Source organism: Balaenoptera musculus, chromosome 15 (genome assembly GCF_009873245.2).
Source record: "Balaenoptera musculus isolate JJ_BM4_2016_0621 chromosome 15, mBalMus1.pri.v3, whole genome shotgun sequence".
Taxonomy (NCBI): Eukaryota; Metazoa; Chordata; class Mammalia; order Artiodactyla; family Balaenopteridae; genus Balaenoptera; species Balaenoptera musculus.
In genome coordinates this window covers 40,306,622-40,529,753 of record NC_045799.1, presented here as the reverse complement: position 1 = coordinate 40,529,753, position 223,132 = coordinate 40,306,622, and the positions used below count along the sequence as shown (strand labels likewise).

General features: G+C 38.0%; 3 protein-coding genes across 7 annotated transcripts; 2 read left to right on the top strand and 1 right to left on the bottom strand.

Moving 5' to 3' along the window:
- The first annotated feature begins 41,614 nt into the window (after positions 1-41,614).
- Positions 41,615-117,617, top strand: SEL1L2 (SEL1L2 adaptor subunit of ERAD E3 ligase). Its single transcript, XM_036826734.1, has 18 exons — positions 41,615-41,765; positions 57,418-57,520; positions 61,889-62,051; positions 83,380-83,433; positions 83,848-83,907; positions 83,993-84,074; positions 85,292-85,446; positions 86,084-86,140; positions 93,313-93,381; positions 94,258-94,335; positions 98,140-98,202; positions 98,767-98,854; positions 103,812-103,960; positions 105,109-105,274; positions 105,389-105,463; positions 109,599-109,771; positions 117,125-117,253; positions 117,394-117,617. The coding sequence occupies exons 1-18, from the start codon at positions 41,615-41,617 to the stop codon at positions 117,511-117,513; spliced, it is 1,935 nt and encodes a 644-aa protein (XP_036682629.1). The 3' UTR covers positions 117,514-117,617.
- An 11,863-nt stretch (positions 117,618-129,480) lies between these two features.
- On the bottom strand, positions 129,481-162,693 carry NDUFAF5 (NADH:ubiquinone oxidoreductase complex assembly factor 5). Of its 4 annotated transcripts, none has more exons than XM_036827073.1 (11): positions 162,408-162,693; positions 160,149-160,189; positions 157,332-157,395; positions 155,683-155,730; positions 154,288-154,391; positions 151,367-151,406; positions 148,099-148,296; positions 144,094-144,154; positions 130,196-130,279; positions 129,767-129,849; positions 129,481-129,588 (listed from the first exon to the last, which is right to left on the bottom strand). In XM_036827073.1, exons 1-11 carry the CDS (start codon positions 162,657-162,659, stop codon positions 129,496-129,498), a joined length of 1,068 nt encoding a protein of 355 aa, XP_036682968.1. In that variant the 5' UTR covers positions 162,660-162,693; the 3' UTR covers positions 129,481-129,495. The 4 variants fall into 4 exon arrangements, 3 of the variants coding, with proteins under 3 accessions (XP_036682968.1, XP_036682969.1, XP_036682970.1); XR_005016614.1 differs by lacking the exon at positions 129,481-129,588 and adding an exon at positions 132,270-132,366 and having other exon boundaries at positions 129,821-129,849; XM_036827074.1 differs by lacking the exon at positions 130,196-130,279.
- Positions 162,694-162,749: 56 nt separating this feature from the next.
- ESF1 (ESF1 nucleolar pre-rRNA processing protein homolog) lies at positions 162,750-222,775 on the top strand. Of its 2 annotated transcripts, none has more exons than XM_036826578.1 (14): positions 162,750-162,821; positions 163,881-164,562; positions 169,830-170,239; positions 170,852-170,965; positions 172,940-173,040; positions 174,039-174,191; positions 176,475-176,589; positions 178,265-178,412; positions 184,878-185,039; positions 207,385-207,506; positions 210,022-210,109; positions 217,293-217,375; positions 219,150-219,296; positions 220,916-221,730. In XM_036826578.1, the coding sequence occupies exons 2-14, from the start codon at positions 163,923-163,925 to the stop codon at positions 221,207-221,209; spliced, it is 2,577 nt and encodes an 858-aa protein (XP_036682473.1). In that variant the 5' UTR covers positions 162,750-162,821; positions 163,881-163,922; the 3' UTR covers positions 221,210-221,730. The 2 variants fall into 2 exon arrangements, with proteins under 2 accessions (XP_036682473.1, XP_036682474.1); XM_036826579.1 differs by having other exon boundaries at positions 162,820-163,006; positions 220,916-222,775.
- Positions 222,776-223,132: the final 357 nt, after the last annotated feature.

Genomic DNA, 223,132 nt, shown 5'->3' with positions numbered 1-223,132 from the left:
CAGGGCTCGAGGGGGCTGGAGGTGGCTCACGATTGGGGCGGGGCGTGGGGCGGGGCGTGGAGAGGCCCCGCGGGAGCACCGTGGGCGCTGGGAAAACCCGAGGGCGTGGCCTACAGGAAGGGCCAGGTGCACCAGGTGACTGCGCGCTGACTGGGAAAAGCTGCCTCAGGGCCTGGAAGAAGTGGAAGTGGGAGGAGATGTGAGTCAACACGAATTGTATACTTTCACTGTCACCGCCCCGTCTGGACGGATTTTACCGGATAATCTGAAGCTTTCCTCTTGGTGGGCAAATATAACCGAAAGAAGTGAAAGGATTAGGAAATGGTTCCAGACCACATACAATCAGCTCCTTGACCTTGTAGTAAAAATTACGTATTTCACTCGACTCCGGTGAAGTCTGGAAAGAACAAAAGTAAACTGAACTACTCAAGGGTTTAAGAACCGGGAAGTAGTGGGCAACCAGAACCTTATACTGGAAACAGAAAGAAGTCACATCAAAGTAAATTCAAGTGGGTGTTAACCAGAGCCCGTCATCTTATCGGTTTTATTCCCCCACCAGTTGCTTCAGTCAAGGCGCTAGTCTAAAGGGCTCGCTTAAATCTGGGCAATGCTAGTCTGCAGGTGATCTGAAAACCCGGTTCCGTTCGAGTCCACCATAGGAATAGGGTGACCTAGAATTTAGAGAAATTTTGGTAACCCCATCCCCAAATTTATGGTGTTTCTAAATATCAGACAAGGCTGATTTGGTGGATGTGGTGAATCCACATTTATTTGACAATTGGGGTGCTGTGTTATATGTGTTGTACTTAAGCCAGGTGTGTAAGGGCAAATAATTATTTGGAACACGTTTTAATGATAAGAGGAAAAAAAGGAAGAAAGGGGGGCCCTTAAGAATTGTAAAGAATGAAATGTTTTGAGTAACAGGACACTCTCATGAGGATGATTAATAACATAGTAAGAAAATTTTGTTAATTTTGACATTGTTTCTGCTTCTGTTTTTCTTTTAATGCTGTGAAGTACATAAAAATTTGTTTGCGAGAAATAGGGAAAGCTTCAAGAAGGAAGTGACATTTGAGCTAATAATGAAAATATGCACTCATTTGTTGGCAGTGGAAATAAAAGCGGGACTCTAAGGCACATTACCAAGGTAGAATCAATAAAAATTGGTAATGAAATAGATTTTGGGAAGAGAATAAGAAAGAGAAAGAATCTAGTGTTTCACGGTATAGTTGAGGAAAATAGCAATATTAATAATATTTGGCAATACAGGAGCAGTTTCAGATTTCACGGGAAAGATATTGAGTCCTTAGAAATGCAAAATGTAAGGTGTGCAGGAAAGTGCATTATACTGGGCACCTTCTCTTCTGTTACAACAGAGAAGCTGTTTCCACCCCAACCCAGAGCCAGTCCTTCCACCTGTGCTTTCTTTCTTTTTTTTTAATAAGTTTATTTATTTATTTATTTGTTTATTTATTATTTTTGGCTGCATTGGGTCTTTGTTGCTGTGCGCAGGCTTTCTCTAGTTGCGGCGAGCGGGGGCTACTCTTTGTTGCGGTGCGCAAGCTTCTCATTGCGGTTGCTTCTCTTGTTGCGGAGCACAGGCGCTAGGCGTGCGGGCTTCAGTAGTTGTGCCACATGGTTCAGTAGTTGTGCCTCGCAGGCTCTAGAGCGCAGGCTCAGTAGTTGTGTTGCACGGGCTTGCGGCATGTGGGATCTCCCCGGACCAGGGCTCAAACCCGTGTCCCCTGCATTAGCAGGCAGATTCTTAACCACTGCGCCGCCAGGGAAGTCCCCCACCTGTGCTTTCTTAGAAGCACTGCACTACTGATTATCCTTTATCTCATGTTGACTCAAAGGACTGGGACCATCCATCAAATGTTAAACTTTCTCAGGTTTCTCCCATGTTAAAATAAATAAAATAAAAATAAATACAAATGCCTCCTGTGATCCCACACTCCTACTGCTAAGGGAAGTTACTTTCCAAAGTAACTTCCTCCTTTCCAAAATGTTGTGTCAATTTTCTTGTATCCCACTTTCTGCTCTTCAGTCCACTCTAATCTGGGTTCTAGCCTATGCATAAACTGAAACGGCTGTTACTAAGGTAATCAATGGCCTTCATGTGATATTTAATGGACATTTTTCAATCTTCCTCTTACAAGATCTCTCAGCAGCATTTAATAGTATTAACCTCTTATTCCTCCTGACAGCATTCTTTTCCTTTAATTTCATCAGCCTTTTTAGTTTCCTCCTGTCTGGTCATTCCTTTAGAGCCTCCTTTGTTGGCCCATCTTCCTTTTCAGCCATTACATTTTGGAGTTCATTCTTTGAATAATTTCATCCATATTCATGGCTTCAGTTATAACTATAATTCTCAACCAGGGGCAATTCTGCCTCCCTTGGGGACATTGGCAATGTCTGGAGACATTTTTGGTTGTCACACCTGAGGGAAAAATGCTACTGGCATTGAGTGAATGTAAACCAAGGATTCTGCTAAGCATCCTATGATGCACAGGACAGTCCCCTGCAATAAAGAATGTCAATACCGCTGAGGTTGGAAAATCCTGAGTTACATCAATGACTCCCAAATTTATTAACTACAGGAAAGTTTTCTTACCCCTCTGCCCTGAATCTAGAGTTATCTTGTCAAATGTGATCAGATCATTTTACTGTTGTAAATCATTCAGTGACTTTGTGGTGGACTTTACCATGGATTGAACTGAGTTCCCCCAAAATTCATATAGCCCACAATGTGCTTATATCTAGATATAGGGTCTTTAGGAGGTAATTATGGTTAACTGAGGTCATAAGGGCGGGGCCCTAATCCTGTAGGACTGTGGCCTTATAAAAAGGAGAAGAGTTCACACTCTCTCTCTCTCTCTCCCCTTCCCTCTGACTCCCCCAATCTAACTCTACTGTCCCCCATCATGTAAAGACCCAGTGAGAAGGCAGCCATCTGCAAACCAGGAAGAGGGCCTTCACAAGAAGAACAGACCATGCTGTACCCTGATCATGGACTTCCAGCATCCAGAACTGTGAGAAAACTAACTTCTGTTGTTTAAGCCACCCAGCGTGTGGTATTTTGTTATGGCAGCCCAAGATGACTAACACAGTCTTATAAAAACTGAATCATTTAGGAGTGACCATCTACCAATTCTGCTTTACCTTATACCATGCTCCACCCCCACCACCCATCTCTGTTTCCAACCATAGCAGCCCTTAAAGCTTTTCAGTTCCTTGAACATATCTTATTCTCACCACATGGCCTTTTCACATGTTTATCACTATACCTAGGACATGTTTTGCTTAGTTAACCCATTCTCATTCTTCAGAGTTTAGCTGGCAAAATTCACTCCCTGGCAAAGCCCTTCCTGATTCTGACCCCACCTGACCTCTACGTACAGCTTCCTCTTCTGTGTCCTCAGTACTCATTCATTTTCCTATAAAGCACTTTTTATAGTTTTTAATTATACATTTATTTTTGTGATTATTTTATTAATATTTGCCTTTCACTCTAGACTTACAAACTCTCTGAGGACGGGAAACATATCTTGTTGCTCACTATCCACAGAAAATGCACAATGCTTGGCACATAATAAAAATTTATTGAATAAATGAAAGTTAAGTGAGCATCCGTAGAGAAATGCTGGCAAAACTAAGGGAGAGCACATGACACCAAAATGGGAGACCCTAATTTAATGCGAAGACCAAGAGAGGAACTAACAAATAAAATTAATGAACACCTCAAAGAGTATTACCATTCATCTTTAGCATATAGCAGATTTTCAACACGTAAATGAATGAGGCAGGGAGTGGTAGAAAAAGAATGAGAAGTTGTGCTCAAAAGTGTAAAAAAGTAACTGCAATTCAATTTTCAGAGAAACCAATAATATGTTTTCAAGAAGATGTTTATGGTCAGAAATGTCAGATGTCTCACAGAGATCAAGTAGGATAAGAACTGAGAAAAGATAATTGGTTTTATAGTCTATGTAAATTAGTGAAAATAAAAACAAGTAGTTGAAGAATAAGTGAGAGGCAACAAGTCAGAAGCAGTGATTAAGGAGTATTCTTTCAAGATGTTTAGAGGCTAAGGGATAAGTAGAAAAGATAGCAGTAGCAAGGATACGAGAGTCAAGGGAAAATTTTTCTAGGAGAGGTGGAATGAAGAGTTTTTAAATTAAGAAGAAGATTGATACAAAAAGATTGAAACAAAAAGAGAAAGAGAGAGAGAAATAGAGATAGAAAGAGAGAAGAGAAAAGAACACATGTTAGATAGAGTGAAGTACCAGAGAAGGTAAATGTGGATAGAATCAAAAGTGAGAGAAGTTTGGATTTAGAATATAGGAAGTGCATTTCATCTTTTGGGATGAATTAGGAAAAAAAGAACAGATGGAGATTCAAAAATGTTTTTTTAATAAAAAGGAAGGAAGTCGAGGCAATATAGGTCAAATGGCCTCAGTTTCTGTGAAAATAGGAAGCAAAATCATCTGCTGGAAGATGCTGATAATTCTGGATCCAAATGGGGACTGGAAAAAAAGATTGGAGAATGTTTAATGGATGATATTAAGAGTTTAAATAAATTTTATTTAGATATATTTTTAAAGTACAGAAGTTGGGACAGTTCTATTTTGAAGTCTCTTGGTGAGAGGAAAAGATATTAGGGACACTGGTAGACTGAATAACGGTCCCAAAGATCTCCAGGACCTAATCTCTAGAACCTATGAATGTTACTTTATTTGGCAAGAGGAACTTTGCCAATATGACTGAGGATCTTGAGTTCAGGGGATTATCTTGTATTTTGGTGGTGCCTAAATGTAATCGCAAGTGTCCGAAGTGGGAGACAGAAGGAGATTAAACCACAGAAGGGGAGAAGGCAAATGATGATTGTGCACAGATTAGAGTGATGTAGCCACAAATTGAGAAATGTGGGCAGCCACTAAAAGCTGGATGATTCTAGGCAAGGATCTGTAGCCCCCAGAACCAATTAGATCTGCTCTTAATTTTAGTCCTATAAGAATCCTTTTGGACTTCTGACCTCCAGAACTGTAAGACAATACATTTCTGGGGTTTTTTTCTGTTATTTTTAACCCACTAAATTTGTAGTAATTTGTCACAACAACAATGAGAATACAGGGAGTAAACCTAAAAATTCAAGGCAATAAATACATCTGTTTCTGAAGTAATTACCTGAACACACTGTAAAAGTTGGATATATTTTAGGTATGATTTCTCTACTAGCTCAATTCTTTGGGTATTGTTAATATTGCAATGCTTTACCTAATATTCATTTTGATTTCTGGTCCTAGCCTTAAGGGTATTCATTCATAAAATGCCCATATATTTTAGGAGAGTAAAGAAGGCATTTTTAAACACCTTTTAATGAAAGTTTAATGAAGCACCCTTTTTTTTAAACATCTTTATTGGAGTATAATTGCTTTACAATGTTGTGTTAGTTTCCCTTGTATAACAAAGTGAATCAGCTATATGTATGCATATATCCCCATATCCCCTCCCTCTTGCGTCTCCCTCCCACCCTCCCTATCCCACCCTTCTAGGTGGTCACAAAGCACGGAGCTGATCTCCCTGTGCTATGCAGCTGCTTCTCACTAGCTATCTATTTTACACTTGGTAGTGTATATATATATGTCAATGCTACGCTCTCACTTTGTCCCAGCTTACCCTTCCCCCTCCCCGTGTCCTCAAGTCCATTCTCTACGCCTGCATCTTTATTCCTGTCCTGCCCCTAGGTTTATCAGAACCATTTTTTTTTAAGATTCCATATATATGTGTTAGCATATGGTATTTGTTTTTCTCTTTCTAAAATGTAATTGATGACTGGGATTTGTTTGTCTTGGTCCTAGTAAAATGTCAGCAGTTCCTTACCTGAACAGAGTATAAACATTTTCACCAAGATGGGGACCAAAGCAGACTTGGTCCATATGTTTCCTGTCCACCATAGCCTTGAGATCTTAGATTAAAGGATGATGTCAGGTTAGTTAATTGTGTTTTCACATAATTGCAGCTTGCATCTCTGGAGGTACCATAAAAATAAGAATTTCCAGCAACTCTGAACAGAGTTCAGAGAGCAACTCCTACCTATTTCAAGCCTACCACTTATCTCTCACCAGAGAAGTGACAAACTAGATATGGTTCCTTCCCCACAGCCTGCTCTGTCCATCAGCTGCCTTCATTCCCCATTGAAAGGAGCTTCCTGGCAGCTCATTGGCCCAAGAGTAAAGAAATTGTTGCTTAGCAACCAAGTCCTGACCCCTACAGACCTAAAAAGAGGAAGCCTGTGGGCCAGCCGCCTAGTTCTGCCTGTGTTACAGTAAGAAGGAGCTGCTTAGGAGAAAATGAAGCCCTTGTCCCTGCTAATAGAGATATTGATAATTCTTGGGGTCACAATTAAACGTAAGTTTTTCTGTCCTTATGGTTCTCTATGGGGGGTTTTAGCACTAAGGGTGGAAGCTGATTAGAAAATCATATGTAACTTCACAATATTCCTAATTAACACTACTTTTGGATAACTACTTTAAAATATTCAATTAGGATAAATAGTAATGATACTCTCATTTAGGACAATATGTGGGAAGGATGTGTGTGTGTGTGTGAGAGAGAGAGAGAAAGAGAGAGAAGGAGTGGGGTGGGGGAGATTGAGCAAATCTATGAGAAAAGGCTTGCAGTAATTTTTATGGAGTAGAGATACTTGAGACAGGTTAAGTTTTGTTAAATCTGGAATATCATGAAGATCTAGTTCTAGAACTTTAAATGAAAAGTATAGAACTCAAAGAGTGGTAAAGTGCTTTAATTTATATTCCTATAGTCTCTTATAATCTTTCCACACTAGCAATTCTACTTTCAAAGTTTCCATGATTCCTAACTAATTACTATCTTAAAATGGAAATTATTTTCCAGTCTTGTTTCTCTGGCCGTTTAATGAGTTAATTTTTACCCAATTCTCAGATAATTTGCTCATCATGAATTTAACTTAAGGAATATTTATTTGCATTTAACCCAGGAATGCAAGGTTGATATAACATCTGAAAGTTAGTTAATGTAACACACCACATCAATAGAACAAATGATAAAGACCACATGGTCATCTCAATTGATGCGGGAAGAGCACTTGACAAGTCAACTTCCCTTTTGTATAAAAACACTCAACAAACTAGGAATAGAAGGGAACCTGTCAACCTAATAAAAGGCATCCTCAAAAAACTGGCACCTAATATATTTAATGGTGAAAGACTGAATGCTTTCCCCCTATGGTCCACCTAAGATCAGGAACAAGACAAGGATGTCTACTCTTGCCATTCCTATTCAGCATTGTACTGGAGGTTCTAGCCAAGGCAATTAGATAAGAAAAAGAAATAAAGATTGGGAAGGGAGAAGTAAACCTATCTGTATTTACCAAAGACATGATATTATACACAGAAAATCCTAAGGTATCCACTAAAAAACTATTAGAACTGATAAATGAGTTCAGCAGGGTTGCAGGATAAAAGACTAATAGACAAAACTTGATTCTATTTCTATACCATCACAGTAAACAAACCAAAAATGAAATTAACAATTTCATTTACAATAGCATCGAAATAGATAAAGTGCTTAGAAATAAATTTAACAAAAAAGTACAGAGCTCATACTCTGAAACTGCAAAAATTGTTGAAAGAAATTAAAGAAAACTTCAATAAATGAAAATACTTCCCATGTTCATGGATTGGAAAATTTAATATTGTTAAGATGGTAATACTCTCCAATTTGATCTACAGATTCAATATAATCCCTATCAAAATCCCAGCTTGCTTCTTTGCAGAAATTAATAAAACAATCTGAAAATTAATATGGAAATGAATGTTCTTCTTGAAAAAAAAGAATAAAGTTAGAGGACTCACACTTCTCAATTTCAAAACTTACTACAGAACTACAGTAATCAAGACAGTGTGGTACTGGCATGAGGATAGACATATAGATCAATAAAATATCATTGAAAGTTCAGAAATAAATCCTCACATTTATTGTCAATAGATTTTTGGCAAGGATGCCAAAACATTGAGTTAATGGGAAGGGGAATAATAATTCTTCAACATATGGTGAGGGCATCTGGAAAGCCACCTATCTCATACTAGTTGGACACCTACCTCATGCTGTATATAGAAATTAATTCAAAATGTGTCAAAGACCTAAATATAATAGCTAAATCTTTAAAACTCTTAGAAGAAAACATAGACATAAATCTTTGTGACCCTAGATTAGGCAATGATTTCTTAGATATGCCACCAAAAGCACAAGCAAAAAAAAAACCAAACTGGATGTCATCAAAATTAAGCACTTTTATGCTTCAAAGGACATCATCAAGAAACTGAAAAGACAACCCACAGAATGGGAGAAAATGTTTGCAAATCATACATTCAATAAAGGTTTAGTATTCAGGATATATTAATAACTCTTAGAACTCATCAAAAAAATGACAAAAAACCCAATTTTTAAATGGGCAGAGGAATTGCATAGATGCTCTTCCATAGAAGATATACAAATGACCATCAAATGCATGAAAAGACATTCAACATCATTGGTCATTAAGAAAATGCAAATCAAAACCACAATGATATATTACATCATATCTATTAGGATGCCTATAATAAAAAACAAAAAAGGAAAATAACAAGATTTGACAATGATGCAGAGAAATAGGAACGTTCACACATTGCTAGTGGGAATGTAAAATGGTACTGCCACTGTGGAAAACAGTTTGGCAGTTCCTCAAAAAGTTAAATTTAGAATTACCATATGACCCATCAATTCCACTACTAGGAACACACCCAAGAGAAATGAAAGCGTATGTCCACACTGAAAATTTGTATACAAATGTTTATAAAAACATTATTTATTATATTTAAACGGTGGAAACAACCTAAATAATGGATGAGTCGATAAACAAATTGTGGTGTATACATACTATGGAATTCAACCATGAAAAGGAATGAAGTACTGAAACATACTACAAGTTGGATAAACCTCAAAAACGTTATGATATGTGAAAGAAGCCAGATGCAAAAGGCCACATATTATATGATTTTTATTATATGAAATATATGTGAAATATCCAGAATAGGCAAATCCATAGAGACAGAAAACAGATTAGTGGTTGCCAGTGGATGGGGGAAGAGATAATGGGGAGTTATTTAATGAATATAGAGTGAATTTCTGGGTTAAAGAAAAAGGGTTTTTTTGTTTGTTTTTTATTTATTTTTTTGGCTGCGTTGGGTCTTCATTGCTGTGTGCAGGCTTTCTCTAGTTGCAGTGAGCGAAGGCTACTCTTTGTTGCCGTGCACGGGCTTCTCATTGCAATGGCTTCTCTTGTTGCAGAGCACGGGCTCTAGGTTCGCATGGGCTTCAGTAGTTGTGGTGCTTGGGCTCAGTAGTTGTGGCTTGCAGTAGTTGCTCCATGGCATGTGGGATCTTCCCAGACCAGGGATCCAACTCATGTTCCCCTGCATTGGCAGGTGGATTCTTAACCACTGCGTCACCAAGGAAGACCCAAGAAAAAATTCTGAAACTAAAAAGAGATGGTGGTTGTGAATGCACTAACAGTCACTTAATTGTACACTTTAAAATGGTTACTTATGTTATGAACTTCACCTCAGTTTTTTAAATGGTACAATGCTTTGGAAAACAGCCTTGAAGTTCCTCAAAAGATTAAACATAGAATTACCATATGATCCAGAAATTACACCCTAGGTATATATCCAAGGGAACTGAAAACATTCCCATGCAAAAACTTGTACACAAATGGCAGCATTATTCATAGTAGCCAAAAAGTGGGAAAAAACTAATGTTCACCAGCTGATGAATAATAAATAAACTTTGTTATATCCATACAATGGAATATTATTCAGCAAAAAAATAAATGAGGTATAATATGGATGATCATTGAAAATATTATGCTAAGCAAAAGAAACTAGACATAAAAGGCCACTTATTGTGTGATTTCGTACAGATGAAATGTCCAGAATAGGCAAGTCCACAGAGACAGAAAGTAGTTTGCTAGTTACCTAGAGCTGGGAGGTGTAGGGGATTTGAGGAGATTATGGCTAAGGAATTACTTTTGGGGTAATGAAAATGTTCTAAAATTAAGGTGATGGTTGCACAAATCTCTGAATATCCTAAAAGCCATTGACTTATAGGGAGAAAAAAAATATTTAATAAAAGTTACATGCCAAGAGTATGGGAAGAATATCTAAGACACAGTCCTTATCCTTGAGTAGCTTAGAGTCTAGAACAAAAAAACAAATAAACAGGGAATGAATTGTAAAGTGTTGTAGGTATTAAAATAGAGGCATTTATAAGATGCTGTAGGGCACAAATCGGGGAGGCCAATTCTACCGGTGTGCGGAGCAGTCAGAGGGCTTCATAAAGGAAAGGACATAAACTGAATCTTGAAAGATTAATGAGTGTTCACTAAGCAGGCAAAAGAGAACGAGAACATTTCATACCAGGTAAAGGGAACAAAGACACAGAGGAATAAAAGAGCATGGTCTATAAATAAGTATGTCAGTTTGCTATGGTTTGGGATATAAGATGGAACACAGCAATTGATGAGGCTGGAGAGGTAGGCAAAGACTGTGTGATAGGCTTTGAAGTTTGGGCTTGATCCTGTGAGCAATGGGGAGTCATTTAAGGGTTTACTCATTGAAGAACATGAATAGAATTATGCTTTTTAAAAATGACTTTGGCAGTTGAGAGGTGGATGGATTCTAGCTGTACAACTCTGGTGACAATGTAAACAGTAGCAGACTATTGAATGGCCCACACAAGGAACAATGAGGACTTAAACTATAGCGATAGCAGTGGGGACTGAGGAGTAGATGCAAAACAAGTCTAAAGAGAATAGTGTCATAAGAGTCCAGAGTGAGAGCGTGCCATGAAGATGGGAACAGCCAATAGTGCCAAATGCCGGAGAGAGTAGGGAAAAGAGGTAAGAGCCAACAAGTGACCACTGGATTTAATAGCTGGAGAATCCACATTGCCAAGACAGTTTTATCAGAGAAGTAGGGACAAAATTTGATTTCAGTTGGTGGGAGTGAACAGGAGGAGAGAAAGTAGAGACAGTAATGATGAGTACAGAGCTCTTCCTGGATTATGACACTCTGCCAGGGTCAGATGCGTTTTCAACAGATCATTTACTGATTGCAGGTGTACAGAGACCCAAGGAAGTAGTTAGTGGGGGAGAAGACATTTGCTTTACAAGCTAGTGCTAAAACACCTAAGGTTCATACATAAAATCAGCCCTTAACCCCACTCTATTTTTCCTTTCCTACCCCTCTACCCCTACTTCTCAAGGCAAAACAGGTCTGTCCTTTTTCACTCACATGTACCTTGCAAGCTTGTGTATTGCCTTTTTATGCATTTTTTACTTGATGCTCAATATACTTTGATTTCACCTCTGTAAAAATATTGAAAGAGGGATGATGCCATAACTATGTGATTTTCCCTGACTCTGCATTCACCTCGGGAAAGTTCTAAAATAGTTACCAACATTTTTCCCTTTTAGTAAATCCTCAGGAAAAAAGTAGTTGATGCTTATGGAAAGAATGAGCAATCTATCCCAAAGTGTAGCTTACAAAATGGAAATAAAACTAATAGTGTGTTTTTTCTGTATCCACCCTATCCATCCAGCTGCTGATTTAAGGTAGTATAAGGTATATAACTGAGACAGAAAAAAGACATTGCCAGAAGTTCCAGCTCTAGATTGTCCAGGATTCAAGGTTTCTCTATCCTGTCTCTCTTTTCAGGAGTAATTTCTCACTGTCATACAAATTCTGCAATGAGAAAAAAATAAAGTATAATTAAAATACAAACTAAAATAGAAAGTTCATAACAACTCTGTCCCCTGATAGTCACCCGCCCAGCAACCCTCTTCCTCAGTTGAAAAAGGCAAGTAGCTCATCGATCTCACACTAATCGGTGGTCAGAAAACAATTGCCTAGCAATCACATCTATATTCCTGGAGGGTCCACAGAGAAGCCACATAAAGGCCAAGTCCTAGACATGTTGCAGTTAATTCTGAGCCTAAGCAGTACAAGCAGGCAATGTCTTACTGCTTCAGAAATGTACTTCCATTACCAGTTCTATTTTGAATAACTTTTGAAATCCAAGAATTTTAAATTACCTTTGCTTCCTTTCAGTTTTGTTTTTTTTTTTAATAGAGTGTTCTTTTTTTTTTAGTTAATTTTATTTATTTATTTTTTGGCTGCATTGGGTCTTCGTTGTTGCGCAGGGGCTTTCTCTAGTTGCAGAGAGCGGGGACTACTCTTCGTTGTGGTGCGCAGGCTTCTCTTTGTGGTGGCTTCTCTTGTTGCGGAGTACAGGCTCTAAGCACGCAGGCTTCAGTAGTTGTGGCACACGGGCTCTAGAGCATAGGCTCAATAGTTGTGGTGCACGGGCTTTGTTGCTCCGCAGCATGTGGGACCTTCCCGGACCAGGGATCAAACCCATGTCCCCTGCATTGACAGGCAGATTCTTAACCACTGCACCACCAGGGAAGTCCCTCAGTTCTTTATATTATGCCTCTAAACAGGGAAAGAATAAATTGCCAGTATCTGGAGCATCTTTCCTTGTAGAGAAGCAGGAGAGAGCAGGTGTGTCATGGTGGGACCATTGACTACTAGAGAGAAGTTTGATTTCTGTGTTATGTTAGGGATCAGTAAGGAAGCTCATTTCTCCTTTGTGAATTGTCCCGAAATATGTAAAGCTTTTCCTTGTATTCATATCCTAGAGTCATGTGAAAGGTTTCTATATTAACCAATTACTGTTACTCTTTGGAACCATCCAGTAGGACAGCACTCAGTGGGGAGAGGGCAGCCCTCAACCTGGAGATCTCTGGGAGAATAGACGCCCCTGCTGAACCCATGAATGCCCTTGCATCAGCTTTATTTCTGGTTGCTCAGTTGGCTTTTTTTTTTTTTAATTAATTTATTTATTTATTTTTGGCTGTGCTGGGTCTTCCTTTCTGTGCGAGGGCTTTCTCTAGTTGCGGCAAGCGGGGGCAACTCTTCATCGCAGTGCGCGGGCCTCTCACTATTTTGGCCTCTCTTGTTGCGGAGCACAGGCTCCAGATGCGCAGGCTCAGTAGTTGTGGCTCACGGGCCTAGTTGCTCCGCAGCATGTGGGATCTTCCCAGACCAGGGCTCGAACCCACGTCCTCTGCATTAGCAGGCAGTCTCTCAACCACTGCACCACCAGGGAAGCCTGCTCAGTCAGCTTTGAGGAACTAACCTCTTCTGCCATGTCCTTTTGTCATACCAGAAATCACTCTTCCCAATTCTACTCCATTTTCTCCATGCAAAGACTCATAATCCACTTCTACTCCATTTTCTCCATGCAAAGGCTCACATGTCTCTCTTATCACATAACTACCCCAAGAATTCTCTCTGCCAGTAATAGCCCTCTACTTGCTCCTAACTGATTCTAAGATCTACTCCCCATCTATTGAGACTGCTTTCTCAAAGAACACCAATAGCCAATGATTACGAATCCAGTGGCTCTTACTGTTCTTACTACTTAACCTCTCAGCAGCATTTGACACTATATTCTTTCCCCTCTACCTCTGTAGAATCTTCTTAGGCTCTTTCACTGGCTTGTTTTCCTCAACCCTCCCTTTAAATGCTATGCCCAAAGTTCAGTGCTTAGCTCTCTTGCTCTTCATATTCTATGCTTTTGGTGCTCTCTCCCAAGCCCCACAGCTTCATTTACCTGTGCATTTACAGCCTAGACCTTCATCTGAATCTCCAGGCCTGCGTATCAGCTGCATGATGGTCATGAACAATGTATGGTCTGCGAACATCTCAAATTCAGCATTTCTTCTCAAGAGTTAGTTCCTCTCGGACTTCCCTGGTGGTCCAGTGGTTAAGACTCTGGGCTTCCACTGCAGGGGGCACAGGTTCAATCCCTAGTCGGGGAACTAAGATCCTGCATGCCTCAGAGCGCAGCCAAAAAAAAAAAAAAAAGTTCCTCTCCTATGTTTCTTCTTTTCTTAATGGCATCAACATCCCTCCCAGCTCCCTTGGTTCTCAAGTGTAAAACCTCCAAATTATATGATCATACAGTTAATAGTGCACTAATTATCATCTAATTCAATGTTTTTACAGATGATAGGAGTGGTGCCCAGAGTGGTGAAATTAATTCCCAAGGGTTATTTTGCAAGGCCAGTTCTGGAGCCAAAATCTCCTAATCCTTTATGATTATTCATTCCTTTATTCCTTCACCAAATCCTGTCAGTTCCACAATGCTTCACCCATCTATACATTTTCACCATCTCAATTTATAGTCTTATTTTTGTATTTTTTATTTATATTACTGCACTTCTAACTTTCCCCTCTCTTATTCACAATACAGTACTGCGGGAAATAATATTCCTAAACCCCAGATTTGATCATGATTGTCCCTGTTTCAAGCACCTACTTTATACAGAATAAAGTTCCAGCATCTTGGCCAGCAGTCAAAATCCTATGCAGTTAGATCTGAACTTCCTTTATTTCAACCAATTCAAACTATGAGCTACTCAGTATACCTAACTCTCTCACTTCCACATCTTTCTCAGTCTGTTCTACAGATGGACTGTCTGCAGGAATGGACTGTCATTCCATCTTCTTCCCCATCACCACCATAGATCCACAGCATAACATCCTACTAATCTTTTAAAGTCCATTTCAAGTTCTACTCCTCTAAAAAATGCTTTCCCAAGCCCTTCCTCATAGCACATTGTGCCTTTACTTTCTTATGCATCACAGTTTCACAACTGAGTTAGTTTTTAACCCTTCTCACTATATTATCAACTACCTGAATGCAGAGATTGTGTTTTACTTACCTTTAGTATTTCCTATAGCACCTTGCAGAACTTGGCATATAATAGATGCTCAGTTAACACTTGTAAAATAGAATAACTAACATCTGTGTAATACTTTGAAATTTGTAAAATACATTCCCAAAACCTGTGGAGTAAGTCATGTAAGTATTTTTATTATTCTAAATTTACACATTTTCAAAACTCTGAAATATAGAGTTTAGTAAAACCTGAATCCTCTAATAGGAACCAAGTTTTGTTTTTTGTCTTTTTACTCCCTATTACCTGTTTGTTATGCTAAGTCTGTATTCTTCAAAGTAGACTTCTGAGAGTATTTGCTTTATTGTCATATTTACTTGCCTCAGGCTATTTCTACATACTACCAAACAGCCAGATGAAAAATAAAAATGCAATCAATCTTCCAAATATTTTTAAATGTAGTATACATATGTTTGTTTCTGTATAGAACAAACAGCTAGGTGATTGATTTGCATTATTTACTTTTCAACCAGTTGTTTTGACAGTGTGATGATTATATAAACTCCAACAGTGGCATTTTCTCAGTTTTTTGTTGATTTTGTAATTTTACTGCCATCTGCAATTTTTTTACAGTAGCCATCTAATTTTATTTATATAGTTTATTGCTAATGAGATATGGTAGGCAAGAAAAGCTGGTTTCTTTTAAGTCTTCTTTAAGCCTGCCCCACAGACTTGGAGCCAAGGTTACATGGGATTGAAGAAATATTCCCAAATTGGAAAAAGTACTGTAATGTACACCCTGCAACTTCCCTCATAGAAGAGTTAAAAACAAAAAAACCCCAACTCATCAGCTCTGAAAAACAAGTGCCTTTGATGAAAAAGGAATTAGGAATACCTAAAAGACAAGAGATAGAAATGGATTGAAAGAAGAAACTTTTGCCCAAAAATGTACAAAAGAGAATATGGCTAGAAAAAAAATGTACAAGTGGGTTCAGGAAAAAGGGAAGGAGCCCCAGGGCAAAAAGAAAGGGTTGTTGGTTGAAAACAACATTAGGAGCAGCCTAGCAGTTCTGACCCCTACTCCCCTCATCACTACATGGCATTACCATCAGATACAAAGGAAAGGTCAGCACTTTGATTTCTGGTAACAAAAGGCTAAGTGACTAGGTTATTTGGACCAACCCTCCCACTGAAAACATATGACACAAAAATATACAAAAGTCCTAAATTTATCAAAGAGTTGAGAAGTTAGTAAAGGACTACCAGACAAAAAAATCTACGGAATTGCTGGAATGCAGAGAAGTAAACACAGAGCACCTGAGCCGGGCCTGGACTTGCCTTACCCTGGTCCCAGCCCTGTACCTGAATATCAAAACAGCTTTTGCCCTGAACCAGATAAACTTGAGCTTTGGTTTTAGTGGCCTCACAAAGCAAGAAGGACGGAACTGTAGTCCTCAAGACCTGTTAAAGGTGAGGCATCTAATAAGAAACTTTTTCAACATTAACCGAAGTCCATAAAGTGCTATACTCATAGGATAAGGGCAGACCAGAAGTAAATACACCCCTTCCAAAGTCCAGGGATCTGCAGACAACTTGACACTTAGCAGAGCAAGGAGAAAAGGAAAAGGAAAAATTACATTTCTGAGAAGTTATGGTCACAGGCCAGCCCTTCTGGAGATTTACAGCCTTGGTAATCCCAGGTATCCTGAGCCTAGAACTAGATCTAAGATGGTCCTGTACTTGGCAAAAGCAAATTCATGTTCTCCCCACAGGAAGGCAACTTCATTGTAGGTCTCAAAGAACCCACTCAGATAAGATTTTCAGTACATAATAAAAATAACTAAGCACACAAGGAGACAAAGCACCATGAAGGGGGGCATTTTGGGGTGGGCATTTGGGCCAGAGATGTAGGATACAGCTGCAAATGGCTAGTGATACTCAAGCAGCCTGTATTCCAGAAGACTAGCTCCTGTCACATCCTGATAGCATATCCTAAAACACTCCGTTACTAGTGGCAAGCTGAGGTAATTGTTATAGCATTCACAGACAGGTTAAGAGGGAAAATCCAAGTCCAACATGAATACAATCAAGAATCACCAAATATTTGAGAAAAACTAACACCATGAGAGAAAAGCATCAGCCTACACACACACACACACACACACACACACACACACACACCCTGATAACACCTGAGGAAATAGAACAAGTAGAACAAATGGTTGAAGACTAAAACATAAAATGATTGTCATAAGATGTATTTAGAGAGGTTACTGTATCCTTGAAACAAGAGCAGGTCTAAAAGATGAGCTATTTTGGAAATGAAATAAATAATGGTTAAAAAAAAAAAAAGCCTCAAGGGTAAATAGCAAAATTGAAGAGCAGCCTGGAGGCTCAAAGATCAAACTGAGAAATTCTCTTAGATCACAGTGCAAATGGACAGAGAGATGACATGTATAAAATAAAGGTTAAAGGCCTTGGAGGATCCACCCAAAAGTTACAAATCCACATAATGGGATTTCCAGAAAGAGAAAATCGAAGCACTTAGAAAAAGAAATAAAGAAGTCAAATAAAATTCCCCAGATCTGAAAAACGACTCAGATTTTTGGATTAAGTGCCACTGAGTGCCAAGCAAGAAGATTGAGAAAAGACCCACTCCTAGAAAATAATGGCAAAATCTTAATATTTCATGGATAATCAGAAAATCCTAAAGGCTTCTAAAGAGAAAAAATACATTATTTATAAGGAAAAAAAGCACCATGTTGACTTCAAATTCATTAGCAACATTGAGTACAAAAAGATACTGGAGAAATATTTTCTTAGTATTGAGATAAAATGATTTTGAATCTAGAATTTTATAATCTGACAAACTATCAGACAAGTGTAATGGCCAAATAAGATATTTACAGACAAGAATGGATTCAGAAAATTTACCATCCACAAATTTTAGCTGAAATATTGACTAGAAGATATGCTGAAGCAAAATAAAACACAAATTCAGGAGGAACACCAAAAATCAATGGTAAGCAAAGAAATCTTTAAGACTTATGATTACTCTAAATAAATGTTCATTTTAATTTTTAAAAATATAACAATCACAAATTCATTTAAAAAAATTCCTTTCACAATAGTGACAGAAATTATAAAATAGCTAGGAATCAATTTAATTAAAGTAAAACAAGACATACATGAGTAATAAAAATGAAATTTTTCTGAAGACCATTAAAGAGAAAAATCTAAATAAATTAAGGCTATAAACCTGAATGGATCTCAATATTGTAAATATGGCAGGTCTTTGTAAATTAACATGTAAATCCAATGCCATCCCAGTGAAAATATCAACACATTTTTAAATGAATCTGACAAACTTATTCTAGAATTTATCTAGAAAAGAAATTATGCTAGAATTCCCAAGATAAGTTTTTAAAAGAGGAACGATGAGGGTGTGTTTTGTGTGTGTGTGTATCTGCACAGAGAGGTTCTTGCCCAACCAGATTGTAAAATACGCAATTATAAATCTGCATTAATTGGAGTATTGGCAGAAGAATAGACAGATCAAGAAAATAGAACAGAGAGGTTTCAAACAGGATTTGAAAAATAGTTTTGAATGTGAAGTTACACCTGATTTTGGAGGAAACTGGAAGTCAAAATAGGAAGTTAGTCTTTGTACAATAAGACTTGTGGGTTTCTAAGCAGATGTATGCCTTGCTGGAAACAGTACTTGGGGAAAATTATTCTGAGGGTAGATGTAAGTTAGATTAAAATTAGAATAATCATGATTAAATCCATTAGGAAGCTGTTATAAGAATGCAGGCACGAAATGATGAGGGTCTGATTTATGCTGTGCTTTCCACAGGGAACCAAATACTCACCCCCACAAAAATCCCTTTGGCAGAATTTTCTCTGGACCTTTGTAGGTACCAGCCCTCAGTCTTCTAACGCCTACATTTCCACAGTTGTTTACTCAGTTCTCACTCATCTACACTTCTATTCCCACCCTGGCCTGCTCCCATGATTTTAGTCCCAGGTTTTGGAACTGTCCTTGTTGCCAGGTTGTCTCTCATCACTTGTCTCACCTCTGCCAGCCTGGATTCCTTCTCTGGATTCTCCTGTTACCTGTGTTTTTCTGCTTTCCAGCCATCACAGTTTGATTCCCAGGGTTTTACTTCTTAAGTGGCCGCCTGTCCCAGAATCAGTACATTATTGTTTCTAGCTCCTGACCTCCTGCACTCACCATCTGTCCACTTCAAAGTCTTTGCTGACCCCACTCAGCTCTTAGATCATGCCAGAGAGAAAAGGTGAGGACTGAGCATTAAGAAATACACAGTCGTTAGTGGATATAAAACCAAAGAGGAACTCTAGAATAGGGGTTTGAAAGGAAGAACGATATCCAGGATAGTGTAAAGTTACAGAAACCAGTGTACTACACAGAGTCTAAAAGAAAGTTTGGAAAGGAACCAATGGTTAATATTTTTATACCAACTGAATCAGGTGAAGATCTAAGTGAGGCATAAAGCACCATTTTAGAGAACTAGGACAGGAGAATCAATAAAATACTTCTGTTTAGTTTCATTTGTCAGTGTTGTGTGAACAAAGAATCAGATTTTATTCGGCTTTAACTCCCCAGGCAGATCCCCCATAAAATACAGAAGTGTTTTTTCATAACTTCAGTCAGTAAAAGAACAGTCACATTAACTGGTGTTCCAATGTTCATTTAAAGGAAGATAAACCGTGTCCTGGAAAGAAAGGAGGTGAGCAACATTGGGGGAATTCATGGTAAAGCCAGGAGTTAATGTATATCAAGCCTTTCATGAGAAAGTGGATCTGAAAAGAACTGTGATCAAGGCAATATTGGGGGATATTATTTTTTTCTAATCCTTTTCTCAATGCTATGAATATATTATATATGATTTATTTTGGCATCATTTATTGGTCTAATGTGGCTTCTGAGAATTGAGAATTCTATCCAAGGAGTCCTCGTAGGCTGAAGAAACAGGCTTACTTCGGTTATCAATTGCTGCATAACAAACATCCCAAACTTAGAGGATTGAAACAATGATTTATTATTTGTCATAATTCTCTTTGGGGTTGACTAGGTGATTTTTCTGCTGGTCTCACCTGGGATCACTCATGCAGCTTCACTCAGCTGGTGGTCAGTGGAGACAGCTGGGTCTCTCTCTCCATATGCTCTATTACTCCTGGCATGATAGTAAGGCATTTTTCCAAGAAGGTAAAAGAGGCTTAAAGGTCCAAGCACTACCCTTGGAAGTTAAACAGTGTCATCTGCCACAATTCTTTTGGCCAAAGCAAGTCACAAGGACAACCCATTCAAAGAGTAGGGAAAATAATCTCCATCTCTTGATGGGAGGATTGGGCAAAGTCACATTGTAAAGGGGTATGAACGTGGGTAACGGTGATTCACTGGGGACTGTTGTTGTGGCAATCTACAACAGTCTAACCTTAGACCTCAATGATTCACATCTCGCTCATGTGATTCTCCCCCTTCCAAAATTGTCCAAAGCTCATCCAATCATAGCATCAGGCTCAAAATCCATGATCTCATAATCTGCATCAGGTCAAGATGTCAATGAGGCTCCTTGGGTGCAGTTTTTAGATTCAGACACCTATGAACTAAAAAGGCAAGTTACCCTCCCATTACCTCAGGTACGCAACGTACACTGGAGAGATAGAAAAACCACACTGCAGTAGACACTGATGTTCAAAAAAGGGGAAGGGGAAAATGTACAACAGCCACTGGTCCATGACAATTTGGAAATCCAGCCAGTTGTGTGTTGTCAGGTTTCTGTACTCCAGGAGTAGGCAGTGTTGCTTGATTGGAGTATATTCCTAACCTTTTGTTCTCCTGGGTTCTGGGCAACAACCTCTCAGCTCCTGGCTCTGCCCTCTTGGTTGTCCTTCCTTCTCCATAAGAAATGACCTGTGTTTGTCGGTGAGAAGCTTTCTCATCCTTCTTCCTACTCATTGAAAGATAGAGGCCCAGAAGCCTCTTTTTATTTTGAACTATCTCAATCTCTTTTACTCTAAGCTAGTAATGTTTTTTCAACACAACTCTTTTAAAAATTTTGTGGGTTTTCTATAAAGCTGTTGGGGTTCACTCCATGCCCCCAAAAGGCATATGGATAATTCTTTTGGAGGCAATGAGCTGTAGTGCTAGTTTCTTCTTTACTATTTCAAAATTCTTCTTTCTCAGTGGGAGATAATAAATTAAAGCCTTGTGTACATAAAATGGTGTGTTTCACATTATGCAAATAGACATATTCTGTAAAATTTTGTGCATGAATCAATTTTTTATGAAGACAGTGGACTGTATGTCATTGTAGAAGCTTGCCATTCAGTCTATTGTGAATCCTTTGGTAAAGTTTGGAGAGACAGTGGAGTAGAATGAGGGATAGCTCTGGAGTCAGACCTGCATTTGAATCCCACTCTGCCATGTGACCTTGGACAAGTTACTTATGCTCATTTGATGTCAGTTTCCTCATCAGTAAAATAGAAATACAAATATTCTGTGCTTACTCCTTAACAACCCAGCTTCTGTGCTGGGTTGTTAAGGAGACTGGAGCTAAATTATGCAAAGCAACTGGCATATAATAAATTATAGCTAGATTACAGATGTAGAAAATAAACTTATGGTTACCAGGGGATAAGGGTGGGGAAGGATAAATTGGGAGATTGGGATTGACATATACACACTACTATATGTAAAATAGATAACTAATAAGGACCTACTGTATAGCACAGGGAACTCTACTCAGTACTCTGTAATGGCCTATATGGGAAAAGAATCTAAAAAAGAGTGGATACATGTAAATGTATAACAGATTCACTTTGCTCTACACCTGAAACTAACACAATGTTGTAAATCAACTATACCCCAATAATAATTTTTAAAATAAATAAATAAATAAATTAGAGCTAGAGCTACAATTCTAGAGCTGAATAAAACTTTAGTCCCCTTCCAAAGCTGACTCCATATCAAAACTTTTTGATGGTATATTCTGTTGTATGTATATTTATTTATTTATTTATTTGGATGATATACTACTGATCTAGTATATTATAAAAGACACCCCAAAAGTAGAAATTATAAAGGAGATTTTTTAAATCACACATAAGTAGGTCTAATATATTCTTCCTGCACCCAGTGGATTGTTTTTCTCAGGGAGTGCTGAAATTTGTGGCAATATCAATATTCACATAGAGGGAAGTGATGAAACAGTGGGACAGGTCTCCAACAATCACCAGTGTTTCTCAATTGATATAAAAACCTACTAGAAAGCGTTGTGCAAGGTACTGTTTGAAGCAGAATGGTTTCCCCAGTAGCCAATCGAAAGTTTGTTTTCTCTAGGTGAAAACCTAGAAGCCTGATATTTAGGAAAGAAACACATTTTTTTTTAATTTTTATTTATTTATTTTATTTTATTTATTTATTTTTGGCTGTGTTGGGTCTTCGTTTCTGTGCGAGGGCTTTCTCTAGTTGCGGCAAGCAGGGGCCACTCTTCATCGCAGTGCGCGGGCCTCTCACTATCGCGGCCTCTCGTTGCGGAGCACAAGCTCCAGACGCGCAGGCTCAGTGATTGTAGCTCACGGGCCCAGTTGCTCTGCGGCATGTGGGATCTTCCCAGACCAGGGCTCGAACCCGTGTCCCCTGCATTGGCAGGCAGATTCTCAACCACTGCGCCACCAGGGAAGCCCCACATTTTTAAAATGAGTTTCAAAGGAGGGTTTTTTTATTGTGCATCTTCTGCTGTAAATAATGACCAACTACCTTTATCTTCTTTTTACGTTTTAAGCTATTAAATAGTTTGTTCCTTCAGTTAGATTATTGCACCTCCTCCCATTTCACTAATTCTTTTATCTGCATTTATTCTACCTTTGATAACTGCTTTTAGCCCTGTAATTTTCATGTTAGTATTTGATCACTGACAGTTTGATTTTCTGGTCCAGTGTATAATACAATTTATTCCATTTAATATCCATAATTTTCTTCTCTTATTCTAATACACATGACACTTTCTACTTCTTATTCTGTGTCTGTACATTCTGTGCATACTAACTCTAATTTTATTTTCTGTACTTTGGAGAATATAATAATGGGAATATACCAAATCACATTGCTTTTTCTAGTTTACTTTTTCTAGTTGTGATAATGGAATTTTTAAATTAGTAGACGTTTACTGTGACTGTAATATCACACTGTCTGATTTCCAATACACAAATATAATTAGACTAAGTAATTTGTTTTGAAGAAAATACCTTAATTCAGAAAGAAGTCATATTATAGGCAAAGCATTAATAAATTCTAACAGAGTATTAAGTCTTTAATAATGCTTTATTCACCATAGTCCTTTTAAAATACAAATTTACATGTACTGTTATCTTGAAGGCATCTTAAGTCCTTTAAAGAAGTAGACTTCATATAGCAATAATAATAATATTATTTTTATTATATATGTAGCTAACATTTATTAAACATACTGAACATGTATTAAGTACTGTGCTAAATACTTTACATGGATATTTCATTTGATTAGCATAACAAATTAATGAAGTAGGTATAAAATTAGGACTTGAACACAGTCTGTGTGACTCAAAGTCCACATGGTGGGCCATGATGCTATGTTGCCTCTGATAATGAGTATACATGGCCCCAAAATGATCCCTTGGCAAACCTGGAATAAAGAAAATTTCATTTGTAGTAAACATTTCTATTCTGGTAAAATTTATTTTACATCCTGAAGCTAAAGAGCAATCCTAATGTACATAATCGTATGAAATATGTATAATCTTTAAATTTTTCATGTGCTTTATATTAATGCATTTGTCACCATGTAGTTATTGGATTTTTATTTAGAATTTGCCAACTGTTTCTCTAATTTGACAGAAGACTAAATATCAAACAACCTATGATCAGTTTCTTTAAGGACTGGCTTATGAAGTAAACAGAATTGTGAGGCCAAGTGCTAAAGTTCATTAGTGAGAGAAAGAATAAAACATATCAAACTAATAAATAAAATGTCAGAGATAACATTAGAAAATTCATAACCTGCTCTTAAAGTACAAGCTCATGACTATTGGAAATATAAAATTTTGACTACCCTATATTTGTCTTGAGTCAAGTTCTTCAGTCTGTAAAATGTGAATGTATCACATACATGCATTTTTTTACTTCAGGAAATATGTGGGGTCATTTTTGCTGTGCATCAAATAATTTTTCAGTAATTGAAACTGAGCAATACTAATAAAGTAGTTGACGTGTCGTGAGGTATCACCCCTTTATATCAGGTTTTCAAATTCTTATTTTTCTAAATATGTAAGTTAATAAATTTCAAGTACTGTGCAAAAATGAAATATATCAATGACTACATATATATTCTATATGGTATATATAGTCTATTCTTCATAAAAAGATTCATTAAAAATTGCTTGTGAAAATTATTTGCTTAAATTTCAAAGCCTGATATAATTATACTACTCTACATTTCTCAGATATTTATATCATTCAACTATATTAATTTTTAGTATCTCTCTGCCATATGGATGAGTCTATAAAAATTTAAAAGACTGTATTCTCTCTTCTATGTTTTAATATTCTCTATTAATAGAGGTTTTTATTTACCTAGATACTTTTTAATTAAATTCTAGCTCAGAAAGTTTTCAACTGTTGTAATTAGCTCCATTATTTGTAGAACTCTTTCATGTTATCTCAATTTCATGATGCTTGATTAAAGTATTTAAATTATGTCTGGTGTCAAGTTACATCTTTAAAAATTATCAGTAAAGGAATTACTTTGTAACACACTATTAGTAACTTTCAACTGTATATTATTTTAAATTATTATTCTTAGAATTCTAAGTTATCCCAAAAGTTTTTTAACAAGAAACTGTAGTGAAATTTTAAAAAGAAAATGTTTTCATATTTTATAAAAATGTTTGTATATTGCAGCTATTGAAGCAGAAAAACATAATAAAAAGCAAAAAGAAAGAAATGTCACCACACAGGTAAATATTTTGCTAAATCATTATATTTTTCAAATACAAAATGTAAGCTATAGGCACTATTAGTAGTGTTTACTCAGCATGCTCAGATTTTCTTAAACAACTAATTACTGACTATTCTTTCTGTTCCTTTTTATTCATTCTCAATCAATATTTTTTGTTCTTTCATTCAACAAATATTTGTTCATTCCACTGTGAGAAGATAAGAATGTCATCATGCCTGAGCCTTTCTATACACCATGGCCTGTCTGAGGTCCTAAATACTACGACAAAAAGGGCAGAGACCAGTCTGGTTATAGAGTCATAGATGCGTATTAAACTTTATTAACCTCAGGATGTCTTCTGACATCTTGAAAGAATTTAACATTTTCAGTCTATTCTCAACCCAGCAACCAGCATAATCCTGTAAATGTTAAGTCATTTCCTTGCAACCATCTCACGCCGATGTCTTGCCTAACAGACTCTGTGGTCTGGCCCCACTGCTTTTTCTCTGACATCACCTCCCTTACACACACCATTCTAGACACACTGGGCTCTGTGCTGTTCCTCAGAAACCCCAGATGTGTGCCCACCTTTCCGTTCTTTCTGCCTGTAACATCCTTGAGCCCAGATATCCACATGGCTCCCTTCCCTCGCCTCCTTCAGGTCTTTGCTCAAATGTCATCTTTTTTGGAGTGTCCTTCCCTAGACATTCTATAAAGTTGCAATCACTCTAAAATCACTATCACAACACCTTCTATCTCCCTTCCTTGCTGTATTTTTCCTCTCAGAATTACCATTATGTAACATACCATATTTTGTTATGTTTGTTGTCACTCTCCCTCCACTAGAATATAAACTCCATGAGAGCAGGGGTTTTTGTCTCTGTTGTTCACTGCTATTACCCCAATAACTAGAGCAGTGCCTGGCACATAGCAGGCACTCAATAAATGTTAATTGAATTAATGAATAAATCTTAAATCCAGATCAAAGAAGTAAACTTTGAAAAAATGTTTATATAAATTAAAAACCCTCTACATTGCAGCATTTTCTAAACCCCTGCAAATTTAGCTTTTTCCCCATAACTACCACATCCCATAATTAGCAGTGGGATTGTTATCTGCAGAAATAGAAGTGACCTTGGCATAAAGCTCAGTTTGTCCTTGAGCAGGTAGAGATTGAAGGACATCTGTTTCATCAGGTCATCTTGCTTTCCTTGTTATCTTATGATTTGCAGTGCCTGCCCAGTAACATATAAAAGCCCCCTTTGGATTCGAGGACCTCCTTACTGCTTGGGACCAAGGATGCTGCTCAGGCCCATAAGCATCCTCCGCAATGAGATTAATAGATGAGGCCTATACAGTAAATATAGGAGAGGACCCCAGCTCTACCCATGTACAGCCAAGCAAAATAGAAAACTATAAACTATACTAGAGATCTTAGAATATTGGAAAACAAAAGCACTATCTTCCTGTCAAAGATGGAAAACATGCCAGGATGGCCTGTTTGTAAACTGTATATCTCACTCAATTCCCCTGGAGTTTCTTCTTTTTTTACCTTCCTTAGCACCAACCTCATAGAGCACAGACTGCGGAAGTGAAAAGACCAAAGACTGCAAATGACTCTAATGCAAAGTTCCCTTACATCCATTCTTTACTACAGCCAGGATCAAGTAACCTTAATTCACTCAACTTGGCATATTGCTTCATGACTCCTTTGTAATAAATAGGATATTATCTGGCTGAAAACATTCTCTGCCTAGCTCTACCCCTACTGTAGACATGGTAAATTCTAGTTATCTTTCATAATAATTACTATTTGCACCATAATTTTTTTGAACACTCATCTACGTATAGCTACTCTTTCCCTAGGTTTTCTCTTTCTGGCTTTATAACTCTAAAATCCACAAGAGTATCATCTACTCCTCCATCCCCCAACACACACTTTCTAAAAACACACATTCACACTTAAAATAATGTTTAAAGACACTTTGTTTTGTGTTAAGGATCTAATACTTTCAGGAGTTCTGTGTATTACTTCCTTCAGTATTAAAGAATGATCATGATCACAGAGCAGGGGTAGACTCTCAGGTATCTAATGTCCTACCACGGAGTGACTGAGGCCACAAAAGGTAGCAATTCAAGTGTATAGCTGAGAGACCATTATGACAACCACCGCTACCAAGAGCAACAGTGAAAACAAGGAAAAACTAGCCCAGCTCGCAGGATTGCACAGTTTCACCGGAGTTCCCAGAGTCCTCATTTCCTTTCTCTGCTTCACCTAAGCAGACACATTCTGCTTGTTTTTGAGATTATTGTTATTGTTCTAATAGTTAGATTTTTTTTTTTTTTACACATTTTGGTACCTTTGATTTAGTCTTACAGTTATTTAATACTTTAAATTTTATAAAATCCCTTCACATTACTATTCATTTCTCCTAAAGTTTCTGTGAAGGAAGTTAATTAGTTATTTAAATGGTTACTTATTAACCCCATTTTACAGATTAGAATAACCAAGCATGTTCAAATTTAAAAGATCTTTGTATTACAAATTCATTCATTCAAACACAATGCCTACCATGTACCAAATACAGTCACGGAATCTGGAATTTCCAAAAGATTCTAATTTTTTTTAGCTTTGTGAAACCTCCATTTGATATTGCTTAAAGTTGATTGTGAGCTTCTAAAGGGTTAAGAAAGTATCTTGTCAAACTTTTTTGCATATGGTGAGATACAATAAAGATTACAGATTTAATTAAATATGGTGCTACCATCTAAGACTTTCATTATAAAATGGGTGATTCTCCATCCCGTGGACTCTTATTTTTTTCTAATCACCTATCTTGGTGTCATACTTCTCCAAATGCTGCCTTTACCTTCATTTTAACTGAAATCTGGTTGTCTCCTGAGAACTTCTTTCCCTGTAGCCCTCTTGGGAATTTTCTCCCATTGCAAAATAATATTGGTCCTAGTTGGGGTGGTCAGTATCCATCTTCCTCCTTATTGCTACATCCTCATTGGGAGAGTAATAGGAGATGGGGACAGAGAAGTAGCCCATGGTCTTTGTCTCCAACTCCACTCCTGTCATTGTTCTTAGTGACTTTAGTCCATGAATCCTAGCCTCTCAGTTCTGTTATTTAGATCTGTTCGCTCCAAGAATTGCACACTCCTCTCTACTCCCATGGTCATAATCTGGACTATGTCTTTTTCAAATTAAAATTTCGAGTTTCCAAGTCTCTAATGACCCCTGATGCTTTCCAGGTTACTCTGTCAATACTTCAGTCCCACCAGGACCTCAAGTCTATTTGTCGCTTTTACTGCTCATCATTCCCCTCACATTCTCACTTCCCTTCTTACTTGACTTAGAGTTGGCAGCTCGTCACTACAGGACCACAGTTTCTTTTCTAAAACCCTTGGGAACAAGTATGTTACAGAATTCAAGGTTTTTTTTAAAAATTGTGGTAAGATATACATAACATAAAGTTTACCCTCAAAACCATTTTTAAGTGTAAAATTCATTAGTATTAGGTACATTCATTCACACTGTTGTGAAACCAAATTCCAGAACTCTTTTCATCTTTCAAAACTGAAACTTTATACCCATAAAATAATAACTCTCCACTCCTCCCCTACTCCCAGCCCCTGGCAACCACCGTTATAGTTTCTGTCTCTATGAATTTGATGGTCTAGTTACCTCATATAAGTAGACACATACAGTATTTGTATTTTTGTGACTGACTTATTTCACTTAGCATAAAGTCCCAAAGGTTTATCCATATTGTAGCATATCAGAATTTTCTTCCTTTTTAAGGGACAAAACAGAAACTCTAGTGAAAGTTATGAGAAAAAAGGTACTGAAATTAATGACAAAAACCAGGTTTCTAGGGTTACCTTTTGATTTTAATTACCTGTTTATCCCTTGTACCATGAATACTTAATATGGCTATATGTTTAACTATAATTTTTTCTGCTCCTTGCATGTAAAAATGCAGAATATAGCTATTCTAATATGTGTTGGTTCTTAATGTTCTCTTAAATTCAGAAAGCTACCCTTATAATGCATCTGCCAATTAATAGAAATGTTATATTAGCACTGTATTATTAGTATCACTGATGCTATTTTATTTTTCCCCTATTACTTTCTACTTCACCATTTTCCCACATTTCAGAAGTTATCTTTGGATAGCTGTCTGCTGTTGTTATTTGGTGACTTTTGAAGGTAGATGTACAAATACACAATAAAATAATTAGCGTTGTCTTTGCCAAGAGAAAGAAATATTTTTACGGATGAATGAGTTATTTCTTCTATGTAAGAGGTAGCTATTCTTTTAATTTACAAGTGGCTATTGCCATATTTGCTTTATTTAAAAAAAAACTTAAGCATGTTAGGAAAAAGTTTTCAAGATTATTTTATATCCTTAACTGAATATAGTCTAGGAAAAATGAAAAATAATAAGATCATTACCAAAAATACATTTGCTTCAATTTAAGCATCTCATAAGTAAAATCTTACTTTAAAGGAGAAAAACTACTAAATCAGTGAGATTTTCTAATTTAAAAGTGCCAGTCCTTTTTTCCCAAATATATATATATACACATTTATTTAAGACCTAGAAAGCTCGAGTAATCTGTTACAACTTAAATTCCTTGTTAAAAACCATAATCCAGACAATCAGCTTCAATGTGTCTTTGTTATGTGTGTAAATATCTTCACTGTCTGATGAGTGATAGAAATTTTATAATATTTTATTTGTGTACTTTAATTCCATTTTAATTTGCTGTCTACCTTCTTCACTACGACCTAGGGCAGGGATTCCCAAACTTTCACATGCATCAGAATCAGCTGGAGGACTTGTTAAAACACAGATTGCTGGGCTTCACCCCCAGAGTTTTTGATTCTGTAGACCTTAAGTGGAGCTGAGAGAATTTGCTTTTTTTTTCCTTCCACGGGAAAAGTCATGCCAACTTCCATAAGGCTACAGGCTGGACCAAGTCCTCCTATCTCAAGACCTTATGTGGCTGGGCTGCTAGCGCTTATTTTGCTCTCTCTGTCACAGCTCTGTAGCACCTCACTCATCCCCCCAACAGGGGCCACTAATGAGGAAGTGCTGAGCTAGTCTGGGTTTGCCACTGCTCTCGTCCTCACTGATGCTTTCAATAAGCTCTTACTTTTCATGTGCTCTTTTTCCAGAGAGGTTTTTCAGCAGAATTTAGGACCTTACACAGGGCCAAGGAACAGTGACTGTTTTGGGGCATGTGAGATGGGGGAAAAAGGGGACACAGATAGTTAAGGAAAGCAAGATACGCCCTTGATTATTGAGCCCTAGGGAAAGTAAGTCTGACAGACAAAGAATCCTTACCTTCCAGCTCTTCTTTAACTTCTCAGCTATCTCCCATTTGCAGGGAATGATGCTCACTTCCCATTCCATAGCAAACATGATTCACACTTACCCCCACTTAGACAAAAAACCAAAACATTTTTGTTTTCCATGTATATAGTCACACAATTTGGAGACATTACCACATGTATGTGTGTGGCGGTGTGAGAATGATTCCTTCCTCCACAATTCCTCCCTGCTCCCCATTCTTCTTCATCCCTGTAACTGGAATCTCCATCAACTCAGCTGGTCCAGCCAAAAAACAAGAAGTTATCTTCAGCTTTGTCCTTGGGGATAAGCCTATATCCAGTCCCTATCTGCACTACTTCCAAAACATATCCTAAATCCGCCCATGTAATTTATCTCTATTGCTTCTACACTCATCTGAGTCCCATCATCCCTCACCTGGTTGACTACAATAGTCTCTGAACTGTACTTTTTGTTCCCACCCTTAATCCTGTGCAATCCGCTCTTCACATGTCAGCCAGAATGTTCCTTCTTTCTAAAATGTAAATGAGAGCCTGTCACTTAAAACCCTCCAGTGTCTTCCTCTTGTCTTTTGAATAAAATGTCAACTCCTTACCGTGTCCCTACATGATATGATCCCTACTTTTCTCTGTCTTTCTCTTTTGTAATTCTCCCCTTAGCTCACACTCCTTCAGTCACTGGGGCCTTATTTCCATTCCTAGAACATACACATTTGTCTCCACTTTAGAGCATTGCTATTCCCTCTGCCTGGAATGCTCTGCCCCATATCTAGGCAGGACTACTTTCCTGTCATTAAATTCTTGGCTCCAAAGTCACCTCTTCAATGAGGCTTCTTGGACATCCAATCTAAATTACCTGTACACCAATCCCTCTTTACCCTGCATATCACTCTTTTTTACATCTCCTTGTTTTAGTCTCTTCATAGCATGTATTGATACATGATACTAACTTGTTTACTGGTTATTGTCTGTCTTCTCACAGACGAATGAAAACTCCATAAGATCAGAAAATTCTTGTGTCTTATTTGCCACTATGTGTTCACTTCCTAGCGGGTCTACTCAAATGCTATCAGAGAACTTGTCCCTTACCATCCGTATCAAATAACACCAACTTCGATCAGTTCCATCCCCTTACTCTTGTCTTTTTAAACCTCCTTTTATCAGTTGACTCTTATCTTCCCCACCAGAACATCAGCTTCATGAGGATAAGGAATATTTTTGTTCATGTCTGTCTCCCCAGCTCTTAGAACAGGGTCTGAGGTAGACACTCAATAAGTACTTGTTATTGAGTTATATAATCTTCAGATGCTTTTAAGAGTTAGAGGAAGGCTCTCTGTCTGCCAGTGCTCCCTGATACTTGCTCCAGCTGGCTATTGTTCTGCCCACTCCTACTAGGTGAGAAAGGAATCAAAATCAGGAAACAGCCTCTGTAGAAGGAGGATATAGAAACACCAGATAATCAGAGGCATTTGCCAAGCTTTACTGCCTCCTCAACTTAGCTGTTGGCTATTTTTGAATTGAAAAATTCAATTTCTTTTAATAGCAATAATATATGATAATCCCATTGTACCAAAGAATGCTGGAGGCCCATCAAAGTCCATGTTCTCTTCTTCATGATACCCAGATAGATTATATTTCCCAACTCCCCTTGCAGTTGGGTGGGGCCATGTGACAGCTTCAGCCAATGGAAAGTGACTGAAAGCACTGTATGCCACTTCTAGGTCTGGCCTATGAAAGAAAATTGAGCAAAGCAAACCAAATGAAGCAAAGCAAAAAACAAAACAAAACGAACAAACAGAAAATGCTTTCTGCACAAGATCTTCTGTGCTCTTTCCCTTTCTGTCTGCTAGATATCAATACTCTGGGAAACCTTGGAATTCACATGTTGAAGCTGGCACAGCCTTTATCTGCCCAGGTCCCTGAATGAAAGCACAGAGCAGAGCTGCTACTGACTTGAACACCTGGTTATTGCAGAACGGCCACTGAGCCATCATACACTGTGGGTCCATTTGTTAACATACAATCTTTGTCACATACTTATACTTTTAAAAAATTCATTGCTTATATGAAATTCAGATTTAACTGGGCACCCTGTATTTTCCGTTGCTGAACCTGGCAACCCTACAATAAGAAGAATCACATTTAAAGTCCTCATTTATCCATACAGAAACTTGTATATGAATGTTAGTAGCAGCATTATTCATAATAGCCAAAAGGTAAAAACAGTCCAAATGTCCATCAGCAGGCAAATGGATAAGCAAAATGTAGTGTACCCATATAAAGAATAATATTTGGCCATATAAATGAATGAAGTGCTGATACATGCTACAACATGGATCAAACTTGAAAACATTATGCTAAGTGAAAAAAGTCAGTCACGAAAATTCATATACTATATGATTTCGTTCATATGCAAATCCAGAATAGGGGAATGTGTAGAGATGTAGAACATAGATTAGTGATGACATAGGGCTGGGAGTAGCGGGAATGGGAGAAGAGGGAGGGTAATAGCTAAAGGACTCATGGTTTCTTCTTGAAGTGATAAAAATGTTCTAAAATTGTGGTAATGATTGCACATATCTGTGACTATTCTACAAGTCGTTGAATTGTATACTTTAAATGTACAATTTTACATTTATAATTACAGCATATGAATTATATCTCAGTAAAGCTGGTTTTTAAAGAGTCACTTATTTCATTTTTAAAAGCTACACATGAAAAAAATGAGCAAAAATCTTTTTCTTTGTAGGTATCAGTGACTGAAATCAAACAGTATTTATCAAATATATTGGAACAAAAAAAATCGATGAATGTAATCAATAAAAAAGAAAATCTCTTAGAAAAAAAGAAGAATCAGCATAAATTAAGAATAAAAGGAATTCGAAATAAACATCTGTGGAAAAGAAGTAAAAATCATTGTAAGTAGAATGCCCTCTCACATGTAAATTAGAAATGACTTCATGTACTCTAAAATCAAATTTTGTAGCTACTTTCCAAAAAGTCTTAGGATATAGTCATAAAGAGTTATACACACAAAAGCCTTAAATTTTGTCACCTTGTGTCCACTGACTTAATTTAGAATTTGTACTGATGATAATAAGCAAGGTTGATAATTAAGACTCATGAATAAAAAAACCTCCATAATTATGTGAATAAAACATTTCAGATATTCTGCTAATAGAAACCCTCATACTTTAAAGAAAATCGAAGTTAATATAGTGCTCTTTTTTTTCTGGTCTAGCAATCTAACACTCTCTCTAGTAAAGACATAACTGATTAGTTGATAGATTTCTCTGGATGCAGGAAGAGTCTAGAAAATATAAACTGTGGAAGTGCACACTCACCTTCCTGAGGCACACTTTCCCCTTCACGAGTAGAGCCTGGGTACAGAATGTCACCATCCTTTGCCTGATTTCATCAAACAAGCCTTCTGACAGGTCTCCCATCTAGCTTTCTCCTGGCTTCAGGGCATCTTCTCCAGGATGACCCAGCTGTGTGACTGACAGGGTAATGGTGCTCCGGCCAGGTGTCAGGCCTGAGCCTCTGAGGTGGGAGAGCTGAGTTCAGGACATTGGTCCACCAGAGACCTCCCGGCTGCTCGAAATATCAATCAGCGAGAGCTCTCCCAGAGATCTCCATCTCAATGCTAAGACGCAGCTCCACTCAATGACCAGCAAGCTCCACTGCTGGACACCCCATGCCAAACAACTAGCAAGACAGGAACACAACCCCATCCATTAGCAGAGAGGCTGCCTAAACTCATAATAAGTTCACAGATCCCCCAAAACACACTACCAGATGCGGCCTACCCACCAGAAGACAAGATCCAGCCTCATCCACTAGAACACAGGCACCAGTCACCTCTGCCAGGAAACCTACATAACACACTGAACCAACCTTACCCACTGGGGGCAGACACCAAAAACAACGGAAACTACAAACCTGCAGCCTGTGAAAAGGAGACCCCAAACACAGTAAGTTAAGCAAAATGAGAAGACAGAGAAATACACAACAAATGAAGGAGCAAGGCAAAAACCCACCAGACCAAACAAATAAAGAGGAAATAGGCAGTCTACCTGAAAAAGAATTCAGAGTAATGATACTAAAGATGATCCAAAATCTTAGAAATAGAATGGAGAAAATACAAGAAACGTTTAACAAGGACCTAGAAGAACTAAAGAGCAAACAAACAATGATGAACAACACAATAAATGAAATTAAAAATTCTCTAGAAGGAATCAATAGCAGAATAACTGAGGCAGAAGAAAGAATAAGTAACCTGGAAGATAAAATAATGGAAATAACTACCGCAGAGCAGAATAAAGAAAAAAAAATGAAGAGAATTGAGGACAGTCTCAGCGACATCTGGGACAACATTAAATGCACCAACATTCGAATTATAGGGGTCCCAGAAGAAGAAGAGAAAAAGAAAGGGACTGAGAAAATATTTGAAGAGATTATAGTTGAAAACTTCCCTAATATGGGAAAGGAAATAGTCAATCAAGTCCAGGAAGCACAGATAGTCCCATACAGGATAAATCCAAGGAGAAACATGCCAAGACACAGATGAATCAAACTATCAAAAATTAAATACAAAGCAAAAATATTAAAAACAACAAGGGAAAAGCAACAAATAACATACAAGGGAATCCCCATAAGGTTAACAGCTGATCTTTCAGCAGAAACTCTGCAAGCCAGAAGGGAGTGGCAGGACATATTTAAAGTGATGAAAGGGAAAAAACTACAACCAAGATTACTCTACCCAGCAAGGATCTCATTCAGATTCAACAGAGAAATTAAAACCTTTACAGACAAGCAAAAGCTAAGAGGATTTAGCACCACCAAACCAGCTTTACAACAAATGCTAAAGGAACTTCTCTAGGCAGGAAACACAAGAGAAGGAAAAGACCTACAATAACAAACCCAAAACAATTTAAAAAATGGTAATAAGAACATACATATCGATAATTACCTTAAATATAAATGGATTAAATGCTCCAACCAAAAGACATAGACTGCCTGAATGGATACAAAAACAAGACCTGTATATATGCTGTCTACAGGAGACCTACTTCAGACCTAGGAACACATACAGACTGAAAGTGAGGGGATGGAAAAAGATATTCCATGCAAATGGAAATCAAAAGAAAGCTGGAGTAGCAATTCTCATATCAGACAAAAAAGACTTTAAAATAAAGATTATTACAAGGGACAAAGAAGGACACTACATAATGATCAAGGGATCAATCCAAGAAGAAGATATAACAATTGTAAATATTTATGCACCCAACATAGGAGCACCTCAATACATAAGGCAAATGCTAACAGCCATAAAAGGGGCAATCGACAGTAACACAATCATAGTAGGGGCCTTTAAACCCCACTTTCAACAATGGACAGATCATCCAAAATGAAAATAAATAAGGAAACACAAGCTTTAAATGACACATTAAACAAGATGGACTTAATTGATATTTATAGGACATTCCATCCAAAAACAACAGAATACACTTTCTTCTCAAGTGCTCATGGAACATTCTCCAGGATCGATTATATCTTGGGTCACAAATCAAGCCTTGGTAAATTTAAGAAAATTGAAATCATACCAAAGATCTTTTCCGACCACAACGCTATAAGACTAGATAACAATTACAGGAAAAAAACTGTAAAACATACCAACACATGGAGGCTAAACAATACACTACTAAATAACCAAGACATCACTGAAGGAAATCAAAAGAGTAAATTAAAAAATACCTAGAAAACAAATGGCAATGAAACACGACAACCTAAAACCTATGGGATGCAGCAGAAGCAGTTCTAAGAAGAAAATTGAAATCCTATCGAGTATCTTTTCCGGCCACAAAGCTATAAGACTAGATATCAGTTACAGGAAAAAAACTGTAAAAAACACAAAATACATGAAGGCTAAACAATACACTACTAAATAACCAAGAGATCACTGAAGAAATCAAAGAGGAAATCAAAAAATACCTAGAAACAAATGACAATGAAAACACGATGACCCAAAACCTTTGGGATGCAGCAGAAGCAGTTCTAAGAGGGAAGTTTGTAGCAATACAATCCTACCTCAAGAAACAAGAAAAATCTCAAATAACCTAACCTTACACCTGAAGCGATTAGAGAAAGAAGAACAAAAACCCCCAAAGTTACCAGAAGGAAAGAAATATGAAGATCAGATCAGAAAAAAATGAAAAAAAAATGAAGGAAATGATAGCAAAGATCATTAAAATTAAAAGCTTGGTCTTTGAGAAGATAAACAGAATTGATAAACCGTTAGCCAGACTCATGAAGAAAAAAAAAAAGGGAAAAGACTCAGATCAATAGAATTATAAATGAAAAAGGAGAAGTAACAATTGACACTGCAGAAATACAATCAAGAGAGATTACTACAAGCAACTATATGCCAACAAAATGGACAACCTGGAAGAAATGGACAAATTCTTAGAAAAGCACAACCTTCCAAGACTAAACCAGGAAAAAATAGAAAATATAAACAGACCAATCATAAGCACTGAAATTGAAACTGTGACTAAAAATCTTCCAACAAAAAAACCCCAGGACCAGATGGGTTCACAGGTAAATTGTATCAGACATTCAGAGAAGAGCTAACACCTATACTTCTCAAACTCTTCCAAAATGTAGCAGAGGCAGGAACACTCCCATACTGATTCTACGAGGCCACCATCACCCTGATACCAAAACCAGACAAAGAAGTCACAAAAAGAGAAAACTACAGGCCAATATCACTGATGAACATAGATGCAGAAATCCTTAACAAAATACTAGCAAACAGAATCCAGCAGCACATTACAAGGATCATACAACATGATCAAGTGGGGTTTATCCCAGGAATGTAAGGATTCTTCAATATATGCAAATCAATCAATGTGATAAACCATATTAACATATTGAAGGAGAAAAACCATATGATCATCTCAATAGATGCAGAAAAAGCTTTTGACAAAATTCAACACCGATTTATGATAAAAACCCTCCAGAATGTAGGCATAGAGGGAACTTACCTTGACATAATGAAGGCCATATATGACAAACCCACAGCCAACATCGTTCTCAGTGGTGAAAAACTGAAACCATTTCCACTAAGATCAGGAAATAAGACAAGGTTGCCCACTCTCACCACTATTATTCAACATAGTTTTGGAAGTTTTAGCCACAGCAATCAGAGAAGAAAAAGAAATAAAAGGAATCCAAATCGGAAAGGAAGTAAAACTGTCACTGTTTGCAGATGACATGATACTATACATAGAGAATCCTAAAGATGCTACCAAAAAACTACTAGAGCTAATCAATGAATATGTAAAGTAGCAGGATACAAAATTAATGCACAGAAATCTCTTGCATTCCTATACACTAACGACGAAAAATCTGAAAGAACAATTAAGGAAACACTCTCATTTACCATTTCAACAAAAAGAATAAAATACCTAGGAATAAACCTACCTAAGGAGACAAAAGACCTGTATGCAGAAAACTATGACACTGATGAGAGAAATTAAAGATGATACAAACAGATGGAGAGATATACCATGTTCTTGGATTGGAAGAATCAACATTGTGAAAATGACTCTACTACCCAAAGCAATCTACAGATTCAATGCAATCCCTATCAAACTACCACTGGCATTTTTCACAGAAGTAGAACAAAAAATTTCACAATTTGCATGGAAACACAAAAGACCCCGAATAGCCAAAGCAATCTTGAGAAAGAAAAACGGAGCTGGAGGAATCAGGCTCCCAGACTTCACACTATACTACAAAGCTACAGTAATCAAGACAGTATGGTACTGGCACAAAAACAGAAATATAGATCAATGGAACAGGATAAAAAGCCCAGAGATAAACCCACGCACATATGGTCACCTTATCTTTGATAAAGGAGGCAAGCATATACAATGGAGAAAAGACAGCCTCTTCAATGAGTGGTGCTGGGAAAACTGGACAGCTACATGTAAAAGAATGAAATTAGAACACTTCCTAACACCATACCCAAAAATAAGCTGAAAATGGATTAAAGACCTAAATGTAAGCCAGACACTATAAAACTCTTAGGGGAAAACATAAGCAGAACACTCTGTGACATAAATCACAGCAAGATCATTTTTGACCCACCTCATAGAGAAAGGGAAATAAAAACTAAACTAAACAAATGGGACCTAATGAAACTTAAAAGCTTTTGCACAGGGGCTTCCCTGGTGGCGCAGTCGTTGACAATCTGCCTGCCAATGCAGGGGACACGGGTTCGAGCCCTGGTCTGGGAAGATCCCACACGCTGTGGAGAGACTAGGCCCGTGAGCCACAATTGCTGAGCCTGCGCATCTGGAGCCTGTGGTCCGCGACAAGAGAGGCCGCGATAGTGAGAGGCCCGCGCACCGCGATGAAGAGTGGCCCCCGCTTGCCGCAACTAGAGAAAGCCCTCACACAGAAACGAAGACCCAACACAGCCATAAATAAATAAATAAATAAATAAATAAAAAAGCTTTTGCACAGCAAAGGAAACCATAAACAAGACCAAAAGACAACCCTCAGAATGGGAGAAAATATTTGTAAATGAAGCAACAGACTGGGATGCTGAGAAAGAAAGCAAGAGGTATGTGGAGAGCACCCTCTGACAGAACTATGACGTGAGGTCAAGGGACTAAGCCAGCCTGCAGCAACCCAGACTTGGGGAGCTGGAGAATAAATACTCGTACCTCGTTCTCTTCCTACCCTTCGTACTTCCAGCTGGTGCCTCTCAGCCAAACCTAACCAGAAGATGGAGGGCAAGGGAGTCCTTTGAAGAAGCCCATATGGGCATAGAGCAGGATGGAATGGCTCTAGAAAAGCAATCAGAAGACAATGAACGCACCAGGTTTTCCAGACAAGGGAAATTAAATGGCATGAACTAAAAGGATGAGGACATTTAGTGGCATGCATTAGAAGCATAGTTATTAAAAGTAAAATTACAGAACCTTAGAATTAGGGAACATTAGAGGTCATCTAGTCTAGTATCTTTCATCAGATATTCCTGGCAGATGACACCAGCTCCTACTTAAATACCTGTGACTAAGCTCACTATATCATACAGGGCAGCCTGTGACATTATTTAATATATCTCTTTCTTATAAAGTTAGCTTCCATTAAACCAAAATCCCTTCCCCACAGTGATCTTAGGCAGCTGGAGGTGGACAGAATAATCCTGCTATGGGTATGGACTCCAGCAATGGAGCTGTTGCTCCCCTTCACTGGATACTGTGGCTCGTGCATATTGTTTCTAAGACCCTGTGAGTTGTTTCTGGCCCCCACTCACAGCGATGATGCGTAACAAACTTAGAGCAAACTGAAATCTTTTCGCACCTAAAAGTACTAAGCCAGTGTATCAATCAGGGTGCAACCAGAAAGAAAGAACCAGTAGGAGATATATATTAAAGGATTTATATTAAGCTATTGGCTTATGCGATTATGGGAGCTGGCTGGGCAAGTCCGGAACCCACAGGGTAGTTTATCAACAAGGCAGACTGGAAGTCTCGGGCAGGAGCTGAAGCTGCTATTTACAGGTGGACTTTTTTCTTCTTCAGGGAAACCTCAGTTCCATTCTTAAGGCCTCTCAACTGTTTGAATCAGGCCAACCCAGATTATTTAGGATAATCTCGCTTACTTAAAGGTGCCTGCTAAATACCCTCACAGCAAAAACTAGATTCATGTAGGACTTAATAACTGGAGACTGTAGCCTCGCCGAATAGATACATAAAATTGACCATCACAGCCAGATATCTCCTAATCCTTATGTGTTCACTAAATTTTTTAATCTAAGTGAAATCTTTTACATTTATATCTGTTTCATTGTGTTCATTTGGGACTATTTCAACCTATCAATTATGTCAATCAAACTCTCCTAGTTTTCTGTCATTCAAATTTTTGACAAGCATGCCCTCCAATCTTTTACCCAAATTCTTGTTACAGACAGTACCAAGTTTAGAGCCTAGAGCCCACAATAATCCACCATAAATCTCTAATATTATATTTACCCACTGATAACAGATAAAAATCTACATGTGATGAGGTTGAAAAAATAAAATTTTAGTTATCAGAATGCCTTGTACAGAGTGCACTGCCCTTGTTTGGGAAGATGCCTTAATAAGCATTGGTAGATAGAAGGTAGACAGACACGCCTTCCTGATCCCCCACCTTCAACCCCACACAGAAGCCTAGTGTCAGGAACAGTACCTATGGAATCAGTAGTTAAGAAAGTAGAGGAAGCCATGGAGAAGTAACTTTCCTTGGAAGATTTACAAACTATGAAATGAGCCAGAAATATGGGTTATACATGGTTATAGAGCTGGCTAAAAACCTTGCAAAATCCCATTCTCATTCAGTTCCCATTTCAACATTTTGTGTACAGGATATCATAAAAAATGGGATATAGGTGTTTTATATAAATGCTACTCCCCAGACTTGTTAGTCCTTCAGAAAAGAAAAATTAGATTTAACCTAACATTCTCAAAAAACTTCCTGATTCTTAGTGATAATATCTCCTTAACTCAAGGCTCACAAACTGTGTATAAAAATCTGTTCAAAAAATGAAAGAGAAATTAAGGAGATTAGCATCAAGCTGGTTCTAGAATATGAATATATTTTTCTACATCTTGAAAATAGGGGAACTGTCTACCAATTTTCAGATCTCTATCACTTTTTCCTTTACCTAGAGGTTGTCAAATATAACCAATAGCATTTGTTTTCCCTTTAATTCAAGGCAAGACCTGTGCCTGGCATTGTGTCTGTCACATACTTAATATGAATAAATATTTGCTGAATTAAATTGAGTTGAATTCTTCCTATATAGAGCTAGGATGTAAACTCAGATCTTCTGACTCCAAGTGTAGCATTATCTACAATATACTACAATATAGGTGCTACATAAAAATAATAAACCCTTACATTTTTAGAGTATGTTTGAATGGTGTTTTATAGTTGAACACAATGCTTTCATATCCCATTACATTTTTTTTAATGGCATGCTCATTTTCTCGCAGAGTATCTTATCACTAGAACTTCAATAACTAATTCTTCTTTCTGAGTCAGAATTGAGTCTAATAGAGTAATTATCTTTATTAAATTGTTAGCAAGGCAAATCAATAATTAATCATGCAGTGGGAACAGTGGAGCCTATTCCTGCAGGCAACTGGAACACTAGCTTCTTTGTCCTTCCTGACCAGATCCTTCCTGGCATTTCTTGGAATTAATCATTATTAATTTTGGTGATTAGACCATACAGCTCCTATGTGCTTGGTTGGAGGGGAGTGTCTTAGAATCCTGCTTTAAGCCAGGGTTGGCATTCTTTTTTCTCACTTCTAGGGTCTGTGACCAGCTAGGCTAAGTTTATCATTTGTATTCCACATTATTGACTGTGGAATGTATGTGGAGGACACTGGGAAGTGCCATTCAGATCCTCTCTTCAATGAAGGACTTGTTGCCCAGTTGCTGGATGTGCAGTTCACAGACAGCCTTCAGCAGTCAGTCCCTTTAGAGACTGTCTCAGGTGCAGACAACTGCATAGCCCAAGGTTATGCCTCCTTCCTGGGAGAGCCAACTTCCAATGACTAATCAATTCAGGAACATAAAGGCCTGACCATGTCAGTCTAACTTGGGATGAGTTAGAAGAGACATGTTAGCTCCAGAGTACCCTCTGGGGTCAGGAAAGGGTTTCACTGGGCTTGTTACCGAGTCCAAGCTTGTACTGCTTGCCACATGACAGGCCAATAAATCAAGAGACAAGTTGTTGGGGCAAGGAATAGAGACTTTATTCAGAAAAACAGCAGACTGAGAAGATGGTGGACTACTGTCCCAAAGAACCATCTTACCTGAGTTAGAATTCAGGCTTCTTTTATACTAAGATGGGAGGAGGTATGGCTCATTGTTGCAAGCTTTTTGGTGCAGGAATCCTTTGTTCTTACAGCTGTCCAAGTAGGTCTGGTCACAATGTTCCTATATACCACCAAGAAGACAATTATTATTTTCTGTTCTGCAAATTTTTATCTCTGTATGAATGGAAAAGTGTTATACCTTCAAAGGTCAGAACCTTGAGAATGGGCTATCATGTATATTTCAGGCTATAAGCAACATTCTTTTACAAAAGGAGCAGAACCAGCATGGCTGAGCACAGGTGACAGAACACAAGGGTTAGAATTAAAGGAATAGATCTGATATGGAGTCAGGTTTGTTCTTCTCTGTTGCAGCTTGCGTCACAGCTTCTCTTTCTGCCTAATCCAACTTCTTCACCAGGTGTGGTTCCCAAGGGCACGTCTTTTTTCTTTTCTTTTTATTTATTTATTTATTTATTTATTTATGGCTGCATTGGGTCTTCGTTGCTGCGCGTGGGCTTTCTCTAGTTGCAGTGAGTGGGGGCTACTCTTCACTGCTGTGCGGGGGGTTCTCGTTGCAGTGGTTGTCTTTGTTGCACAGCACAGGCTCTAGGCACACGAGCTTCACTGGTTGTGTCATGCAGGCTCAGTAGTTGTGGCTCACATGCTCTAGAGCAGAGGCTCAGTAGTTGTGGCACATGAGCTTACTTGCTCCGCAGCATATGGGATCTTCCCAGACCAGGACTCAAACCCATATGCCCTGCATTGGCAGGCGGATTCTTAACCACTGCACCACCAGGAAAGTCCCAAGGGCACTTCTTAATAAATACTCCAAATTCTTAAAGTCTGCTTATCAGGGAACCCAATCTGTGTACCATTTAATACCTTTCGTATTACTTAAAGTTTTTCTTTAAATCAACACAAGTTTTTTTGTAAATGAATTTATTTTAAAAGAAAATCACTAAAGATCTCCTATTCTGGCAAAATGGTGGTTTAATCCAATATGAAAATCCTACTGCTTACAAATACCTAAAAATGATACCTAATATATGCCAAAACACTTTTTTAAAATGAAGACCTGGGCTCACAAGAAACTGAAATCCCCAGGTGCTAGAAATAATGAAAAATAAGCATGTGAGTTGATGTTTTGTCAAGCTGTGATCAGAGCTGGTAATGGATGAGCCTTGGATTTTAAATCCCAGGCTGGGAAAATAAAAAAGACATAAAGATCTTTGACAAGAGAATTGAGATGAAGAGTTATGAATAAAACTAAGAGTCTCATAGAGCTGTGCATACAGTGAAAGGGGAGATTAGGAGAAAACAACAAACCACCCACCATTATATGTAAATATCAAGGAAGCTTTTCCTCCACTTAGACTCTCACAGGGGAAAACATGTTCCTGGAAAATAACCTACACAGTATCCCTGCACCTTATACAGATATGAATTTGAATTTATGCCACCTGATTTTTGTGTGTGTGTGTGTGAACACTTTCAAGCCAATATGTTCACATACACAAATTTCTTTCCACCAATAAGACAATAAATCTGGAAACCTGACAGAAGCAATACAAAATAACTTTGGGGAAACAATTCCACAATTCCTACATTACAAGCCTTGTTGGGGGGTGGAGTCAAGACAGCAGTGTGGGAAGACGTGGAGTTAGTGTCTCCCCACAACTATGGTGCCTGATGGCCACTGGTGAGAGACCCTGATGCCCAAGGAGATGGGAGGAACCCTCAAGTTAACCGGCTTGGTTCACAAGCCAGGGGTCAGGCCGAAGCTCCTGTGGTGGGAGCTCCGAGTCTGAACCACTGGACTAACAGAGAACCTCAGACTCCAGGGAATATTCATTGGAGTGAGGTCTCACAGAGGTCCTCTTCTCAGCACCAAAACGCAGCTCTACCCAACAGCCTAGAAACTCCAGTGTTGGAGGCCTCAGGCCAAACAACCAGCAAGACAGGAACAAAATCCCACTCATAAAAAAAAGGAAAAAAAAATGAGACAGCAAAAATATACATCACAGATGAAAGAGCAATGTAAAAACCTGCATGACCAAATAAATGAAGAGGAAATAGGCAATCTATCTGAAAAAGAATTCGGAGTAATGATAGTAAAGATGATCCAGAATCTCGGAAATAGAATGGAGGAATGGATAGAGAAAGTACAAGAAATGTTTAACAAAGATCTAGAAGAACTAAAGAAAAAACAGAGATGAACAACACAATAACTGAAATGAAAAATACACTAGAAGGAATCAGTAACAGAATAACTGAGGCAGAAGAACGAATAAGTGAGCTGGAAGACAAAATGGTGGAAATAACTGCCAAGGAGCAGAATAAAGAAAAAAGAATAGAAAGAATTGAAGACAATCTCTGAGACCTCTGGGACAACCCTAAACACACCAACATTCGAATTATAGGGGTCCCAGAAGAAGAAGAGAAAAAGAAAGCGTCTGAGAAAATATTTGAAGAGATTATAGTGGAAAACTTCCCTAACATGGGAAAGGAAATAGTCACCCAAGTTCAGGAAGTGCAGAGAATCCCATACAGGATAAACCCTAGGAAAAACACATCAAGACACATATTCATCAAACTAACAAAAATTAAATTCAAAGAAAAAATATTAAAAGCAGCAAGGGAAAAACAAAAAATAACATACAAAGCAATCCCCATAAGGTTATCAGCTGATTTTTCAGCAGAAACTCTGCAGGCCAGAAGGGAGTGGCAGGATATACTTACAGTGATGAAAGAGAAAAACCTACAGCCAAGATTACCCAGAGGATCTCATTCAGATTCAATGGAGAAATCAAAAGCTTTTCAGACAAGCAAAACCTAACAGAATTCAGCACCACCAAACCAGCTTTACAACAAATACTAAAGGAACTTCTCTAGGCTGGAAACACGAGAGAAGAAACACACCCACAAAAACAAACCCAAAACAATTAAGAAAGTGGTAATAGGAACATACATATTGATAATAACCTTGAATGTAAATGGATTAAATGCCCCAACCAGAAGACACAGACTGGCTGAATGGATACAAAAACAAGACCCTTATATATGCTGTCTACAAGAGACCCACTTCAGACCTAGGGACACATACACACTGAAAGTGAAGGGATGGAAAAAGATATTCCATGCAAACAGAAATCAAAAGAAAGCTGGAGTAGCAATACTCATATCAGATAAAATAGACTTTAAAATAAAGACTGTTACAAGAGATAAGGAGGGACACTATATAATGATCAAAGGATCAATCCAAGAAGAAGATATAAAAATTATGAATGTTTATGCACCCAACATAGGAGCACCTCAATACATAAGGAAAATGCTAACAACCATGAAAGGAGAAATCAACAGTAACACAATAATAGTAAGGGACTTTAACACCCCACTTACACCAATGGAGAGATCATCCAAACAGAGAATAAATAAGGAAACACAAGCTTTAAATGACACAATAGACCAGATAGATTTAATTGATATTTATAGAATATTCCACCCAGAAGTGGCAGAATACACTTTCTTCTCAAGTGCACACGGAACATTCTCCAGGATAGATCACATCTTGGGTCACAAATCAAGCCTCAGAAAACTTAAGAAAATTGAAATCGTATCAAGCATCTTTTCTGACCACAATGCTATGAGATTGGAAATCAATTACAGGAAAAAAACTGTAAAAAAACACAAATACATGGAGGGTAAACAGCGCCCTACTAAATAACCAAGAGATCACTGAAGAAATCAAAGAAGAAATTTTAAAAATACATAGAAACAAATGACAATGAAAACACGACGACCCAAAACCTTTGGGATGCAGCAAAAGCAGTTCTAAGAGGGAAGTTTACAGCAATTCAGTCTCACCTCAAGAAACAAGAAAAATCTCAAACAATCTAACCCTACAATTAAAACAACTAGAGAAAGAAGAACAAAGAAAACCCAAAGTCAGTAGAAGGAAAGAAATCATAAAGATCAGAGCAGAAATAAATGAAATAAAAACAAAAACAATAGCAAAGATCAATAAAACTAAAACTGGTTCTTTGAGAAGATAAACAAAACTGATAAACCCTTAGTCGGACTCATCAAGAAAAAAAGGGAAATGATGCAAATCAATACAATTAGAAATGAAAAAGGATAAATCACAACAGACACTGCAGAAATACAAAGGATTACAAGAGACTACTACAAGCAACTCTGTGCCAATAAAATGGACAACCTGGAAGAAATGGACAAATTCTTAGAAAGGTATAACCTTCCAAGACTGAACCAGGAAACAATAGAAAATATGAACAGACCAATCACAAGTAATGAAATTGAAACTGTGATTAAAAATCTTCCAACAAACAAAAGTCCAGGACCAGATGGCTTCACAGGTGAATTCTATCAAACGTTTAGAGAAGAGCTAACACCCATCCTTCTCAAAGTCTTCCAAAAAATTGCAGAGGGAGAAACACTCCCAGATTCATTCTAGGAAGCCACCATCACCCTGATACCAAAACCAGACAAAGAAGTCACAAAAGAAGAAAATTATAGACCAATATCACTGATGAACGTAGATGCAAAAATCCTGAACAAAATACTAACAAACAGAATCCAACAGCACATTAAAAGGATCATACACCATGATCAAGTGGGATTTATCCCAGGGATGCAAGGATTCTTCAATATATGCAAATCAATCAATGTGATACACCATATTAACAAATTGAGGACTAATAACCATATGATCATCTCAATAGATGCAGAAAAAGCTTTTGACAAAATTCAACACCAATTTATGATAAAAACTCTCCAGAAAATGGGCATAGAGGGAACCTACCTCAACATAATAAAGGCCATATATGACAAACCCACAGCAAGCATCATACTCAATGGTGAAAAACTGAAAGCATTTCCACTAAGATCAGGAACAAGACAAGGATGTCCAGTCTCACCACTCTTACTCAGCATAGTTTTGGAAGTCCTGGTCACAGCAATCAGAGAAGAAAAGGAAATAAAAGGAATACAAATTGGGAAAGAAGAAGTAAAACTGTCACTGTTTGCAGATGACATGATACTATGCATAGAAAATCCTAAAGATGCCACCAGAAAACCACTAGAACTAATCAATGAATTTGGTAAGGTTTCAGGATACAAAGTTAATGCACAAAAAGCTCTGGCATTCCTATACACCAACAACAAAAAATCAGAGAGAGAAATTAAGGAAACACTCCCATTTACCATTGCAACAAAAAGAATAAAATACCTAGGAATAAACCTGCCTAAGGAGACGAAAGACTTGTACTCAGAAAACTACAAAACACTGATGAACGAAATCAAAGATGACATAAACAGGTGGAGAAATATGCCATGTTCTTGGATTGGAAGAATCAGTATTGTGAAAATGACTATACTACCCAAAGCAATCTACAGGTTGAATGCAATCCCTATCAAACTACCAATGACATTCTTCACAGAATTAGGACAAAAGATTTTACAATTCACATAGCAACACAAAAGACCCCGAATAGCCAAAGCAATCTTGAGAAAGAAAAACAGAGTTGGAGGAATCAGGCTCCCTGACTTCAAACTATACCACAAAGCTACAGTAATCAAGACAGTATGGTACTGGCACAAAAACAGAAATTTAGATCAATGGTACAGGATAGAATGCCCAGAGATAAACCCACACACATATGAGCACCTAATTTATGACAAAGGAGGCAAGAACATTCAATGGAGAAAAGATAGATAGCCTCTTCAATAAGTGGTGCTGGGAAAGTATACACAGATTATACAAAGACCATTGATTATCATTTGGATGAAGATTAAGATCAGATCCCATCCACACCTCATATACAAAAATTCCAGTTTTATTAAAGACCTAAATGTGATTATCAAAACTTTAATAATTTTAGAATATATTGGCATAAGAAAGGGGTCTTAGAAAAGATAAAAGTAAAACCATAATGGCAAAATTCATAAATTTGACTACCTTAAAAATTTTTAATTTGATTAGATATTTTTTATTATAACATAAAAAAAGCCTAACAGACTGGAAAAAGCAACAAATGTAGTCAACAAATATAGTCAACAAAGAATTAGTATTTGGTTATATAAAGAACACCTACAAATCAACATGAAAACCAAATAGAAAAGGAACAAAGGATACAAATAGGCAATTCTTTTTTTTTTTAGATTTATTTTTTATTGAGATAACATTGGTTTATAACATTATATAAGGGGACTGGGACTTCCCTGGTGGTCCAGTGGTTAAGACTTTGCCTTCCAATGCAGGGGATGCAGTTTCAATCCCAGGTCGGGAAGCTAAGATCCCACATGCCTTGCGGCCCAAAAACCAAAACATAAAACAGAAGCAGTATTGTAACAAATTCAATAAAGACTTTTAAAAAATGGTCCATATCCAAAAAAACTTTAAAAACATTATATAAGTTTCATATATATACATTATACTTCTGCTTCTGAATATACTACAGTGTGCTCACCATCAAAAATTTAGTTTCTCTCCATCACCTTACAGTTTGGCCCTCTTTATGCATTTTTGCCCTTCCCCTCCCCCCCCTTCCCCTTCTGTTAAAACCACTACTCTGTTCTCTATATCTATGGTTTGTTTTGGTTTGGCTTGGTTTGTTCATTTATTTTATTGTTTGTTTGTTATTTCATATTCCACATATTAGTGAAATCATATGGTATTTGTCTTTCTTCAATCTGACTTATTTCACTTAGCATAATACCCTCAAGGTTCATCCATGTTTCATCTTTTTTTGATGATAGCTGAGTAGTATTCCATTGTGTGTGTGTGTGTATATATGTGTGTGTGCCACATATATATGTATATGTATGTATATATATATAACATCTTCTTTATCCATTCATCTATTGATGGGCACTTATGTTGTCTCCATATCTTGGCTATTGTAAGTAATGAAGTGATGAATACAGGGGTGCACATATCTTTTCAAGTTAGTGTTTTCATATTCTTTGGTTAAATACCCAGAAGTGGAATTGCTAGATCACATGGTAGTTCCATTCTTAATTTTTTGAGGAATATCCATACTATTTTCCATAGTGGCTGCACCAATTTACATTCCCAACCTTATACATAAGGTTTCCCTTTTCTCCACATCCTCACCAACATTTATTTCTTGCCTTTTTGATGATAACCATTCTAAAGGGTGTGAGGTAATATCCCATTTTCCTAAAAGGTGAAAATAACCAAAGGCCAATAATTATACTTAACTTCACTAGAAATTGCAGAAACAAATTCAATAGCAAAGATTAATTATTTGACACAGATTAGCAAAACTAAAAGGTCAGATAACCCCATGAGTGATCCAGAATGTGAAGAAACAAGAACCCTTATACATCACTAGTGAGAGCGTAAGTTTTGTCCAACCTCTTTAAACAGCAATGTGGTAATATTTAGTAAAGTTTAAGATGCATATATCCCATACTTGGCACATGTACTTTTAGATAAATTCTCACACATCTGTAGAAGGAAATGTGCATGAGGATTTTTATTGTAGAATTGGTTTTGGTAACACAGAAGTGGAAAAACCTAATGTGCATGGAATGAGTAGGATAAATAATGAAGCAATGAATACATAAAGTGGATTATTCATACAAAGAATTTTAACCAGAAAGTTGGTGCTGTTAAAATGAATGAATGAATCTTGCTTGGCTCAAGATGAATAAATCTCAAAAAGTGAAAAACCTAGTTGCAAAAGTATATACAGTATAATGCTATTTATATAAAGTATAGAAATGATATTGGGTACATATATGTAGTAAAAGAGCTACATAGCAACTTCAGGACAATAACCCCTCTGAAGAGGGTACAAGGAGAAAGGATGTTGGGAGGAGGCTTGAGTGTTTCTGTACATTGTGTTTCCTTAGAGTTGATACCTAAAACAAACAAGGCAAAATGTCACCATCTGTTAAACTGTGTGTGTGAGGGGGGAGGGTTATAGTGTGTTTCATTTTCTGGATTTTTTTTATATGTTTGAAATATTTCATGGTTAATTTTTTAAAGAAAAAAATGGAAATTAGCATCACTTGACACAAATAGAATTTATAGGTGAATACACATTAAATATATTAACTATCAAAGTATTAAAGTTTATGTGTGTACCACTTAAAATTATCTTATGTACCCTTTAGGGTACAATTATCACTGTTTACCCCGTGGGAAAACAGTGACCTAAGGTATTACAAATTAGCAAGTGCAGCTAAGTGTCAACCCAGCCACTTTCAGCAGGCACTCTTGCCCACCCCAGAGGACATGGTACATGCATGTCACCATCTTTCTCTTGCCTTCTTGCCCTTCTGCTCCACTCATTACTGAAAGTCTTCCTATTATCCAAGGCCTCCCACAAGCACTGTCTTCTTACATAATCTTGTCCAAACCAACCAGACTGGGCATTGTCAGGTATGCCTAATGATGCTCTGAATCATCAAGACCAGGTTACACCATGCCCATTATCTTCTGTTGGGGAAGGTGGAGGAATATATTGTATCCTTTTTAGACAGATTTCCATCAGAAAACAGTCAAAATAAAAAGGGATGTGACTCATCTAATGGGGAAAATGCTTTACATGAAACATATTTTTCAATAATGTCAGATAAATGAAATATTACTATAACTAAACAACTTTAAAATATTTATAACAAATTACAATAAATATATTTTTTAAATGTATTTAGGACCTATTTTTCAAATTTTTCATCATTTGATAGTAACTTGGCATTTAACACATGAGTCTGCATATTGTGTAGCTCTAAGAAGTAGTATGAGCACAGACTCTGGAGTCAGACTGCCTAGATTTGAATCCTTGTCTACTAGGTACCAGCTATATGACCTTGGGTAGGTTACTTAACCTCTCTGTGCCTAAATCACCTCATCTGTAAAATGGGAATGATATAGCGCCTTCCTTTTACAGTCAGTGAGAAAATTGCCTGGGACCCAAGTGCTTTATAAATATTAGCTCCTATTTATAACTATAACTATAGATATATATTATTTTTGATTCTTCATTTGTTTTATAACCCGTATTTCTTTCTGCTAAATTAAGAGTTTTGGATTGTGAATTATATCTGTCAGAATCCCTCTTATTTCAAGCTTTGCTTAGTAGATATTTAAAGAGAAAAAAATTTTTTTTCTACTGATAATTTGTCTACCATTTCTAAGAAATACCACTGGAGGTATTGATATCTGAGGACAATAATCTGGGGACAGAATGAATAAACTTGACTGTTGTAAATATCTGTGCTCTATTCAAGTGTATTTGAGTTGATCGCATCTTCATCTGACTAAACTCTGCTGAGTCATTCTTTCTTGGATGGAATGTTATTTTTAGAAATGGATCGTTATTCTCCCGCTTTATCTTAGATTGTGTCTTTCTAGCAGACATTAAGGGCAAATGTGAAGAGCTCTTCTGATGCATTATTCAGAAAATCAGAAACTGAAGTTGGTTTATATTAAAGACAATTAAAATTAGATGGATGCAGTGTCTGTGGAGGCAAGATTTTCTGCAGGGCAAAGATTTTCCCATTTTATCTTTTTGTATCATTTTAATGGTGAAAGCACCTGATTTTTAGTCAGACTAAAAGATATTCATCTCCTTTAATTCTCAATGTCAAGACATTCTTTTAACTCTCAGTGATCCTTTATGTGGTTCACAATGTAACTATAATTTGAGATTCAAAATAATGAATTTATTATTCTTTTCCTTTTATTTTTCTAGATAATTTAGATGGTATTTATATACTTGAATTTAAGTGCTAAAGTTCTAGATTTTCTGGTGAAACATACAAGAAAGTGAGGAATGCAGGCTAGGGCAAGGGAAGGAGCTAAGCAAAGATAGAGTTTCAGGAGAAGTTTAGGACTTTGAAGAACGAATTGCCCTGGAGGATTGCCCCCTTCGCATAGGCAAGGGGGCTGGGCTTTTTTACTCCCACATCAATCAGCCAATGGCTATAGGCCACCAGCACCTTGGAGGGTTAAATATATATGTTGAAAGACCTTGCCTTACTTGCTGGACCTCCTTGACTCCAATCAACTTCGGCTCTATTCAAACTCCAAAACAATTGTCTCTGATCACAGCCGTCTTCCTGCCACTTCTATTCTCTCTCTATTTCTCCTACAAAACCTGCCTTCACCTTCACAATGACCTCAGTTCCCTCCTCCCTCTCCTTCTTCACCCCTCTGTCCACTCTCCTCAGTATCACTTACTTCCATAGCCAGCTTTAACTGCATGACCAGCCGTGACACTAAAGCTCTCATTCTTCAAGATACACTGCCCCCCCAGTTCATTTGCATAGACTGTTTCCTCCAAATGGAACACCAGTTTCACCTTCTTGGCCTGAAAAATTCCTACCTACGTTTTAAGAACTATATAAAGTGCCATTTCATCTGTGAAGATTTCTTTATTTCACAAAGCCAGAGTAAGGGGCATGAAGTGGGTGGGCATTTGCTGTTTGTGGGCTTCCCATCACCCATTTTACCCTTCTCACCATCCCAATTTCCTCTGAGGAATTAGGTCTTCCCCAACGGATACATTTTTATAGGAAGGTAATGAGAAGCCTTGTTTTCCCTGCTAGACCCATCAGATTCATCATGGAGTCTTCCTCAACAGAGAGAGGAAGGTCCTAAAAGGATTGGATTCTAGTCCATCCCAGTAGCAATATCTGCCTCTGCTTCCAGAGATACTTTGATTCCTGGTCAACCCCATTGATTCTATAAACCTCCTAATAAGTTCCTTTGGCTTAAAGCAATCAGATTGGGCTTCTGTTGCTTACAAACAAAGAAGCCTCCTTTACTCCCACAGTGCCTTCTTATGTAGTGCCTACCACATGGCCTTGTACTTTTTGGTAAACATGTTTGTCTCCACCAGGCTAAGACACAATATCTAGCATTGTGTCTAACACATGGTGAGTATCAGTTAATACCTATTAAATGAACGAGTAAACGTATGAATGACAGAGAACAAGTTGTCTCCAGCTTTCCTTCTTATTAATATCTGAAACAAGCAAGTGGGCCATTTTTGTTCTAAAGATTTGCTTCTAGTCGTTATGAACAAGAGGATTCTGCATGAATTCCACAATGGCAAGTGGCAGGAATTAAGAAATAGACTTGATTAGAGAATTTTACAACTGAAGTATGAGCAGGAGAAGGCATAGATTCCCATTTCTCCCACCATCTCACAGAAAGGTAATCTGGGTCCAGGTATTTCTGGACACATGCAAGGTCTACCTACTACACTGTACTTTGAGTACAATCATGAGAAAGTGACCTTGTCAGAGGTGAGCTACTTGGGCATCCAGCTGCCTGGGAAAGTCAGATGTCCAGCACCTGGAGACCTTGGGGGCCCATGGGAAATTTCAGTCCCTCTTGCTTTTAGAAGGTAGCCACTGATCTGATCAGAAGCTGAGTTTGGGTGCATCCTTTCTCACAGGGAGAAGGGGCAGCTTGTTTTCCTTGTGATCTGGAGTTGGCATCAGTATTAGTTTGCTATGGCTGCCATAACAAAATACCATAGGCAAGGTGGCTTACACAGCAGAAATTTATTTTCTCACAGTTCTGGAGGCTGGAAGTCCATGATCAAGGTATTTGCAGGGTTGGTTTCATTCTAAGGCTTCTTTCCTTGGCTTACAAAGGGTCACCTTCTCAATGTGTCCTTACATGATCTTTTTTCTGTGCCCGCACGCGCCTGGTGTTTCTTCTGCTTATAAGGACACTTGTCATATTGGATTAGGGCCCCACCCTAATGGCCTCTTTTAATCACTTCTTTAAAGACCTCATCTCCAAATAAGGTTACATTCTGAGGTACTGGGGGTTGGGACTTCACTATATGAATTTTGACGGACACAATTCTGCCCATAACAGTCCCCAAGTTAGATAGGGAGTAATGATAATAAGACTGCAGAAGTAATAAACTGTCTAGAACTCTCTACAAATTATATCTCTGACAAACACTGAAATACAAATTCATCTAGTTGGAGCACTTTCCACAATTACTGCTGCCTTAAATACTTCTCTGGCACACCTATTCGCCCTTTTATTCCTGATGCTCATCCCCACCACTTCTCAGTCACCTTAGAGCCCCTACCAGTACAAAACAGTTGGCCGTTCAAAGGACTCCAGAGTCGTGAATGTCCTTTACATCAACTTCAGAATGGTCTCCTCAAATCCTCAAATCATTTCCTGACTGTAATTTTCCCCAAATTTGGAAATAATTAAACCATAAAAAGAAAATCAAAGCGTTGTCAAGATAACTTTTTTCTGATAATTGAGCCCTCTTGTGTTAAAGAAAACTTGTATTTTAATACATTTGGAAAACCAAAAAGAAAATGACATGTAAAGGTAAAAGCCATGGGTAGAAATCTGTAGTGGTAAATCATTTCTCATATGTATATGGATGCAGAGTCAACCTTTCAAAATGTATTCTCACTCTTTGAAAGCATGTTAATTGGAGCAATTGCTATTTCAAACACAGATGAGTAGATCTTTCCCATTATTTTTCCTCTTTAATCATAAGTATAGGTAATATACAACCCAAAGCAGATATTTGACACTAAACTTGTCCAGTGTTACTAAATTGATTGGATAACTTGAAGCATTCAAAATAATTGTAAACTGGCTTTTAAGTTTTCTGTGTTTGGGTTTTTTTATAATTTACAAAAGAAAGTGGACAACTCTGATATCTTGTCAGGAAGAAGAAAAACAAGAACCACTTTAAAAGTTCTTTGTTTTCTTGTTAATGAGGCATCAAGTCCCAGAATGCCTCTCCTTTAAAATGACTTCAGCAATCTTCAGAAAGAAAAATGGAGCTGGAGGAATCAGGCTCCCAGACTTCAGACTATACTACAAAGCTACAGTGCCATACAGTATGGTACTGGCACAAAAACAGAAATATAGATCAATGGAACAGGATAGAAAGCCCAGAGATAAACCCACGCACATATGGTCACCTTATTTTTGATAAAGGAGGAAAGAATATACAATGGAGAGAAGGCAGCCTCTTCAATAAGTGGTGCTGGGAAAACTGGACAGCTACATGTTAAAGAATGAAATTAGAACACTCCTTAACACCATACACAAAAATAAACTCAAAATGAATTAAAGACCTAAATATAAGGCCAGACACTATAAAACTCTTAGAGGAAAACATAGGCAGAACACTCTATGGCATACATCACAGCAAGATCCTTTTTGACCCACTTCCTAGAGAAATGGAAATAAAAACAAAAATAAACAAATGGGACCTAATTAAACTTCAAAGCTTTTGCACAGCAAAGGAGACCATAAACAAGACAAAAAGACAACCCCCAGAATGGGAGAAAATATTTGCAAACGAAGCAACTGACAAAGACTTAACCTCCAAAATTTACAAGCAGCTCATGCAACTCAATATCAAAAAAAACAAACAACCCCAATCCAAAAATGTGCAGAAGAGCTAAATAGACATTTCTCCAAAGAAGATATACAGATTGCCGACAAACACATGAAAGAATGCTCAACATCACTAATCATTAGAGAAATGCAAATCAAAACTACAATGAGGTATCACCTCACACCAGTCAGAATGGCCATCATCAAAAAATCAACAAACAATAAATGCTGGAGAGGGTGTGGAGAAAAGGGAACCCTCTTGCACTATTGGTGGGAATATAAACTGATACAGCCACTATGTAGAACAGCATGGAGGTTCCTTAAAAAACTAAAAATAGAACTACCATACAACCCAGCAATCCCACTACTGGGCATATTCTCTGAGAAAACCATAATTCAAAAAGGGTCATGTACCACAATGTTCATTGCAGCTCTATTTACAATAGCCAGGACATGGAAGCAACCTAAGTGTCCATCAACAGATGAATGGATAAAGAAGATGTGGCACATATATACAATTGAATATTACTCAGCCATAAAATGAAATGAAATTGAGTTATTTATAGTGAGGTGGATGGACCTAGAGTCTGTCATACAGAGTGAAGTAAGTCAGAAAGAGAAAAACAAATACTGTATGCTAACACATATATATGGAATCTAAAAAAAAAAAAAAAAAATGTTCTGAAGAACCTAGGGGCAGGACAGGAATAAAGATGCAGACGTAGAGAATGGATTTGAGGACACGGCGGGGGAGGAAGGGTAAGCTGGGACGAAAGTGAGAGAGTGGCATGGACTTATATATACTACCAAACGTAAAATAGATAGCTAGTGGAAAGCAGCCACATAGCACAGGGAGATCAGCTCGATGCTTTGTGACCACCTAGAGGGGTGGGATAGGGAGGATGGGAGGGAGACACAAGAGGGAGGAGATATGGGGACATATGTATATATATAGCTGATTCACTTTGTTATAAAGCAGAAACTAACAAACCATTGTAAAGCAGTTATACTCCAATAAAGATGTTAAAAAATAAAAAATAAAAATAAAATAAAATGACTTCAGATGTGGTTCACCTAATCAGAGGTTTCAGTGAGTGTCATAATGGACTTCAAGAGGCACTGTGATACTATGGAGGGGTGTGTGTGTGTGTGTTGGGGTGGAGGGTCTAAAGCAGACTCTCCTTCTAACCAGCTTTCCCCATCTGTAAACTGGTGATATGTTTTGAAAATTGTGAATTGTTATATAAATGTTTTAAAATATTATTATTGTAGCAGGTAAATTCCTGTTTCTTTATTTTCCTTAAATACTATAAAATTTACTCTGAGTCTCCATCCCACAAGGCAAATTATTATTGATACTCTCTCTGTGTGTCTTCTCCAAGGTCCAAAGTGTGTCTTGGCACACATACTCTGCCCTCTTATTCCTGATGCTCATCCCCAACAATTCTCAGGCTAGAAAGGTCTGAGAAAGGTTCTGGGGAGGAGGAGGGAGCCTTGGGCAGAGCAAATTTTTCAGGGAGAGTCTCTCTTCCAATCCTAGGTACACAGTGGTCATCTTGGAGATGCCCATTGCTCATGAAATCTTAAGGTTCAGACAAGGGATCTGAGAGCTGAGAGCCTGGTGTCTAAGATCCAGCCTGTAGAATACACCAGGCAACCCCTTCCCTTGGAGGCCTTGCTTCCTGTCTTCTGCTTTGTACCCTCTTCCCAGACCGGGAACACCTCTCTCCCTCCTACCATCAGAGACATCTGTCTGTCTCCTCTACCCTCCAAGACCTTTCACAAAAGAGAGGAAGAGAGTACTTTTGCAGGCAGCTTCTACCATCTGACCAAAGGTGAGGTGATCTTGAAATGCAGAAGTTAGAAAATGAGAGAGAACCCCAAACTAATATTCCAGCACATTATTTTTAAAATATAAAACACAAAAATAATGTTATTTGTCCTTGTTGGTCCATATACAGTAAAAAAGCAAACGAAGAAAATTTTCACAGATGAAGGAGACCAGCTTTTTAAGATAGGCATCAAGATCCTCCAGCAGTCTAAAAGCCGAAAACAAAAAGCAGAGTAAGTCCATCCAGCTACTTAAGCCAAGTTCAATTTCCAGGTTGAGAAAAAGGAACAATCCAAAATCTAATTTGTCATTAAAAGCTTATTGGTATAACAAGTAAGCTTATTTGCCTGTAAGCTTTTGTTTTTAAAAGGATCAAATGGTGTTTAAAGAATCCTACAAATTATCCAGCCTACAAATGGAAGGACTGTGTGTGAAATTGTGGTCCCTACACATTAAATGAAAGGCAGAATGAAGGCACTGATCTGAGCATTCAGGCAAAAATATTCTGTTTTGGCTTTAATTGATTCAAATGAAATGAAAATGTATTATTCGAATTAGAGAAGTTATTGTTTTAGAATGCTTTATTCTGCCTAACAGCATTTGTACATCACTTTATGGTTTTCAGAGCACTTTCGTGTATGTGACGCCATTTTATCCCCAGAACAGACTTATGAGTTAAGAAGACTTTCATTTTTCCCCCTTTAAAAAGTTGGGAACAGAGATTCAAGGATGTTAAAGTGAGGTGATCACAGACGCACAGCTGGGAGGTGACCAAGCCGTGGCCACATGGTCTCACACCATGTCCATTGTTTCTCTTTTCACTTGTCTACTTTGTCTAAATGGGAGGCAGAAATATCTTCTCCCCCCAGGAGAGGGGCACAACTTGAGGTCCTATCAAGTCTCTAGTTAAAACCTTGGGATTAAACTCTGGTTCTGCCATTACTGGTGTGATCCTGAGCAAGTTACTTAACTGCTTCGTGCCCTGGATAATTCAATCAAGCTCTTAGAAAAATGTCCTTAGTAATAAGGAGATAAGTGTTTGTTATTTTTATCTCTAGTCCTCTAAATGGTAAGTGGAAGGTGTGGAAGAGAAGGCAAGTGTGTCTTGAACCATAATAGAAAGAATGGACTCTGAACCCCCGACAAGGAGACTTCTTTTGTTTTCACACAAATTAGGCATACCAGCCCCACGGGAAGCATCCCAAAGCTGTGGTAACCAGCCAGAGGCAGGCAGCCTTAGAGTCCATGAATTTTTTCTGAAAACTCAAAGCCTTTGAGAAGAGCTTAACAGTGTAGAGGATGAGGGTGGGGGTGGGACACTCAACTGTGAACCTGGTTATAAAAACATCACAACGTCCATTTTTCAAGCTCCTTCTTTGTGTTAATGTTGTAGGCATTTATGTGTGGGATATTACTCATTGCTCACAATGATACTGTAAGACATAAATTATTATCCCCAAATTATGGAGGAGGAAATGGAAAGTCAAAAAGATACTGATTTTTCCAAAGTGACAAGAAGATGGAAGTAAGGGATTTGGTCCTCTCTCTAGGGAAAATTAAATTCGAAGCTCTTTATAAGAGCAAAGGAAACCATCCTCAGCAAAACTCAAGGCTCATGCTGAGCATTCCTGGGGGCTCTCATGATGGGGATGGAGTTAAATCAGGCCCCAAACTACAATCCAGCCTGATGGGGAAGTCAGCTCACTCGGGTGCCACTGAGTGGATGAGTAAGGATAGGATTTCTCAAGCTGGCCAGGCTAGATGAGAGAACAATGGGAAGGGCTGTTCTCTGAGATTTCAGACTAGCTCTGCCTATAGCAGGTGAACCCAAGATGAGGGGCCCCATCAAGTCCAAGGAAACCCTAGATTCAGCCTGATGGGACAAAACTACTCTTAGAAGGTTCTGCTTAACCTTGATGCGTGCCTTCCTTTCTGGCTTAAAGGATGGGGAGAAAACCCAGCCCTTCAGTGCAGGACCATGCAGCAGTGCAGGAACCTTCATGCCTACCTGGTGTCATTCAATCTCAGGTTATTCTTTCCCAGTCTATCCTGCTCCAGTCCTTGCCCAAGAACCCGAGAAGAACAGCTTATTTCTGTAGCAGCATAGATAGATGAGAGGGTACATAAATCTGAGTCTCCTGACCCTTCAGCATGTGTAGCAGTTGAGACCTGAAACCAAATATGTTCATAACAAAAGACCCTAGGAGTTTGTGGGCAAGATGGGTGAAATTCCTTCAGTTTTCAGGATGGTCTGCTCTCCACTTAAGCCAGTTACATCTAATATAGCCATCTTTAAGATTCTGGTCAGACCAAAGAGGAATCATATCCCTCCTATTCATCTTCTACCCTCCCCCCTCCTTGCTTCACCGCTTCTCAGATGAGGGTAGCATAAGTTAGAGGGGCTAGTAGAATTTTTGGCTCATCCACACCCACATCTTGGTCTAATTCATTTATTCAGTCTCTTTATATATAGGAAAGGAAAATTGTTGAACAAGTCAGTTCTGTTAGAAGTACAGATGTTAAGCAAGCATATGTCAGGGAAACACAAACTTGTCTGAAGGAGTCAAGAAACCTCTATGACATCCCGGGTTAACTGTCATTAAGAATTACTCCCCATCAGTGAAGAAGCTGTGAAGATAAGCTGCTGCCCCACACCAAGTTTCTGATGTGTCCTAGAGATGCATTTAGCCTCCTCCTTCCCCAGCACCCACCCGAGCATCCAATGTCAGATGCTTTAGAGACAATCCAGATACCTAACTGAACTTTCCTTTGGAGATCTGCCCCTGCAGCCCAGTTTCTCCTACTTTTTCACTCTTGGGGATTGCAGTCCAGATCTTAATCCCACAAACTTTACCAACACCTTTCTCCTGCCCTTGGTCCTGCTTCTGGTATTCCATATATCACCTTGGACTTTCCTGACAGGGGACCTAAGTACCCACCCCTCCCTCAGAATCAAAGACACCTAGAGGGGTTGGTTTTGCAAACTTTGCTGCCCCCTGGGACCAGCGACTGGATATACTGCTGGCCCCTACAGCCCATCTCAGGTTTCTCTGCCCTGGACCATGTCGGTGCCCTTCTAGTCCCAGCAGGCTATGTGGCTGCAGCAGCAAGCCATGTGACAGAAGAGCTCCCAGGAGTCTGTATCCTGTTGCCATGCCCATCCCTTGATGCCAGACATTTGAATTCATTGACCTTTGAGACCTTCTATTTTATTATTTGCCTTCTGGTCCCCAGAACCTCCGCTTGCTTTGACCATGGCTAATTTCTTGCTTGATCTCCTGGCTTCTTTTTGTCCCACTGGAGTCTACTCTCTGTTTGCCATCCAGGACCCTAATGCGTACCTGGATGTCACTCATCCTGGCCTTTTTGGCCCATTCTGTTCTGCTCCAGCTTTTGATCAAGAGCAGCTTATTCTAGAATCAGCATGGGTAGGGGTATATAAAGCTGAGTCTCCTGATCCTTCTGAATTGGTAGCTGTGGTAGATTTGTGTGTTTGTTCCTCTATTTGAGTCAAGGTCACAGGCTTGACTGATCTTACTGCTACCAAAAAGGAAGTTATAAGAGTAAAAATAAATCCCCAAAGCACTCTCTGTCTCCAACACAAGTTTTGACCTTGCAAGTCTCTCCATCATTACTTGCTACACAGATCAGGTCCAGGTGACTTCTGACCAGGATTCATAAAATGCACTGTGAGGCAATCCTCTGGCATCTATTTTGGTAATCACTAAACTTTACGTGATTTGCCTACTAATTATAGGAGAAAAAGTACCATGCTATAAAACTTTAGAATCTATGCAATAGTCCTAGTAATAATAATAATAGCTAAATTTATTGAGTGCTTACACTGTATCAGGCAGTATGCCAGGCACTTCACATGGATTATCTCATTGAATCTTCCCAGCAACCCTATGAAGTAAGTGCTCTTATTATCCCCATTCCATAGATGAGAGAGGCACAGAGAAGTTAAGTAACTTGCACGAAGCTCTCAAACTAAATTAGTGGTAGAGCCAGGATTTGAACCCAGGTATTCAGACTCTAGAGCCCTAAAAGCCATTAAGGTTTTGTTTGGTTATTGTTTTCCCACACAGTCTGTCTTTGCTGTGCTGAATAATATGTTCTGTTTTAGAAATTTATTTTGGAATATAAAGGAACTGTTCTCATGATAGTAACTTCCAAGATGCGACATTCCAGTTTTTATTATTTTAAATTGATTTTGATTATATTGTTATGTATTTCAGAGTTCATTTTATAAATCAAATACTCATAATTAATGGGAGTTGCCATGGGAGAGTTCACTATTTTAAGACAAGTGCCCCAATTTTTCACTTCACTTGGTCTATAAGCTTGAAACATGATATAGCCTAAATATTTCTACTTTTCAACAGCTTCATTATTTGTCAGATATATTTGAATTATAATCTTAGACTGATCTAGGGCTGAAAAAAATCTACTGGTCTAGAAATGTAATGGACTTTAGCCAAACGGTATTGTTAGTAGCAACATCAGCCAGGTCCTACTTGTCAGAGAGAAGCAGTATGAAGGGGGGAGCAGCAAGTTTCATTTTTGATAATCACATTTCTAACTTCGTATTCTTCAAACAGAGCCTACAAACTCTTTGCTAAAGCATCTGACATGGGAAACTTGAAAGCTATGGAGAAAATGGCTGATGCTTTGCTATTTGGAAATTTTGGCATGCAAAACATAACAGCAGCTATCCGATTATATGAGTCCTTGGCTAAAGAAGGATCATATAAAGCCCAAAACGTGAGTTTTGAAAGAAAATTAAACTTTAAATAGCTACATCCTGAAATAATTATAGGCAAATAACATGTGAGAGGAGCTGAGCCTCTACTGCATGAGCCCAGGCCTAGGAAAGTTACTGTAATGCACTGAGTGTAATGTTCCCGTCAGGGCAGGAACGACCAGGAGCCCGGGGCAAATTCTTCCAGCTCTTGAGTGACTTTCAGGAATGGAGCAGAGCTGCTCTCTAATCCACCTTCCCACCATCCACGTCCATGTGTGTGTTCTGAAATAATGTGAGAACTCTGAAGCCCTAACATAGTTAAATTTTATATAAAATATATTCACCTATGCAAAGAAATATGGAACTAAATCTCCTACCTTAGGATGCCTGGTTTTTACACTTCAAATATTTTATAAGCTATATATATTTCCTTTTCTATTTTAATATGTGTATTTCATTTTATTCCAAGAAGAACATACGCATTTCATAGAAAATCTGGAAAACAGAAAAAAAAAAAAAGTCCTTCACAAGCCAACCATCCTGACTCAACTACTGTTAGGACTGCTTTGCATTTCTGTTTGGATTCTTCCTCTGTGCATCTTTCTTTTTAAAAGCATCATCATAATCACACGTATTATGATTATGATGTATCATTTTGTTTCTGGCTGCTTTCACTTAATGCTATAGCAAAAGTATGTTTTCATGTTTCTGGTCTTCTTAATGAAAACATTTCTTTCTGATCACAAAAGAAATTTATGCTGATTACAATAAAAACCAGCGAATTCAGAAATTATGAGGAAGACACTAAAAGTTGTCTAAAAGCTTTTCCCATAGATCATTTTTGTTTCCATCCAGTAAAGTGTAGAAGCTAAGCTTTGGAGTCAGGCAGATCTAAGTTCAAATGCACTCTACCACTTGCTTATTGGATAACTACTTAACAAAACCCTTTCCCCTTCTCCTGCATGACAATTTGACCTTTGGTTCACTCTCTACTTCTGTTTCCCTGGTAATATGATAGGGGTGAAATGTTAACTATGTTTCTAGGTAGTACTGCTTATTGTTGAAATGACCTCTACTTGGTAAACTACCTTTGGACTGGGAGAAACTGTTATGAACTATAAATACCTGATGGTGGTGATGATTCTTACCGGGATCCTGGACACTATGCCTATGGAGTTGTTACAGGGGGAATATGAGGCTTTTATGTCAGGGTGCCTCTTGCACCACCCAATGTGGATCTCATCCCCTTGTGTCTGAGTCATCTGAGGGACCAAAGATGAGGGCTGCTGGAGGACTATGTGACCTGCTGCAAGGACTCCCACAGAAAGGAGGCCTGATGCTGCCCTGCTGGCAAACTGTGATTCCTGTGCTACATCTACCTGAAGAGACTGGTGGCATGTGTAGCCTGTGGGAATCTTGTGAGTCTGCATATTTATTTGAACCAGAAGTTGGACGAGAGGAACTCTAATGGGTGGGGTAACCTCTCTAATTTTCACCTGTAGAGTTAGGATAATGATAAAACACCAGGTTCTATGTCTATCTGATTCACTGCTATATCTCTAAAAATATAGTGCAGTGTCTGGGACAAAAAATATTAGTTGAATGCTGAATTAATTCATGATGAATGAATTAATGGAGTTGTGAGGATTAAAATAATGTGTGAAGGCACTTAATTCCATACCTGGAACTTTATAATCATTCATCATAAACGATATAAATGCAATTATTACTCTTACTATTATTCTTCTAGAATTTTTCCTATAAGTATGTAGAAAGTTTTTTACAAAAATGAGACATACTTTAATTGCTGTTTCCTAATCTGCTCTTTACTCACTTAATAATATATCACAGATATCTTTCCCTGTGAATATATCCCATATTTGGTTAATCAAAAATATGAAGTTCCAAAACAGACCAAATGTTACCATCATGACCACCACAGCAAATAATGTCACCTAATTCCTTTCTAAACTAGTGAATATGTGCTTTATTTGTTAGTGGGTATATTAATTAATTAATTAAGTCAACAGTTGTTTCTTGGACACTTACTATGTACCACACATAATCCTGCTGATGGGGAGAAAAAGATTAATAGGCCAAAGTCCTTATGGGCCAATCTGAAATATAAACAAATAATTTCAGCATAATTTAGGTGGACTAGAGTTAAGGTGTGTATAAAGTGCTTTAGGCACAGAAAAGGGTCTGACTGGTTTTGCCTGAGGCAGGTAGGGAAGGCTTCAAGGAGGAAGCGACATTTGCTCCCAGTCTAGAATATTGGATACAGGCAACATGAAGGATTTGTCTATATTTGAATAAAGTATTTGATGCAAGGGTCAAAGTACTACCCTCGGAAAACAAAATTCCAAATTAACATAATTGGTACATAAAACATATGGATTTTAGAGCTGAAGTCAGAGTTTCACTCCACATACTCTAGTTAGAATTGTTCTATCGCATGGCCCCAGACCTCCTGTCTATTTATGTGTGTTTGGTCTCAGGAGGACAAGAAGACAAAATGTGGGTGAGGACAGACTTATCACCTGAAAGGCTGACATTGACCTGATATGCAAAATTCAGCCACACTGTTTATTGAAATGCTACAACAGTGGCTGGAAAAAGTCTCTGCCCCAAGCTCCTCTTACGCTCTTCCTGACAACCTGAACACCCGTATTCTTCACTTGGACTTCCCCCTCCTCCCTTCAGCTCCCCGTGATCTTGCAGCCAAAGTGTTATCTGGATGGGCAGGGAGCTTACAGGACCCTGTTCCAGTGCTACAGCTGGATTCTATTCTGAAATTAACTATCATCCCTGTCATCACTATAGGAAAATCTGTTTCTGATAGCAAGTCCTCTTGCAGTTGATTTATCTCCTTGTACAAAGAACAATTAAAGATATTCCGTGGTGCAAACAATGCTTTGTTTGATGGCTGGTTGCTGCGACAAGGCTGGCCACGTGCCATATTGATCACGGCTCTTTAACAGGACTGGCCAGGTGACCACCTTTCTTCTCAGGCTGTTTGTGCCAGCCTGATACAGGAATCCAGCCGCACTGCTAGGAAATATTGCTGGGAACTGAGAGGACAACGTAGCAACAGAAATGTGGCTGAAGAAGCTGAAATGTATACTGAGAATGATAATGAAAGAGAGTGAGAGAGATAGACATAAAGATAGAGAGAAAGTGAGAATGAAGACACCTATCTCTGGGGGAAAAGTATAAGAACAATCGGAAATACTGAAATGTTATAGATGGGAGAAGCCTGGAGTGCCAGAGGACTAGTAGAGACCTGATTTAACAAAGAAAACAAAAAAGATATGAACTCAGATTCATGCAGGCATTGAGGGGGTGGGGGAAGAAATGCAGTTTCAGGCTATGTATAAAAGGAAAGCTGGATGGAGGAAAAGAGGCACACTTATTTCTTTTCATGCACCTTGAATGGTTCATCTCACAAAAAATCCAAATAAACTAAAAGAAATCCCGATAAGGGCAATAAAAGCAAATAAGATTGTGAACAGAGTCCATTGAATTGATTTGCAAAGAATCTGTACCTTCCAAATAATGAAAACTATTCATTAATGGTGTAGTCTTCATGAAAATGGTGAAAATTGAGGAAAGAGCAAACAAAAATAAGCCATATTTTAGAGGATGTCATAAGATATTGTAGTATACCAGCTGGAGGTAGATAAATTATGTATTTTTTATTTCTCTGATCCTCATTTAAGGAAGCAGAGATTCAGAATTAGAAAGACTCATTCTTTTCTTGATACTGATGAACTGTTTCAATAGAAAATTTGTCTGTTAATTTGCCAAACAAGAAGGTAGGGTTTAAACCTCATTTGCTTTAAGAATCAAGAAATGGATCATAAATGGATAACTAATAAGAACCTGCTGTATAACAGAATAAATAAAATAAAATTTAAAAATTAAAAAAAAAAGAAATGGATCATTCACATTGTATCACCTTAAAAAACTTAATCACCGTAATGATTATTAGCACTGTGCTACTACTGAAAAAAAAATCATTTTTAGTATCAAATACTCACTTTGATAATTCTAGGATTACCCGTGTAGAGCATTTCTTTTTGACGTTAATCATCTTTTTGTATTAAGGGTGCAAAAAGGATCTGAGTTTTCCATCAGGGTTGATTCACACTTCTGTTTGGCATGCAATTTGAGCTAAAAGTAATGACCACAGATGCTTTCAAGCCCCGTACAACAATTATAATAATTAAATGCTTAATCTTTTTTCTCTTTTAATAATTCCTTATATAAAGAGAAAAAGGGGGAACATTTAATTTTTAAGTTGTTATCGTGGAACCTGAGTAATTTGCTTTGAAATATACTAAAATACCCTCTACACTTAACTCTTTCCATTCAAATCCCAGTGACTACAACACAGCACAATGGTTGAGTTCAGAGTCTTATAAACAAATCTAATTTGCAGAGCTTGACCTTTTAAAACCACTGAAAGTATCACTGATGTCATCACTATAGTGTAGCTTCTCTTCAACTCACAGCATTTGTTTTCTGGATTAAGATTTAATCATTCTATAATCCATCTCATTTCACCTCAGCCTTATCTCAGAAAAGACCAAAGACCAAAACCTGATTACTGTAAAGTTGTTAGGTAACAATGCCTAAGTGTAAAGAAATAGGACAGCCCTGACTATAATTGGCATATTTACTACATGACAGGCCATAACATCTTTTGTCTTCCTCTAGTGCCTGCCATGCTTTAAGCAGTGGGAAAAAAAAAAAAAAAAAAGTTAAGCCCGCCAGAGAATTAATTCAAGATCATCCATTGTTATTTTTCTGCTAAAGAGAGAGGAAGCATTCTCTTTGAGTTGATTATTTGAGGCTGGGAAAATCATGGTTTTAGCCCTTACTTTATAGAATGAGCTTTATACAGAGAAAGCTCTCCATCCCAATCACAGGATGGAAATTAACTCCCGCACAATCCACTACACAACTTCACGACCTCACAATTTTCTCCAAGAGGATCAGGCCAAAAAGTGTGGTAGGCTCTGCACAAAATGATACACTGTTGGTGAAAGCATCTTATAATACAAGCTCAACTGAATAGAACATATCTTCATTTTCTTATATAAAGGTCAGTATATTTGTATACTATCAAAGTTTCTACATAAACAAACAAGATTCTAAATTGAGCAGAATCAAAAATTGCTAAGAGTTGCAAGAAAAATAAATTATTTAGCCAATAATATTGGCTAAAGATATTTTTACAAGGAGCCAATTTAGCCATTTAAAATATAACTACAAGGGTTAGAGGAGTACCAGGATTCCAGATGCTTTCCATTTGTAATAACAGCTTTTATGATCAACTTTCCTGAAAAGGGAGCCTTTGAGACTAAAGAGGAATTGGCAGAATCTTAGATTTTTTTTTTTAGTTCATGGATTAAGTAGATTACAAATTATAAACCACATGTTAGAGCTATTATGCTTTTAAGAACTGAACTCTGCAGTCAATTCCCTGGTTTAAAAAGTAAGATAGTTCTTTATCCTTGAAATTTTAATAAAATGTTTAAGAAATTATTCATTTTCTGTTTTGATGGAATTATCAGACCTTGTTGTATCTTGATTTTAGGGAGACATTTAACAAAGTCTCGCATCATGTTCTCATGAGCTAGATGAAAAAGTAGAAACGTGGGCTTTGTTAATGGTAAATAAAGAGTATAGACTAATAGGTTGATGCCAAGGTGAAAGCAAGTCTGGTAATCCACCTCAGGACGCTGCCTATGACCCTGTGCTCTTCAAATATTCCATCAGCTATTAAGCTGAATGGCTAGTACCAAATTGTTTTTCATTTGAAGCATAGAAAGAAAGGCATATTACCCATGATTTGCATAAGAGTGTAGAATGAACTTGTAAAAATGGTGATAGGAATAATAAAGCTACAAATGAGTAGCAACTTGAAAATATTAGGAACACCAAAACAGACTATTACAATTATGTTCTGACAAAAATAATGTTATGACTCTATTGAGAAGAGGAGGAAGGAGAAAAAATAAAGTGATGTAGATGACCTAAATCATCATCTATCATCTAGCAAATCTATAGCTAATGTGTGAAATATATAAATTAACAGCAAGTAGTAGCAACTTATCAGGAATCCTAATGGTGGTAATTATTAGAAGAAAACAGCTAAAATAATTAAAAGTGGTTATCTCTGAGGAGACAAATAGGGAGTAGCCTAGAAAGGAGCAGGGCATTGATATTTGTATTTTAAGCCCTCAGAAGTATTGGAATTTTAATTTTTAATACATATACATCTCTTAATTTGATAACAAATATATAAAAAGTTAAATTTAGATATTAACTCTCCCCCCCAAAAGGAATTATGCTTAACAACAGAAGTCCTCTCCCACTGAAAAGAAAGCAGAATCTTTGGAAAATGTCAAATTCCAGGTGTGGGGCAAGAAATGTACAAGATGATGTTGAAACATCCTATCCTACTTGATGGCAAGGACGCTGTCAGAAAATACTAGGATTGAGAATTCCCTGGTGGTCCAGTGATTAAGACTCGGCGCTTTCACTGCGGTGGCCCGGGTTCAATCCCTTGTCGGGCAGCTCAAACAAGCACAAATTACTAAAGATGGAACAACTCAGCACGAAGATGAATAATGACCACAATGGACTGAAATACCTCAAATGTACTTAAATCCATTAGTTCATAATGATACTTAGAAACAACACTCTTTAATCACTTTGGAGGATGTTAGAGAACCAACTCTCATTATTTTGAAAACTGATAAATGGACAGGTTCAAACATTTATTGACTATTCTTCACAAACTATATCTCAGAGTATAGGAGACCAAGGAAAGTTTTTCTTTATAAAATTATTCCAGCTAATAAATGAGGAAGGAATCACAGAATTAGAATGGTATCTTTTTGCCACCCCTAATAAGTCAATGGACCTACGCAGTGGTCATTACTGGCTGCTAACATCACAAAGCAGAGACAAGAAACTATATACCTCCTGATGGAAATACATAACACTTCCTATGAGACAGTCTTGCCAAACACATTACACCTAAGTTTGATCAAGCCTCTAAATCTGACTGCCAGCCTATAGAAAATACAGTATTGTAATTAACAAAATCCAGGCTAAGTATAACTCTATAGGAGGAGTGACTGGTTTTTTCAACAACAACGAAAAATTACAAGGAGAAAAGAGATGGATAAGAAATTTAGATATTAAAAAAGACTTGAGACTTCCCACTCAGTTGCAATCTATTGGCCATATCTGGATCCCAATTCAAATAAACTGTTAAAAAAGGAAGAGAAAAAGTTAAAAGAAAAATAAAGAACATTTATAAGGCAGTTGGGTAGATATAGATACTGACTAATGATATTAACAAATTTATATTAATGTTTTTAGTGAATAATGGTATTATGATTTTGTTTTTTAAAGGTTCTTTCTTGTAGAGGCACATACTGAAATATTTACAGATGAAATATATATTGTCCAAGATTTACTTCAAAATAAACTGGATGGCCAGAGAAAATCAGTGTGGGTATAAATGAAGCCAGATTGGCCAAATTGATAATGGATAATGATTGGGTGATGGATCATGGGTTTTTTATATTACTTTATTTACTTTTTCATATTCGAAATATTCTGTACTAAAAAGAATACACAGATGGAATAGGTGTTAGACTTGAAGATTAATAACTAAGAGGAAGTGGAATATCTCCACACTCTTCTGGCTTTTGTTGAGCATTATGGCATTTTCCCCCCAAAATGGCCACAGCAATATTTCCAGTCCACATGCTATTTCAGACCCCTAATCAACATCATCAAAAAGTAGAGTCTATTTTCCCTTTCCTTGTATGCAGGTGGGCTTGTGACTACTTCAAACAATAGAGTTTGCTTTAAGTATTGCTACATCACTTTGAAGGCTAAGTCATGAAAAGGATACAGCTCTGCCTGGCTCCCCCTGTCTCAGGATGCTCACTCCTGGAACCCAGCTACCATGCTGTGAGGAAGCTCATACAATAGGAGAGGCCCCATGTTGCTGTTCTGGCCATTAGTCTCTGCTAAGGTCTCAACAAACAGCTAGCATCAACTGCCAGACATGTGAATGAACCAGCACTCAGATTATTGCCTCCCTAACCTTTGAGTCTTCCAACTAAGGCCCCCATATCATGGATCAGAGAAAAGCCATCCCCACTCTACCTTGGCCAAATTCCTGACCCACTGAACCCTTAGCATAATAAATGGTCATTTTATGCCACCAAGTTTCCTGTTAATTTGTTACACAGCCATAGTAACTGGAACAAAGGCACTTACATTCAGAATTAAAAGGGCAGATTGTACTTTTCTCAGAAGCACCAGATGCCTTGGCATCCTTGTTGAAAATCACTTGACCATATATACGAGGGTTTATTTCTGGTCTCTCTACACTGTTCCATTGGTCTATATGTCTGTCTTTATGCCAGAACTACAGGGTTTTGAATTACTGTAGCTTTATGCCAGTACCATAGGGTTTTGAATTACTGTAGACATCTAGCTTTGGGTTTTTTTTCCTCAAGATAGATCAACTATTTTGTGAGCTTCCATATGAGATTCTCTATAAATTTTAGGATGGTTGTTTCTATTTGTGCAAAAATGACATTGAGACTTCGATAGAGGTTGCACTGAATCTGTAATCTCTCTGGGTACATTCTAACAATATTAGGTCTTCCAATACATAAACATAGGATATTTTCCATTTATTTATGTCTTTTTAAATTTTTTCAGCATTGTTTTATAGCTTTCAGTGTACAAGTCTTTCACCTCCTTGGTTAGTTTATTTTCCTAAGTATTTATTCTTTCTGATGCTAATGTAAAATGGACAGTTAAATTCCTTTTCTAAATGTTCATTGTTAATGTATAGAAAAGCTATTAGTTTTTTGTGTTGATTTTGTATCCTGCAACTTTGCTGAATTTATTAGTTTTAGCAGTTTTTTTGTGAAATCATTAGGGTTTTCTACATATAAGATTATGTCATTTGTGAACAAAGAATATTTTACTTATCCTTTCCAATTCAGAGGTCTTTTTTTTTTTTTCTTGCCTAACTCCTCTAGCTAGAATGTCCAGTACCATGTTGAATAGAAGTGATGAGAGTACGCCTCCTTGCCTTGTTCCTAATCTTAAAGGGAACGCTTTCAGTTTTTCACCATTACATACGATGTTAGCTGTGGGCTTTTTATACATGGTATTTATTATGTTGAAGTAATTTTCCTCTAAATTTGTTTAGTGCTTTTATTATAAAAAGGTGTTGAATTATGTCAAATGCTCTTTCTGCATCAGTTTAAATGATCACTTTTTTCTCTTTTATTCTGTCAATGTGGTACAGTAGGCCCTTGGGATCCATAGGGGATTGGTTCCAGGACACCCCTACTGATACCAGAAATCCACATATGTTCAAATACATTATACTGGGTGGGACAAAAAGTGCCTTCAGTTTTCTCAGTAAAAATAAAAGACACATTTTTCATTTTCACCAAGAACTTTATTGAACAACGTATTCACCCTTTTGTTCCACTACCTTCTGTCATTTTTCATAATTCCATCTTCCCAAAATTTCTTTTTCCCCCAAAATTTTTTTTAACATCTTTTTGAGAGCATAATTGCTTTACAATGCTGTGTTAGTTTCTGCTGTAAAACAAAGTGCATCAGCTATACATAAACATATCCCCATATCTCCTCCCTCTTGTGTCTCCCTCCCACCCTCCCTATCCCACCCCTCTAGGTGGACACAAAGCACCGAGCTGATCTCCCTGTGCTAAGTGGCTGCTTCCCACTAGCTATCTATTTTACGTTTGGTAGTGTATATATGTCCATGCCACTCTCTCACTTCGTCCCAGCTTACCATTCCCCCTCCCTGTGTCCTCAAGTCCATTCTCTACGTCTGCGTCTTTATTCCTGTCCTGCCCCTAGGTTCTTCAGAACCACTTTCTTTTTCTTTTTTTAGATTCCATGTATATGTGTTAGCATATGGTGTTTGTTTTTCTCTTTCTGACTTACTTCACTCTGTATGACAGACTCTAGGTCTACCCACCTCACTACAAATAACTCAATTTCGTTTCTTTTTATGGCTGAGTAATATTCCATTGTATATATGTGCCACATCTTCTTTATCCATTCATCTGTCAATGGACATTTAGGTTGCTTCCTTGTCCTGGCTATTGTAATAGTGCTGCAATAACAATTGCGGTACATGTCTCTTTTTGAATTATGGTTTTCTCAGGGTATATGCCCAGTAGTGGGACTGCTGGGTCATATGGTAGTTCTATTTTTAGTTTTCTAAGGACCCCCATACTGTTCTCCATAGTGGCTGTATCAATTTACATTCGCACCAACAGTGCAGAAGGGTTCCCTTTTCTCCACACCCTCTCCAGCATTTATTGTTTGTAGATTTTTTGACAATGGCCTTTCTGACCAGTGTGAGGTGATACCTCATTGTAGTTTTGATTTGCATTTCTCTAATGATTAGTGATGTTGAGCATTCTTTCATGTGTTTGTTGGCAATCTGTATATCTTCCTTGGAGAAATGTCTATTTAGGTCTTCTGCCCATTTTTGGATTGGGTTGTTTGCTTTTTTGATATTGAGCTGCATGAGTTGCTTGCATGTTTTGGAGATTAATCCTTTGTCAGTTGCTTCGTTTGCAAATATTTTCTCCCATTCTGAGGGTTGTCTTTTCATCTTGTTTATGGTTTCCTTTGCTGTGCAAAAGATTTGAAGTTTCGTTAGATCCCATTTGTTTATTTTTGTTTTTATTTCCATTTCTCTAGGAGGTGGGTCAAAAAGGATCTTGCTGTGATTTATGTCATAGAGTGTTCTGCCTATGTTTTCCTCTAAGAGTTTGATAGTGTCTGGCCTTACATTTAGGTCTTTAATCCATTTTGAGTTTATTTTTGTGTATGGTGCTAGGGAGTGTTCTAATTTCATTCTTTAACATGTAGCTGTCCAGTTTTCCCAGCACCACTTATTGAACAGGCTGTCATTTCTCCACTGTATATTCTTGCCTCCTTTATCAAAAATAAAGTGACCATATGTGTGTGGGTTTATCTCTGGGCTTTCTATCCTGTTCCATTGATCTATATTTCTGTTTTGGTGCCAGTACCATACTGTCTTGATTACTGTAGCTTTGTAGTATAGTCTGAAGTCCAGGAGCCTGATTCCTCCAGCTCCGTTTTTCTTTCTCAAGATTGCTTTGGCTATTCGGGGTCTTTTGTGTTTCCATACAAATGGTGAAATTTTTTGTTCTAGTTCTGTGAAAAATGCCATTGGTAGTTTGATAGGGATTGCATTGAATCTGTATATTGCTTTGGGAAGTATAGTCATTTTCACAACGTTGATTCTTCCGATCCAAGAACATGGTTTATCTCTCCATCTGTTTGTATCATCTTTAATTTCTTTCATCAGTGTCTTACAGTTTTCTGAATACAGGTCTTTTCTCTCCTTATGTAGGTTTATTCCTAGGTATTTTATTCTTTTTATTGCAGTGGTAAATGGGAGTATTTCCTTAATTTCTCTTTCAGATTTTTCATCATTACGTATAGGAATGCAAGAGATTTCTGTGCATTAATTTTGTATCCTGCTACTTTACATATTCATTGATTAGCTCTAGTAGTTTTCCGGTAGCATCTTTGGGATTCTCTATGTATAGTATCATGTCATCTGCAAACAGTGACAGTTTTACTTCTTCTTTTCCTATTTGGATTCTGGTTGTTTCTTTTTCTTCTCTGATTGCTGTGGCTAAAACCTCCAAAACTATGTTGAATAATAGTGGTGAGAGTGGGCAACCTTGTCTTATTCCTGATCTTAGTGAAAATGGTTTCAGTTTTTCACCATTGAGAACGATGTTGGCTGTGGGTTTGTCATATATGGCTTTTATTAGGTTGAGGTAAGTTCCCTCTATGCCTCCTTCTGGAGGGTATTTATCATAAATCGGTGTTGAATTTTGTCAACAGCTTTTTCTGCATCTATTGAGATGATCATATGGTTTTTCTCCTTCAATTCTTTAATATGCTTTATCACATTGATTGATTTGTGTATATTGAAGAATCCTTGAATTCCTGGGATAACCCCACTTGATCTTGGCGTATGACCCTTCTAATGTGCTGCTAGATTCTGTTTGCTAGTATTTTGTCAAGGATTTTTGCATCTATGTTCATCAGTGATATTGGTCTGTAGTTTTCTTTTATGGGACATCTTTGTCTGGTTTTGGTATCAGGGTGATGGTGACCTCGTAGAATGAGTTTGGAAGTGTTCCTCCCTCTGCTATATTTTGGAAGAGTTTGAGAAGGATAGGTGTTAGCTCTTCCCTAAATGTTTGATAGAATTCACCTGTAAAGCCCTCTGGTCCTGGGCTTTTGTTTGTTGGAAGATTTTTAATCACAGTTTCAATTTCAGTGCTTGTAATTGGTCTGTTTATATATTCTATTTCTTCCTGGTTCAGTCTCGGAAGGTTGTGCTTTTCTAAGAATTTGTCCATTTCTTCCAGGTTGTTCCTTTTATTGGCATAGAGTTGCTTGTAGTAATCTCTCATGATCCTTTGTATTTCTGCAGTGTCAGTTGTTACTTCTCCTGTTTCATTTCTAATTCTATTGATCTGAGTCTTCTCCCTTTTTTTTCTTGATGAGTCTGGCTAGTGGTTTATCAATTTTTTTTATCTTCTCGAAGCAGCTTTTAGTTTGATTGATCTTAGCTATTGTTTCCTTCATTTCTTTCTCATTTATTTCTGATCCGATCTTTATGATTTCTTTCCTTCTGCTAACTTTGGGGTTTGTTTGTTCTTCTTTCTCTAATTGCTTTAGGTGTAAGGTTAGGTTGTTTATTTGAGATGTTTCTTGTTTCTTGAGGTAGGACTGTATTGCCGTAAACTTCCCTCTTAGAACTGCTTTTGCTGCATCCCATTTGTTTTGGGTGGTCGTGATTTCATTGTCATTTGTTTCTAGGTATTTTTTGATTTCCTCTTTGATTTCTTCAGTGATCTCTTGGTTATTTAGTAGTGTATTGTTTGGCCTCCATGTGTTCGTATTTTTAACAGATATTTTCCTGTAATTGATATCTAGTCTCATAGCATTGTGGTTGGAAAAGATACTTGATACGATTTCAGTTTTCTTAAATTTACCAAGGCTTGATTTGTGACCCAAGGTATGATCTATTATGAAGAATGTTCCATGAGCAGTTGAGAAGAAAGTGTATACTGTTGTTTTTGGATGGAATGTCCTAAAAATATCAATTAAGTCCCTCTTGTTTAATGTATCAGCTAAAGATTGTGTTTCCTTATTTATTTTCATTTTGGATGATCTGTCCATTGGTGAAAGTGGGGTGTTAAAGTCCCCTACTATGATTGTGTTACTGTCGATTTCCCCTTTTATGGCTGTTAGCATTTGCCTTATGTATTGAGGTGCTCCTATGTTGGGTGCATAAACATTTACAATTGTTATATCTTCTTCTTGGATTGATCCCTTGATCATTATGTAGTGTCCTTCTTTGTCTCTTGTAATAGTCTTTATTTTAAAGTCTATTTTGTCTGATATGAGAATTGCTACTCCAGCTTTCTTTTGATTTCCATTTGCATGGAATATCTTTTTCTATCCCCTCACTTTCAGTCTGTATGTGTCCCTAGGTCTGAAGTGGGTCTCTTGTAGACAGCATATATATGGGTCTTGTTTTTGTATCCATTCAGCCAGTCTATGTCTTTTGGTTGGAGCATTTAATCCATTTAGACTTAAGGTAATTATCGATATGTATGTTCCTATTACCATTTTCTTAATTGTTTGGGGTTTATTTTTGTAGGTCTTTTCCTTCTCTTGTGTTTCCTGCCTAGAGAAGTTCCTTTAGCATTTGTTGTAAAGCTGGTTTGGTGGTGCTGAATTCTCTTAGTTTTGCTTCTCTGTAAAGGTTTTAATTTCTCTGTTGAATCTGAATGTGATCCTTGCTGGGTAGAGTAATCTTGGTTGTAGTTTTTTTCCCTTTCATCACTTTAAATATGTCCTGCTACTCCCTTCTGGCTTGCAGAGTTTCTGCTGAAAGATCAGCTGTTAACCTTATGGGGATTCCCTTGTATGTTATTTGTTGCTTTTCCCTTGCTGCTTTTAATATTTTTGCTTTGTATTTAATTTTTGATAGTTCGATTCATATGTGTCTTGGCATGTTTCTCCTTGGATTTATCCTGTATGGGACTCTCTGTGCTTCCTGGACTTGATTGACTATTTCCTTTCCCATATTAGGGAAGTTTTCAACTATAATCTCTTCAAATATTTTCTCAGTCCCTTTCTTTTTCTCTTCTTCTTCTGGGACCCCTATAATTCGAATGTTGGTGTGTTTAATATTTTCCCAGAGGTCTCTGAGACTATCCTCAATTCTTTTCATTCTTTTTCTTTATTCTGCTCTGTGGTAGTTATTTCCAGTTTTTTATCTTCCAGGTCACTTATCTGTTCTTCTGCATCAGTTATTCCACTATTGATTCCTTCTAGAGAATTTCTAGTTTCATTTATTGTGTTGTTCATCATTGTTTGTTTGCTCTTCAGTTCTTCTATGTCCTTGTTAAACGTTTCTTGTATTTTCTCCATTCTATTTCCAAGATTTTGGGTCATTTTTAGTATCATTACTCTGAATTCTTTTTCAGGTAGACTGCCTATTTCCTCTTCATTTGTTTGGTCTGGTGGGTTTTTACCTTGCTCCTTCATCTGCTATATATTTCTCTGTCTTCTCATTTTGCTTAACTTACTGTGTTTGGGGTCTCCTTTCTTCAGGCTGCAGGTTTGTAGTTTCCGTTGTTTTTGGTGTCTGTCCCCAGTGGGTAAGGTTAGTTCAGTGGGTTGTGTAGGCTTCCTGGTGGAGGGGACTGGTGCCTGTGTTCTAGTGGATGAGGCTGGATCTTGTCTTTCTGGTGGGCAGGACCGCATCTGGTGGTGTATTTTGGGGTGTCTGTGAACTTATTATGATTTTCGGCAGCCTCTCTGCTAATAGGTAGGGTTGTGTTCCTGTCTTGCTAGTTGTTTGGCATGGGGTTTCCAGCACTGTAGCTTGCTGGTCGTTGATTGGAGCTGGGTCTTAGCATTGAGTTGGCGATCTCTGAGAGAGCTTTCACAGTTTGCTATTACTTGGGGCTGGGAGGTCTTTGGTGGACCAATGTCCTGAATCGGCTCTCCCACCTCAGAGGCTCAGGCCTGACACCCGGCTGGAGCACCAAGACTATGATTGTGGAGGTGTGGTGAATACAAAATCTGATGTAGTAGTCCAGTAGGCCGGAGACTCTGGGAAGAGTTGCAACCCAAACGAAGGCTGCTGGCAGAATCCTATCCTCTGGTCATTGGCAGGAGGCTTCATTTCCTTACCATGTGGAGCTCTTATTAGGGCTGCTTATAACAAAGCTTCTTCCATAGAATGGAAGAGAGGAAAAGGGGGAGAGAAGGACAGAGAGGGAAAGAGAGAGAGTCAGGGGCTGGGAGACTGGGCCCCAAAACTTTTTATCTTTTTGAGCAAAGAACTGTTCCAGGTTCCTTTTACAGTCTTCTAGGGACGTGAAATTTTTTCCATTAAGAGAATTTTGTAAAGACCAAAATACATGGAAATCCGAAGGTGCAGTGTTTGGTGAATACGGCAGATGAATCAGAACTTCCCAGCCAAGCTGTAACAGTTTTTGCCTGGTCATCAAAGAAACAGGCAGTCTTGCATTATCCTGATGGAAGATTATGTGTTTTCTGTTGAATAATTCTGGACACTTTTCATTGAGTGCTGCTTTCAGTTGGTCTCATTGGGAGCAGTACTTGTTGGAATTAATTGTTTGGTTTTCTGGAAGGCGCTCATAATAGAGGACTCCCTTCCAATCCCACCATATACACAAGATCACCTTCTCTGGATGAAGATCGGCCTTTGGTGTGGCTGTTGGTGGTTCATTTCTCTTGCCCCACGATCTCTTCCGTTCCACATTATTGTACAGTAACCACTTTTCATCGCCCGTCACAATTTGTTTTAAAAATGGAACGTTTTCATTACGTTTCAGTGGAGAATCACATGCAGAACTATGGTCAAGAATGTTTTTTTCACTTAAATTATGTGGAACCCAAACATTAAAGCAATGAACATAACCAAGCTGGTACAAATGATTTTCAGCACTTGATTTGGATATTTTCAGTATGTCAGCTCTCTCCCGCATGGTGTAACATTGATTGTTCTCAATTATTGCCTTGATTTGATCGCTATCCACTTCAACTGGCCTACCCAACTGTGGAGCCTCATTCAGCGAGAAATCTCCAGCACGAAACTTCGCAAACCAATTTTGACATGTTCGATCAGTCACAGCACCTTCTCCATACAGTGCACAAGTCTTTTTGTGCATTTCAGTTGCGTTTTTACCTTTCTTGAGGTAATACAGCATAATATGCCAAAAATGTTGCTTTATTTCTTCCATTTTCAATATTAAAATGGCTATACAAAAATTCACCAATTTTGTTGTCTTTTTTTAAATGCACACTGATATGACAGCTGTCACATACAATCTAACAAAATTGTTTTGAATAAAGTTAAAGACAACTAAGTGCTACTAGAGCCATCTTATGAAAAAAAACGAACTAACCTTTGGCTCACCTGATAGAATGATGTCGTATTTGCCTATAACCTACACACATCCCCCTGTATACTTTAAATCATCTCTAGATTACTTACCGTGTAGATGTTATGTGAATAGTTTCCAGTGTACAGTAAATTTAAGTTTTGCTTTTTGGAAATTTCTGGATTTTTAAAAATATTTTTGTTCTGTGGTTGGTTGAATCTGTGGATGCAGAACCCCCCAGATGCAGTGGGCCAACAGTATATATTTTGATATATTTTATATGCTGAACTGTCCTTGCATTCTAGGAATAAATCCCACTTGATCATGGTGTACAATCCATTTAATGTGTTGTTGAATTCTGTTTGCTAGTACTTTGTTGAGGTTTTTTTTCATCAATATACATCAGGGATATTGGTCTGTTGTTTTCTTTTCTTGTAGCATACTTGTCTGGCTTTATTATCAGGGTAGTGGTGGCCTCATAAAATGAGTTTGAAAGTATTCTTTACTCTTTGGTTTTTGGGAAGAATTTGAGAAGGATTGGTGTTATTCTTTAAATGCTTGATAAAATTCTCCAGTGAAGCCATCAGATCCTGGGCTGTTCTTTGTAGGAGGTTTTTGATTACTGATTTAACTTCCTTACTAGTTATAGGTCTATTTAGATTTTATTTCTTTATGATTCAGTCTTCATAAGTTGTGTGTTTCTAGAAATATATCCATTTCTTGTAGATTATCCAATTTTGGGTGTATATTTGTTCATACTGCTCTCTTATGATCTTTTTCATTTCTGTGGCATCAGTTGTAATGTCCCCTCTGTTATTTCTGATTTTTCTGTTTTGGGTCTTTTTTTCTTAGTCTGAGCATTTGTCAATTTTGCTGATCTTTTCAAAAACTAACTCTTAGTTTCATTGATTTTTCTACTGTTTTTCTATTCTCTTTTTTGTTTATTTTTCCTTTATTCTTTATTATTTCCTTCCTTCTACTAACTTCGGGTTTCATTTGTTCTGTTTTCTCTAGTTCCTTGAGGTGTAAAGTTAGGTTGTTGATTTGAGATCTTTTTAAAGTAGATTTTTATCTCTATAAACTTCCTCTTAGTACTGCTTTTGCTGCATTGCCTAAGTTTGATATGGTGTTTTTAGTTTTCATTTGTCTCAAGATATTTTCTAATTTTTCCTGTGATTTTTCTTTGACCCATTTGTTATTCAAGAGTGTGTTGCTTAATTTGCACATATTTGTGAATGTTCTAGTTTTCTTTTTGCTATTGATTTCTAGTTTCATTCCACTGTGGTCACAAAGGTTATTCGGTATGATTTTAATCTTTTTAAATTTGTTAATATTTGTCTTGTGGCCTGACATATGATCTATCCTAGAGAATGTTCTATGTGCTCTTCAGAAGAATATGCATTCAGCTGTAGTTGAGTAGAGTGTTTGCTATATGTCCATTAGGTCTAATTAGTCCATTGTGTTGGTCAACTCCTCTATTTCCTTATTAATCTTCTGTCTCATTGTTCTATCCATTATTGAAAGTGGGGAATTAAAATCTCCTACTGTTATTGTATCACTATTTCTCCTTTCAATTCTGTCATTGTTTGCTTCATATATTTGGGTGCTCTGCTGTTAGATGCATATACATTTATAATGGTTATATCTTCCTGGTGAATTGACCCTTTTATCATTATATAATGTCCTTTGCCTCTTGTGACAGCTTTTGACTTAAAGTCTATTTTTTCTAAGTGTGATCATCCCTCTCTTTTTGTTATAGTTTGCATAGAATATCTTTTTCCATTTTTTTCACTTTCAGCCTATGTGTGTTTTTATATCTAAAGTAAGTCTTCTGTAGACAGTATAAAGTTGGATCTTGTTTTTTATACATTGAGCCTTCTATGTCTTTTAATTGAGGGAGTTTAATCCATATAACAATTTAGAGTAATTACTTAAAGAGAAAGACTCACTATTGCCATTTTGGACATTGTTTTCTGTTTGTTTTGTCGTCATTTTGTCCTTCTTTTCCTCTCTTGATGCCTTCCTTTGTCTTTCATTTATTTTTTTGTAATGGCATGCTTTGATTTCCTTCTCATTTTTTGTGTACATCTTCTGTAGGTATTTTCCTTGTAGTTACCCTGGAGATTACATAAAACATCTTATAGTTATGACAATCTATTTTAAATTGATATCAACTTAACTTCAATCACATAGACTCTGCCCTCCACCCACTTTATGTTATTAGTGACACAAATCACATCTTTTTATATTTTGTATCCATTAACATAGTTTTCTAGTTATAGTTATCTTCTTTTATGCTTTTATCTTCTAAATTCTCTACCAGAATTAAAAGTGACTTATCCACCACCATTACGGTATTACATGATTCTTTGTTTGTCTATGTATTTATTATTACCAGAGAGCTTTATATTTTTGTATGCTTTTGTGTTGTGAGCTAACATCCTTTCATTTCAACTTGGATTCCCTTTAGCAATTCTCGTAAGGCAGCTCTAGTGTTGATGAACTCCCTCAGCTTTTGCTTATCTGGGAAGTTCTATACTTTGTCTTCATTTTTGAAGGTTAGTTTGTCCAGATACAGTATTCTTGGTTGACAGCTTTTTCTTTCAGCATTTTGAATATATCATTTCACTCCCTTCTGGCCTGTAATGTTTCTGCTGAGATATCTGCTCATAATCTTATGGAAACATCCTTGTACATGACAAGTCTCCTTTCTCTTGCTGCATCTGGTGTTCTATGTCTTTGACTTTTGATTATAATGTGTCTTTGTGTTGGCCTCTTTGAGTCCATCCTACTTGGAGTTCTTTGAACTTGAATTTAGATGCCCATTTCCTTTCTCAGGTTTGGGAATTTTTCAGCCAAATTTTCTTAAAATAAGCTCTCTGCCCCTTTTTCTCTCACTCTTCTGTGGCTCCCATAATGTGTATAATGTTCAGTTTTTTTGTGTCCCTCAAGTCCCTTAGGCTTTCTTCACTTTTTTAAATTCCTTTTTTTTTTTGTTCCTCCAACTCAATAATTTCAAATGACTTGTGTTCAAGTTCACTGATTCTTTCTTCTGCTTGATTAAGTCTGTTGTTGAACGTCTCTAGTGAAATTTTCAATTCTATTATTGTATTCAGCTCCAGAATTTCTGTAAGATTTTTTTTAATAGTTTCTATCTCTTTGTTGGTATTCTCATGTTGTTCATGCATCATTTTCCTGATTTTATTTAGTTGTTTATATGTGTTCTCTTGTAGCATTTTGAGCTTAAGATGATTGTTTTGAATTATTTGTCTGGTAATTTGTAAATCTCCATTTCTTTAGGGTAATTTTTAAAGATTTATTTTATTCCTTTGGTTGGGCCATATTTCCCTGTTTCTTTATCTGCCTTGTTATTTTTTGCTGTGATTTATGCATTTGGGGAAACAGCCACCTTTCCCAGTCTTTATGGACTAGATTTATACAGAGGAAGACCTTCACCAATAAACACAGCTAGAGATTCTGGGGGTCTCTCAAATATTTTCTGGGAATGTATCTTCTCTGGATTTGTGTTTGTAATTCCCCAGTTACAGAGGTTTCTTTTTCAGGAGGTTGTAATCACTTGCTCTCTCTGGTGGTACTGCCTTCTGTGGTACTGCAGGCTCTCTAGTGTTGCAACAAGCCTCCAAGCTCTCTTTTTTGCTTAGAGACCCCCAGCATCTAAAGCATGCCAGTTCTGTCAGTGCTCCAAATCAGATGAGATGAAAGCCAAATCTTCGATCAGCCCCTCTTCAAAAGTCAGAATTCCCACTCTGTTTTCCTCTTTCCTTCCCAAGGGAGAAGCCATGAGGTGGGCTGTTTCTCCTGATTGTGTGGAGTTGTGCTGGCTGCCATCTGCAGTATGCTACAAGTTCTCTGTTGCTGCAACAATCCGATGAGCTCTTTTGTTCTCAGCAGCCCCCTGGGGAATCCAAAGTATGCTGGTTCCCCATTAGCACTCTGTATCAGGCAAGACAGAAATCAGTCCCTCAGGCAATCCCACCAAAAGCTGGAATACTGGACCTAAGTTCCACTCTCCTCTTTCCCTCCCAAGGGAGAAGCTCCAAATTGGACTTTTTCTCCTGATCACACCAAGCTGTGCTGGCCTGGGGGAGGAGTGATTGCAGATTAAATAACCTTAATAACCTGCAATAAGATTGCAGATTAAATAATGGCTTTTCTAACCTACTTTAATGGCCTGTTCTTTGCTGTGAGTTTGACTGGGTAACTACGATTTCTTAACTGGTTTCTGAAGTTCTCATAAAGGCTTTTTGGACTGTATATTTTGGCTGCATTGGAGAAACAAGGCTTGGGGCTTCCTATTCCACCATCTTGCTCTGTGTTCAGACTTTCACTTTTTATTCAATATAGTTCTTCCTGTTTGAACTTTTTATATCCATCACATTTTATTTTTAAAATATGTAAAAAAGTATTCAAATTAAAATTTAAAAGTATTGGAGAATAAGTCTTTTCATTGCCGAGAAAGGTAAGCACATAGAGAGCATTGGTTTATACTATTTTATTACTATAATTATTCTAAAATTCAGTATTAGCTTATTTTCACATATATTATACAAAACTTCCACTATTGTAACCTTTTCCAAATTTTTCTTGCAGCCTTAGCAAAAGTGTAATAAGGCAATTTGCTATGGTATAAGAAATAAGTTAACAATACAAATAATTATAGAGCAGACATTTAAAATACCCCTTACTAATGTAGGTAAGAATAGCTGTAAAATAAATGGATTTATTGAGTTTTTCTTTTTCTTTTGGGCTTTAGGCATTAGGATTTTTGTCTTCTTGTGGAATAGGAATGGAATACAATCAAGCTAAGGTAAGGTCATTCTATTTTTTCTGGAACAAAAATGATTTTTTAAAGGGACACTGAATAGAGGGTCTACTCTTTAAGTGAAGGGCTCACTCTAGTGTGGTGGTTAAGAGCACAGCTCAATAGTTAGAGAAGTTTAGGGTCCTAATGCCATTCGTTTCTTAATGTTCCATATTATCAACTTTCAGATAATATCTACTCCATAGGGGTTTTGTGATTTTTAAATGAAATATCATGTACAATCCCCTTTTCACAGACTCCAGAGCTCAATAAGCCCCCAGTGAATGGCAGCCATCTTTACAGAGGAAGAGAATGAAATTTGTAATTTATTTTGGAGTAGTTCAAGGTTAGGGATAAAAAGGCAATGATTGGGTTTGAGTTTCAAATTTAAATGTCGAATAACCTTTTTTTAAACTTTAGGCACTGATATATTACACCTTTGGAAGTGCTGGAGGAAGCATGATATCCCAGATGATTTTGGTTTGTAATTAAATATTCTTGGGCCCAAATAGGTGTGTTATAAATATAGCATTGTCAAAATATTAAGAATTTATATGTGTTTTAGGGGTACAGATATTTGTCAGGAATCAGTGTTCTACAGAATTGCGAAGTTGCCCTAAGTCATTACAAGAAAGTGGCAGATTATAGTGAGTAATCCACATAATTTATTTTAAGATAAAGAGACTTGCCAAGCAATTAAAAAAAACAAATCAATACTAGTTGAAATATTTATGAAAGTATTTAAAGACTGTGCTTTAACATCGGTTATAATACAATTCTTTTAATACAATGTAGAGTTTCTGATTTCTTAATAGTTACTTTTCCAAAAGTTTTAAATGATTGTACTTATCTTTTATTTTTGTTAGTTCATGTCTCCAAACAATTCTATTTTACTTGATCTTGTGGTCTTCTTTCCTTAAACTGAGAATTTAAATATAACATCAATAAATATTAAGCAGTTTCTGTAATTCTAACATTTAGAATATGGGATGACTTGTTAAAAATTCCTGAAGAAATGGATGTAAGGTACATACCTTGGCAATCTCTATACCTTGGCAATCTCTGTTGTTGCACTTGAGAACAATTCAAGTAACCATTATTCTATTACCCTATCCTTTGTCTATACAAAAACAGAGCACGAGGTTAATATATATTCCTAGAATCATTTTCAAAGTTGTATGTAATATTTCCTCATGCAATATCACTGAACCAGACTACATAATAGAGTTTTAAGTAAAAGTCTTCCAAGAAGTGAATAGGGTAAAGTCCATGGTTAATTTCTATGATCAGAATAACATCTGAATTTACATCTTTGACATTATTAGGATCTGAGAAAAGAAAGAAAAAAAATTACTTTTGAATTAAAGATGTTATATATATCAAGATGTTTTTGTATGCTTAATGAAACTGGAATTACCAGATATATTTCAAATTGCGTATTTTGTTAGGTTTACTCAACCATATTTAAAATTTATTTTCAGACTATCCATAGGAAATAATTAAGAAGCGGTTCTTACTCTTGTATTGTAGTTTCAATATACCCAGTAAAAGTCAGTGATAGAAGGGGTTGGTTGCCTTCTTCTGAAATCTGTCTTCTTTCCTGAGCCTGCTTGGCTAGGGTCTTACATATATTGATAAAATATTTGTATAGGCTGCAAAAAATAAGTAGTGTATTGTACTTTTCTCAGAACCAAATAAGCAAAATTAGCAAATTTCTATCTCCTAAGGATATTTCTTTTCTGTTAGTAGACCAGATCTCTGCACAATTTAAAGAGCATAGGCCTAATAGTTTTTTCTGTAAGCTGACTGTTGTCTCTTACAGTCTGTGTATTCTGGCTACTCTCTGGCTTGTTTCTATTCACAGTTGCTGACAAATTGGAAAAAAGTGAAGGTGTTCCAGTGGAAAAAGTGAGATTAACTGAAAGACCTGAAAATCTGAGTTCTAACAGTGAGATTTTGGACTGGGACATATACCAATACTATAAATTTTTGGCTGAAAGAGGAGATGTTCAGATACAAGTAATGTATACAGATGAGCTTGAATTTTTAGAACATGCAAATTACAAAGGGCTTGGTTCTCTCTGAGTCCTAGAAGGGTTAACAATGCCCCATCCTGAATGGGAAAGGGAAGAGAACCCCCTCCTCTTTGTTCTACTCCTTTTTTGTCTGTATCTTTCAGTTCCTTATAGCCTATGGGAGAGCCAGTTGCAATAGTAATGGCATTGTTTTTTGCATTTACTCCTAAAAAAATTAGATGGTAATTATAGAAAAAAAGTACCATCCAATGTTGGTTTTAATATGAATGAACTCTTACCAGGATCCAGAAATACCCTGTCTTTGGAAATGGGAATGGAAATAGGACAGCATTTGTGTGACCTTTGAGAACCAAGAGTTAAGACCACTAGGTTTGCGTGCCCAGGTGTTGCTGTACATTACCAGGCCAGCTTTCTGGCCTCGAGGAAGCCATATGACCAACATCAACCATTTACCCAATAAAACACAGAATTGGGAACAGTTTCCTGCTTCTTTTTTAAGACATGCCAATTGTAGCAAACTGGATCAATATATTGCATTAAAATCATCAATTAATTTTTTTCTTTTCTTTATTGAAATGAATACTACTGCTAAAATAATTGTCAAAACTCATCATTTCTAGGTATCTCTTGGACAGTTACATCTAATTGGGAGGAAAGGTCTAGATCAGGATTACTATGTAAGTCAATCTCAAGCTTCAGTCACGTGGGATGGGAAGGATAATGGTGAGGGAGGTTGGCGGGGCCATGAAAGGGGAGAGGGTGGGTGGAAGAGTTGCTGGGGAAAACCCGCTGCTGCTTCCTTGGTCAGATCTGCTTCCCAGTTTTTGAGGAAGAACAAAGTTCACTAGAGAAAGCACTTTTCCTACCTGCCTCCAAGTACAAAGGGGTAGAGGCCTGTGAAGGAGTAGCTGGGGCTGGGGAGTTTCCATGGTCTCACTGAACCCTCTCTCTTCCCACCCAAACTCACTGTTGAACTGAGGTTAGGTGAGGAGGATACACCCATTCCCAAAGGCCAGCTGTGGAAAGTCTATCTGGGAGTTAACGCCTCAACCCCACTTGGCTAGATTAGAGGACAGACTGCTTCCAATATAATTAGGTATATTATTAATCATCTTTATACATTTGCAAAGCTCCTTTCAATCACTTTTTGCTTCATCTTACCTGATCCCAGTGAGGTTAGAAGATTAATTAACAATTCACATTTATGGTGGAGAAAAAAGCAAATAAACTTGACCTACACAGGATCCTCCTCAGTAAGATGCCAAAGACGTTGGATGAGATCTTGTCTTAATCCTGATTGTGGTTTCAAGGCCCTAGATCCCCACAGATCTGGGGAACTAACTGGGATTCTTTTAAAAGATGATTTTGCAGCCCTTGTCATTTTATACAAGCCATGTGCTCACTGTCTCAAAGGAACACATACTCTATTTCAACATAGTCCCAATGGCTAAGCAATAGAAATAACTACTTTGTATGGCAGTTACATAAAAGACTGATCTGTTATTACTTTCTGTTTCACTTTATATTTTATTTTATGAATGTACCTTTGGTACTATAGCTTGTGTTTTATATGAGGTACTATACTCATTAGGTAAATGTCAAAGTTAATTTTATAAAATGTGATAAATTAGGTAGCAATTGAAATAAGCATAGGCATCCCAAGACAGCTCAACTGAAGGTCTTCAGATTTTTTAAAATCTTCATAATAACTAAGGTTTTAGCTTCTTAGATGAGAAGTTCTGGATTCACATTATTCCAACATCAGATTTCAGCCTGCAATGAGTTTCTCCTCTTAACTATAAGATGCATAACTGAGAAGAATTCCCCATTTTCCATAAAGACAAAATTTGATTGTGAAGGTGCCCAAACCATGCCTATACGGAATGCCCACTAAGCTTTGCAGAGTACATAAGATCCCACAAAGCTAAGCATTGGGCTGGCCAAAAAGTTCACTCGGGTTTTTCCATATGATGGTACGGCGAAACCCGAACGAATTTTATGGCCAACCCCATACTTCCAGTCAGCTCTAGCCACCATGAACACCAGATGGGAGCTGTAGCTGCCTCTAGGTGAGAATGAGGTGCAATCCCAAGGCTGGCAACAGAAGAGTCTGGTGCTATAGTGGCAACAGCTAGGCAGTTGGGTATCACCCAGGAGCCCAGTCAGGCTCTACTGTGGGCTCATTCACATTCATTATCTCTGTTTTACAGATGAGAAGCTGAGGCTGGAGAGATGAAGTAAATTGTTTCAAATCTCACAGCTAGGTAGTAAGATTGTTAAGAAGTAAAATTTGAACTCAGGATTTCCACATTCAAAGCCTGTGCTCTTTTCATTAAACCTTGCTTACTCTTGACCTGGGCAAAAACAAAACACAAATTAAAAAAACGCAGCCATTGAAATCTAGTTTCCTCATTCGTAAAGCAAGAAGAAGGAATGATAGAATCACTCAGGTTTCTCCAAATTCTCTGATGGTATGTTGGGCCGCAATCTTCCCATCCAGACATCTAAAAAGGCTGGTTTAATTCCAGAACCATCCCAGTAGTTGGGCAAGCACAAGCTGGTCCTCCCTGCTTTCTTCAGTCTAATAAATCTGAACTTGCATGGAGGACTCCAGTCAAGGTATCAAGACTGATTGGCTTATATATCAGTTAGCTTAGGCTGCCATCATAAACCCCATTCCCAAAGTTAGGTGGCTTAAAACAACAACCATTTATTTAATTCATGATTTTGGCAGGTCAGTAGTTGTGGCTGGGCTCAGCTGAGTAATTCTTCTGGTCTGGGCCAGGCTCAACTAATCTTGGCTGGACTTACTCACACATGTATAGTTAGCTAGAGTTTTGGCCAGGTCTGGCCCATTTATGATGGCCTCATCTGTGACAGCTAAGATGACTGGGTCTCTCTTCATGCTCTCATCCTCCAGCCAGCTGGCCCAAGCTTTTCACATGGCAATCAAAGGTTCTACAAATACAATAGCAAAAGTCTCCTGGGGCTTCCCTGGTGGCGCAGTGGTTGAGAGTCTGCCTGCCAATGCGGGGGACACGGGTTCGAGCCCTGGTCTGGGAGGATCCCACATGCCGCGGAGCAACTAGGCCCGTGAGCCACAGTTACTGAGCCTGCGCGTCTGGAGCCTGTGCTCCGCAACAAGAGAGGCCGCGATAGTGAGAGGCCCGTGCACTGTGATGAAGAGTGGCCCCCGCTTGCCACAACTAGAGAAAGCCCTCGCACAGAAACGAGGACCCAACACAGCCATAAATAAATAAATAAATAAAATAAACCCCCAAAAAAAGTAAAAAAAAAAAGTCTCTTGAGGCCTAGGGTTGGAACTGCTGAAATCACTTCTGCCATATTCTTTTGGCCAAAGAAAATCATGAGGCCTGCCAGCATTGAAGGAGTAGGAAAAAGAATTTCTCCTTTTAATAGGCAGAACTGCAAAGTATTGTGGCCATTTTTGCAACTTGCCACAGCTTAGCTGCATCAAAATCAACTTGGAAGAGCATGGGAGATGCAGAAGGGAGAGGGAAGGTAAAAGGATAAAGCCAATTTCTGAAAGGCTGTTGCTGCAGCTCTTCCCATGTCTAGATTCTCATCCTTCAAGTCTTACTGCCTCAGAGAGGGCTTTCTTGATCAACTCTACTTTTTTATCACTTATCCTATCATGCTGTGTTTATTTTTCTCTAGCCCCTCTCACTCCTTGTACTATACTGATCTTGACTTGTTTGCTGTCTCCCCACAATGGAATGTAAATTCTTATCTATCTTACTCACTACTGTGTGTCCTGTACTCAGATTAGTACCTTGTACATATTAGGTACTTAGTAAGTATTTACTGAATAAATGAGTAAATGAGTGAATGAATGAATGACAGCATCCTAAGAATTAGACATTTTTCCCCAGCCTAAGAACCACCACTTGAATCAGTATGCTAATGTTTTAGTCCACCAAAGAAAATTAGTAGTGTAAGGCTCTCTATAAATATAAGTGATGCCCAGTACTGCCCAGCAAATTAAACATCAGAATACCTGGAAATGACTAGCTTGCCTTTTTCCCCCTCCTCATTGTTTGATTGAATTAATTTCTCTTATGAGTTGTCACCACAGGCAACATTTTCACCTTCCCCTCCCCACTACCAAATTCTTAATTATTGAAAAGTATTGTATGTGCAATTCTTGATTACATTGTCTTGAATTTGTACACATACATTTTAATGTCATTTGCATTTCTAAATATATACAGGCTCAGAATGAATTGGATTAGGAAAGCTGGGTGTTCTGGTGCATATTATTAAAGTGGATAAGGCATAATTAAATTAAACCTAGTGGAGGAATAATATCAAATATGTAAAGGCAACTGCTTTGTCCACCCTGCCACGTATTAAAAAGAACAGAGCTAATACTATCCCCTTTAAGAGTGACTTACAGAACCTGTGATAAAAGAAGTTTCACAAATGTTTTTAGAACAATACATTTTCTTGGCATTTCATTCTAGAGGAAATGTTACAAACTGATTAAACTAGGGACTTTCTTAGAACCAACAAAAAAAATGTCCATTTTTTTTTAAAAAAAGAGATGTGCATTCAAATAATGAAACTTCACTTAGCGTAATGCCTGAGACATATTATATTTCATCCTATCTAAGACACCATCAATTATAAGATACATTATGTTCTACTGAGAAAGAGAAAACACTGCCAATATAAATTATATGATGCCATTGATAGTAAGGAATGTCCTGATTAAAATGGGAGACAAGTCAGGGGCTGTACATCTTAGAATCAGTAAAATATGATGGTGGGTGCTCAGCAAATATTTGAAGAATGGATGGATGGATGGATCGTGTCTTAGTCTGTTTGAGCTGTTATAACAAAAATACCACAGACTGGGTGTCTTATAAACAATGAAAGTTTATTTCTCACTGTTTTGGAGGCTGGAAGTCTGAGATCAGGGTACCAGCATGATTGGGTGAGGGCCCTCTTGCAATGCAGGCTTCTCCTTGTATCCTCACATAACAGAAAGGGAAGGCTAGCTCTCTGGGGCCTCTTTCAAGGGCACTAATCCCATTCATGAGGGCTCTGCCAGTCACCTCTTAAAGACCCCACTTCCTAATACCATCACCTTGGGCATTAGATTTTCAACATATAAATTTGGGGGAAACACAAATATGCAGACCATAGCAGATGGATAGATGAATGGATGGATGGATGGATGGATGGATGGATGGATGGATGGATACTTGACTCTTTGAGAGCAAGAACTCAGGTTTGCCCATGTATAGCCATCAAAGTAGCTTGCATGGTTCTTTCACATAGTGTTTAATAAATGTTTATGCAATTGAAATAATAGCATTAAAGGCAGGTTAACGTAAAGATAAAGAAAAGAGAGCTGAGATGCCAAGTAAGCCAGGAAAGAGGAAGGGGAAATGAGAGAGAGCCTCAATTCCTTTGGTCTTTACAAGATCATTATATTGAAGGATGGGGAAAACTCCAGGATTCTTATTTGCTTCTAGGGAATAGACGATTCTCTTTTAACATTTCAAATCTAGTTTCCCAGAATGTAACTTTTTCCCCAGAGCTCTCTATTGCCAAATATTTGAGCCCAAATTCTGAAACTGGACTTTGAAAATGATTTCATAGAATCATAATACTAGAGCTGGAAGGGACCATAAAAATTAAAATCCAGTCCCCTTGTTTTAGAGATTGACAAATTTATCTTTTCGTTCACTCACTTATTCTTTCATTCCAGAAATATTTTCTGAGTGCCTAACATACAGTAGACACTGTGCTAAGATACAGAGAATTCAACACTGGGGGAGACAAAAAATTAAGCAGACAGGTCAATGGGTGCATGCCATGATAGGGAAGGACAGGGTGCCCAAAAGCACAGAGGAAGAGAATATGAATGAGGAAGCCAAAGCCTGGAGATACTATGACTTGCACAAATTATAGTTACCGACGGATATATTTGGGTCTTGGCTCAGTAGAGATATTCATAAGAAATACGATTATTTCTTATATCGATGTGTTCTGATAAATGTGATTGGTAAATCATACGTTTGGTCATACCTTTGATTTATTTACCAATATGTGATTGGTAAATCATACATCGCTACAATTTTCTCCTATCCAACTGACACCTACGTTATTCCAGACATTTTAGACAGCATTTGTTTCAAGACTACTTCATGCTCATAAATCTCCAATGGCTTCTATTTTTTACCAAATAAAATGAAAGTCCTTAACCTGGTATTCAAGACTGTTTATAATATGGCCCCATCACATTTTTGCAAGTCCTAGCTTTTGGATGTTCTACTTCAGCTGGACCGAAGTAACTACTATTTCCTGGACACACCTTGGACGCTCCCTTCTCCATTCTTTGCTCATGTTATTCCCTCAGCCTATGATGCCTTCTGCACGGTGAATCATTTATCTTTTGTATGACCTTTATCATTTAAGCCCTCCTTCTTTAAACCATGAAGGCAGAGTGCCAAGGACATGGGAATTGGATTCAGGCTGCTGGCGGGTTGCCAGTACCAACTGCATGAATCTGAGTGTCACTAAATAGGCGCAGATATTAATAATACCTTCCTTACAGTGCTGTTGTGAAGACTGAGTAAGAAAAAGCTTGTAAAACACTTAACATAGAGCTGCATACAATTTCTATTATTCTAAACCCGTCTAATTCTTTTCAGTGTTCCTTTTATCTCACCTATCACTTATTGCCTTACTGCTATTTGCATCTACTCCTTTTTCTCAACAGTATTGTTAGGGAGCAAATGTAGGGATAGGTTTTTTTGTTCATCTATGAATCACCTATAATACCTGCCATACTACCATATGTATGGCAGGTTTCAACCAAGTTCTTGAAAGGATAAGTGAAGAATAGAAGAAGTGGATGGATGAGTGGATGCATGATGTGATGAGGTCCAGGATAGTAGCGTTTGTATTTACTTTATGTCCACAAGGCAGACCGACTTTAGTAACAAGTGTGTGGTTCTCAAATAAGTTGGCGATATTTCTAGAGTAAATTTACGTGTAAAAGAACTACCTGCATTTCTTCCTTAAACATTCTCTTCTCTTTGGGAAGGAGTGGATCCTGCACATCAATCTAGTCAAGGCTTTTTAAAGCGAGAAGAGTTGTGTCCTAATAAGACACTTTGGAGAGTGTCTTCATTTCTCATTCCTGGGGCTTATTTCTTTTATTTCTCCATGTGATCTCTGAGGAGAACTGATGGAAGGTCTGGATGAGGCCTAAGGAATGAGGCAGCAAGAGACAGGTCAGCTCCCATGCGTTCTAGACTGAGTGTTTCATTTAATGTTATGACCCAGAGAGAATCAGAGGTTTTGCTGGGCCCCTTCAGTTTTATTTAGAAAGAATTGGTCTGAAGTTCACCTCTGCAGAAAGGCCTGGCTCAGCAGGCAGCCAGCTGTGTCTAGTCTTACTCCTTCTGCCTCATAAACATTAGGATGCTGTATATCCAATTCTCCCAATTACACAAACTGTCTTATGCAATAAGTACATACTGACAACATACAAGTGTACTTTTTTAAAATAATGGAGTATTTAGTTCTGCAGCTGGGATTTATCTGTCCTCCACAAAGCCACATGCCTATCATGCCTTTCCAAATGTGAGAAACAAGCCCTAACATTCTAAAATTATATATATGAAATATATATATTTATCATCTCCCACTCTTCAGGTTTGTGATTGAAATAGCACTTGGGGTAGTGCTTTAAACAAAGTGGGCATTTCATAGATAGTTTTTAATGCATGTTGAATGAAATAAAATTTAGTTCAAAAGCTGTGTTGTATGATATGTTCATGACTGTCAATAATGTTGTTCCTTTTCTCTCCAGAAAGCATTATACTACTTCTTAAAGGCAGCAAAAGCTGGGAGTGCAAATGCCATGGCATTTATAGGAAAGGTACAAGCTTCATCCTGACCAACATTTTTCATTTCTTAAAACCTAAGAGTACCAGCTAATTGAACCCAGTGTAGGATGACAGGGCTGCACACCTCTTTCATGGCAGCAGCTAAGCGGGGCATTCGACCACAAACTGAGGGTAGCATTCTTGAGGTGACAGTTTGGGAAGAAGCCCCATACAATTGTGGTCTTTATCCAGGGCACCAAAAGCCGTCTTGAAAGTGAATGTGGCCCAGGGCTCCTGGCTGAGTGTAGCTCAGAGCCCCTCTGTTGAGCCCTTGGTGGGTAACAGGAGATCTGGGCTAGTTGTACATCAAAGATTGGGACAGGCCTCGACCCATCGAGGTACCTCCTTCCTCCATCCCTGGAATGAGAACCAGCTCCAGACTGACCAAAACCCAGCTCCTCCCTGACTGATGGGAAGAGCTGCTGTGGAGTGTCCCTCTGGAGAAGCATCTTCTTCTCTCCTTCAAAGACCACTCACTCCCCTGTGTGCTGTCCTTGGCTCCCCGCAGCCAGTCTGCATCAGTAACCATGGGGACAAGTGTCCTGCTTCCAGAGGGCCACATACAGTAAATTTAGATGCAAGGAAACATGAAAAAACACAGATAGGATCCTTTTTTTTTTTTCGCCCTTGGGCAAGGGCACTCCAGAATGTATGTGATAGATTGTATCCTTATTTTTTCCATTTATAAAAATTGAGGTGAAATTCAAGTAACATAAAATTAACCATTTTAAAGTGTACACTTCAGTGGCCTTTACTACATTCACAATGTTGTGCAACCATCACCTCTATGTAGTTCTCAAACGTTTTCATCACCCTCAAATTCCTTAGTTTTTACATCTTTTCATTTATTTTATTTTATTTTTTTGTAGATGTATTTAGAGGGGAATGTTGCAGCACCACAAAATAATGCTACCGCTTTCAAATACTTTTCTATGGCAGCTAATAAGGTATGTATTCAGCCCATTTCTGTAAACACATTAAAACACTTGCCTTTTATTACATGCAGACTGGTGCTGAAGAGTTAAGTCCAAAGCCCCATGCCAGACTAATGGGCCTGGGAGGAGTTTAGGGTCCTGGGGAAGAAAAATATAGTTGACAATAAAATATGGGGTGGGGGTAGGCGGAGACACGTCTCGCCTTCTTGGTAAATGGAAAATGGCAGTGCCTTGTGCTGTCCTAGCTGGAGGCCAGACAGAAGCTCAGCTCTCTCCTCCACCATGCAGTAGATGAGGCCATCTAGCTCAGGAAACAGGAAACAAAAATGAGGACTGAGGAAGGGAAAACTCAGTCAGTAACTGCAGTAAGTTGAGTACAAAGACAACCAAGAAATGCCCAGTTTTTTCTCCTTTGATCTTACCCAAAGGCTCTGGCTCAGGCAGAAGGCTGTCGGGCAGCCAGGACAATATGATTGAGAGCGTGAAGCTGGAGATGGAACCCTGGTTTGAATGCCAGTCCTTCAACTTACTAGCTGTGTGACCATGGGCAAGTTACTTAAGCTCTCTGTGCCTCAATTTTCCTATCTATAAAATGAGAACATAGGAAAATTTGCCTCATATTGTTGTTGTCAGGATTTAATGAGTTAATAGTTATATGCCTCATATTGTAAAGTACCTAAAGCAGTGCCTGGCACATAGTAAGTGTTGTGTGTCAGCTATTATCTTTTGAAGTCTGGGGCCAGTAAGGTAGAATGAAGTTCAAAGCATATCTGAGGCAGAATGGATTGGATCTGTGAGGAAATATAGAAATTGTGTAGTATGGCTCCTGCCACTGAAGTTCTTGCCTTGGTTCTTAAGCTCAGTGAGGCTGGTATCTGTCAGGTGAAATTTAGCAGACTCCCCTAAACCCCTGTAGTGCATAAAGATCGTCCTCATGGCAACACTCACCAACCTAACGCTGGAGAACAGCCTTGATAAACTTTCCAATCCTGCACAGTAGGAAGCATTTTGTTGTCTTCCACTGTCTTACAGCAACACAGGCAGTAGAGATGTGCTCAAATGGAGAATATTTTCAACTGTTCTCGGTTTTTTAAAAGCCCACACGCTGCTTCAGGAGCCTATTTATAAATGACTAGCACCTCGGAGCTGCTGCTATTGTGGTTTAAATTACTGAGAAGGCTGGTATTCGGCTCCTCTCCCTTGTAATTTATATGAAATTGTTGCTCAGCAAGACAGTCATCCAGAGTACCATTAGATTAGGATGACAAGGAGAGCAGACTGAAAAAGAGGTGGGATAATGTAACAGAGGAAGATCTCATGTAACTGGGCAAATAATGCTGATTTGTCAGCGCAAAGGAATAATGCCAGGGAGCTGAGTGTGTAAATTAACCCAGCTCCCCCAAGCTATTCAAGGGCTGTGTAACCAGTAGTGATCTGATCTACTCGTGTTCTAAACCTGAGCTACCTTCCTTTATGGAGGAAATCTAAATTAAGGTTATTATTATGAATGGCATCAGGTGGACATAGCCATGTAATCCTTTACCATCTCCTGGACAGTTTATTAGATTTCTCACTTGGGGTCACTATCAAAGTAAAGAGTTTCTGCCTCCCACTCTTGCACACCCATACTCTTCTTTTACAGCTTTTTTTTAAAACAGTTGCTTTTTAAATTTGTTTTTAAGTCATATCAGTACCAGGATGCAAAGCTATAGACTCTATGACTTCTTGTGTCTTACTCAGAAACATGAACAGTTATCCTGTGTGATGTTGGGCCCAAGTTGGACCATATTCTTCTGGTTTCCTCACCCACACCTCTGAACACATCAGGCCCATCCCCATCTTCACACTTCTGTCATTCCCCCCCTTCCTAGAATCCCCCATTCTGAATACCCATCCCCCAGAGCAGAGCTCGATCCTCTCTCCCTCCACAAAGCCACCCCTACTCCCTTGGCACACATCTTTTCCCTCTTCTGAACTTGCCCTGTGTTCACTCTGTGTACTCCTAGACACTTTACTGCTTCTACCCTGTGCCTTCTCTCCTACTGTCTGAAGGCCATGTCTCTTCACCTAGAGGAGGCCAACGGTCTTAGTGCCTTGTAGGGGCTCATCAAATATTTGCCAAATATGACCATCTGGTCCCTAAGTTCATGTCAGTTAACCTGAGCAAGAACATTGAGCCCTAAGGCAGAAGTTATGTATGGGGTTTGGGGGGGGAGGTTGCCTGCACATATGTTTTGTTTGGCTCAGAAAGAGTTTTAAAAATTAGGAAATTTCATATCAAACTCTGGATGTCCAGCTTTTCTTGGAAAATGAGAAGAGCTGTCCACATGAGGCGGCCTTTCCACGTGATGACAGCTGGCTGCAGCAGACAGCCGGGGAGGTGCTGCTGCCTTTGGACGGGGCAGGTGCTCTCCGGTTTGCCTCAGTCTCCACCACTCCCCCATCACCGGGCTTAATGTACTTCTTACATTACTTGCATGGCTCTGGAGGTATCTGAGTTGGCCACTCCTGAGCTGAACATTCTAAACAGGTACTCCGGGCCTTAAACGGTTGGTGAGTCATCCAATGAGCCCCTGGTTTCCCAAGGATTCTCTTAGAGAAAGAAAGAAATTTGTCCCTAGTATTCTAACATGTCTCCTCCTTCTCCCTTCCTCTTTCCTTCCTCTTATTTCCCTTCCTCCCATTTTTTCTCAACATCTAAATGAAGATAGTTAAAAGGAGACAGACTCACTAGACTTTACCACATGGATCACACCAGGCCTTACTATCCCCAGAGCAGTCTATCCTAAAACTCCTGGAACCACAGGTAGATGTAGTCAGGGGAGAAGAGGGAAGAGGATAGTAGACATACACCAGCTGTTTTAAATACAGGTGGACCGTCCTCAAGAATTCTTACAATAGCTGGCCCTTTGACATGCATAGGCTCAAAGTTTGGAGTCTTGAAATAGTTGTTGAACTATGCCTTCTCTATTTATGTGCTATTCCTGTATCACCGAGGAATATTCTGGCTGCGTCAGCAATAATTACATTTCAATTATTAAGTTATAAAAACTAATTACAAATAAATACATTTAAGTGGTAAAAAGAAATTTGGAGAGTTTTCTATCAGAACTTAAGTACCTGAGGAAATACTATAAACCTTACAAGCAGTAACAGTGCTTTACCATCCATAACAGCTAGATTGAAATTCATAGAGTCTCCAAATATTATTTGGCCGTTAATGTCAACCTCCTTTGACCAAAGCAGGTAACAAGTGTCTAGATAGACTTCTCCCTTCTGAAAAACTCCTACACATCCTTTAAGACCCAGCTCAAATGTCAACACCTCCGACAACTCAATCTGCTCAGTCCCTAGTCTCACCCACCGTCACCTAGCCTCCCTCTTCTAGGTGCCCACAACACTCTTTATCTGTTTCTACTATAGGACTTACCACATTTGACATGATTAAGAGGTCCTACCTAGTGGCTCAGAGCCCAGGAGCCTGTAAGGCAGGGATCATGGTTTATTGATCTTTTGACTTTCACCTCCTACCCAATGCCTGTTACGGAGTCACACACAAAGCAAGCACTAAATAAATGCTGAATGAAAGATTGGAGGAAAGATTTGACTTTCATCTCCCTCTTTTCTAGTCAGAGGTGGGTTATGAAAGTGTGAAAGGAGAAACTAGAGAGGGTCAGAATAACACCAACTGCCTGATTCACCTGCCTTATTTCATCTCCTACCGGCTGCATTTCAAATATTGTGAATGATTTTGCAATACTTTTCCGTATGGTGAATTCTTCTGGGACTTTACTTGGATTTTTAAACCTGTTCCAGGGCAATGCCATTGGTCTTCATGGGCTCGGTCTTCTTTACTTTTATGGGAAAGGAGTTCCTGTGGTAAGTTAAATAATTTTCTTATCTTTTTCAACATTTCTAGCAATTTATTAGGGTGAAATTCATGATCACTGATTAATCTAAAGGAATTAGTCTCTATTACGTGGTTTGCCAAGGTATCATATCTGGTAATAGAGAATAAAATAATTCAGTGAAATATTTGCCAAAGAGACATAGAACAAGCTTGTGACAAGAATAACAACCCTAATTATATCTTAGAATCATAGATTCTAAGTAACCTTAGAAATCATCTAAACCATGAGGATTTTTTTTGTAGAGAAATTTATCTTCTTACTTTAACTTCTGTCTTTTGAGTGACCTTCCCCCAATATCTAACAAAACCTACTGTCAATGTAGGAAAAGACATAATTTACAATGAAAATAAGATAATTATTTCTTAATAGAATCTAATATAATAATGAAATAAAATGTATAATACTTCTGATACTACTTTAATTAGCCTAAATCACATAGGGCACTAACTATGCTCTTAAAAATAGTGGAAGGCAATTGTTACCATGGAGTTATGCATGTACCTTTGAGTAACAAAGTGTAATTATCTTGCAGAATTATGCAGAAGCACTTAAATACTTTCAGAAAGCTGCAGAGAAGGGATGGCCAGACGCACAGTTTCAGTTAGGCTTCATGTACTACTGTAAGTGCTATACATATGGCTGCTTTACTTAGAATGATAAATGCAAAGTCTGCTCCTTTTTTAAGACAAATCAAAGGGTTGGTGTAAGTGGTTTAGATAGAACATTCAGGCAGCAATTTGAGGAGGAATTTGAAGAAGACAGGAGGAAAAGGACATTTGGGGGAGGAGGCAATGAGGTGCAATCAGAAAGCTCACCTTTGAAAATTTTAAGTTTGAAGTGGCTTGTGACACCCAGCGCACAACCCAGAAGCAAGTATGAAACTCACAAGAAAGGTAAAACTTGGAGAGAAAGATTTGGGGGGACATCAACATACAGGCATCAGTAAGAGTAACTGAGGTTGCAGAGGGAAAGGAGACAGAGTGTGAGAGGAAAGAGAGTGGGCCATGGTGAGAAATCTGGTGATCCTTGGTGCCATATTGAAAAGATGGGCAGAGAAAGAGTGGTCACAAGAAGACTGAAAAAGCATGGCCATTTGATTTGGAATTATAGTATTATCTGGCCCAAGATAGGTGGTGCTCCTTATTTTGGGCTAGATAATACTATAATTCCAAATCCAATAACACAGTCCAATGGCATCAGCTCAATGGTTGCCATATATGCCATTGTTTAATCTATAGTCCTCATTTATCTTTGATCAAGATAAAAAATGATGTAACTATCCTTATTAAATTGATTAATACTTTGCATCACAATTTCGGCTAGGACTAATACTGTAGCACTATTCCCAGAAAAATGATTCCATAAAAACATCCGAGTTTCAGATCAAAGTGAAGTGTTAATTCTCAGGTGGTACTAAGGGTTAAGAGTCTTATTCCAAAACACTGGTTCATATACATTTTGGTTCTTATTCATACCTTTGTGAATCTGATGAAATATAAACCTTCCCCTTCAGATATGTGCGTAAGGACACGTGCACATACCCCCCCACCCCTCAACAAATGTTGGATACATTTCAGAAACTTACATTCCCTGAAGCCTATCCATGAATTCCAGGTAAAGAATCCCTTCTCTGAATATTTTCTCAGCTTCAGAAAGATTTGAGAATAATCACAATAGTTTGGTCTTAAAATAACCAAAAAGTTGTCCAGGGGCAATGATTCGATGCTCTATTCCTGAGTGGGTTTTCTTTTATTTTTGAGAAATTTATTTTCTCCAAATTGGCTCATGTCTATTAAAAGAATATCTAAGATGTATACAGCATTGTTTGATTTTCAGAGCACTGGCATATGATGCCATATGACTTACCTTGGGGCTTTTGCATACTATACATCAGTTGAATTACATTTTAAACTCATGCGACCTTCTCAACAATTCTAGAAGTTTTCAACCTCATTAATGGATAGGAACCTCAAATACAGAGATATCCATGATGAGTTGGCTAGTCAGCATGAGATTGAAAAAGAGACTCAGAATGCTTGCTCTGGTACCAGTCTCTTTTCTTTTTTTTCTTTTTTTTTTTGCTTAAAGTACACAATTCAATGGTTTTTAGTATATTCACAGACTTGTGCAACCAACACCAGAACCAATTTTAGAACATTTTCATCAGCACAAGAGATAATCCCGCCCCCCCATAAGCAGTCATTCCTCATTCCTGTCACCCCAGTCCCTGGTCACCACTGCTCTGCTTTCTGTCTCCATGGATTTACCTCTTTGGGTCATTTCATAGAAATGGAATCATTCAATATGTGGCCTGTCATGTCTGGCTTCTTTCAGTGAGACCATGCTTTCAAGGTTCAGCCATGATGTAGTGTGTGTCAGTATTTCATTCCTTTTTTTTTTTTTTTTTAATATTAGTTGTTTTGTTTGTTTGTTTGTTTGTACTGCAGGTTCTTATCAGTCATCAATTTTATACACATCAGTGTATACATGTCAATCCCAATCGCCCAATTCAGCACACCACCATCCCCACCCCACCGCGTTTTCCCCCCTCGTTGTCCATACGTTTGTTCTCTACGTCTGTGTCTCAACTTCTGCCCTGCAAACCAGTTCATCTACCAGTCCCTTTTCTTTGGGCTATGTTGCCAACCAATATTTTAAATAAATAAATAGCAGCAACAATAATAAAATAGTTATTATTTGCTGAGCAGTTCTAAGCATTGAGCTAAAAATTGCTAAAAAACCATGAATTTCAAACCAGAACTTTAAATGTGGATTTATACTGAATGATGATCTTTAACAAACAATGTGAACCTATTCTTCATCATCTGGTGATTGTCCTCACACTGAGTATTGCTACTCCATTTTAGTGTTCAAGCTTGCATTAATGCCTGCCACTGTGAAAGCCAAATAATTCCATGGCATCCCACAGCAAGAGAGGTTTCTGACAGTTCAAATATAAAAATGTAATGAGAGATCTGTGTTCACAGGGCACATAGTGGTTTGAGAAATCTGCTCAATAAGTGCTTGTTGTTGATTGAATACTTAGTTTCAAAAATAATATTTAACTTTTCTTCCAGAATACCAACTTAGCAGGAAATGTTATCATAAGTATAAAGAAATCGTTTCCACTCCGAGAAATAAATGGATTAAATTCCCATTTAATGCAGATTTTAATTCCCTAAAAATACTAACTTTAGTGCTAATCTTTAGCAATTAATTAAAATTGGCATGTAAGAATTTCTTGCTGGAAGAATTTTGATAAATTATGAGACTAACCTGAGCTACCATACAAATCCTTGGAGTTTTAAATTTCATTTTGTACAGCATATTTATGCGAGTAAACCTTTTTTTGCATTGGAAACACTGAAGCCAAAATGCTGAAAATTATGGAGGCTGACATGAAACCTCATCGTATTAATATTAAATTCAACATCAGTGATTTATTGTCACAAACAACATTATCTGTCATGGTAAACAAATGCTGTTAACTTATACTATGTTTTTATTTGATTTGTGTGTCCATTTTGATTTTTAAATATTTATTGTTGAATAAGGCCTGCAAGTGTGAACAACTTATTTCTAAATTTAGGTTTATATGTTTGAATAATATTATAATAAAATTTTAAATCAAAAAAAAAAAAAAAAGCATGGTCAGAGGAATGGGGTGAGGAGGAGGTGACCTTAAGTAGGACAAGGGATAGAACTTTCAAGAAAGAGTAAATGAATGAGCACCCCTTTGAAATTCAGTGAAAGGCCTAGTTCTCACTTTTCAAAAAAAAAAAAAAAAAAGTAAGAAAGGGCCAAGCATCTGGGGAACTTGTCGATAAGGAGGATTTTGTGAGGTCATTGAACTGGCTGGGATGGAAGCCAGATACAGTGGGTTGAGGTGTAAATGGAAGGTGAGGAAGTAGATGAGTAAAAATATTCTTGGAAGTAGTGTGCCTTTAAATGGAGAGAAAGGGGATATTAGCACGAGGGGGACCGAGAATCAAGAGGGAGTTGTTTTTAAGGTGATGAGAGACCTGAGTATAATTTTCGGCAGAAAAAAGAGAGCCAGCCAGTGGAGGTGGTTAATGTGTCTTGGGGGAAGATGAGATAACTGATGAAGAGGTTCTGGGAATATTTAGGTGGCATTTCTGATCTAATCTGACCAGTGGCAAATCTGAAAGTATCTGATCAGGTCCAGGTAGGTGGGGGTCTCATTAGCTTTGATGAAGAGGAGGGATTTCTCACCCTCAAAGACCGGAGAGACGGTGGAATAGGTGGTGCAGTTGTAAATCTGGGGAGAGAGGCAAGTGAGGAAAGATAATGTGAGGGTTCCCTCCATGAGCTCAGAGGTACAAAGTCATCTTCTGAGAGCGAAGGTAGAGTGGTTGGGGTAGGTGGTCTCAGAAAGCCATGAAGGTTTGTAATCATCTTTGTGGGGACTGAGAGAGAGAGAGAGTGGCCAAGACACGTGTCAGGAGATCTGAGCACACCTGAGTAACCCTGCTGAGTCCTTGCTGTCAGGTGGAGCAAGGGCAGCAACAGACTGCATCATCAAGAAGACAGGTCTGGCCAAGAGGTCAGCTGGCATTTCCCATGATAGCCCAGGTGGAGGGCCTCTTCTCTACGGTCTTGGGAGGTCGCCTAAGATAGCCTTGTTCTTCTAGTTTATTCCAAGTCCCAGGCCCAGGGTCTATCAGATTCCTCAAGCATCTAGAATAAGAGTAATAGTTAATGACTAATGTTTAAGTCTTTACACGTATTTACTCATTTAGTCCTCTCAACACATCTAGGGGGTAGCCCACCATTTCTAGATGAGCAAACTGAGCCATATCAAGGTCAAACATCTTACACAAGATCACACACTTGGTGGAGCTGGGACTCAAACCCAAGTGACCTGCCTCCAGAGCCTTTGCTCTTACCAGCAACATGGCACTGCTTCTAAAGGCTAAGAAATGTTAGAGCTGGAAGGCAGTTTCAGAACCACCTAGTGAAAGCCCTTCCTTTTGCAAATGAAGTGCCTATGGGTGCCCAGGTCACAAAAGGAGTAATGGGAGAGCCAGGACAAGAATCCCAGCTGCTGGGAGTAGCTGATTCTCCATCCTAGCTCCAAATGCCTCTCCTTGCTCCAAGCAATGAGCTGAGTCTGAGCTGGGCCTCCTGGAGCTGGGATTTACCTGCTCCAAACTCCATAGTTATGGCTGGGAGGAGCTATATTGGTCTCCTGGTGTGGAAGGATGACAGGGATGGTGACACACATCATGGAGGGCCTTCTGGTCCTCAGAGACTACCACTTGGTCTTCTTTTCATTAATTGCAGTTATACCATATTGAGGAGATGTTTTCATGAGACTAAACAGTCCATCTCCTTCAGTTTTCTGAATGGGTCAAGAACATACATTTCCATATTCTTACTTATAATCTAACTCAACCTTTTTTTTCCCCAAATAGTGGATCTAGAGTAGCTTGACTTTTGGTTGGCTTTTCTCATCCTATTTAAAATAGCAGGAATCACTATGAGCATTACATCCATAGATTATAATGTAAAAAATAATGTAAATAAGGGGTGGCTCAAAATAATTTTAATTTTCAGCTGGCTCTGGAGTACGGAAGGATTATAAACTTGCCTTCAAATATTTTTACTTGGCATCTCAGAGTGGGCAGCCCCTCGCCATTTATTACCTGGCCAAGATGTACGCCACAGGAACAGGAGTGTTAAGATCGTGCAGAACCGCTGTGGAGGTAAATCACGGGCTATTTCTAAAGCACTTTTCATTTATCACAGAAAGGAGGTGATACTGTCCTTAGATTGTTGGTGTCTTTGATTTTATAGATATTATCTTGTTTCTTCCAGCGGACAGTGTGAACACTGACATTTGCCAGGGAGGAAAAGCAGTGATGTAACTCAGACTGGGAAAGGGAGGAAGAGAAATGATCCCTCCTGTCTTGCATCTGGCTTTTCATCAAGTTCAGAGCTCGCCTCAGAATTCAGTTATGGAGCTCTGTTTCAGCTTTCAATCAAATCTCCAGGGCAATTTGGCACTTCTAGTAGGATTGGGAGTTGCGACTTGGGACATGAAAGGCTTGATTTAGCTTAGAAAATGTAGCCCACTTCTTCCCAGAAAGCCAGGTCCTTAGGTTTTTCTGATGATTTGGATGACAACTGAGAAAGTGAATTTTTTCAGCATGGGATAGTGATGCAGTTTTCAAAAGAATGCTTTTAGGACCTTAATGTCCTTCATTGATTTATTAAACACTTCCCCTGCACCAATATAAATACCTTCATGTTGCAATCTGTCCCCTCTGAAATTCGTTTCAAAACCTGCCAGCTAATAATCTATCTTTAGATTTGCTCCTTTGCCAACTTCCTAATGAATTATGTATGGTTAACCTCTTTTGGTTACATAAGGGCTATTCAACTAAGTTGCCGGTTGTCCCCACAGAGCTCTGCACACCTCCCTCACGGTTATGTCACCTACACCCTCAGGCACTGTCTTCCCTTCATTCTCTCTTCTCCACATCAGCTGCAGCCTTATAACTCACCCTCGCAGGGCAGCAGCATCCAGAAAATCCCTTTTATTAAAAAACAGAAGGCGATACATTCTGTTGTCCTGCCAAATAGCCCCCAAGTCAGAAAAGTTCATTTACACATATTTAAAACAAGTCTCAGGAAGTGTAAGCTCAAGACAAAAAAAAAATACACACCTGTAATCTTCGTGCCTATGAAAGCTATTAACTCCTCACCCTAAATAATTTTCAAAAGCCATGCTTTAGACCTAAAATCCTTGCCTGACCAGCCAGCAGGAACTGAAGACTGAGGTTATTTATCGTTTACCTGGAATGAAGTGTATTGGCTAACTAGTCTGCTTGATTTCTCTTTGTATATACAGCTTTATAAAGGTGTCTGTGAACTAGGCCACTGGACTGGGAAATTCCTGACAGCATACTTTGCCTATAAGAATGGTGATATAGATTCTTCTCTTGTTCAATATGCACTCCTTGCAGAAATGGGTTATGAAGTAGCTCAAAGCAATTCAGCATTCATTTTGGAATCTAGTAAGATAAGTTAAAATTCTCTGCAATTCCCCAATCATGCATATGCATATATGACTTTACTGTAGGGGTATTTTAAGCCTTCCTAATGGAATGTCTCCTTTTTTATTTTTTTAGAAAAAGCTAAAATCCTTGAAAAAGAGAGGATGTATCCAATGGCACTTCTCCTATGGAATCGAGCTGCCATTCAAGGTACAGAACTTAGATAAAAATGAGCACTACTTGGCCCCTGTCCGCTATTATTCATCTGATTTGCTCCAGCTGAGTTCTTGGGCACATAGGCAGAAAGGTGCAGGATATCTAGCAGGTGGTATTTCAAACTGATGTTAGGGTCAGTCTTTGCTTAGAGGTCATTTCCAGGAACTTCTTTTGTTATTCTCAAGGTCTCCAGTTTAGCAAACCATAGGAATTTTTCTATGGCTCTGTCTCCATGGCACCAGAACGGTTGTTTGAAACATGGCAGTTTTACTCAAGAAATCAGTTTTCTTGGTCTGGCTTCAGTCACTCATTTGCTGAGTTTTTCTGAACTTATCAGAGATATGACCTATGTTTCAATGAGTTTATATAGGTTAAATTACTTATGGCTCCAAGACTTGTTTGATTTTTCTTTTAGAATATCACATTGAGGATTACCACAAGCTTCAGATCTTTATTATAACCATTAGCATGGTAGCATCAGGGAAAAAAAAGAAGAATTAATTAGCAAGATCCTCCCCCCGCCATAGGGAGCGCTGGTGGGAAAGCAGTGGCAGGTGGCATTTGCATCACTATGTCTCATTCCATTCTTTCCCTAAATTATATTACTAATAGCAGAGAGATTCTGCAAAGCTGTCACTATTGACATTTGGATATGTGAGGTGCTCTCTTACGGTAAGAGAGCAATTTTACTTCCAATTAAGTTTCTTAAAATCGTCTCAGGCTAAGGCCGAATCATCCCTTTTCTACAAGAATTGAATGGGATAAAAACAATTCTCAGCTGATGCTAATATGAGGCAGAAGAAAAAGTCACAGTGGTGCCTTCTCAGGTCCAGCCGAGCTGGTACTGCAGCAGCAAGCCATCTGTGTGATTTTAGTGAGAAATTCCCTAAAAAAAGAAAAGTCTGTTTTCTAAAATGTTTGGAGTAAGGAAACAACACCAGCAGCCCCTCAGCTATGGCAAATGAGCTCAATTGTAACAAATACAGGTTTATTCCAAGCCAGGAAATGCTGTGGAAATTGCACTAAGGAAAAGAGACATTGAAAATGAGAGGACATTAATATTAAACAGAATTCACCAATATAAAAATGTCAGACCACTAAAAATAATTGTGTGTCACCAGAGAGGTCAGGCATGATTGTCCCCAAAGATGTGGTTTCTGAATGGCTGTCTTGAGCTTAGGAAATCTAGTAATGGAAGTTAGGTTTCCAATCAGTCATTGGCGATGTTTCTTTCAGGAGTGTGAGGAGGGTGCTGAACCATAAGGACTCAGTCACCAGCCTGTGACTGTGAAATTGGAGGGGAAATCCCTCCCACTGTCTAGTGACCCCCTGGGAGCCTGTCAGGATTGCCACATGCCCCCCACCCCCCGTCAGTCCCCTAATTAGGGTGGAGCTGAATCCTCTGGAGAATCTGCTTGTTCACAACCTTTCATTCTTAAGAGACCTCAGGGGTCCTGCTTATTGCTTGCAAAGCTTGAAAATGCAGAGTCCTGTTCTTTTGTGGCTATGGTGCAGAAGGAATCTTGGGGTCAAAGGAAGATAGCTTTGGGCAAAATTAGAGATGGAGTGGGTTTCTCTTTAGAGCTCGAGGGGTCTCTTGCCTCTCCAGGCCCCTCTGAGCCCCTCTCCTGGGCATCATTTCTGTGAGGTCTTGCCCCTAGCTACCTGTACATTTTGAAGCACCTGGGAAGCAGACCCTGACAACTAATATCTTTGGCAGCTTAAGAAGTTTACGACGTTACTTTTCCTCCAAGAAAACTAAAGACGGCTCATGGTATTACATTTTAGTATAGGGTTCCAGAAGATTAAAAGAACTTCAGAACCCAAAGGACTCAATTCCAAAAAATTTTAGGCTTTGCATTAGGCCAAATGGGAAGAAAAACTTGGAAGAAGTCCTATAGCCCTTAATGATACACATCAGACCATACAACACAGGGTACTTTCCCCTTTTCCAAGTAAGCCTAGACTGTGCCAGCGGGGTTGGCCACAGCTGAAGTGGATGTCCTACATGAGCATTCCTTCATCTTTTCAATCAACATAGCCCTAGTGAGTGGAAACATGGGCCCCAAAGAGACCCTTAGAGGTCATCCCTAAGTGGCCTTCAAAAGACTGAAATCTCATATCTTAAAAAGTCATGTGAATTTTTTTCTACTCCTGAATATTTTCATGTTTGTTGGAAACTAAGATTGTAAAATACTTAACATCTGGGGAAAGCATTTTCTAAAAAGTTTCCTACCCTGTCTATCCATTCATTCCATAAATATTCATCAAGTACCATTCCCATCCTGGTAATATATCAGTGATCAAGAGCTTCAAAATTCTCTCTCATGAAAGAGAGAGAGAAAATAAACTAGTAAACAAATAAGATCACAGTGATATGTGCTGTGAGGAAATAAAACATGGAGATGGGATGGATAACTACTGAGATGTAGTCTGACAAGGTAGTCAGAGAAGGCTCTAGAAGGGAAGCGAAGTTTGCAGTGAGACCAGAATGATGAGTCAGAGGAACTGCAAACATGCCAGGCAGAGGGGCTTGAAGAATCTTACTGCAGAGATCCCGAGGCAAGAATGAGCTCGGTGTACTGAAGGAATATTAAGAAGGCCAGAGCATCCCGAGAAAGTGACATGTGGTAAGCCCAGCCAGGGAGGCAGAAGACAGATAAGGCACAACTTGTAGGTCAGGTAAGGAATCTGGATGTTATTCCAAGGGCAAAGTGAAACGCTTGGGGGTTTTAACACAGGGAATAACGTGATTTGATTTTACATTTGAAAAAGATCATCTTGGCTGTTGTGTGGAGAGCAGATCAGAAAGTGTAGCTAAAAGCACATTTTGGAGGCTGCTGTAGTATTCCAGGCTTAGACTAGATGGTAGAGGAGCTGGAGAGAAACAGGTGTGTTTTAGAGGTAGCACCAACAGGATTTGCTGATGGATTTGATAATGAAATTGAGGGGAAAGAACTGGGAATAGTTCCCCTAGATTTATGGCCTGAAAAATGGTGGTGCTGGCACTGATAGAGGAAAGGAACTGATGACTTTGTTTGGGGGAAGGGGTAGCAGGGAGTTAAGAATCTCTAGTGGATGTTTTAAGTCTGAGATCCAGGCAGAGAAGTCAAGAAGGCAGTTGTAAGAATCTGGGGCTTAGAGAGAGATGGAATATAGATACAAATTCAGAAATAGGAAACATAGAGCCATGGAACTAGATGAGATCACCTGGAAAGAGAGCTGAGATAGAGCAGAGTGGAGGAGAGAGGAGGGGAAGGGAGGAGAGGAGAGAAAAGAAGGGAGAGGAGCTGGGGAAAAAGGAGTCAATGACGAGCCCTTGATATTCCAACATTTAGAAGCTGGGTAGAGGAGGAGTCAGGCAAGAGTTTGAAAAGGACAAGCCTATGAGGCAGGAGGGAAGTCAAGAGAAGAAAGGGCTTGGGCAGATAGCGCCAGTGATTCCGGTGCTGCTTAGTGGTCCAGTGAGATGAGGACAGGAAGTGACCAGGGGATCTGGCTGCGTGGAGGTTATCGACCACCTTAAAAATAGCGGTTTCTTGGAGGAGGGAGCAGAAGCCAGAGTGGGGTGGGTTGAAGAGTATGTGGGAGGAGAAGCTTTGGAGACAGTGAGTGTAGAACACACTTTTGAAACGGCTGAGTGTGAAGTGAACAGAGAAATGGAGAGTAGTTACAAGGAGATGCCATGGGATAAAGAAATGGCATAAAGGTTTGATTTAGTTCATAGAAGATACCAAAGTGTGTTTGGATGACTCATGGGACTAGAACAGGGGCAGAAACTGGTGATGCAGGAGAGCAGAGCTTCAGGAATGAAGGCTAAGAAAAGGAAGAGTGGGATCCAGTTGCCCAAGAGTTGACCTACCTTCAGAAAATGAATCTAAAAGGTAAAATTGATAATCTTTTATTCTTTAAGAACATTTGTACTATACTGTGGGAGTTATCCTACAATAAAGACAGCTAGCATTGTGTGTTATATCCATAAATCATATCTAATTCTGATTCTGGGATTCTGAGTGTTTTTTTCTTTTTTTATATAGATTATCATTAGGCTGATGCTAATGATTTACTAGGAACTACACATGAATCATTTGAGTTATTATTCTCCTTCTCTTTCTAATATTTCTATCAGGCAATGCATTTGCTAGAGTGAAAATCGGAGATTACCATTACTATGGCTACGGGACTAAGAAAGACTATCAAACAGCAGCTGCACATTACAGCATCGCAGCCAACAAACACCACAGCGCACAAGCCATGTTCAACCTGGCCTATATGTATGAACATGGTTTAGGTATCGCAAAGGTAATTGTGCTGGTAATAATCCAACCTAGTAACGGTAGCTGTACGGGAAGGAAAATTTATAATGTTTTACATTTCATGGATGTCATCAATGTAGAGAAAAAGACTTAATATTTGCTGAGTCCCTCCCACATGCCAACACATATTATGTACCCTGATATAACCCTATGAGGTAGAATTTATTTTCTCCGTGACGCCCAAGGACGTAACTAACGAGGAGAATAAACCTAGTCTTGGCCAATTTGATTCATAGTAAATTCACGCTTTTTCCAGCAACACTAGTAGGCCCTGCCCCCACTGCCTTCCACCCACAGGCCTTTTTCCATTAAAATTTCCATTGACTCGCAAGCTCTCAGTAATAAGGAGAAGGTGAGAATGAGATCAGAGCTGGATACTGAGGTGGCATTAATCCAGAAACGTCTTTTGAAACACCCACTGTGTACGTGACACAGTGCTGAGTGCTCTAGAGAGGCCCAAGAAAATAGATCTCCATCCTTCAAAGACTACACTTGACTTGAGGAGATGAGGCGTATTCATTAAGAGGGCTAACACTACAAGGTGATAGCGGGTAGATCCTTCGGACAGTCAGTGTAATTAAGGCAGAAGATGGCATTAGGGTCTGACAGGGTGAGAAAGGTGATTTTGATAGCCAGGTGTTGGTGTGTTATGTATACCATGTCCTTTAAGTCACATAACCACTCAATGAGAAGCATCCTATCATTGTCCTCGTTGTTTGCATCAGGAAATCACAGTGCAGGTTAAGTCATAGGGCGGAGTTTGCAGGGCTCATCGGTGGTGGAGCCATAATTCGAACCCAGATCTGGCTGACCCCACATTGCTGGTGGCAAGAGTGGGCCCGGCACTACTGAATTCTCTATGCTTTCTTTTTCCTTCCAGTTGTGATAGTAACTGGGAATTATTGGTAGGGAATTTCCTAGCTGACAACTGCTCATGTGCACACGGCTGCAAGAGCTTCTCATTCAGGTGCCAACAATCCAACGGTAGAGGCCCCTGCCTTCGGGTGCTCTCCTGTGCCTGCCTCTTGACTGATCACTTTTCATCATCCCCAGAACCCTAAGCAGTAGAAAGAATGTCAAATCCAAATGCAGTCTGTTTTCCCCATTCCTAGCAGGTGCAAGCTTCCTGTTTTATAACATTGGAGCGGGCAGGACTGGATCGAATAGCTAGATTGGATGATCCTTTGGATGTTATGAAGCCACACTCCCTTCCCCTCCAACTGTCATCCACATCTGAAAACGGAACAGTGATACAAGCCCTGCCCCAGGCTTTGAGGATAAAACGAATAAGCCTTTGTGAAAGGGCTTTGTAGTGAAACAGTGTGTGGAATGACTTTTTTAGATCAGAAGAGAATGTGAGCGATTGCTAAGTAAGGCTTCAAGAGGATTAAAGCTTTTGTTCATCATTCCCCATGTAAAACATAACAATATTGGTGAGAGGAGCATTGTCTGTATAGGATAAAAGTGACCCCACCCCATGGGTTAAATTCAGATTAGCTCTCCTGCCCCCATATGAATCGAGAAGGACTTAACAGCCCCATTGTCATCACAGTGAGGCCATTTAGCAGTGACTCCCTGGGGCGGGGAGAGCTGTCCTCTCAGGACACAGGGCTGACTACACAGCCCGCTGTGTCGGGGGTTCAGTTTTCCTCCTTCGAGTCACTGCTGGCCCTCTCCTAGGCACTTTCTTCACAATGTCAAAAAGCAGTTTTCGAGACATATATTTCATACATCTAGAAAAACTTTGAAGTTTCTCTCTAGCCACATTTCTGTTCTTTTCGGTCAGGGTTCTTGTTAAATCGTGGGTAGTTCATTTTGATCAGTCTCTCCGTCACAGATACATTTTTTCCTACAGAAAGTCTCTACATATAGAAAAAAAAGAGGCTGTGCTTAACCTCAGACCTGGACACGGGAATTTTAGATTTAGTTAATGAGGGGCCGTTGCTCTTTGTCTTTATTAATTTCTTTTGTTTAGCAATTAGTAAAATAATTACCAAGTACCCAGGGGCCAAGTTTATTAATCTTGCTATCTCGTAGTCAAATTAATGAGGAGAGCTTGTTCCACTTATGGTTAATGAAAGCAAAGCAGTTAGGAGAACAGGCTTTCATAGCACCCAAGACATCGAGTAATTATGCCTGTCTCCAGCAAGACTCTTCACAATCCTCTTTATTAGTAAAACCTCATGCAGACCAGTGGGAAAGATGAATCTAACATATAACCAGGATTTCTCTGAGACTCAAAAAAAGTTTTGGTAAACTCTGAATGTAAGCCCCCTGGAAAAAGGAAGTAAGGTATAAATCGACTCTTGGTAAATCAGTGTAAAAATATGGGTCATTATTTTTCTCATCTGTCTTTAGGAAAGGACTTGGGACTAGGATGACGTAGGTGAATTATCCTAATAGCTTCACTGAGAAATATCTCATTCCCCAATTTCCGCCCTTGAGTTAAGCTCACTTGACTTAACTGTGGACCAGGACTGACTGCACCATTGTTTTGGGAACACAAAATAATACCTAGGGAGAAACTGAGAGATGACCTGAACTAATTTAGAAATATAAGCACTCAGCTCACAATTTGTTATGAAACTCCTTCTCAATTTATACTTGATTCAGAAGTCCTTCAAAAATTTAATAACCATGAAAAAAACCTGTTGCCCATCCTCTCCTGCCCATTCCTTCTGTCCTTATCCCAGTTCAGGCCAGAATTTCTACTTGTTGTAAAGGATTCTCAGGGGTCTCCCATTCTAGTGTTCTTCCTTGAACTGTGTGGCCAAAGAAAGCTCTGTCCACCAAAGATTTACCACCAACCAGAAACATCCGCACTCGACTGTTGAATGTGTTAAACCATTGAAATTTGGGGGTTTATTGGTTGCAGATGTTAGCATTACTTTAGTTAACACATAACACAGCTAACAAAGCCCCACTGGGTTATTCTTGATAAAGTATAACTCTAGTACTGCTACCCCTCCACCACACTCCTCCCAAAAGATGCACACACACACGCACACAAATACAAGCCAACAAACACAAAAATAAAAGAATCTTACTGACTTTCTATTGCTTAATGAAGTCCAGACTTCTTACCCTGGCATTCAAACCCTCCCTGACCTCATCCACCTTGATAATAATGGCTTGATATGCCACTATTTCCCTATATATCTTCTAGGCTGCTTTTCCTTTCCCCGCAAGACCTTGAACTGCACCCTTCTGACCTTAGGTCACATCGCCCCATTTGCTGGAATGATTTTCTCCCACATTTTTGCCCGTTGAAGACCAATCCATTTTTCAAAGAATAGCTCCAATATCATCACCTCTATGAACCCTTCAATGAAGCCCTAGATTTAAAAGACATCTGCTTCTAAACTACCATGGTAACGTGCCTTGCTTTTCTTCATTCATTTATTTACTCAAATATTTATCAAGTCCTTGTTTTGTGTCAAGAAGCATTGTGTCAAGAAGGATATGAGAACAAGACACCCTTCAAAGCGTTCATAGTCTACTATGGAAGAGACACGTCCATAGCTAAAGTGAAAGCCCAAAATGGCATGCATGCATGCACACACAAGTGAAATACTATAAACTTGTTAAAGAGGAAACCATTCAGGCAGAGGAATCAGTACTGTCAGATTCTGTTCTAAAATGCTTTTGTAACATAGCGTATAAGACACACATGATGCTCTTTTTATTTTTTTCATTTTTTTCTTTGTTTTGTTTTTAAAATGGAAGAAAGCAGGTATGTTTTTAAGATACTGACTAGAAAATCTATCTAAATTAAGAAAAAAGGTGAGAGGAAATTATCCTTGGAAATGAGTTTCAATATATATAGTTAGACCTACTAAATAACACATTTTTTGGATCCTGCAGGGAAAACAAAACCACATCTACTGAATAAATTATAAATAGATCTGTCAAAAATAAAAGTAATTATGGCACGAAGCATTTTTATTTTTCATTTGTCTGGTCTGACCTCCTATGGAGTGTTAGAGCTGAAGCTTTAAACACCAGAATAGAATTATTTTCTGGAAAGGCCAAACTGAAGTTTGACATTAAAATGGCCCCCTTGGAAATATGACAGGACAAAATATACATCTCTTAGAAATGGTCATAACCTTTCTTGAAATACATGTCTATTATCTAATGAAATAATCAGAAATGTGCAAAAAAATTTGTGTGTGTATACCTTTATTTATTAGAAAAAAACCCTACAAACAACCAAAATACTCCAAAATAGAGAACACGTTACATAAACTATTGTGTGGTGGTATACTACTCCATTATGTATTTTATGGCCTAGTGACTCAGTGAGCCGGCTAGAAGCAGACTCTCTGGATTTGAATCTCAGCTCTGCCACTTACAAGTCATATGAATTTAGATAAGTGACTTAACCTCTCAGCACCTCAGTTTCTTCATCTTTAAAATGAAGTTAATAATGTCATCTGCCCTATAGAATTGTAACAGGGTTTAAATAAACGACAGTGGTGAATGTCACACAGTAAATATTTAATAAGTATCAGCCATTATTATGAAATACTGTACAACCATTAAAAATAAAAATATTATAGACTAAAGGAATATCTTAGGACATGGCATATTTTTTGAAATATATCGTTAACTTAAGAAAACAGAAGACAAAGTATCATACAGAATGAAAAATTCCTAAATTAAAAGTATGTATATATGAATATATACAAAAACACTGGAATGCTGGAAGGATGTGTATGAAATATCAGTAGTTACCTCTGTACAGTGAGATTGTGGGTGTTTTTTCCTTATTTGTTCACCTCTGTATTTTCAAAGTTTCCTCTAATTAACATATTTATAATAAGAAAACAAGAATGAATTATTCAAAAAACTACCTCTGTCCCAGTATAAGACATTTTTGATGACACCCAAAGATTCGGGGCTGGAAAACTCCTGATTCATGTAACTGAACAATTTTCATAAACCAGATACTTTATTGCTGGAGAATTCTGTATCTGAGTTATAAGCAGCTTTTGAACATGTGAGCATAGGGCAGTACTTTGGCACACCTGACATTATAGTTAGAAACACTTAAGAAGTCTGTAGCTCGGTTTATATAATCTCCTAAATTACTGAATTTAAAGCAAAATAAACTCAAACGTACCACAGAAAAGTTAAATGTACGTGGACTAGATACGCAATGGACTTAAATAATGAACCCTAGCCATCATCAAAGCACAATTTATCACGGGGAATTTTCTTTGTGTGAATGGTTTGGATTTTTTTTACTAAATAGGATCAAAGAACAAGCAATCTTTTCTAGAGTCTAGTAATAACATTTCTTTTATATGGGTTGCCCTAATTAGCCAGAAGGGTTCAGGATTTTCTTTCTCTGCGAATCTTAAAGAAAGACTTTCCTATCCCACCCCACCCCCATTGTGGATCGTGAGGCCACCTTGGCCGGGAGCCAGGCCATCCCACTTTAAATGGTACTTCTCTGCTATTTTTTATTATAAGCTAAGCAACTGAATTGTGATGTTTGTGCCTCAAGAAATAAATTAATAACTCTTGCCTGCCTCAAATAAGAAGGAAGGAATGAGATATTGACAAAGGTTGCCTCTCCTTGAACGTCCCATCCAAGTTAATATGCCTGTCACGTGTGGAGGTAACACTGCTGTTGTGATCGGTAGGGTGCTTTCAAGTGAACACCCTCTGAATTTGTCGGAATTAGAGACACAATTTAGAGTTTTTATAACATCCATTTTCTCTGTTGCCAGGAAGATTTGTTTGGAACAGTCTCCTGAATTTTAATGATTTTAAGCAAGCATTATTCCTCTTTCTCAAACAAATAAATTTACCAGTCCACGAAGCTTTGGAAAAATTTAAGAAATGACAAGCAAAACGTAGCTGAGAGGACACCACCCAAGAAATGGGTTTAGCGGAGGCCTCAAGGATTCACAACTCTTGAACCCTGTGTAACGGGGGTCTGGGAGATGGAGTGGAGAGACAGAGAGATACTGGATGAGCACAATTTGTGAAAACTCCCTCTTCTTCCCCTTCTTTTGAAAATAATCCACAGGCACCCAAGCAAAGTATAATTCTGGCACTGGCCTAGGGCGCTTCAACCTTTAAAAGCAATTCTACTTAGCCTTTTCATTACTCGGTTTGGGAAAACAAAGCAAATATAAAGCAAACAAAAACAAGCCGTAAGTAAGTGAAAATGAAAGATTTTTGATCTACCATGGCATAATTTAATGGGGAAAAACAAGTTCCTAAAAATATAGTGTGTCATTTATGGAATCAAATTCCAGCCTGAGAACCAAAATAGTTTATTCGCTCATTCCTCATTTATTCACTCATTTGATAAGTATTATCAAAGACTTGCCATGTGCTTGGCTCTTCATTAAGCACTGGGAATTCAGGGGTGAACAGGCAGTGCAAGGGACCTTCACTGGGTCCCTTGCACTGGACCTTCACCCTCCTTCTTCAGGGACCTGGAGACAGACAATGAATAAACAAATCCCATAACTTCAGGTATGATAAGTACTAGGAAGAAAAGCAGGGATTTTAAATGCTTGTCACTATCTGTATTGCCATTTGTTTGGGGAGATGTACGGTCAGTGTCTGTTCTCCTGCCCCTTTAATTGGAATTATACTTAAGGTCTGGTCCAGAGATATCCAAGAAAGCTTTTTGGAGTCTGTGTTGGTTTTCTATGGCTGCTGTAACAAATGACCACAAATTCAGTGCCTTAAAACCACACACATTTATCTCACAGTTTCTGTAGGTGAGAAATCTAGGTGAGCTTGACCGGGTCCTCTCTGCAGGGTCTCACAGGCTGAAATCAAGGCTGTGTTCCTTACTGAGGGCTCTGGGGAAAAATCTGCTTCCAAGCTTGTTCAGGTTGTCGGCCAAATTCAGTTTCTTGCGCTTGTAGGACTGAGGGCCCCATTTCCTTGCTGGCTGTCCACATTCCTTCTCCTATCTGTGTGGCCCCTCCACAAGGGCAAGTTGAGTCCTTCCCATGGCTAGAATCTCTGACTTCTCCTCTGCCACAATTCTCTGCCTTTCTCTTCTGCTCTCTGAGAAAACTCAGTGTTTAAGGGCTCATGTGATTACACTGAGTCCAGCAGGTCATCCAGGACAATCTTCCTATCTTAAGGTTTGTAACCTTAATCACATTTGCAAAATTCGCTTTGCTATTGTAACATAACATATTAACAAGTTCCAAGGATTAGGGCATGAGCATCTTGTGGGGGCCATGGGGGAAGAGCGTTCAGCCTACCAAAGATAAGTTACTGTATTTCAAACTATGGCTTCCATTTAATTTCTCCTGAAGAATCTGTACCTAATGAGTATGGGCTGTTCTTCTCTTTCCAGGATGTTCGCTTGGCCAGGAGATTATATGATATGGCTGCTAAAACAAGTCCGGACGCTCACATACCTGTGTTCTTTGCCCTCATGAAACTAGAAACTGTGCACTTGTTTCGAGATATCCTGTTTTTTAATGTAAGTTTGTCTCAAATAGGTCCCAAAGTCTCTGAAAACTCCAGTGAGCAACTCTTGGGAGATGGGATGGAGGCAGATGATGGTTCTGAATGAAGTGGGAGGCTTGGATTTATTTTTGACAGAATGTCTCTTGCCAGCAGTTTACCATGAGATGGAAATGGATGAAACTGGACAATACCCTTGGACCATACTGGGATTTATTTGTGATTGGCCTAATTGTTGCCGTGCTGATCTTCTTGCTTAGAAATCACTACCTGTAGGATCTGGACCACCACTGCTCACGGGAACCAGTTCACTTCAAGTCATCGTCACTAAATAAAAAATTTCCCCGTCAGACTCAGGAGTCTTCTGCTGATTTCCCATATAGGCCTGTGATGGAAAATGGACAAAGGTTGGGACCCATCCTCTGAGAAACCATTTCAAATCTCCTGCTTAATTGAGGTGACCACCTGGGGAAGAGGGAATTGCTGGAGACTGATCACCTAAGATTTCCTTACAAACGTCTCATCCTGGGGATCTAGTCCTGAGTTAGGGATAAAGACCACCCATTTTCATGTGGTTGTGACAGGCTGTCCCCTTTCAAGAGGACAAATGGGATTCTTGGCTCCTACAGACATACTGAAGTCGGGGGAAGGGGAGTTTTGGGAGGGCGAGAACACAGATCCCTCAGAATGTGATAAAGGCAAAAATTACAAACAGATGCTTTGTCTTATGGGAATGATCTGGTGAACCACATTCTATCTCCAATGAGACAAAATTCCTCATGGCATTGCTGTGCCAGGGGGACTGACTCAGCCTCCTCAGCCGGGGGCCTTCTATCAAAGCTCCCTTAGCAGCTGTGCAGTGAACGGCACCATTTGGGGTCTCTACAGCTTGCACCTCTCTCTTCCATTCCTCACTGGACCCCTGTGGAATTCCCTCTGGAGTATCCATAAAGGGAGAAGTTACCAGCCTCCTAGGACAGAGGCTAAAGGGCCCGGTTCTTTGTCTCCTTTGACAGGTGAAGCAGGGCTGCGGCCCAGTGCTGGGGACAGTGCAGGGAGAGAAGAGTGCAGGAGGCCCATGACTTATGTGACGGGCCAGTCTTGGATCTCACCCTCACTGAGCCTCAGTTTCCTGATCTGCAAAGTGGGAAGATCTTCGAGATCTTAGAGAGCTGGTATGAGAATGAATGGGATAACGTATGTAAAGGAATTATCACAGGGTCCAGCATCTGGAATAAATTCCTTAAATGGTAACTTGTAATATTCTCTAGAAGCTCATGGCATGTTGGTTGGAATACGCGGACAGCTGAGTTGATAACACTCAATGTGGTTTCAGTGCCCTGCAGTTAGTTCTGCAGCCAAAATGCTGGGTGTTTATGTAGGAAAAGATTGTGCTTGCCTACTTGAAAACCCAAACTAGGGACAGGAAAAGAGTTAATTAATAATGTCGATCATGGGAATTCCCTGGCAGTCCAGTCGTTAGGACTCTGAGCTCTCACTGCTGAGGGCCCGGCTTCCATCCCTGGTCAGGGAACTAAAATCCCATAAGCCTCGCGGCACAGCCAAAAAAAAAAAAAAAAAATGTCAACCATGATCAGAAAGGAGAGGGAAATGGATTTGGAACCAAGCCTGGGTTTGAGGTCCAGCTCTTTCCCTTAGTAGCTCTATGACTTTGGGCATAATTTATCCAAACCTGTTTTTCCTCCATAACATAGGATTAATTCCTACCTGGCTGGAGATTTTTGCAATTTCAATGAGCCTGACTTCACAAGTGCTTTGTAAACATTGTACACACACATACTAGCCACAGTCATTTACCTGGCCGTTGACTATCCAAGGCTTGTCTGAGGTCCGAGTGTTTACAATTTCCTGACACAATCCCTAACTTACTAGAGAGTTCCAGTCCCAAAGGTATGATAAAAGCCCCATTCACAAATGTGAAAGGAAGGAGCAGGCATGCAAACCTCAGGTCAGAGCCTAACGGACAGGAGGGCCGTGCAGTTATGGCTCTCATGTGTCTGGAATGTGAGCACATCAGAGATGGGATAAGTGCAAAGAGGGGAGTGTGGAAGGTGAGACCCGGTTCCAAGACTGGGTGAAAGATGAGCTCCTAGGAGGTAAAGCTTGTGAAAATAGCTGCAGGCGGGGTGGAAAGAGAGACTCTGCAGCTTGCTGTGTAGAGTAGAACACTGCCTGAAATACAGGAGCAAGGGCAGCGTGAGCTCATCCATTTCCCGTTTCAGCTCGTTGTTCCAAATAAATGTGAGCCACAGGCTTTGAAAGCGCGAGTGGTTGGTTTAGGGTGTTTGAATCATTCAAACGTCTGTTTCTGGGCCTCTGCTCCAGAGCCTCCGCTGTAGCAGCTCCCACCACCGCGGCACACAGACTGTGCACCTGCCCGCGCCTGGGCGGCTTTGCGGTGACTGACCACTGGTCACCGTGCACTATTTTGCACAGCACCTTCACATAAGTGTCTCAATCAGAGTACTTTTGGTTGCAAGAAAATACACCGTGTCAGCTTCCCCGTGGTCTCCAGCCAGCCCAGCTGCGAGCCCTGTGAGGGCGGGGGTTAGGCCTTCTCATCTCTAGGTATCCAGGGCCTCAGATATAGTAGGTGCTCAATTAGCACTGGATGACCAACTTGCCCACACCCACCTTCCTCACACCCAACCTGGTCCAACCCCCCCTCTTCTCAACACAAGCTCGTCACGAAGTGCACAATGACTCATGTTTTTATAACTAGCACAGCGGCTGGTCCTTCAGAGTTCCCGACTACAACGCAAGGGAGGTTAAAATGGAGTTTATCTGTGATTCATACAGTTTTCTCTCCTCAGGAAAACTGATGCTCTGGAGCAGGCGCTATACCTTTTAAAACTCCCGATGCCAAATTAAACCAGAATCTCTGCGGGTGGGAGCCAGGCAACAGAGCCCAGGTCGAGGTCTACTGTAACCTGCAGCACTGAAATGTGCTCTAAACAAATTCAGTGTAAGGGGGTGACTCTGCGTTTTGCAAAAGACTCAGTACCGAAGACCCTTGGATGGAGAGCTGTGCCAGGGACGTTCACAAATGTACCTCCTGCAGGGTGGGTGCAAGTGGCTGGGCCTTAGCTCTGCTGGGGTTGCATGAGTGACATCAGGCCTGCTGCAGGGCGCTGGACAAGACTCTGGAACATCTATGTTCCAGGCCTGTCCTCCAGAACCAGCTAATGACCTCAGGCATATCAGTCTCTCTGTGGGACTCAGATTCCTCAACTGCAAAATAAGAAAGATTTCTCTGATGTCTTACACCTCAAAAGTTTTATAATTCCAATCCAGCCTCTCAGGTATAACATTAAGATCTATAACAGAAAAACGCCTTAAAATCTTTCCATGTGTGGCAAGAATAGAATTACTTTTTAGGCTGTGAGATTATTCCAATTCTTAGCTTTTGTTCTTTTTTTTCCTGCCACCTAATTAATTTCATCCAGCATTGGTACCTGTGTTTTGATTTGGAAACATTTTTTGTGGTGTGTGCTTGTGTGAAATGAGTTATCCTAATTTGTGTTTTATTAATCAGAAAATAATTTCAAGGTAAAGATAAAGTGCCTCTGGAAAAAAAGAATATTCCATCTTCACCTAATAGAATATTAGAGCAAATCTCTTATATTTGAGACTTGGATTTTGCCATAGAGGCAAAACAGCTGTCTGAGGTCCTATGACTTATTCTTTTTTAAAATGGGATAGTGACGTTAAGTGGCATCTGTTTATTAATCAGTCTTCTTGTGTGAGCAAGAGGGATTTTATGTAGGACAAATGGTAAGCTAGCATCACAACAGCAGTCAATACTTTGTTCTTGAAAGCTTCTCTAAAATTCATTCTGTCTAGGAAAATAATAGCTAACATATCATGCTTATAATGTGCCAGGCACTTTTCTAACCAAATGTATTATTAACTCATTAGAGCTTTACAACTACCTTCCCAGGAGGATACTGTATCATCTTCTCTCTTTTCCAGAAGAGGAAGCTGGGGTCAAGTAACTTGTCCAAGGCCACACAGCCAGGAGGACCAGGTCCAGAGTCCGTGCTTTTAACCACTGCCCTGGATTGCCTTGAGAAAGTTCATAAACAACTTTTGCAAGATAACTGAATGTTAAGTTTTCCTGCAACTATTCAAATTATTTAACAAGCCTTCACAATGCCAGGCATTGTGCTAGGCTAATGTTTCCCAAAACATGTTCAGAGTCTTGCAGGGTGCTCCTCGATAAAAGGGTTATTGGGTCATTAAGTCTGGAAGATGCCGTAAAATATAGACTCCTCTGGGAGAGTCACAACAACACGAGCACATTAAAGATTCTGAGAAGTCTTACAGGAGATGATATCCATTTAATTTTGTTTGACCCAGCTTTTCCAACCATATTTACCTCCGGAAACTCTTCCTCTCCCCCTGCTCTAACCGCTACCTTCTTTTGTAGCACCTATTAACAGCACTCTGTAATCTGAGGGCTACTGCACCAGACATGTAAGTCATCTTATGAGCTTGGCTTTCCAAGCCTTTGGGAAGGGCATTTACGCTCTGCTGGGCAACGTACTAATGCATCTAGGAATGGCGCATGTCAGCAGTTGAGTAACTTACACAAGGTAAGCCGGTTAGTGGTAGAAAGGGGATTCAACAGGCAGGTCTGATTTCAGAAGTCGTGCTGATCACGCTACCGGGCCACCCTGGTATCTAATGACAGCTGGACATCTTGCCTGGACTGGAGACCTACCATCCCACAATATAAGGCCCAGTCATCCCTGCTGTAGGCCTTGATGCGACCTTACATCACGGTTCTCATCTTATTCTCCAGGACGAAGCCCTTCCCTGTCTCCAGTCCACCTGCCCCCTGCTATCCGTGTCCACCTGCTGTGCTTGATACCCAGATTCCACCGGGATAAGAGCTTAGCCTGGAATCCCAACCAAGTGGCTGATCCCTGGAATTTGAAGCTGAATGTGTCCAGGGCCCGCTGCCTGTCTTTCCAGCGTCCCGCTGCTTGATGTGCTCACGGGGATCCCCGTTGTCTGCCTGGCAGCGAGTCCGTCTGGGCCGTCTCTGCGGCTGACAGAACCCTGGTCATAGCAGTGGCACTGCTCAAGGGGTTGAACACTTAGCTGAAAGGCAGAACTTGTGGACAGAAAACATCGTATAAAGTGCTAACGGAGATGGAACTCACGAAAGTTCAGGATGGCCTGGGACAAGAAGGCAAGATTAAGTTGAGCTGGATAACTGACTGAGCTGAGAGTGGAAGGGACCTGGAAGAGTTTGGAGGGCAGGCGGCTCCACAGGGGCAGATCCCAGCACAGGGCTGAGCATGTGTTAAGAGGATGGAGTCACCTGCCTGGTCCCAATATGCGGGTTGGGATGTTATGTTTAGGGGGGAGTGGAGACATGGAGAAAAAAGAGTGGTCTCTCACACAGAAGGCTCTGACCTCCAAAAGAAGGCAGCGTGATAAAATTAAGTGCTTTGTCCCATACAAGACTGAAGTCACATATTGGCTCTGCCGTGTATGTGACCTCGGAGAAGTCACAACCTCTGTGAACTTGTTTCTTCATCTGAAAGATGGGGACAGTAGAACTAGTATCTACTCGATAGGGAACTGTGCTGATGAAATGAGAATTGAGAATGCTTATCAAAGGCTCAGCACACTGCCTGGCAGGAGCATAAGACACATTGTTTTAAAAGGAGGGCTTTAACTGACAAAGGATTAATCTCCAAAATTTACAAGCAGCTCATGCAGCTCAATAACAAAAAAAACAAACAACCCAATCCAAAACTGGGCAGAAGATCTAAATAGACATTTCTCCAAAGAAGATATACAGATTGCCAACAAACACATGATAGAATGCTCAACGTGGGCTTCCCTGGTGGCGCAGTGGTTGAGAGTCTGCCTGCCAATGCAGGGGACACAGGTTCGAGCCCTGGTCTGGGAAGATCCCACATGCCGCGGAGCAACTGGGCCCGTGAGCCACAATTACTGAGCCTGCGCATCTGGAGCCTGTGCTCCGCAACAAGAGAGGCCGCGATAGTGAGAGGCCCGCGCACCATGATGAAGAGTGGCCCCCGCCTGCCACAACTAGAGAAAGCCCTCGCACAGAAACGAAGACCCAACACAGCCATAAAATAAAAAATAAAAATAAAAAAAAAAAAAAGAATGTTCAACGTCATTAATCATTAGAGAAATGCAAATCCAAACTACAATGAGATATCATCTCACACAGGTCAGAATGGCCATCATCAAAAAATCTAGAAACAATAAATGCTGGAGAGGGTGTGGAGAAAAGGGAACACTCTTGCACTGTTGGTGGGAATGTAAATTGATACAGCCACTATGGAGAACAGTATGGAGGTTCCTTAAAAAACTAAAAATAGAATTACCATACGACCCAGCAATCCCACTACTGGGCATATACCCTGAGAAAACCATAATTCAAAAAGAGTCATGTACCAAAATGTTCATTGCAGCTCTATTTACAATAGCCAGGACATGGAAGCAACCTAAGTGTCCATCAACAGATGAATGGATAAAGAAGATGTGGCACATATATACAATGGAATATTACTCAGCCATAAAAAGAAACGAAATTGAGTTATTTGTAGTGAGGTGGTTGGAGTTAGAGTCTGTCATACAGAGTGAAGTAAGTCAGAAAGAGAAAAACAAATACAGTATGCTAACACATATATATGGAATCTAAGGGAAAAAAAAAAGTCATGAAGAATTTAGTGGCAAGATGGGAATAAAGACATAGACCTACTAGGGAATGGACTTGAGGATATGGGGAGGGGGAAGGGTAAGCTGTGACAAAGTGAGAGAGTAGCATGGACATATATACACTACCAAACGTAAAATAGCTAGCTAGTGGGAAGCAGCCGCATAGCACAGGGAGATCAGCTCGGTGCTTTGTGACCACCTAGAGGGGTGGGATAGGGAGGGTGGGAGGGAGGGAGACGCAAGAGGGAAGAGATATGGGAACATATGTATATGTATAACTGATTCACTTTGTTATAAAGCAGAAACTAACACATCATTGTAAAGCAATTATACTCCAATAAAGATGTTAAAAAAAAAAAAGGAGGGCTTTGCCAAGCCACAGCACCTTGGTACAGGGTAAATGAAGCAGCTTTTGTTGAGAAGCTTAGCTGGCTTCAGATGAAGTCTAAAGTTAACACTGAAGGGAAAAGAAGTCCCCAAATGTCAACATGGAGACTGAGAAATTGCCAGGATGGGAGGGCAATCCTGGCTACTTCTGTGTTGGGACCCAGATCCTCAGGTTGAGCTGAATGCTTCTGAAATCATCCTGCTCAATGGCTCACAGCCATTTCCCACCATAACGTGGAGGAGGGATGTCTCACGCTCCCCTCAGTGACAGGGGCTCCAGATGGCCTTGACTCTCAACCAATGGGAGGAGGGTGGAAAAACATTTCGTTTGAAAAAGCCCCTCAGGAACTTACTTGGAAGGCAGGCCTGGGGCCTCTTTTGAGATTGAGTACCAAACCTGCAATTTTACAGATGAAAATCCTGAGGTCAGAGAGATGGTGCTGGCCCACGTGTCAGGAACCAGTAGGGCCAGGACTAAACCCAGGCCCCCCGACTCCCAGCCCCTGCCCTCCCCGCCGTCTCCCACTCCCAGCCTCGGCCCAGGCTCCCGACACTGCGACCTGGAGCCGCTCCTGACAGTTCTCCTGCAGGGCTGGCTCTGACACAACTAGCACTGGGTGTCCTGAGCACACGCACGACACTCTCGTACAAGGAGTCTGGAAACCGGCCGATTACACCCGGACTTGAAAGTGCAGGCAGTTTATCTTTGCCTGGTTTTGGCAATGGCGAGCAGGACCGAGACAGGATCGACTCCAGCTTTCAAAAACCCTTAACCATTTCCACAGCACTGTGCTCACCTGAGAGCCTGTAACCAGCACGCAGCATCAACAGTCCATCCTGATAACAAGCTGTCAGCAACTCAACAGCCGAGGCAGGAGGGACTGACTGAGAAAACCACAGCCGCCGTTACCTCACTGAACTCTCAAGGTCAGAGCCTTCCTTCTCACGTTCCCTGGTTTCATTATGGACTCGCCCCATCAGGTTTCTAGAAAATTGATCCTAATATGTCTTCCTAGGAAATGAAATTTGAAGCCTACTAAATGTACCTTGGGAGGTTAGTTCTACTTCGGGATACCATGGACGCAAACCTCAAGGTAAGCGTATCTCGGGCCCAGTTTTCCCCGAGAACAAAGGTAGTATGGTAGTTTATGCTGACTTTATACAATTTCAAGTAAGCAGAATATGTTCTATACTTCAAGGAACAAGTTGGCATACCCTGGGCACCTAACTTTTCCCAAAGTGAGCATATTAGTTACCTAAGGCTGTGTTAACAAATTACTCCAAACACAGTGGCTTAAACAACAGACATTTATTATCTGAGTTTCTGTGGGTCAGGAACGTGGAGTGGCTTAGCTGGGTGGCTCTGGCTCAGGGTCTGTCATGAGACTGCCGTCACGGTGTCACCTGAAAGTCACACTGGGGTTGGAGGATCTCCCCCGGGTTGGCTCCCTCGCTGGCAGGTCCGCGCCGTCCTCTCCCGAGCGCTGCTCGATGCCCCCCACGAACGGCACTGGCTCTCCCCGAGGTTGTGATCTCAGGCACAGTGAGGAGGAAGCGGGCCTCTTACTACCTCCTCAGAAGGGACACACCATCACTTCCATATTCTATTTGTTGGAAGCGAATCACTGAATTCAGCCCAGACTCACAGGGAGGGGAATGAAGCGCCACCTCTTGGAGGGAAGAGTATCAGAGAATCTGTGGATAGATTTTAAAACCACCACAGACGCCAAAGCATTATTTCCCTATTTGTTAACAACAGTACCTTCCATTTTCTTCAAATTTATTTTTTTAAACCAGCAAGATAAATACCTGTCAAGTATCCAGGCAAAGAATTAAAGTACCCCAATTTCTGGAAGGGCAGGTCCGCTTATTAGTTTCCTGAAGATAAACTTCACATTATTAACAGCAGCAATAACAACCGCCCCACCTCGAGCCCCCCTCTAAAAAAAACCCTCAAAACTTTATTCTTAGGCAAGAGAGGCTAAAATAATAATTTATGAAGGAATAAAATAATCACTATGCCAAGTATTCTTCTTTTCCCCAAATATCTTTTAATGTTTATTTCTTTCCTACACAGATGCCAATCCATGGTTAAATACTTTTATTTCATCCTTACTTAAGGGATATATACTGAGTTATAAAAACTATATCTTCAATATAGGCCATACTGTAATTGTTTCCACCTAGTGGATAAAAATGGTACTAAAAGGGTTTGAAAAACAAAACTTGCTTCATAGCTACTTCAGGAAGTACACCTTTCTGTAGCTGTAACTTTTTACAATTCATATCACAAACTTGGTGTCTATGGGTAGCTTCCATCTCAACAAATCCTGAAGAAATTCTTTGTTTTAAAAATGTAAGTTTTCATGAATACTGCCACCTCTGGAATTCTCTAGGCCAACAACCTGGAATACTGCTAAGAACCAGCAAATAATCCAAAAAGTATCCCAGCAGCGAACAGATGTCCCAGGTCCACCACCTGAAGCCATGTTAGACTGACAACTAAGAGCGCAGAGAAGAGTCGGGAGCCCGGCACATGGGTCTCGATGGGGATTTGTTAAGGGAACCAATAAAGCCCATGCATTTTACTCCAAAAGGGCCCTTCTCGCAGAACCTCCTCCCTCTTTCCTACCTTAAACCCCGTCCTAGAAACCTTCCAATCTGAGTTCTAATCTTACACATCACAAAGGGCAAGAAGAACTGACTCAAGAAAGTTCGTTTCTGTAAGGCCACTGAGATTGACAGCAAGTAAGAAAAATGCAGGAAAAGAGACAAACCACATCATTCTTGGGGCCAGTCAGTGTAGGAACAAGCAATGCAGTACAAGTTGTGATAGTAACTGTCAAGTTATAAAGAAAATGTTATAAAGCTATAAAGAAAAAAAGTTGTGATAATAACTGTTGAGTTATAAAGAAATGGTTATGTTCTCTACACTGTTTAAAATGTAACACATTTTGGAAATATTTTTGATAAGACATTTTCTAAAATTTTGTGGCTTAAAAGGATGAGTCCCTAATCATTTGGAAAACACAGCTATTCAGAAAAATTAATTTCCTGAAGGTTCCAAACAATTAAAGCTTAATAGATACTTCAAGCAGATATTAACTAAAAAAAATAATTTTACTACTGTCACTCACTCACATTAAAATAAATAATTTTACTACTGTCACTCACATTAAAATAAATACTTTTACTACTGTCACTCACATTAAAATAAATACTTTCACTACTGTCACTCAGGTTAAACAATAAGTGTCCTCAATTCATTGTGTTAATTCCTCTTTATTTTTTTAAACCAATGGACCTTGTTTTTGAGATCACTCAAGGTAGATTCCTCCCCAGCTCCACCCCACCACCCACATATTCTCTGTTGGCATGAAATAAATGAAAGTTAATATCCTTGGTAAGAAACTTCAAATTTTACAGAAAGATTAAAAAGTCAAAGTACAAGCCTCCCTCCTAGCTTCTGCCCATCTCCTGCACCCCCAACAGACGTTCAGACACTGGGACAGGTGCAGATACATGTGGTTCCTCAGTCCCTGTCCTCAGCAATAACCACTTAACAATTCTGCATGCATTCTTCAAAAACAAATATCAATACCTATAAACGTGGGTCATTTAGGAAACACAGACACCGTGGAATATGTCCTTTCCTTAGGCATCAGTTTACACTTTAATATGTAGGAGTTTTTTGTTTTCCTTTCCTTTCAAGTCGGAAAATTAAGCTAAAAAAAAATACCTTCCCCAAATTTTGCTGCCTAGGTATTCTTTTCCTTTGTATTAAAAATGAAAAACAAAAAAGCCACAAAGAGTATCCCAATTTCTGATATCAATGAATGTCCTAACTGAAGAGAGCAAGAACAGTAATTTCTTTTTCTCCTACAAAATTCTGGGTTTTAACTGTAACTTAGCCTATGAAAGGGTACATTTTCCACATAATTTAATTTGATTCAAAATGGAGCTGAGTATCTACTGCGTAAGGCATAGTAGCCCTGGGCTCAGGGAGAGCTTGGTGCTCGTGCGGCAGAGGGAGGGAAGGCAGGCGGGAGAGACACAGAGAGAAGCAAATCCTACAGTAACTCCCCTAGGGCTGAGGAGGAGGCAGGGCCACGCCCATTACATGGAAAGGACAGCAGACGGCTTGGCACTGACTGGTGAACACACTCGTAATCACTCTTGGGTGCTTCCCAGCTTCCTCCGGCTGCCTTACCACCACCTCCTTCCACCTATTCTACACTGTCTGAGCTTGACTGCTTCCAAATCATTTTGATCATGACAATGGGACAGTGGACCTGGATTAGAATAATATTGCCAAAGACCTCAAACAACAAAGGAAAATCAAGCAAACAGCACTTTTCATCACTGTGCAGATACTTTACATGTAATTTTGCCTCTGTAATTCTTTAAAGTGTTCTCCTCTTAACTAAGGTAGTATATAAAATGATAGGGGTCTCACCCAGATCATGGAGGTGAGAAAGAAATAAGATTATAATTCTGATGGTTTAAAAAAAAAAAAAAGGCGAGGAAGGATTCAGTAAAGGTAAACACTCTTCCAAAGTACAACACTACTTAAGAGCTCTAGAGAGGTTCATAATCCTCTGTTCCTCTTCAAAGAGGAACATGGCAAAGAAGACAGTATCACAAATAATTCTGGCTTAAGTATCTTAGAATAGTTGTTATAAAAGACTACATTTTTATTCTAAATGAGCCAGAACACAAAAGAATCTACCAACTTGTCACTCTCCTCATCTCCACGGCTAACGTCCTCTCACAGAAATAACACAAGATCAGAAGGAGAAAAAGGTACAAAATGTCAGCGTGGGTAATGTTTTTCCAACAAGTCAGGAATTTATGTATGTTAATATATTTGTGGATTTTTCATAGAAATATCTTCTTGCTTTTGGGCTGACTTTGCAAATAAGGCACTCAAATTACTAGATAACAGTATCCATATGAAAACAGAAAACATGTGAAACTGAAATCGTTACTAAATATAGATGAGTAGTAGGCTATTCTAATTATTAGAAAAGTCTGACAGTAAATAGCTTATATATTGCTTCTTGTTTCAAAATGCAATAATTTTAGATGTGAAAGTTACCCATCACTGATGAAAAGTCTGGACTATGTTAATATTGAATAAAATATTTATTGTGATTTTTTCCCCTGTGACATAACATCATTTATTTTTCCTAGCTCTCCAAATGACACAGTTGCCGAACCTCTTTTAGCTGGTCTCGCCTGAAAATAATGATAAAGATTAAAGATATTAGAAATAGATAAATATATAGCCCTAATTAACCCCCTTAATGCTGTCTTATATTTAAAAGAAAAACAAACCACCCTAAGTAAATAAACAATAATAAGTAAACGGAAACATGAACCCACTAAGAAAAGTGATCTGTCTTAGTAATATTACCTGTGAATCATGATATTTCCAGCCTATCATGTAATAGATCTGATAGGTAGCAGGTACAGAACCATCCTCATTTCCATACATTTCTATAAAGACAAATCATGGTTAGAGTCTGAAAAAAAGGCAAGTAGGAAAAATAAATCTGCTCAATGAAAGTCATGTCTTCCAAAGAGACATGAATATTAGAATACTCATGGGATTCTGAGAATGCCTCTTGTGAAAAATCCTCCACACCGAGAAGCTGACAGTAAGGAAATAGTAAGGGCTGCTGGGAAAAAGGATACATAGCCACAGGATCTGCGTTTTGAAAGGAAGGACAAGAAATCTGATGGTGCCCTAACAGGAAAGGAAAACGTAATTTTAGGGGATAAAGATGACAGGGCACAAGTTGGTCAGTGGGGCCTGGCTGGGAAGAACGGCCAGCTCCCTTACCTCTGTACACTGCTGCAGCCGCCAGCATCGTGTCTCGGTGCAGGAGGGCTTTTCTATGCCAAGCACAGTTACTCTCACCCATCCCTAAAATACAGGCAGTTTGAGATAATACAGCAAATACCCTGAGCAGCTCAACATCACAGATTTTATCTTATCTCATCCAATGGTATAACCATCGTCCCCCTTCCCTAATAGTCACATAAGATAACCTAAATAATCTCATTTTGCTCTCAGATCATAGCTAGTTACTCTAAAGCAAAACTACCTGAAGCTTCTGGATATTAAGACAAGTCGAATTTCAGGAGGCAAACCCTATAAGTAGGCTTTCCCTGGCAGCAATGGGCTGTGGTAGGCCAGCTGGGCAAAAGCAAGGCGACTGGCCCTCCAGGTGAGTCATCAGGCATTGGCAAGGGCCTTTCTAATGATGCCACATTTTTATGCCCCTTTTAGCTGCTCTTTGAGGAGGACAGGACATTGGTACAACACCTCACTCCTTCTAAGTAAGCCGTAAATGTAAGTATGGACGTGAAACTTGGAAGAGGGCTTGAAGACTCATTAGGGAGTACCAAAAGTACAATGTGTTTTCAGATTTTACAACATTTTACTGATCCCAGATTAGGAAACAATTCTGTACATTCTCTTCAGAGGCACTTTTCTTAATGTTTTAACATTTATTTTTAGATTTCTTTCCTTCAAATTGACAGCTAAAAGCTAGGATTATGTCAGTCTATTGTTCACTAAAAATTAGTTATATATTTAATATTTTTTAATGCATAGAGTCAAACGAAATTACTTTTAAAGACCACATTTTAAACTAGTTTGCAAAATTAAAAGAATTTCAAAAGTAAAAATCCTTTACATTTATTCTCTATATGCTACATGATCAAAAATCGGTTTCTTAGTTTTGTTTTTCACAAAAGATACCAATAAACTTCCCAATGTTGGTATCCTTTAGTAGTTTAAAAATAATAATCTCCCAATTTTTCAATGGGCTTATTAAAAACAATCAACAAATTAGCTGGGATAAGTTAATCTTCTTCTTCTCTCCAATCCCAAAAGGTTCCTATTATTCCCTAAAATAATGAAGCTCCGACACTAAAAGCAATGTCCCATATCCTGTGAGTATAAGAGCCCTAATTCATGAAGAACAAAAGACATACAAACTAGTAGATGAATCACCATGAAGAAGAGGGTGGATCTTATTCTTGTGGTCATGAAGTAGCTACATGACCTTAGTTCCATCTCTCTGGGTCCTCAAGTTGGCCAGGCTAGATGATCTCTACAGGCTTCCAATGCTAACATTTTAGACCCATTACATAATCCAATTTAAAAACATTCTCCCACATCATGAGTATCAACTGAATCAAGAGACCAAAGGTCAACTGGAACTTGTACTGGAAGGGTTTATTGCCGATAATGGCCGTGGTGCTTTCATTCCTGCTTAACTCCCCATTGCCATGACTTACACATGAGACAGAGGCAACACCAGTGGAAAACAGGCCTAATTTTTTTAATGGATATAGTTAATGCACTAGAAATTCTAAAATGCCTTCTAAATAACTGGTATTAGGATATACTAATTAAGATTATTAGGCACAATGCTCTTTCTGATACAGAAACTCCAGAGCACTACTGCATAGCATAGTAACTGCTGCGAGGGAAGCCCACCCTTCCCTCACATGAGAACCTCCCTTCTCCTTGGGGAAGCAGTGTGATGTAGCACACAGAGTCTAGATTTTGGGATCATAATCCAAGTTCTGGCCCTTACATAACCTGGGGCAAAGTCACTTAACCCCTATTAAACTCAGTTTTATCATCTTCAAAATGGAATGATAAAACTTCATAATGCATCATGGAGGACCTTTACTGGAGATCATCTGGGAAACACATCTGGGACTTCTGACCAGCTCTGGGCTTTGGGATAAACAGAAAATCTGGGAAGCAGGTAGCTGTTAAAGACTCTCACAGTGTTTTTAAGGTTAAGTTCAACTGATTATTAAAAAAAAGTCAAATTTATTATGGTTTACTAGGAACAATACTGAGTACTGCCTAAAAAAATAACAACTGAACTTACCTTAAAACTACTGTGAAAGCCTCCAAAACTTTTCATGCATTCATCGGCTGACATACAACTTGTTTTGTAAAATTAGGTCAACATTCTTGACTTTCTTCTGTGAATTAATAATAATAGCAGCTTAAATGAGAAACACCACAACCATCGAGAAAAAAGTGTAACACAATGTAAAATGCCAAAAACCAACTGGAAGGTAACACCAACTTCCAGTCTGCAGAGCAGCACCCCTGGAAGTCTGCCAAGCTCCTCCCCTCCTGCATTCACCCCTCGACCACTCTTCCTCCTACGTCAGCTGCCTCTGACCTTTTCAGTGGAGACTGGCTAGCACTTCAGGATCTGAGTCAGGCTGCTACACTGGGCTTAAATCCTGGCTCTACCACTTACTAAACACTTCGCCTTGGGCAAGTTACTTCTGTCTGTGCCCAGTCTCCTCATGCAAAACAAGAGAGGTTAACCATGCTAGCTAGTCTTACCTTCCTCATGAACATGCCTCATAAACGATGCTGGAGGGTGAGCTTGCTCACACATCAATCTGATTGTCCCTCCTCTGCACAAATATTCTCCCAACAGACTGCAAGGCTGACCTGATAAAGTCTAGATAAGCCTCTAATGGACTATCCTGCATCATTTCCCGTCATCTTCCCATTCTACATATTCAAGCAATACTGAATTACTGTACAGTTTCTCAATTAGGAAAGTGAAGGCTGAGCGTATCCTCGAGTCCCCATAATTCTATACAGGCCTTTTCCTTGGCCTGGAATGCAAGGCCCCAACCCCCAAAAGGTGCACCCACCCCTTCATTCTTCTAGAAAACTCATTTTAGCTTAGGTGCTGCTTCTTCTGCAAAAGCATCCTTGATTCCCTAAGCAGATTTAGGGATTTTTCTCTGTGTTTCTCCCTGCACTTTTAAAAAGAATTATCTCACTTTACAGTTAAAGCATATGTCTGCCTATCTCTGTGTGTCTCTTTCTCTTCTGGAGCATAAGTTCCCTAAGATCAGGAACTGTTATTTCTAGCACTGGCTCAGTGGTTGGCACATGGTAGATGCTCAATAAATGGTAAGTGAATGAATATTAAATCAACCAGTTAACATTTATAGCAACTTTGTTAAATATCACTTTTACAACTTATCTTTAGATAAATTCATCCTAATCCTCTTCAGACTAAGAGACATTGAGACTCTGGGAGGGCTCATGCCAAGGAGTACTTTCCAGAACTTCTGTTGTCAGTGTCCTTGTCCCCGTGGTGAGCCACAGCCACCCCCCACCTCTGCAGGAGACCCTCCAATACCAGCAGCCATGTGGCTGACAGGGTCTTGGTGCTATGGCCAGGTGTCAGGCCTGTGCCTCTAAGGTGAGAGAGCTGAGTTCAGGACATTGGTCCACCAGAGACCTCCTGGCTCCACGTAATATCAAATGGCAAAAGCTCTCCCAGAGATCTCCATCTCATTGCTAAGACCCAGCTCCACTCAATGACCAGCAAGCTACAGGGTGGATGTCCGATGCCAAACAACTAGCAAGACAGTAACACAACCCCATCCATCAGCAGAGAGGCGGCCTAAAATCATAAAAAGGTCACAGACACCCCAAAACACACCACCGGACACAGTCCTGCCCACCAGAAAGACAAGATCCAGCCTCATCCACCAGAACACAGCCACCAGTCCCCTCCACCAGGAAGCCTACACAACCCACTGAACCAACCTTAGCCACTGGAGGCAGACACAAAAACAATGGGAACTACGAACCTGCAGCTTGTGAAAAGGAGACCCCAAACACAGTAAGTTAAGCAAAATAAGAAGACAGAGAAATGCACAGCAGATGAAGGAGGAAGGTAAAAACCCATCAGACCAAACAAATGAAGAGGAAATAGGCAGTCTACCTGAAAAAGAATTCAGAGCAATGATAGTAAAGATGATTCAAAATCTTGGAAACAGAATGGAAAAAATACAAAAAACATTTAACAAGGACATAGAAGAACTAAAGAGCAAACAAACAATGATGAACAACACAATAAATGAAACTAAAAATTCTCTAGAAGGACTCAATAGCAGAATAACTGAGGCAGAAGAACGGATAAGTGACCTGGAAGATAAAAAAATGGAAATAACTACCGCAGAGCAGAATAAAGAAAAAAGAATGAAGAGAATTGAGGACAGTCTTAGAGACCTCTGGGAAAATATTAAACACACCAACATTCGAATTATAGGGGTCCCAGAAGAAAAAAAGAAAAAGAAGGGGACTGAGAAAATATTTGAAGAGATTATAGTTGAAAACTTCCCTAATATGGGAAAGGAAATAGTCAATCAAGTCCAGGAAGCACAGAGAGTCCCATACAGGATAAATCCAAGGAGAAACATGCCAAGACACATATGAATCGAACTATCAAAAATTAAATACAAAGCAAAAATATTAAAAGCAGCAAGGGAAAAGCAACAAATAACATACAAGGGAATCCCCATAAGGTTAACAGCTGATCTTTCAACAGAAACTCTGCAAGCCAGAAGGGAGTGGCAGGACATATTTAAAGTGATGAAAGGGAAAAAACCTACAACCAAGATTACTCTACCCAGCAAGGATCTCATTCAGATTCAACAGAGAAATTAAAACCTTTACAGACAAGCAAAAGCTAAGAGAATTCAGCACCACCAAACCAGCTTTACAACAAATGCTAAAGGAACTTCTCCAGGCAGGAAACACAAGAGAAGGAAAAGACCTACAATAACAAACCCCAAACAATTAAGAAAATGGTAATAGGAACATACATATCGATTATTACCTTAAATGTAAATGGATTAAATGCTCCAACCAAAAGACATAGACTGGCTGAATGGATACAAAAACAAGACCTGTATATATGCTGTCTACAAGAGACCCACTTCAGACCTAGGGACACATACAGATTGAAAGTGAGGGGATGGAAAAAGATATTCCATGCAAATGGAAAACAAAAGAAAGCTGGAGTAGCAATTCTCATATCAGACAAAATAGATTTTAAAATAAAGACTACTACAACAGACAAAGAAGGACACTACATAATGATCAAGGGATCAATCCAGGAAGAAGATATAACAATTGTAAGTATTTATGCACCCAACACAGGAGCACCTCAATAATTAAGGCCAATGCTAACAGCCATAAAAGGGGAAATAGACAGTAACACAATCATAGTAGGGGATTTTAAAACCCCACTTTCACCAATGGACAGATCGTCCAAAATGAAAATAAATAAGGAAACACAAGCTTTAGCTGATACATTAAACAAGATGGACTTAATTGATATTTATAGGACATTCCATCCAAAAACAACGGAATACACTTTCTTCTCAAGGGCTCATGGAACATTCTCCAGGATAGATCATATCTTGGGTCACAAATCAAGCCTTGGTAAATTTAAGAAAATTGAAATTGTATCAAGTATCTTTTCCAACCACAACGCTATGAGACTAGATATCAAGTACAGGAAAATACCTGTTAAAAATACAAACACATGGAGGCCAAACAATACACTACTAAATAACCAAGAGATCACTGAAGAAATCAAAGAGGAAATCAAAAAATACCTAGAAACAAATGACAATGAAATCATGACCACCCAAAATATATGGGATGCAGCAAAAGCAGTTCTAAGAGGGAAGTTTACGGCAATACAATCCTACCTCAAGAAACAAGAAACATCTCAAATAAACAACCTAACCTTACACCTAAAGCAATTAGAGAAAGAAGAACAAGAAAACCCCAAAGTTAGCAGAAGGAAAGAAATCATAAAGATCAGATCAGAAATAAATGAAAAAGAAATGAAGGAAACGATAGCAAAGATCAACAAAACTAAAAGCTGGTTCTTTGAGAAGATAAACAAAATTGATAAACCATTAGCCAGACTTATCAAGAAAAAGAGAGAGAAGACTCAAATCAATAGAATTAGAAATGAAAAAGGAGAAGTAACAACTGACACTGCAGAAATACAAACGATCATGAGAGATTACTACAAGTAACTATATGCCAATAAAATGGAAAACCTGGAAAGAAATGGACACATTCTTAGAAAAGCACAAGCTTCCGAGACTGAACCAGGAAGAAATAGAAAATATAAACAGACCAATCACAAGCAGTAAAATTGAGATTGTGATTAAAAATCTTCCAACAAACAAAAGCCCTGGACCAGATGGCTTCACAGGCGAATTCTATCAAACATTTAGAGAAGAGCTAACACCTATCCTTCTCAAACTCCTCCAAATAATAGCAGAGGGAGGAACACTCCCAAACTCTTTCTATGAGACCACCATCACCCTGATACTATAACCAGACAAAGATGTCACAAATAAAGAAAACTACAGGCCAGTATCACTGAACATAGATGCAAAAATCCTCAACAAAATACGAGCCAACAGAATCCAACAGCACATTAAAAGGATCATACACCATGATCAAGTGGGGTTTATCCCAGGAATGCAAGCATTCTTCAATATATGCAAATCAATCAATGTGATACACCATATTAACAAATTGAAGGAGAAAAACCATATGATCATCTCTATAGATGCAGAAAAACCTTTCGACAAAATTCAACACTGATTTATGATAAATACCCTCCAGAAAGTAGGCATAAAGGGAACTTACCTCAACATAAAAAGGCCATATATGACAAACCCACAGCGAACATCGTTCTCAATGGTGAAAAACTGAAACCATTTCCTCTAAGATCAGGAACAAGACAAGGTTGTCCACTCTCACCACTGTTATTCAACAGAGTTTTGGAAGTTTTTACCCACAGCAATCAGAGAGGAAAAAGAAATAAAAGGAATCCAAATCGGAAAAGAAGAAGTAAAGCTGTCACTGTTTGCAGATGATATGATACTATACATAGAGAATCCTAAAGATGCTACCAGAAAACTACTAGAGCTAATCAATGAATTTTGTAAAGTAGCAGGATACAAAATTAATGCACAGAAATATCTTGCATTCCTATACACTAATGATGAAAAACCTGAAAGAGAAATTAAGGAAACACTCCATTTACCATTGCAACAAAAAGAATAAAATACCTAGGAATAAACCTACCTAAGGAGACAAAAGACCTATATGCAGAAAACTATAAGACAGTGGTGAAAGAAATTAAAGATGATACAAACAGATGTAGAGATATACCATGTTCTTGGATCGGAAGAATCAACATTGTGAAAATGACTATACTACCTAAAGCAATCTATAAATTCAAAGCAATCCCTATCAAACTACCAATGGCATTTTCCACAGAACTAGAACAAAAAATTTCACAATTTGTATGGGAACACAAAAGACCCCGAATAGCCAAAGCAATCTTGAGAAAGAAAAACGGAGCTGGAGGAATCAGGCTTCCTGACTTCAGACTATACTACAAAGCTACAGTAATCAAGACAGTATTGTACTGGCACAAAACCAAAAATATAGATCAATGGAACAGGATAGAAAGCCCAGAGATAAACCAATGCACATATGGTCACCTTATTTTTGATAAAGGAGGCAAGAATACACAATGGAGAAAAGACAGCCTCTTCAATAAGTGGCACTGGGAAAACTGGACAGCTACATGTAAAAGAATGAAATTAGAGCACTCCCTAACACCATACACAAAAATAAACTCAAAATGGATTAAAGACCTAAATGTAAGGCCAGACACTTTAAAACTCTTAGAGGAAAACACAGGCAGAACACTCTATGACACAAATCACAGCAAGATCCTTTTTGACCCACCTCCTAGAGAAATGGAAATAAAAACAAAAATAAACAAATGGGACCTAATGAAACTTAAAAGCTTAGGCACAGCAAAGGAAACCATAAACAAGATGAAAAGACAACCCTCAGAATGGGAGAAAATATTTGCAAATGAAACAACTGACAAAGGATTAATCTCCAAAATATATAAGCAGCTCATGCAGCTCAATATCAAAAAAACAAAGAACCCAATCCAAAAATGGGCAGAAGACCTAAATAGACATTTCCCCAAGGAAGATATACAGATTGCCAACACACACATGAAAGGATGCTCAACATCACTAATCATTAGAGAAATGCAAATCAAAACTACGAGGTATCACCTCACACCAGTCAGAATGGCCATCATCAAAAAATCTACAAACAATAAATGCTGGAGAGGGTGTGGAGAAAAGGGAACCCTCTTGCATTGTCGGTGGGAATGTAAATTGATACAGCCACTATGGAGAACAGTATGGAGGTTCCTTAAAAAACTAAAAATAGAACTACCATACAACCCAGCGATCCCACTACTGGGCATATTATCTGAGAAAACCATAATTCAAAAAGAGTCATGTACCACAATGTTCATTGCAGCTCTATTTACAATAGCCAGGACATGGAAGCAACCTAAGTGTCCATCGACAGATGAATGGATAAAGAAGATGTGGCACATATATACAATGGAATATTACTGAGCTATAAAATGAAACGAAATTGAGTTATTTGTAGTGAGGTGGACGGACCTAGATTCTGTCCTACAGAGCAAAGTAAGTCAGAAAGAGAAAACAAGTACCGTATGTTAACACATATATATGGAATCGAAAAAAAAAAAAAAAGGTTCTGAAGAACCTAGGGGTAGGACAGAAATAAAGACGCAGACATAGAGAATGGACTTGAGGACACGAGGAGGGGGAAGGGTAAGCTGGGACAAAGTGAGAGAGTGGATTGGACATATATACACTACCAAACGTAAAATAGCTAGCTAGTGGGAAGCAGCCGCATAGCACAGGGAGATCAGCTCGGTGCTTTGTGACCACCTAGAGGGGTGGGATAGGGAGGGTGGGAGGGAGACGCAAGAGGGAGGAGATATGGGGATATACGTATATGTATAGCTGATTCACTTTGTTATAAAGCAGAAACTAACACACCAGTGTAAAGCAACTATACTCCAATAAAGATGTTAAAAAAGAATAAGAGACATTAAAAACTAAGCACATGATTTGTGTAAAAGACTTTACAGTAAAAATAAGAGAAGCACTGGCAAAGCCTCTTAAAGGTAAATATTAGACAACAGTTCCTTAAAATACATGACCGATTAAAACCCTTAAGGGAAGGGGAGTTATCAACTGGAAAGGGGCATGAGGCAACCTTCTAGGGGCTGGAAATGTTCTAGTCTGTGGTTTATATAGTACTCAAAAATACGAGCAGCTGTACTGTTAAGATTAGTGCATTTTACTGAACATCTATGCTAATTTCAGTGGGAAAAAAATGCACAAAGATCAAGTATGCAGGACTTAATCACTTAATTCCAGATTAAGTGTGACCATGGACAAGACACTCAACTCGATATTTCAATTTGCTCATCTGTAAAATTAGGATATTAGGAAACCTCACAGAATTGCACCTAGAACAGAATAAGTTCTGTACTTTTAAATCACTGGGCAGTAACTTTTTCCATCTGCTATGTCTAATTTCTAGTCTCTTTCTCTTTTCTTTCTTTAAATGAATCATGAGCACAGCATTTATTACATAGCAGAACAAAACTAAATGCTGTATTTGAAAAATATTTTTGTCAGTAGAGTCTGAATGATAAATCATCAGCCTATCACCACCTCTCAAGCCTTCGGATGAAGGGTCTCCGTGATTACATTAGGAGGAGCCAAGTGCAGCTCAGGAGGGGCTGTGTGATTTATTAGTGGTCCCCCGTCACCTTGGGCATGCATGTTAAGGCTGCCAATCCCTGATTAAACTAGAATGAGTGAAGAGTGACTTACAATCTTTTGCACAGCAAAGGAAACCATAAGCAAAATGAAAAGACAACCCTCAGAATGGGAGAAAATATTTGGAAACGAAGCAGCTGACAAGGGATTAATCTCCAAAATACATAAACAGCTCATGCAGCTCAATATCAGAAAAAACAAAAAACACAATCAAAAAATGGGCAGAAGGGCTTCCCTGCTGGCACAGTGGTTGGTTGAGAATCCGCCTGCCAGTGCAAGGGACATGGGTTCGAGCCCTGGTCCAGGAAGATCTCACATGCCACGGAGCAACTAAGCCTGGGCGCCACAATTACTGAGCCTGTGTGCCACAACTATTGAAGCTCGTGCGCCTAAAGCCTGTGCTCCACAACGAGAAGCCACCTCAATGAGAAGCCCACGCAATGCAACGAAGAGTAGCCCCAGCTCGCCACAACTAGAGAAAGCCCACACACAGCAACAGAGACCCAATGCAACCAAAAACAAATTAATTAATTAATTTTAAAACAAATGGGCAGCAGATTTAAATAGACATTTCCCCAAAGAAGACATACAGATGGTTAAATACTGTATGCTAACACATATATATGGAATCTAAAAAAAAAAAAAAATGGTCATGAAGAACCTAGGGTCAAGATGGGAATAAAGACGCAGACCTACTAGAGAATGGACTTGAGGACACGGGGAGGGGAAAGGGTAAGCTGGAACAAAGTGAGAGAGTGGTAGTGTATATATGGACATATATACACTACCAAATGTAAAATAGATAGCTAGTGGGAAGCAGTTGCATAGCACAGGGAGATCAGCTCAGTGCTTTGTGACCAGCTAGAAGGGTGGGACAGGGAGGGTGGGAGGGAGGAAGATGCAAGAGGGAGGGGATATGGGGATATATGTATACGTATAACTGATTCACTTTGTTATAAAGCAGAAACTAACACACCATTGTAAAGCAATTATACTCCAATAAAAATGTTAAAAAAAAAACCCAATGCAGCCAAAATAAATAAATAAATAAATTTATTTTAAAAAAAAGGCACATGAAAATATGTTTAACATCACTAATTATTAGAGAAATGCAAATAAAAACTACAATGAGGTATCACCTCACACCGGTCAGAACGGCCATCATCAAAAAATCTACAAACAATAAATGCTAGAGAGGGTGTGGAAAAAAGGGAACCCTCCTACACTGTTGGTGGGAAATGTAAGTTGGTACAACCACTATGGAGAACAGTATGGAGGTTCCTTAAAAAACTAAAAATAGAGCTACCATATGATCCAGCAATTCCACTCCTGGGCATATATCTGGAGAAAACCATAATTCGAAAAGATACATGCACCCCAGTGTTCACTGCTGCACTATTTCCAATAGCCAGGACATGGAAGCAACCTAAATGTGCATCAACAGAGGAATGGATAAAGATGATATGGTATATATATATAATGGAATACTACTCAGTTATAACAAAGAATGAAATAATGCCATTTGCAGCAACATGGATGGCCCTAGAGATTGTCATACTGAGTGAAGTAAGACAGAGAAAGACAAATATCATATAATATTCCTTATATGTGGAATCTGAAAAAAGGGTACAAATGAACTTATCTACAAAACAGAAATAGAGTTACAGATGTAGAAAACAAACTTATGGTTACCACGGGGTAAGGGTGGGGGAAGGATAAATTGGGAGATTGTGGTTGACATATACACACTACTATATATAAAATAATAAGGACCTACTGTATACCACAGGGAACTCTACTCAATACTCTGTAATGGCCTATTTGGGAAAAGAATCTAAAAAAAGAGTGGATATATGTATATGTATAACTGATTCATTTTGCTGTATACCTGAAACTAACACAACATTGTAAATCAACTATACTCCAATTAAAAAAAAAAAGCGTGACTACAAGAGTAAGTTTTTGACTACATATCTTTCCCCTTATAAAGCTGACAAAAGCACCGTACTCAGAGGAGGCTGAATGATGGGTAAAATGGACTTTGTTACAAATGGGCAGCTACAAGAAGCAGGAGAGTCAGTCAAGAGGGTGCCAGAACAGGGGTCAAGAAGGCAAGAGTTTAGCGCCCAGTTCTACCACTAATAGGCAAGTGTTCTCTTTGGGCCTGATATTTCTGACTTGTAGGACAGGGGTAAAGTAGTTACCAGAGGGTTATTAGAGAAGCAAGTGCAACAGTGCTTATGAAAAACTATTAAATCTGTAAACAAACATGAGGTATGTATTTTTATAATTCACTTGCTTTAAATCATCTTACAATTTTTCAAGATACAGATTAAGGCTCCCCCAGGTAAGCAGAGTTTTGGTTTCAGAGAACACACTTCTGATGCCTTCAGCTTCCCCCATTCATCAAAACTGTCTATGCCATTTGCATGATAAAAAATTAGACCTCATAAATTCTCACTGACGTAAGTTGAGGCTCTCCTCTGAGCAAACCACTTCTCCAGCCTTCCCCTCAGTCAGCAGCCCTGCCTCCTTCGGGGTTGGGAGGTTGGGTTTGTGTCCTTGCTGCTCCTCAAAGCTTCTCCCAGGCCATGACCTCTCTACTGCTTCCAACACCACCTATTCACAAATGACTCACAATGTTTACCTGGGCCAGTTGCCTCCTCTGAGCTACACAGCCACACACTCAACTGCCTACCTGACGTCTTGTTTCAGCTATTTCAAAAGCGTTTCCAACCCAACATGCCCAAGTGTGAACTCAAGAGCTGTCCCTGCCCATACTTGGTCATCTTCTACTGTTTCTCTATCAATGAAGGGCACCATCTATCTGGCTAGGAGAGCCAGAAACTCAGTGCTATGTTTGAAATGTCTCTCTCCTTCATCGGCCCATGTGTAATCCATCAGCAAGAACTGTCACAATTATCTTGTAAATATCTCCAGAATCCATTCACTTCTCTCCATCTCCACTGCCACCACCTTAGTCCTAACCACCATCATTTCTCAGTAAGCTTTCCAGCCGTTAAGTCGCCTACTAGTTTATCTGCCAATCCATTTAAAAAAAAAATACAAATCTGACATCATGACCCCTCCCCCCATTAAAATACCTCAAGGGGCCTTTTAAGATAAAGACAAACAATCTTAACAAAGGTTACAAGGCCCCCATTTACCTACCAATTTAATCAGTCAACTTTTCTTTTTACTCCCTGTATTCTGGCCAAAATGCCCTTCTTTCAGTTCTTGCCATGTTCTTTCTTGCAACAGGGCCTTTGCACAGGCTGTTCTCTGTGCCTGGGACTCACTTCCTCCCTGCTTTGCCTAGTGACCCCGCTTCATTTTTTAGGGCACAACCATCACTTCCTCAGACAGGACTTTGTTGACTCTCCCACACCAGGACCTATCCCACCTAACCCCCTGGCAACCCCCAATCCTATACTAACCCAACTACCTGCTTTCTTTCTACCTGTGCCTGGATCTGAGCTGCCAAGTGTTGCTGGAGAAAGTCACTGAGGTGTTCTACCACCCTCACATGCTCCTTCAAGAAAGTCCTGCCAGGACAGGAATAAAGACGCAGACGTGGAGAGTGGACTTGAGGACACGGGAATTGGGAGGGGTAAGCTGGGACGAGATGAGAGAGTGTCATGGACATATATACACTACCAAATGTAGAATGGATGGCTGGTGGGAAGCAGCTGCATAGCACAGGGAGATGAGCTCGGTGCTTTGTAACCACCTAGAGGGATGCGAAAGGGAGGGTGGGAGGGAGATGCAAGAGGGAGGGGTTATGGGGATATATGTATATGTATAGCTGATTCACTTTGTTATACAGCAGAAACTAATACAACACTGTAAAGCAATTATACTCCAATAAAGATGTTAAAAAAAAAAAAGAAAGTCCTGCCAGCCTTTCACAGGCAGTCACAGCTCTAAGTTCCTCTACTTCACAGCACTTACCACAATTCTAGTTTAACATTTATCTTTGTGGCAGCTGCCTCATGTCAGCCTCACCCATTTTACAGTATAAACTCCATGAAGACAGTCCGCTTTCTCCTCACCCAGTGTATCTCTAGTGCTTGGCCCCAGTGCTTGCCATAGTCAGCCCTCAAAATACGACTCTCATATGGAGTCTAAAAATTCTTTAAAGTGTCTTACCTTGTAAATCTTCCATCAATTCAAACATTCCAGGATAGTTAACTTGAATTTCATCAGTGTCCTATTCAAAAAGAAAGACAAATCCTTTAGCATTCATTAACAAAAATCCAGATTAGAAAAGAGGTTGTAGAGATTGCCCAGACCAATCTCTCACGGTAAGCAGGAATCTTCTTTACAGTATTCTTCACAGATGTCATCTGGCTTACACTTGATTTACAAAGATTTCAAATTGCAGAATAAGTGCTTGCCATTCTAACAGTAATCTTTCTATAACTCCATCAACTGGTTCTAATTCTCTCCTTGGGATTAACATAGAATAAAGTCTATTCTGTACTCTGCAAACAATTACCCTTTTCTTCAAGTCTTTGAAAACTCTTCCAGGACACTATAATTTTTTTAGGGGAAGGGGTTAGGCTTCTAGACAAAATTTATAGATCCTTACATGTGCTGACTTCATTTTTCTCTACATAGGCAATATCAATCTCACTCTCTCTCAAAATGTGACACCCAGAACCAAGCCAAAAAGGGTCATCTCCCAAGATGCTTACATTCTACTCCCAGTGATGCAGCAATACTACATGGACTAGTCTAGGAAAGGGCACGTGGCTGGCACATACACAGTTTATTTCTCAAGTGAACTGCTGAGCAATGATACCCCACTCTTTCTGAAGTTTGATACAGGGGTTCACTGGTGGTACAGAGGCAGAGACCACTGATGCTCCCCAAACATCCAGGTACTTACTCCTTGACACTTCAGAACCCCAGACATTTCTCCTGGCAAAAGAAAAGTGAGGTGGAGGCAAGGTAATAAAGAGCTAGTGAGCCTTTTCCAGGCCGTCTCTGCTGCAGTGACCTTAAAGGATACAAGGCCGAGATGGCACAACTACAGGATGGAGAGGAGCTGCCCAACCAGCATGGCTGTGATGTGATAAAAACTCTGTGTTAACCACTCAGATGTAGGAGTTTGTCTACATTGGAAACTAGCCCTGAATATAGGACACTTTTTTTTCAAGTTTGCTATCAAAATGCTGCACGTATCTCAAACTTCATCTTATTGGCACTAACCACTTTTGAAGTATCTAGATCTTTTTGTATTCTGTACATTTATCTAATATGTTAACTACACCTCCCAATTTTGGACTTCAATGTTGCACAGAATCAAGTACAAAACCCTAAGGAACACTTATCAAAAACATCCATTCTAATTCCTAAAGAAATGTAAAACAAAATGACCAATTACTATTTTTTTTTAACATTAGAGATACAAAACAAAAGTATAAGCGGCGGATTAACATACACTGTCGATGAGGCATGCCAATTAATGCTACCTTATGGAGAGTAATTTTACTCTGTCAAAACTTGGAATGCATAGATTCTTTGACTAGGCAATGCCATTGCTAGAAACTGATCTGACAGATTATGTAAAAGAAAATTCATTGCAGCATTTTTTGAAAGAGTATTAAAAAAACAAACAACAAACTGGAAACAATTTAAATGTCCATTAACAGAGAGCAGGTTAAATAAAGTATATCTATTCAATGAAATACTATACAGCTGTCAAAAAAGAATGTGGTAGATGTATGTTTGTAGGGGAGGATCTCCAAGATATGTTATTGACTGGGGGAAAAAAAAGAGTGCATATAGAAAAAAGCAAAAGAGTATATATTGTTGCATATGTACATTTAAGTGATATAACTGTACTCCAGTCTGTGAGGAAAAAGTGTTCTGAAAGGATATACAAGACAGTTAACCAAAGTCATCCTTGTAGAAAGGAATGGGGTGTCAGAAAGCAGAAGGAGACTTCTGTTCATTTTGGACCCACTCTCTCACTCTCTCTATACATGGTTTGTGGTTTTTTTCATTTTTTAAAAAAACATATGCATGGATCAGGTTGTATGTGCACTTTTTAATAAGACCATCTCTGGATAGTCCCTTCTATATATTTTTCTACATTGGGAAATTATTTTTAAAAAGAGATTCTAAGATTAAAAATAAATTCCTTCCAGGCTAATGCCTAACCATTAAACAATATCCTTTGAAAACAATTCAACGAAAGCAACTAAAAGCACCATCTCCTTCTCAGTCAAAAGAGTACCACAATAGCCATGTCAAAGGTCTTATTCAAATTAAGATGTGGACCATACTTGCAGTTTTCTTCTAATATACTAGTCTGGAAACTATTCTAAAAGGAAATGAGCTTCATTTAGAATGCCAACTAACTCTAAAAATAATTCACTAAGAGGGTCATATAAATGTAAATATAATTACATGATATTAATTTAACTTGATTTCACTTTAAAAATAAAAATCCATTGCAGTATAAAAGTAATATATCTAATGTTGTACGAAACATAAACCTGTATAATTGATTATATAAAAGCTTTCTTGCATGGGAGTTTTAGAAAATGAATTAGGATGCAATGTTAATACAGCACTTCAGAGACAATGTATATGTCTCAAGGAACAAATTTCTATAGATTTTATATATTAAATTAGCAACTAATTTTACAAACTATGGAGAAGATTATACAGCAATATTTTTGCATTATATTAATGTTTGAGTCATTCTGCTCAATTTTGGAGAAGTATATGGAAGGTATTCTGAATTATTTGAATTCCCAATTAACAGAAATGTAGGCTTTGAAATGTTATACTGTCAGGTTAAACATTTTTAGTAGAAATCTTTCTAGAACACACAACTCATTTTACAACCATAGAAAACTGCAAGTGGTTAACATAATTTAACTTTCTTTGATGACTCAGTAGACGTCTCATCTTTTTCCTAATGGGCAATGACTTTTGAGTCCCTTAATACTGCTGACTAACCTGTTTGACTGGGCACGAGTTCTTCAACATCACTCTGTGAGGGCTGTCGTCAGTTCCCAGTCTCTGTCTCTTCCCTTCCCTGGAAGGGAAACCCCTTCCCAACATCAGAGGCCCTGCTGGTCTACGCCCCTTGCTTTCTATCAAAGCACGGAAGGATATGACAAGCCATTTTCGGTAGGTTAATTTTATGAAATATACTCACACTACATCTCCTTAAAAAGTTACTTTAAGTTTATAGTCTCTAATTATGCAATGAGAAGCTTTCTTCATTAAAAAAATTCCTATTTCTTCTAATCAGGTTTAGAGATGTTTTTAGGCCTGAGGGGTTTGGAAAATCATGACAAGTCCATTCTCTGGAAGGCAGTAATGACATCTTTTAGAATGACTTTGTTGCTGAAGGAGGTTTGAAGGGGGAATCACTGTCCGGATGCGTCCCTGAGGGAAGCCTTGGCCTGGAAAGTGTTAGGAGTAGAGGGAGGAGGAGAGAGGAAGGCAGGAACTAGTACTTATTGAGCATTTATTGTGAAGGTCCAGGTACTTTACACCCTTTAAATTATTTAATCCTAACGGCCACCTGTGGTGAGTAACATTTGCATTTTTTTAAAAAAATGAATGCTCAGAGAGGTGAAGTAAATCCCCCAAATTCCCCTAGCTAGTAAAGGGGCAAGGTAAGAATCCAAATTATACTGTCAGACACCAGCACCCTGCACCATCACTGCACCATGGTGACTCCTTGTTTCTTCATCGCTGAAGGTCTCGGGTTCTCTTCCCAGATCTCTCCAGCCCTGATGGTGTACAGCCCCCTGTCCTCCCTTCTCTACCTGGATCTAACCCTGGGTCTCGTGAATGCATGCTCTCATTTCTGCCTCACACGGCACCACTTCACTTGAGGGCTGGTGGTAGAGGCAATGCTGTGAATGCTCCCGTACACCCCCTTCCCTCCTCCTCTGGGATGCTCTAACTCTCATGTCACACCTAACTCTGGATTTGAAGATTGTGATGGAGTAGCATGTCTTAGAAAACAGCCTCCTTGTTAACTGAGGTACATTCTTTGTTTGAGTGACTTATTCAGGTAATGTATAAAAAATTTTACATTCCTACCTTTATCAAGATAAAAAGAGAGAGCGATCATTTCTGAACTGTGTAATTAATGGGTTACTCAATTCTCTTGATAGTTACCACAGTCAGCGTATTAAAGCCGGCTCTCCCGAGCAGATGTCCTAGGTCATTGACAGCAGTGAAAGGAGAGACGTGTGGAGAAAATCCTCCTTCCCTTTCTGTTTCCGCTAACTGTAATGAACACCGGAGTTCATAGAGAGTGTCACCTCCAAACACTGCACCAATAAACACTCCATCTGGTTTTAAAACATAATGAATCTGTAATAAATATAAACAACAAAACTATTCAAAATTTGACATATAAAAATATTAAAAGGATATATGGTATCTAGATCAATATTTTATGATTACCATTCTTACTTTGTCAAATTAATAACCAGATAATTTAATAAATAACACTTAGACAACCAACTGTCAGAAAGGCATTGCAGTATAATATTGTTGTGAAGATAGACACTTACTGATAGTGTTAATATCTATAAAATATTTTACATGTTTTCAATTTCTTATAATAGACAAAACTGACTCTTATAATCAGTAAAATATTGAAAGAAAAAAATTTTAAAGTGTGGTAGAGTACAAAAATCACCATCCTCCCTGTATCTGTGACCTCTGGAACGCTGCTCTGCAACAACCCCCATTAAGGGATGGAGCTTACATCCCCCTCCTGGAATCTGGGCTAGCCTTGTGACTTGCACTGACCAAAAGAATGCAGAGCAAGTTGACAGTGTGTCAGTGTCAAGCCGAGGTCTCAATGGCCTTGCTGCTTCCACCTGCTCTCTAGGAGCCCCGCCTGGCCACCACGTTGTGAACAAGCCTGAGCTGGCCTGGTGAAGGATTAGAGGAAGAGGAGCAGAGATCAGCCGGGAGTCCCAGCTGAAGCCATCCGACAGCTCCAAGACAATCCACTGGCAGATCAGACACACGGGTGAGCCAAGCCAGACCCAGAAGAATTTCCTAAGTCCAGCTCAAATCCCTAATTCACAAAATTGTGAGCTAATTATTTTTAAAACAAAAAGTTGAGGTGGCTTATTATGCAGAAAAAGCTGATTTACAGAGAAACCATTATGATTCACAACATTAATCTAGCAACATTTTAGTTAAAATATTAATATATTAATCCAGTAACATACAGAATTAAGAAGTAACCAACTGGGGCTTCCCTGGTGGCGCAGTGGTTGAGAATCTGCCTGCCAATGCAGGGGACACGGGTTCGAGCCCTGGTCTGGGAAGATCCCACATGCCGCAGAGCAACTAAGCCGGTGTGCCACAATTACTGAGCCTGCGCGTCTGGAGCCTGTGCTCCGCAACAAGAGAGGCCGCGATAGTGAGATGCCCGTGCACTGCGATGAAGAGTGGTCCCCACTTGCCACAACTAGAGAAAGCCCTCGCACAGAAACGAAGACCCAACACAGCCATAAATAAATAAATAAATAAACTACAAAAAAAAAAAAAGTAACCAACTTATTTTTCAGCTTTAAAACAAAAACCAGTTTTAATTGATAACTTGAGCAAAATAGCAGCCAGAATGAATTCCAGAATCATAAGTGTTTACTCAATGACTCTTAGAACTACAATCTTTAACTAGTTTTGACTCTGACTATTCTCAACAACGAGGAACATTACAGGACAAGGTGGATTCTGAAGTACATCAGAACCCAAATCACAGGAGGCTCTTCTAATTCAAGTATGCATCTTGAATTTATATTTAATACATTATGAAGCAATTACAAAACAGTATATAAGCAAACCGACTGTAAAATCTTTCGGTTTTTTTCTTCTGCCCCTTTAGTGTTACTTCTTTCTCTTGCCACCAAACTCTAATATAACGTACCTAGAATTTAGTCCTCAGCTCTCTTCAGCTTCTCTCCACCACAGAGGGCTTATCAGTTCCCATGGATTTCACAAGGATCACTTTCCAATCTCTACCTTGAGCTTCCCAGAACTCTAAACTTGTCTTTAGCTGCCTGTGCGCCATGAACATCTGTCTCTTGGTAAACTTACTCCCTCCCCTTCCCCAGTACATCCAACACACACACAACACTTTTTCTCAAACCAACTCCCTTTTCCAAATGCCGTATTTCTGTTAATTACCATTTTCTATTCCCTTTATCTGATCACTACCATTCTTTCCCCTACTTTTACTAATTATTCTCCAGGCATCTAGACTCAAAACTTTAAGGCAAGCTTTGACTCCTGACTCTTTTTGATCTTCAGCTCTAACCAGCCACCAAACTGTTGATTCTTACTTTGCAGAGTCCTAAATACCTTTCTCTTCTTTTTAACTCCTACCATTGCCACATAGGTTTAGTGTATCTCATGCCTGGGCACTGAAACAATCTCTCTTCCATGTAACCAACTTCCAGTATCAGTTTTCTAATCAGCAAAATGAAGCTATCCTGCAGAGTTATTTAACACATATATAAAACAGAGCACAGTGATTGGCAAACAGTATATGCTTAAGATATGGTAGTTAGTATCCTGCCTACCAGCTTTTTAATCATGTCACTTTCCTCTTCAAAATTCTCCAGTGGCTCTGAATTGCCTTAAGAAAAAACTCCTAATTCCTTAATCTGTCACCTGAGTCTTACTAAATCTGGTCCCAATATTCCTCATCTACACCCTGGCACTATACTAATTCTCCAACAGGCTTCCTCTTTGTCCTTTCAGGCTCCTGAGTCTCTTACACCTCCCCTCTATCCCGGGATTCTGCCTTCCTGGAGTGTATTCCCACTGCAAATCTGACCTACCCTTTGAGGCCCTGTTCAAGAAATTCCTTCCTCTTAAAGCTTTCCTAGGCCACTCCAAGCCACAGTGATCTTCCCTCCTCTGAACACGATGCTTTTTACCCACCCTTCACCTGTTTGTTGATCAATATCAACCAAGAAGCATTTACTAGCATTGCCTAAGTATAAGGCATGGGGGAGATACAAACACTGTAGGAACAAATACGTTCTCACCCACGAAAAATTTATAGGCAATTCAAGAAGAAAAGAAAGCACATAAGACACAGAAAATGTCTTATGATATCAGTACTATTTTGTACAAGTCTTAAATATTTATGAAAACTTTAGTAACATCTCCATAATTAGATTTCTTAATTCTCAGGGAACAGGGAGTCACTAATGTACTTCTTAATATGCCAAAGGGCACCAAGTGTATCTGGCCGACAGAAGATAATCAATTTTTTATTTGCTTCCGTTTCCAATTGTCAAAAATATAAAATGGAAAACATCTATAAGTTTCTGTGTAAAAACAGAAACAACTATAAGTTGCTAATAATAAGCAAAATAACACAGGCTATTAGAATCAACACTAAGATTTTTACCTGTTCAAGTGCTCTAGGAAGGTCATTCACCCAGTGCAAACTAAAATATAAAACACACATTTGTTTTAGCTTAATGTGTATAATTAATTAGTACGAGCAGCACTAGTATAATGATAAGCCACAAAAAAGGTGTAAATTTTGATGTTCGAAATTGCATATCAAAATTCACTGATTGTTTTCATACAAGTTTTAAAATAAAAAATATTCCTAGGGAATTACCTTCCTTCCGTTGCAGGAGAAAATGTGACAGTATATCACTTTCCTGATATGATTATCTCTCCAATTAGTCTTCAATGAATAAAGTAAAAGTCAACTTTTCTAAAGCATACATACAAATGGCCAACAGGTATATGAAAAGATGCTCAACAACACTAATAGTTAGGGAAATGCAAATCAAAACTACAATGAGATGTTACCTTATACCTATCAGGATGTCCATTAACAAAAAGAGATGACAAAGGCTGGTGAGGATGTGGAGAAAAGAGAGCCCTTGTGCATTGTTGGTGGGAACGTAAACTGGAACAGCTGCTATGGAAACCAGTATGAAGGTTCCTCAAAAAATTAAAAATTGAACTACCATATGATCCAGCAATCCCACATCTAGATATTTATCTGAAGGAAGTAAAGTCATTATCTTGAAGAGATATCTGTATTCCCATGTTCATAGCAGTATTATTCACAGTAGCCAAGGTATGGAAACAATCCAAGTGTCCATTAAGAGATGAATGGATAAAAAAGATGTGGTGTACACACACACGCACACACAGAGGGATATTATCCACCCATAAAAAAGAAGGAAATCCTGCCTTTTGGGTCAACATGGATGGACCTTGAGGGCATTATGCTAAGTGAAATAAGCAAGACGAAGGAAGAAAAATACTGTATGTTCTCACTTATATGCAGAATCTAAAAAAGCCAAACACATAGAAACAGAGTAGAATGGTGGCTGCCAGGGGCAGAGGGAAACAGGGAGATGTTCATCAAAGGATACAAACTCCCAGCTTTAAGATAAACAAGATTTGGGGATCTAATACGCAGCATGGTAACTATAATTAACAACACTGTATTATATAATTGAAGGTTTGTAAGAGAGTAAATCTTAAATGTTATCACCACATACATACACAAAAAATTGCAATTATGTGAAGGGATGAAAATTGTTAACTAACCTTATTGTGGTAATCATTTTGCAATATATATATGTATCTGATCATCATATGGTATACCTTAAACTTACGTATGTTATATATAAATAATATCTCAATAAAGCTGGGGAAAAAAATAAAGTAAAAATCATCCCTATCTGGCATCTTATTTAAACAGTGCTATTCTGAGAAATTATTTGTAGTAAAAATAAGGACCTGATGACATATTCAAGGAAGTTCACCAATTAAATCAAACAATTAAGCTAGATATATATAGAATTCTAAGTCCTACTTTCGTGGGGTGAGGGGGGGAAGCCACTTCATCAGACCTATAATTTTCCCAAGGCAAACAGTATTACTCATCAAAAATAACTCAATGAGTTTTCTGATAAATAATATTCCATATTTTTTAAGACTATAAAAAAGAATAAATAAACTCAAAGTTCTATATACTTAAAAGTTAATTTTAGAAATGTCCTGCATTGTCTTTGGACTCTATTTGACCTTCTCCCAGAGTGTGGTGTCGTATAACCACAAGACTCAGTCTCTGTAGAGTATGGTCACACTTTCCTGGTAGAGCTGGCATCCTCTTAGCTGAATTCCAGGACAGCACCAAAGACCCATTTCAAACCATAATATGTTAAGCTCACATTTATCTTTCATAATGTTTTCTAACAATTATTTGATACTTTAAAAATTAAGGTCATATTATAAACTCTATCATACTTATGGGGAAACTGAAAGTGACAGAATTACAGTAGTTACTTGCAAATAGCAAGCACATGAGCTAAAGTTAAAACTCAGATTCTGACTCTCTGCCCAGGGCTCTTTCCCTTAGACCAAGGCTCTGTAATGTTTTCCATTTCACAATAGAATCTGAATACTTTTCTAAGTTTGTTCAGCACACCTCAAAAAGCAGAGAAAAAATTACAAACTCACTAAAGAAAACAGCAAGGGTGACCAACTCTCCCAGTTTGCCTGGAACTGAGGGGTTTCCTGAGACACAGGCCTTTTAGTGCTAACACTGGTAAAGTCTTGGGCAAACCATAATGACAGGTCACCCTAAAAACAGCCATTAAAAGGGCTGAACTGAGCATGTTGAATCTTTGAAAAAAAATCTGACTATACTAATAAGGAGAAATAAGGCACCACATAGAATATTTTATTTTCTCTATTAGATGCTGAGGTCTTTGAGGACAGGATTCCTGTCTGAATTCATTTTTCAATTCCCCAAAGCATCGAGCTCAGTGCCTTGTACATTATAATCTATTCAACAAACATTTATAATATATGTTTTTGTAATAAATGTGGAGGGACATGGTAGGAAGCACAAAGGGAAAAAGTAACCTTGAGGACTACGTTTCTGTGTAGAAGAATTCAAGTTAAAGGAAATACGAGCTTTTCCTTATTTGCCAGAATGAGTTTATAAGGGTGCTCTAACATCTGAATATTGGAACCAGTATACTGTTTCAAACTCTTGCCCCATCAACATGTAACTAGGTTACGTCAGCGAGGAAAACCCTTCTAACACAGATGAACTTTAGCAAATTAAGGAAAGTTGGGGAGGAAAAAAATTTGAGGTACTATATCACTTATCTCCACTAGGGAGCATATAATCCATAATTCTTTAGTAGAGAAAACTGGTTTGTGACTTAAAATAAGTTATTAAGAATTTACTCTGTTATCTATTTTTTTTACCTTATAATATTAAAACTTTATAGCATAAATTATCTATTTTTAACATATATTTTTTAAAAGCACAAATGGATTACCAACCTTAAACTGCTAACCACCAGATCAAATGTATTTTCTCTGAAGGGAAGAAATTCTTCATCAGCTAAAACACTGACAGTAGGAATTTCCATTTCTAAGGCATTTTTCTAAAAGTCAAAAAATAGAAGTTCAAAAACACATTTATATAACATCTTAATTATTAACTCAATCATTGTTTGTTAAACTTAAGTCAATGTTATATTTACTTGGTAGTTTCTAGTCCTTCCAAAAAATAAAAATTAAAAAAATTAAAAAGTTTCAGTGGAATAATTGAAGCCAGAAAACTGCTACATGAAAATATGGGTGAACACTTTTATACTCTTAGATGAAAATGCCTAAGTAAACGTGACTCAAAAACCAGAAATTGTAAAGACTGATATACTTGATGATAAACTAATCAAAAACTTCTAAAAAGCAATAAACAATGTAAACAGTATATTTGGGAAAATATTTTTTAAATATATGCAGAAAAACTAATATCCCTAAAAAGCAAGTTCTTACAAACCACCTAGAATAAGAACATGTCAAGGTTAAAGTAGATAAAGGACTAAGGTACAGGCACATCATAAAAATTACTTACAAAATTCACAAATTGAAAAAAACCAATAGCCAAATACCAATAGTCAAAGACATCAAGAGCTATTTGGCTACTCTAGTAATCAAAGAAATGCAAATAAAAACAATGAAATTCTACTTGCTGCCTATTACATTGACAAAGACAAAATAAATGGCCCAGTGTTGCCAAAGAGAAGGAGAAAAGAGTGCTTTCATTTAATTCTGTTCTTCAGTCTTTCTAAGGGCAGTCTGGAGATGTATATTAAAAATGTAAAGCTGAACATCAATGAATCCATACATTCCACTATTAGGAATTTATTCCCTGGGAGAAAATAAATCAAAATTGCTTTATATAAGGATGTTCATCACAGTGTTGGTTACTGAGATACTAGAAATACAACTGTCCTTCAATAGAAATTTAGCTAAATAAATCGTGGAATATTCATATGCTGGAATACTATATAGCTGTATAAATAGGTGTGTGTGTGTATATATATATATATATATATATATCATTCATTGATATAAAAGAATGGTATTCTATGAAAAATATGGCATGTTAGCATAATAATGTTTGTATAAAACAGTGTTGGGGAGATATTATATGCCTACAAGGTGGAGACCAAAATGTCACCAGTGGTTGCCTCTGAGTGGTGGGACTAAGGGTGATTTTTCCTTCCTCCATTATACTTCCTGTACTGTTTTACTTTCCTTTATGTGTGTTACATTTATAATCAGGAAAAAAACAGTTAATTTCATTTTGAAGGAAATAAAAATAAAGAAGTAAAGAACTAAAAACCAAACCAGGAGATCAGAAACCAATAGTATTACAAAGCTACCTACCAAAGCATTTTCTGCAATGTCTGTTTGGAAAAACTTTCCAACAGTTTCCTGAAACAGAACAAAGTTGATCAGATAATACAAAAACAAAAAAAACCAGTAACAAATCAAACAAAACAACTGTTGAAATTACTAAAGGAAAAAGTGATAATTATAGATTAATTTTCAGCTTTGTAAGGGTATTTTTCTACATGTAATTAGTATGGTACACAAATACTTTTAATAACACATAATAAGTTACATAGAATTAAATATATGCAGTCAACCCTACATGTAATATATTTAACAATATTTAATAAAATGGAGAACACACGTATGAATAATCAGCATCCTTAATTTACTCCACTGGGTTAAGGCTATGTGTTAACTTTTCCATGGCATAATATGCTGACAGCTAGTCCCCACTCTTGTACCACAGAAGATCCCTCCTGCATACCATCCCCAAATTAATCTTTCTTAAACATCACTGTATCACACCCTACAGCTTTCTACCTCCACCTTCCCTCCTGCTATGCCCTTACTTCCAATGCCTATGAAACACCAATCCAGATTCTTTCAAATCCCAGGTCAGATTCTGTGCCCTTTCAGAAGCCTTTGATCAAATGAAACCCTACTGATTTTCCTTTCCCTTGACTCCTGTTGCAGTTTAATGACTGTACCATTTCCATGGCATTTACTATTATCAATAACAGTATTTGGAGAGGCTCATACACACCCCTCCTCCTGCCTTGGCTCAAGTGTACTTTTTTTCTAAGTAGATTTGATATAGAAATCCCACTTTAATCTGTGTCCAGCAGAGTGTGCTACATAGAGAGGCTAAAACAATTAATAAATGTTTTTTGGTCTGAATTACAAATTGAAAAATAAAATGGTATAAGCATTAATAAAGGCTACTTATATTTCATCACACACAAGATTTCTAACCAACTGATGAAATGAATATTTTTCATAGATAAAATATTAGCTTACTCACAATTTCCAAATGAATGTCAATGTGATTTTTATTGTGAATTATTAAAAATATTTGAACAGGGACTTCCCTGGTGGTGCAGTGGTTAAGAATCCGCCTGCCAAAGCAGGGGACATGGGTTCAAGCCCTGCTCTGGTAAGATCCCACATGCCGCAGAGCAACTAAGCCCATGCACCACAACTACGGAGCCTGCGCTCTAGAGCCTGCGAGCCACAACTGCTGGGCCCGTGCGCCTAGAGCCCGTGCTCCACAACAAGAGAAGCCACAGCAATAAGAAGCTCGCGCAACACAACGAAGACTAGCCCCCGCTCACCGCAAGTAGAGAAAGCCCACGTGCGGCAACGAAGACCCAAAGCAGCCAAAAAAATAAAAAAATAAATACATTTATAAAAAATATTTGAACAATGTGGTAATAAAGTACAATGTATCTTACATAGACTTAAACTATCAGTAGGAACACAGTATAAAATGGATTCAAAGAAAAGAAAAAATCATTTAAGAAAAAACTACTTAGGAATAGACACAAAACAACCACTGGTTCCATCACTTTAAAAAAAATAAAGAAATAAGCAATTCTGATATAATCAAAATCTAAATATGATACAAATTGATTAGGAAAGCCTTTCCTTAAAATTAGCCAATTTTATTTCTCAAAGTAAATTAAGTCATCAAATAAATATACCTTATTCAAATGTTGTGCTATGTAACCTCTTCCACAACCGACATCCAAAGCAAGGGGGAAATCTCTGAAAAACAGACACAGAAGTCATATTTGTCTATAATAATACAGTCCATAAATAATTATTAAAAACTAATTTTCTTAAGTAAAAACATTTTAGTGAACACAGCTTTCAAAAAAGTTATATCATCTGCCTTTGCTGCCTTGCCTCACAAGGTGCATCCATCAGAGAACATACCAGACACGGCAAGTCTATCTGGCCTAGCCACTCACAGGACCTCACAACCAATAGCTTTCCATAAGGTTGCTCCATGATGTGGATGTGAAGAACTGATTTAGTGGGGGGTATTTTAATTTGCTAATATACCCAGATAAAGAATGAAAAGAAGTTAATGTAAATGAACATGAAAATATTTGGCATACCTATCAGGAACTTACTACTTATCCCTACTTCTCTAATTTGTGATGACTTAGAAATCATGTGAAATACCATGAAGTAGAACATGATAAACTAAAAACCAAACAAAATATCAACTAAATAACAGCTAACTTTTACTTAAATCTTACCAGGTTCAAAGCAGTGTGCTAAGTATGCAGAGTTAAGTAAGTCAATCCAAGGTCACTCAACTAATAAGCAGCAGTCAGAACTTGAATTCAGTCAGTTTGAATCCTGAACCAGAACTATTATCCCCTATGCAATGCTGTCTCCTCCAAATATATGTCATACTAAATCAGTTTACACATCCAATTGTGGGTCATAGGTTTAAGAAAAATTTGTGACAAAAATTTTTAAAATTTTATCCACTAATAACATTTTTCCTATTGGAAGCAAGAGTTCCTTTTCAATTTCTGTTAAAAACCTATGTCAAAAATATAGAACACCAGTACACAGCTGGAGAACCACTGGTGAGAGAACCATTTATTTACCTAATGTCCTCAATCTTGATTGTGAACACAGGCAGTGTGGCCTGGGGAAGCACATAGCCTTTGCAATCACAAAGACACGAGTTAGAATTCTGGGCCTGCAATTTACTGGCTCTGTGACCACAGACAAGTGATTTAATCTTGCTGGATCTCAGTTTCCCCATCTATAAAATGGAAAAGTTACTACCTTCCTCAGGGTTGGTATGAGAATTTTATGAAACAGTGCATGTAAAGTATTCAGCACAGTACAAATGTTCAACAATAGTTAAGACTTATTATTATCACCGACTTTAACAGTACTAAGTAGGCTTCAGATAGCACAAATAAGACATTTAATAATCTGTTGGATTAGTTTAAAAAAATAAACATAAGATCAGTGTTGACAATACAAGCTATTCTAATAATAGAACATTAGTGTAAGACATTTTAGACTGTTATTTTTAATAATTTAATTCCAAAGAGTTACTGATATTTTAAGACATGCTTTTAGCCAAAATCACAGTTTTCTCCACAGACCTGTGTTTTGCTCAGTACTATGACATAAAAAGACTGTAAAATCCAATCTGACTTGGAAAATTTAATGTTTCATTTATTAAATTGCAAAGGACCTAAAATCCAGGCAAATGAATGACTACAGTATAGAGAGTTAGCTATTTTTCAGATTTTTAAAATAACGAAACCAATGAAACAGATGAAATGAGGGTGATTTTTGCAACAATGAAGAATTTTTTTTTTTAACTTTATGAAACTGATTCACCCCAAGACTCTTTTAAGTAGCCAGGATATATCCAAAATATGATTTCAAGAGTTTGTGATTTTACAAAATTCCCCTTTTTTGAATAGACAAATGTAATAAATTCATCCCATATTGGTTTAATTTAATGTGTGTCTTTTATACAAAAGAGCATAAAAAGTGATTTGCTAACATCACAGAGCAATTCTATAGCAAAGCCATTATTTAACTGTGGTTCCTGCCACCTGGCTGTAAACTCAAAGCTTTTGTTATGCCTAATATAGAGCAATGAATCCATCAAGGTTTTAATAATATTTGATGAAGGTGTTCTTTTCTCAAATCTGCCTCTATATAACTGTCATAAAACCCTTATTGCTATTAATAATACCTAAGATATAATGGCCAAAGTCTCATATAACTTGATGGGGGAACAAATCTAGGTAGACTCTCTCCTTCACTTACATGGTAAAAGGTTCTGTTATAATTTTAAACCTTTAAAGTTAGGTTTAGTAAATCTTAAAATTCACATGTCAATTATATCCATTTTTGGAGCAATCTTTCCATTACTCGCTTTTGACCAAATCAAGTGGAATAGCCATTCAGTCTTGGAGAGAAGCTGAGTTGTGCTTCCATTCATTCTTTTTTAAGACAACAATGAAGAAAAGAATACCTACTCTCTCAGACATAAAAAAAGGAGAGATCTAAGAGTGATTAAAATCACTAATCCTGGTAATAAATTCATCTAGATTCTGCCATTCCAGATATCAAGTTCTCAAGCCTTCATTCAAAAGTTGATTGGGGCTTCCCTGGTGGTGCAGTGGTTAAGAATCCACCTGCCAATGCAGGGGACACGGGTTCGAGCCCTGGTCCGGGAAGATCCCACATGCCACGGAGCAACTAAGCCCGTGCGCCACAACTACTGAGCCTGCGTGCCACAACTACTGAAGCCTGCGTGCCTAGAGCCCGTGCTCTGCCATAAGAGAAGCCACTGCAATGAGAAGCCCGTGCACCACAACAAAGAGTAGCCCCCGCTCGCCACAACTAGAGAAAGACCGCGCGCAGCAACAAAGACCCAACGCAGCCAAAAATAAATTAATTAGTATATTAAAAACATAATTAAAAAGAAAAGTTGATTGTATTTTATTATGACAATCATCACTTACCTGGCTATGTCATATACACGGTCTGCAATCCGACTTCCAACCTGACAGATTATAAGAGGCAATGAAGTTAAGATGAGTAGGTTTAACAGAGAAGTAACACTTTTTCCAGTATTCAACAATCCATAGGTTACTTATGTTTCAACATGTTAAGTTCCCTTTATCCCTTTTTCAATTTGACCTCAGCAACTTTCTTTTCAAATTCTGAATAGGAACATCATAAATTAAAGGAAACACACTGAGTTAATTACTTCAGAAGTCAATTTAAGGAAAGAAGACTAAATACTATATATATATACATATATATACATATATATGTATATATATGACTTTATATTCCATATGATACAAGAATGCAAGGCCAAAAAGCAACAGGATACCCCAATTAAAAAAAAAAATCAACAGGAACATAACAAGCATATTATTGTCCATAGATATTAGCATGAGGTATGTGAAAGTGAAAAATTAGTTAGCTGGGGATTATTATAGATCAATGTATAAGTGATCACTTAATAAAAACTCTATTATTTGATAACTACTAACAAATTTTGTGGAACTCCTAAATGAGTAAACAACTTTTCTGAGCAACATCTGCAAATTAGAAGTCAGCCAAATCTGAAGAAACCTCCTCAATCCCACCTTAATTTAAAAGAGGTCATAAGGTAGGCACCTCCGTTTTGCTGGGCTAGCTTCGTCTGGCAGGAATAAAGATGTGGGAGCCTAATATTCCACTCATTCCCTTATAAACATCCCAGAGTTTCTATTAGGACTTGAAAGTTCAGAACATATGTGTATTTGCTTTGGGGGGGGAAGGAGGGGTAAGGGAGGAGGGACAGCAGAAGCCTTTTCCCAGAGGACTCCACTGTGTACATCATTCCTAATATGAATACCTTTTGTTTATTATTTTTTAAAAAACTCCCATATACTTTATCTCATTTATTCTAGTCCTAAACACGGGTGAGGCCTCAGTCAAGTTGTAATCCAGGTGCTTTTCTTGGAGAAGAGTGGCTGGAAACTCACATCTTCTAAGTACATGTCACCATGAACCCTGAGGACAGTCACTCATCTGATCAGGCCAGGACTTGCACAGAGCTCTGCCCAAAGTAGGGGCAGTAAATGTTGGCTGCATTGGCTTGAAAGAACTCATTACACTTGATTTCAATTTCAGTCCATCCCTGAAGAAACACGAGGCCTGAGCTCTGTGCTGCCTGTCCAGAAAGCAGAAACCTGTTCAAGTCCCTAGTCCACCTAGGCAGAGAGGAAGAGGTCTCTCAAACCAGCACAGACAAATCAGAGATCTTAATTTATCTTAATGAGTCTTCCTAAAACACGAACCAGAGCCCATCACTCCATTGCTTAAAAGCATTCGACAGTCTCACATTCCTCTAGAGCCATGTTGGCCAACAGAAAAACAATCAGAGCTACATGAGCAACTTAAAATTTTCTAGTAGCCATTTTAAAAAGGGTAAAGAAATTAATTTTAACATTTTATTTAATCCAATATATCAAAAATAGAACTTCAACATGTAATCAATGTAAAAAGATATTAAGGAAATATTTTACATCCTCTGTTCACATTGTCACTGAAATCCCGTGTATTTTACATTTACTGCCCATCTCAAAGGGACATTCAAGTGCTCAATAGCTACATGCGGCCAGAAATTACCATATCGAATGGACAGCTGAGATGGAGAAGAAAATCCGAAGTCCTTACCCATTAAGGCCCTCGTAAGCTGGGCCCTCCCTGACCTCCCAGTGGAGGTCCCTGGAAGCCTCAACAAGATCCTTTCGGCCTCAGGGGGCTCTGGGTTTGTCTTTCCCTTTGCCTACAAGGCTTTTCCCCCCAGATCCCAGCCTGGCTAATTCCTCATCACGTCGTCTGCCTGAGCGGCCTTCCCTGACCAGCGCAGTCACCTTACTACTTCACTTTGTTACCTGGACTTACTTCTTTAGCTGAAATTATATTTTTTTGTTCACTGTCTCGCCTCCCACAAGAATGAAATCTCCTGAGAGCAGCGGTCTTACTTTGCCCTGGTCACACCTGTAATACAGGCACCATCTGCCGAGGTTATGAATGAAGAGCAACTTACAAACACCGGCGCCCGGACGCTGGGAGACTACAGTAGAGGCCCAGACAGGCCGGTCGGCTGCTCAAGGTCACACAGCGAGGTGGGGGCGGCCGGGGCCTGGCCGGAGCTCCCGGACCCGAAGCCAAGGCTCGGCGCCGCCCTCCCCGCCGTCCCCGCCGTCCCGCTGACTCACCTCCTCCTTCAGGTAGTCAAACTTTATCCGCTCAGGCTGCCGGGCCGCCCAGTTCTTCTGTTTCCTCTTCAAATCCCGATCGAATATGTTTAGGGATCTGGGCGAGGCGCTGCCCAGGGAAGAGACGCCGGAGGCCACCTTCCTGAAGCCGACGTTCTTCGCGGGGACCCCCGCCGCTGGAGGTCGCCGCCACTGGGGCGGGAACCTGGTCAGCCGCAGCATCTCCAGCGGCGACGCCGCTTGCAGGCGCATTTATCGTGCGCATGCGCCGCGGCTTCAGCCAGGACTCTGGAGAGCTTCGCCGAGGGAAAGCGGAAGAAGTTTGGCCCAGTTCGCGTGCCATTACGGCTGCGCGTCACGCTGAGGATTGTGGGAGTGTGGGCTGACGTGAGGCTCGGAGAGGTCTCGGAGTTGGTGAGTGGGGTTAGGTTCCAGAAAAAGGGCTTGTCGAGGGGGCAGAATCGGTCTGTGACAGGGTCTCCGTCGGATTCGTGAGAGCCGCGCTCTTCCTCCTTGCCTTTCCGACTTCTTTCTTCAGGCTTTCTTGCTCTTCCTCCGGGTCGTGTTGAGGGACCTCAGCCCCAAAGCGGCTCTCTGAGGTTTGGGAGTTGGGAAGGAGATCCTAGTTCCGGGGTCACCCTGGTGTTCCCCGCGTTAGAGGGTGGGTAGAAGGGGAGGGTGGGCTACAGAGATGAGGGCGGGCGTCGGAGATGAGGTCAGGTCGCCTTCCCCTCTCCGAATATCTGGAGTGTATCAAGTGCTTTCGTTCTAAACATTTATACGCATTAGCTCTAATAGTTGAATGAAATGGTACCTACCCTACCCCATAAGGCTGTTCAGAGGGTTAAATGTTTAATTGTATGAGTGCATCATAGTCAGGCCTTGCTTTTGAAACAAAGCACTACTACCATGTATTTATTAACTAGAGTGAGACTTAACCAGATTCATGAAGGGTGGTAGTATATAAAGGGGGAACTTTGAGCTAAACCTGAATTGATTTTGGTCTGTTTAGTTAGGAGACTAGCCACGTTGAAGTAAATGCTGTTCCGGGTAGAATGAAGTAAGGATTAACAGAGAGAATGGGACCAGAACGTGAAGAAGCAAATAAGACCAACTGAGACTTAGGAATTTTTTGTTTTTAACTTGTAATACATACAAGTATACAAGTAGAAATATAGGATACCTAAGTGAGGGCAGTTGGCTAGTAATCATTTGCCCCCCTCCATAAAGACCTGGAATTCTGCTTGATTTTGCCGTAAATTTATTTCTGCATATGATCTGTACTCAGAAGAAGATATTCTGATAGTTTTTTATTTTCTGCATGTGACTCAAAATGAGTTTGGGAAAGGAAATTAGACCTGTTACTTTTATTTTACTTACATTTACCTTAGAATTAGTATTGTGAATTAATATTTTCCTAAAGCATCTTATTTAATTCTATTAGTAACGTTTCATTATTGTTTTATTTTTTAGTGTTTGGTTTCTTCAAGCATTTGCCCAGTCAGACATTTAAAAATGGCATCCAAACAAGAAATAATGAGTGACCAGCGGTTTAGGCGGGTTGCAAAGGACCCGAGATTTTGGGAAATGCCAGAAAAGGATCGAAAAATCAAAATTGACAAGAGATTTCGAGCAATGTTTCATGACAAGAAGTTCAAATTGAATTATGCTGTGGATAAAAGAGGACGCCCCATCAACCATAGCACTACAGAGGACTTGAAGCGTTTTTACGACCTTTCAGATTCTGATTCGGATCTCTCTGATGAAGATAATAAAGCATTGAACCAAAAGAAAATGAAGAAGAAAAAACCCCAGACTAAAAACGAAAAAGAATCAAAAAATCTTGTTGAGGAGAAAAAGAAAGAAACCAAGAAAATTAATCAAAAGGATTCTGGAAAGAAGAATGATTTAGATAACTCTGGGAGAATTCAGAAAATGAAAACCTCGTGCAAATCTAAGAAGAAAGAGTCAATAAGTCCCAAGAACGATAGCAAAGAATTTATACAAAAAAATACAAAAGGGAAAAAAAACATTGTTCAACATAATATAGACTTGTTTCCCAAAGGAAAATTAAGAACAGTAGACTCAGGCACCTCTGAAATTGCGCAGTCTCCCAAAGTCAAGTATTCTGAGACAGGAAGAGAAATACAATCAGGTTGGTTGGAAAGAACTAAAGATTCTTTGGTATTACATTACTTATTTTTATACTGGTCTTTTAAAAAAGGAAATATATGTAATAAGTATTTTCATAGTATCATAAAAGTGGTCAAATGCTTATTTGGAAGTATAAAGCTATGAAAGAAAAAATACCATATGATAATGAATTTTTGATTTGATGCTATAATGGCTAGAAGAGAGACAAATAAAAATTTAGGTCTTGAGGCTAAACAGTGATTCTGATTTGTGGTGGGCACTAGTGACAGCTAGGTTCTCCAACCAGATAAAATGTTACATGGTCTCATCACAGGATAAAAAGAGGTGTGTCTGAAGAAGGTAAGTAGAGTTGGGTGCTCATTCCTTCCTTCATTCATTCAACTCCTTTTAGTAACTAATATGTGGCAGATAGAACATTGAGTAAGACATGGTTCCCCCATCTCAGGGCTACTGTTAGTGTATATGACGCCTGTGCAAATTAGAAAAAGAGGTGCCCTTCTGGACACACAGCACTTCCAGAGCTCACAGTTTGGTGAGGACAGCACCTTTGAGGGAGGTACAGGTTCTTTTCCCCTGAACAGACACAGCACTCCTGCAGGGTGTATGGCTTGGTGATTGGAGTTTGGCCTTGATTTCAGCCCTTCTTGACCCTTTGCAGATCACCTTTTGCAAATAACAACCTGCTAAACTCTGTGCAGTGGCACTGGTCTAAAGCAGTACTGTCCAATAGAAATATATAATTTTGAATTTTCTAGTAGACACTTTAAAAAGTAAGAAGAAACAGGTGAAATTAATTTTATTAATATATTTTATTTAACCTAATATATCAAAAATTATTTCAATATGTAATCAACATAAAAAATGTAATGGGATATTTTATATTCTATTTTCATACTAATAGCAAGTTGGATGAGCCATCTTTCAGGTACTCAATTGCCACATGTGGCTGCTGGCTACCTTATTGGACAGTGCAGATCTAAAGCAGAAGAAATTAATCAGAACCATAATACAAAATAGAGTAATTTAAAGTGCCATAGAAGAACAGGGCTCTGAGAATTCGGAGGAGGAGGTCACTCAAGATATGGTAATCAGTAAAATTCATAGGTGAAGTGCTGTTTTGGTTGGGGTTTGGAAGAATTAAATTTGGGATTCAGAGTATTCTACATGGAAAGAACTTTTTGATCAGAGATACGGTTGGGCTTGCTCAGAAGAGATCAGTATTCCCATTTGATTAGATAATAAGGTGTCTGAAAGGGTGAGCGAATAATAAAGCTAGAAATGGTTGTTTGAAGCTAAGTGAGAAACATCTGACTCTAGTTCATGTTTACAAGTTTTCTAAGCTTATTAAAGTGTTGCATCACCTCTGGCAGCAGGAAATTTTGAGTGTTGGTATTGCTGATGGTTGATGTTGTAACTGAAAATTGGTGATGTTCAGATAAGCCAGACAAAGGCTGGCTGTGATTACAGGACCCAAGGAAGGTAGGCATCAGGAAGAGGCAGAGAGAAGTCTTGACAGGCCTCTGGGAAGGTAGGAAGTATCAGGCAGTGGACAGAATTCTAAATAGCAGGGACTAGGGGTCAGGGGTGAGATTTGTAGTGGAACCAGACAGCAAACTGAGGTATAGGGACAAGGGATGCAAGTCTGGTTACTGAAAGTGGAGAATAAGATCAGGCTGGGAACAGCAGCAAGGTTGGCTTGATGCTGAGTTTGTGAGCGAAGTTAGTCTAGCATCCTTCAAATTTCACTAGATTTAGGGCATTAGATTAATATAACATATCCATATAATCCTTGGGGTTGATTTTACAGAATCTTTTGACGTATCTTTTTAAATTTAATTTTCTCAGTAACCATGAGAAATTAGGATATATTCATTAGGAAACAAGTGATCTATGTGAGGATACACAGAGCTGGGCCAGTAACTCAGGTCTTTGACTCTTTCTACCCCAGCATGTTGTTTGCTGTAATTTACATTGGTTCCACAGTCTAGAAAAAGCATTATCTGTAAGTAGAGATCAAGTGACTCCACCAGCACTATCTTTTTTTCTTTATTCATTCATGACTTATCATTCCAGCAAGTACTGTGTACAAGGGGCTTTTTAAGTGCTATGAGGTAAAGATGATGTAAGGAGTTGCAGTTTAATATTACGTATCATTTTAAAATGTTGATGCCCAGCACTTGCACTCCTAAGAATTTATTTTAGGTAAACAATTGGACATGTGTTTAAAGAATTGTGCATTATAGCATTGTTTTTAAAATTTTTTAAATGGTAACATAAAATCATTAGGGGATTGATTAAATAAGTTATGATATATCCAAATATGTTCATGACATAAGAAGTTTGAAAAATAGGTTACATGGGAATTCCCTGGTGGTCCCATAGTTAAGACTCTACGCTTTCACTGCTGAGGGCACGGGTTCCATCCCTGTTCAGGGAACTAAGATTCCCGAAAGCTACGTGGTGCGGCCAAAAAAAAAAAAAAAAACATAGGTTACAAAATAGAATAAATGGTATGACTAGCTACTTAAATTAGTGGGCATATCATAGAAAACAAATTTAGGGAGTTATGTACCAAAATAACCACTCAGTTATCTCTGAATGAAAAATTACTAGTCATCTTTATTTTCTTTGCTCAACCATATTTTCTTAATTTTTTACAGTGAGCATTCATTACTTTTATAATCAGAGGGAAAATGATAAAGCATTTTTTTAAAGTAGGTGAATAATAGTAGTGTTTATAGTCACTACTAGAGCAGTGCCATCTAGGAATAGAGGCAGTTACTTATTTTTCTATTCCCTCATTATTTAGAATAAGGCTTTGTACAAGGTAGGCTCTGAACAAACGTTTAGTGAATGAATAAATATTCTGAATGTACTTGATATTGTCAAAAATTTTAAAATACTAGATCTCTTTAAGTCTCCCATGTATCAATTTATTATACAACCCCAAATGTGATATGTGTACCATTGTCACGTGAGAAGATGTCATATGTCAGGTGATACTCAAACTTTTTTTATATTAATAGTTACGTAGTTCAACATCTTAGGTAAAAAAATGTAACCACCATATCACGTTTGTGGCTTCAGGGATATTGTTTAGAACAAGCTAATATTTTTAATTAAAAAAAATTCAGCTTCATGAAAAATATCAGTGACAGGCAAAAATCATGAAAATTGTATAGTAATAACTGATGTTTGAGAAATATTGCAATATTAGATAGAGCTCTATCCCCAAGGTGTTATTTTAAGCAGGTTGCTTAAAAGTGAATTCTAATGCTTATCTAATAGTAACTTTCTTTCACTATCATGGTGGTGTTTTTCTGATCCCATTTATAGGACTTATGATAATGCCTTTTTTTGGCTTTTTCACATCTACTAGTTAGTTATCTTTTATTACTCCCCCCTCTTGTGGTACTAAAATAAAGCTCAGTTCCTACTTTCCTCCTAACAAAACTCCTTTTCATTTGGTCTCAGGTCGGGCATCTTTTTGAAGCCTTCCTTATTATAAATACCTCTCTGCCGGCAAATTTAGGTGTTTCTCTCTGTGGTGCTTTAGAACATAATTTCATAAATCAGTAAATGATTTCTTTTGTTCATGAGCTCATGAAGAGCATGGGATCATGTTATAAATCATCTCCCTTTTTGGTCCCCCCAGCTCAATTCTTTGTACATAGTACTCAATATTTGGTCAGTAAATGACTATTATAAGATTATAGGACCACTTATAGGCTCTATCCACTTAAAACCTGTGAATCAGAAACATAAGCTCCAACTTAAAGATGAATAAGATATATAAGATATATCTATACTCACACAGATATGCACAGAATAGATAGAAGCATATGATTGTTTTAGAAATAGGAAATCAGTCCTCTCTGTGTATAATGAGGGCCAAAAAAAAACCCAGTTTAAGGTGAAACCAGTCTTTCACTCATATATTGCTAACCATAAGTCAGTTGCAAACTTTAAGATGTAGCAGAAAAGTTATTATTTTGCTCTCTTCATAAGTGATCTTATCCACATCACAACTTTTGTTATTATATACAAGAATCAGTCAAAAATTTTATCTCCAGCTCAGACTTCTCTGAGCTGTAGACTCACACAGCCAACGGCCTTCTCTATGTCTCCTCTTAGATGGCTCAAAGGCACTTCCAGTTCAACATATCCAAAACCAAATTCATGATATACCTCCACCAAACAAACTTGTTCTCTTCCATCATTACCTCTTTTTCTGTCTGTCCATCTAACTAGCTAGCTCCTTCTGCAAGCCAAGAAGCTAGGACTCATCTTTGATACTGCCCAGATTCCCCATATCAAGCCCCTGTCACTGATTACTGTTGGTCTTACCTCCTGACTCTGAAAGTCAAGAGCGACTCACTACTCTACATCTTTCCTGCCACCAACTTAGTGCTACCTTCATTTCTCGCTAGGAATACTGTACTAACCTTTTAATTCTTTTTCACATCCACTCTTAACTCCCTCTAGTCAGGTTTTTTGACACCGTTGCTGAGGTGATCTCAATATGCAAATCTGATGATGTCCCTCCTTCTGAAAATAGCAGTGGCTTCTCATATGTTTTTATGATAAAGTCCAAAGCTACATGGCACCTACCTAACTCTTCAGTTTCATTTTCTACTTGACTTCTGTACAAGAAGACTTCTGGCTATCTGTAATCCAGACATGCTTGCCAGCTTTTTTCTATTAGTGGATCTTTACATATGCTTTTCTTGCTATTTGGAACATTTCCTTCACCTATTAGTCTAACCCTGACTACTTAGTTCCTCTTCATCCTTCTAGTAGCAACTCGTTTATCACCTACTTAGGGACCCCTATTTTGTGCTCTCATAGCATCTTGTAACATTTCTTCTTGACACTTATCCTAGTTGTAATTTCATTTTTTAATGTGCATTGATTTGATTGATTTTATTTGATCAATAACTGTCCATCTATCCTCTTCACCTGACTGGAAGCTTATTGAGGGCATTGATTGCTTCTCTTTTGCCAATGGTAGTATATTGAGTACCTAGCACAGAGCAGACACTCCATAAATATTGAATGAGTATATGAATCTACTTGTGTGATCTGGGTATATATTAAGATTTCTATTAAATAACTTGGTTAGGCATGAATTTTGCTGAATTTATATTTTCCTTTAGTCTGTTTCATAGAAATTATATTTTTACTGGATTTGAGGTCAAAATAACTTGGATTTAATTTAATTCAGTGTTTACATTTTCTTAATTTCTCCCACCTTTGACCTTTTTGCAGTGGTTCCATTCATAATGGCAAGAGACAGTGATGGTCATGAAAACTCAGCAAGTGGTAAAATGTTTGACAAAGAAGCTCTGGAGGAAGATTCAGAAAGTGCTAGTGAAATAGGAGGTGATGAAGAATCTGAAGATGAAATTACAGGCATTTGTAGAGCTGTTGCTGCTGATCTTCATGATGATGATGGTGATGATAATGATGGAGGGAATGAAAATGATGAGGAGGAAGATGAAGATGAGGATAGTGAGGATGATGATGAAAGTGACAGTGGCCCCGATCTTGCGAGGGGCAAAGGCAATATAGAAACTAGTTCCGAAGATGAAGAAGATATGGCATATTTACTTCCAGAGGAATCTGGTTTTGAGCATGCTTGGAGAGAATTAGATAAAGATGCTCCTCGGGCTGATGAGGTGACCTTTTGAATAAATAAGATTATTTGTCAAGAGTACAGTACAAGTAGCTATTATAGATGGTAGGATTGATGTCATTAAATTAACAAGGAAAAGCTTTATTGGTAAATAATACTCTTGATGATGATTCTGATTAAAACTTCTTGATACAGAATATACCTATATAAAGTACATGTCTGTCCAAGCAGATAGGGATGAACTTCTATATAAATAATTAAAAGTCACATGAAACTTTTAGAAAATTCTTGTTTTAACTAGGAGTTTATATTTCAGTTCCTACTGCACCTATTAGAAATGCTGTAGATTAATATACTCAACTTTCCTACTTATGGGTGGCAGAATAGCTTAACAAACTTGGTGGTTAAAGAATCAGCTCGTCATCGTGTTCTGATTCAAGAACTAAGAACCAATAAGAGAAAGTGCTTTTCTGTTGACAGTTTTACTTTTGTGTGACTCATCTGAAGTTTTCTCTTACATATTGAAACCACTTAAATACTATATTAATGATTTCAGGATTTGGGGAAAAGAAGGCATTATATTTTTACTATCTTAATTTTGCAAGCATTGGGAATGATACAGATTATGTCATATTTAATTTTTCTCATTTCTTAGATTACGCATCGATTAGCAGTTTGCAACATGGACTGGGATAGATTGAAGGCAAAAGATTTGCTGGCTCTGTTCAATTCATTTAAACCTAAAGGAGGTGTTATATTTTCTGTAAAGGTGAGAATTGATTTTATTTTGAAGTAAATATTTCTAAGCATTCTAAGTTAAATCTCTTTTTTTAAAGTTTTCCTTCTAAGGAAAATAATCTGGAAGTTGTCCAGTACAGTTAAGGCACAAAACTGATATAATAGGTATGAAAGTAAGAAAGGAAGAGGTAGAATTATTGCTCGGTTATATGATTGTGTTTAATTAAAACAAATCAGCTGAAAAGCTGTTATAATAAAGCTCAGTAAAGGGACAAGGTATAAGATAAATATTAAAAAAAAATGCTTCATTACTAGCATTAACAAGAAGAAAAATTAGCAGCAGAAACATGTAAAAGCCTTAGAAATTACCTTAAACAATATGACCTATATGAAGTAAGCTGTTACTCTTGATAAATAGTACTTGAAAAACTTAAATTTTGAGATAGCATATTTCTAGAGAGCCCGCACAGGTATTAAGACTCCAGACTTTGTAGTATGACAGACCTATATTCAAATCTTGATTCTGATACATGCTGTATGATCTTGTGCATTTTATTGATTAATTTCTCAAATGTGTTTTCTCCTCTAAGTAGATACAACAGTAGTATTTTTTAAGGTAGTGGTAAGGATTAAATGAAAAGGAGATCACGCTAAGTACTTAGTACAGTGCCTGAAACAGCTCTAAATTACTGTTGTTCAGTTTAAATATTTAAGATGTCAGTTCTGCAGTTTTAGTATAGTTTCAATCAAAATCTCAGTTCAAATGAAAGTTAAGAAAAAGGTTACCATTAATCATCTAAAAGAATAAACAAGTGAGAATGACTCACAAGTTTTTGAGAAATCATACCAGTATAAAAGGATTCACCGTACCAGTTACAATATCTCAACATTTTATAATGCTACAGAATTTAATAGCTTTGGGTAAAAGTACAGGGACAACTTGATGGAATAGGTAGATAGAAGAGTTTGTATGATAATTTAGATCAAAGTAAACTTCTTGAGTACGTGGTATTGGAACAAATGGACAAGTCCTTGTGTGGAGAGCTTAGTGCAGATCCTCATAATAGCCCCAAATGATAGCCAGATGAAATAAAGAAAAAAAATTTTAAACTACAGGTAGAATAAAATAGAATGGTATTTTTGTTAAATCTTGTGTTTTAGGAGATGGGCAGTAGGAATCTCTAGACTTATAAAGAGGAAAAAAAATACAAAGAATCAACAGATGTAAGCATACATACTAAAAACTTCTGCATTGAAACCTATTTTATGCAACTTAGATGAGTAAGAAAAACTTGGATCCCCTAGTGGATAAATTAGATATTTCAAACAACTCAAAAAAGTGTACATTAGTTAATAGATGAATATTAAGCCCAGTTGTATCAAAACAATGCAGATTAATACAATTATATTTCTTGAATCTCAAAAGTAGCCAAGATAGAAAAATACCAAATCTAGGCGAGTATGAATCCTTCTTATACCAAGACTATATCTAACCTGTGTGATAAGATTGTCATCAGTTCTTTTTTATTTAAAGAATTTCTTTAAAAGAAAGCATTGGATAAGCGATATGATTTTAGGGATAAGATAGGGATTACAAAATTATTTTTCTTCATTGTTTTATATATTTCTTTAATCATTTTAATATATCTCATTTAAATTGTTTAATCCAATCATTTTTACACGTGTGTTTGTGTGTGTGTTTATGTATCATTCCTTGAACTTAGAATCTTGTTGCACTTTTCTTAATTTTTCCCTTAGAACCCAGAATGTATGGAGGAGATATTCTATTTTTGTTCCCAAGCCCACATCTGTTAATCCCCAGCCAAAATGACTGTTTTTAAGATTATTCCTCAGGATGCTTTAGCTTCCTATAGTGGGTTTGGAAGTGAAGCATTCTTGCTGTTTTCATTGAGTCCAGTTGTTTAGAGTTCCTGACCTTGACAGGTCTGTATATTATAAGAAAAGGGAAATATAAACTACATTAATCTTATTTTTTTGTGTTTAGATATATCCTTCAGAATTTGGCAAGGAGAGGATGAAGGAAGAGCAAGTTCAAGGACCAGTAGAGTTATTAAGCATTCCTGAAGATGCCCCTGAAAAGGACTGGTATTAAAACACTCTAGAAAATAAAACTAAACCTCATGAGTTTGTGTCACTAGTTCAGAATTCTGGTCACTTTAATAGTTGGGACTAAAGTTTACACTTGTGCCATTCATGGTTAAAACAGGTTGCAAAGCAGGTTAAAGTCTGTCAGAAGTGGCACACTATTCCAGTAACCTTTTTTGTGTGTATTTGTATTTCTATATTCATGAAAATTATTATTACAGTTTTAAAAACATGTCATGATTAAACTGATTTAGGGGTCTCAGCCTCATTGCCCTGAATCAGTAAGTTTTGCTTTTTTTCTAACATGTTGCTTTTTATGTAAATGGCATTGAAACTATTTGCCTTCAAATTATGTAATTTCTCTTATTTAAGGATTAAATAGAAAAATACAAGAATAGTAGAAAAAGTTCTTAATCATCGTAATGTAGTATAGAAAAAAGTTTAAGGTAGTTTTTAATCCACTAGGTGGAGCTATATGTGCACTTAATAAAAATTGGTGGCAAAAGAGAGCAGATGAAAACCCTCAAAGAGTATGCTATAGTTAAGTAAGTTGAATTTACACCATGTAGACTTGACAACACCTGAATAAAGTTTTACAAGATCAGTAATTTCTTTATAATAAAAGCCAATGCTTTCCTAGAATATTTTATAATACAGTGATCCTCTCCAGTGGTTTTACTTGAGAAGGCTGTACGTGATAGCAAAACAAACAAAAAATAGCTATTCTAAGAATTAAAATCACAGGTAAGCACATGTAGTTCTTGCTTTCCTTTTCTAGATATCAAATTCCAGTCAAAATCCCTGGTCTGTACCTTGTCAAAATAATAAATTGGCTTAAGTATTTAATGTTCATGAAGGCAAAATCATAAAGGAAGGTTGGATTGGAATAAAAACCAGTTTGTAATATATTTTTCTTGGAACAATTACATTTATTTTTTAAAGGGAGAGAGTATTTGTGTTCCTGTTTAAGTAAGCCTAATGAGCTTTTCCCCTTTTAGGACCTGTAGAGAAAAACTGAGAGATTATCAATTCAAACGACTGAAGTACTATTATGCAGTAGTAGACTGTGATTCTCTTGAAACAGCCGCTAAAATTTATGAGGATTGTGATGGCCTGGAATTCGAAAGTAGTTGCTCATTCATAGATCTAAGGTAATCTAGTATGTGTTGTACCAATTTAATCTTGTAACACAACGTGTTTATAAGAATTGAAATACTAGAACTGGTAGTGCTCTCTGTCCTTTCACATTCTAAGAGGATTTTTTGCTTTTGGTGAACTCTCTTGTAGAACATCACTCTTAAGAAAGAAAACTGGAATGAGAAAATGCTAAAGTATTAGGTATGAGTCACCTCACATTTATGTCCTTGCAGATATGTCAGATATGTTTTTAGGATGATAGGTTTTATGTAGCGATATTTCTTTGCAACTGTCTTTTAGAACTAGGAACCAGGGTGAAGTAACTTTTTAAAAAGCATTGAGGTGGAGGCAAAGGAATTTGCTTGTAATAAACTAGTATCTCTTGATCTGTGCCATCCAATACAGTAGTCAGTAGTCAGTAGTCAGTAGTCATATCTGGCTTATTTACATTTATTTAATTAAAAATTTAAAAAAGTTTAAACTCATTTGCTTAGTCACACTAGGCACATTTCAAGTACTTAATGACCACATGTTGGGCAGAACAGATAAAGAACTTTACCATCATCACAGAAAGTTCTTTTGGGCAATGCTGCTCAGTGAATGGTGTTGCTGGCTTTATCTTCAGACTTGGGCATTATTTCCACCACATGCTCAGGCTTCACTGACCCGAGCTGAAAAACCTTAGGTGTTTGGGAATGTCTGTTCTAAGGAAACCGGGAAGCCGAACTACTGTACCATTTTATCATTAGCCTAGTTCTTTGAACCCAGTGAACCATTCTACTGAGACATTTTCAATAGAAATCACTTGTTTGTATCCAGGTTTGTTAGCGGCTTTGTTCTCAAAATGAAATATTTTAGGAAAAAAAAATGCATCAATTGATAATCACTGCGGCTTTCACGCTTCAAAAGCATTCCAACTTGTAGAAAAATACAAGTAAAATTTTTTGTATTGATAATTTAGGGTAAGAGTTTAGCATGCTTAAGTATATAGCAAGAAGGGCATATCTCATCAAACAAGACATTTTCTTCTTTTTTCTGTTAACAGTTTCAAAAGGAGGTACTTGTTTTGGATATATAAATAGTAGTTACCAAACATTTGTTAGAATGTCAAACTCTGCGTATCATGAGTTCATGTTCACATGTTCTTTTCAGGATCATTTTATTCTTTCTGTTTCCTTTTGGGGACATTTTCATGCAGTATTAGAATAAGCTCTGGCAGTACCTAGAAAATAAGATCAATGACCATGGAAAAACTTATATTCCCTGTTTTATTTTGTCATATGTAACTTTGTAAAAGAAAATGGAATTTTCTGCTGCCATCCTGTTATCTAGGGCAGGGGTTCCCAATCCCTGGGCCGCAGGCTGGTACTGGTCTGCAGCCTGTTAGGAGCCAGGCTGCACAGCAGGAGGTAAGCAGCAGGCGAGCAAGCGAAGCTTCATCTGCTGCTCCCCATCGCTCCCCATCGCTCGCGTTACTGCCCTAAGCCTAACACCCCACCCCCACCTCCCGTCCGTGGAAAAATTGTCTTCCATGAAACCGGTCCCTGGTGCCAAAAAGGTTGGGGACCGCTGATATAGACCTAATGAACCTTAATTATTCATTCCTCCCCTCAAAAATGCAATATACAGCAGGTGCTTTTTCATGTGTGGAAATAAAATCTCCTATATAAATTACAAAACCTAAATATAATAACCATGGATCATTTCTCTTTGCTTTTTTCCTCCCATTCCTTAGCCTGATGCCTAAGAATTGTCAAACAATTACAGTGGCTAATTTACATTTAACAACTATTTATTTGTGGAAAAAATTATAAAATTGTTAAGATTTTTTTAGTCTTGAAGAATCAACTTTAAGCTTTTCCTTATTTTCAATGACACCTCAGATCTATGATACTTTATATTCAGAGCACTTACCCATTAATAATTCTATTTGATCTTCAGAATATCATATAGCAAGCCAATGACTGAGCTATCAGGAGTCTAGGTCTTTTTGAAACATGAGGGACCCATGTGTGTTTACACCTGACTCATATTAACTGACTCCTAACGCAGGGTTTCTGCCTACACAGACTTCACTCAAATTTGGTGGAATTACAGATTTATAGCTTAGGAATTTCAGAAATTTTGTGCCAAGGTTATTTCTAACATTGTTTGCTTCATCTACATGTGTGTTCTGTAGAATCTCTTATATGGTGTGTATGTATACACTATACCTAATTAGAAGAGAATCTAAACTCTGGTTGTTTATCACTGCAGCATATGTTTAAATAAAATTGTTTTTTTTCTTTGTTTCTTAGGTTTATACCAGATGATATTACTTTTGATGATGAGCCCAAGGATGTAGCCTCAGAAGTGGATTTAGCAGCATATAAGCCAAGATATTTCACATCTGCTGCAATGGGAACATCAACGGTATTTCTTAACTTTAGAAAATATATAGCTGGACTCCATTTCTTTAAGAAAAGAGTTATTTACTTACAGCATCTTTAGAAATGGAAAGGATTCAAAATTTTAAAGCATAAGTACAAATAGAAATCAACCACAGGTGTATTTGCATTTTTATCTCCCACATGTGTTGGAACCTATTTTCAAATTTTTGTTGTGCCTTTAAGCCTGAGTCAATTACCTGCAAATGTTTCTTTTTTCTCTTCTGTCTTTCCCATACAGTGTTACTTAACTAGATTCTTTAATAAGTAATATGTTAGTTATTAATATCCTAGGGAGTAGGGGTAAGGAGGTAACAGATTACTTCAAATCACAGTTAAAACCAGTGGAAATTTAAAATAGAAACACATTTTTTCTGCAGATATGATCCAAAATTCTAAAAACAATTGAAGTAGAATAATTCAGGACTACTAGATGACACATTAATGCTTAATAATGAACAACCAAAAGATTTTTATTGAATTAGTTTGTTACTTAGCTGCCTAGTTTCTGTGCTCTTCTACTCCATATACCTTCTATCCACAGCTGGACTCTGCAGCAGCCATACAGGCTTCTCATTGCCTTTCTTGTGACAAGCCACTGTGCTCTTCTGAGGATAGGCCAGTGGCAGAAAGAGAGCTGCTGTATCTGTCACTTGCAGCCTGTGGGTACTGTGTGGCCTTAATTAGTTACTGAGTACAGGGAAACCCCACCAGTATGCAGTAAGTGAAGTCTAAAAGATTCAGTCACATAAAATGTAGGATCATGTTATTTTCAAGACTAAAAAATGGGCAAGCCTATCCAGCCAGCCAGTCTGGAGTTTCAACGGTCTGGCTGTATCATCCACATCTGTTCCAGTTCCATCAGTGGTTTTGTGGTTATCAGCTCAGTCTTAATTATCAGAATAAGAATAATTCTGAATGGTGACTAGCTGGAATTTCTCTGACAATGGCAACTATTTTAAGGATTGGATCTCTTGGTGCCCATTTTGTTGTCCGGAACTGGAAAGATTAGCCTGAGGGGGAAAAAAAGCAAGGATGTGGGACCCGCCCTGTCATGAAGATTAAACCTCTAACTGGACTCTGAGAATGGGGGCTGCATAGAGGACAGGAGCCAATCACAAGACCGATGATGTTATAGATGAATTCCTGTGTCGTGGGGGTTTACTGTACTTCCAATGAATAGATGCCTTTTTCATCAGTGGCTCTTAATCTCTTTTGGAAAATGGACCACACTGAGATTGTGTTGAAAGCTTTATCAGCAAATTTCAGACAGTTTGTAGACCTCCTGAAATGCCTAGAACTCCAGGTGAAAAACATGTCTTGACTCATTCATAGTAATGTTACTTATTTCACTAGTGCATTTTCTTGTTTCTTTTCACCACAATCAGTCCATACACTGATGAATTTTTACTCCAAATAATAGAGTACCTTTCATATAGTAAAGAGTTAGGAGGATGAAGGCACACGTTAATTGAAATGGTTCCCTTTCCACAGGTAGAAAACTTTTCATTAAGCATGTTATTTATTATTTGTTTTAGCACGTCTTAACTTTTTTAGTTTACTGTTAAACATACAAGTTAACGATAAATATTCTTTAACAAGTTTGGGTTGCTGACATTTCCATTTTTATTTGTTGTTTTTTTCTTATTCATTGGTGAAAGGTGGAGATCACTTGGGATGAGACAGATCATGAAAGAATTACAACACTCAACAGGAAATTTAAAAAGGAAGAGCTTTTGGACATGGATTTTCAAGCCTACTTAGCTTCCTCTAGTGAAGATGAAGAAGAGATAGAAGAGGAGCTACAAGGTACTGTTCATCTTTTGGTGTTCTACATTTGTAAGCATTTAGATGCCTAATCTAGACTTACTAATGGAAATAAGTTTGACAGTAGCTTAAAAGGAAATATCAAACTAATCTTCAAACTGTCTGTGAAGCAAGCTCACATACACAGTATTATATACACTTTTAGAGAGTAATTGAAATTTTTTATTTAAAGGTGTTTTCTTAGCCTGAATTTCTTTAACCAAAAACACTTTGAAACCCTGACCTCACAAAAAAAGTCTGGCCTTTTAGACTAGTCATGATTGTTGTAGTTATGCATCACTTAAACTAGTAAAATGCTTTATTACCCCCCCTTTTTTAAACTAAGAGCTTCTTTTGGATTATTTTTTACATTCCATTTTTCTGCTCAATTGTTTATAAAGTAGACTCTTTCTGTTCATTTAGTGATTATCCTAGAAATCATGACTTGTATCCTTATTAAAGTTTAATGCTGGGCTTCCCTGGTGGCACAGTGGTTGAGAGTCTGCCTGCTAGTGCGGGGGACACGGGTTCGAGCCCTGGTCTGGGGGGATCCCACATGCCGCGGAGCAACTAAGCCCGTGAGCCACAGCTGCTGAGCCTGCGCGTCTGGAGCCTGTGCTCGGCAACAGGAGAGGCCGCGATAGTGGGAGGCCTGCACACCGCGATGAAGAGTGGCCCCCGCTCGCCGCAACTGGAGAAAGCCCTTGCGCAGAAATGAAGACCCAGCACAGCCATAAATAAATAAATTAATTAAAAAAATAATAATAATAACATGTTAAAAAAAAAAAGTTTAATGCTAATTAATATTTTTTACCCTCCTAGAGAATACAAGGAATCTTAAAACAACTTTCATGCTATTCTGTATATTGTAATTCTTAAGTCCCATAGGACGTTAATATTACTCTTTTGTTTAAATTTACCCACATTTTCCATACTACTTTTGCTCCTTATTCTTTTCTAAATCTCATACTTCTGTCTGGGATCATTTTCCTTCTGCCCTAAGTATATCTTTGATAATTTCCAGTAGTATCTACTGGTGTCAAACTCTTGAATTTTAGTTTAGTCTAAAAATTTCCTTTTTTGCCTTCATTTGTGAAGATATTTTCACTGGTAAAAAAATTCTAGGTGGACAGTCCTCCTGTCTCCACATTGAGATAATATCCTGCTGGCTTCTGGCTTCATTGTTGTTTTTGAGAAGTCAGCTGTCAGTCTACTTTTTTCAGTCTTTTGAAGGTTGCCTGGATTTTATTCATTGACTGCTTTTTTTTTTAATTTAATTTAATTTTTTTATTTTATTTTATTTTTATTTTTTGTTTGTGTTGGGTCTTCGTTGCTGCACGCGGGCTTTCTCTAGTTGCAGCAAGCGGGGGCTACTCTTCGTTGCGGTGCATGGGCTTCCCATTGTAGTGGCTTCTCTTGTTGCAGAGCACAGGCTCTAGGTGTACGGGCTTCAGTAGTTGTGGCACGCAGGCTCAGTAGTTGTGGCTTGCAGGCTCTAGAGCACAGGCTCAGTAGTTGTGGCGCACGGACTCAGTTGCTGCATGGCATGTGGGATCTTCCCGGACCAGGGCTTGAACCCGTGTCCCCTGCATTGGCAGGCGGATTCTTAACCACTCTGCCACCAGGGAAGCCCTCATTGACTGCTTTTAAAGTTTTCTCATCCTTTTTGTTTTTCTGCAGTTTTAATATGAACTAAGAATAGATTTTTTTAATTTATTGTGCTTGGGGTTTGTTGGGTTTCTTGCATTTGTGGCATGGTATCTTTCAGTCAGTTTTGGACTATTCTCAGCCATTATCTGTTCAGGTATTTCTTCTCCCCTCTCCTCTGGGATTCCAATTAAATATATGTTAGATCTTTTCACTGTAACTTCCATGTTGTTTCTCTCCTGTATTTTTTATCTATTGTATTTCTGTGCCGCTTTCTGAATATTTTTTCTTACCTATCTTCCAGTCCACTAATTCTCTTTTCAGCAGTGTTGAATCTGCTGATGGACTGTTCATTGAGTTAATTTTGACTATTATATTTTTTTACTTGTAAAAGTCCAGTTTGACTATTTTTCAGATCAGCAATATCACTTTTTAACATTTTTTACTCATTGCAGTTATTTTCAGTGCCTTCTTTTGTTTCTGTAAACAGAGGAAACATGTTTTTGTAGTGTATGTCTGATAATTTCAGTATTTATTTCAAATCTTTTGGGGTTGATTTCTGTTACTTTACAAGATACTTCTGTTCACTTGTATGCCTGGTTAACGTTTTGTGCTGGTATGATATTTGAGGTGAGAGTGTCTCATCAGAGAGGACTTTCATTTACTCTGATCATTCTGGAACCACTGCACTCCAAGTTTTAAGACTTGAGGTTCCCTGGACCTAGTGGGTGATGCAAGTCTGTGTGAGAGCTAGTTTACTTCTGGTTGACCCTTGCCCTGGAGTATATCCTTTTGGGTCCCTACTAAATGTGGGGGTACTAGTTGGTTCTTTAACTTTGTCTTCTTGGCCTGCCAGGCTGCCAGAACTATAGGTTAGTCTCACAGCTGTTTCTTTGGTAGATCAGTACATGCACTCAGGGCAAATAGGTCTTGAACACTGGGGTCATCTCTCTGATCACCATCTTCTCCTTGATTTTGACTTGGTAATTCTTCACTGATTTGTCAGTTCTTTGAAGTTTTCTTTTTTTCTTTTTTAAATCCCTCTGAATCTTTTAAAAAAGATTTTTTTCAACACTTCATCCAACTTGATGTCCTCAGTAAAATGGTTGGTCTGAAGTGTACCTAGCTTCCCATTAATGGAAGCAGAAGTTCTCAGATTGTCTATATCTTTATCTAAAAATTTTTTTGACAATTAAAACGATCGATGGTGTATTTTAAAATTATATATGTTGTTTGCTTAAAATAGTTCCTTTTTTAAAAATAGGGTCAAAAAACCCCTTTTCCCTTATATTGGATCTGGCTCTGTTTGGAAATTTGGTTGCTTGATTGTAATTTCTTTTCTTTTTTTTTTTTTAATTTTATTTATTTATTTATTTATTTTTGGCTGTGTTGGGTCTTCGTTTCTGTGCGAGGGCTTTCTCTAGTTGCGGCAAGTGGGGGCCACTCTTCATCGCAGTGCGTGGGCCTCTCACTGTTGCGGCCTCTCTTGTTGCGGAGCACAGGCTCCAGACGCGCAGGCTCAGTAGTTGCGGCTCACGGGCCTAGTTGCTCCACGGCATGTGGGATCCTCCCAGACCAGTGCCCGAACCCACGTCCCCTGCATTGGCAGGCAGATTATCAACCACTGCGCCACCAGGGAAGCCCTGATTGTAATTTCTTATTAGTTTTTGGTTGGTACTCTCTCCCAGATATCTTCACACTTTCATTTTCATTTATTAGATGAATTCCCAACCATGCGCAATTATAAGTAAGATAGAATTATGTGCTGACAGCAAATGAAGAACCATAAAAGTTAAACATAAAGTATTTTAAACTAGCAGGAGTGAATATTCTTACTTTTATTTATAGCCTGACATTTTTCATACCTGTCCTTTTGGTTTTTCTTTTGCATATATATTGTTTTTATAATTTATAATTTTATAAATGTAAAATTAAATAAATCCTAAAATGCTTCTTTAGTATTATCATAGGACCATTAAACCTTAACTTTCTTAAGATCCTATGATTTTAGGCTACTGAAGATACTGCTTCACTGATCTAAGTTTTTCATAAAGTATTACTCTTGAACTCTGTTCACGCATTGAATGGAGAATCACGTTTAATCATTGCAGTTTCTTTGTTCAGAAATCTCATATTAATAAAACCACAGGGCTTCCCTGGTGGCGCAGTGGTTGAGAATCTGCCTGCCAATGCAGGGGACACGGGTTCGAACCCTGGTCTGGGAGGATCCCACATGCCGCGGAGCGACTAGGCCCATGAGCCACAATTGCTGAGCCTGCGCATCTGGAGCCTGTGCTCCACAACAAGAGAGGCCGCGACAGTGAGAGGCCCGTGCACTGTGATGAAGAATGGCCCCCACTTGCCACAACTAGAGAAAGCCCTTGCACAGAAACGAAGACCCAACACAGCCATAAATGAATGAATAAATAAATAAATGAATAAATAAAAATAAAAATAAATAAAACCACATAATTTCTTAGGTATCTAATAGTCTTTGAAAAAGTGTATGATTTACAGTGGTACTTATATGGGCACAAAAGCCTTCACATTTAAGACCTTGATGGCTGTTGCTTGTTAATTTCTTTGGCATTCCAAACAGTTGAGTGACCATGTTATTTTTAGTGTATACAGAACAGCTGAGTCTTTCTCAAATAGCCTTTACATTTTTTACCCCCATAGATACACTAATTTATCTACTTTTTCTTTTATTTATATACCTATATGGTCATTTAGCACTTTTCTGAAAATTCTGGATAGTTTTTCTTTAGTAGCAGCTCTAAGATAAAGGAAAAAAGATCATTCCATGTATTCTTGAGAAGACTGAATACAAGTTTTCCAAATAGGTTTTCTTTGTTTGGTTTGGGAGAACTTAACTAGATTTTGAAATGACATTATTGAATACATTAGGGCAGCAAATATTATGGGAGGATAACCATTAATTTGTCAGTATATTCTTGTTAAGGTCTTGGGCTTTGCTGATTTCAAATCCTGACTTCACCACATAGTGAAGTTACTTAGGTTAGGTTTTCTTAGCCCTCAAGCCTTTCTTTCCAAAGGTATGAAATGAGGATCATATTTGTACCTACTCATGGTTGGAAAAATTGAGATAATGTATGTAAAGTCTTAGCATACTACCTCATGTCATATGTTTTTACTTCTAAAACTTTAAGGATTAATGGCTTTTTGTTTGAAATATACTAATTAACTTTTTTAAAGCATGCATTTTTATTTTTCTTCAGTATTTTAATCGATTGCAAAGTCACTTTAATCTATAGTTTAGTACCTCTGATAGATACATTAGTATATTTGAATGCCTTAGAGTTACTGTATGTTCCTGTTGTAGTTTATAAGAGATCGTACCAGGGTTTCTTACATTTACAGTTAATTTTTTACTCCCTTTATATTATTAAGTCTTTCACAAAGTTTTGTCCTTGAATTGGGAAAAAACAGACTTCCATGAGTTAACCCACATTTTAGAGATTCAGAAAGTAAAATTTTAGTACTGGAAAAAAAATCAATTTAAAGTAGGCCATCAGAGACTTACCACTAAAATTTCAACCTGGAAGGAGCTTGCTTCTAATTATGTTTTCAGAAGTAAGCTTTTAATAGAAAGAAATACATTGCCATTTTGTTAATGTGTTCCTGATGTTTTATCCATTGAATTACGGGATACATGACAGAATTCCATCCAACATTATTATTGTGGCACAAAGCACAAACAGGAAAAAAATGAATTTCAGCTGTTTGAAAATGTAAAAGTGTGATAGGATGGAAAGAATGTCATGGACTATTTTTTATTCATTTAGAGAAAAAAACTATAAAAACATTTACTTAAACAATTTTTTTCACAACACCTTTTTGAAAATGTAAGGACAGTCTGTTAACATTGATGTTTCACAGCTGAATGCTTAATAATGGCAGACATATTTAGTGACCAGTTAGCCATAGCTCATAGAAGGGAGGGTCTTCTGTATGCTACTTCTAAATTTTCCTTTACTAGGGACATTTAGTCAATTCAGTAAGTCTGTATGTTTTACATTAAAACCCAGGTTCTTAATTTATGTTTTTGACTTGGAGAATTACAGTGGAAATATAGAGCAAACAAACTTTTCACGTATTAGTTTTCTTTGGTATTTTTTGCCCATGAATTTTATACTGTTCCGTTGTATTATAATTATTTTTATGAAATTAGGAAATGTAAAAGTGAGTATTTTCCACATGAGGAAATTAATTGCACAAACTTCTAATTTATTCATTTTTATTCTTAATGTATTAATGAGATCCTGAGAGTAAGCATGCTTGCTCACTATCAAATGGAAAGGACTCATTATTCTTTGTTTTGGATTACAGGCAACTTCCTTTATCTGTATCATCAGCATGAATGGCTAAATCCATTTATCAGATGCATCCCAACACTATTCAGGCTCCTTTTATTGACCATACATTTTAAAGCCACACTGTTGGATGGTGGGAGACATAAAGAGGAAAAAAGTGCCATCCCTGCTATCTTGCTTGTAGGGTGGAAAAGTCCAAGGATGTTACATGACTACAGGATTATTTTGAAATATGAATTTTAATAAAAAGAGATTCCCAAGTGTAATATTGTGACCATGCTAACTTATATTGCAACTGATTTTTATTATAAACAAGACCTAAGTCATTTAATTCATTTTGTATTAAGAAATTTAAGTCTGATTTTGATATTCTATTGTTATAGTGTATCTGACGTTGTTTAGAAGGGTGCTGCAGTGACTGAGATTAAGCACTGAAGTTAGAAGTAAATTATTTCTGTGTATTAAATGAAATTGATTTTTTTGTTAGGTGATGATGGAGTCAGTGTAGAAAAAGATGGGAAAACAAAAAGAAGCCAGAAGGATGATGAAGAACAAATTGCTAAATATAGGCAGCTCTTGCAAGTTATTCAAGAAAAAGAAAAGAAAGGCAAAGAAAATGATATGGAAATGGAAATTAAGTGGGTTCCAGGTAAGAATTAGATACTAACTAAATGTTCACTTGTTTTCCTTCGTTTTGGGATGTTGGATATAAAAGAGAAGAAGATCAACTCTTTGGAAACATAAACTTAAAAAAATCACGTTTTCAAGGAGTGTTTTGGTGAGGAAGATAACGTGATATTTGCATGCCTGATTTAATTCACTTTAGCACCAGCGTTTTCTACTCCTGCGGCTTATTCTTTGTCTCTTTAATTTACTAACTACAAATTATCCATTTATGAAAGTAGACCTTTCCTAGGTTTGATTCCAGTATTCTCAGGTTATAGAAATTTGAATCCAGGCACCATGTATTCTGAAGTCATTAAACTTCTTTTCAAAATATGTTATTAATAAGTGGACTTTTCTCCAGTAACTGCTACTAGACCAATTAGTGAGGTTTCACTAACACAAAATATGTAATACATAGTTTTCCATCTCAATTGTGCAATTTTTGAATATTTTTGAACAAAGAAGTATAGCATCGTAAGTGGTTTTTATAACTGCCTTGAAGAGTTCAATAACCCAATATTAGTACAATAACATTAAAACCACGTCAAAGCTAAACAAAGAAAAGCTAGGATAAATGAGGGTTGTTTTCTAGCATATGCATTTTTTCTTAACAATCCTGGGCAAATCAGCATGTACCTTTGCAAATAATGTGGGGGTTTTTTGCAAATTACTGCTTTTTACATATATGTATATCTTTTAAAGGTAGGTATAATTTTTGACAAGGATTCAATTCTTTTAGCCTCAATTCGTCTCTAGATGAAAAAATACTACTTAGAGCACCATTGCATTAACTGTTCTATATTCAGTTACTTCTGTTTCTTACACTAGTATGTTTTTGCACTGAGAGTAAAACATCTGTTTTCTTAGGTTGTTTTTATTTGGAGGGGGGGAAACTAGGATATTTTGATATTTGAGGATTGATTGACTCTTGCAGTAAATTTATTAGGATATACACATATCTTCTGCCTATTTCTATAGGAACATGGTGCTATGTTATAACCCATTTGTTTTAAATGTTTGGCTTTTGCAGGAAGTGGTGGTAAGAAAAAATGAAGTTTAGTAGTGTTATCATATGAACAGTGGTTGAGAGAACTCAATTAATTTAGCCTGGAGAGGAAAAGTCTAAAAAGTGACTTAATAGTTATTTTCAAGTACTTGGAGGCTGAGTATGTAAACAGAGACTTAATCTCACATACTACCTCAGAAGTCAGTGCTTTTACCAGTGGATAAAAGTTGAAGGAAAGTAGATTTCAGTGTAAGGTAAAGAGGAATTCTCTATATCGTTAGGATTGTTCATCAGAAGAGCACAGAGGCTGCTTTAAGGAGTTGAGTGTCCTTTGTCAGTAAGTCTCACAATAAGGCAATACAACCATACCACTCAGAGATGTGTGAAGAAATTTTTTTATATGAGGTCCTTGGATTTATGATTCCAGGAAATGTTGGATTCTGTTTTTCAGTCAAGTATGTTGTAATTGTAGCTTAATTCTAATCTTAGAATGAGCTTATTGAATGAAGATATTTTAAATGAACGTATTTTAAATTGAGGTATTCCGGTGACTATTTGAGAAAGAAGATTTAAAATAAAGTTGATTGCAAAGTTTTATATTAAATATTTTAGAGCTATTTTGAGTGGGCCAGATCTAACCTTTGTCTTTATTAGTACAGTTATGTAGTGCAAATACCAAAAAGTGATACATAGGAAGATTTAAGCAGTACAGTTTTCCTAGGATAAACCTCACTTAGTCATGGTTCATTGTACTTTTTTTATATTCCTGAACTCAGTTTAGTAATGTTTCATAAAAGATTTTTGAACCTGTGTTAATGAGGAATATTTGTCTATAGTTTTCATTTCTTGAAATATCCTTAATTAGCTTTTGGTATCAGGGTAATGCTGATCTCATGTGATGAATTAGCGACTGTTCCCTCTTATATTTAGCAGTACATTTTTATCTTGACTTTGCTATTTGTGGATGTGATATTAATGTCATTTAAAATATTTTGAAAATGTAAAATGAAAAATTAGCATCTGTAATTCCATTACCCTTATTCGGCCACTGAGTGATTAGGTAGATTGTGGTTTAATTTATCATTTCTCTGTTGTTGAATATTTTAGTCATGTTTCTGATCTTTCATTACAATAGGCCCATGGCATTGAAAAGAAATTTGATCTAAGGCTGTTACAATTCCCAAACCCACAAATATCAGTACTCCCTTAGATCTCTTCACTTTTATCACCAGCCAAGTAATAGGCTTGCTATCTTAGGGCCTTTTACTTATAAAAACAATTTTTTAACAAAGATGCTCATTCCCCCCCACCTACCCCATTTTAGAAACGTCTGTGCATGTGAGAACTTGTAGAGACCACAAGGAGAAGCTAATGCTGGCAGTCAGGCTCACTCATCAGTTAGTAACATGACTTCCTCACTCACATAGCCACTTTACATATGCTGTGGATCAACCTGTGGTTCTCTCACAAGCTGTTAAAACTACCAGTGTCCAAGCCTCAAATTTTAAATCTCAGATGCCAAGCATCTAGAATGTTATAAATAATCTATAGCTTTTTCCATATTTTAAATTATTTTCATAGGCTAGCTTCCCAGAAATGGAATTACTAGGAAAGGACACGGACACTTTTTGTGTCTTGAGATTACTGCCAAATTGCTTTCCAAAAGGGTTGTACCGGTTTTTAATGCCTTCAACAATGATGAAAGTGCCAGTTTCATGGAATTATCATCAACATTCGCTATGTAATTTTTACTCTTAGATGAATGAAGGAAAGTTGATATTTTGCTATATAATGCATTTTTTAAAGTCTTTAACCATAGTATTTTTGAAGGCCCCGTATGGGGTATTATTACCCTGTGAATCTTTGGTATGGATGTGCACACAAGTGCGTGCGTGCGTTTTCTTTGTGTATGTAAATGTAAGGGGTCTTTTACATACTAGACATGTTAAATGAGAAAAATGAACTACTCTTTCAGGATCTCAGTTTACTTATTTGGAAAGTGGGACTAATAATACCTTTCTTGCTTAATTTGAGATATTATAGAGTACTTTGTAAGCTACAGAGTACTATTCGTGTCACACGTGTATTTTGTTGAATTTGTGTCTTAAGAAATGTATGTTCCCAGTAACAATTACCCTGAACCGCAGGACTTTTTTGATGTTATACTTCAGTAAACCACAGAGGGTCAGTATGAGATTATAGTATATCATGCATCAGTTTTTCTGTGGCTTGAATTTCCAAAATATTAAACTCTGCAGAAAAATAAGTACTCTTAATAATCACTAACAGTTGCTGCACTTGGCGTGGCTTGAAAGAAATTTTAGTTTAGACTGTTTAAACTTCCTATCTTTTTACGTTGGATTATACAATATAGTAACATTAGGAGTTTAATTCTTCGAGGGTAAGTGTTAAGGGAGGCAGATAACAGGTACATGGGTGTAACAACTGGAGTGAACTACTCTTTCTCTTGATGTTTTAGTTCCTCATGAAGGTGTGATAATACAGCGTTATTGAGATTATAAATGATTAAAAATGTTGAATTTTAAGATTTTTAAGGAACGTTGTAATCCATTGTTTTGATGTGGAGTAGCATTGCCCATCTCAATGTGTTGCTAATAAGGTATCCTGCCTGACTCATTTTGATGAGTAGAGAAAGTAACACATGTAATTAGCATATTGAGACTTTATCGATGAATGTGCCTCATTAGGGAATTTGTAATATACATATAAATGAAGCATAATGAGTTTGATCTCATATGTTAAATAACCTCCCCTAATAATTTATGTGATAAAAATTTTTTGTTGTAGATACTGCAAGCCGTGTATTTTAATCTTTGAAATTTCATCCAGAATATGAACAGATAATGACATGTTTCTTTGTCTGTAATCTTAAAGGAGATTAGATATGATAAAAGTCCTCTTTTCCTTAGTTATCTCCTGATTAATAGACACAGGTGAAAAGGATATCTGGTCTTTTTTCTACTCATCATCCTGCAGTGCCTCAACTTTCCTTCGAATATTGAGCATATGCCAAGAACCATTCTAGACACCATGTGAGCAAAACATACAAATCCTTGACCTCATAAAGCTTATATTTCTGGTTAAGGGGAGACAGATAAGTCTTTAGTAAGAAAAATATTTGAGCAGAGACTAAAGGAAGTGGAGGTCGGGTGTGAGCCATGCAGAGGAGAGTGCGAGCAGAGGGTATAACAAGTGAGTGGCCTTGAAGCTGTGGCTTATCTAGTGTGTTTGAGGAGCAGCACAGAGAACAGTGTGACCACAGTGAGTGAGTGAAGGAGAGAATAATGGATGATGTCAGAGAGGTAATGGGGCCAGATCATGAGGGTCTTGCAGACCATTTTAAGGGTTTGAACATCTCTGAGTGAGATGAGAAACCATTGGAGTGTTTAAGCTGAGAAGCAATAAGATCTGACTTGGTTTTTTTTTCCAGTTTTATTGACATATAATTGACATATGTTACTGTATAAGTTTAAGGTGTACAGCATAATAGTTTGACTTACATATATTGTAAAATGATTACTGCAATAAGTTTAGTTAGCATCCATCATCCCATAGATATAATAAAAAGAGGAGCTGACTTATTTTTAACAGGACCAATCTGGCTGCTGTACTTGAGAGTAGATTAAAGTGGCAGGGAAGGACAAAATTGGGGAGATCAGTCAAGAGGCTATTGTAATAATCCTGAGATAATAAAGATTGTGGGTTGGACAGGTTTTCAAGGGAACTTCAGAAATTCTCTTCGTCACATGTAAGATGCCTATTATATATTGAAATAGACATGCCAAGGAGATAGTTGGATATCCAGTTTAAAGTTCAGGGAAGAGGTCAAGACTGGAGATAAAAAATTTGAGAATCTTCATTGTACAGATCTCTGTAAGTAAAGAACACCAACGGAGTGATTGTAGGTAGAAAAGAAAAGAGGTTCAAAAATTGATCCCTTGGAGTACTCCAGCATTTAGAGGTTGAGGAGAGGTGAGCAGGGACCATCCAGAGGCAGCTGGGAAGAAGCTACCAGAAACAAAGGAGGAAATTCAGGGTTGTGGGGTATCCAGTGGCCAAGTGAAGAATGCATTTCAGTGAGAAGATGGGTCAGTAAAATACAGACTAAGAAAGACCATGGGATTTAGCAATGTAGAGACCATTGAAGAGTTTTGGTGGAATGGGGAGGATGAACTTAATGGGGTTAGGAGAGAATGAGGAGTGGAATTGGAGACAGTTAGGAGAGACAACTCCTTTTTCTAAAATATTTGATGATTAGGAAGTTGCAGGCGTCATCACACTTCATCCTTAAAAAAATACTCCGACATGTAACTTCCAAACACAAAGACATTCTTCTACATAAGCATGACGCTATTATCACACTAAGGGAATTTAATATCGCTAAAATAGTAGTCAAATTTCTCACTCATTCCAGTAATATTCTTTACAGTGTTTTATCCTGATCCAGGATCAGTCAGTTTTAAAGTGTCTACAATAGTTGACTTATAGAATACCCACAATCTGGATTTGTCTGATTGTTTCCTCACAATTCAGCTGAAAGGTTTTTGGCAAGAATTTTCCATGAATGATGTTGTATACTTCCCATTGCTTCACATCAGGAGGCACATAATGTCAGTTTCTCCCATTTTTTGTGCTGTTATAACTTTGCTCACTCACTTAAGGTGGTGTCCTACTGATATTTCCATCATAAAGCTCTATTTTTTCTTTTGTAACTGATAGGTAATTTGTGCAGTGTGTGAATATCCTGTTCCCCAGCATTTTACTTGGTGATGTTATAGATTTTTATAGATCCTTGCTTGAATCAGTTATTATATTGTTGGCTGCAAAATATTGATTTTCTGTTTCTGTCATTTCTTCTACATTTATTAGTTAGCATTCTAACTTATGCTAGTAGAACTCCCTCTAGAAACTGGAAGGGAAAGTGAGATCAAGAGAGCATTTTTCTTTAATATGAGAGGAAATAACAGCATGCTATATTACTTCTGGGAGTGATCCACAGACAGGAAAAAATGATGCAGAGAACTACATTCTAAAGTAGGCAAAAGGAGTTGGAATGTTTTTGCTCAAGTGGAGGAATTGGCCTTTGGTAGATGTACATGGACATTTCACCCATTGTAACAGGAGAGAAGGGAAGGAATATGGTCACAGAGGGTAATGAGTAGAAATGGTGGTGGGAACTTGTGGTACTCTTCTATTTGCTTATATTTTCCTAGTGAAATGGGAAGTAAAGTCATCAGCTGAGAGTAGGGATGAGGGGGGGAGGGGGGTGATTGTAATGATGGACCATAGTATCTATGTTGGGTTAGGAGGGAAATGAGGGTATATTGGGGGTGACGGATGGGGGAAAGGTGAGAGGATTGATGGACTGTAGGTCCCTGTGAGACAAAAGAATTGTTAACCTTGGGGTACTAGAGAAAATAAAATGGAAGGATTGGGGCTAGTGGTTGAGGAGTAGGATACTTGAAATTAAGATTATGGTGGGTTTGCAGTTTTGATAATGACAGTTCTAGTTATGGGGGGAGTTTCTGAGATTACAGGGAGTATGGAATAATAGTCAGTGAACTGTGAGGCACAGGGTGTTGGAACAGTCATCCGTGTGGATATTGGAATCACCAAGAATTGTGACAGGGCTAGAATTGGAGAGAGTGGCAGTGAGCCAAAGCTTAGCTCTTCAAGAAGTGAGGGGTGTGACTACAGTCATTAGATCTCTGCAGTAACGGGGGAGTAGGCGGTGTAGTCTGATAACATGTTACTAAAAGTTGGGGACTTTAGGAGGAAGACCAGCCAGTGGACTGGAGTTGGCAGTGAGTAACAAGATGGACAGAGTGTGGGAGAGAAAAATTCACCACCTAGAAGAGCTGCAGGAGAAACAGTGTCCTCAGAGAAGAACCAGGTTTCAGTGAGACTCAAATTAGCAAGGGAATGAATAAAGAGGATTTTGTTAATAACTATTAATGACTGATTATGATGGACTAAGGTGTAGAAATGTTCTTTTGGGGGAAGGGTGGGAATGGGAATATTCAGCATATTTTTAGGAGAAGGGATGATTTGAAAGTTGTGGACTTCTTGTGATGACAGAATTAAATAGAGATAAAGGATATAATGAGATGAATACTGACCTCTTAAAGCTGTACTAGTGGTGAGACTGTCAGTGTCTGGGCAGATCTTGTCGGGAACGCCCAGAGCTGTGGGATTCTTAGTCTTTTGAAGGAGACATGGAAGGCAGAGAAGAAGGAAGGACTCCTTGCTGTCTCATCCCGCGAGAGGAGTCCTTCTTGACGCCCACGCATGGAGGTGAGAGGTGAGGTCGCAGCTCCTCCTCCCTCTACTTACTCTTTCCTCCACGCTTCACAACTGTGGTTCTGTTTGATTCTGGTATCTGTTCTTTATCCTTTGTACTTCCTTTTTCCCCATCTTTATTCCATCTCCGTTTCTCTATTCAGTGACCCAATGGGAAGCTTAAACACAGAGACATTAATGACCTGTATCTGTGGCTATTGTGTTATTCATTCTTTATTTAGAAATAAAATGTTTTGAATCAGTTGGGCATTCATTTTGCTAGGCAGCCCGGTTTCAAACATTTTAATTTTCAGACATCTTAAAACCTGTTCACTATTTACTTTTGGCTATATCTCTTATTTCCATTTATTGCCAGTGTATCCATTATTTGAAATATAGTCGCAAAACTGTTTTTTTGGTCAGAACTTTTAAAATAACCAGATGTTTAAAATTTTGAGTTCAGTGTAGAGGAGAGCATTAAATGGAAAACTAAAATAAGCTAAAAAGAATTTGCAGTTTGCTTCATGTTTTGGTGATGGGGAGGAAACCAGTTTGCAGTGCACTATCATAACTTGTACACAGCTAGTACATAGCTTGAATTTTAAAACTTAGGTGTCCATTCCTTCCTTAAATCATCCAGTTAACAGGTTGACTATAAGGGCCTTGTATGGTAATAAGCTGAAACTTTTACTGTGCCCCCCCCCCCAAAAAAAGAAAAATTAAATCATTTGTGGAATATGTAATAAAAATGAGAAGCAGCTAGGGTTATCTAAAAACAGTGGTAGCACATTTTCTCCATAGAGTTGCCAGTAAATTTCTCAGAATTTCCTGGATTATTTTAACAATAATTTTCTGTTAGTATTAAGATTTAATTTTATTTTAAGTTTTCCAAGAAGCTTTTAAAGAAAAGATCTAAAGCAAAACTGAAGATATTTTTATAATAGTAGTAGTTTCAGAAAGTGCTAAAAATTCCCATACCTTTTGAAGTTTTAGGTTAATTGGTCTGCTGTTTTAGGATCCCAATTAAATACGTAAATCAATAAGTGCTTCTGGTTGCCAGCATCTAGGCTGATTCTCTTAATGTGGGCCTTTCCCTCTCTGCCTGTGTGTCATGTCAGTTGTACTGTTTGCATCTGTAGCTACTATTTCCAGACAGTAGTACTTTTTTTGACTTTGCCTTAGATTTACAATCTGCCCAGAGTCGGTTCAAGAACAGAGAGCGTGTTTCATGTATTGTTTTCCCACAGCCCACAGCTATGGTGATTTGTTTGAAGTTGTGAATTCTTTGGTCTTTAAAGCAGAGCTTTTGCCTATTCTATTTGAGGTTGTCCCACGTCATCATTCTATATACTGACTGCCTGGCTAGCACACTGTCATTTTTCACACACATGTTTCATGTGTTATTTTGACAGAATTCACTCAGACTACTTTCAGCAGTTTCATTATTGCTGTTCTTTTTTTTCTAAGATTGAAAAGTCATATAACCTTATACTACTTTAACACATTTGGTTTTTTTCCCAATTTTTTTGTGATAAAATATACGTAACATAAACTTTACCATCTTAACTATGTTCAAGTGTGTAGTTCAGTGGTATTAAGAACATTCATACTATTGTGCAGCCATCACGACCATCCATCTCCATATGCATTTTCATCTTTATAAAACTGAATCTCTATATCCATTAAACAACTCTTCATTGCCCCTCCCCCAGCCCCTGGCAACCACCATTCTACTTTCTGTCTCTCTGATTTTGGCTACTCTAAGTATCTCATATAAATGGAATCATACAGTATTTGTCTTTTTGTCACTGACTTATTTCAGTTAGCAGAATGTCCTCAAGGTTCATCCGTGTTGTAGCATCCTTCTTAAGGCTGAGTAATATTCCATGGTATGTATGTGTTGTATATATATGTATATATGCCGCATTTTGCTTATCCAGTTCATCCATTGATGGACACTTGGGTTGCTTCCATGTTTTAGCTATTACACATTCATTTTTATCCATTATCTTCTACAGGCACATGTAGTTGATTATACTCCCATTTTGCATTCTCCTTTTTTGTTTCATTTCTCATACTTATTTTTACATGTTTCTAAATAATCTTTTAATCATAATGCCTGCATCACATTCCATTGTGTATCTAATTTATGTTTTAGGCTCTTTCTAATGTTTCGCTATTATGCAGGACATAATAACCTTATATTGAATTTTCTTAGAGATAAATTCCTACGAGTAGAACATATTCATGCCTCTTATCATTTATCTTGAAACAGTTCTGTTAATTCATGGTGCTAACTAAGGAGCTTCTTATTTTTTAATTTATGAAGGCTCCTCAGAAATGCTGATAAAATACACAAAATCAAATCTAGTTTCTACAGTTGACTCAAGGTTTGAAGCCACACAAAGGAAAGGGCATAAGTACTTTCTATAGATCTTTGGTTTGATATAAAACTTAATCCCACTTTGGGACCATATGCCATGTTCCTGCGCTCTGAAAGATTTGCCAGCCTTTCTGAGTGCCCTTTTGGTTAGACCGTTGTAGACAACTGCTCACTGACTATAATGCAATGATAATTTAAAACTTTGAGGTCCAAGGTAAAGCTGGTAAAAATATTGTAGCTTGAACTGGTAGCTAAGCAGGTTGAATCTGCAGGTATCTTGTGGGAGGGGCTCTGTATTATTTTCAGTACACAGTGACACTGTTTGCCTGATATAATCTACTAGGGGAAGAGAGCCTACAAGTACTTTCCTCCCTCTCATGATAGTTTTCATTGAGGGTGGGGATAGTTCTCATCAAATGAGCTATCAAGAGATAGCCTTAGCTCAATCTACTCATTCAGTGACATGGAAAACTTTTATCTGTAAAATTATTTGGCATAAACTTGAAAATCTGATCCTATGTATGTCAAAAGATGAGTGCCAATAATTTGACTTGGGCGGGTTCCCTTGGTGTTTGGAATGATACGCCTCAGTGGTAAATTGAAGCATGCATTTCGAAGGCATATGCTTCTCTAAGAATTGGCTTGCGTAAATTAGGGATATCTGTCTGCCTTGGACTTCACCAAGCTTTTCCTAAGCATTGTCACCTTAGATTGTCATAAAGTGTATTTCATTTTAGGTTTCTGTTGCTGCTTCTTTCTGTGGAAGCATAGAGAGATTTAAAAATATTTTTAAAGTAATTTATTTGGATTCATAATTTTGAGCCAGAAGCAGACTTCTCAGGGTGTGGGAACAGTTTGGTCTACGACCAGGATCACATGTGTGACAATGTCTAAGAAGCCTGTCTTCTGATTAATAAGCTGCTCTGAAGGTTTTTAGAAAAAAAAAAAAAAAAGCCAACGGAAAGCTTTGCGTATTTGCTGTTGAACACTGCAGGCTTCTAGGCATATGTGTTGTTAGTTGGTATTCCAAGATTCTGATATCTTTGGACCCAAAGAATGCTTGACCCATCATAGATTACTTTAGTAGATTTCTGTCAACAGAGAATCCCTAAGAATAGAAACAGTGCTAGCTTATAAAACAAGCCATGGATATATTGAAGTCCTAATTTTCAGTGTTACTTTCATTCTCTGTTAACTCTCATTCTGTAACTTTTTCAATGTTGCAGTGGAGGACACTGCCAATGAAATAAACTCTGAGTTAATTACAAATACTAGAAAAGGAGTAAACCTTAAATGGTACTCTACTTCAGAGATCCCCAACCAGCGCACCACCTGTGGATTACAGATTTGCCCAGGTATTGATCCCTTTAGCCTTTAGATCAACCAGAGCCCCCAGTTTCGTTTCCTTCTCTGGTAGCCTCCTCCATTTACTCCAGTGTGCTGTGCAAGCATTATTTTTTATATGTCATAATAGGAAAAAGGTTGGGAAGACACTGCTTTCCTAATAGTTATTTGGGAAGTCTTTTTAGCCGTAGTCAGAATTACAGTTTACTTATATAAACTCAGCCCAGTATATGTGGAAGAAAATACTTAGATTGCAGCAAGAAAAATCTAGCTTAAAAGGTCGTTAAATATTGAAATGCTAGGGAGGTTGAAGTGCTTTTCATTTCATTTTTATTAAAGAAAGATTTTTTTGTTTAATTAATTTAGAAATGACATTTCGGTTGTACTGCAGCCTCAAAATGCCCTTATGTTAATAGCTTCTGTAGTTAGAACCTCTCCTAGGGAGGAAAACAATTAGACACCCCTAAGTTTCAAGCCATCAATTTACAGGTGGATTTTCCAAAAACAGTGTATAGATCGGGACCTTCTTATAATGAAGTTTGGGATAGCATTAGTAGTTTACTGCGATCATGGAAAGAGTGTAGAGGGCTTGTGTCAGAAGGTCTGAGTTTAGGTACCTACTGTTTTGATGGGGATTAAATGACAAAAGGCAGTGAAACCTAGTTTAGCACACAGTTGTCAAAGACTGAACATTTACTACCCTTTTTTTTTTTAAACAACTTTACTGTGGGAAAGTAGAGCATAGATACAAAAGGTAAACACTGTGTATACAGTTTAAAGGAAAAGAATAAAATGAACACCTGTGTACCCAGCTTAAGAAAGAACATTACCAACGTATGCGGTCGCCTGTGAGACTCCTCTGTTACACCCTCTTCCTTTCTCTATCAGAAGAAACTATGAAACTGCATTCCATATTAATCATCCCCCTTTTCTATACAATAGTTTAACCACCTATGCATGTATCCCTAAACAGCCTATATTTAGTTTTGTTAATTTTGAAGTTTATAAAAGCGTCCTCTGTGTATTCTTCTGTCAGTTGCTTTTTGCTGTTAACGTTCTATTTTTGAGAGTTATTCATAATCCATATGTGAAGACATGGTCCGTTAATTTTCACTGTTACATAGAATTCCATTATAGATATATCATAATATATCTGTTCTGTTGCCGGTTATTGTGGTATTTTGCTATTATAAACAATGTCTTTGTGAATATTCTTGGACTTGTCACCTTAGGTATATATTGAATTTCTTGGATATGTGTAGAATTTCTTGGTTGTACAGCATGCTCACAATTACCTTAACTAGGTCATGCCAAATTGTTTTCCCAGGTGCTTGTACCATTTTACTCTAACCAGTAGTGTGAGTTCCCATAGCTCTTTATCCTCACCATTAATTTATATTGTCAGGTGATTTTTTGCCAATTGAGTATGTAAGTAATGGTATCTCATTACGGTTTCAATTTGTGTATTACTTTCAAATATTTGTTGAGTTCCTGCTCTGTGTGCCAGACTCTTCTCTGATAGCACTGAACAAAACAGACAAAGATCCAGGCCTTTGTGGGGTCCTACATTTTAGTGTGTGTGCACTGGGGGAGAGGGGATGAAGGGAATTGGTAAACAAATAAATAGGTAAAATAATCAGATGATGATTAAGGGCTATAGAAACAAAAGGATAAAACCTGGATGGGGAACGGAAGTTCATGGGTGGGAGTGGGTAGCCATTTAAAAAGGGCAGTAAGGGAAGGCTTCATTGAGAAAATGACGTTTGTACAAAGAGCTAATGGGAAAGACATTGCACCCTGTGTGTTAACCTGGGAAAGAACATTTCAGGCAGAGGAAGCAATAAATGCAAAAGCCCTGAGGGGAAAGCATATTTGATTTGTTCAGGAATAATGAGGCAGAATGAGCCAGGGAGTGGACAGTAATAGAAGGTGAGGGCAGAGAGGTGGCCAAGTCACAAAGGGTTTTGTAGACCTCTGGATGGACTTTATTAACTTTTACTTGAAATGCAATGGGAAATGGAAGTGATATGACCTAACTTAATGTTTTTAAAGAACTGCTCAGGCATTTGCCTAATTACTAATGAAAAGAATATTTTTTTCCTGCTTTCTTATCTGTGAAATACCTATTCATGTCTTTTGACCATTTTTTATGTAGTGTTCTTTGTCTGTGTTTTAGTGATTCATAGGAGTTCTTCCTCTACTTGGAGTTCTTCCTATATTTTGGGCTTGTCTTTTATCAACCATATATTTTGCACATAGCTTTTCCTAGTTTGTGATTTTCCTTTTTACTCTCTTCAGAGTGTCTTTTGAAGAACAAAAATGGTATAGTCAAGTTTATTAAACTTGTCCTTTTATTCTTATGTACCTCTAGTTCACATAAGTATATTCATTATAATCTCTGGATTAAGATACTCTTTCATCATTGGTCCAGCGTGACCTTCTTTTATTTATTTATTTTTAGTAAAAAGTGAACCCACTATAAAAGCTAGAATTGTGCAACAACTTAAATTTATCCATCTGATCTCTCCTGCTTCCCCATACCTAAGAATAACCATCATCCAGATTTCAGTATTCACTCCTTTGCTTTCTGTTGTGTATATTTTCATCTAATTTATAAGTATGTCTGAAACATCTGGGTGCATAAAAAGGAATGAAGTACTGATATATGCTATAAAGTGAATGAACCTTGAAAGTATTATGCTAAGTGAAAGAAGCCAGTCACAAAATGCCACATATTTTGTATGAAATATGTAGAACAGACAATAGAGACAAGAAATAGATTAGTGGTGGGAGGGTGGGGGGGTGTCAGAGTGTCCTGCAGGGGAGAGAGATAGGGTTTCTTTTTGAGAAGAAGAAAATGTTCTAAAATTGACTGTGGTGATGGTTGCATGTATCTGTGAATGTACTAAAAAACATTGAATTTTATTCTTTAAATGGGTGAATTGTATGGTATTTGAACTATATCTCATTAAAGCTCTTAACTTTGTTAACATTGATGGGAGATGGGTTTGTATCATTTGGGACTGATTTTTGACTTTTAAGTCCTTGATTCATCAGGAGTTGATTGTTTTTTTTTTTGGTATGATATAAGGTAGGAATCCAATTTCAACTTCTTCTACATGGCAGATCTTTTTTATCCTCTTCCATTTATTGAATAATCTCTCCTTTCCCCCAGTAATCAGACATGTCACCTCTGTCAGGTACCAATATTTCAAAACTGTGTGGATCTATTGGTTGGCTCTCTGTTTTATTGGTCAGTTAGTCACTCTGCCTAACCCTGGACCAGTAACACACTTCCTAGAACTGGATAAAGAGCACTAATGACCCATACACCCACCCCCTCCCTAGGCCAGTTGGTGTGAGTGCTCTGTGAAGAAACCAAACGCTGCTGCCACCACCACCAGCAGCACCAACAAACACTTGAAGCTGCCGCCTTGTGCAGTATCTTCAGGGGAGAGCCAGGCTTCAGTTAGAGCAAGAAGATGAAGAAAATGTTCAGAGATACAATAATTGAGATACAGTAATTTTTACTGATGATGTACTGTGAATTCCAGGGAATTTAGTGGTAGAGAATTGAAGGGGGAGGGAGATAGTGACAGAGAGAGTGGATGTATAGTTAACTTCTGAGGATTAGAACACGGGAGATCAGGGGGAACCTGATGAATAGGGACTTTTGGTGATGACTAAGATGAATAAGGGATAAAAGGCACAGAGAGATTATTCCTGCTGGGTTCAAGATTTTGGTGGTGAGGCTGAATGTTGAGGATTAGGGAGGGAAGGGTATCTGCTGTTGCCATGGATGCGCCTAGCTGGTCACCTCTTAATCCTTTTCTGGGGAGGGGCAAATTTACTGTGAACTCAGGGCTTCCCCTTGACCCCTACTGATGTGAGTTTACAGGTAAGGAAGCCTGTGTAACTAAAAAGTACACTGTCTTAATTCCAGGGCCCAGGGGCCCACTTCTGAACCCTGTCAGGAAAGGGTTGGCCTTATTCCACGGTGCTCTCTTTTATCCCTGGCTTTTAAAATACTTCAGTGTTCTAGAGTTTCACTGTGATATATGTAGGTAATTTTTTGCTTGGTAGCTTTATTTTTGCTTAGAATTAATTGGATACCCAGAATCCTGAAGATTAGTAACTTTCCATTCATTTTAAAATTCTGAGAACTTCTCAGCCATTTTCTCTTAAAATATTACCTTTTCCTCATCTTCTCTATTTTCTCCTTCTGGGAATCCCATTTGATATATGTGGTACCTTCTCATTCTGTATCTAACTCATAGTTTCCATACCTTTGAATCTGTGCAGCATGCTGGGTAATTTCTTCAGTTCTGTGTTTCAGTTCATTAATCTTTTCTTTACCTCTGCTGTGTAACTTGGTTGACTTTATAATTTCAGTTATGTTTTTCATTTCTGGAACTTTTTTTTCTTCCCCAAATCTGTCTCATACCTTTGATAATCTTATCTTTTAATTTCTTTTGTTTTTTTAAATGTGCTGATTTTATATTCTGTATCTGATAATTCCAAAATCTATAGTCTTTATAGGTCTGACTTATTTGGTTTCAGCTTACTCTGGTTCATATTGAATTTTGATTGTGATCTAATTGTTCTTGGATCTTTCTTTACCTATGGGAATTCTCAGAGGCCTGAGTCAAAAAAATACTTCTTTTAGAGAGTACTTGCCAGGTACCTAAGGGCACTTCCAATCCTGGACCTATTGAAACCAAATTTTTGGATTAGGGTGTTTGGGGCCACACAAATAGTGTGAATTCTAGCCACAAACCCATGGATCTGTGGGCTTGTGGTTATAAATTCTCTGGGGGGAAAATGTGTTTTTACTTCCCTTCTTCTGCCCATGGCCAAAGCCCAAACAGGCATGTATGCCTTCTAAATTGTTGGAGGAGGAGCAGCATCTACTAAAGGATCCTGGCTTCATGGTGGTGGTCTCTGGGACCTGCCATCATGATCGGGCTCCAGACTTTGCCTCCTGCCTCCTGCCTCCTTGGCTAACAGCCCATTAAAACCCAAGATCCATGCTAGACCAGAGCAGATTAGTGCATGTCCCCAACGAAAACTCCCTACTTCTGAGCTAGTGTAACATTTCTGTTTGAGCTTTCTTATTTTGACTAATTCCAAAAAATTGCCTTCGGTTCCTTACGTCTTACCCATTCATTAAAGTTTTCATTTATTTTCTGCCTTGTCTATAAACATTATGTATAAAAAATAACAATAGAACAAGTAGTTCTTCAGTCTTCTTTGCCACAAATTAAAGAGCAGAATAGTTTCATCCGACTTGGCCAGAATTTTACTTTAGTATTAAGGACAGCTTGCTATTACGTACATTGTGATCACAAACTACTTGAAAGGCAAAGAAAACATACAAATAAAGTACCGACAAATACAGGAAACAATAGCTCCCTAATGAAGCCCAAATGTCTTGTATTTGAAGTCCACTTTTTAAGAACATTTGATTCTAAGAAGCAGGACAGCTTGATTCACAGTAAGATGAATATACTTACAAATGGAAGACATCATTCTACAGGAGAGTCAAAGGAGATTCAGAAGAGGTTAGAGAATGATAAGCTCAAATTCAGGGCAAATACAAAACAGTTGCTACCCACTGAAACAGCTTTTAGACAAAGAACAACAGCAAAAAGCATTAACATTTCTTCATTTAGTATATACTTTGGGAGTGTCTTCTATGAATACCTCATTGACTGTTTTAGGAGAAAGAGAATTAAATGCTATATGAGAAGCCATTCCCAGTCTAAGTAGCTTACCTATACTACCCTTTTATCCTTATTATCTGTATTATAGCTGTCTGTGTTGTTTCCATATAGTAGATATAACAGTATTCTAACAATATTAAGTGCATACAAGGAGCATTTGTTGGCTCTGAATTTTGCTATTTACTATTATTCCCAAGGCTAGTTGTTATTTTACTTCTTAATTTCATGAATTGTTGCTCCCTGTCCGTAAGGTTGGGAACAAATTTGACTCATGTATCCTTTCAATTGCACTTCCATTCATTCAGCAGACATTTATTCAGCATGTGCTGTGTACTTGGCCCTCCACTAGCCATAGCGTTACCTTTGTGGGGGGAAAAAAAGCAAGCTGTGGCCTCTACTGTCATGGAGTTTGCAACCTAGTAAGGGTGATAACCATTAATAATAGTTTAAAAAAAATCACACAAATATAAAATTGCAACTGTGATAAATAGTGCAGAATAAAAGAATATGGTACTGTAAGAGTTTAGGAGAGAGGGATTTACAGAAGTTCGAATTATGAACCAAAGTCTAAATGTTCTAAACCAATATTCTAAACAAATCTTGAACCAAGGTCGAAACACTTCAAATCTTCATCTTTCTCATTACAAAGATTGATAGTTTTGCTATCTGATATGCTTTAAGGATAAGTAAATGTCTCCTCCCCACACCATTGGAGAAAACTGATCAGTTTGAAAGGGTGCCTTTGATGTCAGTGTTCCCAGGGCATGGTTACACCCAGAGTGAATTCCAAGTTGGGAGTTCAGTTGGCGATGGTAGTTAGTTACATTTTAAAGGGTACTTTTGGGATTGAGTGTTAACATGGTCTCATTTAAACATACAACATACATAAATAAAGACTGAGCCGTAAGTGTTCGTAAGTATTCTCAATGGATCCTGAGTTCTCACATACATAAAAAAGCGCCAGTTTCAGCCTATATCAGAAATCTTAAAACATGTATTTTGTTTTTATAAACAAAACCAGCCATAGTACCTAGTTGAGTTATTTTAAGTTATTCGTGTCCTGCCCCTTGAAGACTTTTCAGAATTTCAAATGAGCAAGTTCAGAAGAAATGTATATTCTTATTTTAGTGGATTTTGAAAGGATATTTAAAAGAATCTTTGTGTGTATGCAGACTGCCAAAATAAGTCTGAATGAATTGCGCTTAAATTATTACTGTTATAATTGAGTCATCTGTGTTCATGGTTGGTTTTAAAAGAGTTTTTCACTCCTTATTTGTAGGGTTATTGATGTTATTTTTAACTAATTTGGCAGTCCTTGACTATATGCTTAAATTTTTAAAAAACAAATGTGCAAAACTAGACATTTATAATGAAGTTGTTTTTCAGTCACGTAGTGGCTGCTCTCAAATGAAGCTAAAAGTGTCTGAAGAATGTTCTTGTGCATATGCCAGGAAGCTTCTGGAATGGGCATATTTTTAAGAATTTAGAACATAAACAGCTGTGATCCGTGGCAGGAGATTTAAATGACCTCATGATGACAGCAAGAACAAAGCATTTTTAAGTTATCGTGGTGGTGTGTTAATTCATTGCAATGTGTTTGTCATTCTACTATTTTGGTGTAATAAGTGAGAGCCAGGCAAAAAATTACAGACTGTATTTAACTGAAGATACTATTTCTTTATTGTTGTAAACAAACTAAATAACCAGAAAAATATTTCCCAAGAATGATATTTCATGAATTATTTACAGCTATAGGTCCTAAAAAAAAAAAAAAAAAATGCATGAACCACTTCGGGATAAAGGACATTTATTTAGATCCTAAAGTTTTGATTCATTTTCTGTTGGAGAGACTATGTTCCAAACATGAAAGATCAAACGGTTGGCTTGAAATAAGAATTCCTCCTTCAAGACAGATCAATTAAGTGCTTATTAAGTACTTACTATGTGTCTGGCACTATGCTAAATATTATGCAATACAAAAGAAGGTGACTTCAGCTGCCTTTGTTCTAGTTGGAAGAAAAGGCATACTCAGTTGAAACTTCTAAACAAAAAAAGACATTATTATAATCAAGTACCAAACAAAAATAATACGTAATTTATGTGATACAAATAATGAAATAGCCCTTCTCTTCAGAAATGACCTCTAATGCTTAAAGAACAAGAAAGGGAGAATTGTTTCCAATCACCTGTCCGGAAACAGATCTATATCACCTTTTGGTTCCCTCAGAAACAACCTATGGTATCTTGAACTAATGGTGACTGAGGTTTGACTCAGTATCTTTTTCCTACTGTAACTGAGCATGACCCTATGGGGCCTTCCCAAGACAGACCCCTCCCCCATGTCCTCTGCTTTAGCTCCTCTCTGAAGTACCCAGATAACAGTATATAATGCACATTTCCTGAGTTGTTTTACAGATGCTAAAACCCCCACCAAATGGAAGAAATTCACTATTTGATGACCATGAGCACATAGCCCCCAGACCTACTGGTGCCTAAGGATAGATAATGTTAATCCCTGTGACAGTACCCTGTTACCTCACCATCAACCAATCAGAGAATTGTACACGAGCTGATCACATACCCTGGGATGCCTCTCGCTCACCTTGCCTTTAAAAATGATTTGCTGAAACCCATTGGGGAGTTCAGGCTTTTTGAGCATTAGCTGCCCTGGACTCCTTGTTTGGCACCTGCAATAAACGCTGCACCTTCCTTCACAAAAAAATGAAGGAAGGGAAGGGAAGGGGAGGGGAGGAAAAAGGGAAGGAAAGAAATGACTTCTAATCATTGTCTAGGACAGTGGTTCTCAACTAGGGGTGATTTTGCTCCTTAGAGGACATTTGGCAATTCTGGAGAGATTTTTTTATTTTCATAACTGGGGGCTACTGGCAGCTAGTGTGGATAGGCCAGATATATTGCTTAACATCCTATAATGCACAGTCCTTCACAACAATGAATTATCTGGTCCAAAATGACAGTTGTACTGAAATGAGAAACCCTGGTGTAGAACCTACAAATGTCAATGATAAGTTTTGAAATAGTGGGAGATGGACTCCCGTCTTCCCCTAGACCTCTGTTGCCCTGGTAATGCTGTTTGCCTGAGGCCATTTGGATCCTTACATAGAAATGAGTATTGAGGATCTATAAACTTTTGAACGTTGTATGCAAATTTTTCCAGTACAGTGTTTGAGAGAGAGATTCCATAGTTTTTTTTTTTTAACATTTTATTATTATTATTTTTAAAAATATTTATTTATTTATTTGGCTGCACCGGGTCTTAGTTGTGGCATGCGGGATCTAGTTCCCTGACCAGGGATCAAACCCTGGCCGCCTGCATTGGGAGCGTGGAGTCTTAACCACTGGACCACCAGGGAAGTCCCAGAGATTCCATAGTTTTTATCAAATTCTAAAGATATCCATGTTCCCCAAAAATGTCAAGACCCAGTCACATGTGGAGTAGTTCATAGAGATTGAGACACATTAAACCAATGTTCTAGTCACCTAAAAGAAACAGTAACACCTTTGTTAGCATCATGCCGAGATAGAAGTGGAGTTTAAGTTTCAAGGATTAAAATTAACCAGAGAATACATTTTGGCGGGGGGAAAAACACTCTAAATATATTACTTAATTTAGTATTTTGGAGTAATAAAATCTTTCTTAATGTATGAGGAAATTAGAATACCTTAAGGATTATTATTTAAACATCATATTTAATAACACAATACTGTGCATTTAGAATTTGAGACTGGACTGTGTGCTGGCCCACAGGCATAATATATAAATTGTTTTATTTTGCTGTTCGAACTCAACTTATTTTGTCAGGATTTGCTCCTTTCTCCCAAATGAGGATCCAAGTTTACATTTCCTAAGGTGCTATGTATCTGTTGATTCAGTCAGAGATCTGGACATGTTTTATACAGTTCACATTTCTCCTGAAAACTGTTTAGTAAAGTGATTGTGTTTTTCTTATAAGAAACGTTTTTGAATTGAGAGTTGTGTTTCTGATTTGGCATCCCGTAAATCAGAGAGTATCCCATAAATCAGGCATACCAGCAGTATGTCATGAAAACAAATCTACATAACCTTGAGTATGCATATACCTTAATACTTTTCTAACATACAGAAATTTAGAGATTAAGTCTTGGCTTAAGAGCCAAAGAGGGTCCTTAGAGATCATCTGTTCCAGCTGTTTCATGCTATTCTTTGGGGCTCAGGACCCAAAGCACCACTTTTAGTTGTTCTGTGTATTTGGACTTCTACCAAATATTTTCTTTTAGGAGAAAAAAGGTGTATGCGGGAGGAGGGAGTTGCATGCTTCTGATCCAGACCAACCTCATTTTGTAGATAAGGAACCTGAGGCCCAAAGCTTTAGATTTTATTCGTGGGCTATAAGTTTCTTTATTTTAGATCAAACCAGCATTTCAGATGTATCTGGTAATAGTATAGAGGACAGTTAGGAGTTAAAATTGTAGCTGTATAGCTTCCTAGTTGTGTGTTCTTAGGCAAGTTGCTGAACGTTCTCAGTCTCAGTATACTCATCAGGGGAAAGGGGAATTATTATATCCTTAGGATGGTTTTCACGTTATTAGAATTTAGAATGTATCTGGAAAGATGATCTGGATTGGCCTTGTCTCTAGATTCATTCCATTAATTTCTTAATGGATTTTGTGTCCTCTAAATGTTAAAACTCCCTCTCCCCAAACCCAACCATGACCTCCCCAAAACCCTACAAAGTAAAACAAACATCTGTATTATCAAAGGGGATAACACAGTGGTCACATTTCCTTTACTTTGACAGTAATGAGGTCTTCATGAACTGATAGATCAGCCTTGGGGCCTTTTCTTTCTTCTCACCCCACTCTAGTTATTTCATAAGCCACCTAGACACATGAATCAGGAACTGCAGAATATAATGAACAAGGACCTTGAGAGATAACTACAAGAGCGAATAACATCATTGAAAGAACTTAAACATACAAGGTGGAATCTGAACTTGATACTCCTTTTGATCTTAAAGATGTGGATTCACAGAGTGAGTTCTTGAGGAGAAATTACAGGAATTCTTTCTTCCTGGGGTATTTCAACAGGGATTGCCTTACTAATCAATTTTTGTTAGTCACTTGTAGTTTCCAGGGAATACAGTCTTTTACTTGGGCAAAGAAGCAAGTAGAAATAATTATGTTAAAGACCACTTACCTTTTGTTACCCAAGATTAATTAGTAGTCATATCCTGAGAAGATTTTGTTCCAGAATTTTTCTTAGTGTCTCAAACAATTCAGTTAAGTACAGAGAAATGAATTTTGAGCTTAAATAAAGGAGTTTTCTTTAGTGGCTTGACCATATATTTATTTGCTGAGTTGGTTTGTTTATTTCGGTTTGGTTAGGTTTTTTGTCATTTGTTATTGGGAAATAGCTTTGATATAGATTGATACTACATTACTCTGTGACATTGTAGTGTTGCATTTTATCTTGTTACTCTAGTAAATATATGTAAATTACCTTTTTTGGTAAATTACATTTTTAAGTGAATGAAGCCATAACATTTTAAACTAACCTATCTGTGTTTTTTCTTAGGCCTTAAAGAAAGTGCAGAAGAGATGGTCAGAAACAAATTGGAAGGAAAGGATAAACTGACCCCATGGGAACAATTTTTAGAGAAGAAGAAAGAGAAAAAAAGACTGAAAAAGAAACAAAAGGTATCAGTGCTAATCATGACCGAATAATTATTGAGCAACCACTAAGTATCAGAAGGTACCAGGTGCTTGGCATCCAGTATCTCATAATGTGACCACTCACTGCGGTGGGTGAAATGTTTTCTGCAAGGCTGCATAATGATACACGAAGCCTGTATCATTTAACCTAACTGCCTTGCTCTAATATTTTACATTTATTTGCTACCTAAATAAAATGCATAGTTTAGTTGATTTCTAGATGTAAGACAATTTGATTCTATTCTGTGTTTTTGAGGAAGAGAGGTACATACAGACATTTTTACTTGAGGATGTATACATAGAGAAATTTTCAACATGAATGAAATTTTTTCTTTGTATTTCCATTTCTCAAGCTACTTTTTTCACTTTTCAATATTATTTTATTGTATAGATCTTTTAACATCATATTGTCATTAGATCCCTTTATCAAGGATATTTTCTCTGTGCTAATATGTTGTCTGTGAAAAATCGGATTTGACTCCTATCATTCAGGGATAACATCTTTCCAGAGTTAGAGTCCTTAGTAATAGCAGAGACCACTTAGGGTTTTTGCCAATAAGAATACTCTATCTTGTCAATGAAATGCAGCATTCTAGCACTGCATTTATTGTCTTAAGATGGTATCACTAATCACAGAATTTTACAACTTTTAGGAATCTTAAATGATTAGTTTTAGTCCAACCCTGCCGTTTTATAGTTGTAGAAAATTAAGTGATTCGTCTGAGGATACACAGCTTGTTAATGGCCAATCTGAGACCAGAATCCAGATCTCTTGCTCCAGTGCTCTTGCTACTGTATTGTGTTGTTTCTCTCTGTATGGTGTAAGCTTGTGCTTTTGGTACAAGAGCTGCAATATTGAAAGAGAGCTACAAAATTGAATGATGCAATGGAGTGATTTTTGAACTCCTGTTATACTCAGTGTTTCTGGAAATGGATAGTAAAATGAGGAAATGAGGTAAGAGCCCTGCCCCCATTGATATGCTGCCTCTCTCAGGCAGTAAAATATCTTTTAAATGGAATAATTCCACAAGTTATTAAACCATCAGTTTATTGGAAGACTTACAAATGGGTCTTTATGGGGTCAATAAAGTAGTCACTCTTTTCTGAGATCTTTAGCAGCTATTGTCTTTGATTTTCATTTGGTGCTTTGAGGTTATCTTCTGCTTTAACGCTTTCCCTTCATTGGGCTTAGACTGGACTCATTTTATCAGTAATATTAAAAATACATTGGTTGAGTGCCCAGTTTGTTCTAGACTCAGCTCTATACTGGACTTGGTGATTCCAGCAGGTCTCTTCCATCTCCCCAGGTTCTTCACATATAGAAGAGTTTCAAGAATTCAAGTTAAAAATACTTTTTCCCCTTTTCCTCTTCGTGACTTCAATTTGATATTGAGAAATTATTACTAAAGAAATGAATACATGTTTATACGCCATAGTTGATATACTGTAATTTAGATCTAAAAAACAGTTTTTAAAAATGTGAATAAATATGTGGTTAGCTATATAAGTATTTCATAATCTTTGTTAGAAACATCATATTACTGATGGATCGGTTGTAATAGTTTGGTGAAAAAATTCTTAGAAGCCCTTGTTCTTAAAAGGATAGTAATATCAAAATGAATATTCTTTAGAGCTTGGTGGGTCTTCTTCAGCATGTAGGATGATGTTTAGCAATGTGCATTCTAAATGTTTTTGTTGAAACGATTCATGTTTTAGATTCCTGGGGATAAACTCAATCTGGTTAGTCTGATCTCAGTTTGCATATGTTCTATGTATTTTATAGACTTGATTTTTAAAATTTAAATATACTAATTTAGTAAACTGTCAGATTTGATTAGGGAAAATGTAACCAACAGATGTGCTTAAAAATAGCACAAAAGTTTTCATGAGTGGATTATAGATAAAACAAGGTAATTGTTGAAATTGGGTGATGAGAACAGGAAGTTCATTATCATTTTCTTTAAATAACCGCAGATGAATTGCTTTAATGGTTTAAAAGATAACCCACAATGCAGTACTTCAAGCTATTGATAATCACTGCCATTTCTCAGTTTCGTGAGAGATGAGGCAGGCCACCTGTCTTCACTGATCACCCATCTAAAAGTATTCTTCTCCTTGAATGTCTGTATTTTATTTTTGCCTCTTCTGGTACTTCCTATCTTGAATTACTATTACTATTACTATATATATATATATCTGTTTATGTGTCTATAACTTCTTTTAATAGATTGTAAAATTTTTGAAGACAAAAACCATGTATCTGATAACTTTCATTTCTCTCAAAAGCCCTACATAGTTCCTGCATTTATTAAGTATTCCATAAGTATTTGTTGGACAAACAAAAGAGTTACTCAGGAGTTATTTTATAAACTGATCCATTTAAAAAACTACTTTAATTTTAGATTGAACTGCTTGATTTAAAAGAAGTACGGTTTTTCTTCACGCTTATGTATTTTGGTCCTTATAATAAACTGTATGTATTTTTATATTCAACTTTAAGGCTCTTGCTGAAGAGGCCAGTGAAGATGAAGTTCCCTCTGATGTTGATATGAATGACCCATACTTTGCCGAAGAAGCTAAAAAAATAGGTAAGCCAGCCCATATTTGTAGTTTTCACTTGGAATCTAAAGTCCGCCTGTGTGTGCCTATTCACACATACTCTTTTTCCTTCTAATAAACACTTTGTTTCACTAAAAAAATAAAAATAAAAAAATAAAATTCCTAGAATTTGTATAGCTCCCTAGTGGCTTATAAGCAAGTTTGTCCTGTGGGATGTAACCATTGATAGGATTAGGAGGGGTCAGCATGCCCCCTGTACATACAAGAAATACTTTCATTATAGGAAGCTTTGGGTAATATGATTCATTTAACAGTTTACTGGAGATGCCTTTCTGGGAAATATCCTTATAGACAGATTGACTATAAAAGGATGAGGAAAAAAAAGGAAGTCATATTTTTGAGTGCTTTCACTGCTTTTCTATAACACATCCATTCTACATCTCTCTTTGCACAGGCTATGAAGAATTGAAAGCATGGAATAGATTTGTTTATGTATTTGTGGATATGTGTATAATTTTTTTTAATTTTTACATGATTTACATGTGTGAAACGGTTTCATACATAGTATGAAAGCTTTTCGGCTCAAATAGACAAAAGCATCTATGTTTCATTTTATCCCTTTTTCATTTATTCTGCTTCATTATTAGCTTCATTGTAGCTGAAAGCCAGCTTCCTCCCCTTTTTCCTTGAATCCCTAAACTATCAGGTATCTGATTTCCTATATCCAGGGAGCTTTGTTTCCATTGCGCATGCACCAGTCATTCTTTCCTGAATGCTTTCATTCTTACCTTTTTGGTATGTATAAATGTGTGTGTGTATAAACGTATGTGGTAAGGTTCAGGCCATACTTGGACAAGTCAGTGCAGGACCACTGTAAGCATTTTCCATTTGTTCTCATGCATTTTGCCTTCCCCTGCTCTGCATACCACACACATGAACCCCAGAGGCTTGGTCCTGGAGCACCTCCAAGCTGGCATTGTAAAGAGAAGGATTTTATGAAGTTTCCCTGCTTCTTGTCCCTTGTGACTAGTGGGCCAGAATAGTTCTCAACAGGAAAGTCAAAATTGCTCAAAATTATTTCCTGGTTGTTACAGCCTTTATCACTGACATTCTATTGGTGAAAAGGAGATCAAGATGAATAAAGTCTATTATAGGATGTGAGATTCTTAGGAATTGGAAAGGGAAATGGAAACTTAGCATATTCTGCTTTTTATCATACCTGAGCAGTCATTTCTAGAAGATGATGGATTTTAGCCTTATCCTCCGATTTCAGGAAACCAAGTTTATAACCGAGAAATGCGAAGCATTATAGTTTCCTTGTTCTCATTCCAAAGTGCTTCATTTGGCATGTGAAATCTGGTCAAACTGCAGAACTCGGGGTGGGATTCAAAGAGTAAGCTAAATAGCTTGGTGGCTTGGGTAGCTTTTTTCTTGTAATCAGCACATTTAAATTGTGAATAGTTTTCCCTAAAGTTAGTATCAGAAGTTCCAAGGGAAAATGCAGATAACGTTTGCTTGCTTTCGATATACTTTTGATTTCAGCATACTTCCTAGGAATAATTATTTATATCTGGGCTTAAGCTGTTTTCTTTTAAGGAAAAAGAAATACAAAAGAGTGAATTTTTTTTTTTTTTAGATAAAGTTAGGACTAAAAAATGGTATCTCGACATGTTTATCCATTCTATCAATAAATATTTTTGAGTGCCTACCAGGTGCCGAGCGCTCTGCTAGGCTAGAGATACAGCACTAATAATACAAGCTAAGTTACATCCTTTAAGTAGGTTATAGTTTTAGGGAAGACATGCTAAACAGGTAAACAAATAAGAATATTATGAAAATATGATCAGTGTTTTAAAGGAACTAATAAATAGGGTAATATAAAGCATATAACTGGGAGGACGAAGGAGAGTAGCTTTCTTTATATAGGGTGGGCAAAGCAAGCTTCTCTGAGATGGTGACGTTTGAGCTGAGACCTGCAGAATGAGAAGGAGTTGGGCAGAGAGAGCTGGGGGAAGAGCGCTGCAAATGAGCGGAAAATGGGTAGAACAGCTATGAGGTGAGAAAGAACTGGTGTCAGAGAAATTGAAAGACACCAGTGTGGCTGGAGCATGGTCAGAGGGGCAGTTTGGTATAAGGCCAGGCTGGGACACAAGATTGACCCTGCAGGGCCTTGTGTCACGGCGACAAATTTGGATTTTACTCTACTGACAATGGGAAGCCGGTGAAGGGTCTTAAAGCAAGGATGTGACGTGTTGTGGTATGCATTGTAACATACTACTCTGGGTCCTGCAAAGGGAACAGATTGGAGAAAGGCGTTGGTGAGAGCTGAGAGACCAGGCTTTTGTAGAGGTCTAGAGGTGATGGTTGGTCTAGACAGCACGACAGTAATGGAATTGGAAGGAGAAAAGTAAGTGGGATTCTAAATATATTTTGGAGGTAGACTTGCCAATTTTTTTATTTGGATAAGGAAGGCATTTAGCATAACTCCTAGATTCTGACTTAGGAATCGGTAGCCTCTAAATAGTATTTCAAACCATGGAACGAGGGGTAGAAAGTATTGGTAAGAGAGGAAGGTACAGGTTTGGGCTCTGAGGTCAGGAGCCTGCGTAAGGTACTCTGTCCTCCTGGAGAAGGTACTACCTGGAAGGTAGGGGGAAAGTTTATGAAACAGAAGGAACGGCCATGAAATAGGAGGAAAAGCATTAGTGTTTGGAAGGGTGTATAGGTCAGCTCCACGGTTGAGCAGGACAGAGACATTTTAAGCCAGGACACCTTTGCCCTAGGCAATCCCAGAGCTAAACTTACACACTCTTCAAAATGTGGAGAAATTGAGTTCACTTACTGATGCCAGACCTGGTGTTTGGCTCGGGTTAGGAGCCAATATGAGTACTAGAAATCTTTTCTAATTTTTCCTTTTATTTTTTACCCCCTACACTGTAAATTTGCTATAATTTTTCTATTTTTTTTAAACTGCAAACTCAATATTAGATGAGAGTTTTTTTGTTTTTTTGTTTTTTTGTTTTTTTTTAAAAGTCTCAATTCAATTTTTAATATGTTCAGTGTTGAAATCCAGGTGTCCTAGCTTATTTTTATTTATTTATTTATTTATTTATTTATTTTTGGCTGTGTTGGGTCCTCGGTTCGCGCGAGGGCTTTCTCCAGTTGCGGCAAGCGGGGGCCACTCTTCATCGCGGTGCGGGGACCGCTCTTCATCGCGGTGCGCGGGCCTTTTCACTATCGCGGCCCCTCCCGTTGCGGGGCACAGGCTCCAGATGCGCAGGCTCAGTAGTTGTGGCTCACGGGCCCAGCCGCTCCGTGGCATGTGGGATCTTCCCAGACCAGGGCTCGAACCCGTGTCCCCTGCATTAGCAGGCAGACTCTCAACCACTGCGCCACCAGGGAAGCCCCCTAGATGAGAGTTTTGAAAATGTACTTCTAGAATGAGTTAAAAGTTATTTTTTCTTGTAGAAATGAAGTATTGGAAAAATTTGCTTAGTGCTATCTAATTACATAAACTGTTGGAAAGATTTTGTTTTTGAAGAAGTAGGAGTGAAATAAAGTACATCACATATTAAATATACCCTATTAGAATGTATCCTTTGTCTTGACAACTTTAGATATTTGATAAACCACCATGAAAATCTAATAATAAGGCACACATATTTGATTCATTCAACCAGTATGCTGGGTGCTTACAGTATACTGCTCATATGTAGTTTTACAGTTTACAAATGCTCTTATATGCATTCTGTCCTCTAATCCAAACTTTAGCCCACTTTATAGAGGAGTGAACTGAAAACGTGGTTGGATTGCACAAAGGCCAGTTATAGATGGTAGAACCTGAATCCTGATGGCTCCCTTTTACTTTTTGTAACTCTACAAGTGCATTGTAAAGACCAAAGCCAGAGCCAGGATCCATATGTATAAGAGCTGGACACAAGGACTTGCTGGCTTTCCAAGCAAAGCCAGAATGCCTCGGTCCAGAGGAAGATTAACAGACTGTATTATCTGATGATGGACAAGTGATCTTGGGTGCAGGAACTTGCTGCTAAAGAGTAAATTGCTAGGGGGCTTACCACTCCTGTCCGGTCAGTACAGAGAGCAGTCTGCCCTCCAGTGAATTCTCTTAACTGCTCTCTCACAAGAAGTGCTCAACTGAACACTCTGGAAGAACTTTTTTATGGGAACAATTCTCTGACATTACAGGTAATGGAAAATGGAATTTCTTTTACAGATATTCCTTTTACAGATCAATTGTTCGCAACACATCTTTTTTCCATGGATGTATTCTGTTACATTTTTTTTGCTTAAAGGGAGAGTGGCCTCGGTAAGGCTTGATTAGATTTTTTTTTTTTAACTATAAAACCCTAACACCCGATTTCAAGTCTCTGTTAATATTCAGCTTATTAGAATCATCTGTATGTCCTTTTTGCCACAGTCCCAGGAGACGTGGACTCTTACTTGCCAAAAGATTCACTGAAAAATAAAGATAACATTTCAGAACAGGGACTTTCATTTCCCTAGTACTGTTCACTAAATTAGGTCTGAAAGCTTTCCAAAGGGAAAATGCTTTTTTTAAAAAATAAATATATGCCCACCTAATATGATCTTGTTAACAGTGCAGAAAGGGTCTCTACACATTATTTATCTTCTGACTAAACAGTTCAATGTAGCACACAGTAAATTCTTCATGAGCAAAGAAATTTTCATCACACTAAAATTGGATATCATTTTTAGCCCCAACCATCTTGGAGATTTTTTTCCTCTCTTGCTGCAGTCTTCCTTTCAAGTTTATTTTTATGGCTTTTCACCAGGTTGTTATAAAAATCCGGAACAGTTCATTGTGGGCTCTTTGAAATTATTTCCCACAGCTGTATGTGAAGATCTTTATCTCCTTTATGTATTAATCATATACAGCCTGATTTTTTTCCCCTGCCACAGAATGATCTTCTGCATATGTCACTTGTCCATTCACTTCAAAAGGAGCTCTTGCCTTAAGAGAGCAGAGGTAAACTTAGGGTGTGGGAGTCAGACCCTAAGAAAGTGGAACCTTGATGATATTTATATGTGTAAATACGTGCACATACTTTGCAACAGAGAAAAGGTTATAATCTTAAAGCAGATACATCATTCCCTGAAAAACATTTGAGATAGGAGCACTATCTCACTTAGGGGAAGGGCTACGTACAATGGTATTTCTTCTTAAAAGTGCAGACAGACACCTTGGTAGCAGTGAGGGGTGAACGAGGCCACACTTATGTGCAGGTGTGTTCTCTCAGCTGGGCAGGGCTGCCTTAGTGCAGCAGGGCTAGTGCACGTGGAGCAGCTTCTAAAGCTTCTCTCTACTTCCTGTTCTCCCCCATTAGCTGCGGTTGTTCAACCATCATTATATGTTCTGAATTTTGTTCTGAACTCACCTTGAGACAAATTGCTTAACCTCTCTGTGTTTCAGTTTCCTCACCCACAGGGTGAAGATTGTAATAAATAACAGAATCTACCTCATAGCATTGTTGTGAGGACTAAAGCAGTTCCTATATAAAAGGGAATAAAACAGCAGTACTTTCTGGTGCCTAGTAAGTGCTGTAGAAGCATTAATTGTTGTTAATACTTTAGAGACCATTGGTTTCTCTGCATTTGGAAGGATAGAACTCAACTTATCCAAATAAGACAGTGTCCAGCAGCTCAGAGAAGGTTGAGATTGTGTAATAACATTCTAGAGTAACAGAACATGTCTTTGTGGATTCTGAACCTTCTTACTCTTCAGAGTAGTTCTTCATACTTTGACACCAATTCTCCCTGAACCCCTCCCAACAGACACAAAAAAAGGAAGAAAAATCAAAGCATCTGCGTGATCACCAAGGAACCCAAGATATCTTATATATGTGTAGTCAGACTATTATAACAGTGATAGCAAGCAGTTGATAGCACCATGTGCCAGACATTAACTAAACTCTTAACATTTTTTAGTGTATTTAGTCCTCACAATAACCCTAGGAGGTAGGTGCAAGTATTATAATCCCCACTTTACAGATAAGGACACAAGCACAAACTGCTACAGCTAGAATGTAGTTGAGCCAGAATTTAAACCCAGGCCAGCTGCTCCCAAGTCAAGTGCCCTTAACTGCCGTGTGTTACTGCCTCTTGTTCAGGATGAGAGCATCTCCTCATCTAACACCTTGTGGTCTCCAGAAGTCCCTGAGTCCCTGAAAATATAGTCAGTTTTCTAATCAGGAGCCAGTTTTACCATGAGTAATTTTGTTTAATAATAATAGAACTAGAAAGTTAAACAAAGATCAAATTTGTCTTTAGAGAAAGAGAAAGGGTTTTGTTACACCTTTACTTACAGGTAGTTATTGTCAAATTGTCATTATAGAGGTGAATTTTTCATTTTGCTGATGAGTTTTAAGAGTTTATATATTAAAATTACCTGTGTTTTGTTTTTTTTCCCCTTGTGATTTCTCCTATTATTCTTATGCTAAGAAAACATTCCTTCTATTTAGGATCAGGTAGCTGTTCCTCTGTATTTTCTCATAGGGTTTTTTTCCCTAATGTTTAACTCTTTAATACATCTGCATTTTATTTTCCTGTACATTATGCGATGCATCTATAGCTCAAATTTTTTTTTGCAGAATAAAACAAATTGCCTAGCACCAGTTATTGAATAATCCTTTCTTTTTCCAGTGATGTATGATGCTACATTTTATTACATACTAAGCCAACTGTTCTGTTTTTCTCATTATGTAGTACAGTGTTTTTGTTTTCACTTTGTAGTACAGTTTAGCACACTGTATTACATGTATATCAAATCTATCTTGTTAATCTTTGTAAAGATTTCCTTGAATAGAATTTTATTAAATGTATATATTTTGTCATGAGTGGATGTTGAATTTTATCAAGTATGTATTCTATATCTGTTGAAATTATCTTATGATTTTTCTTTTTTAGCTGATGTATATATAATTATACATTATCAGAAGAAATTCCTTCTTTGTAATAGTCACTCATCCCATCCAGACTATTATTATTCCATTCATACCCATAGTCATCTCAGCAATATTTTTTTTACTTTCTTTAGTTTCTATATATTTATTGATAGATACCTTGCATTTTTGTTATAAACAAAATTTTTAAAATAAAGAAAATAGTATAAACAGATTGTTGCTGTGATAGTCTTATAATTTTTAACCCTCCTATGTTGGTTTGTTGTGCCAGGTATAAAAGAAAAGAAGAAATCAACAAAATCTGCAAAAGATGGCACATCTCCAGAGGAACAAGCTGAACTAGAAAGACAAAAGGTAAAACATGGTCATGGTTACATGCTTAGTGGATAATTGATATGTACAGTTCAAGTGAAGTTATCCATATGTTTCCAGTATCCCTAATAAAAAAAAATAACTGATTTTAGTTATGAATTTATAAATAATAATTTCAACAGCATAGGTTTTAAATGTCATCTTTTTACCAAATTTCTCCAACTAGTATCCAACTAGCACAAAGTAAAAATTTACCTCAAACGCAAGGCATGTCCCTTTGTGATTAAGAGGAAAATATCTTATTATTAAAAACCCTTACTATAACTGAGACCAAAAACAAATAGTACTATTAAAACCTTAAAATAATAATGCCATAATTTTTAATTCAATCTGATCTGTGATACAGGGTTTGCTTTATGGCTTGTTCAATGCTCATTTCTCTCTTTTTATTATTGAAAATAACATAAATTTAGTGTACAGAATTAGTCTTTCTTGGAAGTGTAGTGAACTTTATGCTTCAGTGCCTCCTAAAGATCCATGGCACAGAGTAATATGTATTTTTGCTGAGACAGGAATTGGAGTCAACAATGTTCACAAGACTGATGCTCATAGCACTGTCTAGGAGGGAGCCTGACTGGTCACCTAAACTCTGCATCTTAACGCATGTTTTACTGCATATGCAGTAATGTTCACAGAGTTAAGGAGCAAAAGAAAACCTTTCTTTTGTAGAAAATGGCTCTAAAAAGAAAGCCAACTGCAGGTACCAGTGGTGGAAGGGAGACATAATTAAAGCAGTCTAAAGTGGTAATGGAGGAAGATTCACAGGAATCTCACAGCACACTCTGTATTTTCTCTAGTGTACATGGTTGTTTACTTGATACTTGAAGGTTTGCATTTAATCCCATGGTCAGTAGAAAATACCTATTTAGTGGAAACAAGCATTATATTAGATTACAGAAGCAAATATTAAGATCCTGCCTTCAATCTTCTCCACCACATCATGTAGGGGTGAGATGCTGCTCAGTAGCACTAGCATTCCAATGGAATATTGACTGCATATTACGGAGGGATTTTATGAAAAAGTCAAATGGTTTCTTTAGATTATATAATTATCAAGAATTTTGAATGTGGTTATCACCATGATTATCATTTCAGTGTACTGACTTTCAGCTCTTAACTATTAATGCTAGTTTTTTTATGTCTAAATGTGGGCATTGGTTTAAGTAATTTTCTTGGTACCTTATTAAAATTTTTAATAATTAAAAAATTCAAGTAAATTTTCCAAATTAAATATATCCAAAAATTAAAAAAAAAAAAAAAGATCCTGCCTTCATAGAAATGTGTCAACATTGAAAAAGTAAAGGCCAAAAAAAAGCAAAAGAAAAAAGGAATTCCTTGTTCCTAAAGCATGTTTGGAAAGTCTAGTTTGTATCACAAAATACTACATGTTTGCTAGATTTAGTGTCTGCTTAAAAAGAACAAACTGAAAATGAGAAATTTTTATTTGGGGGACTTGAGGACTCTTATTTTTACAGCCTAATAACCAGTTACACTAGGTGAAATATGGTCTGGTTTTTAGATAAAGCTTCCTGCTGTCAGTGATGTTGCTTCTAAAAATTATACCCATTACTGTACGGAGATCTTTGGGTTTCGTTTTGAGTTCTGGTAATCCACAATCAGTTTACGGATGACAGGTGTTATCCCAGAGCATTGGTGGCTCGGTTCTCCTTTCCTGGGGGGATGTCTGTGCCATATACTCCTGTTTGGGGAAAGAAAAGCACTGTTGTATATTTGTACTCTTTTTTTCTCTCCACAGGCTGAAATGGCTTTGCTCGTGATGGATGAGGAGGAAGAGAGCAAGAAACACTTCAATTATAACAAGATTGTGGAGCACCAGAATCTGAGCAAAAAGAAGAAAAAACAGCTTATGAAGAAGAAGGAATTATTGGAGGATGACTTTGAGGTAACCAGGGACAAAAGTCATTATCCTCTTAAAGCTGGTGTTAAATCTAAAGTCAGCTCTGGAGATAAAAATTGAGCATCTTAGGAAGGGCCCATAGTGGAGCCAAAGCTACCATCTTTCAGTCCAACACAGCCAGTTCATCCCTGGGGTGTTTCTTTGTTTGAGCACCAGGTGATGTAGTTGGCTTCTATTTTGGTAGCCATGTTTGCACCAAAATATGTAGCTTTTAGTGTTAGAATCACATGCACTGTGATGCTCACACTGGGAAAGTTCTGCATCATTAAGCCTGACTGAGAAATAGCAGGTTCACATCACATCACGTCACACTCTGTGTGCAAGGGCCAGTGCAGTAGGCCATGCTTTTTTAATTGCTATGTTTCTTGTTTCCATCGCTCCCTCTTTTCCCTCTTTTTGCTAAGTACATATTTCTAGTGGCCACACAGTCCCCATGCATGAGTTTGAACCCTGTACAGAAAACCTACAACAGCTGTCAGGAACTATTTCATGACTTCCATCCATTAGCATGGAAGAATAGACCCAGAAGAAGATGGGAGAGATTTTGAAGTTGTTTAGAGAATTGAGAGGGGCGTACAGATAACTTCTAAGTAGCGTGGAGAGGGACTTTGAAACCACTGTGTAGCTCCGGTTTCTGTTAAGTCAGCTCCATGTGTGGTGCTATTCCACTGAACTTTTTGGTGAATTGATTTTCTTATGAAAAGTTAAAAACAAAGAATGATTTGTAGTCAGATCTTCTATTATGAGAACTGTCTCCACACACTAATCATCATGCATAAAAACATTTTTCATGAGTGTTGTGGTGGTGGTGGTGGTATCACGTCTGTTGTCCTTACTATAACTAAGTAACTCTACAGTCCATCTCCGGGTGGACTCATTTTTCCCATGGGAATGATGGGTGGCAGTGAGTCATGCTCCCTTTCTGGCTGGTCACCCCTGTGCCTGGCGATACTTGAAGACCTGGCTGGAGTTCAGGGTACACTCTTAACATGTAGGACCACAGTGTTTTTGTAGAAAGATAAAGGATAAATTCGGGGCTTGTATCTGACCGGATCTTGGTCTCAGGGGTGCCATCTTTCCCATTTTGATCTTTAAATCTTTTGCTGTATGAATCACCCTCAGTAGCTGCTCACTTTAGCACGAAGGTTGAAAAAAAGTTTAATGTACTCAGAATGCAATGACTGCATAAAACTCCAGCAGGAGATACCATCGCTGGCTTAATTATCCCAGCCAGAAAGAGGTTTCACACTGTTAAGCGTGGAGGAGCCTGCCTACTCCAGTGGTCACTCCTCCCCTCCTCCAGACGCTCAGTCTAAGTGGCTGGTGTCGTTCCAGGCCATTGTATGCATAGACTATGATAGTTCCCTTTCAAGGATATTGTCATTGTGTGATTAAAAACAGTGTGCCCTGCACATTGTGGTTCAGGAATAAACCCTAAAACTCCATTGAAGATCTGTGGGAAAACAGTTTTCTAATGAATCAATGCAAAATGCCCACGTTTGTATTTTATATAATCAACTCACTTACTTTCGAAATTTGGTCCCATTTCTGGGCCTTTTGGTTTACTAATTTTATTTATTTATGTTTTCCTTTTGGATTTGCAGGTCAATGTTAAGGATGCACGGTTTCAGGCAATGTATACTTCCCACTTGTTCAATTTGGATCCTTCAGATCCTAATTTCAAGAAAACAAAAGCTATGGAAAAAATCCTTGAGGAGAAAGCACGTCAGAGAGAACAAAAAGAACAAGAACTTACTCAGGCAATAAAGAAAAAAGAGAGTGAAATTCAGAAGGAATCACACAAGAGATCCATTGATCCTGCCTTGTCGATGTTGATTAAATCTGTAAAAAACAAAACAGAGCAGTTTCAAGCAAGAAAAAAGCAAAAAGTCAAATAGGTGTATGTTGTTTCTTTTTGGATTGAGAATGTATAAAGTATACAGAAGTGGTGGAAGGAATACTTATTGGGAACAGTGCTATACCTTTCAAGAATATGAATAAAAACTGACCATTGTAAAATTTATTTTCCGTATATAACAATTAGACCTAATTGTGTATGATTGATAGATTTGTACTGTGTATTTCCACAGATTAATCATAATTAATCCAGATTATAGGATGTATAAAATTTTTATATTTATTACTCTGTTAGCTTTTTTTAAAGACTGTTTACAATTCTATGTAAAAAATAGAGGAGTGCCCAAGTCTTAAGTCTGAATAAGAGTTAGGAACAACTTGAAAATATGTATATGCAATACATTAATTTATCTGGAAGCAGGAGGCAGATTTAGATACTTGTTTAAATAATTTATGTTTCTAGCCATAATGAATAGAAGCCAATAACTTTCTTTGTTGTTTGGTCATGTTTATTATAGTTTGTTTATTAATTTGAAAATAAAAATTTTTATTATTTTGTATAGCACTGAATTTTTTCATTTTATTCACCTCCAGTAAACTACCCTCTGGAAAAATATCTGAAAAACTGACTAACTCTTTAAGAGGACAACTCCATGGAAAGGCAGTTCCAGGTTTGCATTGTTCATAATTATATTTGAAATGTTCGTGAGCTCTGCAATGATTTTTATGTTTGTAGTAACAGAAAATTCTTCTGTCTGCCCTTCAGAGTTTTGGAATGCTTAGAAGGATTGGTATGCTGCTATAGAGTTTAAGGAATCTTAATTCTTTTTAAAATTAAATTAAAACACACCTTCAAAGCCTTAATACTCCTGGATTTCATCTGGTCTAGGTTTTGTAAACTATTAACTGACCACTTAGAAGAATTAGGTGTGCTGTATAAATAAATGAAAATAAAAACCAAAGTAGTCATTTGGAATGAATGATAAATATGGTAGCTTCTGAAAGGCAGTAGGAGTTTGGCCAGGTTTGTGGTTAATAGTAAACATGACATTATTGGTACAAAAATTCAAGCCTGCCAACGTAGTATGTTTTCAAGAATAAAAGGATGTAAGACTCAGAATGGTATCAAGATAATAAGGGCATATAAACAGTCTCTGAAAGGGGAAGGAAAAAAGAGGATATCTAAAATTGCTCATAATAACAGAAAAATGCAGAGTATTGTGCGGGGAATGGTGTTCTTATCATAAAGTGCTAATAACATTGTTAGGTAATTCAGCCAAATAAAGCAGTATTTATGTACTCATCACTAGAAGATCATGAATCTTAATACATTTTTGAATATAGTCTATAATTGTACAATTATTCAGATTTCATTTTTATGCAAGGAAAAAGACTTTAAACTTTAATCACAGTGTGGGGATTACTCAGTTTGATTTTAAGATTCCTGTGAAACTTACTCTTTTGGTTTTTTAATTGGTTTGGTTTGGTTTGGTTTGGATTTTTGTTTTGGAGCCCTTTGTTGTTAAGTCACTGTATTTAATTGTAAATCTCATTTTACTAGTCAGGCACATGATTGATTATAACAAATAAATTGAGCGTATAAGCTTTGCACAGCCCTGGCTCCTTTTCTCAAAAAATTGATACTTTTTAAGTAGGAAAAAAAATGAGAATTGCATTATCAGGTACTGCATTAAATAAACATAATACACCAAGAATGTTAGGTTCTCAATAAATATAATAATTGCTGGTAGTAAAACTCAGGATAAAAAAATGGCCACTGTCATAATTCAACAATGTGAGGGTAGTTTGGGTGACTCGTAAGGTCACATTTATTTGGATTGTTTGTTGTTGTTGGTATTCTTGATACCAAAACCGGATGAAGACAGTACAAGTAAAGAAAACCTACAGACTGGTATTTATTGTTAATATATAGAAATGAGATTGCTTCTGGAGAATTAATGTCT

Coding starts and splice junctions, on each gene's coding strand:
- SEL1L2 (XM_036826734.1), top strand. CDS start 41,615: ATGTATGTGGAGGACACTGGGAAGTGCCATTCAGATCCTCTCTTCAAT. Junction 94,336..98,139: donor TTTCTATGGCAGCTAATAAG/GTATGTATTCAG, acceptor AACCTGTTCCAG/GGCAATGCCATTGGTCTTCA. Junction 105,275..105,388: donor AGCATTCATTTTGGAATCTA/GTAAGATAAGTT, acceptor TTATTTTTTTAG/AAAAAGCTAAAATCCTTGAA.
- ESF1 (XM_036826579.1), top strand. CDS start 163,923: ATGGCATCCAAACAAGAAATAATGAGTGACCAGCGGTTTAGGCGGGTT. Junction 178,413..184,877: donor GATAGAAGAGGAGCTACAAG/GTACTGTTCATC, acceptor TTTTTTTGTTAG/GTGATGATGGAGTCAGTGTA. Junction 217,376..219,149: donor CTGAACTAGAAAGACAAAAG/GTAAAACATGGT, acceptor TTCTCTCCACAG/GCTGAAATGGCTTTGCTCGT.
- NDUFAF5 (XM_036827073.1), bottom strand. CDS start 162,659: ATGCGCCTGCAAGCGGCGTCGCCGCTGGAGATGCTGCGGCTGACCAGG. Junction 160,190..162,407: donor TTGACTACCTGAAGGAGGAG/GTGAGTCAGCGG, acceptor ATAATCTGTCAG/GTTGGAAGTCGGATTGCAGA. Junction 129,850..130,195: donor GGCTGCAGCAGTGTACAGAG/GTAAGGGAGCTG, acceptor TTGTCTTTATAG/AAATGTATGGAAATGAGGAT.